This window comes from Lasioglossum baleicum, chromosome 1, assembly GCF_051020765.1.
Source record: "Lasioglossum baleicum chromosome 1, iyLasBale1, whole genome shotgun sequence".
In the NCBI taxonomy this organism is placed as follows: Eukaryota; Metazoa; Arthropoda; class Insecta; order Hymenoptera; family Halictidae; genus Lasioglossum; species Lasioglossum baleicum.
The window spans coordinates 22,224,449-22,483,060 of record NC_134929.1 but is presented as its reverse complement, the minus strand read 5'-3'; the positions used below and the strand labels follow the sequence as shown (position 1 = coordinate 22,483,060).

Sequence of the window (258,612 nt, the reverse complement as noted above, 5' to 3'; positions counted from 1 at the left end):
CGCGGACATGTAAGTGACGGCGAGGCACGCTTATTCCGGAAGCAGCGTGCACATACTCGCGCCACGGCGGCCCGCGCACCACTGGCCGAGCCTCGACTCGACTCGTGTCGTCCCGTATCGTCGGCACGCGTTACTTTCGGGAAACTCTATCCCCACTACCCCCCTCGAGGCTCGGAAAACTCGAGCGCAGGGTGGGGTTGACATTTCCGCGATCGGAGACCTTTGGCCGAGGGTTCGAAAGCTGAGGATGCGCAGGTTAATTCTACAGGGCGTTTACGAAATTATATGTCGCGACCACTGCGGCGTGATTCTGCACCTCTCGATCGGTGGAGATCTGTTACAAAAATCGATTAAAACGGACTATGGATCGAGGTGCTTTTATACAAATGTTTACAGTTGTTTACAGTAGAACTGATCCCAACAAAAACATCCTGTAAACAGAAGCCAAGTTCCTATGGCCGTAAAAAGTTGTGAGATCAAACAAAATACGGCCATGTTCGTTAGTTTAGAAATACCTCTTGCAATACTGAAAAAAGCGTTTGTAAAAATTAGTTTAAAAGAACGGTATTTAAGTTTTAATGAGTTACATGGTGGGCTAAATTATTCAAACTTAGCCGCTACCTAACACCTTTTATGGCCATTGGTTTAAAAAGTAACGGCCAAGTTTAAATAATGTAGCACTCCATGTAATTCATTAAAAATGAAATAGCGTTCTTTTAAACTAATTTTTACAATTGATGATGATGATTGATTCATACTTGAAATGAAGTATGAACCGGAGCATTCTTGAAACGGAGTTGACAATGTGATTAAAATGGTTGGAAAAGTCTGAGGTAGAGGAGAAGTGAGTTCCTAAGTCCTTAACTTCTGTTATCGAGGAGAGAATACAGTCATTAAGACGGTAAGGATATATAAGAGGTACAGAACGACGGGAGGACCGCATGATATGGCATTTTTTAGTATTGAAATCCAATATTATAGAGAATATAGAGAAGTGCTATAAAATATTTAAAAATACCTTCCGCGACCTTTTGTGAAAGATTGAATGGTTTCTTCCAGCGGAAGCTCGCTGTCCGTTGAAACCGTACGAATTCTTTGTTCCTCGCCATTATTTTCCACTGTTAGCGAAACACACATTACGTCCAGCGGTTGAATCATTTTTTTTATTGCAGTTCCGAAACCCCGACCGCGCGCGCGTTTCATCTTTGCGTCTCTCCTTTCAAGTAAAAGATACACAGCGGTGGCAGCTAATTACCTCTGGCGCGCGCGCGTGTTTTTGTTTATAACACATTCTCTTGGTGCTCCGGAAAATTTTTCGCTGTATAAACGTTCCCCGTGATTTCTCGCGTTTGTCCCTCGGCCTCTCGTCTCTTTCGGCGAGGGCGACCAATTATTAAACGTGGAAAAATTAATGAAAGGGCGGGACTTTCGGATAATATTAAACGACGGTTCAGCAGATTCGCGTATTTGAAGGGGCTAGAGGGAGGGAGGGAGAACGGCACAGTCGAGTGCAATAATGTCTTCCAGGTCAAAGAAACTTAACGCTCCGAAAGCGGTTTAGCTATTCCCTCGAGACTCTACATCCCTTTGTTCAGTATTAATAACAATTCGGGAAAATTGTCGCGACCGATTCTCGAAAATCTGTGAGAGAAACCATTACAGCATCTGATACATTTTTTGACGATGTACAAATGCGGCACGTTTGTTACATTCTTGCCGAATAGCTTTTCTCTGTTAATTTTGAAAGTTCAAATATTATAAGTAGATAATATTAATAGGTTGGAAATAATATATAACAGCATTCTTAAATTCTCCGAGTGTTTTTACTGTTTTCAGTTTCACCCACTCGTTTCTGTTATAAATGCACAAAATCCATTGTCTGTTAATACTAGAGGTTTTACTGCGGATTAAACGAGCACGGGTGATTCAAACTGCGTCACGTTGGTGCTCGTCTTACTCAGAAAAATGTTGCGAATATGCTGATAAATGTTTCATAATAAGATAACAAAGAAAAGAATTTTAATCGCCTGAAGGAGAACAGTGCTCAAGTTCGGTGGGACTGAATTTTTCGCATGTATCTCGCACATCTCTGTACGTTACACCATATTGAGACACTACCGCGTTCTATCAGAGCACGCCGAGTAGCCGAAAGTTCGTGGAATTTGCATTCCATCCACGGTCCGCTGGCAAACTCGGTCAAAGAAGGATTTTTGGAAAAAGCCCGTTCCGGAAAGCGACGTCAATCATATCTCCGTTTCTGCGAATGCATTTTTCCCGTGCTCCGTTCGAGCATCAAGGAGCCGATAAACGTCGTCAGAAAAGAGTCTAATAAATATCGACACGCATGACGAAACCCTTTCTCGTTCTTCTTCGTTTTTCTCGCAGCTTGTCTTTCCCGGGGCCAATCGGAATTGACTCCATTCTCCTTTACGGCTCGACCGACGTCCCGAAGGAACCTAAATTCCCGACGTACAACGGTGTATTCCTAGCTGTAAATACTTTATTTCTCCATCTCGATGCACTTTATCGCGCTTCTTCGCGCGCAGACGCCGACCAGTCGATTTTTTAAATGTTGTCCGCTTTCATTCGATTTGGTGTCATTTTGCTCGGTGCTCTTCGCTCTCGTCTCATGCCAGCTGTTAGTTGATTTCGTCTACGTTCGTTAATATTATCCGATTTCATATTTCGTTCCATTTGATTTTCCTCGAATTTTCCGATTTCATTTGCTTTCATTTTTAAGATTTTCCACCAAATGGAGACTTCTTCGTCTTTTCCTGGGGCTCACCGACGAGAAACCCGAACAGATGTGTAGGTCAAGAACCGAACCGTGGCGGCGTGTACATATAAAACCGAGCATGAACGTTCGAGGAACGTGGATGTCGTCATCAGGGAACAATAGAGAGCGAGGGTGAGTTTTCTGCAGCAATGAAAAGCGCAACTGAGATACACTTTCCCGTAGACCGTACTCGACCTGGCGAACGAGTGGCTCGCAGTTTCGGTGAATCTTCTCGTTGTAACCCTGACTACACACTGCCGCACTTTATTTTTCTTTTACTTCGCCATTCAAACCCCTGTCTTTCAACCTTCTCCCTCGAATTGGATCGAACGATCTGTCCAACATTTCTCTTTTCATCTTCACTCCACTCTTCTCCTTCGACGAGATCCGCTGAATAGTATCTCGACACTACGATTCAGATATTCCAACTTCTTTTATCACTCCAAGATTATTTCTACCGAAGAGAAATGGCACAACCCTTAGCAGGCGAAGGGTGACTCGCGGAATCACCATTAAAAATTGTTGTATCATTATTCACAATATTGTGTGCATTATCTATATTATGTAAAATAGAAAAGTATGTGCGTGTGTGTGATCCCATCGATCTAATTCGGTGGGTCTGTCAGGAGTGTTGTTTTTTAAAGACGTGGGAAAAAATACATTTACGTACACCCAGAAGGGGTAGTGTGGGACTCGGGGACACAGGTGGTCAGTGTCCCCAATACCCACTAAAAAAACCACACGTCTAGGACCGAGAGCTCTTTTCTCGTTCTCTAATGTCCTTGAGGACAATTAGGGCCAGCCGGTTCGGAGCTGATCCGTGCGCGTTTCTTGTCTGCTGTAACAACCTTTTCAGGTATACGATCAATAAAAAGACTGCGGATCTTTATGCATTTATGGCTTCTGAAAATTAAAATGAGATGCTGGAGCATCAAATTCGACAGAATTTCGTACGATTTTTATTTATTTCGGATGTGCAACTACTATTGCCAACGAAAATAGGATTTTATTTGGTCCCACTTTCTTAAAATTCGTCTGAAAATTGCATAAACATTCGCCGTCTAATGATCAATTACTACACACTTAAGTATTGTACGAGGTATATACATATAAATACCTACCCCTAAACGTTAACAGCCCCATTAAAAGAAACGATCCGTCGAACGTTTATCGCTTCGGAGAAAAACTAAAATTCGACAACGTCGAAGACTGTGGAACGAGGAAACGACTTCATTCCCCAATTAAACAGCAATTGTTCGAGGATCGAAGGGAAATCCTAGGGCTTATTGGTTCATATTTCGGGCACGGAACATTGCCAGCAAAATTCATGGTTGCCAGCCACGTACCAAGCCGTCGACGGAATTTTAAGTGGCGCCGATCCACCCCCGCGGTGCTTCATTAACTATGCCTTTATCAGGGGATGACTAGTTTTCAAATTCTCCCCACCCCTCTCTCTCGGCTTTTCCCGACGCGACTTTTATCGAGAAATTTGTTGAAAATGTAACTTTTTATAAAACATTTTTGTAATCAGTTTATAGTACATATTTCGTGGTACGTTTCCTGAAGATTTTATTAAAAAACTTTTACAAACACTGTGGTTAAGAGTGTAAAGGTCCGACAAAAACAGTCGACCTGAACAGACGAATTTTTAGTCGGTAGTTTCAGTTGAGCCCGAGGGTTTTCCAAAAAATTTGATTTGTCAGAAGATAAGGACGTTTTGGAAAAGAAATGAATGCTAGTAGGGAGGCGCCTTAAAACGAACTTGTCAGAAATCGCGGAACGCCGGGAAACGGGGGAGGAAACTGGGTTAGGCGAACTATTAAAAGACGGCCGACATTTGTACCGGTGTGTTTCATATTTTTATTCTATCCCGGCCTGTCCGATAATCTTTCCTACGGGCTGGGAAACCCGACCGTTTATTATCCCGCCACGAGACCCGCTGTTTCGCCTCGCTCCACGGATTCCGTGTCATAATGTATGCGTTTCGAATCGTCAGTGTCGCATCGGCCCTCGAATCGAGTGAGCGATCTTTTTTGATGGCTCGAGGCTGAGATATTCGGTCGTTCCCGTTCGAATTCTCGTGCACTGGTTTCTTTTTCTGAAATATACGCAGATCTCATAAAAATGTAGGATCATTTATGTGAGAATCATTATTTACACAGCACACACGCTGAATCATTGTTGTGAGCATTTTAAAGAACGTGCCGGCAGCAATTTCTGAAAATGTGTACAGATTTGTATTTGATTTTGTTCGATCGTGTTCGATTTTCATTAATTACTACTTACCATTCTATCGATTTAATCTGATTCTGCTTGCTCTGGTTTATATCAGAAAGCACGAATAATTGATAATAAAAATTTTTCGATGCAGAAACCATTCCGGAACTATTTCGAATCATCTATTTCAGTAATGGTGAGCGGTAGCCGCAAACATACTCACCCCGAATGACCCAACGAACTAATTTCGAATGATATACGCATCGAGGCCCTAAGTAGCTCGATATAGCTACTTCACTCCAGTGATTTACTGTAGACCTGACCGTGAGACACCTAATGCCGCTACCCCCTGGTGACCCAACCCCTTAACTAACTACTAATATTATCCACACATTACTGGTTCTTTTTTTCAATTAACTATTTTAATGGAGAATTAATGAAATGAAATTCTTCTCGATATTATATGTATATTAATATGTTTAATTAAATGTCTCTGATGGATGAATAAATTGAATTAAATTCTTCTCGACATTATTGACTTTTCAAATTAATTATCTCTGATAAAGGCTGAACTAAATGAAATTCTTCCTTCGGTGCGAATTTTTTTAAATTAACTATCCGGGACAGACTGAATCGAAATAAATTCTTCTTGACGTTACTAATACTTTAACAAAACTCTGTAGCAGATTTTTATAAAATTGCATTCGATATTTGAAGCAGAAAATTGTTCAATTTTCTTAGGAAGCTGGCACCAAATGGAAACAAAGAGGAACGGTAATATTCGCGAATGCGAGGCAGAATTTTCATCGATAACGGGTAACGCAGTGAGGATTGAAACGAGAGTGGTCCATTTATTTCGAAATAAACGAGAAACATGGTCTCCACTGATAATCGCAAGCGAACAGTTAACAGCACAGAGAGGATTTCATTTATTTCCATCCGATCTGATCGATATACACAATCGTACAATTCTTGCTCTCGGATCTGTAATTGTTTTGTTTTTTTTTTTGCTTTTTTACGTTTCATCGTTTTTTAATCCATTTTTTTTTTTTGGAATTTCTTCGATTACACACGATGGCGGTTTTTTTGTTTGTCGCATTTTTGTGTTCACACGAATAAGTAACGCTTACATTGCACTCCATTACTGATTTCAATAATATATGTATATCTTTGTATATATATATATATATGTTCACATATTTATATAATATAGTATATGTATATATATATAGCTGTATGTACAGAGGGCAGCTTGCCTATACATAGTAAGTTTTGTAACATAGGGCGAGGACTGAAGCCGTCGAATCGGACGCCATATTTTCCGTGATAATTGACGCTAAAAGTCGGTGCACATTTTTGTTGCTGAATTTTTTCAATACGTCGTTCGAAACGCAGACAGTACCGAGGAAAATGAACAATTTCATTCGAGTTTATCATTTCAAATGTTCGTGCAAATTCAGTGAGATTTAAATTGAAATGATCTATAACACCGTCAGAAATGTTTCGAGTAACAACTCGAATTATTTTTTTATTATCAATTCTCAAGAGATCTCTTTACCAATATCGATTTTCTTCATTAACCAAATTTTTACCCAGGAAGATTTAGCAGTTTATCAAATACATTTTAAAATATTCTAAAATTACACTAACGTCTCTACAATCCTAGAAACGATATAATTATAAAATCACTCGCCACTAGCAATTGTATGTACAATCCTCTATCAGAAACCCATCGTTATTTTATTTAGTATATACAGTTTATAACAGCAGCTAATAATCGCAATTATAATTTAAATTCCACTACTTTCTAAAGAAATTCCACACTTGAAATTCACTTTATACACAATGTTTATAATCATACCATTAGTTCAGATTATACGTATACTCTAGGAAAAGAAAGATATTAATTAAATAATGCAATGCTAAAGGAAGTTTCGATAAAAATTTACAAACAGCGTGTTGAATTGAAAATATTACAATAACTGTGATAAATTGTTGAAATTCAATGCTGAATCTTCTCTGTTTATCTGCCCCACCGATCCGTCCGCTCTAACAAAAGCGGGAATCCCCGAAAAGGAAGCTGCCAATCGTCTCGGAATCCCCCATATACTTCCTAGATTCCCCTAGATTCCCTAGATCGTCCAGGCCGACGTGCTTCAGCCGTCGCGACAATTTCTATTAACATGTTAGGTGCCCGAGCTTCTTGCTAGCCTTTCGACTATCGAAATCATGAACATCAATAAACATCATTCGAGTTGTGCATCGGCTCTGAATCGCCGACGTATCAGCTTCGAACGAGAACAGCCTCGAAACAGTGAAAAAGTCGACATTACCGAGCGGGGAATCTCCTAGACTCTAGGATCGGTGAAAACAGTGTTGCCACACGTCATCCGCGGACACCCCGTAAACAACACGAAGCACATTCTGGAGCACTTTGATCGAGAAGTGAATTTTTCAAAATTCATTCGAATAAAATAGCAAACCAAAAATATTTGCTATTTTACTAGAACGATCCGATTAAATCAACTAAAGAAAATCATTTCGATACAACTGCTACATCTCTACGCTATTTCTAAGATGAAAATGATCAAATTAGTTGGCATAATTATCGTTTTATTTGAAAGAAAAGTGTGCCCAAGTCTGCGACGCTGTAGACTTGGCAATTTCGCGAATCCCCCAGCAAAACCTGCGTCCGAATATGTCTAGGGGAAAATGTTAATCCACCTCCGGGGAATCCTGGAAAGGACGCACCTGAAATCGAATCTCCCCGACGGTCAGGATTGAACGAATAAAAAAAAAAGTACATAAATAATATTCAACCTGTACGACGTTTCGTTAAATACAACACAGATATATATTTCTTTCTTTGTTGCCAGAGCTGCAATTGAACGCATAACATTTATTTGTCACATGAATTGCACGCTTGAACGCTTTTAGTCCTAAAGCTCCGTCCACACTCGAGGCAAAATACTTCGGAAAATGATTCCGTATGGATGTGATGGAATCCGTAATTAATATTTACGTTATTCTGCCCGAGTGTGGCCGCGGCTCGATGCATCGAAAGTTCTCGGTTACGAGTCGAGGTGCGCTTGAAACCGTCAACAACAATCATTATCAGTCCGAGCGTGTTCCCTCGAGGCAATTTACTGACTGGCCCCGACGGGGAAAGGGAAATGAACGCTGGAAAACAGTGTTTCGGGCCGATTTCCCTCGAGGGAACGCGCCGGACCGTTTAAACAATCCTCACGAGGAAAATATTGTTGCTGTCCTTCGACCCTTCTGCCACTGATAACCCGTTCTCGAATGGGAAAAATCACCACCGGGGAATCCCCTGGCGATGGTGTTTCAACCCACCGTAAGCGATGGCAAAACTTCACGCCGGCCGCGGTGGCGAAAGGTAACGCGCGGCGTCATATTCAAACTCCCTAGCAACGGTTCATTTTACAGAGATTATTTGGTTTTACGTAACTTCCTGCCATGATATCGGTTTAAATTCGTCGCGAGACTATTTCCGCTCGAGCTCCCCCCGGCGTAGACCCGAAATGAATCGGCTCGATGGCACCTCCGCGTAATCAGGCTACAACCTTCATACATATTTATACATGTATACAGGGTGAATCGCCTAATCCCAATCAGCCTCGTCGTGTTCGCCCTCAGTGAATACAATCCCGGTGTGTGTATATATGTATATTGACTTGTACGAACCGGTTTCGCTCGTTTTCGTAATCTACAACGTTTTTACCCCCACCCACCCACCCTTAATTGAATAATTCATGTCGATTCGCGTGACACCCATAAATGGCAACAATGGAGCGAGACAACCCTCTAAGAAAAATTACCCAAAGAATGAAAAAACGATAGCGTTTAATATATATTATACATATTGTGCACTATACCGTCCTGATCGGTGGACAGTCTTGGCTGGTTCGGACACCATCTTGGAACAGAGTTTCATCTCAGGTTCCCATTGAACACTTTGGGCCAAAGCGTCAGCTTTGCTGAACCGGAGACTACGAACTATGGCGGTTTCTCGTTTTGCCAATTACGATTTTGTTTTTACACATGTTCGATATCCACCATCGATCGTCCGGTCTCGTTTCTGGGAAACTCTCTGATCGGCGCATACGCACTCACAACCCCCGACCCCCCGTATGATCCCGTATGGGTAAAAACTCCTAATGTGGTATCCTCGTTTAGGGTATATTTGACTGAGGAGGAAGACAAGCGGTCTAATCGTAACTTCACGGTTCACCCTGTACATATATACGTATTTATGTGCACATATATAGAAATATATTGATCGAGAAAGGAGGAAAGAAAAAGAGCAGAACGAAGAACGGTCGGGAACAAGGGGTTTAAAAGGAACGACAAACAGGGTTTGAACTAGAGCCAGCGTTTATCACTCGACCTCTTCCTCCTTCTCTCTCTTCCCCTCTCTCTCCGGTTTCCCTTTCTCTTTCCCACGCACACTGGTACACACGCTGCGTACACACACAACCAGGTAGACCACGCGTTCACGCACACATGTACAGGCATACACGCGTCCCTCGCGTCTAAGGTTATTTCATCTTCCTCTGTAAATCCCGTCTCTTCTTTAGCCTTCTTTCTTGTAGAGAGTTTATCCGGCCCTCCCCCGCCCTCTTAGCAATTACAATTGGTGCTCGATTGATTGGTCGGCTGATCGGTCAGCTGTTGGCCCTTCGCCTCGCCGACTCCGCCCGCGATCAGGTTCGGGTCGTTGTCCAGGGACTCGCTCATCTTGTCGCAGATGATGTCCACCAGTTGTTCGAACACCGTCTGCAAACAAATTTTACGGTTCTAATTAGTCTCGAATTTGTTTTGTGGGTTGGTTCTTCGATGTTCTACATCGACACCTCTTTTTCGGGACGTGAGAACGTTAGATTACTCGAGCCCGAGGGTTAGAGGGTTAATCAGCAGCTGCATTATCTTCCAGGAGAAGTTAGTGGCCTGGAATGAGACTCAGCTGCTGAAGTTTCCTCTTGAAAACTGTCTGCTAGCTAGACAATTGAAGATACATGCATGTCGACGCTTCCTTTTCGAGAGGGGGGTGTCTATCTTGCATAAACTTGAGGATTAGAGGATTCATCAGCAGCTGCATTGTATTCGAGGAGGGGTTAGTGGCCCGGGACGTGACTTAGGTGGTGAAGTTTCTTTGTCCCAACTGGTCTTAACTGAACCTACGCTAATCCAACGAAGCGAATGAAACAGCCCACACCAATCCCAACAGGTTCGAAAGTGTACGCAACAGATTTTTGCCCGAGATCACTGACTGGCTGCACAGACTCAAGGCAGACGAGCCCCAGGGGCTGCAAGCTGACGAATCGATCGGTGGCAGACATTGATGTGTCAATGCCAATGGGTTCGACCAGTTGTGCAGGCGTGATTAATGGGTGCAGATGAGCGGCAATCGAGGACAGACCGATCGAAGGTAATGGTACAGCACACACACACACACGCGCGCGCGCACACCTTGAGGATGGAAATAAGCGTTGAAACGTGACACGACAACCTTTCTGTCGTCAGCCGTTAATGGCGGCGACACGCGATATAATGGACTCGGTAAACAAACGAGGCAGAACAAAACTGACATAACTCTCGCCACGGTATACAACATACAGTGTCTGTCCGGAAAGTAATGCGACCACATTTTTAAAAAGAAAATCTATTAAACATATGGGTACAAACCTTTAAATTTCTTCAAAGTAGGATCCTTGGAAGGTGTTTTTTGGAACCTCTCGTAGTACTCTCGTCACAGCATCTTTGACGCGTTCCACGCTTTCAAAATGGCATCCTTTTAGCACATTTTTAATTTTTGGAAACAAGAAGAAGTCGGCGGGAGACAAGTCAGGACTGTACGCGGGGATTGAGGAAGTGTTGTGATCCAACTAAGAAGTACTGTTTACTGTTTTCCCCGTAATCTACGGAACAGTTTTGGTTGGAAGTGCTCGACGAGGCTGCGACGAGGGTTCTACGAGAGGCTCCAGATAATGCCTTCCAGGGAGCATACGAAGCATGGAAATCGCGCTGGAAAAAATGTGTCGACGCCCAAGGATCCTACTTTGAAGAATTTTAAAGGTTTGTATTCGTATATTCAATAGATTTTTTAAAAAAATGTGGTCGCATTACTTTCCGGACAGACCCTGTAAACCTACTTCTTTTTTAGCCTTCTTCTTATATTGTCTTCGGCTACTCGACAATTACCTCGAGAATCTACAGCCTGCTGAGTTGGGCAGTTATTAATTACATGAGTGTTTAATTACATCTTCAATTGCATGGGCAAAAGTGGACTATAGTTACAATAAGAAAACGGTGAAACGGTCCAAAACATAAAAATTAGTGGTTTAAAAGAACAATTACACTGAAGTAATTGTTAGACTCGATTACAATTACTGTAATCGTGTTAAGTAATTGCAATTACTCCTTTCACAATTACTGTAATCGTAATTGTGGTCCGCAATTACGATTACTGGTCGAGCCAAAGTAATTGCAATTACCAATTACAATTATACATGTAATTGTGATTTTATTTCTGCAATTTCAAGTAATTTTAATGCAATTACAAGTAATCGTAATTGGCACTAAAAAAAAGTAATTAGATACCTGCTCAATGGTAATGTCTAAAAAGAACAAACAAAAAGCATATGTTATATATTATCTGATTCCAACTTTGAAATGAGGGTCATTTTGGAAAGTAATGGTAGTCGTTTTTGTGAAACATCAAATAATTAGCTACAAATCAATATTTAATGAATAATAAATATTTCCTAACGTATGCTTTTTGTTTGTTCATTTTAGACATTTCCATTGAGTAGGTATCTAATTAACGTTGTGATTGCAACTACCAATTACAATTACTTGTAATTGGTAAGTAATTGTAAGTGAAATTACATTTTGCCCAACTCTGAGCCTGTATTTCGTATCGGGGTATTGCATAATTGTTAGTTGGATATTTCGTGTGATCCGCTTGTTAGGATTGTACCTTAATGTTAATGTTCTCTTTGGCAGACGTCTCGAAGAATTGCACCCCTAACTGATCCGCCAATTGCATGCCCCTGTCCTCGCTGATCACTCTCTCTTCGGACATGTCGCACTTGTTGCCGACCAGGATCACCTGGGCGTTGTCGGACGAGTAGGTCTTGATCTGTGTGACCCAATCTTGCACGGAATTGAACGATTCCTCGTTCGTGATGTCGTACATTAAAATGAAACCCATCGCGCCCCTATAGTAGGCCGTTGTTATCGTCCTGTATCTCTCCTGGCCCGCCGTGTCCTGCAATCATCATCGTTCTGCATTAGATTTCCTATTATTAGATTTCCAATAAGAATCATTGCTATGTAAAATGTACAGTCAATATTTTGTCAATATTAGATCACTGATCATTATGTTTTACAGCAAAGAAAAGAATTTTCAAAAATGATTTAGAATCCACTAGACGAAAATTGAAATTCTCGCGAGCATACATATTTCACGGAAAGGAAAACAACGAACTGTCACCAGTGAGGAGTAATAGTGCAATGTTAATGTATAACTATGGATTTCCTTATAACTTCCCTCGTGTGATAAATGAAGGCACATGTGGTTAAATGTTTGGCAACTATATTTATAGCTTTCGTTCGACTACAGCCTGACTTGTGGCTTTTTAAAAGTGCTCCGTAATATTTTGCGAATATTCGTTCCATCAACGAATTACATTTTTAGTTAAACGACATGTTCTTAAACAGAGGAAAATTTGGAATGTGAAAGGAATTGAAAATTGAAATTGGTATTGCCCGGATCGAAAATGGCGTCAGAGGCGCGAAGTTTAAATTTAGGCCGAGCGACGCGAGAGCCAAGAAACCATGAAGATCGTCTGTGTATCGATTTTAGGGTTGCAATGGAGTTCCACTGACCCAGATCTGTAGTTTCACCCTTTTGTCGTTCCTGAAGACCGTTTTCACTTTAAAATCGATCCCCACGGTCGATATGAAGGCCGAACTGAACGAATCGTCCGCGTAACGGAAGAGAAACGAGGTTTTGCCGACGGACGAGTTGCCGATGATCAGCAACTTGAACATGTAGTCGAAGTTTTGGTCCGCGGCCTGGTCCGCGGCCTCCTTCTTCGGGCCGTCGACAGCCTTGCCCGCCATCTGAAAACAATAGATTACTATAAATTCTCGAAAAACGAACACACATAATGAAAAACGAAAGAAAACCCAGTAACAACAGTATAATTAATCTTTAATGAATCTCGTTGCACTTAGAACGGTTTTATAGAGAATTCAGATATTTTCTTAAATCGTGGATTAACCGAACAAAACATGCTCCGAACTATGGCATGTTGGTACTCGTTCTAATCAGAAGATCGTCACGAATATTTTCGTAAAGCTATCGTACAAAAATAATTAATAACAACAAAATGTCGCCAATTTATTAGCATTATCTCGCTAGTCTGTGCTCATTGTTTGATCGAATATGAACGATTAAAAGGTGGTATTTGATTGGGATACATTTTAGGACGGCTTTTAAAGGGACTAAAGAAAGAATTAGGTTCCGTCGACCGAAGATTTTAAAGAAATTTTCGAAAACTTTCGTGTTTCATGGCGCGTGATCATAAAGAGGTTTTTCAAGAAGGTCGAGGGGTCGAGTTAAGTGAATTTCTTTCGCCACGCACCCCATTCGTCGAGACTCAAGCCATTCGGAAAGTCTCTGTGGAGCTTTTTTAAGCGACACTTCATCTTTCCACCCCTGGAAAAAGGGTAGCCAACCGGGCGCGATAAATGTGAGAGGAAAAACACCGTTTCTTTTTGTCTTGAACAAAGCTTAATGCGTTTTTCCGTCAAATAATACGATTGTCTTATTGAGATTCGATTTTTTTAGAAAAGTTCGAGATTTTTTTCATTTAACATACTTCGTGTATAGCACTTGAAGCAAATATTCTTTTTAGATCTTCAACCATTTCCGGTTTGCATTTTTCACTGGAAAACCGGATTCCTTTGCTAGATAATATTCATGTTATGTAAAAGCACAAGTAGGTTACTTGAACAGCCACAATTAGAGCAAATGCTATTTTCCAAATTCTGTTCACATTTTTAAATGAATTATTTCAGTAAAATGAAACAAAATATAAATTCCATTTATGGATGAATTTCATTCTACTTTTGCAAGTCGACTCCATTAATAGTCCCCGATTACTGTTACCCTAATCCACTGAAATTCACGATCCGCTGCACCACAGTCTACCCTAAATTCTGTCCGCAAGAATGCCACGATTCCGTACCATGATTCCTCGCTATCGGTTCCTTATCCTTATGCCTCAACATCCACCATCACACCAACCACTATCTCACCCTCTTGAATCCGACAAACCTCCATAAATCTATCAGTATGAGAAAAAGTAATGGCTGATGGCTGTGTTATACATATTTCTATAATTAACTTTTCGCTTAATATCATCTGCAAATGTTTCAATTAAAATTCCAGTGAAAATAATTTCTTAATTGAACGAATTCAATCAGCCAAAACATTAACAACATTTTCCCTAAAGTCTCGAACAACAGTCCAAAAAATTTGAAATGTTCAAACCAGTCCGCAACCAACTCCAAAATACGAAACCATCAAAGAAGTTAAACACATAAAACTGCCACTGAAAAAACCAGGAAACAACCATTACTTTCCCAGAATACTTTCAATCAGCCGAATCAGTTCGGACCTGTCTGTGACCTGTACGCGACGCACACTGTCTCGAACTGATTCAAAACCAGAACCAGAGACTACCATCCCGGAAATGAACACGTGTCGGTACCGGAAGTCTGTCTCGTGGATCGATCTCGACTAGGGACATCATGCGTGTCATCCTGGTCCGCAATTCCAGCACCGAGTCCTTCACCGCCATCTTGCAGCCATTTCCGGTTTCCTTTTTCCCTTCGGCCATCATTTTCCTGTCAACTTCCGGCCCTTCTCTCTTCCCCCTTCTCATGGAGGATGTTTACTCGATTGAAAATCGACAATTTTAATTTTATCCACGTCTGTCCACTTTCGTTGAGTTTTCCGTGACGTTCTCGGTTGTAGCAGGTGTTGCTCGACGATCGACACGTCGTATACTCCAATTAGTATCGCCGATCTCTACGATATAAGCTCGTCGTATCGCTTTCGTTAATTTTCGCACGTCGTCGGTGAAGTTTCTACGACGTCGGGACTATCGCGGTTTCTTGATAGGGGCGTGTGCGCGTGTGTGTGCAGTAGTGGCTCAAAATGCCACCAACAGTGCCATTTGTATGATTACAATATTTTACATTTTTGCTCTAATTTTTCCTGTGAAAATACTGTTTGCTTTTTCTTAATTATTGTACCTGTTGCACTCTTTGAAAAAAGGTATCAGAACCGTGCCGTTATTATTTTATGTATATTACCTAATCATTACAATATTTTACATTTTTGTTCTAATTTTTCCTGTGAAAATACTGATGCTTTTTTGTAATTATTGTACCTGTTGCATTCTTTAAAAAATGGTATCAGAACCGTGCCATTATTATTTAATGTTTCATTACCTAAAATAATGGTCACAGCCATTGGAAAATGGTGTAACAAACCGGGTGATAAAATGTGATCGTCGTATGAATGGAGCTGTTTTATTGGGTTTATCAGACGGCGCGGGTTGCAGCAATCGTCGGCTGCTTGTAATTAAAACTGGCAGGTGCATGTAACTAATTGCATCCGATCCTGTGTTGCGAGGAACCGTTTCGTTCCAGTCGGGATTGCTGCTTTCAGGTAACCGATCCCGGTGGTAATTGTATTTTGCGATAATCTGAGCCGGTCGCAATTAGAACTCGGCAATTATCCAGGAATTACGGCCGGTTACGTCCGTCAATTGTTTAACGCTGTCGCACAGCTCGTGGCCTGCCGTATATGTTATATATTATATTAGCTCAGCTGCATTCGGTCACGTCATTTCCCTTTCTCGAACATTATTCAGTCCACGTGGGGCCGCAGTAACTGTGGCCGCACCTGGCGCCCCGGAAAAAGTCACGGACACCGTTGTGCTATCACCTCGGAAGTAGAAAATGATTACCAATGACCGATATAATGACGGAAGTTCTGCGGGCTTGCTAGCCGAACGATTATTTACTGGCCTGGGAATTAGGCGAGTCCCATAACAAGTTTTACAAATATGCTTTTTCATTTATATATGATTTTCAGCGGTTTTCGGCCTTTTTACCACTTTTGATCATTTATAACTCGTACACCAATTAACCAATCTCAATGAAACACACACTTTCGGAGCGTATATTATAATTTATACAAGTTGACCAAACACAACTTTTAAATTTCCGTTATTGGCCCAGCTAAAAAGGTCGTAAAAATCCATTTTTGCTATTGTTTTCCATAATTCCGACCAAATGCATTTTTTAGACGTCGTTTACTAAACTAATTCTTCCAGCCTTACAGAGAAATTGAAGTCGCGCGTTTGGTCCATTCATAAAAAAATTATTCTGTTTCACATTTATTTATAAACATAACAAGAATGTGTCAAGAATACAATATGTTTTGAGCAATGGTGCAGCAATGTTTAGTCGAGTGCCAAGGCTTAATTTCTGCCACCTTCAATTGCAATATAGTTTATTTATTTTTCTAAAAAAAATAACAAACTCGATTTGCACGTTGAAACGAAGCAACAACGAACAACCCGCGTTGTTGCAAAAAAAGCTGCACCGAAGAATAAAGAGAAAAAGGAAAAATGCATTGCAGGTGTTCCGGATGATTAGGTTTGCGGTGGCCACGGTCGACAGGGGATAGAGATAGTAAACAGAAGAGTGCTATAGAACACTCGGCAGACGGTCAGCTGTAGTTATGCCTAAAAATGAGTGGCAGCGACGTGGACTATAAATAAACGACGCCAAAGCACAGACATTGCGAACTTTTTCGACGGGGTGGGAGGGTTCTTATCGATCTCTTCATGCTCGAGTCGCAGCGGCAACTACAGAGTACAGAGTTACCGGAGATTTTCAAGTTTTATCATTTCTGGCTCACTTGTTTCTAGGATGCTCGCTCGATCGAGGAGAAATTAAAAGGTCCTTTGTCCCGCTAAAAGCCAATCGACTTTGACGTGTTCGGTGCACGATCAATTCCGCGATATAGTGTTTCCTCGTTCTTTATTAGCAAACAATGCCGGATAGAATAATCGCAAAAATAAAATTCACCCTCCACCGGATTTTCTTATCGAACCTGTTCAAGCCAATTTATTCTTGTACGAATCTTATTGACCCTCGTCCGTTCCTCGTCTGTCGATTTGACACAGTTTTCCCGAAATAAAAGTTCTACTCCAAGGAACTCCGTCACTTTTATTCTTATTCTTTTAATTTCTCGATAATGCATGCGATGGGGTATCTCGCACCCCTGTAATCCTGGAAACAAAACTACCCTCTCAACTCATCAGTTTAAGTCTTAAGTAAAAACACATCGAAAAATAACTGTTCGAAATGAGGGTTTACAGCCAATTTATGTTCGTGAACATTTCAGAAAAACGATGAATAAAGAACGAAGAATAATAACGACTTTAGAAAACTATTTCGCTGAAATCACAGCTGCGGAACACACCGGTCGCCGAAAACTTTGCCAATAATTCCGAGCACGGTCTCTCCACGAGTTTGTCACGGCTCCAAAAATCCTGTTTACGTGTTTTCCGGTGTATCGGCCCAGGAAAACCGGAAGTTCGACAACCTGTGGTCGGTATGTCGAAACGCGATCCGGGAAACGATTTTGCGCGGGGAGAAATGTGTCAGCCACCCACGCACACTCTCGGAACGCCGTCCGCCGTGGTGAAAGAAAGTGGGACAAGGTTTGCGATAATCGTATCGCCATATGTTAACGTTGTTGTGCAGCACCGGGCTGCACACAATTGCATGTTCCACGCGACTACGCTGCTGCGTGGTGTTTGGGTCCGGAAAGTGGAAGAAAATGTCCCCCGAACAATCTAGATTAACATACAGTCTTCGTGGAAGTAGCCCGGTTGAGCAATTCGGAAGTGAACTGTCTTGAATTATTATTACTAGACTGCGTTATGCATTTATGATAAAAATGTGCACGTACAATTTAAAGCAGTGGACATGTTAAAAATATTTGACCACTTCAATGTACTAGTTTCAGCTTAATAGGATAATTAAAAGAAAAATAGAATTTTTATTTGGCTCCTGTGTTCTGCAAACAATGCGAACATCTTTTACTTTGCATAAAGATCCGCAGTCTAATTATTGCTATTCCGTTTGTTTAATCTGATTCACGACAAATTCGTGAGACGCACATCGAGTTAGGTTTGCCTTGGAAGTTACAGTTCCAAAGCCAATGGTACTTCCTGATCATGGTAGCTCGCTAACAATAAATCCGAATGTGCGTAGAGAGTGGTCCACAAAATTGAATAAACAAAATTCTTAATATCCAACTCGAATGGTATTAACGGACTAGTCCAACAACTAGATCAACAACAGAGAGCAAAGGAACAAACCCTGTAGAAAGCAAAGAATTATTCTCAAGGTCACATTTTTATTAGCAATCGGATAATAGCGAAGGTCAGCACGATTTCACTCGTGACTTTCGTCTGACCTAGAGCATTAAAAATAAACGCAATCTGCGATCGTTTTGTTTAATCGATTCCCATCTATCGGACATCTGCTAGCAAACAGTACACCGCGGTATCTAGAGAAGAGGATACGTAAAAGCAACCCTGCTAGCTTTCTCGACCAGCTGCATCCCCCAACAGTCCGCAACCATCCGAGAAGCCAGCCTCTCGAGGCCGCTTCGACTAGGGAAGATCAGGGACCAAGCGGAAGCAATCCGTACAAATGGCGGAAGCGTCATCGAGAAAATCGTGCACGCTTGTCGATCATGTTTCGCCTCGAGCACGTAGATAGGGGAGAGAGAGAGAGAGAGAGGGCTGCCTGGGGAAAGGGCAGGCAGCAGAGCGAATATTTTCGGTAGATCGATTCCTAACCCCTGACCGCCCACGCCGCGCGTTACATAGTTTCGATTTCAGCGGCTGGCGGAATCGGCGTGGACGGAAGATGGAGCCTCTGTATGGGCACATCGTGACGCTCGAATCTGGATCCCGAAAACGCGTCCCGAATCGATACGCTGCGCTGTGGATACCTCGATAACTCCGATAACTAACTTTCCAGTAGTCCGGCGGAAAATCAGAAACCACCTCTCGATCCTTTCCCGAACTGATCCCCAACTTTGCGAGGGTCACGTTCACCTTAACCCGAAATAGTTGCACAAACGATGCGACGGGGCATCCTCACAGTCTAACAAATTTTGTTCTGTAAGTTCACAGTTATAGGAATACGAATGTAACCCCGCGGAGACTGCCAGAGACAGTTACAGCACATGTGCTACGTCGACAAATTTTGTGTAGACTGCGAAGACTTTGCTAGAGACTGGCAAGGGAAATAGGAAATAGCTAGAGACTCGGCAGAGATTGCTACGCGTTGGAGTGACCCAAGATGGACCTAACCCAGACCATTCAGGTCCGATTTACCTTCAATTCTCACCCGGAACAATTCGCTGTGACTCGGGACTGGAGGGTGGGGGGTGTGCGTAGGTTACACCGGAGTCAGAATCCCTGTGTAGCCGTTCGGTGAACAATAGAAGGCGAAAATTGCAAAATGGATCTAACGCAGCAGACCGATCAGGTTCGATTCACCTTCGATTGTCACCCGGGAAATTCACTGGGACTTCAGACACGGGGGTGTACGTAGGTTACACCGGAGTCAGAACCCCTGTGTAGCTGTTCGGTGAACAATGGATGGCGAAAATGCGTGGGAGGTTCTCCAACGCGAGAGAGGAAGGAGCAAGAGAGAAAGGGAGAAAGAGAGAAGCAAAGAGGTAGAGAGCGCGAGAGAGAGAGACAGAGATGGAGGACAGAGAGAAATCAATAAGCAGTCTATCGACGGACTGGCTGGTCGGACAGAAATGTTCAGGCTCGAGGTACCCCGGACACCCTGATAGAAGCACAGAGGTAGCACACGAGACCATCGCGTTACCATCCGACAAGTCGTGCGGCGACGAGTACCTCCTGAAAAGGATGATCCTCTCACGGCTGGTCAGCGAGTTTTCGGTACGCACACTCTGCCACTTCCGGTCCTGCACCCACAGGCTCTCGCTCTATCTTCGACCGAGGAATAAGTGTCCTGTTCTCCAGGGGGCTACACACAACTGCGTCCCAGAGAACGGTAACACCGAACAATGTGAAATAACAAAAGCAGCAACCGACCGGGGGGTTGGTTTCCGCGACGACTTTAAAGAGACTGGACTGGACTGGCCTCGGTAAAAGCCTCGCGCGCCACTGTACCCCGCTATAGCTAGAATATATCGACCATTTCGTGGGACCCCCGCCCGTTCCTTAGGCCAATCCCGAGGAAGGCCGCGCCTGCGCTTACGGCAACCCGGCCGACATCAATATGCCGCCATCCGGACACCGGAGACATACACCGAGGACACTTGTTGATCACCGATACCGCCGGTGCCTATGACTATGCACGCGACCTGACGATCGGATTCAGCTAAAATTTCGCTGGTAAGGTAGAAAATGACACTAAAACATTGAACATTACATTATAAAACTTTTTGAAACACGTTTTCAATGCAAAACGAAACTACGTGAGGAAGGAACCTGCTTCACCCTTAGAATTCGGTGTATGTTACAAGGATTATTATTTCGATCTGACCAATTGCCTGAAATTGTTCACGCAGGAAACCAAGATTGTATGTTTTTTGTTTAATCGATTACTTCTTGGTTGCCCGTAAAATTTCAAAGACATTTTCTTTCGTGAGTTTGCTAAATTGACGATTTAATCATGCCGCATCACAAACTTCACAAGGAGACAATGAAAAACTTAAAGGAGAAACAGGTCCTGGAACCGGAATCCAGTTTCGAAGATCATTTGAACAGACGGTCACAATCTGGACGTAGAATTGGAAAGTCAAACATCGGGTAAATGTCTCACTGATAGAAATCCATAAAAATTAAAAAATTCTCCAATGGCATCCTGGAGTCTATTGGAAGATTCTGTTGTCCCAAAATGACGTCTTTTTAACTGATGTTTTTGTCCATATTATGTACGCAACGTTTTGTTCGGCTTGCGAAAATACAAAGCGTGGTTGGTCCGTCGAACAAAAGCAGAAAAGGCAAAGTCAACGTTCTGCAGATACAAAACCTGAAGATACCGCAGGTGCCCGAGCAAATTGTCGATCTCATCAACATCCTGCGGCACAAGAACTTCTTGAAGGTGGTCGATCAATACTTCAAGCCAGACGTGAATAATCGATTGCAAAAGAAGCCCACCGAAGCGTGATTTGTCTCGAACGAAATTGTACATACGTGAATAAAGATAATCATAAGTCCCAGGATAATCTTCCACCCTCCCTCGATACCATTTCATCGAATTTTCCTTCTTCGACGCAACTTAAATTTTATTTTTCAAAAGTCTCTCTCTATTCGCAGTATAAAAATACATTCTGGTAAACTTCTATTCGTATTAAAACTATCGAAAGTAGAGATAAAACAGTTCCCATCGTCCTCCTTCGTTAACAGATTCAACGAACTATCAAGGAACTTCAAGCCGAACGATTACAGTTACATCCGATTCACAATTTACTCTCGTTATCGTCGCAGATCACAACCGCGTTCGTGGCAGCCCACTTCTCTTTGATAGCTATAGACTCTTTCTTTGGTTTGTGCTTCAAGCTCTGTACGCCTAAGTAGTGGTCCTCTATCTCCTTGAGGGTCCTGCCCTCTGTCTCCGGCAGCATGAAGTAGAGTACCAAGCCGCCGAGGATGTTTATCAGACCGTAGAAGAAGAAAGTGCCAACCAGAGTCATTCCATTCATCATGTAGAGGAAGCTCTTGTTCGCGATGGAGTTGAAAACGTAGCCTATGGAACCGGCAGCCCCTGTTCCACTGCTTCGCACCTGTTTGGCAATCAGAAATCATTGTTATATCTAGACTGCGAATCTTCATGCAAAATTAAAACTTCTAGGCTGTTTGCAGGATTTACCTGTACAGGAAAAACTTCTCCGGCGAGAACCCACGGCAGCAACCTAATCCCAACGTGAGACAGGAAGGCTGAGCCGATCAGCAAGGTGGTAGGCAACCACCTTAAGTTCTGTCCGTCGATCACATCATTCTCCTTCAAGCACCCGTAGATGGCTGCGGCACAGAAGCAGAACGCAGTGCCACCGATGGACAGGAAATTCAACTTCCGCTTTCCAGTGAAATGGATGGCGGACACACAGATCAGCGTGCCCAACAATTGCGCAAGGCCAAGGATCACAGCAGCCGTATACTGGTCGATTGGTGCATCCAGCTTTTCAAACACGATCACAGCGAAGGTTTGCAAGCTTATCGTGCCACCGAACGACCCAACGAAGAAGGCCCAGGTGACCAGGAGGAAGGGCATGTAGAATGTTCTCTTCTTGAACTCCTGCCAGACCTTCTGTCGCGACTCCGCTGGCTTGTGCACCTCCTGACATATGTATTCGAACTCCGCCTTCACCTCGGCTGGGCTCACCCAACCCCGGAGCCAGCAGAGAGCGTCTTCTGCTCGCTTCAATTTTCCTGTCGCTGGAACACGAGATCAATTGGTATCTAAATTGCATTACGAACATAAGATCTATTTTAGATCTTAACCCTTTACACTCGGAGCTACAGGGTCTGTCCGGAAAGTAATGCAACCACATTTTTTTTTTAAATCTATTAAACATATGGGTACACACGTTTAAATTTCTTCAAAGTAGGATCCTTGGGCATCGACACATTTTTTCCAGCGCGATTTCCATGCTTCGTATGCTCCCTGGAAGGCGTTTTCTGAAGCCTCTCGTAGTATCCTCGTCACAGCCTCTTTGACGCGTTCCACGCTTTCAAATGGCATCCTTTTAGCACATTTTTAATTTTTGGAAACAAGAAGAAGTCGGCGGGAGACAAGTCAGGACTGTACGGGGGTTGAGGAAGTGTTGTGATCCAACTAAGAAGTACCGTTTACTGTTTTCCCGCAATCTAAGGAAAAGTTTTGGTTGAAAGTGCTCGACGAGGCTGCGACACTAGGGTACTACGAGAGGTTCCAAAAAACGCCTTCCAGGGAGCATATGAAGCATGGAAATCGCGCTGGAAAAAATGTGTCGATGCCCAAGGATCCTACTTTGGAGAAATTTAAAGGTTTGTACCCATATATTTAATAGATTTTTTTTTTAAATGTGGTTGCATTTCTTTTCGGACAGACCCTGTAGTTTGACTCGAAAGTTAAACATCTCTTCCGACCCAGAACTCACCGGCAAGCCAATGGGGGCTCTCCGGAACCAAGCAGAGAGCGACGAGGCAGATGACAGGGTAAGCCAAGTTGATCAAGGCAACTGTTCTCCAGGTAGTTAACTTCCCGCTCAACATCTGGGTGAAGACTCCAAGGATAACGGACATGCTGGACGTAGCGGAGAGCATGCCACGGAGATGTGGCTGCGTGACTTCTGCTACATAAGTCATCACAGGTGCCTCCAGGAGGCCACCAGTCAATCCTGTCAAAGCCAACGCGACGAACAGCATTGCAGCGCTGCTGGCATAGTGGAAGATGATCCACGCTGCAATGAAGGGGATGTTGATCAGCATCATTGTCCTTTTGCGACCTAGGTACTGAGACACCGGACCGCTGACCAGGCAACCGATAGGCACCAGGAAGAGATTCAAGCTGCCTGTAAACACGGAAAGACATTAGTTTATTTTAAAATTGCTTGACCAGGAGGCGTGTTATGAAAAACTATTAGCAGACTCACTGATCCATGTTAACTCCTCCATGTTAACCGGGATTTCCGAGTCTTCCTTCCTCAATTCTGGGATCAGGATCGTGGAAAATCCCAGGGTAGACCCAAACGTCAACATCAGAAGATTTTTCGCGCAAACCGCGGAACATTGCGGCAATGCTTGTCGAAGCTTCGATATCGAAGACACTTCCGTGTTACCGTTCAGCTCCGCTTGCAAACTTTTCTCTCCATTCCTAACGAGCAGATCACATTTATTATTCAGAGGGAACACTGGTATCTATCAAACGAATTATTGGGTCATCGCTAAACAGCGTATTTGATGCATTTGCGACAAGAATGGGTAGGTGCAATTTAAAACGAGAAAAGTGAATCGAATCAGCTAACTGGGAAGATGACTAACAGACCATCAGTCAGTTTTTTTTTTATTCCGTCAACTGTTGTGGCCTCTGTCATTGACACAGATCCTTTCGGCGTGAAAGGCCCTCCACTCCGATTTACTACGATTACATAAGCGTCGGTGCACGTTCTCCAAGGTTTGCGTAACCCGGAGCACCAGTTTGCGCAGGTAGCTCTCTCGATTCCCTTGTGGAACGAAGTTTCTCCCTCTCCTTTACAGCACACACCGTTGAAATTTCTCTTCTCAATTATTCGAACGTGTCATTTATTTCCCATTACCAAAAGAAATTCAAGAACCCGCTTGGTAATGTCAACATTAAACCTATCGAGCACTAGAAGCGATTCAAATTGAAGCATTTGAAAATGACATGGCTCTGTGTATTTATATTTTGTGCAATTTAGTAAAATGTAGTAAAATGAGAAATATAAAACCGGTCGTTTGACCGACAGTGGCAGGTTTAGTGTTGAACAATTAACGCGGAAGGAAACTTTTAATAAATATGAATATATTTATCAATTTTTTTGAAAGGAAAAATTATCTTCGGACCCACCTCATCACACCACCCTCACACCGATTTCTTCTTCGCTAGACACTGACCAAGTCTCTGTTCAAGTCTCACTGACCTCTCAATTTATAGATTCAGACATTACATCAATCCCTATTGATAATAATTGTCGTATCATGCCGGTGCCACGCGAATAGCATGACGTCGGATGTCAACGATACCCCTAATCCTTTATTTCCTATTTTTTTTAGAGGATTTTCCGCAAACAGATCGAACCATTCGATTTTTTTTTCTTGGCTGAGGAGCCCGGATCGAGAGAAAAAGCCAATAAACTCTTGGGGATTAGGGCAGCGATGCGATAAGAAGACAGAAGAACCGTCGACGAACGTTAATCCGTTAATGCGACGACGGACGACGACGGACGACGACGATTTACTACGTCGTAGTCGGTCGATTTATCTCACGTTGAATTACCTTTTTAATGATACTGATTCTAGGTATGCGTTACTGTTCGAAATAAAACAATGGATTCATTGGAAATTTATTTTGCAATATCAATGCCAAGTAATGTGATGATTAGACTGCGGATTGAATTTCAACTTCTAACGATGTAGTAAAATGTTTCGCATGAAAATGGCATCTCGAGGAAGTAAATTAAAAATAATGAATTTTGAAAGGAGTAATACAATTTTTCTGCGTACTGTTGTACAAGAATTTTTGGAGAAATGGAAAAGAACAGCGAGAACGTCTCCAGGTAACGCGCTTATCGCAACGCCTGTATCTGCTGTTTCAATACAGCTTCTGGCCTCGGTTGATCTTTATTATCCTGGCTTAATTCGTGTTAAGCGTTGGCTGTTTTTTTCCCACCTGTGACACGTCGAAATTTTTCTATTCTGACCGATAACGAGGTGAAGGCGCGAACAATGGGCAATACGAAAGGAAGGAAGCTCCAGAGTGATAAGTCGACTGGGAAAATTAAGCCATCCGAAGACAAACGTAATCTAGCACAATCGTCTGAGGCTATATCCGAAGTTCAATAGAAACGGTCGTTGTCACTTATCGCGATAATCCTCCGTCGCCACTAGATCCATCATTCATGAGAACTTTCCTCGGTAATAGGGATCAGTCTTGATAAAGAGCTCGCGAATTATGGTGTTTCAGCCACGGGCAATTAGGCGAGATTATTGGCGAATGAATTTTTGAAAAATTTACATGCTTGAAAAGGATGAATTTGGAGTGCGAAACCTGTAACAAGTTTGAAATCGAGTACATCTATCGCTTAACAATTAAGCGTTGGGTAACCAAGAAAGAAAAATATTCTCGGCTCGATCGAGTCATCAAAGAATCATTAACGTTCCATTTTAAGATCACCAGCTGCTACGGAGGATCTCGCGATTTTCGCGCTCGCTGAGAATATTCTGCAATGATCAAAGGATGCGTTTAAAAATGCTAAACACTATGGTAATAACCCGATGGCTATGAATTGCCGGAAAAAGTTGGACACTTGGTTACGTAATTGCATTAATTGTTTCCTCAACATTGTGCTGAAGATGTAATAAAACGATTATTTATAACCTTGGCTTGTTGATTACGCAAAGGGACCGTAAAAGAATAACATAAATAACCGGGCATCGTTAGACTGGTTATAAAAATGTCAAGAGAATAATAAAGAAATTTTCCGAGCAACTCGGAGAAAAATCAATCGTGTTTTTCTTGGTCTAGTCTTCTGTCAGTTCATCCTATCGGCTAGTCTAAAACTTTTAATATACATATGTAATGATGTAAAAAAATAATTTAGCGTGAAGATTTATTGATCAATGAAATGATTCGCGTTTGAACAGCTGTTAGGAGATTAGCTGTGAGAAAAATTGGATAAACCATTGTTGAGTCGTGATTTAAGTGTTGTTCTAAGTAAGCGTTATTGCCGAGAGCGATTAGATATGGTTAAACTTTAAACGAAATCCTCGAACGCTTCTTCGATTAGCATGCAAACATTCCAGTACGGATTTTTCCTCACTTTTAGGCCCAGATTTGAAGGAACGATACTAATGTTATTAAAGTTATCGATCGTAATGATGTTTAAAAACAGACAAGAATTATAATCTCGGCGCAACGGTTCGATCAATTAAACAACTAAAGCAATTTTACAAATTAATTTTACACTTTCTACGTTTCGATCCTAATTTGGATCATCCTCAAGAAAAGCGGAAAAACTGCGTCTGGAAATATACCAATTGAAATAAAAACAGTTTTGATGTTGGAAAAAACATTGAAAGATTGACTCACTTGCTTTATGGAAATTTTAACATTGATATTTAATTTGGTGACACGTGTTACTCATACTAATGAACGATACTAATGTGTATAGACGACTTATCTCGACACGTCATTGCGACTACCGATAAGAAACTAACAATTGTGTAATTGCGATGTTAAATAACATTCGATTAACCATTCGAGGTCCGTTCGTGCGAAAGAATTCGACAAACGATGATAAACGACGGTACATAGCATGAATCAGAGGGAAGCGCAATTGTGCCCATCATTATGAAAGCGGTCTAAGTCATATGTATTTTCTTGCCTCGAGATATCTCGAGGGAAGGGATATTGACACTTAAAAATCAATAAAAATTAATCGCAAATCACACGAACAAACCAGTTAATTACATCTGGAAACACTAAAATACTTATCTTAATGGATTCAACGAGAAGCGAGAATTTCTTAACGTCTCTAATTAATTGTTGATGGTTCATCGAACTTCTTATCTGAATTGTTGACGTGTGCGTATCAATGTAAGATGCATTTATATGCAGAAAGTTACGTAAAACAGATTACAATGAACTAACATGATAGAAACATAATAATTATGTGACACTAGTTGCCCAAGGTCTCTGCGTAGACACGCGTCGACATTCACTCGAAGAAATGCGTGTTGCCCTGCATAAATTGCATTTCCGCATATTGAGACGAGTACTTGGCCGTGATATGGAAGCTGTTTCTCCAGTTTATTGTTTACATTTTGCTCTGCTACTTACAGCGCATTATTTATTTATTCTCATCTCAGATTTTATTAGTCTACCTTTTTATATTATTTATTATTTTACCACTAGATTATCTCGTGTTATTCATTTCGATAAACACTTCAGAAACTGAGCATCGCCATTACTATCAAGAGCACTATAAAATACTCATTCAGATGGAGATAAGCGATACAAAACTGTATGAAACGTTAAATAGGAAAAATAACGACAGATTAGATTTTTATTTCAGATTGCAAAGAACCGCGAACACTCGAGAATAATCTGAAAAACTGGTATTTTTAATTGCCAGCCCAATTAAAAATAGCAATAAACAGTTCTTCGAGCAGGCTATTTGACAAATAAAATTTCTGTAAAATGAAACATATGTAGAGTCACCATTGGAATTCAAAAGCAACGTTGACGTCGATAACGCGAGTGTTTTCTTTCAAACAGGAAAACATGCCATTAGCTTGTCTAATCATTTAAACAATATTTAATTTTCGATTGCTAATGGTCGAGTTGGTCGTAAACTATTGGTCAAACAAACAATGCTACAGAAGTGTCCTTGTCCACTTTCTATTCACAAAGCGAACCGCAAATAAGTAATTTGCTGTTTACCGCACCAATAGCAAAAGAGTTTCTCGAATCATTTTAAAAACAGAGTATTATATATATAATTTTCCTCCTGTTTTAAACTGCACCAACCCGTTTTGATCGCAAATATATAGAACAATATAAATTTGAGAATTTCTGTGAGAGAAAAACGAAAGAGAATATTATTAATTAAATAGAAACATACTTGTTAGTTGCTTCGTCGTTCGGGGACGGTGTCTGCGCCATTTTGAATGATTCGGTCCCAACAGGTTGCACTTCGATCTCTCTTCAGTCTCCACGAAGTTCACACCAGCATTCTTCGTATTTAAGTACGTTGGAGTTATATAAAAAATCAAAATCTTCCGATCAAACTCTTAATCAACGATCATTGAAATTCCCCTTTGAGATACTTCCTCTTCAGATTATCCTCGAGTTTCCACAGAAATCTGTTTCCTCGCGTTATTTTGCCTCCGATCGAATCAACATTTAACGCAAAATAGTTTCTTCCGCAATTCATAAGCCACATTCCTCTCAGAGAATTCTTCTCCGTGAACTCTTAGATCTTCATCTTTACCTTCAACATCTCTCTGAAGGTATCAGCTATTACATCTAATTATGCACCACGAAGGACACGCGATAGCAACAGTTCCTTTCTCCAGCTTCACTTTCGTTAACCTGATCTGCCTCCTCGCAGTCAGCAAAGAGATCTAATCGAAGTGATTCAATCTCTGAAATCTCGGGCTATCTATAGAGCTGACATTTCCTTAGCTCCCATCAAAATTCTCAGAGATATCAATCTCTTCTTGATTCTCGGCAAGCTTCGGGACTACCGTGCACCAGTGATTACACTCGTCATTCCACACAGCGACTAGATGATAACAATCTTGTAGCTCTATCAGCTTCAAAATTCATTCCAGGGAAAGTTTCTTCCAAAATCTTCTATTTGGAAGTCCTAGCCGACCGTTCGTCTACATACATCTTCTACTTTCCAACCTGGAAGAGGTTTCTCTTCTCTTTGGACACTCGTTGATGCTTCTATTCCCCTCTGTTCACTTGTACAGAGAACCTGAAAAAGCTCGAGCTTCTCTTCCTTTTCTCCCACTTGTAAAAATTCTCCTCCTTGCAGAATCTTAGGTGACGAAGGGATCGGTTCTGAAGGTAAACGACGAAATCTGGCCTAGCTGGAGCGGAGCTTGAGGACCTGGTTCCTGGTCCGGAGTGTGCCGAGCCACTGAACGACCAACAAAAGCGAATGTCCGCGTACCTTGCGTTACCTCCACCTCTTCCTCCTCGAACACATTTGTACGAGTTGTTTCGTGAACGGGTATTCCCCTTCTATGGGCCAATACGACCCGCCTCGGTTAGGCAAACGGTGATAGTCGTGTTTTGGTGGCAACGGATTGAACGTGTCGCTGTTAATCCTCTTTGCGAATTGACGACATTGTCGGATGAGTGGAAAATTGTTTATTGATGAGCCGGGCATTGTGTGCACGCGTCTGCGGTCCCCAGCCACGTATGATCATTAGGGATTCTTTGCAGAAACAGAAACTCGTTCGTGTCATGTGTGTTTGGACCGAGGATTTCACACGTTTATTGTAAAAACACGCACAGTGACTCACTTTAATATTCACTTTAATATTGCTCTCAAAAAACGATAAATTTTTTAATATTGGACTATACGATTTGAACGTTTTTGAAAAGTTAGAGCCACAAACAACCGCAAACGTTAGGTGACTCACCCTGTATAATTCCCATATCTTAATGAACATTTACTTGTGTAGCGGCCACCGGCACGTACAATAAAACATTTGGCGTGCAATAATGGTCGGGACGGTTTGCGAGGCAAGCAGCAATAAAGCTATTTTCGAGAAAGCCGTTTTCAACGCGTACAATTTAGATATTATAGATTATAGACAATGCACGTCCCGTTCTCTAGAATCTTTCGTTGCCGGCCTCAATAGCAAACGCTGGTATCATAAACCCCCGAGTTTCCGAAGGGTCGAGCCGACCGAGATCCGAGGGGCCCACACAAGGCCACGATAAGTACCTCGCGGACCCGGAGGAAAATCCCGCTATACCATAAAATCCCTCACGGTCACTTCCAGCATTCCCGAAAATGGTGGGAGTGTACTAGACGAACAAACTACCCGATTGGCAGCAATTGTTATCAACTGCCCAATCAGTATAGTTTAGCGTAGCGGAAAAAGGAAGCTAAGAAGCTCTAGAGACTTGTAAGAGTGAAGACATCAGTCCCATCAGTCTGTTGAAAAAAGTCAGTTCCCGCGAACTTGTGCTACTTTCATTAAAATACAACAACCTAGCTTCTTCAACTGCAAGTAATATTGCAGTGGTAAAACACAGTACTGTTTAGAAAAGCGTTATTTGCTACCACTGAACTACATTTCTAATATAATGCAAAGCTTTTCTTCTCTATGAGAAGCTTATCTTCTTAAAGGATTGCAGAACAACATAAATATTCATATTCGATACACTTGTCTATATTGTCTATATCAGATGTTCTATATTTAACTTGAATAATTCAACACTGTCAGATTATGGCAGCTGATTAGTGTCTACTTCTATGAAAAAAAAAACCATTTACACTCTAGTCTTAACTGAATTATACTTTACAAATTATAAGAACAATATCTCCAACTCATTTCAACATTTTTTTAACGAATAGTAAAAAGACCGACAATCTAAATAAATTTTAAACAGAATTTCCTTTGTAAAAGGTTCAGAAGTTTTATCATTAGAGAATATTAGCCGTGGATACGATTTAGAGACAACGACCGGCTTATCAGCCATGCTGTCTGCTCTGAACAAGTATGTACTTGTATCCTCTAGCATGATCAATCATCTTCGAGTGTACAATATTTAATAATAGCACAATGCGTCAATCAATTTTCCATTCTACATTAAGAAAATATATAAATTCATGATAGCTGCGATAATATTAATATTTAATGTACTTGCAAGTACATACTAACAATCTCCATCATCTTCTACGTACAGGGTCATCCGTTTTTAAACGGCCAAACGTTAACCAGCTGTAGAGGACCCCAAATGGAACAACTTTTACCCCTATCACTTTTTTTGTTTCGGCCTTGATTTCCAGATAATTGCAAAAAACCATCATTTTTTGAGTTTACATAAAATTAAATATCTCAGGACTCCAATGATGAATCTTGATGATTTCTCCTTTGTTTAGTTTAAAATAAGTAGGGGCATCTTTTTTATTAAATAAACTTTTTTGTATGACCTTCGGATCATGGTTTTTTTGGCGTGGAGCACACCGTGGAGCCTGAAAGAAATAAGTTGGAAAGTGGCGGTGGAGTCCTGGCGTTGGAGTCCTGAGATATTTAATTTTATGTAAACTCAAAAAATGATGGTTTTTTTGCAATTATCTGGAAATCAAGGTCGAAACAAAAAAAGTGATAGGGGTAAAAGTTGTTCCATTTGGGGTCCTCTACAGCTGGTTAACGTTTGGCCGTTTAAAAACGGTTGATCCTGTATATACAATAACATTTTTATATTGTTTGATCTTAATCAATGAGAATTCCGTTGGTTAAGATCCATCGATCGTCTCTTCCCTAAACTACTAAAGTTTGCCCTACTGTTACATGTTCCCGTATGGAACATAGTAATTAGAAAATATGGTACCGTATCTGGGGATTAATGAACTCTACGCTGCTTATAAAAGATTAACATTTGCATTGGCCATTACGCACGAGGCCTGATCGCGGAATTATACTGATATGTCTTCCATTGATCTCTTATCTCTGCATTAATTAAAACGATTCTCATCGGATCAAGCTCCCGCAGGAAACTTCCACCGATGTAGATCATTGTTGATTCTTATTATCAACTTACATGTACTAAGACAGACTTTTCAGGCTTTGTGACTGCAGAGAAATGATTCAGAATGTCGAAATTGATAACATATCGAAAAATGATCGAGATCAGAAGATAGGTAGCTGTTTTCTGCAGGTTCACCTAATTTAATTATCAGGTCGCTACTGTGACCATTATACACCTCGAGGATTCCCCTGACCTCCTGTCAGCTAATTACTGTTTTCAAACATCTAAACGGTTTTACCAGGAAGGAAACTTTCGCGATGTTCTTAGAAGTCTTTAGAGAACCTATTAACACCAATACCCTGGATTTTGATTGAAATAGAATTATATCCTGTTTTCATATTTCTTTGAGGGAAGAGAAACAGAAAGAAACTAAGATTTAGTAAATGTGAGAATTTATTAAGGATGATATATCTGGTGTACGACAGATTTGCACTTGGTAAATTAATTAAATAAATATCAAAATGACACGGACACCTAAATGATTGTTAGCCAACCAGCTGCGCCGTTACAAGCACTTACTATTTCCCCCCCCCCCATTTTCTTTCTCTGCTTTTTCCTTCTTTTGCGATAATGTACTTTCTTTTTGTCGGCTTAACTTTAACTACTCACACGAGCGTGTCACGACCTGATATGATTTACAACTTTGGTTAAGAAAAATATATGTATATGTATGTGTATATATATATATTAATCTCTATATTAATAGATCATGATCGTGATCGCGAGCACTAGTTACCTTGAACAGGGTATCAGAAAATAAAAGAGACTTGTCGATACAAATCGTCTTACAATTCAGTCTAAAGGCGTATTAGATCACTATGTTGTGTAACATTCATTTCGCAACGCTCATATTAAACCTTTATCGCAGATGGAGCACCCGAAAATTAACTGGATATACGTAGAAACCTGTTCGCACCCTTTTGGACCCTTGAGAATCTACCGCACGCTAATCACGCTAATTTTAATTCACCAGAAATTGCATTGTTTCGCTGGAAGTTCTTTTACAATACTATATCACATTGTCGGAAGCGTAGAAGAAGTTTGGGTGCGATCAAACGATACACTTGAACTTCGGAATAATTCCTGTCTCGAATCGATTCAAATTTTTCAATCGAACACTCATCCAGCTAATTATTGGGAGACCCCACCGTATTAGACATTCTTCAACAACGATGCTACAAGTACGTAGCTTCTCGCACTGGACTTGATCAGAGCTCTGCGCACACCCCGCACTCATTCCATCAAACGTGGTCGTGAAAGCGAACAATGTATTTCGTTTCTACACACTCTTGTAAGTCTTACTACAAATTACACATATAAAATAGGACCCAAAGTTTGCTCGGCGAACGAGCAACACGATTCTTCCTTAGAAAAATAGACCGCAGGCTAAAGCTAAACAAGACTAAGCGTTTAGTACAGGAGGTGACAAATGGTGAAGATTTTTCGAATGCAAGTGTTCAAACTTAACAGTACAGAACAAGTCTTTGAAGATGAACATTTTTCGATCTCGAGTTCATGAACGATCTCGAGATCAGGGTTACCATATTCTAGTCTCGCCAGGCCCCTTACCCTTCCGCCCCTCGTCCAGCTTGTGCCGAGTCCGCCCCACTCTTCCCACTAAAACAAGTTAGCGGTACACGTCAGTGTTAGTGAGAAGAGTGGGGCGAACTCAGCAGACAAGCTGGGCGAGGGGCGGAAGGGTAAGGGGCCTGGCGAGACTCACATATGGCAACCCTGATCTCGAGTCTCCTTCTCCAAGCTACGTAGAGGTCCTCCTACGTATTAAAAAACTGAGATCCCTTCCTTCAATGTGTTCCTCCTCGTTCGTCCTTTACCACAACAATTCCCCATTTAGTTCCGCTAAACAGAGACGGTATAAAGGCACTCTTAGACCGTGACACGTGCAAGACCGATTTCGCGTCGCACGTGTACAGAGACATTTTTACCTATACAATAAATGTAAAGCTTCGTTAACATCCATCGTCGAAACTTCCAAGGTCGAATACTTGGACACAAACTCGTCACGTTCTCCGCTCATTAAACTTTTAACCAGTCGTCCTCGCGCACGCGACGGTTAATTAACATCGTTATGTACTTGGCTTTGCAACACAGAAGTGAAAATCCAGCACCTCCGTGTTCTCGCGAGACAGCACCGGTTCAACAAATGCAGTTTTCTACCTATAAAATTGACCAAGGCGTACCGATTCGTCCTTGAAATCATTGGATGCTTCGAATTGTAGCACAGCCATACATCTAAGACAACGAACAGAGACACCATCCAACCAGCATCGTTTCACGTGTCTTGTGCCATCGTCAACTATATAGTTCCCGTTTTCACAGTTGTTATAACACTATATCTCCGCGTTCTCCGTCGTCAAGGACAAGCGCATCTTCGCACCGTCTCAACGGAGTATAAATATATTAAGGCGCGACCATGACACGCGGTCATTCGTGTTAAAAAACGTTCCTCTCAAAATCGTGTAGAATCGCTCAAAATATAAAACCGTACGTCGTGTAAAAATGTTCCGTCTATATTCCGCGAAGGCGAAGACTCGTGGGGCCTCGCTCAAGTATTAAAATTAAATAAAGAAAGAGAATTAGAACGAAGGGAACAAAAAAGAGTAACAGCTATGTACAAAGTGCATATACATACTTCTCTTAGTCTAGCTTGTCGGAGACCAACGGAAACCTGATCACACGCAACTGTCGGCCGAAGTCGCAGACAACGCTGTCCCTTAACGCTAACATTTGTTTCACGAAAATACAACTGTCCTTATGACCCAGCCTCACTTCGCGCACAGGCTCCCCTGTCCTTACATCCCACACTACCAACGACCCCTAGAAGTGTACAAGTTTACACGTGTAAATACAATCCGTTACGAAATAGCAAACCTCCCAAGAAAATCAGATTACGTACCTGATTACTGGTGATGAGTAGATGATGCGTTAACATGAGTAACTGTAAACTGTACGCCGATCTGTGTGCCGGAAGAGTGTGTAGTAAGTGTCCCTGAAATCTCTCCCAGACGCACAGCCTCTCATCGGTTCCGATGCTTATTACGTAGGACACGGAGCATGTGATAGCTGCCACAGCGCCGTCGTGGGCCTGTATACTGTACATGCATGTTCCTGTGTATAGACAGAAAACAATTAGAAAACTCAAACCCTAACAGATAGTCATGCTTGCACACTTTTAATAACAACACGTACCTGTCAGGAGATCCCAAACGCATAGTAGTCCATCTTGAGATCCACTGCCAGATGTCATCGGACTCATCCTGTCGATAAACAGACAGGATATGGGCCCGCAGTGTCCATGAAGCGTGTATAATGGCAACTGATCCTCTAACCTAAGGCATAAGAAAAAATTAGGTAACGTTTACTGCGATTCAAGGTCTGAGAGAAGCAGTTGACCCTCACCTATACACTTTCAGAGTGTGATCTTGACTACCAGTCAACACGCGACCACCCTCGCTGTCGAGCACAGTTATCGCTTGTTGGTGTGCCCGGTGAGAACTAATTTTTATGCAACGAAGGTCTTCTTCGGATTGCATGATGTTATTTATATCCATAGGCGAGCCAGCACTTCCCGTTCTAACGTGGGCTATAAAAAGAAGACGGTGTGAAGAAGGACAGATGAGCAATGTCTAAACACATTTGTAAACAAACTTACTTCTTCTGTACGAAGTGAAACCCCAATCGATTTGCTGGCCTTCGCTGTAGCTTTCCAGCTGCAGGAAGTCTATGGAGCCGTTCAGCTTAGCTGCCACAACTCTGCTACCTACAAACTTCACCGCCGATATCCCAAATCCTGATCCATCGTCGAACAAGCACTGAAACATATCGTTCATTGCTTTCCTTTTTTTAAACCTTCCGAATATTTTGTCTTGTATTGCTCTCGATCCTCCTCGGACGCTAACAACGTCAAGACCAATTTCAGATCGCTACTTACTTTGAACCTACCCGTAGTACCTTCCCAGAACTCTAAGCTTCCATTGGCGCAACCCACAACTATCAGGTTCTCCTGGTAATCCATACACCAGATAGCGGACGCTTGAGTGTATTGAACAGTTTTATCCATACTCAGCGAAGACGCGCTATCCACCAAGCCGGACCCGTTCAATCTCCCACTGGGCATGCACAATTGTTCGGCGCTCTCCGACTTCCTCAATTCGTCTATCGATTTATTGTGCTCCTCGAACAAATATTTATACTGGTCTCCAAAATCAAATCCTTGTTCATAGTTCTGTTGTGCCGGGGCAGTATACTTCATCGACGAGAACTTGATATTAATCGCTGACTTTAAATCAGGAATATCGTAAGCATTGTCCAAACTTCTTCGCAGATGTGTCCTCTTTTCCACGTTTGGTTCGTTCGCCTGATACTCGTACTCGAACGTGTTTCCCATCGAGTGTCTTTTACCGATGCTGTTCGAAGGTCCTATTCGCGCGTTGCCTAATCCAGGAGATGATTTCCTGTAGTTCACCGCCGAGTACAGACCGAACGAATTAGTACTTTCCATTTCTCCTCTCGAAGGAGGCGAGCCGCTCTCGTAATCTGACATTAGTTCGTCCACGTCTGTTGTTGCTTGGCTCAAGTTTTTCTTCGGACTGCTGAAAAATTGTCTCCTGTCTACGTGAGCCAACTGTTCGCCGGAAGTCGCATCCCAAACTCGTATGTGCCCAGCTAGACATGTACTAGCGATGGTGTTGCTGTCTGTGGCAATGCACTCAACTTCTTGCGTGTGTCCTTCGAGGACCAATGGCAACGCCTCCAGTACTAACTGCGTCGAGGAATCGTGGGCTTTCTCTGGCTGATGCCAGCTAGCTCTCCATTCGGCGTAATTTCTTGAACAGATACATCTGTAGAGTACCACCATAGTGTACGCAACGACGATCACGCTGATAAGACAAAGTACTGCGGCCAAAAAGATCTCCATGGGGCTCGAAGGAATGAACGGCGCGTCCGCGTTGAAACCTCTGCCTTCGGATCTGCTTGGCAACTCCATATCTGCGACAATTTCAACACTTATATAATTTCGAAACATTATTTATTATGATTATAATGGGTGTACATACCTGAGAAGTCTAAAGGATCAAGAGCAGCGGTAGCAAGACTGTGCCATTGAAATTGTTGCACGTCGTTCGGATTGCTGATTTGTTTAACCAACTGCGGACTCACAGCGTGAGATAATTTCACCGTTGGTAGTATAGTTATTCGTCTGCCGGCAGCAGAAATGTTGTACATAGAAAGAACCGACGACCAATGATAAAACGATAAACGATTCCATGGTGGGAAGTCAACTGGCTTCAGTTTGTTCAATTCTTCGGTAACGTTGTTAGTTAGATCATCCTGTGGCAACATAAAAAGAGTTATTCGAATATTAATTAACTGTACATATAAATTGTTGCGTTACCTGTCTATTTAAATGATCAGGAGCGACGGTGGCAGAGAGCATCGACAATGGTTTCATCGTATTTAATTCGACGTAGTTGTTCAACGACTGAGGTCTGTCCAAGGTGTACCCATCGATCTCGGACTCCGATTTCAGCGTGTCGCTTAAATGTATAACGTGCTCGACGATGCCAGAGTTGTACACGATCATGCTGATCCACACGACCATCCACACCATAAAGGCACGTTGAAATATTCTCGTCCTCGCCCAGAAATGCACTATACGCAAGCGTTTTGGAATTTTGCCCAGCGTGTGAGTGTTCTGCGTGTTTGGGGCTATCACGTTCGTCGGCCCGTTAGACAGGCCGTTCAATCTCGGGTGCGACTTCGATCGGAAAATGTTCGGCTTCCTGTTCGTTATGGTCGTGGTGAACTGTTGCTTACGCGTCGTTGGTATATGCGGCATGTGGAACTTGGACGTTTCACTGGAAAGCTCTGTACGTCTGATGTCGATCGCGAGAATCGTCGAGAAGAAAACCATTTGTAGAAAGAAGTCGTTGACCAAACCGACGATCGCGAATATGCAAAACTCTTGTATGGCTGGCACGAACGTGAACAAACCAATCGTCAGTATAGTCACCTCTGTGAGCAGGTTCTTAGTAATGGACCAACCCTCTTTGGACAGGGCCTGGGCAACTCGGATTTTCACATCCAGGTGCGCCGGAGTGCTCACTACACTTTTCGTTAATACCAACACATTTTCCAACCCTACGATAATCACCAGATATGGAAACACTTCCTTTCCGCTCAAGCTTAACGTTAAGCCAAAAAAAAAGCATACACCCACAGTCATGGACAGCGAACCTATCACTGTCACAGTCGCGCTAAATGCTATCCCAATCTTTGACTTAATCAGTTCTATCTTCCTCACGGAGAAGTAAACGTAAAAGAACAGAGCATTGAAAGTCATCATTAACGGGAAAAAGTCACTGTAATTGAACTCTCCCGGATAGATGATGTGCAGCGTCTCGTCTGTGGGCACGTACGAGCTGTTATCCCCGTCTGCTTGGTGAAGGTGATAGTAACTTTTTAATCTGTGATGCAATCCTTCGATAAATCTGGAAATTAATGGATACAGTTTTAGAACTATGAAAGAAGGTACAGTCTAGTCAGGAGTTCTAATTAATTACTCACTCGTGGTCGTATTCCCTAAGGAATATAGTCACTGCGTATTGCAATATCCTCTGTCGAAGACGAATCGGGTACCGTTTGATTCCAGTTTCCTTGAGGTTCATGCCAAACATGATTTCGGCTAAACTAACTTTACCTTTTTGTAGATTCTACAATACAAAAAAATCATTCTAATTACTATTGATATTACCCTTTGATTATAGGCGATATATTGATCGTCATCTAAATGTTTTTACCTGATACGAATATATCGTGTTTATCAGATTTGTGTCCTGTGCGTATAACTCTATGCTTCTCTGCCACAAGTTTGCGGGAGAAAGGACAAGACAGTTGTATTCCGGCAACACCTCCGGCTTTTTACCGTTTCTTTTCTTAACAGCTTCGACGTGTAAACATACTTGGCCGAGTGTTTTTAATCTACCAGACAGGTGAAGGAAAAAACAATTTGTAAAGAACCATTAAACATTGCATGCAAGATGAGTAACTTACGTTTCTGGATGCTGATAATTTTGTATAATCTCTAGCAGATTAAAAATTTCATAAAGTGGCCCCCGGAATGCGTCCATCAGCGTCAGCTCTTCCGTCCATGGAATAACCCCAGCCCGCAACACCACTTGTTGCACATAGAACACAGAGTCCTCCGTATTGTTTTCAGGTACGAACGTATGATTGATTATAGTCCTTGGCGCATTGCCAGGCATCGGCAAATTGACCAAGGGATAGCTGTGCAGAAAATAATCGTTCGTTTGACAATACATTTGGTTTATTATTCTGCAAATTCAATTCCCCCAAGTCTACTAACCAACATAACAACATTATCGAGATCGCCAACGAAATAACAGCAATGGGATGGGAGGAGCAGACCAGGCCATGAGAGTAGTACAGCCCGGCCACCCTATCTGGCAAACTACGGAACATTTCGCCTCAAGGCTGTCTCATCTCATAGCATGTAGACACGCATATTGCTCGTGATTCATCTACAAACAGTCCACCGATCTCTGTACGCCGACCCTAGAGTCGTTCGCTCCTGTGGAACAACTGGTATGAATTAGAGCTAGCGCCTCTACCCGAGTATATGAGGTACCCGGGTACTCATGAGATCTCAGAACTGGCTACTAGAACTAGTGCTAGACCTAGTAGTAGAAGAATAAGGGAAAATTATAGAGAAAGCAACATAAACAATTATTAACCTTGAGAGACTATGTTATAGCCCACTATCTCATGAGAGTACCAAGGTACATATATCACAAGTAGACTGCGGATTTTATGCATTTATGGCAAAAATGGGCAGGTAGGATCATTAAAAGAAAAATACAATTTTTATTTGGCTCCTGTAACCTGCAATCAATGTGAACCGTTTTTCTTCTGCATAAAGATCAGCAGTCTACTCATAAGTCACAGTTCTGGTATGAATCGATCGAGATGGAATACCGGTCAAAAATTGTATCCGATAAACCAAAACGCATGCTGCTCGGAACATACAAGACGTTGGTCGCACGTGAGACTAAACAAATCGCTGTTTGGAAACAGAGAACATAGAGAACTACAGAGAGCATGGTGTAACGTCCACATGTTTTTCGCGTAGTTATCGATGACGTTACGCAACTGACACATCGTTCGGTCCAGTATTTTCTGTTAGAATAAACGGAACGATTCGGCGACGAGCCGCGACGTAATACGTGAATTAATGACGCAACAACGACAATAAAAGGAGTACTCGATGCGATACGGTGTGCAACGGGGAAACAGCGGCGCGCTAAATGAATAGATGAAAACTTACGTGTGCGTGGTGCACTAATTATATCGTTCTTCGGGTGCAGGTCTAATCCTGCTTTTACATCGTGTTGCCACGAGACACGTTAGTGACCGACGATTCTCCTCGGGTTGACACCGCCACTGTTAAATAAGCATCGTCACGGTTCTTGTCACACCGTCTTGCGGGAGATCATCTTTTAAATCACTACGATCTCGAAGACACGATCGAACGAAATCATTCACTGCAACACTCGCGATCGTAGAAACGAGGAAGCGGACCTGGTGCACCATGAAACGTGATCGTGAACTTAAATAGACGCGGAGTTGCGCCAACCGTTTTCGAGGTTAGGTTCAACCTCTCGTCGCGCACATTCACGCGTAAATACTTAGATAACAGTGGATAACAGTGGGAATTGATCTGACGATGAACGACAACCGTGAAACACACACCGATCACTCACACGTGCTCCCGGTCGCGCGTCATTCTTCGAGCCAGACAACTAACTACGCTAGTTATTATAGTTCTCTTCGAGCAACAGAGAAAACAGACTGACTGGTTCTCGGACAGCGCGCGCCAGCAATCGAACGAATTCCCCGAGTGCACTGGCCGGTTTCAATTTAACTCGCGCGACACTACGCGCGGTGCTAATTTATTTTTAAACGATCCGGTCGAGCCCCTAGCTCCCGGCCAATCGCCACCTGACTTTAATGTCATGCGACCCCTTCTTCTTACGCATTTCACGTGGCCGTCGATTTTTTTTCTCCAACGTTTCGCTCGCTTTCTTCGTGTTTACTCGCCCCTCCCACTAACGAATTCAAATCGACCTCCGAAATCCCGCGCGCACCTCGGCCACAGCGGCATTTCGGGAACGCCGTTACGTCATCGCTTATTGGATATCGAACGAGATCGAGATCGGCGAACTTCGATAAATGTACGCGGAAAGCGAAGTTATACATATCTTTATTTTTTCTTTTTACGCCGCCAATTGCAAATACGATAAAAACACGCGTGAAACTCGCTATACGTTTTTGTGTATGATCTTTTCTGATGATCGAGATTTATTGTTTGAGAATTTTTAAATTGTAATTGAAAAACTTGCTCGTGCCGTGTGTCCGGTGCAGTGCTACGGGAAAGCCCAGTCTAGGACGTTGAATCGAAGGTGACAGTTCATCGTTTTTTTACCGACAAACTATAAATCGATTCTTTTCGAAGCCTTCAGAATATTTTATCTCGCGTTCGAGAAGTGTTAATTTTTTCATTGATGAATATTCAGCAGGAACGAGTATAACAGATGTTTGATATTACCTCATCTGGAATTAAGTAATTAGGAAGCGTTTAATTGTGATCGATGTCCGAGATAACGTTTCCTTTATGGTGCGAACCAGGATCGAGATATATATATAATCGTTTTTTAATATATCAAATCTTGCCCTTTTCTAACGCGTGCCGGAAAAACCGCATTCACTCTTTGTGTTTAGCTTCTGTACACTAATTATTATGCGCCTCGCAAGGCAATTTGCATCTCATTCTCGCGATGCAAATTCCGCGAGCGCCGAAATTTAGTCTCACGACTAATTGATATTAAATATGTGCATAAATGTACGTCGAAGGTCAAAGAAGAATAGTGACGTCATGGGCCGTAATAGATACACAAATAATTTCAATTTGATACAGAAGTTTCCTGTTTTTCTGACGATGTCGTTCAAACATGTAAACATTATGTAATAGAACAAGGACAAAATTTAACTTATCTAAAAACTTATTTATATAAATATTTCAGAAGTATTTACCATTTTCTTCAACTTCCTTCTTAAACATTTCAAGCTGTTCAAGTGTATTAACGGTCTAATACGATTATCAAGACAATTTGACGCCAGCGAGAACGAATGGAATAAAGATGAAAAGAAATAAAGAGGCCCACGGATGATCAAATTAGAAGCTAATTAACGCGGGAAAAGCCATTGTCGTAGGCAGTGGACCATGGAATGTTCAATTATAGCGCAGATATTTTATTCGAACCAATTGGAACGCTTCCCTGCCAATAATAATTTATGCTTTTCGTTGATAAGACTTGTATTGCGTCTTGAATGAATTTTGAAAAAAGCCATTGTCGTAGGTAGTGGACCATGGAATGTCCAATTATAGCGCAGATATTTTATTCGAACCAATTGCAACGCTTCCCTTCCAATAAAAATGTACATTTTTCACACTGATAAATTTATCACACTTATTGGGAAATTTCCTGGCAATCATTTTGCGAAAAATATGATACTAGCAACTATGTATCTTGTGTTATTGCTGATGTATGCATGTTTTAATTTTGTATTACATATTGTGTTTAGATATTTATGTAGCAATCATGTGACCGTGAACATCGTTATTAAAAATGTGTCGTGTACGATTCGGTAATGGTTGTCTCGAATAGATAGTCGATGCTGACACAGCTCGTTCCTGCAATATGTCCCGAGAAATTTTCCTGTCCTACTTCTACGGGTTATCGATTGACATTTCCTGTAATTGACTCGAAAACCGTGACCTTGCTGGAATTGTCCCGTTCAAAGCAAATCAAACGCGAGCGAAACTACATATACCGGAGACTGCCTCGATTATGCGTGTGACTCGTCTAAGTCTTATGCATGAGATCCGAGCCGGTCATGCGGTTATTTCTGTTGGTCTACCCACACAGACATACAATTCAACAACTCTTCAAAACGAAGATTCCTTAAATTTCCCTATGAATGGGGACGAGAGCTATCAATCTTTCTGTATTTACCGTTTTTCCCATGAATTGCGACTATTTTTAGAATAGCTCTCGATTGGTTATTAATACTAATTCCTACTCTAAGTCCTCTTCCCATTCTGCGAAATTCCTGCATGCAAAATTAGACAAACAGTTCAGGAATTCGAAGAACGTAGAAACACACTATTTTTTCATATTCGAGATTTCTAAAAATTTTCATTAAACATTTTTGATTGAAGTCCGACGAATCTTGCTTTTATTCACGAGCTGGACAGATTTTAACGGGAACGATTTTTCTAGATCGGTAGGTTGGTCCAGCGTCTCTTTCTTCGACGAAGTGGAAAATTTCTAATTGCCGCAGCCCATGAGAGCGAACCTAATCGAAGGAACTTATGTGTGAAGGTTATCGGCCACTCCCTGGGAAGTGGAACCGCAGATACGGTTTTCGTGTGTGACGCGTGTATACTTCGTCTACATTTCTTAACCCTTAATCACTCGCATATAGTACTTGCGAAAGGAGTTATTTTATTGAATAAAAATTTATTTATGTTGGAGTCGTATAGAAAGTTCCATGTAAACAGTTATGTAGAAAATGGAGTGCGAGTTCGGCTTTCCTTCGGAAATTGAAAGGGACGAACGCACCTTCTGAAAAGGCGAGCCAACGAATTACTATGACTTAGGGTACCGGGATTCTTCTAGTACATACTGCTATACTTTCGACGCCTCCAGCGCGAATATTTGCTACCTCTTTATTCACTTCTTCCTCCCGTAATCGTTTCAAATGACGTTTCTCTCGCAACTTCAACTGCGTGCGTCGCTCTCATGAATATTTAGAATATGTACTGATTTTAATTACTGCGCGAATTCCGTTCGATTTCCATCTTGTCACACCTGTCGGCCAAAAATCCCCAGTTTCTTTCAAGCTAATTTCAAAATAGATTTCACTAGAAATATTCACTAAAAAATATCCTTTGGGCTCCAACGGTTCTCCCAGATTGCATTCAATTTTACCAACTATTTTTATTATTTATTTCATTCTTCCATTTCATAATTTTTCCAAACAATTTCTCCGCCCACGCAAAACGTAAATATTGAATTCCCGCGATTCCGGCTATTTTCATAGTGGAAACAATACCTCGCGCGCGTCCAGTTCCAGGAATCGACGGTCATCGAATGACGAAACGCGAACAAACGTTTTCGAACAGCCAACAAAGCCGTCGCTTATTAATATTTCCCGTTAAAAGCCACGGACATGTCTGTCATGCATTAGCGACTCTTTCGTGCGAGTAAAAATCTTCCTCAAGTAAAAATCCGTATCCGCTCTACGAAAAAAGCATACATGGCGACTGCCATAAGCTGACTCAGCTACGGAGAAATAGATTCAAGTCTTGTTACTGTCTCCGATCGTTTATGTAACGCTGCGACACACCAAAAAAGATGTTGCGTAGGCAATCTGCGAGTCTAAGCACTATTACGATTATTGCAAATCAGTATTATCGATGATTCTATTTATGCCTGGAGATATTGTATGTTGTAAAAAGGATTCGCGAACTGAACGTTCATCTTACAATTAGACTCGTTTGAGTTTGCTGCAATTTTCGTGTGGTGTTTAGCATGCGAGAAATTCTGAAAAAATTCACTGGTACACTTTGAAGTGTGTAGTTTCAGACTTTATGATTAAAAATGTTCGGAAAAAGTTGAGCAGGTTTCATATTTGCAATTGTTTCGCGGTAGTGTGGCGGAAGTCGATCGTCGATTGTCAGTTCAGTGAATTATTAGCTTCTAAGAAGCTTCAGAAGACTACTAATTTATCGGTATAGGAATGTAACTATTAAGCTTCGAGGTTCACAATTAACGAAGATCCTCGGATAACCTCCGACCCTCGAAAAGTAGGAAAATTTCAATATTTCAATGATTTCAACACTCCGAAGCTCCAAAACGTGAAGCAAAATATGTATCTAACACGAACATGAAGAAACATCAACTAAAAATTGATTTCAACGAGCAACGAAACGAAATTCTGTCGAATTCTATTAAAATTTGGGTTTTACGAGGTTTCGTAAAATGATTATAGAATAGAACTACGTAAAAATGAATAGTATTTCAGTGTGCGCTTTCACTTATGGTTCTCTAGAGAAGCTAGATCTTGCTGTGATTTGTCGCAGAGCGCGTCTGCCGGCGTGTTTTCATCGTGTCGGCGTTTGAGGTCGGATTAACTTCGCATTGTCAGACAGTGTCTATCTCGTCCAGCCCATTATCCCGCTGATTGACGTATCTAATTGCATCAATTGCGTCATAAATGGAAATTAGGCTGCTGTGAAATGGTCAATGCCGGGCTGGGGTCAAGCGTCTGCCTGGACGAGGCGTCACGGAAACGCACGTGTCATAACTCTTTTGATTTTCTGCTTTTCCTTGCTTTCCTCTTTTCACTTCAACTTTCGCAAACCTTCGAACAAGCTCCGCGCCATCGAGCAAAATTCATTTCATCCTGATTTTTTTGCTAATCTCGCGCAAAAACTTGCTTGGAAATGAAAACTTTCCATAGCCAACGGGGTTTTGCGATTTTGTTGCGTACAAGTACGCAGAACTAGTTGCACGCATACATTAAACTAGTTCGAATAAGCTGTTTAATTATAATTGCTGGCGAACTATATCGAGACACAGTGATTTAATACAAGTGCATGGCACGCATGATTCCGCACTCGAAGATAATCTTCCTGATAGCTGTGCAGCTAATACTCTATGTACTTTTTAGAAAACTCAAGATAAAATAAAATCAACCAAGAAGATGTCTCACCCCTTCAAATATTATTTGAACACATTCAAACGCGTTCACACCGTTATAAAATAAATATTGTTGAGTTCGGGAGTGTCTGAAGAATTTCCTACGTGAAAATCATTCGAGTAGCTTCCATAGTTGAAGAGAAATAAACTCGTGAAGCTAAAAGTTGGATTCTCTTCTTCGAAACGATTTTGGAGAAATTGAAGCTAACGGAGGAAATCGATTTTCAAATTCACGGTAGCTGTAGTTTTCTCAAGTATTATAGATTCGCATACGTCATCAATAATAATGATTATACGGGCGTAGAGATTTTTTTCGAGAGGAGTGTTTGTCGAGCGTGAGAGACCGTGATTTACGTAAACGACGATTCTCCCCGTTCTGTATAAATGCTGGAAAACAGTGTCCGCTCTTTGAATTGGAAATAATAAACCAGTTGAATGTTGAAATCATTTTCGTTTTTATCTAGCAGAAATATTGTACGAAGAGCCCGCAGATAATTTATTTGACGTGCGCCGCGTCGGTTATCAATTTTTTTTATTTATCCGCGTTCAAAGTTTACTGTTTGCTGTTGTGTACGCGTCACCTCGGTGTAACGCTTTTTTTTATATTTTTATTCGGGACGTTTCATCGAACAACTTTTCGAAACCTGAAAACTCGTTCGCCGAGAACACGATTATTTTAGAACCACCCTTTATATTCTCAAACATAATTATTATCGATAATTACGTTTGTACAGATAGCGCATAATTTATATTCGGAAGCTTATTAATAATTATTATATGTATACGCATAAAATGGAATCGTCTTTTAAACGATTTTTACGAGCATGAAATTGTAATTGCTCGTCATTTGCAATTGTACAATGCACGAGAGCATCATCCTTCGCAAAGACAGTAAATATTTTTGCGGATAAACCATCTGATTTCCATGAAAACAAGTTTGCGTTCCCCGAGTCCTTTGTAAAGAAAATTCGTTTTTTTTTATTTTTTGTCTGCGGACAGCATACATTAAAATTTATTCGATAGAAACGTAGCATACGTCTGGCTAGACTGCGGATGTTCATGCAATTTTCAAATTTTGTAGACTTTAAGACGATCATCCTGCTTATTCATGTACATACAGCGTATTAAAGAAACTAATTCAGTGGAAATTGTTTTTATCCTACCGAAATTAAATATTTAAATGTTCCTCGAATTTTTGTATTTCAAGTGCAAAAGAATCTATTCTATCGCAAGAAATTCATATCTTCCTGCATAATCTTCGACCCTTCGTGACCCACAGGTACTGTTGCAGCGAAATTGCATGTTCAGCCATTGATTTTGCAATCGCAAAACCTTGACCGTTCAAGTTCATCGGTGATCTATCAATATTATGCACAATTTTACGATATAAACTTACAGCGACGGTCAATGTTGCGTCGTTGATAACACAGTTCCGATAAATAAAATGACCATTCGATAAACCAAACCACGTTCAGTTCATACATATATATATAGAGTGGTCGCTCGAATAGTTCGATCACCGACTATGAGAGATCGTGTCATTCGAATAATTCGGTGTTTTCTTATGCCCTCTAGGATATATTCTGGCTGGAGTAAGAAACAGAAGGCCATCGACGTGATCTCGTCGGTGAGAAGGCAGATGGTCACGGAACCATATTGATCACTATGAATCGTTACATTCTGTAATTTATTTATTGTACAGCCTTCTGCTGTGTCGGACCTTGCTTGTATGTACCAGACCGGTTGGAGCCGGTATTCGGCGTCGATACATTGAGAGGGTTGGTTCATTGAGACTTGGTCACTCGTATTGCCATTCTCTCTGTTCGTAATCCTACCCGGGTTCACCTCAATGCTTTGCGTTGCCTGGTGGCAGGTAGTTGGCAGAGAAATTCTCTGTTCGTCATCCTACCCACGTCACCCTACGTTGCCTGGTGGCAGGTAGTTGGCAGAGAGATGGTGTTACGTTTGAACACTTCTCACTGTCCATTCCTCTTGGTGAGGACACGTCGGGTATCGGCTCTGTCCGGAGATGGGCTGCAACCATTGTACGCGCCGCGTCACCTTCGAACCAGAGCCTTCTGCTCTGGTTCGCTCTTATTTTTTACTTTGAAAGAATCAGAGCCTTCTGCCTGATTCGCCTTCGATCCCCCCTGGATCGGAGACTTCTTCTCCGATTCACACCTTTTGCTCCGCGATAATTACTCGACATACTTGCGTAATTTAGTATAAGTCCATCGTTGTAAGAAAGGGAACCAGAAGGAATATTGCATTCGTTCTGACTCCCTTTCGGGTCTCTAGTGCAGCAACCTCCTCGTGGTGAGACCTGGGCAATCGGTATATTATCCTTTATTTGTAAGAACTTTTAGTGTCTTATGAATAAAGGATAATATCGAGCTAATAGCTGCACATTTAATAAATATGTTGATTTTCAATAAATTCTATTCCTATACCTATTGTGTGTGTGTGTGTCTTCCATAACATTTTGCAATTTCACCTTCCTTCAGAACAAAATATATGTATTATTCAAGCTGGTTCGCCCCGGGCGTGAACAATGTCATATATCGTCTGGTTCTATTTAGGTAAAGAGACGAGATATTATTTCGTCGGTGATAGTATTATAAGGCAATTACAAAATGGGTAATGTGTGAGCATTCTATACTATATCATTCTTCTTCTACTTGACGAGTATCTCGTCGGTGCTAGAACTTTTAGCGATGTGGTATTTCAGATCACTGTAAGTTCCACTTTATCCCCGCGCCCGTTCGCGCCCACTTACTGGTCCCGCTGAATATTCGAAGTCGGTAACATAGATCGCTAAAGATCTTGTAGAGATTATGTAGGTTCTGACCCAGGCTAAAGATGATGCAGGTTTTAATCCAAACTAAAAATTAAATTAGGGGGCAGCATTGTACCGGGTCTCTGCCGTACACGTGTTGCTCAACGCGTCACGTGACCCGCCCAAAATATTTAATGGCTGCCAACTCATCAATATGTTGACGGTTCTTTCTTAACATTCGTTTAATTCACGCAAGTGTCATTTGAAATTGTTAAACGTTATCACGCGAAAGATCGTCCAAACATGCGGAGCATTTTATTATTGTTCTTTACACTGCTCTCGTACGCACACTCGATCAGGTTCTTTTTAGAGCCTAACTCGATGAAATGTTTGAAAGAGGAGACGCAGGCTCACGTTCTGGTTGCCGGTGAATACGAGGTCTCCGAAACGCCGGGCGTTAAAACCGAGTACATCGTAAGTCTTTCAAAAAATACTAATTTCGTCTTAACATTTCTACTGCATTGAGGTTATGTTTGATTAACCTCACTTTCTTCGTGTCATCTTGTGTTTTTTACTCAATTTATCTGCATTTCACATTTCACATTGTTAGTCTCGTTTCTCAAAGTTGCAGATTTCATATTGATACTTATATTTTATTACCTCGATAGGTTCGTGACTCGAAGTCCGAAGTGCTCAGCAAAAATGATAACATACTGCACGGAAAGATGCTGAAATTCTCGTTCGTATTGGAGACGTATGACAAGTTCGAGATCTGCTTCATGGCACACGCGGTGCAACCGTCTTACGCAGGCAGTATATATGATATAGTTTAACAATCATGTGTGTGTCGTTATATTTCTTCTCTGTAATTCTAACGAGTGAAATCTTTCAGATTTGAAGAATGTAAAACAAGAAGTCCATCTAATTACAAAGCGTGGCATCGAAGCGAAGAGCTACGAAGCTGTAAGTTCATTTGTCGAATGTTTGTTCTCATAGACAACATCTTTCATTCATTTATTTCTCTATCGTTTGATCATTCTCATTCTGCGCAGTCAATTTGCTATCGATGCTTCACCTGGAGGAACCTATTTCGTGTGTAATAACTAGACTGCTATTTCTTTATGCATTTATGAAGAAATTGTGAGATTCCTACTTCTCACAATCAATACAAATAGGTTTCCAATAGGGGAAGCTCGAATGGAACATATTTGTTAAACGATCAACAGGAATTGGCAATCCGTTGTGTACTTATACGGGTAAAATCTATTTTAGATTGTCAATTCGTGATTTATTTAATTAACCATGGAAAAGAACAATCTCATGATATTTAATCTTTTTTTTTTATATATGACTTGTATGGGCGCACAGATGGTAACGTAGAGAAATTGGTTGACGTAGCTTTTAACAGCATGGGTTTTAGTATGATTTGATTTGTCAGGGTATTTCGCAAGTTCAACGAGAAATACCCAAGAGATTGAATGTTTAGAGTAGAATTTTGCTCACGATCTCGCCACCTGCCGTAGATTGTCACCTACTTAATCTACAAATGTCGAGAGAAGATTGATTGAATTTCCAGTATTTCTTTGTTTCCCAATTAATCGAGTACAGTGCTACTTCTAATCATGTGTGAAGTGTATAATATCCATTGTTCTTTTGTAGTTCTTGAGTACTGACAATGATTTGACAAGCTAAAGATTTGTTTTAATCTATGAATGTACGAACGTCCGCGAGATTATTAAACAATCGTTTCAATTTAAATAGATAAGCGAAGCTGCTAAGCTGAAACCTTCCGAGGTAGAACTGAAACGTCTGGAAGATTTGTCCGAAGCAATCGTTCAAGACTTTGCTCGAATGAGGCAAAACGAGGAAGAAATGAGGGACACCAATGGTGAGAAATAAAAAATATCATAATATGGAATACAGATCGAATTCTAATTACTTCTATTTTTATATTTCCAGAGGCTACGAACTCTCGAGTACTTCACTTCAGTATATTCTCTACATTATGGTTGTTCGTACTCTCCACTTGCCAGGTTCTATATCTGAGGCGCTTCTTCAAATTGAAGAAGCTCATCGAATAGGTCAGAGACTTTCAATCTTCCTGCGATTTTAACTGAAAAGTTTAATTTATTCAAATTTTGATAAACGAACGGGCAGAAAGTCCTCAAAATTATGTAAAACATTTGCAGACTTATACTTTGTACATTTCATTATACAAATTTCAATAAAACAATGGATGGAGTGTAATCATTAAGTATGTACTTTAGAAGTGTTGTGAAACTTTTTCTTTGGATCTTACAACATGCAAGATTAAAAATAAATTAGTGTTCCTTAGTTAGAGTAAGATGAATAGGTTGTTGAAGATAATTTAATTGTATTATTAGACCTTGAATAAAATGCGTCGAAGGTCGAAAAGTCATATATTTAATGATTTAAGTGCGTTTATGTCGCGTTCCTTAGTGTTTGTCTTACGAATTCATATAAAATCTATAATCCTTATTACTGGAATAAAAGAAATTTGAAAAACTGTATCCTATCTCGATTGACTTCGTTATTTATATACAAACATGGCGACCGAAACATAACCTACAAGAAACCAATTTATAATAAGAGCGCATCGTGAAGTTTTAACCGGAAATACGTTCTGCGAAAAATTGTGTCGTACGTTTTTAAGTGAGAATGACTGAAATAACAGGAACGGTGAACAGTTTTATTAAAAATCGAGACAGAGACTGTCTCGGATGCAGAATCTTTAGCGGTTGCGGTCTCATTGGGTCCGGTTTGTATGTCTCCTACCATACGAAGAAATTCCAGAACATGGGAAAACCTATAATGTATTCTATTGCAAGCGGTAATTAAAACAATTTCATTAAACTCGTACTGTTTGTACACATCGAATTTATGCGATCCATCGAAGTGGGATTTCGATGTAAATCGTACCTACAATTCTAATCAACTTGCAACTAATATATATTTTCTAATGTTGCACTTTAGTTTATTTATTAAGTAATTATATGTTGCAGGATTAATGTTGCTTGGCACCGCTCGAATTTTGGATCTCCCCCCATTTCGCAAACAATTAAACCATGGATGAATTATGATTATTTATACAGAACTGTTTTAATTCTGTTTAATACTCCACGAAATTTGTAATATTATCCTGTTTTACAAATAATCTATATTTTTATAGTCGTGTTACTTTATGTATACATATATAGATGTAAAATAGAATTATCAAGAAACCGATGTGAAGTTGGTACATATAAATAGGTAGATAAAGCTGTTGCGAAATGTAGAATGGTTTAATCCTATTTCTAGAATATTCGGTTTAGAAGTAGCATGCGGCTATCTTGTTTGTTGTTTCGCGGCAGTTTATTATTTGTATTTACATTGAACAGTCGCTATTTGCTTACTGGCGACTGAAGGCTTAGAAGACGCCGTAATCCCGCCGTCGCCAAATGCCAAACAATAGCTATCACCCTAATAAACAATTTCCATTCGATGGATTGTTGTCGTGTATGATAAAAAAAAAAAGAAAAGAGCGGCGATTAAAAATTCCATTGGAATGCATCAGACACGAGGTTGCATACTGGCGTCTTGATAAAACCCCTATTGATAAAGATCAGTCGGATAAATTTCGAAACTTTGACGCCAACTATAATGCGCGGCGTCCTCCCGGCGACAAAACAAATCCTTGTTTAGATAACACATATAAACAAGTTGCATACATTGTCATTTTCCCTCGAAAAATGCAATGCTTCTCTCTAGATCTTAATAAAGGGTATCAAAGGTATCTGGGTAATCAGTAGAAAAGTTTGTTTTATCGATACGTTTTATTTCTCCAAATTCGTTTATGTACAATGTACGATTTAGTGTCAGATCTGATCATACATTTTTACTCAATCTTCCGTATCTGTATTATTTATATAATTACGGTTAGACAATAAATTATCGGAAAAATTGGCATTCTCTACGGTAATCACATGGCTTTGCCACTTGTCAATGAGAGTACCGCCTTATCGCACACAATGCAACCTTATCGTCTAGTGATGTCGAACTACGGAGGATAACAAAGATTTCGAAACGCGATAACGAAATTGTATAATCACACAAAAACAATGACGAAATGGCCGAATGTCTTTTGTGCGTTCAGGATTACCGCTCCGGGACGATTAATTTACTTCCGGCGTTGTAGCCGAGGTTTCAAAAAAGTCCGGGAACTTTGAACACTTTCGAATTTATCAATTTTTAGAGCCCGTTCAGACACGGCGGAATCCGCGCGATTTGAACCGCGCGGTCCTTATTTATATTAGCGTCTATATGTATTCGTTCACACGTGACCGCGCGATCAAACAATCAAAAACAAAAATCGCACGGTCGAAAACGCGCGGCTCTTATTTATAAATGTCGAACGCGTTTTGATGGAATTAACATGTTTCGTCGAGCTTCGTATGTACATTTGACGAAGTATAAATTAATCGATGAAGGATAGATCGATGTAAGTTTCCGCAAATTATCAAGACCTCAAGATCAACATGATCCATGCATTATCAGCTACTGATTGAAAATGATGTAGACTAGAGATTTCGCATCACTGGAACTGGTGATCCTATAAAAGAGACAATCATCAGTACAGAAATATATATATCCAAAGATATAAAATAAACACTTACGTATTTCATGTACGACAGGAAAATATCATAGATCATTGTCATAAAATTCGTGTACAGAACTCGGTATCTAAAGGGGATGAAAAAGAAATTGATGCACTGTGTTGGAGGCCAGAAGCAACAATCCACCTGAAAACAACCAAAATGTTTTAGCTTCTTGTGTTTATACACAGCTCTACTGATTATAATTATATACGTACTTTCCACGTGTCGTATAGTTTCACTCTCAATTCGTCGTAGATCTCCTCGAGCTTCCTGCTCTCCAACACGCCGAGCCCAATAAAGAATATACCTAGACAGGTGGGACTAGCGATTGACTGGTCCAGACAGGTTTTCTTAACGACTGATACCGCGCATCTGCCGGGTATGACTTTGTCCAGAACCAGGTAGAACCAGTGATGAAAGGGACCTTGGATCAGACCCACGGTCGTCATGTTCTTCGTCCTGACGAAGTCGTGCACGTACGTGTCCGAGTTCGTCAGCTCCTGTTGTCGATCCTCCAATGATGGAATCATCGTTCGATTTTCCTCTACCAGACACTTGGTTTTCTTCCAGTGTTCGCTGCGTTGTTGAATCAGGTCTGCCGCAGCCATCATCAGGCCACAGCTTACCGTATTCGTAACCAGCAGGTACTTGTCTAAAGATGAAAAAGAAAAAGTTACTTACCGATATTTCGAATAAACAAATAACCATGGAGGCTGTACAAGTTCGCAAATCAATTTACCAAATAACTTTCTCCAAGCGTTCATCTGGACGGGTCGAGTAACAAACTCAATTCGAAAACTTTCGTGTTTCGACCTCCAACACCTTGACCTTCTATCTGGCAAGTTTTCTCGGGTTGTTTCAACACAAATTGTCTAAATTTGTCCCGCTTCCTTTACTGCTATATGATCATACGGTTATTCTTAATCTTCTGATGTTTGTGAAGGCGAAATCTTGGATGAACACGGCCCAGGTGCATACCGTTACGACTAGCTGTAGCGTACAGTCTAATACAGGTAGACGCGGATACAATCGATCATGGTGCGCTATAAATCTGCGAGTTACTGCAAAAAATTCATAAAATCGCGGCATTTATAGAGAAGAGCGGCTGCAGTCGTGCAGATCTAACGCGTTTGCGCAGTTCACAAGCCCCACTCTATGCACTCGCATTATCTCTTGCGATTTACCTGGCAAAGATGCTAACGGATCAGTGAACTCGTACACTTTGTATACGCGTGTTTGCTTAGAGACAGATATAGCCGTCGCGACTACTAAAATAAGATCTTGTTACGAGGAAATAATGCAAAACACACACCTCTGCGAGTTTTCTGTTGTTTATTGGTAGTCAAAATCTTATAGATACACAACACAATGACATAGGTCGCGATTACTTAGTTGCAACAGCCTTCGGTTTCGGTAAACCTTCCCTGAATCCATTCCTGACAACAAGAGAACAGACATCGTCAGTATGTAATGTAATATTGTAGTTTAATTGATTCGTTAACAGTGTTCGAAACTCACTTGAACTTGCGGCGAACAATCTTCAAGTAGCGCATGCGACCGGTACCAGTGGTCTTCCTCCTTTTGGCTTTCACTGACCAGTTATCTGAACAAAGCAATAACAATGTTAGAACACTGAACGTTCAATTTTTATTTGTATAAAACAGTTGCTGCAAAACTCGAATTCAAGGAAAGTATATAAAACACTATTACAATAAATATGGAGCGAGGAGCTAGCAGAGGATTACGGATGATAGATCTAGGATACATCGGAGCTGTGTAAGATGCTAAGAGAGCTAAGCATTGAAATGCTTGTTTTATACCAGCCAATGCATGTTTTATATAGTCGATTAATATCTTCACTCTGATCGACAGTCTCCTAGCTTCTATCGCAACTTCAATGTACTACCCCAGTCTTCAAGCTCGTGTTGCAAAGAGTCAGGGTTAAAAAGGCAAAGGCCACCTTCGTTTCTTAACATTTCATTACTCGCATACAGTGCTTATAACCTCAAAACATTAAATTCAGTGTTTCAAGCATAAACTAAGGTGCCGTCTAGGAAATATTTCTTTTGCATTGAAGTAGTTATTTTACTGAGTAGAGAGAAATTTGTTTCGTAGACAGTTCTGTAGAAAATAGAGTGCGAGTAACTGAAGGTTAAACATAATTCCTGCGACTTTCAAGACTCGGCGAATGAGTATGAATGATAATGAACTTACAGGACCGCATTTTCTTCTGAGGATATCCACACTGAGCACATTGCGACTTTTGGATATGGTACGAGCTGCGACCACACCGTCTGCACAATGTGTGTGTCTTATTTCGCCGCTTACCAAAACTTGACGTACCCTTCGTCTGTGAACATAATAATTACACAATTATTAAAACCTCGATTCGTCGGAATTTTCAGGAAATGAACCAGCGAAACACTCGGAAATCGAGCGCGAATATGTTTCTTTTAACGATTTAAAGCCGCGTGTCATATTGTAAACATTTCCGACATAACCTCTAACGTGGTACAACACTGATTAACTATTTTTTCCGAATTTTCCTGTCGGAACTATTGTTGCATATCGTTTCTACTAGAGATACCGAAACGTTTCTTATTGTTTTTACGCGACAAAAGCCTGAGATGGCTTTGCAATAAATAGATATTGATTGTTCGAATTCTCGCTCACCATCTTGCACGAAGGAACAGTTCAAAAGAGATGATGGTAGAGCGCGTTCCAAAATCGAACGTTCCCAGTCCAAACAAGTTTGAACCGTGTTACAGTGGTTCTCAACTCAAAAAGATCTCATTAATTTTTACGAGGTTTCAGGTATTATACATATTTTTTGATCTATGAAATAATTCGAATACGAATGACATGGGAAAAATTTGGGTATTCGTAGAAGAAAAGAGTGTTATGTTCAAAAACTCTTTATTGCATACTGATATAAATAATTAAATTTCTATGAGCCTGTCAGTGTCGGTGAGAACTTCATGAGAATGATGACCCGCTACAACATGTTCAGGACCAACAACACAATCCTGTAATACTGCACCCTCCTCGATCACACAGTCGCTGCACAGGATGCAATTCTGTATCACGCATCTGGAATTTAGAAATTGAATAATAGAACGTGATTTCTAGACTGCGGATTTATACGCTTACATGGCTAAACACTTTTTAATGAAACCTTCAGTAGCAACAGCAATTTTCATTGCGAACAAGTCAAATGTAAAAGAAAATTTCTATGCTTCCTTTTGGTATGGTAAAGTGTTAAGATTACCTTTGTTTAATAGTAACATTTTCCATTATAACGCTGTTTGATACTCTAGTTTTAGATTCGATGACTGCGTTTGGTCCGATATGGCATTGTTTAAGGAAAGTCTTTTCATATACAGTGGCATTGTCGTCCACGCAACAGTCCAGAATCTGTGTAGTGTTTATAGTAGCACTAGCAGAAATTCTTGGAACATTCGATTCCTTAATTTCATGGCAGGTCCACAACTGTGATATCTGAAACATTTACTCTGTTAATACAGAACTATTAATTCGAAAAGAATTGCTCGCCGTATTTTCACCTTGGTGTTAGCGAAATGGTACATTTGTATAGTGTTTACTCTAATCCCGAATTTCCCACTAGCGATATGAGCGTAACACCTCACTATGTCCCCATCATACACATCTTCCAAATCGGTATTGTGATCATTATATGCCGACATTTTTCTGATCAAATCGTCTAGAGGTTTTTCATTGGCGAAACCATGTATATCTTTCTTAGAATTGAACTGTACTATTGATGTGTTCTTATCCTCTGTGAATTGCTTAGGAGGCTTAGTCAATTGATTTCTAACGATGTGTGGAAGCAGTTCACCCTTTAACGCGCTGAAAGTCCTGTTGAGAAGAAAACAATTTATTAAGTACATTATATGCAGAAATGTTCAAGCGTTTTGATACTATGTTATTTACTTATTGTGCACCAAGTAATCTAAAACCCATTTGCTCATCACGTATAGATGAGCATCCAGCAACTTCGAGTGAATGGTAAAGCTTATACACTTTTTAAGAAGCATCTGCGAAATGTTTATGGTTTCCTCGAAATCGGAGGCCGAAGCCAAAAATACTAAGCGTCCTGTTTCGTTATCGATACCTATCAAATCGGTCTCTGGCATCTGTTTGTTTTTTGGACCTGGAGTCACAAAGTCGTCGCTAGGTGGTAGCTTAGGCACAGGTAGCATAAGCGCAACGATACTGGCGTTATGTTTTCTGTATAGATTTAAAACCTCGCATATGTCGACGTTACTGATCAGATCGCAAGAAATCACTAAGAAATCAGTGTGGATTTTCTCGTGTATCAGTCTAATGGAATCTGCGGTTCCTAGATCTTCAGCATCCTCGACTGGAACAATGTCTACGTTGATCTTGAGGTTTAGTTTCTTCAGAGCAAGCGATACATTGTTCCCTATATTCTCCGACACAACAACTATGGCTTCTTTGAAGCCAGCGTATTCCAGTAATTGGAGAGGATACCATAGCATCGGTATGTTTCCAATCGGCAGCAGACATTTGCACTGGCCCTGAGTAAGCTCCGTCATGCGAGATCCTCCTCCGCCAGCAAGCACCACTGCTTGGAATTCTTTGTACAGAGACATTTCTTTCTGATCGCTGCAACGAGAGATAAACAAAAGATAGGTCAAAGGTATCAAGACGATATAATAACTAAATAGGCTGTGGATCTACGTGCAAAATAAAAGTTGTCTGTATCGATCGCAAGGAATGGAAACCAGACAGAATGTTGTTTCTTCCCTTAATTATTTTAGTAGATGAGAAATCACATATATATATATATACATATATATATACATTTTATATCATATATATACATCTTCAATTTTGAAAATCTTCAGTCTAATAATAACTTTTATAAAGCGAGATTACAAGGTTTCTATTTATCCTGACGCTTACAAGGATAATACTCGCATGAAACTTACGAGAATATAATGACGAAAGACGAACAGAGTATTACCGCATTAATTTTTAATTGTACACGATCTCTCTTATGTAGATGATAACACGGTAACCTTTTATGACAGATGGACCATCGATGGTGCGTTGATTTATTTGTACGTGTGCTAAGGTTATGTCAGGTTATGTCGAACAGTTAGGTTAGTTTGTAAGTAAATACACAAAAGCTCATGGGAATATGGGATTGACAAACATGTGCGAGTCCGAGGAAGACGTGATTACCGTAGGAAAGTATGTAATAGTAAAGAAATTGAATTTCAAGAAGATTTACAAAGTGACTGCCAATGGACAGTTAATGCTGGGAAGAGATCTGGTAAATATGGGCGAAATTATTGGCAAGAGGTATTGGACCACTTTCGAGATGATACCATCAAAGAATGGTAAGAGAACATTCTCCTTGAGAGAAGGTTTAGAGTCTGAATCGTGGAATGATTTATTGGACACCTTGCCCAGCGGTCATGATAATCGTTCCATTAACGACGACGGCACATCTCAGAAATTGTCTAAAGAAGAGATTGCTCAGCTTCAAGAAGCTGGTAAGAGCGGTAAGGAAATAGTAGGTAGCCTAATCGAAAACAATAAATCCTTCTCTGATAAAACGGAGTATTCCCAGGCGAAGTATCTGAAAAAGAAGGAGCAAAAGTATCTTAGATATTTGACTATATGTAAGCCTAGCATAACTTCTCTGCACGACGTGTACTTCAAGCTAGATCATGCTAAGATCGGGAGCTTGCGAATGGATACGTTGGCGCAGATATTGTCGTACAGTGATGTTCAATCGGATGGATTGTTTATACTGTACGATAGCGGGTGTCAAGGCTTGCCAGCGGCTGCTTTATTGGATAGAATTGGAGCGAACACGGAAGGACATTTGATCAATCTGCACCCTGGGAACGTGCCTAAGGCCTTGTTAATACACGCCATGAACTTTCCTAAAGAACAATCGAACAGATTAATAAATGTGAATATTTATAGCTTTCTGAGATTGTATTACCAAGGGGAAGAAGCTGTTTTAAATAATATTTTGGCGTCGAAGAAGGCATGCAATAATTCAACTGATAAGACTGAAGCGAGTAAACGCAATCAAGTACAAAATGAAGATATCAACGATAAAGAAAGCACTAGTAATGCAAACGAGATTGCCGAAAGCTGCCAAGTTCTGAAAGAACATAATTCGCACAACTCTTCCATCGGATTGAAACGAAAATTGGATGAATCTGAGAAATCCGAATCTACAGAGATCGTTCCTCTGAAGAAACCAAAATGGTTTGAGGAAACTCAACAAGCTGTAGAGCTCGTAAAGAATACGAAAGCTCGAGGACTAGTTATTATAGCTAAAGAGCATCCTTTGAATATTGTAACTGCTCTTTTGCCTTTTCTGGGAGTGTCCAGACCTTTTGTGATCCACCATTTATATCGGGAACCTCTGCAGGAGACGTACGTGATGTTGAAGCAACATCAAAATGTTATTAATCTGAAGCTAGTTTCAAACTTCCTACGTTCCTACCAAGTTTTGCCGGACAGAACGCACCCCGACATCCTGACCAGCGATTCGGGCGGTTATTTGTTGACAGGATATTTAGTTGAATAACAGTCACCGCTGCGATTTACTATATCGACTAGAACATTGGACTTTGTAATAAATTCTGTACAATAAAAATGTAAAGCAATTCCTATTATACAAGTATTTTATGTTTAATATAATTTCAGTCCATTTACACAAGCCAGAAATAAAAGAATTTAGTACGATTTTAATTTATATAGGACCTAAAAAGGCTACTAAATACCACGGTCTACGAAAATTGCAAATTGCATAAACATTTGCAGTCTAGTTATCACCGTACGTTTAATGTTTTTTTAAAAATCAATGAAAATTTTTCAAATTACCCGCCATACAATAATATCTTTGAAATACATACACTGAAAGAAAATATTCATTCTTCTCGGATGTGTAAAAGTTACGCTCTCTGATTGGGCAACGTGTTCGTGGAGGGGGTAATTTGTAAATTTCATTGAATTCGATCAGCTGATCGTCGTAGACCGAGTTGAACATTCTAATATAAACATAATTTTCTGAAATGTTCAAGGAATAGATAACGTTGTTCGAAAGGGGAATCCGTTGAGAAGATATGATAACGTCAGACCGCGAATGCACGGAGATAATACTAGGAAGGTTAAGAAATGCAGATAGTCAGTAACACACTGGCAAAATGGATTTAATGACGCTTCTACCGACGAGATCATCGTCGAAGAGTTTCTCCACGATGATCCGGAAGAAGTTCTACTTCAAACTGAACATTCCGACGTTGCTGATAGTATCGCTGGTTATTTTCCTGTGTTTTCATTTCCTATCTTCCACAAAGTGTTCGCAGGATGACCAGACTAACAACAAACCAAAGTACAGGCTCGTAATACTTGTGCTCTCCAGCCCTGATAACTTGGAGTGGAGAGCAACTATTAGGAAAACATGGCTGGCGCAAAACTATGCGACCGTGAAGCACTTGTTCGTGGTAGGGACTCAGAACATCCTACCGGAGCAAAAGGAGACGTTGCTATCGGAGAAACAAAGGTTCAACGACTTGCTTTTGCTACCGAGACTGATAGACTCTTATGGAACGTTGACCAAAAAAATTTTATACGGGCTGAAAGAAGTTTATGAGCAGTATAACTTCGACTACTTAATGAAGTGCGACGACGATACGTTCGTACTTGTGCACAAAGTTCTGAAAGAATTGGACAAATGGGATAACAGAGGAACCAAGAGGGAACTGTACTGGGGTTTCTTCAATGGGAAAGCACATGTTAAGAGAAGTGGACCTTGGAAAGAGACTGACTGGGTATTATGCGATTATTATCTTCCTTACGCGCTTGGGGGTGGATACGTTCTGTCCTATAATTTAGTCAAGTTCATTGCCGTAAACATGGACATTCTCAAGTAAGTTAAAAACACTTGTAACACGAAGTGAAAGGAACACATTTAATCGTTTAATCAATTTTCAGGTTGCACAAGGCGGAAGATGTGTCCGTTGCACTATGGATAGCTCCGCTGGCAAATATTGAAAGGAAGCATGATGTGCGTTTTGATACAGAGTACAAATCACGGGGTTGTTCTAATCAGTACATAGTCACGCACAAACAAACGATTGCGAACATGAAAAATATGCACGAATATTACCAAGCATCCGGGCAATTGTGCGTGAAAGAAACGAAAAATCGAATGAGCTATCAGTACAACTGGACTGTTCCGCCTAGTCAATGTTGCAATCCACAAGCAGGCATTCCGTAATGAACGAATGATTTACTCTTTATGCAGTCGATACTCTAGTCATTATTTTTTAACGCAATTGCACATATTTATTCTGTATAGTGTGATAGTCTGAACAATTTGGTGAGTATATCCATGAAACTAATTCTAATATTTATAAATAAGAAATGAACTTCGCTTAGGATCATTATCAACTTAAATAACTCGCGATCTTAACGTTTGCATTTTCTATTAATGCTATACGATTATAGCATTCGCGATGGTGCTTGTAAATATAGTACATACACTCATTAAAGAAAAACAGAAAACAAACGAGTATTTAAATGTCTGCGTTTCGGAGAATCAAATATATTTTGCATAATTTATATATATATGTATATATAAAAAGTTTCTTTATTTTGTATATTTTATTTCAACAAAAACTTATTCTCTATACAGTGTCATTTACATTTATAAAATATAAAAACAGTAATAATTTTAATTTTAATACTATATAATTACGTATCAATACTTATAGCTTAAAGACAGAAACTTCGATAAGCGAATCACAGATGTTCGAAAAACGGCCAAGGAAAAGAATTCTCTAAAATGTTGTAAAGCTCTTGTTCGAGAATTTCACAATTATTCATAATAAATTACTACTTTGTACATCTAAAAAAAAAGAAAGAGAAACATAGAAAGAGAGAACAATAATCATGGCCGATTCTCAAATATTCTTTTCTGTGATCAGCTAACATTTCGCTGTACTTTCATTATATCTAACATTGCCGACCATACATGAACAAATACATGATCGATGTCTATGAGATTTCTCCCTGAACGAAGGAACTCGCAGCAACGTTGGATGCAATACAAATACAGTTATTAGCACTTTCTTTTTGTTTCCCCTCCTTGTTTCATTTCTCCTTTTCTTTTTGTTTCGTTTTTCTTTTTTTACAAATTTTCAACCTTTTTCATACAATTCAATTTTGCTTCACGTTCAACCACGAAAACGTGTTCTTGTAGTATGCTAATTTTAGAAGTAATGTACGAGTCTTTCCTTTAAGATACAATCGGTAATTGTACGCGACCCATGGATACCTATTTCTTTTTTCTATCTTGCGTGCATTTAGGACAGTACCATTTTCCTTTAGGTTTCGTAGTCAAGCCAACGCAAGCGAAGTGGAACCATTCTATGGGACACTGTGTCGAAAAAAGACAATAATATTATGCTTGTAAGAGAATAATAAATAGACGTTGAGAAACATAAAGGAACGTAGACTTACGTCAGGATTATCACAACCGATCATTTCTCCGTAAGAGACTTGATGACACAGACAATACGTTGGTTCGTTGGGATCGACAGGCATATCCAAGACATCCGCTGGATGTCCAAGCGCACCGGAATCCACCTGTGCTCCGCTTCCTACAGCACCAGCAGACGATGCGGAAGCGACAGATCCACCTAGCATAGGTATAGACAAGAATATGATAATTTTTCTATCTACAAATTGTTAGAAAATATAAAGATAATCAAGCGAACCTTTCTTCTGTTTTTTCCTAGCCGTTTTCGATTCATCTTCGCTACTGGCACCTGCAACGCCCTTCTTTCGTTTCTCCTTCTCTTTCAGCTTTTTCCTACCTTTTTTACTAGCATTGTTCTCCTCTTGCGCTCTACTGCTGATCAAAGCTTTGTCCTGTATCTCAGCCTCGAACCTTGCCAAGTCAGAGTCTAGTCTTCTAATATGTTTGTCCACTAACTCGTACGTCTGTATCGCTAACTGAACTTTATCGTCTCCATACTCTTTCGCCTTGTTAAATAAATTTTGTATGTGAGTGAACTGTTCCTTCTTCTTCTCCGGAGATTCCTTCTTTATGTTTTTCAAATAGTCGTCAGCCAATTTGTCTATGTCTTTCATCAATCCCTGTGCCCTAGTGTCCAGATCTCGCATTAACGTGAAGTTCCTCTGCAATTCGATGGGCAAATGCTCCAGACCTGGAAGACAGAACGATATATTATAAACTGGACCAGAGTTGGTTTACGAAGCCAGGGCAATATCTCTATACTCTACAAGTTTTGACTTATTCTTCAGAACTTTCACTGTTTATTTTCATCTACGTTCTCTTTTATGTGATCCCGTTCGTACGTTCAGCTAAAGTCCGCGAATTATTAATTCCGCTGAGAGAATTCGAAGATTTATGACGTAACGTTGAATGTTTGTCTCGTCTTGTGTTCATCATAACATACGACAAGTACCATTGTTTTCTTCAGAGTTTTGACGAGGGAAAAAAAGGTTTGTAGCCTTACTGTCTAAATAGTGTTCCAGATACAGTGCCGTCGTCATGGTTCCTTTCACTTAATCGCGGCACCAAAGGAAATTGTACGCCTCATGTAAGCGTTTCGGTGTAATTCCGTATTTCGTGAAATTGATTTCAACCGATAATCGGTGAAAAAAATGATGGAACCACCACTTCGCAATGAGCGATCGATGGTTGTAGATGGTAGAAAGCGATAGACATTACCGCTCACGGCTGCCAACTATAGTCGCTATTGCATCGCTTAGAGCAGCTTAGAGTCTGTACTCGCGTCGCGTAGCTTGGAAGATGGTGGGGGCGTAGCGAGCCAGTCAACTCTCGCTCCACGACACACTCCCTACTTTCATTGGACGTATGGAGTAGAAGTATGACCAATTAGGGCGAAGATGCGCAAAGACGAACGAAAACTGGTATTTACGCGAGTATGAACTCTTGTAGCGGCCAGAATATATCACTGAAATATATAGACTGTCTCATTCAGTTGCATTCAGTCCAATTCAGTGATGCCAGACTATGCCAGACCGTGGTACTGTGTGGTACTGTGGTACTGTGGTACTGTGTGGTACTAAACCATACCCCCACCATAGCCTACTATTGGTAAAAAAATTGGTGGGTGTATACTGGAGAATCCTCCGTGTCTCTGTATTGTACAATAAAGATAATTTATTCATGCAAAATGAAAAATATTGGATATTCATTACAGCAGCATTCTGTCGGTAACATTTGGCTAACAGTTTGAGCGTTTTGCCACTAGATGGCGCTGTAAGTACGTATACGAAGCGCAAATAATTCGTACCGGAATTAACATTGCGTCTTATGCAGTCTTATGAGAAAAGCGGCACGAATCATTTGCTGCTGTAATGAATATCCAATATTTTTCATTTTGCATGAATAAATTATCTTTATTGTACAATACAGACACAGAGGATTCTCCAGTATACACCCACCAATTTTTTTAGCCCTTGAATAACAATTTAATTGAATATTTAACCATCCACGAATAAATGTAAATATTCATAACCAATTAACTTTTGGCAGAATTTACTGAAAATCTTCTGTACGCGTGCGCACTTCAATACACAAAGCATGCGCGTTAGATCATAAAATTCCGCGCCTCTATTCCAAGAATATAAACAAACACGTGACGTCACGATCGATCGACCAATATAATTCATTCTTTCATCGACAAAAAAAGATTGTTAATACAAATACATACCTATATATATATATATATATATACATATTACATATATATATACATACGTTAACTCATCGAGAACTTGGACTCAGACAGGGTGTCAATGCCGGACAATTTACCCCGGATGTGACTCGAGGTTTTACAAACGTGATCGTATGGATATGTAAGTACTAGGGTAAGTACTAGTGCGATATGGTATTTTTTATACACAAACAAATGCTACGTTCTTCGATCTTGGTTCGCATAACTTTGTTCCAATTGTTGATACAGCTAATCTACAGGATTCGGCGAACCCTAAGCGGAGATAACGATGCGTTATTTACTTGTTTTGGAAACGCGTCACGCATAACCAGAGGATTGTCTCAAGTGTTAGCTGTCAAAAAACTTGTGGCCATAGAGCTGCTAATGCTAATGATCTAATTAGTCGATCGATTAAACGCTCCTAAAGTGATAAAACGGTCGATTTTGTCGTTGAACGATGGCTTCGGTGATTGACATACCTCCATCTTGCGACACAAGTAATTATAAGGGAGGTAAGCGCAAATAAAGTTTCAAATTTAATAGATATTTAATACGTTCTGTGCCGTTTTTTTTGTTTAACAATTAAACAAACTTGTGTGCTTCGTTCTATGCTGCATTTCTTCAAAAGCGCTAGATCAAAAATCAATCTACATAGGCTATAGTCGCCCTCAAAAGTCCTATTTTTACATTTACCAGGCATAATTTTCATTATTCGGAATCATAAAGCTGCGCATGTAGCTATTTTCATAAAGCTGCGACAGAAGGCACATCTTGCACCCTTGTAATCCTGGATTTGCAAATTATGCTGCAGAATAGTGCAAATTACGCCTCGTAAACGTAGAAATAGGAAATTTGGGAGCAACTACAGCCTAGTTTGATCTTTTATTTAGCTCTTTTGACTACTGAAAAAGCCCATCTTTGTATTATCGAGAAATGATCAGTTTTGTTGGAAAATAAAATCGAGAATTCATTATGCGATGTCACTCTCGCAATGACTTTCTGGAAATCTGAACTTCGAGTCTTAGCTTGAGTAGTTGAAAATACTTTATTTGATCCCCTTGGGGTTACAAATTTACACATGTCTCCTACCAAAACATCGCTCATATACACATTAAAACTTACATACTAATTACTTAAACCTAACTTACAAACTAATCTTAGCCTAAAAATACCTACAGGTCTTAGCTTGAGTATTGTTCTCTGTTCACTTATACAAGTTATAATGTTCTATAGAGATTCCTTCGTACCAACATTCGCCAAGCCAACATGGACCATCTGTACCACCGCCTCCAGGGTATTATCCAAGCGTACACGCACCAAACAATCATAACTTTGTACCATCCTATGGTTCCACGCAATCAACTACAATAATTATACCCGATATAGTTGTAGTTGGCGGGTGTCCTGCATGTAGAGTGAGTACTCGATATCGAAACACCAATTTCATCCATAAGTTTAATTCTCAACGTATTTTTCGAACGTAGGTGGGTGTAATGGAAGATGACTATTCGTGCCTTGGAGTGATGTGTGCAATTTTGCTCTTCCCCATTGGGATACTATGTTGTTTGATGATGAAAACACGACGTTGTTCCAATTGCGGTGCCTACTTCGACTGATGCGCTACAATATCAAAATAATATAATAGTTGTTTAAGGTTTAGAATTAGGTACACACAGCTAAACTGTTATCGTCGCATACGAATACACGTTGAACTAACTTTTTAACTATTTTATGCAGCTGTATAAATAGTCGGATATATATTTTTCGGTGAGTCGCCACAGCTCACCTGATATTTATGCATTTTAGATTCGTTTTATTTTCAATAAAAAATGAAATTTCTCGTGGTTGCATAGAGAGAATTGTGATTAACCTTATCGCACTTTATTACGGTACGTTTTATTGGTAATTTCAACCGGTGTTGAGATAGATTTTAAGACGTTGTAGTGTATTTTACGAGAGTATAAAATTGTACATTTGTTTGTAGCATTACGTGAAAGAAGTTCATAATGTTTGTTAAATTGTTGTTTCGGCGATGCTTACGATCGACATCTCTGTCGATCTCTCTGTAAAACTGGATACTGTCTGCATAATTGGATTTTGTCGAATTTATCGAAAATGTTTGAATCTCAAGGGAAGCTATCGCGAGCAACTGATCGTCTGTAATGACGTGAAAAGTGTGAATGTAAAATGTCCGCACTTACGTGTTATTTGCTCACATTGTGATGTATATTTTTATACAAAGAACAGTACGGAGAAACGTGGGATCGCTTTGCTACTGTAACATTTGTGCAACTTATTGCTACCTGTACCACAGGTTATGCTCAGAAGAGAAATAGATTTCATATTTTTACATCTGCGACGTGTCTTCTTTCAACGATATATCCACTTGAATCTGTCAATTCAAATTCCGAACGCGCCGAGTTTCTAAAAGTGAACTATTCTGTACAAAATATGTGAACGCAGAGACTTTACAATTAAAAATATGAATTCCTATCATGAACAATGTAAAGACTGGGTATTCTTATTAAAACATGTTGAAGTTATCGAACGTTTTTCATATATTTTTTAGTGCGAATGAACCTACTATTGTTCTTTTATTTACCATGTATATATTTGCAAATGCATACGAACGTCCTATACCGTCGAGAAACATGCATTTTCTGCAGCGTTATCGCTTATAATAAAAGTACTGTTCTTGCCTATAGTATGTAGACAAAGAATTTTATTTCATTAAGTATTGACGTCAAAGACATATCTTTTTTAGATACTTAATCAGATCGCGATATGATAAAACTAAATCTTCAACATGAAACGAGAGACAAATTAAACGTACACCGAGGATTGCTAATGTACGATGAAGTCAATCTTTTAATCATTTATATAATTAATAGATAATAATTTACCTGTGATCGGCTGAATAGTCGCTAAGAAAGTTTGATACTAATCGTTTGTGATAGCGTGCATGCGATACGTCAATGACACATTTCCACTTTAGCAATCTTGAGCATGCATATGTATATTTATACATGTATGCATAAAGTATCTTTTTTTTGTCGCGTTACAGAGAACAGTGCATAATCACTGTTGTAGGCTGCGCTTTTATCTGCATGTAAATCGAAATCGTTGGTGGTTAAACGTTAAACCTACCACCGGCGGTCAAATTGCATGACTGTCCAAATTTTTCATTCTACAATTCTTGTAGTTTTTTTAAACTTATACAGGGTAATTCTGGGAACTGGGACAAGTCACTGCTCTTTTTTAAGTAAAAATATAACATGTCCTAACTTCCTATGACCTAATGTTTTATGTGGATGCACTGGTGCACCCTCCAGGTGCAATTGCACTTTATTCTTTAATGCAACCCAACTTTTTTTTATTAAACCAATCGATCCCTTTTATTATCCTACGTGTAAAAGTACTAACCCAAGGTCATACGATTTCTTCTATCATTTTCTTATATTTTTACTTGAAAAAGAGCAGTAACTTCAAGTAACTTGTCCCTGTATGTTGCAATAAGGATCGCAGAAAAAAAAAAATTTAAGTGAACGCAGTTACGATGAATATTAGCCAGTTTTGTTTGTCGGTAGGCTCAGCATGAAACAGTACAAGTTTTCAGCAGACTTTTACTATTATTTGAAACAATCTCCCAATAAACTTTCTCTGTCGATCGGGTTTTTCCTGCTTCGTCAGTTTCGCAGAAATCTCCGAATTCTCCAAGGCTCAGTCACGAGCCGTTAAACAGAATTCGAGCCGCGGAAAGAAGCAGGAAAGGAAAAAACTAAATAGTTGCGCACTATCTCTGAACGAACGCGCCGAAGGTATAGTTAAGACGCAGCAGTCTTGTCCTTGGTCGGCGGACAATAATAAGTATAAAGGAAACTTGACGAGCACCTCGGGACCAGATCGAGGAAAGCCTCGATGCATCAATCATGCCGGCGAACGAGGAAATCTCAGTCGTGTCTCCGGATCAGTTAGTGCCTCAAACAACAGCCAACACTCTCGAAAAAGTGTCTGTGAAATCAGCGGCTACCAACGGCTCGCAAAACAATCAATCATCTACCGACAATGAAGACGAGACTGGTCCAGTTCTCGTTGACGAGGAGGATGCCGAAGAAAATCACAGATATAGAAGTCTGCCCGTGAGGCAGCTCCACGAGAAGTTCATGAGGACTTTTGTCGATCTGCTTCTGGAGGAGGCAATTTTCAAGGTGATACAGTCTTTCCAAGCTATACATATAATTTCGCTTCAATTCATTTTCACTGTCCTTCCGCAGCAAAGTGAAAAGTCAAGCGACAGATGAAATGTTCGAATCTTTAACGCAGAAATTGTTCGTGTCTGTTTCTTTGCGATTTGAAGCTCGATTAGTAGCTCGGATCTTTCGGATCTTCGTCACAAGCATCTCGAACACCTTTCCTACTAGTTCAATAACAAATAAATATTTCTTTTTACTGTTATCAATGCATATATTAGGTCGGTGCAAAAGTTTTGTTGTATTTCAGTACGAAATCGAGCACAAACTTTTGCACTGATATATATTCGATATTTCGAGCGGTATTGCGTTCAGAAAATGTCAAGAGAATATTTCATCGTGAGAAATTTTCATAATGTTTACACGCTGACGCCATCATGCTCTAATGCCGGCAATCTCCTTGTCTCGAAGTGAATGATCTTGAGGCAGAGCGGTTTTTCGAGCGCATCATTTATTCCAATCGATCACACCGTATTCAAATGCAAATTAACACCTTATCGGCCGCTCTGCACAGAGTTGCATAAGTGACAAACGATGCGAAACGTTACCGTGAAAAATTTCATTGATCATCGAGACCGTCGCGATTTCCCTACCGGCCGTGACTCAATCGTACTACGTTCTCAGCTCTTTTTGCCTCGCTAATTAATGACACTCCGTCAATTCATGGACAAAGAATTACGCCGCAGATGAATGCGAGCGATTCGCCCGAGGCGGATCAGATGAAAGACTACGTCACTCGCCGCAGAACAGTCCGATTTTCCTGCTGCCGCTTTTGTAATCACTGTGGCATAATTCCCTGAGGCCTCAGACTCGAGGAAATGCCAACAGCAATCTCTCTGAATTTCTCTTTGCGCTTCCCATCTGCAATCGAAACAGATAATCAATTTTAAGGACACCTTATTTAACACATGTTTACTGCTACTTAATAACTAGACTGCGGATCTTTATGCAAAATAAAAATGTTCTGCATTTATTGTGGGAAGCAGGAATAATCCCTCAACGACTTCGTTCCATTGAAAACAACGTTACAGTATTCTTAAAACAAAATGTTCTGCATTTATTGTGAGAATAAAGTGAAAATTGATTTAATCCCTTAAAACAACTTCGTTAGGAGACTCATGTGCATTCCCTTACAATAACAACAGGATCGACTTTATTCAGCCTTCGTCAGATAAAAAGTGTCTAGAACTTCGCGGATTAAAGTCTGTTGCTAGGAGGCCAAGCTTCTCGAGCAATAAGAACGAAAAAAGACTCGTTGAAGGAAGCGAGCGCAATTACGGGCTTCGCCGAAGGAAACGGATCATGGTTGTTCTGCTTCATTGAAGTACAATGTCACGCTTTCGAGTTTCTTTTGCTTCGGCCTTCGGCAGACATTTGCACAGCATTATGACGAATCCAGTCCGATTTGAGATTTCGCGCGCGATTATTTCGAAAACAGAGAGATTCCGGCTTTTCGTGTTATAAAGTTACCTTCTGCAATAGGGTACCTCGAGGAAGAATCGCGTGGTGGAGTGGATGGAGCCGACGGCACTCCATTCAGCCATTGATCTGACGCTCTCGGATGAAGAATGCTCGCACGAGCAGCTGTACTCGTTGGCTCGCAACGTGATCAAGTACAGCGTGAAAACGGGTCATCCCCGATTCGTGAACCAGCTGTACTCCAGCGTAGATCCGTACGGTCTTCTGGGACAATGGATGACGGATGCTCTGAATCCTTCGGTGTATACGTACGAAGTCTCGCCGGTGTTCTCCTTGATGGAGGAAGAGTTGCTGAAAGAGATGAGAAAAATAGTTGGTTGGAAGGATGGCAAAGGTGATGGCATCTTCTGCCCAGGAGGCTCTATCGCCAATGGTTACGCCATCAATCTAGCTCGTCATTACAGGTACTGACCTCAAAACAAATCTCTTACGTTCCCAACATTCATTCATCCCACTAATCGAGTAAATCTCCCAAGATTTCCACAGTTAAAGGAGCTAGGCATGTCCAGCGCTGGCAGACTGGTAGTGTTCACATCGCAGGATGCCCATTATTCCGTGAAGAAGCTCAGCGCTTTCCTTGGTATAGGTAACAGCAACGTGTGCGAGGTAAAAACAGACTCCAGAGGCAAGATGTGCATCGCAGACCTCGAGACACAGGTTGATCGGGTGATCAACGAAGGAGCCACTCCTCTGATGGTCTCCGCCACAGCTGGGACCACTGTCCTGGGAGCGTACGATCCTCTGCGAGACATAGCAGCAATCTGTAAGAAGCATAATATGTGGTTTCATGTGGACGCTGCTTGGGGAGGAGGCGCGCTGATGTCTAAAACTTATAGACACCGTCTAGATGGTATCGAGTTGGCAGATTCTGTTACCTGGAATCCTCACAAGCTGCTCGCTGCACCGCAACAGTGTTCCACCTTGTTGCTACGCCACCAAGAACTCCTACAGTCTGCGCATGGATCAAAAGCCAGTTATCTGTTTCAACCGGACAAGTTCTACGACACTTCCTACGACAATGGTGACAAGCACATACAGTGCGGTCGAAGGGCAGACGTATTGAAGTTCTGGTTTATGTGGAAGGCAAAGGGCACTCGTGGTCTGGAAAAGCACGTAGACCGCGTGTTCGAGCTGGCTCGGTATTTTACGGATTACGTGAAACAGAGGGAGGGCTTCGAGCTGATGCTTGAGCCAGAGTGCACGAATGTATGCTTCTGGCACGTGCCGCCTTCGAAACGCCACTTGAAGGGCGAGCAGCTGTCGAAGGCGCTTGAGAAAATCGGGCCGGCGGTGAAGGAACGCATGGTCAAGAAAGGCTCGATGCTGATCACGTACCAACCGCTCAGAGAACTACCGAACTTCTTCAGGCTCGTCCTGCAGAACTCCGGCCTGACCAAGGCTGACATGAGGTTTTTCGCGGATGAGATCGAGAGGCTCGCCAGTGATCTATAGAGCAACTACAGTGTTTCTCCTCTGTTCTGTAGATTTGTAGTCCGTCTGTATTCTACGATCCTTCCTCTATAAAATGCTCGAATTTTAAGGGGTTAGACTCGTTTGCGGGATGCGCTTTCTCATTTCTCAATAATGCAAAGATGGGCCTTTCAGTAGTCGAAAGCGCTAGCTAAAAGATCAATCGAGGCCGCGATCGCCCTCAAAAGTCTTTAGACTATTGAAAAGCCCCATCTTTGCATTATTGACAAATAAGAACACGCATCCCTAGATTGATTTTTTATCTAGCGCTTTTGACTATTGAAAAACCCCATCTTTGCATTATCGAGAAATGAGAAAGCGCATCCCGCACCCTTGCAATCCTGGAAACGAGAGTCTACCCCCTCAAAAATCATTTTCTCATCAATTTAGGGGAGTAAGACCGAAAAATTTGTCGACTCCTATAACTAAGGTAACCAGCCTACTGTTCACATATAATTTCAGTTAGAGCGATATGTAGGGAGACGCTGCACGAACGATGTATCAAATAATAAAACATCCTTCGTCAAGACACGTACGGTACAATAGTTTCTTTATTTTTGAATAGGTTCTCTTCAAAAAATTATTTGATACCCTTTGATCGTTGGTCTCTTACAGTGAGCATGTTCCTGCTTACACATGTAAAAAGAAGCATACGCAGGCTCTGTGTATGCGTTCTCGAAAGATGTACAATCAAATACAATATTGTCTTCTCGTATAGGATCAGTGTTGAAACGTGTAAAGCTACTAAATCTCTCGCGTGACTGCGCAAACCATGTTAAACATCGATAGTCGATATCATAAGTACACGTGTACTGCTCGAGACAGTTAACAGGAAAGAATAAAAAAATATAGATTATTTTACAATGGCACTAAATGCGTTAACAATGAAAATTAAACGAAATTTTATATCTGGCAAGTACAAGACAAACGTTAAGTAATTACTCACACTGAACGAATGGACTTTTGATTAGAAACATCGAGGACTTTGGACAAACGTGGACACATAAACTAAACGTTTCAGCTGAGACGATTACTGTTATATCACATAGACAATAAATTTCCTGGTGACGAGTAGAAGCTGACTGAAATACAGTTGTGTGATTCGATAGAATCGTTGTGAGTATTATAAAAAAACATATCGTATATAATCTCGCAGCATTAGGGCCCGCTCTAGGGGGGGGACAACCCGTGCATTTGCCCGGGGCGCCAAAATTTAGGGGCGCCATTTTGGCTTTGGCTGTAAGTGTGACAAAAATAATGATGTTTTAAATATTCAATTAATAGAAAATTTCAGACTACCCTTGCCAGACAATTTTGCTAAAAAAAAAAGGTCATTTTGTTCAGCGCGGTGCTTAGTGCTTAAAAAGGGGCGGCAATTTGTTTTTTTGCCCGGGGCGTCGTAACCGCTAGAGCGGGCCCTGCCAGCATCCGTCATCGTCATCAATATCCATAAAATCACTATTCACATACACACCGACCACGCACTCCGCAATTCCGCGGAAAAAGAAACGAATTCGAAATTCAACTTTCTCAAATATAATAACAAATTCGTGCTATCTGTACAAGCGTTCGACCAATCGTGAAGTTCGTTTGTGTAAACAATCTAATTCGAATAGTATCCTATCTATGCCAGATCTCGTGCTACACGATAGTAAACTGCTCTCGATAATCTTGTAAATAGATTCGTTTTGTTTCTGTAATATCTCGTTAAAAAAATGCAAATATATTCCCCCCCTCGAAAATTTTCGCAAGATTAAAAAACGAAATCTTCGTAGAAATTTCGACGCGCCGCACGTCGTTGTCCTGGCATTTCAAGTACTAAGCAAAATGCAACAATGTTGTAATTGTACGTTTATTTGTACTCCTCCAGGAACTTAAGATGAAACTGTTTCAAACTCTCGAGCATCGTCTTGATCTTCTCTTTTTGAGGCAGAATCGTCGTTCTGAAATGATAGGTACCGGGTCGTTGGCCAAAACCTGATCCAGGTATCACGCAAATGCCTGTCGTCTCCAACAATTTAAAAGCGTAGAACACGTCTGGCTGCTGACCCTCCGCTTCGGCTGCTTTTATGGCTTTCTTCGGCAATTCGATCCTTGGGAACACATACATAGCACCCATCGCTGGATTCACCTGTAATTTCGAACGAAATGATTTTCATGTTTGTTATATTAAATATACACTCTTATTACTAGACTGCAGCTAGAAATTGTCTGCATCGATTGCAAGAAATAGAAACTAAATTGAATGTTGCTTCTTCCTTTAATGATTTTAATAGAGGAGAACTTTGAATCCTTCGAATCTTTGGAATAGCAACAGCCCTAATAAAGATCAGCAGTGTACTTATTACATTGTACAAAGTTCACAAAACAGTTTTCGGTACCTTAAAACCTGGAATGCTGTTCAACGTATCAACTACCAGTTGAGACCGCTCCGCCAGCGATCGTAGAGTGTCTGCCCTTTCCTTTACAAATAATGGATAAGACGGTTCGTTGGGCTTCGGCGGATTGACCACAACATCCATAACAACTTGGCCCAGAACAGTAGGGCACAACATCGCCGAGATAGATTTCAACAGAATCGCCATAACTTTTGAATCCATGTTGATTATTTCCCCGTATCCGCCACGGATACCGCATTCACCCATGTATCCTGCGACAAAATCAAATAAATATCCCATCGTATACACGCTTAAATCCGCAGTCTACCAATAACGGAAAGCGTACCCTTAGACACAGACATGAAAGATGCCAGTTCCATTTTAGAGTACGGTTCTCCCATCTCTGTCATGACTTTCTTGAACGAGTGGAAGGCACTGTCCTTGTCGTACACATTGTCCTGATAGACCTCATCGGCCAATAAGAACAACCTGTTCTTGTACGCGAAATGAATGATGTCTACGATGTTGTTACGTGTGAGAACCTGGCCAGTTGGGTTACCAGGATTGATCACTACTAGAGCACGAGGGTTGCTGGTCCTGCTTCCTTCATTCAACGCTCTTTCTAATTCGGAAATGTCCAGGGCCCATTTGTTCTCTTCGTTCAGATAGTAGCCGATCTGAGTGAGGCCAAACTCTGCCAATGTGGCGGAGTAGAGTGGATATTGTGGTATCGGAACCAACACGCCGGATGGCTTTCCGTCCAACATTTCATTGAACAGCTTCAGGACTGACTGTAACAAGCCAAAGTGCGCATAACTATGCGTGACACATTTCCTCGTCGTTTGAAGTACACAGTAATGACTAGACGCTACAACCTTTTTTTTTTTTATCGTGGGAGCCACTAGTGAGCTTCAAGAATTTAAGAGAATAGATGGGATATACTAGAAATATAATATAAGAGAAATAATCTGCACACTTTGATTCCGTCCGAGGCGCCATTAGAAAGGATGATGTTGCGGTAATCGCAGGGAATCCCATCACGATCCTCTATATATTGGGCAACATGCTTTCGGATGATTTCAATCCCTGCCGATTCCGAATAAGAGCCAACGCTGCCTCCTTTGCATCCGCACAAGATGTTCCTAGCTCGTGTCTTCGCGTCCTCGGGGTAACTGGGGTCACTGAGGAGATTCGGCGACACTGTCAGGGTCAGTACTTGCCTCAGGAAGGTGATCGGCTGCTGACCCATCGCATGTGCATCTCCCACATTGGCTTTTATCACCTCCTTGAATGGCTTCTTAGCTCCCTGAAAAAGAACAGTAAAGTATAAGATTAGGTAGAAATAATTGACAAGGTTTTTTCTTTATCGGTTTACAAGTTAGTCTTTCCATTCATTTTCTTATAATATTTTTCGTAATACAAGTAAAAGAGGTATTTATATCGTATATTCCTCATCGAGTCACTGTTTTCGAGCCATGATTACTATCTTAAGTAACGGCGATTAGATAAGAAAATCAAGGCCTAATAAAGTCGGTCAGATGGTAGATATCCTGACCAACCCAATGATTAAGTTGATACATAATCGAGAAAGGAAATTGACTGATTTTTCTTATAGTGTTCCATAATTATTCCTGGAAGATGAGTCATGATGAGATTTCCTGGACAATGTCAGTTTTGTAATTATATTCAAGGTCCTGTCTAACTCTGAAGCAAGCCTGCGAATTTTAAAATGGATTCTTAGTACATGTTAACATGCTCGGCTGTTCCATTTGCACCTGCAATTTGAATTGCAGTTTGCATGTCATGTTCAATCATGTTCTAATCACTGTTGTTGGCACTACTGCACCATATGACTCACAGTCAATGCATTCTAAAACTCTAAAAATGCATTATTTGTAACTAATGTTTTCTATATCTTAAACAAAAATGATTGTAATACTTTTCATTGAATATACGAAGGGGAAACATGAATTTTATTTTCCAAAATAAAATAATACTAGGTACTTCATGTTATTATTATTAATTTCTAAACAGTTATTTGTATTGTGTCTATGTAGTTTTTTAGAGATTATATCTTCAGAAAATTGAGTTTCTGTCGTATAATTTTTATTACGGCTTTTAGCCTAACGAGACTCATTACAGCTGTCAATTTCAACGAACAGGAAGAGTATAATAATGACAGTCGATAACAATAAATGGACAGTTCCTTTTACGGCGGGCCTTGACTCTTTTCGTACATATGCAACTATCCAACTACGTCAATGAGAGGTATTTGCGCGTAATGTGAGCACCGTTTCGCGAACGTCGGATGTCACAAGTTTGCGAAATGTTTATTTTGTCTTGCTCTCTCGGCTTATGGTTTCGAATTACGTGACCAAACCGCTTAAAACAGGTCATGTTACCGAGTTGCAATGATTCGTAGCGTGTGATTTATCGTCGCCAAAGAAAGATCATTCGAATATATGCACACGATCGTTTGATTCATGTGCAATCAACGGATCAACTCTGGATTTGGAACGTTTCCGCGCAATTTCGGAAACTAGTTCATTCGCATCGATATTGCGTGATAATCGATGCTCTATTTTTAGGTTGTATATAATACACTCGATATACCTGTCCGCGACAGGTGGTTCGATCGATCGAGAGAAATCGAGACGGGAAAACGATCGATACGAATTTCAGAACTGTACGAATCTTTCCACATTGTTCCTATTGTTAGTTTGTAATCGTCGTGACTTCATCATACAATAATCGTAAAGGTTCTCGAACAATAAATGTCATAACTATTGTTTATGAGCACTGAAAAACGGGCGATAACGGAAATGTCAATTGTGTTGAAATAGAATACACCCGCCACGTGTCATGTTTGCATAATATAATTAAGCGAAACTAGGAAATATTTTTACCAACGATAGCTATAGCATACGATTCGAATTTCGCGGGCTTTCGCGACCAAATTGAAAAGCTCCCGACTAATCGACCGATAAACAAATGATAAATAAAAAATGCAGGCGATAAAGGGAATGTCAATTGTGTTGAAATAGAGTACACTGGCCAAATGTCATGTTTGCATAATTAAGCGAAACTGGGAAAAATATTTTTACCAACGATGCCTATGGCCTATAGCATACGATTCGAATTTAGCGGGCTTCCGCGAACAAATTGACAAACTTCCGAATAATTGATCAATGAACAAAAAAGAATAGTAAATAAAAATCTGAAAATTGAATAGAAATATACACATATTTACGCACACTTATCTTTCACCTGCTCGAATCTACCATACGCTTATCTCTGCTTATCACAGATTCGCGGACGAGTCTATTCTACTGTGGAAAAAATATTTCTACCGTGACAATATGTTGCAACGTTTGTTCAAATATAATATTTGCAGGATATTTCACGCGTATCCCCGAGATTTTCTAATATCAGCCTGATTTCACACAACATAACCTCTTTCCTTTAAATAGTCTCTTCAATTGAATTCATCTGCTTCATCGCTTGCAAATTAATGCAGCATTCACGCGTGTAGGAACGTCTGTCGCATTCATGTATGTTTGTTTCAATCATTCGCAAGCATTCTCACAGTCATTTTCCATTATTGCATGCGATAAAAACAAAAGTAGAGTCGTACGACTCGGAAACAAAAACAAAACAATAGATTACGTCAGACAATATACGAGTTCCCGATTATCTTATTCTTTTCCAGAAAATACTATGTACAGAAAAACGGATATGGATCTTTATACACTTCTTTGCATCTCGTTGGTACACGTTTACATCATACCGTCATACTTCTCACATTAGCATCAATTTCAGCAATTTTATGGTCTGTAGAGTCGAAGTATATTTAGCCACGCTTTTCAAACTTTAGAGGAGAATAGAAAATCAAACTTTACAGATACGATAATAATATTTTAAAGCACATGAAGTGTGTACATATTGCGTTATCGATCGAGAGTGAAAGTATGTGTACATATCCTGCCCAGGATATTATTAAAAGAGCAAGAATAAAAATTGAACCGGCGCACAGGATGCCAGATGGTCTTACTCGCAATTACCGAGAGTGCATCTAACAATGATCTCACACTCCATTAAAAACATCCTGGCTTGTAGCGAGCAATCAAATCTAAAATGATTCCAGAACACAACGGTAGAACATGTAAGTACAAGAACGAGGGGGACTAATATTGACAGAAATTGCGGACACAGATGTTTTCATTCACGCTCTCGCGCACATCCACATCGATCCTCGGTCCCATACGCGGGTTCGTTCAAGCCTAAAACACCATGCTCGCCGTAGTATAGCTGAATATGCGTCTCTGAATAATTCTGTGGTTGTCAGAAATAACGCCGCGTGTTACAATTAATTGAGCTTTATATTATAGGATTTACGTATTTACCAGAAAAAAGTCATGAAGATAAATTCGAAAGGTTGAAAAAAATAATGCAATTGAACCGATCTGCTATGTCAGTGGCGGCTCGAGTCAAGTGGATGCCCCGAGCTGTAAAAATGGGCCTCAAACTCAAGTTACAAATAGAAGTTGCAAGAAAACTCTCATAAACTTATTAACACAAAAGGTAAGTAAAAAGAAATGAGTGCTGCGAAATTCGGTGCCCTATGCTATGGAATCTAGGGGCCCAACGCGGCCGCGTTACTTATGTCAAAGCATTATAGCGATGAAAACTTTAAACGGCAATATCTCGAAAGCAAAATTATGCGAGACGCGGCATTCGTTCCTGACAACTATACAGAATTAATTGGCGGATCGAAGGCGTACGCTTACCTTCTGGAGCTCTTTCTCGATCTCGATGGCTCGTATGAGTAGCGGTCCCCGTACCGCGTACTCCATTTTCCTGAGGTTGGTGAATACATTGTCCTCGGTGAGGACCTTGTCGGCGGGCGTGACGCTTGACATACCGCGACGAAGTGCTCGGTCGCAAGCCGGCCGCTGGACTACCGCCTCCGCAGCCGTGAAACGTGCGGATGCTCTGCCTCCTGGCGTCCCTGACCCCGCGGAGGAGGCAGTCAGTTGTTTCCACGTTCTAGTCCGACCAGCCGCGATAACAGCGTTCCACCAGCGTGGCTGCGGCATCGTTCCTCCCTAAGGTCCTCTTCCTCTCTTCACCTCTTCTTCGGCTTCGGCTCGATCAGCCGCCCCGGAAAACAGTTCCGGTGATTCGCCGACAAGTAGAAGGGGCAAATTCGCGCAGGCGCGCCCCAAAAATCTGCGAACAGTCGCGCCGGGAGAGGCTCGTTTATAGTTACCGGAAAGACGATATACCTGTCGTCAACAAGGCATACGTTGCACATCCGCTATACATATACAAGCTGTTATGCAATCCACATCATCTTCAGAGAATCAAACATCGACTATCCGCGCGATGATTGATCGGGTACGACTTTTCATACTCACTAGACTTAATTGTGGTTTGGATCGATAGGCAACCTAGCTGATGGACGCGGTGGGTTCGTTTGGGAAGGTTGATTTTTGGATGGCCTTCGCAGACAGTGACTATTCGACCGTGACTGGGTACTCGCTTAATTCGGCGACTATTATTGGGAGTATATATAGTCAAAGACCGCGACTTTTAAATCAGCCAGTTTCACCTTTAACCCTTTTGTAGTGGGTACCTCTTCATAACATTTTTTAAGTTACAGGATTTACTGAGAAAGAGTAGATATCGTTTATACATATACATTTCCATTTTTCCGTGATACTTTTCCAATTTTTCTTATCCTATAACCTAGTTCGGACTAATACGAACATTTTAAAAAAAGAATTAGCCAAATCGGTCCAGCCGTTCTCAAGTGATGCGCTTACCAACGAACAGCATTTGATTTTTATTTATATAGATTAGATTAATTATCTCTTGAGAACGGCTGGACCGATTTGGCTAATTCTTTTTTTAAAATGTTCGTATTAGTCCGAACTAGGTTATAGGATAAGAAAAATTGGAAAAGTATCACGGAAAAATGTAATTATATAAATATAAGATACTTTATAGATCGAGAGAGAGAGAGAGAGAGTAGATATTTTACATTACTTTGTAAAAATAAGAGAACGCGCCCGCATTCAAGTTTTTAGGAATTTTTTCCGATAATGTGTTAACACATTCAACAAGTGAATAAAAGCGTAAAAGATTCCACAGAAAGTATATGCAATTCAACTTTTTATTTTGTGTCTCTGGCAATGCTCAGGAAGTATAATCCCAATGAATGACTCTCTCTATACTTGCACAAACAATTACACATTACCCAGATGAGCTTGGCCTTGAATCTCTTCAGTCTTCTCAATGGTTTCTTGCTTCCCAGTAACGCAAGTACAGCTCTTAGAAAAACCTACAGATATACAACGACCACCGTAATACAATTGTTGCAGTTCCGCCGCAGCAATTTGTGTAATTAATGCGAAAATCGTTTAAGCAACGTGGCCGAGAGGAGATATTCCTTATCAGTAGTGAATCGTTCGCTGTTTGCGTTACGAAAATGTTCGAGTTCGACGATAAGATTGCAGGAATTTTCCACGGGAGTTCTGTTTTGCCGATCGAGTTGCAACGACAATTACGGAGACGTTCGATCGGTGTTCTGCTCTGCGACAATCAATAATGTTTCGTGCGGTTGGCACTGTCTCGAAGGAACATGGATATCCTTTTTGTGATTGCGCGTACTCCGATACTTATCTCTTGAAAGTTCTAACACCGACCGTTAAACGGTCACTCGGGTTGTTTCAAGGAAACACAGTTACTTTCGCGGATTGCGAGCGCCGCGCGTCGATCCATTTAAATTTTGCAACAAGCCTCTCCGTCGCCGATTAATTGCGAGACTGACCGGCCTTATGCAAACGCGTTCACATTGTTTGCGATACCGTTCGTCATGGCTTAGTTAATCGATAGCCTCCGATCTAACCTCTGCAAACTAATCGTTTACGACCTATATACTCCTTGAGTATCAGCTATAGACAAACACACCGACGAATTTTTCTAATTTCCCTGACTCTATTTGGAAACGATAATGTGCCTCTGGTAAAGTCCAACCGATGGCAATGATTCTTTAATAGCTATCAAAGGTCCGGAACACGATGAAGTAGTTAACACGACAATTATCTTCGAACTCCGACAAGACAATATCCTTTCCCCGCTGCGTCGGACAATGAAAATTCCTGTTGAATTCCATCTTGTATGAAGAATGAGTCAAGTCCAAGTTATTGTTAGCGTTCCGTGGCTGCTCTGACAAGCCTCTGTTTGCTGTTACCAGAAAAAGCGAAACACCAATTCGTTCATGACTGTTGCAACGATAGGCTTAAGTAAATTTCACCGCGTGACCTTGAAGCGTTCGCGGGGTACGCTTCATTAGCATTGTTTAGTGGATGCCCAAGGATACTTCGAGGTCTCCCGACGCTCGTAAAATAGGTGCTGTATGGGGTACTTTGAGCACTAAATACTGAGTAAAGGTGCAGCTAGCCGGGACTCACCTAAGTTTCCGACGGGATTCCCGCAGGGTTCTTCGAACCTGTAGATGTCTGGCAAACCGGGTTACATGAATCGGCCCGGGAAAGAAGCCTCGCAACGACTAAATCCTGGTGTCGGCTGGCTTGGCCGGTGCTGAATCCCGCCCGCGATGATCTATATTCAGAATTGTCGGGTCAGAGCGTGTCTGGGGAGACCGGTCCAGCGGGTCGTATCTGCCGTTTCACGGTAAAGATTCCGATGCGCTTACCTTCGCGACAAACGTAACGCCGCGCCGGCGAGGGGGAACGGGTCCGACGAACTGACTGGGGGCCGGGCAAACAACAACAGTTAGCAGACAGGGGCAGGCGGGGGGCCCACGGCTGATGCGTCGCGTCGCCGCCTAATCGACGACGCGGATAAACACAACGCAAGGAAAATAGAGGAGACCTCCTCGAGCGTGAAACCTCCCGGGGGTTTCGGACTGAACGGCGTGAACGCGTGAGGCGCGTGATGGCGCGATGGCGCGTTTCAAAGTTTCCTGCTTCGTCACACCGGAGAGCGCCGAGGCTAAATTAAACAGGAACGGCGGGGCCCTCTAGAAAGCTTTCGCATTCTTCGGGCACCGGTGCACCGTTCTCTCACCTTAAAACCTCATTCGCGGTGCCATGCCATGCCGGAACGAACGCGTTTCGCGGGTTTCACGGAGGATCGGATCAACCGGAGGCCGGCCGTTACCTTCCACGAATTCTCGCCCGAGTTGTGTTCCTCCTCCGACGGAGACCGAAGGGTCTCTGCCGTATTGGATCATATACGAACGCTGCGGAACGGAGCGTGCGCAACCTGACGACGAAGAGACAGTAAACTCTTTTACCCGGACACAAATCGGATCATCATACTGTTTCGTAGGCGAACCCCGCAAGGGGTTCACATCTCTGCTGTGGACCATACTATATACCAGCCCCCTGGCTCCGCAGACGAGCTATCGCTTTGGGTACGGGTCAAGCTGTAACACACAATACATTCTTCAACATCATGACCATTCTGTTAATACATACTTGAGTTTCTATACAATATGTAGTATTGTTTGCATCGAAGATAGCTTAGGTTCTATTTATCTAGGCTCAATTTAGATTAGGTACATCAGGGACTCTTCTCCACGGCCCATTTACTTCATAATGTATCCAGATAACACCGTACGTCCGTAGGACGTCCATTTTATGGCCAAGGTTACGTATCAAAATGGTCTGTAGTTCCCAAGAGCAAAAAGATGACCTATTTTTCAGCCGGTGCATCAGATGCGTTTTGCATCTCAAGTTTCTGCTTTCTAAGTTTCTTCGACCAGAAATCGATCTCTTGCAGCAAATTACGGAGTTCTATTATTATAACATTGTAACTGTTCCCTACCCTCTCATAATTGTTCATTTAATCGTAGCTCGATCTGTTACACGTTACAATCTAGATTTTTCCGTGGCGAATATTGTTGCCTCCTTGGTTCAGTGACCTGTGCGGTCAAGGTCAGCGTCTGCAACGAAAAAGTGGCATGCAATCGGTTCCACTGAATACCAGAACTAGTTCAAGTGGTTTTGCTACCTGTCCGTAGCCTTGAATGGCCTTCTGGGTCATCGAACCCGCCCAAAAAGCGCGTCTTGTCCCACAATAAACTGTAACGTTCCATTTCGAAATCGAATTTGTCCTTGGAAAGTGCGCAACAGCGCCATCTATCGAAGAAACACGTTCTACGGTCGAGCGAATCTTCACCTGTAAATTTCTCGCGCCAACAAAACGAAAACATTCGGATTCGTTGTTATTTTGTGTACGGATTACCTGGTATATTGCCTGCTCTTTCAATATTTTATGACAACGCGAACAGTATGTTAATGGGAGATCTCTTCATCTTTTATTGCTGCACGAGTTGCCGCTGGAACTCGTTCGGCCGGTTACGAATTGTAGAAACGTCCGATGCTAATTTATGGAAACTTCTCTGCATAAATGAACAGCCGTGGAACGATTCATCGCGGTAAATTTATGCGAACGTGTGCGAACACAAACAAACGGATACGCGTGTCACTGGTAAATACATTTCAAATTCAAATGAGAGCGTTATACTTCACGAAAAGCGATTCGAACTTGTTCAAACTTGAATAAGCGTCCGGCCGACTTATGAACGGGAGTGTACTTGCGCGAATCGTGTGACCGAAAGCGCGCGAATCTGTTTCGAATTCAAATTACAGCGGGAACGATTAGATATCGATAAGCTCGCCAAATTCATGAACAATTTCCCAGAGTACTCGAATCTAGTTATATTACAGTAACCGTTGTCTCGAAAGGCTGTTTTATCACAGTATAATTTCGAAAGAAAAGGAATGAAACGATTCGAGGTAATTCGTCGGCATTGAACTTCCGCGCCACGATGACGCGATGCGGTCTACCGCAAAAGCTGTTAGAGGTTATGTACATCGAAATAGTCAGCCATAATATAAACAAATTGTAATCATGTTTCGTTGACTCGCTATAAGAGGCGAGGGGGCAACGGGGACGAGAATGTTGTCGTTTTTACGAAAAATCTCGGTCGGGAGAAAGATAAGAGATGGTATTCCGACAGGGGACGGAATGGAGGTTACCGAAGGCTACCCTAATGGAGCTCTGGCCTCGCGAGCCGACACCGAGCTGAAAGAATCCGTTTACGGCAAGTTCACGCGACTAATTCATTCTGAATCCACAGGAGAATGGAGTCTCCTGTAGATAACTGGTTGTCGAGCATGATCCAACTCGTTATTTCTCTAACGTCGTAATCCCATTATCGATTCGCCTCTCAACTGATAAAAACGCTTCGTGCAATCTACATTTTTCAGTAGTCACATGTTAGATTAAGGTTCTTCGATATATTTCATTGGTTTCTCTTGTTTAGCAGCGATGCGACGGTAATATTATATTTACACGGAACAAAATCGTTACAGATCTACTCCGAACCATCAAAGACCCCGAGAAGCCTCAGACGTTGGAGCAGTTGGATGTCGTTTACGAAGACTGCGTCGAAGTCTCCAGACAAACACCTGGAGGCATATCTATTATACGCATCGAATTCAATCCTACAGTGCCACATTGTACCCTGGCGACATTGATCGGCCTTTGCATTAGGATTAAGCTGGAACGTCAGCTAACGGCTCTTTTTAAGCTAGATATATTCATCAAGAAGGGCGCTCATTCTACGGAACAAGAGAGTAAGCGCTGTTCATTGTTATGGAGGACAATGTAATTGTTATAGTCTATTGATTTGATCTTTCTGTTTCAGTAAACAAACAGATTAATGATAAAGAACGAATAGCAGCTGCCATGGAGAATCCAAACCTGAAGGAGCTAGTGGAGAAATGTATCCAAGAAGAGGAATGAGAGGCCTGAATGATTTTACGGTGCTTGGGTTATTTCAATAGACTCGACACTACATCGTGGTGTCTGGATTATTTTTATATGATACACGATCGAAGAATGTTGCAAACTGTATCGCAGCGTGAAACGAATTTTTGTTAAAGGTGGAAGACCATTTACAATTACGATGAGTGCACAATGTAAAGTTTTGTAACCATTGTTGTACAATATTTAATTCTGTAAAGTGTACAGTGTCATCTAGAAAATACGTTGGCGAACGGCCACGTATTTCTAGAACGACAAACCTTGAGTTACCAATCGATTTAGAACAATTATGCCATGTTAGCGTTAGAATAATTGTTCGAGGCGGTGTCTGTATGTGCGTGTACGGAATTGATTATATTTAATTAAAAACAAATTATTAGAAACATACTGCTCTCTTTCCGACCCTCGTGAAACCGTATCCGTTCGTTTTCGTTCGTTATAAATAAACGAACTGTTGACGGCTCAGCATTTTTATTTCATTTACAAAGCTGTAACCTAAGATGACAAACTACATAATTAGAAATATCAATCTGCAACTGCGTTCCACTGTACAAAAGAAAGTTGTATAAGATCGCCGCAGAAGCTTATGTCATCTAACGGAAATTTAAGTGCCTCTTTCAGAAGCAGTTAATCTCGCAATGTTTTATACGTCCGACATGATATTGTGAACGCTTACTAAAAGACTTCCTCTCATTAGCACATGCCCATTTCCAGCGACGATCTAACGATGGCATAACGACATTACCTAAATAAAAGGTAATCAAAATGTTGGAGACGGTCGCGGAGTATTTCCAATCAAGCCGGATGATTAGGATCGCGAGGAAGTGAACGATCCGGCTGGCGGAAGGACAATTCCTTTCCGAGAGTCGATACGTCGAGCTCCAAGAAAGAAAAAGGAGAGGAGAAGAAAGATAAAGAGAGAGAGAGAGGAACGAATTCTGCCACCGAAAGCCGCTGGGGGAAGGCTTCGAGGAAGCTCGAAGGTAACGGGTGAGGGGAACACGATCAGTGAGAGGTGCTGGGGCAAGCTGGGAATTATCCAGGGCCCCTTTCAGGCCCCCGAAGATGTTCCCCAGACGGTCGGGTGGGAAGAATCTGGGTTACTCGAGCCAGAAGGGAATGTGGGCCGGCTATATACCGGTTGCAGGCTCGTACGCCGCAGTTCATTCTTCTTTCTCGTCGCGATCGACGAGTCGTCGACGAGCTTTCCGTCAGCTTTGGCCCAGGCCGAAAACAAAAAAAAAAATATAACAGAACCGACCTCAGGCTTCGCAACCAGGGAATTCCTCGTCGACTGATACCGTACAGCTATACCTACAGTCTTTGATATAATCTACCCGGTGCTTTTCGCGAGGACCTAAGCCGAGCTAGACCAGGCAAGGAAGTTTCAGCGGGTAAGTGCACCCGGAGAAATCGAAAGCGGCGACCTTACGATCGAACGGTCGCATCGCATGACCCGCGCGGAAATCTCCCGGGAGCTTTCTCTTTGCCGATCGTTCGCCTATTGACCATTTTCGCGCGTTCCGACGCGGTTGCGCGCCATTTTCCTGCGCCCGGTTCGAATCCTTTTGACCGGAACGTGGTTCAGAACTAATTAGTGAGTTCAAAGGCGGCGCCGGGCCTGTAAAATGACGACTAATCGAGAATCGATTAGGTAGGATGTTGAGGAGTCTAAAAACGAAGCCTAGAATCTTCGGGAGCCTAAAAATGAAGCCTAGAGTCTTGGAAAGCCTAGAAACGAAGCATAGAATCTTGGGGAGTCTAAAAATGAAGCCTAGAAACGAAGCATAGAATCTTGGGGAGCCTAAAAACGAAGCATAGAATCTTGGGGAGCCTAAAAACGAAGCCTAGAGTCTTGGGAAGTCTAGAAACGAAGCCTAGAATCTTAAGGAGTTTAGAAATGAACCTAGAATCGTGGGAAGTCTAGAAACGAATTCTAAAATCGTGGGGAGCTTAGAAATGGAACCTAGAATCTTGGGGAGCCTGAAACGCCTAAGTTAATGCAACACTTCTGAAAGAATGTAATAAATTTGTTCGACGAAATGTGCTGGTTGTCCAGTTGCATACCCCACAGGGCAAGGACCAGATGATCACAACCTGTTCCCCAAAAGAACGCACGAGAGTAAGAACAGGTTCTCCTCATGTTATTTTCTCAATCAAACTTTCCACTAAAAAATGATTAAAAGAAACAGTAGAATAATAACTCTAATCGAACCGTACGACGTCGTCAATTTAGATTTCTTTGTGACGGTAAACTATATACTCCCTCTCGCCGAGTCTAAACAAACTAAAGTCCCCTTTGTTTGAGTGAACAAAGAGGCTCGTAATGGATCCTCTTAATTAACGACGCCCGGTGGATTACCTGTAATTAATGACTTTCAAGATCCTCGGGCGCAGCTGTTTTGTTTTTTTGTCGTTGAGATTGTTCCAGACGCCATCACTTTACCAAATTCACACTATGAGAACCGTCTTGTCGTTCGCACGCTTTCCATATTCAACGGGTTCAACAGACGATAACACCGCTAATTGGGAAACGAGTAGATTTTCTGAAATATTAAAAGATTCAGATGTAATGATTATATTATTGTAGAGGAGATATTTCGAATTGTTCGCTTAAGGAGGAAAAAAGAAGATTGTTTGATGGACCTGGTATGTTTGAGATCCTCGAGGTTTTAGGTAAACATGCTTGTTTTGAAGATCGCACACTTTCTCTTCGATCGGCGAGCATAGAGGTTTATCTTCGGCGAGGTACTTTCCTTGCGTAAGATCGGTACAAGTTTTACGCAACGATGCAACTTGCAAAGCACGTGAGTGTGAGGCATTACTTCGAGCGGGAATTCATTGCGGCGAGATCTTACGATATCTCTGTAAAAGGCAAAAAACGAATGAAACTTGCTCTCCTCCCGGACTCGTCCCGCATAAAATTCACCTGCCGCAGGGGAAATCGGGCGCATCATCGGTCGCGCATCTACGAACAAATTTGCCAATTGCCAACAAGCAACATCTTACGCGAGAACATGTCCGCGCATAGTCGAAGAAGGTCAAACGTTTTTATTTGGGATAATCGGACCGAGGACTTTACGCGTTTGTGATCAAATTGACTAGGCGAGATGCAAAACGTTATTCTTTAATTCCTGTTCCATGAAATTTTTATTTTATTAATTTAACACGCACACACATTTTAAATATATATACTAAAATTATAATTATACATTTGAAATGTTCTTGTTTTCCATAAAAATCTGTGTAATACATGGTCAAAGGCAATAAAATATTTTTGATGCTTTTCCTGGGTGAAAACTTCTCGAAAAATGATTCTATTGTTCTAAAACGTTTGTAAAAGTAAAAGTAGTAAAAAAAGACAAGTGACACAGTGACCGGGCGTGCACCTAGCCGAAAAAGTGGGTCAAACCGGCCGAATTTTCAGTTAGGAATTCAAACGCTGATTGACAGTTACTTTCGGGACCGAAGCCACCACTTTTTCTCGCACACTGATCTGATTCCATATATTGGACGTTCACGGAATAGTAATCGCGGTGACATTCACTACACTTTCGAGACCAAACTATATTTCAATATAAAAAGCAAACGAATTACATTTTAACACATTAAAAATGATGTTGCACAAAAATCGTTAGTGTAAGTGAAAATATGACTCACACGGTATTATATGAACAAGTTAAATATTACCCAAGGACTTCGACACTTTCTCTACACAATTTTTTATTTCGACAGTGTACCGTTTCAGTTATCACTTGACCAGATCAAACAAACCGAAAGGACTGCATTATATCTGTCTCAACTTTGTAGCATTCCACAACGTTTAGAAAAAGAGTACGGAAAGAATTTCAATTAACGAAAGGAAGAAAAACATACCTGGTCGATAACGCAGGAATCTCTAGTTGAAAAAGTTTACAAACAAACAAAGGTAGTCGTAGTCGGTGCGGGTCTGTAATAATTTCAAGCGCCAGGAAGAATAGAACGGTGAATTAATTTCTACGAGCGATCAATGCCGATGGGGCAAAAGTCGAAATCGAATAGGCACCTGTGAGCCTTTCTTTTTGTCCTACGGACGCATCGGTTTTTGTATGACGGTACTCGTCCCAAATACACGAGCATGCAGCGGCGGTGTGCTTGTCGCCGGGAGCCGTTAAGAAAGACGCAGACACACAGCCAACTTCGTAACCGGCCGATATAAAGCCGGCCAGATAACGGTTTCACGGGCACACATGCGGATACGAAATAAACCCACCGATCTCTCCCTGTTTCCCTCTCCTTTGAACCCCACTTAACCCTGGAAACAATATCGAGAATGCCCGGGAAACTTATCTAAACCCCACATTGGACGTGTTTTCAAGTAGGGCACACGCTCCGACGCTTTGACCGTACCCTCCAAAGATAATGACTAGACAGTGGATTTGATGCAATTATGAGAAAAATGAGAAACATGTGTAATTTAGAACAGTAAAAACATTAGAAGAATTTCAAAATACTGTTATTTTCATATTAAGAAAGAAAATAATATTCTATTTCACTCCAGTTTGTAGCAATTCAGATACAGACTTTTTATTTTGCATAAAGATCCGCTGCCTGATAATAACACAGGAACCAGAACCTCCGCGGAATGCGAATTAGTCAGAACGGAGAGAACTTGAACCAAATTAGCAATCGTAAAACCACCGTAACACCGAATACAATTCATTACCGGTAGACAGCGGATTTGTGATGTTCTACTATTTCCAACCAATTAATCATCCTGGTCAAAATGGACCCAAATATACTGCAGCGACTATTTCTTACGCAACCGCTTATATATGTTTATCGACCGACGTTTCATCATTTTTAAAATAATCCAACAGCCTTGTCACGCGTTTCCTTTCGAAGATTACTTTTTATGGCACCGGTCGATTTCGAAACATAATGTACGAATTATCGCAGGTACCTCGGCGTGAACACGATCAAAATATATCCGTGTTGACTAACCGGAAATCGCGCGCCATGTTGGTGGTAAAACCGGGACAATAATCATTGCGCAATCTGGATGGTTGTTAATAGAATATTATGACGACATTCTCATCCGGTCTAGGACTGTTCGATTTAAAAGATTCATCTAACACCTTCCGCACGAATCACGCCGTTACAACATATCCCGAGGGGACCATAGTCCTTGTCACGTCCGGGCTATGAATTTCAAACACAATGCCGAACGCGATCCATAAAATCCCGAGTATTATAGCGGTTTTTAATGCACTAGGAAGAAGTAAAGGTATTTTATCGTGTCTATTAAATTTGCGGTTCGCAGAGCAAATTGCATTACGTCAGCCAGTAATTGCCGCTACTCTGCTACTTCAATAGGATTAATGGATTATTACCTTACCCAAAAGCATTGCAAACAAATTACACGGTTCGCCCAACGATTTCCCAAACACGGTAATAAAAGAGGGCCCCTATTGTGTGTATATTTGCAGCTTGTGCAACTTCGCAATTATTTCTTTTACAACTCTTGACCCTTCCTGGATAGAGTGGAGCACCGGATCCAGGTGAACGGCCCCACTCTAATTTTTTCGCGAAAGCCGTCTCATTAAGAGCAGGATTTCATTAAGCTTCCAACTGCTCGGAATTCGAAATGCGGGTCATTGTTATTCAATACCGGTGATCGAACACGAGCGCTGAAACAGCAATGCGGTTTATTTAAATCACTAGAAAGCACTCTAAGATTTCCTCCTCGTCAGCTCGGAGTTTACATCGTGTTCCTCTTTTATCAAATTCAATTCGAAACCATCAAATCAATAGAATGGAAATATTCTAGGTAGGAAGAAATGTTTAATTTTCAAGTTGAAATTCACATCGTGTTCCTCTTTAAACATTTCTTCCCCGACCTAGAATATTTCTATTCTATTGATTCGATGGTTTTGAATTGAATTTGATAAAGAGGAACACGATGTAAACTCCGAGGTAACAATTTTCAAGTTGAAATTCACTAAAGAGAGAAATAAATCCCTACGTGGTACTTGTTGTGTCTTGCAAATCATGCATTTTTATTTCACAGTCCATTAATCATCTTAGACACTGGAGATTGCCGGTAGCGATTGAACGGTGAATATATATGTAACCCTATGATTTTCTACTCAAAGTGAATCGTTGAGGACGTCTGTTGGTTTCTATTGAGAGATAATTGTTTAGATTGTGATCGACGAGCAAGCGAGCGAACGCGCGCGGACGTTCAATTAATACCGTGCTGTCAGCCTGGTGTCGCGGAGACGATTTAGAAAGTTGCAAGACCGTCGGGCAACCGAGGAAAGTTAGTCGCGGCGTTATAAAAAACGACGACCTGTTGCAAAATCTCCCGTCGCATTTTTCACTGTCGTCGGCCGCCGTGAGAGAGGGATTCACCGTCTTCTTCTCCTTTCCTTCGCGGATCATAATTCACTCCTGAAAAGTTTCCTTTCACCCTCGACAAAGATTCGTTCCCAGAGAACTTTTACCTACTAGAAATCAGCGTCACACACACACACCGCGGAAAATGATCTCCAGAGAACGCTTCCTCTTATCGAGATTGAAACTGAAACCTCTTCCGAGTCGCGTGTTTCTCTTCCGCGTCGAGACTGAAAAGGCAAAGAGCATTCAATATTTCTCAATCTTCCGAATAAAAGATTCAACGAAAAATTGTATTATTTTCCTTTGTTTCAAGAACCACGAACATGAGGACGTTATGGCTGTTAGTGCTCCTCGCAGGCATCGCAGTGAACGCTCAGCGTCGGCTCGCACTTCCCGATCCACGCAGTTGCGCCAACCGTAAGGACCTCTTCGTTCATTTTTCTATTTTTCTTGAAATAGTCGACGTAAATTGACGTGATCTTCTGTCGCAGGGGTACGACACGCCACGTACAGAGACGGCAGAGGCGTTGCACACTCGTACTTCTTCAGTTGGGAACACCAGCCCACCAGAAGTCTAGAGGTGGACTGGCTCGATGCTCGTAACATCTGCAGAAGACACTGCATGGACGCAGTCTCCCTCGAAACGCCGCAGGAGAACGAGTTCATCAAACAAAGAGTCGTGCGAGGTGAAATACCTTTACACTAGTAGCGCAAATTGTAGTGCAAGGTTCTTTCACTCTGTCTTTCGCGATATTTGACAATGTGACCTTTCAACAGGAAACGTAAGGTATATCTGGACGTCGGGACGCAAATGCAACTTCAACGGTTGCGACAGACAGGACCTTCTGCCGCAGAACGTCAACGGCTGGTTCTGGTCCGGTTCCGGAGCCAAAATCGGACCCACCACACAACGCAACTCCGGCGATTGGAGTCACACCGGGGGATACGGGCAACCGCAACCTGACAACCGTGAAGCTGCTCAGGTACTTAATTCTAACCACTGCGGACCTTTGTGAAAAACAATAATTGTCCGGATCTGTTAAACAGACAAAGAACTACTAATTAGAAAATATTTGTCCATACTCGAAGGTGCGTAACTAAATGTTTGCATTGCAGGGCAACGACGAGTCCTGCCTGTCGATCCTGAACAACTTCTACAACGACGGAGTGAAATGGCACGACGTGGCCTGCCACCATCGAAAACCGTTCGTCTGCGAGGACAGCGACGAGCTTCTGAACTTCGTGGTCTCCAGAAATCCCGGCATCCGCCTCTAAAACTCGCGTGCAACAGCTTCTGTTAATTCTTGAACGTTCAACGTCGTGGGAGCATTCGATCGACGAAAAAGCTGTTCGCGCGAAAGCTTCTGTATCATATAAAGCGTCATTGTATCATGTTCTCAAACAAATTCACACTGTCTCCTTCATTTTTCTTGACACACTTGATTCGAACGCGTATTAGAAATGAAAGATGTTACAACGTCAAGACGATGAACAATCAAGAATTGCGTTAGATATTTTTCTTAGCTGGTAGAAGCTGTCCAATCTAACTGTAACTTTTGTACCCTTTTTCTATAGAAAATAAAAAGCATTTTTTCAATATGTTCTCGGAGTTCGCCGCGTCGTTTTCTTTCGTCGTACAAGAGTAATGCGGTGTTTTTGTGTTTTTAGAAAAGCGTTTTATTTTATTCCTTATCAGTACCTCTCTCAGCTTACACCTTTAAAGCATACTTTCTCGGAGGGAAGGCGGACATCTTGCGGACCTCTTTCTGCGTCTTTCTGTTCGCTTGGTAAGGTGTCAGCGCTCTCCTGATCGCTCTGGTTTTCTTTGGCCTCAGGTCCAGGGGCTTGTACTTTTTGTTTTTGTACAAAAGACGCAAGTTCTCCTTCTGCTTTTGGTGCATGATAATGTACACTCTGGCGATCTCCTTCCTCATGACACGGCTGGAATACAGAAATCGATGTAATAGGATACTCAACTACACTGGTCAAACATTTTACAGGGTGATTCTACAAACTAGTCTAAGGTTTTCATAGTTGTTAACCTCTGGTTACTCGCAATCCATTGTCTACAGAACTGGTTACACGGAACTTTATACGACTCCAACATAAATTAAATTTTATTCAATCAAATAACTACTTCAATGCAAACTGTTGATCGACAGGATCTGTTGATTACAGCAGTGCATAAGCGAATTTTCTGCCGCAACTGAACGTTTTTCAAATGTAAACAATGTACATTTTCACGTTCTAAAAAGAATAAGGGAGTGTATTAAAAATGCAGCATTTATACGTACATCTTTGAAAGCTTAGAGGCAGCTCCTCCAGTGACTTTGGCCACACGGAGATTGGTCAGCTCCGTCTTGAGCTCCTCGAGCTTCTTCAGAAGCTCCTTCTTATCCTTCGACCTCATTTCGGTGCACTTAACCTTACCCTGAAATAAACAATCACGTCACTATTCTGTGCATATCACTTTGCAACACTAGAAGTCTCAACAAGTAGCAACACATGTTTTCGTCTATGTTACTGTCAACGAAAACATAATTTTCAAACTTCCTTGCAATGTTAAACGTCGATAAAAATAAGAAAAAACGATTCTAGCACGACATTCGGACGATATTAAGTTTTAATCAATATCGTGGAAGTAAGTCGGAGAATAAGAAACATTAAGCATAATTAATTCTTTTGCGATTTTGATACAGCATAGAAGGGTTATGTATAAGGTTATGTTTAAGGGTTGTATGCCATTTGATGGAAAAAAATTTATATGTATTTCAATTCGTATTGCGATGACGAAAATGATGATAAGATCGATTTAGGGCGATCGATTACGATGTTTTAAGTAAAAACGGATTTCCACTGATTCACTAACCATCTTGCGGTAATTCCTCTTCCACGGAAAAAGAAACAAGGAAGAATATCACGGATAAAAGAGACAGTTAGATCTGCGATGGATCTGCGTCTTCGAAATAAAACAAATGCACCATCTGGTGGGCAGAGTGAACATTCCGTTAAGCATAGAATATTTTTGCAATGACGGAACTCCCGCTTCGAACATTACCAATGACATGCGCAAAAGAAGTATTTATATATATATATAGATTTTATTTATATTATTATTTTTTTCTGAAGGTATGCCACTAATTTATTTTTAGCACTTAATCCTGTAGGATTTCCAGGATAAAAGCATATTCGTGCACTAATAATTTCTGCAAACTAAATGAGTATCTAATGAATAATTTTGCATTTTGAATATTGCCGCGCTTTCCATAGAAACGACAACGCTGTCTGTAAATACGTGGGGTTTCAATTAGAAACGTTTATTTTATTTTATTTTTGTTATTTTCATACGATAAGAAATAAAATTGTAGAAACGATTAAAAATGTTACGTCGTAGTTTCCATGCTACGAATTTTGCATTTCATGCCTCTAAGTATACAGTTTTGCGTTCATAACCTAAAAAACAAGTTTGAACTTTTGAACGTCAATTTTGGGGTTATATTTTGAAAGTATATTGTAAATAATTATCTAAATGTTGTTATACTGAAATATTACGTATTGTAATTATAGTTAGTATAATGAAGCCAAATAGATAATTTGTACGGTTCTTTCGAAATGGTAGCTTTGTAAATTAAAATTAACGACTTTTTGACGACGAAAATTGATGACGATTTATTTAAGGAATCTTTGTTATGATATATTGATGTATAATAAAGAAATAAATGCTGTTATTTCTAAATGATTCTGTTTGTAAATCTCTTTACAGTACTTAGTAAAGATACGAAGTGGTATCAGAGATACTGTTTTAACAATGTACGATAAACAGGACATTCTGGATTTGGTATTCACCAAGGTAGATAGCTAAAAAAAAGATAAAATACCTTAATATGATTTCAATATTAAACCAAAATCAATTCTTTTAAGGGGATAGAACGTAACGAGGAACAGCGTAAAATATGGACGAACTATAAGCGAGGCCATCAGAAAGTTGCGGAGGCACTGTTCACATTCCGTAAAGATGTATACGTAAACTGTATGGTACCAGTAGGGAAGAAAGCGTTCTTGAAAGGAAAATTAATTCACACTAACGAGGTGCTCGCTAGTCTTGGCAATGGATATTTCGCCAAGTACAGCGCGGATGGTGCTGCAGCGCTTTGCGAAAGAAGAATAAAACGTACGTTACCTAGATCGCATTTAAATCACATGTAATCGTAGATATTCATTGATGTTCTATGTTAGATGCGGAGGAAATGTTAAAGAATCTAAGCGGTGAAATTGATCTGTACGAGACCAGGATGATGGCGATGGAGAATAATCTGTTCGGAGATTGTGCTGGTAGCGAAATTGTGGAACATTGGAACGAGGAGGAAATTCAGGAATGGAAAGGTAACTATAAAGGTTCTATATTTAATTCTGCGAACTATAAAAGACATTTCTTGCGCAGTGAAACATAGGGAGAGGGAGAGAGAGTATCGTCAAAAATTAGCAAAACTCAGGCAAGAGAAAAAGCCGAAGGTTGAAACGGAGGAAGATCTGATCTGGAGACTCGACCAGCTCGAGCTAGAAGAAGAGTTAGAGGATGAATGTAACAGGTATATTTCTTTCTCCGTAATTTACAGTTAAGATAGAACAAATTTTAGATGTAATGTTTTACAGACAGTCTGGGTTGTCTGAACATTCCGGGGAAGAGCTCGAGGAATATTCCTATGAATCAGAAAGTTCAGAAGTCGAAGAAGAGCATTCTGAAGAAGCGAAGCAACAGAACGAGAAGGAACAAGAGGAGGAAGGAAACGCGGAGCAGTTGAAAGATGAAGAAGAAAAGGGAAGGCAACTGCAGAACGAAGAAGAGGAGAAACAATTGAAAAACGAAGAAGAAGAGAAACAATTGAGAAACGAAGCGAAGACGAATCAAATCAAAGAAGTTAAAGCTGCAGAAGTGAAGAAGTGTGTTTCATTCGTACAGTTAGACGATGTAAGTAAGCAGAAAGATAAGAAATCAAAGGAGAAGACAGAGTCAAGTGAAGAGGTCACTGTAGAGGATATTCTTCGGATAGAGTTCAGTCATTCCGAGAACGTCACAGCCACAAGGTCGGAAGAAGACTCTATCGAAACGCCAGCAGATATTTACAGGATATACTCGAAGCCTAAATCAATTCTGAAAAGATCACCGAACGATATACCACTTATTCGGGATGCTCCACCGGATTACAGTACAGAGGAGGAAGAGGACGAGTTCAAACACGTCGACAAGCCTTCTGCGTACGAATCGGTAAGATTACAACACCGGTTTCTTCATCTATTTTTCGCACAATAGCTGTCCACTCCACTCCTTTCGTTCGCGTGTTGCGAAACTGGAGTGGTCTGAGAATCTCAGATTTTTGAATCACGATTTTTTCATTTTCAGATTGTGAAAGATATTACGGAAAGAGATACATCGAAAATAGTGGAAATCGTTCCGGAAATAGCACAGAAAACTCGTCCAGTTAGTAAATTTAAACGGGACCGCCAGCACAAGAGATAAGAATAGCGTGCAGCAGTAGTTTTCACATTTTGTTTATTCGCTAACTCAATTAACGCTAGGTTTACAGGACACGACCAACTTACACGGTCTAATATTTTTCATTTCCGCTTACCGAGATTGTAAAGCTGTTTTCTATCGAAGGAATTACTCAACGAATTTATTTTATTAGGTATAAAATAGTAGTTTCTAGTGGTCCGTAAACCTCGCGCTGACTATCGATAAGCTTGTATAAGATTTTACGAAATAATGTAAAATAATATACACTTATTTTCTTTTTCTGTAGAGCGTAGACTGAACTACTTCTTCATTATCCTAACACCACTGTCTTCTTTTTTCATCTTCGCAATTTACATGAGCAATTCACATGTGCTGTAATGAGGCGTCGCTGTAATAATAGGCTGCGAGCGAAACAATCTTTATGAACGGTCAATGGGATGTTAATTCATTCAGTCCCGATTACTATAATTTCATAGATAGGCCAGCACTTGTGTAACTCTCGACTCATTGTCATCACATATTTTTTATGGCATCGACATGTTTCTATAATACAGTTGACTTAATATTGACACTATTTTCCGTTCGCATTGTTCGACGTCCGTTAGTAATTTCGCTGCGATGATGATTGACGCCGACCGAGGAAGAGAGGAGCATAATCTCGCGGTCGAGGTTCCTGATATTGCGAAAGGTATCCTACGCGTTATTACCTCGATGATGAACCGGAGGTATTGTCTCGGAAAAATTCATATCACGGAAGAAGAGGCAATATGCATTCCCGGGGACAGCCAAGTATCATCCATCGTAATGGTTTTCGTCGCCATAATAAGTTAGAGCAATCGAGTCGTCTCGAATCGTTCCTGGAAACCGAGAAAATTCTTTTCAAAACGATGGTCGCGAGAATTGATTCTACAATTTTTTAAAAATAAATATTCATTAAATTGCCAGTTAGAGTAGTGTAGAAGATTCTAGATTGGGTATTTCGAACCCCAGACGTTCTAAATATTTTTCTTCTATCGATCGTATTTGCTGATAATAAATTTTTAAATGTTTTTAATAAACGATAATTAATAAACGATCGTTTATTACGGATTATAAAGCAACTTTGCTAATTGTCAAACAAAACGTTCTATTGGGAGTCATCGGGATTATTGCTAGTGTTTTAATATTTCATAGACGCTTTTAGACTGCGTATGTTTGTACAATTTTCAATTTTTGTAGACAAATTTGAAGAAAGTGGAGTGGAATAGAATATATAGTATTTTTTTCATGGAAACTAGTCCCTTCCAAAAAAAGCTGCCGACCCGTTTCTCAATTTCCTCGACGAAGTCCTCCAGTTTCCACTCGGATGAGTCAATTATCGAGCAAATCTTTCCGTTCCGTCTCGACTTTAGGCGAATTCATCCCCTTCACCGGTCTTTCTTCGCGGCCGGTTTGCACGCAGGATTCGCACCTGGTTTCGCAATGGTTTCCGCACAGCCTATCTATCAAACGATCTCAAAATCCTTGGATCACTTTCGATCGCCGATAATAATCGAGCGGGACGCGTCTCTCGTGTCAAAGGTGGCGAAATAATGGGCATTTTGTTAGGCGATCGCCTAGGCGATGCCTTTCTTAATTCATTATTCACCGAGCGTCGTTTCATAACGAGCCCGATGGAACGGTATGCGAAAGAAAGATCACGCTGAAATTGTCTGACCGATCATTGCACAATATCGAAATGAATTTAGAGCATCCTCCTTTGACGCTGTATAACGACCTTGTCCATCATGCTCGCTCGAGATAATCGAACGAAAGAGAGAGAGAGAGAGAGAGAGAAAAAGATCATCATCTGTTTGGCCATCAAGAAAGTAGAGTAAGATCCATTGTGCAACACCTTTTGCCATTTTGTCCGATAAATGACTACCTCTCGTTCCACTCATCCCTCTTTTCGCGTTTATTCCGACGCCTCCGCCGTGCCGGTCGCGGTCGTTAGAATAATTAATGTTGCTCACGTGTTTTGTAACGTTTAAAGACGTTTGGAAACTCCGCGTAGCCTGATTTTATAAAGTCCTACAAATGCGATAAATGATCATTAAGATGCGTCTAACAACGTGAAAATCTCGGAAATGAAGTCCACAATATGTACAATATAGCAAACGAAGAAGTAAAAACATCGGGAAACTCGTAATTCGTAGCTCACTCGTGTTTATTTAAAGAAAATCGACGTTCGTTGAACGATTATTTAGCGAAATAATTAGGCAAACGATAAACTGGATCGTCCACGAATTTATTGCGACGCAATGGCTTCGTTTCCGTTGACGTAATGGCGAACAACGGGGAAAGGTTACGAAAGGAATCGAAAGTGAGAATTCGCACAGTAAATAAACAATAAACCTGTCTTGATTAGGTTCCGTTTGGCTCATTGATCGGGGAGATTAGATGCCGTGATTGCAGCCGGCCCATTGTCGTAAACGAGATCAACGGTTATTAATCTTGTTACGCCTCTGCCGGCGACGAATGGAGGCGAGTCCTCTAGGACAAGTTCCTGAGGAATCCTCACCATGAATCCGCTAATTAGATCGAGCAAATTACACGGCAAATCGCGCGTCTTGTCTTCCACGAAGTCGATTTGTTGCCGGTTTGAAAAGGTATCTCGGGAATGTCTTTGTAGACAGTATATGGCGGTTCAAGTCAAGTAGAAGGTCCAAACGGTACAAATTTTGGGGCCTTCGAACTCAAGTTAAAGATAGAAGTTGCAAGAGAACTCCTGTAAACTTTTTTAACAAGAAAGAAGTCCGCTTATCGTTAAATCCGTCACTGTTTGTAGATCTGAAATAATTAAAAATCGTACTAATGCTTTTAGAAGCCATAAATGCGTAAAGCTCCGTTGCCCAGAGATGCCGGCGACGTGAGAAAGGAACAGAATCAGTGAAATTGCGAAACTCGATTACAATATCGCGGAATGACAAAGCTAAAACGCAATTTTAGCGCGATTCAGATATACACGTTACTTTCTAAATTACTGCGTGCCGATCTCATCGGTCCCGATGCTCACGTTACACATACAGTTTATAGGCTTGTGTCATTGCGTGATCATGTGCGCTGATTGTAATTGAATTTTCTACTCCTTTAATTAAAATTGTCTGAAAGCCTCGGAGGTCCAGAATATAAAATTAGGAGCAACCCCCAGGCCAAGGAGGATTTCATACTGACTGACGCCTTAATAAGTCTAATTAACAAAACCATCCGGATCAGATCATGTCGGCTCAACCTAGACCCAGCACTGTCTAATGTATGCGCATTCCACGACTCAATTGCATCCACGGTGGCATAATACGTACGTCCAACTTACCAAACATGGGCAAACCATGCATCGAATCGCCTCGCTATATACTCTGTGCAATATCAACTATACATATAAGTTTCGCACTCGAATTTCACCCCTTTGAAAATCAATTTCACTTTATTATCTCGTCGAAGAGTGTCAATTTCTTATATTTTGCAAACTTAGGAATGTACCAAATTATAATAACTTACATTTTTGTTCGGTAGCTTTTCTCTGTTAACCCTTATTTGCACTCGAAGCAATTTGAACTCCAAAATCAAGATATTTGTGTTTCAACCCAGATCATTTTTGTTCTATGTAATCTTTTTTACATTGTGCACATCAAATTGAACCTGTTTTCTTATATAACAGTTGAGATTTTTACAATTTATAGAACACAGACAAATTAAAGAATGTTAAAACTGTTTTGAATAATGGTATGGACAATTTTTAGTGGCGCCTCAGACTCGCTATTCGAGTGCAAAGGGTTAACTTTTAAAGTACAAATGTTGTAAGTCGATTGCAGACTCGAATCGTTTGATATTATTTATTAATACCGTTGATGATTTATGTTCCCCTGGAAATAGAAATATGAATGCAACCCCTTGCAGCTGGCAAAATGTTAGAGGGGGATGAAAATCCCGTCGGCCATGCAGGGCTCTGCCCAATTGCCCCTGGAGTAGTTAGACCGTCTTGCAGAACGAGGGGGTTAACATTGATCTGAAAGAGGAGAATCGACAAAAAAAAAGAAATATAAAAAAATCAAGGATGATTCAAACGAATGTTACAATGACTATCACGATCCTGGGAGAGGTCCTAGAAGACCGAGGAGGCCCGAAGTATTGCCACAGAGGCGTGTTTAGGTTGTAGTCAGTGAGCCAGTGAGTATTACGCTAGCTTGGGGACCGGGTGGCAGCGGCTGGACAATGGTCCTGGCTTAATTAAGGCTCAATTGGCTAATTAGTCGGCTCGAAAAGCGAGCGGTGCTCGGCTGTCGGAGCATAAGAGAGCTTGGTGGTGGTCCCACGCGGTGAAGTAACCAACTTTCTCCGTTCTGGAAGCGAGAACTATGCTGCTCTTCGTTTGCTGATACTCATTCCTCTCATACGCGCGGGGCACGCTGCCATGCCGTCCCCAAAATCGCGCATGCCTCTCTTCTCCGGCTAGGAGAGAGAAACAATGGGAAATAAAGCGCGGGCTTTCCTCACGCTTGATGCGTCCTGAACTATGTGAACTGGAGTAACTACAGAGGAGGGTTACCATAGAGGAACAGAGATATATACACAAAGAGAGAAAGAGAGAGAGTGTAAACCAGAGTTTTATCCGGCTGGGGATCCTCGAGAGGATCCACCTCCTCTTAGATCGGGCCTGTTCTAGGCGAATCCGTGCCCGACAGGAAATGAATCCTCGTAGGCGTATACCGTCGCTCTATATAAGCAAGCCGGGCCCCGGCGAAACGTCACCATAATATTCAGCATTCCAAGTATCACGGTGCTCGGTTCCCTATCGGTGAGCTCCTCTCGAGTATGGACAGGATAGTGCGACAGGTAATGACAGTGACTTTGTACAGTCGACACTTGTTCGGTGAGAGCAAATGTTTCACCCTTGATCCTGTGCCGGGTGGTGATCCGCGAGACAGTGATAAGTAGAGATATCGGTGGGCCATAGGATCTACGTAACTCGTTGGGTGATCGATCATGATGATGATGATGATGATGTTGTTCTTGAACGTAGTAATCGGGTGGGAGTGGTGGAAACGGTGCGACTGCTTCTAGAGCGTAGGCTAAAAAGATTTGCTATTATCACTTGTTGCCAGAGAGATAGAATTTTAATCCTTTAATTCTATCTAGAGATGTTTCACTTCTGCAAGTTTTAGTTGTTAACGTTCAAGTTAGTGTACAGTTATCGAAGAACTTATACGGCATACGATAGATTTTCTCCTTTTTTACGAAATTATCATCTAGAAAAATGTTCCTGAAACCGTGAAATAAATCGTAGGGCAAGTGGTTAATTATATATCTCTGTCACTTGTTGCAAAGGAGCTAGTATTTTTCACTTCTGCAACTTTTAGTTGTCAACGTCCAGTCAATCACAGATATGTTAATTATCTGTCGTGTCACTGGGACCACGGAGCACGAGCAAATCTCACGATAGCGATCTCTCAGATCTAACGATAGATCCTCTCGTCCGCTAATGATTCCCTTCGGGGTAAGACGCGTTATAATCTTTCCGAGTTTGCGCCGATTATCAGCCGAACCTTACTTTCACGTGGTTACCCGCGTTTCAACGTTTTTGCGTCCCTCCTTCGGGCTGGAAAAATCACGAATGCTAAAGGTCGAGCTGCGAAATTCGATTTTACCACGTTTCTGTAATTAGCTACGAACTAATGCACGACGTTAACGCGCCGTTCAATAGCAATAGCTATCGCGGAACATCGAATTACCTTTCGCGCTTTGGAATTAGTCGATTAATCCTTTTTGCTTAAGAAAGAAACATCTTTTCGAAGGAGAATCTCAACAACTTCTGTTTGTTAGAAGAAGCTAGCGATTATAATAATTTAATTGTTTGATCAGAGAGTATTTATTTTGTCTTTCCGGATTTGTTTGCTCGGTCTTGCTTTACGTAACAGTGACTATGTTAGGATTTTCTTCACAGTTTCGAGAAATGAAGAAACAGAATCGACCACAAGTGCGCCATTGCACTTTACAGTTGCTCCACTTGCAGTTTGCAGTGGAAGTGCAAGTTGCAATGTCTCTGGACCGTTCTCTAAGGTCTCTTCCACTATTCGCTTAACCGCAGTCGTTGTAAATCTCCTTTATAAGTCCTCGGTATAGCGAACTAGCCCAGAACTCGTAACACAGTCAAAGAAAATTGCATTATGCCCGGTGAACCCACAGAATTGCATCACACGTACATTTTCCGAGCTCTTCTTCTTCGTCTTCGAAATAACGGAGACACTCGATTTTGCATGTTTATGTTGTATTTACGTAAAAAATTGTTTTAGAGGTCCACGAGGTTAACGATCAACAAAAAAATCAATAAACGAGTCTTTAATGTGTCCTCTCTTGACGTCACCGTCAGCTTCGGTTGACAAAATTATTTGCAAGGAGAAAGATAAACGTCCAGGCTACAAAATTATTTTCATCGAAAAATAAACAAACGAGATTATAATGGATCTCTACTAGCCGCGAGAGATTCCGAGATAAAATTATATTATTATCTATATTGTTATTATTAACAACTAACATCGACAAAAGAAATTGGTCGATGAAAATATTTGCTGTTCTCCAAAAAGTCTCTAATAAAATCCAAGAAAATTTACAACAGCGAGCGTGTTTAATTTCGATTGCTGCAAATGAATGAAATGCACTTGGCAGAGTATAGTGATTGAAAGAGAACGGTGGAAAATTGTATGCAAAACCGCGTCGCTTCCTGATTTCGTCTCCGTCTACTACAGTCAACTGTAGTAACAACCGGTGTGTTTCCAGATGCACTCCAATGATGCACGGTTCATTTGTCGGTGCAGCGTGCACAGTAAGCCGTTGCATTTCATTATGTAAGTGCACTTGGTCGCGTGTAATCATCTCCGTTAATGCAGTACAAGGGACGCGGCGGTTTACACGGGAATATAAATAACAACATAAGCATTTCGCAAGAGGCGGCAGAGCAGTGGCTACGTGCAACGTGCAACCATTCTAACATCATCGTGTTAAATGACATAATGCACACGCTTCGGTATTCGCGTGTTACGAAAATTACTACGTATTTGAACGGGTGCAAGCCTGGTGCGCCTGCCGACCCGGTTCGAACATTCCTCGAGGCTCTTTCTTCATCCCTCGACGCCATTTTGGATCACACTACCGATCCTCTATCTCAAAATATTTATACATATTAGGAACTCAACGTTTAACACAAAATTATTATTAGACTGCGGGTCTTTATGCGTTCATGAAGAAATTGGTTGGGCGAAGTATGAAACAGTAAAGGATTCGAAGACTTTCAGAACATTATAATATTGTTTTTAATGTAACAAAGTGATTAGGGGATGAAATCCATTTTTGTTTTACCTCCGCTTCCCACAATCAGCGCCCGCTCCAGCGGTTACGTCGCGTCGCCCCGGACAAAAAGACAAATTGCCGCCCCTTAAGAATATATATATATTTTAAATAATGGTACATATTTTTTATTATCAACAAAAATCAAATCATTTTATTAATATTTTAATAAAAGCATATATTTAGAAAGAATTAATTAAGAAATATCTGTGCCTATAGCCACAAATTGTTAACCATATAATTCTTTACATTTTTAAATGTTATTCAAAATGTGTATTGTTGCACGAACAATCAAAATTTCATTATTTTGAAAATAAAACAAGGCAACATCAACTACGCTAAAGTCACAAAAAACTTTTTTTTCTTACTTTCAGTTCCGCAAACTTTTTTGTTACATCTTTTAAATTTACTTGATCAGCAATTTCATGCTCAATTGCCAAAATGGCGCCCCCAAACTTTTGGCGCCCCGGACAAATGTCCGGGTTGCCCGCCCCTAGAGCGGGCCCTGCCCACAATCACTACAGAACATTTTTATTTTGCATAAAGATTCGCAGTCTAATTATTACAGACGTTAACTGCCTCTGGAATTTCGATTTTGGTTGATTTTTCAGTGTGCAGGGGATTCCTTCATCCCCCACCGCCATATTGGATCTGACTCCGTGCGGATAACATATGTAGCCTAATTTCCTTTCAATTAGTATCTAATAATGGCAACAGTGTCCTGAATACATGCTCAGTTATAATTACGCTCTCATAATTAGCGGCCTAAAAATCAGCACAGTCCTTTGTCACAGTGATAAACAATGGTACCCTTCAGCCCCGTAAATCATTGTCAATCTCGATCTCCTAATTTTAATCAAGCTTTCTTATAATCTGTGCATCTCGCACTTTCTATGCAAATAACTTTCGCGGTTGATCCCTACTGTCATCGCTTCCATATCCTTCTTGGGAGATTCCTCTTATGCGCGAATAGAGGAAGAGGAACTATAGTTACGTCCTTATAGACAGACGGAAGCCATCTTCGATTTCTGGTCAGATAGCGTTCCCAATTTTTAAATTACGTGTACATTATGAAACGTTGAAAATATTGAATATGATTTATTCGTATACTAATTGTGGAATTTGCACTGAGAAAGCCACAGGAATTTTTTCAAGCAACCGTGCATGTAACGGAGACCATTACACGGCGGAAACAGCGTTAAACCGACTAATGAAAATTCATTTATGCTAACAATAACAGGAGACATTTATACTTATCTTTGAGAACTGTGTAACAACTGGAAAATGTCTATGAGGGTAATTAACAACCGGATGATAGTTGTGCTAGATAATGATACATAGTCTGAAACGACTTCAGTTAAATATTGTGTGTAATTTCCATCTGTTCTAAAATCGGACTAAAACATTCTAAAATCGGATACAATTTTATGTGTACGTAACGAAGCAATTAGCTAATATGTATAGTTGTTCAGTATTGTCTCTAATCAAGACCTAGTTCCAGGACAAGTGATCTACACTCCTCCATCGTGTAATTAAATGAAATGCATCACGGTGTAATTAAAGAATGACTAATACATGGATACGAAAGTCTGTCTCTATTTTAATTCAACTAGTTCTATTTGTTCGCAGCATTGTTTCAGACGTTTTTGCTTGCGTTAGCCTTCAAAATGATCACCAAAATTAATAGAAAATCGCAAATTGATTTCTTCTCCGACACCTTATTAGATTAACGGATACGATTTATTCATGAACGAAAGTTTCTTTTCAATTCATTTTGCCCAGTGAACAATGTGTGAAAGCAAGCTGCCATAACTCTTCCTCTACCTGCATGTGCTTGACAAATTTATTCATTAATAGGAAGTACAGTTTGTAAAATGATGTAACACATCTTCCTGCTACGAATAACCAATTGCACTTTGAATTATTCATTTTCTTCTCGTTTCGCCAAAATGCCGAAAGCGCCACAGTAAAATTGTTATAACTTCGGATAGGATTATTATTGATTCATAAAAAAATTCTCATACGTGCTCCAAAGGTAGCTTAACATACCCGCGAAGTTTGAATTCCCTATGCGTGTCAGTGTTCGCAGAAATAATTCGACGGGCGGACGGGATCGTTCAGTGGTAGTTGATCGTTTGGATCTCGCTTTTCGTGGTTCTTTTTTTTCGCAAGTTACGTTTACGGTTGCGCCGGTTTTAAACGGCCCAATGATGTAACAGCGCGAGCACACGTTCTCACGACGCTGGAAAACACTAATTTCTCGGGTACGCAACGCGAAACGAGTTGATCATCTCGCTTTCGAGCGACGCATCAGCCTCACGCCTGGGAATCTATCTGATACGCTTGCTAGTACCCTGTGGCGATGTGGCGCAACAATAAAATAGATTTCGGCAACACCGTCGCTGTGCATTGTGGGGACGCGTCTGGAACCGATTACCAATTTTCGAATATTCAACCCCTTGCCCTGCGATTTATTTCACGGTTTCAGTGATTGGAATTTTTACGTAGATATCGTAATTTCCTGAAAAAGGAGAAAATTGCAAAACCAGAATAGAATTTGATTTCGTTTTAAAAGAAATGATTAACATACATTTTTAGCAAGGGGTTAAAATGGATTAAATTGAATAATTGAATTTTCAGTTGTCAATACAATAGATTTCGGCAACACCGTCGCTATGCATTGTGGGAACGCGTCTGGAACCGATTACCAATTTTCGAATATTCAACCCCTTGCCCTGCGATTTATTTCGTGGTTTCAGTGATAGGAACTTTTACGTAGATATCGTAATTTCCTAAACAAGGAGGAAATTGCAAAACCGAAATAGAATTTGATTTCGTTTTAAAAGAAATTATTAGCATACATCTTTAGCAAGGGGTTAAAATGGATTAAATTGAAAAATTGAATTTTCAGTTGTCACTCGCTCTGATAGTGAGCGTAGGAATCGCCCATTGCGAGCCACCGTTGAGCAATCAATACGGTGTCCCAGGGAATTATGCTGGCAACAACAATAACAACAATAACAACAACAACAACAACAACCATGGTTCGTCGAATGGTGGAAACGGTGGCTTCGACAACCACGGTAATCATCACTATGATAATGGGAATGACAATGACTACGTTGACCAGGTGAGTACAATGGAAAGAAACGAGTACGACGAAGGTGTGATCGAGTTTTAATAGATCACAAAATCCTTGATTCATTCAACCTTTCTTCGATTACCACACCCGTTTACTCCCGGAACGTTCCGCGGCGAGGATTCAAGGGTTGCGAGAGAGATCATTAGATCTGGGTTAAAGCCGATTGTATAAGTAACATTGAACTTTGCCGAGCCACATTGTAGCGCGGATCGTTACTAAATCCTCTAGATTCTGGATCATCGGCGTCACCCTCTAGCTCCAGCGATTAGCATAATTTAAGACTTCTATAGAAGTCTTATTACTAGACTGCGGATTTTTATGCATTGACGAAGAGATTGGTTGAGTGAAATACAAAACAGTGAAGTTGTTTTTCATGCAACAAAGTCATTAAGGGATGAAATCAATTTTTCTTTTATCTCTGCTTCCCGCAATCAATGCAGAACATTTTGATTTCGCATAAAGTATCCGCAGTCTACTTATTACACATCAATGAAAACATTGTAGCTAATCATCAAAGATTAATGTTGGAATTTAAATGGCTCTTGACACGAAAGTCTAGCTAGCGTTGATACACGGTCGCACCTTAAAGCCGCTCCTGTAAATTGACAGCCGTTTACACCTGGAAAACGTCGCGGGCAATGATAGTGTTTGCTCGATTGGTAATTCGTAATGGCGTTTCATAATTGATGATCCGAAGCGGAGCAGAAGAGGAGGAGGCGGCTCTTCTAAACGGGAACATTTCAAGGAAATTAACTGCTCGTTTCGTGGGATACGGTTATTAAGCGAATTTATGAAGCTGCCCCCCTCGAGCCGATTGCGAAAGACAACAATAACCGCTCCTCCGCCGTCGAAACGCTATGATGAAACGTGAAAACGCGCAGCTACAAAGTTGCGAAGACGACGGCAACCTGGCTGGCGTCTCCACTCTCCTTTCGCGCGGTCGGTCCATCTGAAATAGTTAGAAAATCTTCAGTCGGAAAATTGCAAGTTTGTTAACCCATTGCCCTACGGCCGTACGATTCATTTTACGGTTTCAATGATTAGAACTTTCTTAAAAAAGAACTATATGTTCTCCAATAGCTGTGCATTAACAAAACCAAAATAGAATTTTATTTAGATTATAGGAACTTATTAACATACATTTCTATTAGAATCTGTCCAGAATCTTCATCACGAATCCGTCACGATATTGTAAGGACGTTCAATTAATTATATAAATTGTATTAACTCCTCAATTAATTATATAAATAATATCAATGCTCTCAAATAATATTAATTCTATATAAATATTCCTCAGTTAACTATATAAATAATATTAATCCTCTCAAATAATATTAATTCTATATAAATACTCTTCAGTTAATTATATAAATAATATCAATTCTCTCAAATAATATTAACTAATATTTAGTATTCATATTCGGCCGGTGGCTAATTATTTTATCATTATTTCGTCAGTTCTTTGAAATGTTCGTACACGTTGTTGCAATCTCCACCGTTTCCTACAACCCCCGCGAGAAATCACAAATCCGCGCGAAGAAGATCGGAGCTATTTTAACTGGAAAATGAAACCGGAAATATGGCGTCTGCCAAGCATTACACGCGAATCTTGTGTGGCCGCAGAGAACTGATGCAAGAATATTAATAGAGTGAACCGCAGGCGTAATCTACGGTCGAATCGTTATGCTGCCGATTAGCTAATCGTCCTGGGAATCTAAACGGTCCGGGTCCGGTTATGTTTGCGGCTGGACGTGTCCCGAGGCACTGCTTAGCCAGATTAGACCCGCCATCTTCGAGCTCATCTGCTGTGTGCTCCACTTCTTCTTTTTCGTCTCGAAGAAAGCGAACGTACACGTAACACATCGCGTACACCAGGAGCCTCGATTTTTGCCATACCATTTTCGCGAGATCCTGCTGGCTCCTCGCTGAACGATGATGATGATCTCGAGGATGATAGATGACGGCGCTGCGCAGGCTGAAGCGATGCTGCAAAGCCTGCAATTAAAACTTTTCGGCTGGCATAATTAATTTTAGAACTGGGTCGACTGCTCAGAATTCATTGTAACTGCGGATCTTTTATATACAAAAAATCAGTACTTTTTTCATTTATTTCGAATCTACCACTTTCTTCAAATTGGTCTACGAACTTTGAAAATTGCGTAAACACGCGCAGTCCGATTATCGTAAACAACAATAATGAACGTGTTACGGGCGTGTTATAACGAAGTTGTTGAAGCAGGCCGCGTTTTAATAGCAGGATTTTACTATAAATGAGAACCGCGCGAGCAGAAGACACAATAGAAATTATGGGATGCGTAGCGTCATTGTTCCATGGCTTATTATTATTAGATCAAACAGAACTTTGCATTGTGACCCGGTATAGCGACTAGCGACGGTAGTAGATTACTAGACTACGGATCTTTATGTATTTATAGCAAAATTGAGCAGATGAAATTCAAAATTGTTAAAAAAATTTGGTAATTGAAGATGTCGATGTATGATTTCTTCTCTTTTGAAATCATCAAGGGAAGAAATAACATTCAATTCAGTTTCTATTTCTTGCGATCTATCTAGACAATTTTTATTTTGCAATAGAGGGGAGTTTCGCGTCGATAATGTAAATTTCTATTGAAATATCGATTAAAAGCTGCGACGTTCGTTTTTTTGTTGTACTGAAATATGATTCTAAAAGCACTTTTAGTTTCTCCAGAATTTTCCATTTTTCCGTGATACTTTTCCAATTTTTCTTATCGTATAACACCTAGTTCGGACTAATACGAACATTTTAAAAAAAGAATTAGTCAAATCGGTCCAGCCGTTCTCAAGTGATGCGCTTACCAACGAACAGCATTTGATTTTTATTTATATAGATAGATAAAGATCCGCCGACTGTAGATTATACAGTAAGGAGCATATTCTAGCCTTACAGAGAAATCGAAGTCGTTTGGTCCATTAATATAAAATCTATTGTATTGTGCTCCTTACTGTATGTACACACAAAACACTGTCGACACATTTCTGTATGAAATCGATTTCGATTGCTTACGCGATTGCTTGACAAGAGAGAATTGGATTGAAGATATGACGATGGTCACGCGAACTTATTTTACAGCCAATGTCGTACGAGTTCGGGTACGCAGTGAAGGACCAGGCGACTGGAAACGATTTCGGCAGACGAGAGACCAGCGACGGCGAAACTGTCCGAGGCGAGTACAGAGTACAACTACCCGACGGCAGGACGCAAATTGTGACTTATACCGCTGATTGGAGGACGGGTTTCCACGCGGATGTCAGGTACGAGGGCACAGCCATGTACCCTGATCAGTATAACACCCAGAACAACGGCTACAACAACAACAACAATAACAACAACAACAATCAAGGGGGACCCGGATTTGGCTACCAGGGAAACAATATTGGCAACGGGTTCAATGGTGGTAAGCGCTTCATCGTGTTGTCCTGAAAAATACATTTACATTGTAGTTTGTACTTGAATCAGAAAGGTACTTTAGTTTGTGCTTCAATCAGAAAACTGTCAGGGATTTAATGATTTTTAAAACGTTAATAACTACGAAGAGCAACCGTTCTAGCCTGTTCTGTTTTCGTTGAAGGGAACAACGGAGGATACAATTACCAGACACCAAGCAATAACTACAATAACGGTGGGAATTTTAATAATGCCGGAAATTACAACAATGCCAACAACTATCAGTTCGGTTCGAACGCTCTGGACAGCGGTTACAACTTCGGTGCACGCAATGGCTACAACTCCAGGGTCCCATCGCCCACGTACGGACCTGCCTTCCGTTGACTATAGTGCTATTTGAATTGCTTAGGCTTAGGAGAACAGGCGTTTTGTAATATTAGCTTCTTTTCTAATAAAAACCTTTTTATACTTTGTACTGAGATTCCGTATTCCCCTGTTCCATCACGTAGCAGAGTCTTCTTTCGATTGTAATAAACAGAGGACAGTTGCAGAATGGTTTTGCGATTCGTCTCGACTTTGTCGGGGATGAAGAATGATTTACAGTGGATAACAAAAGTAAGTTAACATTCATGTTTTCAATAATGAAATCATGATAACAGTAATATTGATTCACTTATAAAAATAAACAAGTTGATTACATATTTAATGGTAATGTTGAAAACAATATTTATCACGATAATCACAGTGATCTGAAGATTTATCAAGGTATTGATCTTTCTATACTAAATATACAAAATTTGGCGTGCCAAAAGTAAGTTAAAGTATCGTTTAATAACACTGTCCAACACCAAATTTGTTTCACAATTACATTGTGATGGTGGTACTTATAGAGTTTTATGCGCGTTTTTTTTAAGAGCCCGTTCGAGGTCTAAACCTACCACTGCCGGTCAAATGACCGGTTTCATATTTTCTATTTCACAATTATTGAAACTACATATGAAGTTGTTTACATGAAAATTGATTCGATAGATGTTTTTACTCGGGCAGATATCGTGATGAAAATTGCACGGATACATAAATAGAGCTGTGTAATTTTTGTAAAGCGAAGACATTTTTGTCGCGTTTACTGCTCGCTAGGTTTAGCGTTAACGAGAGATTGTTGTTGGATACGGAGGAGTATACTGCTGCAGAGAAAAAGCAATTCTGTAACAATAATGGCACCCGGATGCGCATACCCGTACGCGTTTCATTGCGAGGGTGAGCACGGACGGTGTAAGGTTGCGAAAATGGTTTCGTAGAACGGTGTCGTAACCGGTAATGCGTTCGACCGAACGTATGTATGTGCATCTTGGTCATAGTTCGATATGAAACACGTCAGCGGTTGCAGTGGAACGCGACTGATGATGAGGAGAACACCAACGCTTTGGATTCATGATGAAATCGGATATATTTAACATCTTAATGTTAGACTGAATATTTTCATATTAAAGTGAATCGATGACTGAATCGAAGACGAAGGTGAAGGGTAGACAGGACCAACGATCATCGAAAGCCCATTTGCGATGGCATTTGCAAAAAACCATCGGATGTAGCATAATCAAGGTCCCATGATCTGCACCACATCGTAAAAGATGAGTGGCGCGATTTAATCGATGCCAGAACAGTTCGAAAGTGCTTTCTGCGAGCAACACTCCTGGCACTCCATTTACAGATTATTTCCTTGACTTCGTTTAAAGACGGAGAACGGTCAGCACAGGATCATCCTTAGTATAGTATGCACACACATGCAATCCGACGCGTTCGATGCATACTGATTCTCCTCGAATAATCCTGATTGAGATGTGGTCCGATCGCAAGAAAGACATTCGATTGCCGCAACGATTCCTGTCAAGCCTCTCCTCTTATCTCGCACATAAAAATTCTATAATTAGTATAAGCTGTTCTCGCCATTCATTGTGGAAACGCAATTATAATGAAATTATAGTTAATTGATTGAAATATAGTTAATTGGATAAAATAGTGACGTTTCTTGTAGGGTCCCCAAACATTCGAGACTCTTATTTTCTCAGATATGGTAACTTCTCTCGAGCCAAAGGTAAGAGTGGTATTAGCCCGAAACCACAGTGCAGTCTAGGAGAAGGACGGAGCTTATGGTCCTAGATGAGCGATCTTTTTAGTGGGTATTGGGGAGACCGAATACCCCCTTCCGGGGTGTGTACGTGAAAGTATTTTTGCGCTCATCTTTAAACTAAAAAAAGAAGATATGGTAAATTCTAGTGTCAGCTTGCGTGATCCAGGGTCCCCAAAAATGAGATTCCTCCCGAGGCAGCTCATATGCATAATCTGCGGTTGCGCCCCGGCGAATTTGCAGGGCTCGCGCAGCGACGAGTGAACGTTTTGACGTGAGGCCTGCACCATAATCGGGGATAAACGGCGATTGCGTAATCGTTGCGATGCGGAAGACGTGTGGAGCACTCTGCATACGTGTTTCTACTCTTCCACATCTCGATGCCGGACAACTAGAGGAGAATCTTTGATCGACGGCTTCGCTGCATGCTGATTAGGGGGCTATTCTAGTCTGGAGCGCAACTGACTTTGCCGATTTTTCTCCCCCGTGAAATTGCTACACCTTTCACCGTGCCATTTTTCTCTCCATGCTTTTGGTAATGTCTTAACTAGCCCCGGAAATCTCTGCACCTCGGCGAAAAACCAATATTTTTTTTTGTTTAACATTTAACTTTTCTGCACGTTTTTCATTGAACATGAAATAACATCGTTCCGGTCCATTTGACAGGGGTGAACGTCTAAAAACGGCTGTTCGTTTGAAAAATAGATTTCGACACTTCTGGTTGCGGTAACTTCCGTCCATTATTTTTACGACCCGGTGGTGCAGTTGTCAGCGGCAATTAGCAGTAATTATGTCGGTATTAATTAGCCACCCCGCGGCGGGGTCGAGACGTGTATCGCGTATTCAGTAATAAGATAACGCAACTCGCCGGTGATTGCGAAATCAGATTAAGAAATGAATTAGCGCCGCGGCAACCGTAAACACGGGGCCGAAGGCGAATAATTATAATAAATTGGCGGTACACCCCCGCGAGCATGGACGTGCCCGGCCGTCGATGATCGTTTGCGTAATGAACAATTATTAATGGACGATCGATACCAGTCCTGGACCGATTCTTTCCCAAAGGTGTGTCTTCGAAGATTAGATGAAGTTAATCCGATCCGATTAGGATACCTCGTGGGAAGTTTGGAAAACGTTGGTCCCTGAATTGTACATTTTAATTGTAAGAAGAAAGTACGATGATCACGAGGAATAAAGAAGGAAAATAAATTTTAAAAACAATTTGACAGTGAATGTTCATGTATAGCGATTGAGTAAGCAGGGTCCGAAACATCTTCAGGGGGTCTAGAAAGGATCTGGGTGGGATGAAAGGACAACCCTGAACTGGCGGAGCTCTCCGCATTGTTCTCCTCGGAGGCGTTGCCATAACATTGTAGAGTAAAAGTGATCTGGAATCATTTGATCCTAATAAATTCTCATTTGACGAGAGGTTTGATTACGCAACTTCTGCAACACTTTCCACGGTGCCTTGCAATCGGAATTGGCAATGGTAGATTTCTTTCTCACAATATTCTGTTTACTGTTAGCGAATGTACTAAAAAGAATAATTGAAAAAAGAAGACGTTCTATGGACTAGTTCTTCTGGAAGAAATGGAACGAAAATATGCAAAGTTAGGGACGATCAGCACGCGTCACGATACGATCGACTGTTACTCGACAACACACCAGGATCCGAGTGAATCCTTTTCGGAAAGTGAACGCTCTCGAAGGTCTTCATTGCTCTTCACCGATGATTTCATACGTAGCATGACTCCGAACATCAGTCAACTTTCTGCAGAGCTACAGCTCCAGATCATTCGCAATCCGGTGACTGGAAATCAATCTTGGACCAGCGCGAAATGCTCGCTCGTTTTCGTAACGAAATTCCATTGAGATGAGCAGGAAGAGAAAGAAACCGCGAAATCTCCGATCCTCGGACAATTCGAATGTACAAGATTCGCGGAGAGGATTCGGGAGTTGTGAGAATCCCGTAAATCGCGGAGACGTCTTTATGGGTCGCGATTATATCAATAGCCGCGGTAATTACTATCGTTACCACTTAGCCGGCGCGGCGCTCGTTTTCCCTAACCGTCGCGCTATAATAAGCTCGTTAACGCCGCGTTACGTTTTTATTACCTTTACCACGGGGTTTAGGAGTCGTTCGAGAAAAATTGGAGTATATTCTTTCCGTGAATGACTTTATTCGAAGTCGAATAAACTTTAAATCTTTTCCTGTGTGGGGTAGTTCAACACGGAGGAAGAGGTTACCGGTAATTCCCGTCTACGAACTTTCCAAACAGTCTCCTACACAACTTGCGATTATAATAATCCTAATTGTAATACTTTTTAGATAATTATCTTTCACCTACGACACGTGAGGCTCCCAGCGCGGCGCGGCGTGCCGTGTTTATTAACTGCATACTCCCGGTGAACGTGTATAATGATAGGCGACACCTTCTTTCCTCGTTGTTTGTCTTCCTTTCTTTCATGGTTTTGTTGCTGCATGTTTGTTTCAGCTGTTCGATATTTTTTCGGCATTTTTTAAGAAGAAACTCTGCGAGAAAAATACATTTTTCACTAAAAATACATTTCTTACCAGTTCACGAAAAATGTCCATCTTTATTTCCATTCGTCTATTCTCGCGAGAAATCTTTCTAATTTTTTAAACATCCACGAAGCGATTTACGTTGTTTCGCACCCTCGTAATTAATCGGAGCAAACTCGTTAGCGAGCCGTAATCAAAGAAGGCAAATTGATTTAGCAACTGCGCAACTTCTCGAGTTTGGATTAGATCACCGCCATTGTCGTCAATTAGAAGAAAACAAAGATGAAGAATCATGCGAGCTACCGAACGAGATCAATCTGTTAGGACAAAGTTCACAGGCAGATCATAGACATTGCAACAGGATTGGAAATTCCGCGGTTCGCCGATTGTGCATCGCGATTTATGGGAATACAGATCGTTGGATCGCATCCCGACGCGATCTATGCGGGCCGGATTTTACAGCTTGTAGATCAGCGATCGAAGATCGATATTACTGTGAACACGGCGCGATAAAATTGAGCTATTCCGTTCGAGCTGCTCGCATAAATCTGTAATGGGCTGTCGATTGTAATTAGAAAGACGTCTAATTCGCGTTGCACGAACGCGCGAGACTACGAAATACGGTACAAACGATTTTTGTCTAATGAAACTTTATCGTCCTTTCGCTTTCTACATTGTTCGTGTTTTTATTTCACTTCTGAAATGCATTAAGATTTCATTGAAATTGAATTAAGGAAACCATCGAGGGATTAATAGTTGCGATGACACGTTGAGGAATGCCTTCTGAGTAATATCACAGTCGACCGATGAGCAAACATTCAACAATGTATATTAGAATCCAATCTATAGATTTGATGAGAAGAAAGTATGAAGATGTGACTTCATTCACGGAAGACATGAACTCAACCCATCTGGAATTTTAATAGTTCCCTCTTCTTCGCTTTCATTCCATTGTATCTGTACCATTAAATTACAAAAATTATGCTCTGATAATGTGCTTATGCATGACTACAGAACAAACTTTTTCTTTTTTTACGTGGTACAAGTGCCCCTCCTGGGGGTAAGGCGGCTCCCCGGCCTGAAGGACCTCGGCAACCCTTAAATTGAACCCTCTAACTGTAGAAAACTGAATGGAGAACCACCGAAAGAAGTGTTCCTGGTTACCGGTTGCTCGTCCCGGCAAAGACAATTGCAAAACGAGGGAAGAAGAAGCAGAGGCTGCGAAGTAACCCGAAAGGGGAACGGGTAGACCTCCCATTCGGCTGATCCCGGGGCTCTTTCCTTTCGTGGCTAGCCCAATAGCCGAACAGTCACGTGCGTGGATCCAATTAAAATTTAAAGCTGTTTCAGTCATCATCAACGGGATGATGCGCCTCTCTTCTTCCCATGATGCATCGCCACGGGATAGTGAAGGGAAGATGCGCCCGTCGCATCCTCTTCGTCGTGATTCTCTCTCTCTCTCTCTCACTCTTCTCTCCACCTCCCACACCCAGAGAGACGGTCATTCTAATACGCTGGTTAATACACGTGGATATATGCAACGCTAAGGATAAACTGTAACAAAGGGTCCGCACGGTATATAAACTCTGCCGGGGATCATCTTCTCAGTTCGCTCCGCGTCTTCGCTCATAACACCAATATGAATTACCACCAGGTAGGCTATACGGTCGGTTATGGTCGCCCCATAAACGGCACCGGCACCTACAGTCTATCCAAGGGAGACCCCCGGCTCCCAAAGCGTCTTTTTCCGATTCAGTCATTCCGGTTGATAGAATTCTCCGTTGTTTCTTGGTAAAGCTGTGGGATCCTTGAGACTTGAGCTTAACCCTTGAGAGGGAGCTTAACCCTCACCCTCATCAAACTGTTATTTCACGTCTTAGGGTTTTCAGTTATGCGTTTCGCATTACGAATATAAAAGGCACGAAGTTGCGGGAAAACTGTGTGAAATTGACACGAGGGACGGATGAGGGTTAAATTGAAGTTGTCAGAATTGTTCGATTCTCAATGGAAGTGCACGGTTTAGCCCGAGAGGATTTCCGAAATTCAACTTACGGGGCCCCCACAATTTCTTATATTTTTGGCGAGGTTTTGACATAAGGGGAATCTCAGAAATTAGCAATCACCATTGATAAAGTTCGGAACTAGGATTTCAGAAATTAGCAATCATCCTTGATAATGTTTGGAACTAGGATTTCAGAAATTAGCAAGTCTCATTAACGAAATTTTGAACTAGGATTTCAGGCCACTTAGTCAAGGCTTGAGGAGATATTTTGTATTTTCCATTTTATTTTCCACTTGGTCTCCGGGCTATCCAGGCCTGTTTCGTCATAGAGCGAGAGTGAAAAAAAGGCACTGGAGAAAGAGACGCTACCAATTGGAAATCGCTCAGTAATCATCCCCGGGATATTAATTTCGACATACCGACGAGTTACGCGTCCGCAAATCATTGGCACGCGATACACGAAGCTTTCTATTCGTCTCAGCATCAGCGTTCTCCACGATTCTTTTTGTCAGAGGCATTAATGACGCTCGGTGACGAAATCGGGCAATCAGTTCATTCGGGAGACACGCTCGTCGCGTGTTTGAATAGCTTTTACGAAGTAATTCACCAATTTCTTGCCGGTATTAACTCTGGTGTTCAAACGAGGAGAGCATCTCCTTTCTTATTAAATTTTCATCACCTCGAGTCGATCTTTGCTCTCGATACTTTGAGCGGTTTTCCTTTTGGACTTTGAATTTGTTTCTTAAAGGGCTGTTCTCGCTAGCCGAACCCATACAATCAATCACGTTTTATCAAGTATTAGATTAACCAAGTATGTACTCCGATGACCATGATTCTCTTTTTATCAACTATGAAATGAACCAAGTAGTATGACCATTGTAATTCTCTGTTGCAGTTAACAACGGGGCTGCTGTTGCTCTCGTGTCTCAGCAGTAATGCACTTGCTGGACTGTTGCCGGGTGGCGGCGCCGGTGGAAGTGGCTACCAGTACAACAGACCAGGCGGAGGAGGATTCGGTGGACCTGGTGGTTTCACAGGGGATTTAGGTGGTGGTGGTGGTGGTGGATTCAGGAGGCCTTCGACGACTTATGGAACGCCTGGGGGTGGCGGTGACGGCGGTGGATTTCCTGGTGGACGTCCTTCCACTAATTACGGCGCTCCTGGACAGTTCGGTGGTGGTCCTGGAGGATACCAAGGTGGCGACGGTGGATACCAGGGAGGATTTGGTGGTGGTGGTGGTGGATATGGACGTGACAATGGCAGGGTGAGTGGCATCTCTTCATATTAAATGCTTGTTAACACCAATCACTATATTCGTACTCCACGTGTACAATAAATTCCAGTAGATAAGCGTGAAAAGTCTCAACGCGAAAAGGCCGGTGGTTTCTCAAAAACCAGTACCGATAAATTCTTGAAAAAGTAGGGGTGGCGGGTACCCGCCACTCGTAGTTGGGTACCCGCCACTCGTAGTAGGGTACCAGCCACTCGTATTGGGGTACCCGCCACTTGTACTAGCGTAGCCGCCACTGATAGTTGGGGTACCCACCACCCGTAGTTGGCTACCCGCCACTGATAGTTGGGTACACCACTCGTAGTAGAGTACCCGCCACTGATAGTTCGGTACCCGCCACTTGTAGTAGGGTACGCTACTACGAGTTGCGGATACTCGATTACAAGTGGCGGGTACCCTACTACGAGTGGCGGGTAGCCAACTACCGATTACAAGTGGCGGGAATCCAACTATCAGTGGCGGGTACCCTACTACGAGTGGCAGGTACCCAACTATCAGTGGCGGGTAGCCTACTACAAGTGGCAGGTACCCACCACGCCTACCTTTTCAAGAATTGATGGGAACTGCTTCTTGAGAAACCACCGGATTTTTCACGCTTGTCTACTGGAATTTGTCGTACATGTGGAGTACGAATATAGTGATATCCATGTGTTGAATCAAATCTATCAAATGAAGCTTGTGATAAAGACATTAATGCGATGCCGTTATTCTTCCGTAGCCTCAACCATACAGCTTCAACTACGAAGTGTACGACCCCCCAAGCGGCAACGACTACTCCCAACGCGAAAGTAGCGACGGTAACGTGGTAACAGGGGAGTACAGAGTCTTGTTGCCCGATTCGAGGACACAGATCGTGAAATACATGGCTGACGATGCTAACGGATACACCGCTGATGTTCAGTATGAAGGACAGGCGCAATTTAGCCGCGGAGGCATCGGTGGTGGTGGTGGTGGTGGATATCAAGGAGGTGCCGGTGGTTATCAAGGAGGTGCTGGTGGTTACCAAGGTGGTGCTGGAGGATACCAAGGTGGTGGTGGTGGTGGTCAGTATTTATTTTTATTTTATCCTTAAATTATTATTTGACCCTTCACGTTGAAGAATCGTATAAAATGTAGAGGTACCCTGTTGAGAAAATCACAGGGAAAATATGAAAAGATTGTGGGTACACGAAATTTTGTGTTTACAGGCAGGGGTGGTTTCGGTGATGCCGGCAGTAATCAGTATCTTCCTCCACGCAGCGGTAACTACCGAAAATGATTGTGATAAAAGATCAGAAAAGCGACATCCCCCGAATGCTGGGCGACAACCGTCACGGACCTCCCTCGTTTTTACAGCTTTTTTTTACCTTTTTATACACACGAATAATCTTATTATTACCACTGAGTCACATTGCACATTTACATTTAACAATCACCTCTCCACTGGTATTTATCTTGTATATCGATTAGGATAATTTAAATGCGTATATATATATATTATATTCCACGTAATTTTGTATATGTATACACTTACACTACTTTTGTACATGGTAATTCATTATTATTGTGAAACATACGCTTGTACCTTCTGCTAAGCGATTATTGATCGTCGAACTTTATATATTATACATTGTGTACGTATTTATGCGAGCTTGTAGTGAAGCAGGATGAAGTATAAATCTTTATGCTGAAACGCACTGTTATATCGTTTTTCCTTCGCTCGAAATACCCCTTCGGTCGGGAGACCTCTTCGACGAAACATTTTATTTATTAAATTTAATAGTTTATTAAACTTAATAGTTTTTATTAACAGAGATTAAGTTTTATATAAGTAAATCGAGCCAATCCCAGCGGTACTGCAATGCTGGGCCGACTCATGACAGAGGTGGAGCAAGCCCCAAACCCTCCGTCACATTACAAAAATCGAGTTAATATTCTGACTGCCCGATGGGCAGTGTATGAGATATTAAGCTGATAAGAACAGATAAAAAGGCGTTTATTCAGAAAATCGTCCCCCGGGCTGATACTCAGGGGCGGTACATTATTGCTGCCTTTCAGCGAGGGCTAGATACAAATATAGAATTTCTTTGGTGGGAGGGGTGTGGCGCGGGGGAGCTATGTCCCCCTGCGTGGCAGACATCATACTTAAACACATACGCACACACACACATCCACACGTCAATAAATAATACAATTATCAAAAATATAAAATAAGCGGCACGAGCCTTGTCAGGATTAACGCGCGGTTACCCATCGACCCTGCGTACCAATCTGCACGAAAAACTAAACATGTATTTGTCGTAAATCTTACAGCGGTCCTTCTCGCGTTCTGTTTTTCGTCTAACCGTCCCGTCGTTTTCGTAAACGTGCTACAGCGTGCATTTCGAATTTCGACACTCTAAATGCCCTTCCTAAATTCTTTAGAAAAATCTTGCGGAAAATCAGTGTCGTTCGAGCCGCGGTAGAGAGAACATCTCCAAAGACTTGTCAATTCAAAGCTAACGGTTGCTATTAGCTGTGCTTTTGATAGTGATATTTAAACTAATCACTAGACTGCGGATCTTTATGCAAAATTAATGTTGGCTGCCGCTATTACAAGGGACAGGAGCCAGACAGATATTTGATTCTCACTGTGATCAGTTTAAGAAGATGAAAATAATACTATGCCCAACCAGCACAGATACAGCTCAAAGATAGCAGAAAGATGTCTGCCGCTAGACATTCAAATGTCTGAAAGATGTCTGCGAATGTCTCCGGAAAGTCTCTACAAGGGCTCCGGAAGGTCGTTTGTTACAAAGTTGCCTGTCTTAAAGTGGTCTTGAGAATGACTGTTAGTCGTGTTTCAGGCATTGTAGAGACATGTTCCACGACTCTGTCGGGCATCTTTTAGGCGACTTTCAGAAGTCTCTTGAGCTTGTTAGAGAGACGTATTAATGCGAAAAGGGAGTGGGAGGGAAAAATCAATTTACGATAATAGTTTAAAGTAAACGAACAAATAGTTTATTATAATAATATATGTACTATTTATAAAATAAAAATATATATAAAATAATATATATAAAACATTAAAATTAATATATTAAATTCTAATATATATTAGAAATAAAGTATTAAAATTAAAATACAATATCACGCACTTAAAACATTAAAATTAATACACTTAAATTAAAATATAAAAATTGAATAAAATATACAGTTGAAACATCAGAATCAGTATACAGGGTGGTCCACGCAACTTGCACACCTATAATAACTTCCAAAGTATGCGTTGCACGAAAAAGTTTTGTATACAGAAGTTGCATGGTCTGAAGGGGTACATTATGTAGTGTATTATTTTTTTACAGGTGGACGCGTAAAGGACATGTGAAGGTCAACTTAATTTTTTTAAATGGAATGAGGTATTTTTTAATACATCAATGATGCAGCTGGACCTATGTATGTCGAAAAGTTAATAGTTCAGGAGATATTTCAATTTAAATAACTCTAAAATACCATTACTGTCGTACTAAGACGTTACATAAGTAAGTAAACATTAACGTCTTAGTACGACAGTAATGGTATTTTAGAGTTATTTAAATTGAAATATCCCCTGAACTACTAATTTTTCGACATACATAGGTTAGTACTTTTTTATAATGAATGTCCAGCTGCATAATTGATGTATTAAAAAATACCTCATTCCATTTAAAAAAATTAAGTTGACCTTCACATGTCCTTTACGCGTCCATCTACAAAAAAGCTACTAACATCTGATTAATGCTTATTCAGGGGGCCTGTTTCTGGCGCCTCACCCTGTATACTAAAATTAAAAAATATAAAAATTAAAATAAAATATAAAAGTGAAAATAAAATATTACTGATAATGTCTGTGGTTGTAAGGAAAAACGCCGCATGTCACAATTTCAAAAATTCGAGTTTATGCATTCATTGAGCTTTAGACTTTAGAGTATAGGATTTACAGTAGCGGACAAAAGTTTAAGACCGCTCTAAAGAAGACGATAACTTTTTTAATATTGTACTATACGATTTGAACTTTTTTTGGGAAGCTAGAGCAATTAGTTTACTAAAGGATGTGAAAAGAAATTTTTTCAAAAATTGCAATTTATCGTCTTCTTTAGAGCGGTCTTACACTTTTGTCCGCTACTGTACATATTTACCAGAAAAAGAGTCATGGAAACATGTTTGGAAGGCTCAGACAACAATGCAATTTAACCAACGTCCTATGTCAAAGCATTAGCGATCGAAAGTGAAAGTATATGTGACATGCGGCGTACTTCCTGTGACAACCACAGATATATTAAAATTAAAATCAATTTGTGACTCGCTTTAAACGGTCTGTCGCCCGCTTCAGCCACAACTGGACGGACTGTTCATGTGTTTTGCGGCTGCCGTCCACTTTGGCTTTCTCCGCTGCACCTTGAATAAGAATATCTTTGTTTATTAATTTGCACATGAATAATCATTATAATAATAATATTAAAATAAGGGTGATAATTACATATAACAAGGCTGGCCGTTCGATAATTTGCAAACGGTTTTTTGCCCTTTCGGCCCAATCAGCTATAGCAGACCGCCATGCCAGCACGTCAGTCATAATGATACCTAGACTTTCCTGGCGAAGTTGTAGCTGTTGTGCCCCCCGTATTGTGCACTTCTGCTGCCTAAAATAAAAAATTGTTATGTAGCATATCACATTCTGCTAATTTAATGAAAATGAAAGATAAATGTCAGTATAATTTTAAGTGTATTTATTAAACAAGTCGCTGGTCTCTTCGGCCTCCTTTGCTTTTCTTCTAGCCTTCGTGTAGTCGTCTAGAAGCATTATATAATTATTATTTTAATTGTACATGTATGGTGTGTAACTACTTTAACTTACCAAAGGTACTGTTTTTGAAGATCTTTACAGAAAAGTACTCCCACTAAGGTTGAGGCAGTTCACATTGTTGGATTGCGTTGCTCAATTTTGATTTGTGTACCGGTGGCCAATAACATTTGTCGCCTTCCAGCCAACTATTTGGCACTGCTTCTACCGTTCCGTCCGCCAAAAATTGGACAACGGTCCATGTATTTGTAGGCATCTCCATTTGTGTGTATATATTCTAAGAATTGAAAAGTATGGTAAAATTTAGAGACTAATTTAAACATATATGTAATTACGACGTAAATATAATTAATTAGAGAATATATTTAGAAAAATAGCAAATAGAATGAAGGAATGGAAATATGATCAATTTTTGTTCATTTTTTGATTTCACACTTATTTACACATTAGGGCGGTAGACTCGTTTCCAGGATTGCAATCAATTGCAATCCCACACCCTTGCAATCCTGGAAAAAGCAGTCTACCCCCTTACAATACCGAAAGTAAATACTTTCTTTGACTTTCTTGCCAACCCAATAGTAAACTTCGAATATAGCGGAAGGGCATCAGCAAAAAACACTAACGGTAACAAATAACAGCAATGGAAGTACTTACTTTTGTAAATATACACTCGTCGGATAAATTATCACTATTACAATACACTAATACAATTAGACACTTCTCTAAACCGACCAGGGGGTGTCGACCAGTGTCGACCATGTGCGCCGGACCAGAAATAGTAACTTCAACAGCGCCACTCGGGGTGAACTACGAAGACAGAGAAGCAGATATGTTTCTCGCAGGAAAGACACTTCGATCACGCGGGTAAGCCGCATTTCGCGAAGAAGCAATATTTTTTTATGCTCTTTGTGTTGAAATATTCTCTGCATTATTGCGGGGTCCCGTACAGAGCCCTTTTTTGCAATTTGGCTCTTGGAACTTTGTAAACAACAAAAGTGTACGTTTTTATGGAAGAACTTTTTTTCTGTACACTTTTTCCAAATGCTCTTTGCGTTGAAATACTCTCTGTATTATAGCGGATTAGCATGCAGAGCTCTTTTTTCGAAAAAGTGTACAGAAAAAAGTTCTTCCTTAGAAGCTGTATCCCCCTACTCCACCCCACTCTTTACCGGCGGCGTAGGAAAAACAACGTCTCCGGAAAATGTCTCTCAGTCGCCAAAAAGATATCCTTTATGGAGACGTTGCTTTTACGACTGAAATGAGACAGCTGAAAGACGTTCACTCTCTGCTGTGAAAACAACGTCTCCATAAAGACATCTTTTTGACGACTAAAAGACGTATCTTTGGGACATAGACGTTCAGACGGGACGACGACATGAAACAGACATCTATGAGACGATGTGTGCTGGTTGGGTGGTGTTTTGAAATTATTTTAATCTCTCTACTGTATTAAAATGCACCTACTCATGTTTGCTACAAAGGCATGAAATCCGCGGTCTAGTGATTGCATTACCTGATTGTTGTGATTTGTGCAGCAGTACAAGGGATATGGCAATTATTATTAGTGCATAACTATGTGTTGACAAATGTGAACAGTGATTGTGAGTGTGGAGAAATTTCAAGACACACATTTCGAAGCAGCAAATGGATTTACGGCTGAATACGTGAGTTTTTAATACAATCAGTTTCTGCTTCTTCTCTTTTTTTACGATAACCTCGTAAACTAAAGCCAATGTTGTTCAGAATAATGGTCTTGACCACATATCTAAAGCTCATTGAAATCGGATAGAAGCTAGTAGTACATCGATCCCATGGATTTACAAGTAAAGTTTCTCGCGATAATCTCGTAAACTAAAGCCGATCGCCAAAAAGTCTAAAGAGAAATGTTGTTCAGAATAATGATCTTGACCACATATCCAAAGCTCATTGAAATCGGAGAGCATTCACATAATCGAGAAACTCTTGTTCGTTGCGATGTCACGGCGTACCACCGACACTCGCTTGCCGGCGCGGCGCGGCGCGGCGGCCCAGGGCGCGCTCTGATTGGTCCGTGTTTTTCGTTAATAACTCCTAAACAAAGCCGCAGTTGACATTGGTGCAAAGGAAAATGTCTCTTAGAATGGTCTCAGGAACCTCCCATTTCCGGGACTTACACTTAGTTTGGGACACCCTGTATAGGTGGTGTTGACTGAGGCCGTCTGAGGCTAGAATCGTCGCGCATGCGCGTGAAAAGCGCCAACAATCCCTGGAAAAGCGTTTCGTTTCCAAGCGCGCATCATGGTCGACACTACCTGAACGCACTGGAACGCATCCATAGCTCAGAATTGAAGTGTTTGATGCGAAGTCGATGCAGTAGCGGTACACTCAGCGGTACTTTCGAAAAAGTATGTTCAAGCAAAGCAATTGTGAAACGAAGGACTTTGTGAAGATGGATAAAGTTGAGTTTCCGGTTATTTTGGAAGAAACGAACGAAATTGTAACCTTGTTGCTTGACGAGCAAAGTGCTGCGAGGGCTACTCAGGGTATAAATATATACAATCAATATTTTACATAAATTATAACGTCAAAAGTAACGAAAGATAATTTTACAGATCAAAAGTTTTTACGAAACTTGGTGGCGGAACATAAAAAAAATGTTGCTGGACAAGGTAAATTGTTAAGTAACGCGTTACATGTAACGCCGTTACCGTTTTCATTACTTATTTTTTTTCTGTAACGGTCATTATTACTTTTTTTGTCTGTTACGGTAATGACAACAAATTATTTTTTTCAGATAACATTCCTGACTTCACTGCTGTAAGCGAAAAATCAAATTCAAAGGGGTTTACGTGGCCTGATGTGGCAGTACTCCTACTGATCGACATTTACAGGGAAAAGGAGAATGAATTTAAAAATGGAATACAAAGGCACAATCAAATTTGGAAACAAATTGCTACTGAATTGCAAGAGGCCAATTATCCAGTTAGCGGGCTGCAATGTTCCACAAAACTAGCTGGGCTACGCAGAACATATAAGAACATATACAATCAAAATAAGAAAAGCGGCAATACGCACAGCAGTTGGGCATTTTACTCTGTAAGTATATGCTTATGTGTGTAATACGTAAAAATGTAAATACAATACTATATACTATATGTATATAGATTTATAAAATTTATTTTGTGGTTGTAGGCAATGGATTCATTAATGGGTGAAAAGTTGTACATGGAACCTCCAGCTGAAGCCTCAAGTGAAGGTCCAGCACCATCAGTAGCATCGACAAGCAGCTCTTCGTCTCCAATGGTTGGATCGGAAGATTTACAAAGTAATAAAATATAACTAATATTATAAAGTATGATTAGAGTAAAAGTTGCTTTCATTGTGTGTTATGCATATAATAAATTTATATTATTTATATTAATATGTATTACAGATGCACCTAAAAAGAGACGATTTGAAGAAATTTTAGAGAAGCACATTGCTGACATCAAGCAGGAATGGGAGATTAGGAAACAACAGAGAGACGAAGAAAGAAGAATAACAGAAGAAAAAAGAGAAGCCCGATACAATGAAAGAAAGATACTGCGTGAAAAAATGCATAAAGAAAATATGGAAATACAAAGATCTCTGGTCTCTGTCCTACAGACAATAGCAAACAAAAAATAAAATATAGCGTACAATTTATTCTCTATTGTGTATATATTACTTCATTTTATTTTTCTTCTTTTTTTCCTTCCCCTACTTTTCATCGTTTTATCTATTTTTATATATTTTCTATTATACAGGGTGTATCCGTTAAGTTATGTCACCATTTTTTAGGCATTTTTTAGTGCAATTAATTAATTGCACTACTAGAAATGCCTAAAAAATGGTGACATAACTTAACGGATACACCCTGTATATTAGTGGCTGGTAAATGTAAATAAATAGGCTTTTAAAATGTGATTTTTTTAATTTATTTTTTATTTAATAAATGGACAAAGTATTAATTTTAACACGGTTTTCTTTTAATTACCTCTTCTCATTCGTAGCGCATTCATAATTGTTATTCGTTTCTCTTTTCCTAATTCTACTGCATTACTGTGTACAAGGCTGACTTCCTCGTCAAATCTGACTTGTAGACCTAAGGGCATTTCATCATTCTGAAGCAGGCAAATATTGTGTAATACACAGCATGCTAAAATTAATTCTGGAACTTTTTTGATGTCTCTTAATGCCAAACAATCCAAAAGTATCCTAAAGCGCATTTTCAGGGACCCTATAGCACGTTCAACTGCCATCCTCGTGGATGATAAACAATAATTAAAATTTATTTGTCGGTTTGTCAGATGTTCATTATTCCGAAAAGGCACCATTACATGAGGATGAATGGAATATGCAGCATTTCCGATGATATGCGAATTATTCGGGAAATACTCTTCAGGCAATTCAATAAAACGGGCTACTGGAGAGTTCCGAAAAACTCGAGAGTCGTGGACCGATCCAGCCTGTCCAGCATATACGTGTGTAAAATGACCAAGAGAATTACATATTACTTGCACGTTGATGGAATGAAATCCTTTTCGATTGATGTATGAGTCTGCATCTTTAGAGGGAGCTCGGATTTTAATATGCGTCCCACCAATAGCTCCAATAACATTGGGAAAACCGCATGATTTTTCAAATTCTTGCATTACATTAACAGCAACTTGACCTCTTGGCCATGTAATAAATCGAGGTGCAACACAATGGAGAGCATATGTAACACGTCTTAATGCTCGAAAAGCAGTTGCTTTACCAACTCCAAATTTTGTCGCTACAGATCTGAAACAATGATATATGTATCATATAGATTAAATAATGTGACAGTCTTTATTATATTAATATATATTTCTCCACGTAAATACCTATAAGAATCAGGAGTAGCCATGAACCAAATAGCAATAAGTAGTTGCTTTTGTTCTGGTATTGGTTTTCTACCAGAGGAACGATTAATTGCACGTAATGATGGACCAATTGTTCTCAGTACCATTTCAAAAGTTTCAGGAAAAATTCTAAAATAACGTGATATAACATTTATTAAAAAATGTGATCATTTTAGTAACCAATTAACAAAAAATATTTTTATTTTTAAAACAAATATGTACAGTGAGCGGCAATATAAAGTGGACACTCTTAAAAATCGCATAACTTTTTAAAAATTGGTCCAAAGGATTTGAATTTTTTTTAAATGTTAGACCGGCTAGTTTGCTCTCTAGAGAATAAGTAAACAAAAACTTATTACGATTGCAATTGGTAGGAGTTATACAAAATTTTAGAAAATGATGAGAGCTTAAGGGTGAAAGTCATAGATTTTCAGCCTCGTCATGGCATTTCGCCCTTACATGATCATCTTTAAACGTTCGTAGCACATTGCAATGTTGACCGATTTCGATGAAATTTTCAGTATGCATATAAGTTACCGAAATCTATAAAACGCATTTTTTAAATTATCGTTACAGGCCCAGATAAAAAAATTAACAAAACATCATTTTTAAAAATTTTGTATAACTCCTACCAATTGCAATCATAATAAATTTTTGTTTACTTATTCTCTAGCAAACTAAATAGCTGGTCTAACATCTTTAAAAAAATTCAAGTCCTCTGGATCAATTTCTAAAAAGTTATGCGATTTTTAAGGGTGTCCACTTTATATTGCCGCTGACTGTATGTTTTACTTACCGAAAATGTTCTTTGAATACTGTTCTCGAGTAACCAGGGATAACTCGCTCGACATAATCTTCTATTTTTTCGGTTACAACCATTTCTTTTCGCGTTTCGCCAACCATTAATATTGAATAAATTATCTCCAAATCAGAATTTTCAAAAATATCTTCCAATTCATCTTCGCTGTCACTGATATCGGTAGTATCACTCGAATCATTACAATTGTTCAGTTCTTCTTTTTCAATGTTTCTATTTAACAAAAATAACGTTAATGCAGATAACACTTGGTCACCCATGTAGGCAGCCATGTTTGATTCGCATCAAATGCATGGAAAACAATGGAAAACAATGGAAAAGCGTTCCGTTTCAAAAGCGCGCTCATCACGCATCATGCGCATTAACGAAACGGAACGATATCAATACGCGCATTACATTGAATGCGATCCATGCGCCCAATGCGCGAAACAACGTGAAACGGAATGCACCCCTACAGAGTGTTCAAGGTACCCCACCATCTTGCACAATTGCACAATATCCAAATATCTCACCTCTGATCGTGGTCACTTGACAGTCACTTGAATATAATTGAATATAATTTGTTTAGGGATATTGGCGCTGCTGCACCCAGCTGCACCATCTCATGGGTATCATCAGTGAATAGTGTATGAGACGAAGCGCGTGTTACGGTAGGAGCGTTACAAGTAACAAGCAAAGAAAAGCAGCTACACATATAAAAGCGAGGTACACAAGTATATTTGTGCATTATTTTGTAAAAATTTTGAAAATTGGTGCAAACTTGTTGCATAAAGAATTGTAAGGAACGACAAAACCGTGATACAAATATGTATATCTTTTCACAAGTAAGTATTTTATATGTATATCGCATAACCTATAAGAAACAAATTTATTTATAGATTTCCGAAAGATCCACAATTAAGAGAAAAATGGATAAAAGCAATCAGTTCTGAAAGTTTTGAGCCCTCTGCTCATTCAAGGGTTTGTTCTAAACATTTTGGAGGTGATTGTTTTTCTGGAAATTCTTGGAGTTCCAAACATAATTTAAAATATGATACGATACCTTGTGTATCAGAAGTACCTGGCGTATCACGTATACAACCGATAGAAGTAGTGAACGTCCCATGTCTTAAAATAGAAAATAAAAGTGCAAGGTATAAATCTCGTTATAATAAATACTTGAACTTAGTCTACAATAGATTAAATTTGTATAATTTCCATGTAATTTGTTTTCAGCTTGAATAATGAAATTGCTGAGGAAGATGATAGTTTAGAATCTGCTGCTTGTACTGATGAAGACAATTTATCATTTCAACAGATACCTTTGAAGAGGAAGAGAGCTTACATTGGTGATTTTCTTAATTCTGATACAATAACTGACCATGAGAAGCATGTACATATCATTGCAATAACTTTAGCTAAAAAGAACAAGCAAATTAAAACATTACAACAAACAAACAGAAGACTGCTTTAAAAAGTTAAAGATTTAAATCTCTAACTTTTTTAAGCAGTCTTCTGTTTGTTTGTTGTAATGTTTTAATTGCAGATCATAATAGGATAAGATTTAAACTAACAAGAACTATTTTATTTTGTCACCAATAATTAAGAATAAGTATTTATTGTATTATACGTATTAACCGCATAAATAAATATTATTAATATTATTATTGTTTTATATTATATATATGTATCACATTAAATATAATATATGTATTGTATTTTCGATATATGAAATGGTGGCTGGAGCAACGTTTTATTGTTCTACCATTGCACATTTGGATTTGATGAGAGAACAATAAAAGCTGGACATCTCACATTCAACGTTGCTCCAGCCACCAATTTATATAATGTTCTTACTATACTTTTTTTTAAATAAAGCAAGCAGTGAGGAAATAAATACAGATCTCATATTATCAACTTCTACATTAAAATTTAACTTTTTCCAAATTATAATCGACAAAACGAGTTTGCCATATTTAAAATAATAAGAGTAAAGTAAAAATGAACGAGTAATAAAATAAAATACATGTATGTATATTACAGTTACAGTTTCCATAAATATTTGTACAGAATGAGATGCGACGACGATTCCCCTTTTCCCTCCCACACTTTAGCTTCGCGGTATGTACAGTATGTACTGAGTACTGCGATTGACTGCGATTTCTCAACAGACTATAGCACTTTGCCCACAAGAGTCGTCTGCTAGGCGATTTAATTTCGGAACAAGGCAGGCTATCTGAAGCCGGGTCTCTAAGTATATATGGTCTGAGGGTATCATATCCTCTCTGATAACGGTAACGGTACAAGAACAAGAACCGTTTCGAATACGGATTGAATGCAGTTCGACAGTTCGATTTTCCGTGATGTGAACCGACGCGACATGAAAACGTGGCATACCATTTGATGTTTTGATCGTCGCATCGCAGTGAAGTTCGCTGCGTATGATGACGTGTCTATAGCGCACCACGTGGATGGTACGCATGACACGTCGATCCCTATACCACTTCCACAGTCCACTTCATGCCAACAGTAAACGTTTACGGCTACGGTATTCAGTTATATGTCGTATCGTGCCGTGCTGTCGTGTATCGTGTACAGCAGAGAACGATTGCATTTGTGTAGTAGTTGCGTGGCTTCCCTTGAGCACTCTGGTTTCTAAGCTTCTTCGATAGTATCTGGAAATCAAAGAGAAAGACTTGTTCACCGATAGAGTTAAGAAACGAGCACAAGCTGCGTTATAATTTGGGTTTCGTTCGCAAGCTACAAGGAAAGAAACATTCGATAAAATGGTGAGTGGGAATTCGAGTAATTCGTTGGAATTAGACGCGTTCGAGTATGTTAGAAATCGATACATATGGTCATGTTTTTCCAAAGCCGCCAGGTCCTAGCTCGACTTCCGTTGGACTCGCTGGTCGTTCGCCTAGTAAAGCCCTAGCACCTAGAACAGGTGGTAGTGGCACCGTTAGGCAAAGGAAGACCACAACAACTATCGCAACCAGGAGCAGAAATCCTGGCGCAGATTCCGGCGGTATGTGGAGGTTTTACACCGACGATTCACCTGGCATTAAAGTGTAAGCCTAACCTTGTTATTTCGATATTATACTCGACGGGTTGAACAGATGTAGCGAAAATAGAACTTTGCTTGTACATATTATTGTTCGACTCGACTCCAATTCTTAACACTAACTGTACCGGGTACAAAATGTGTCGTTTGTATATATTGTTTTATAAAAATTACAAGACTGAATTTATTTAGATTTTTACAACTTTTATAATAATATGTGCTGGATAAAGATAATAAAAGAATGTGAAAGCGGTCATTTGATCGGTTGTGGTACAGTTAAAGGGGGCAGACTCTCGTTTCCAGGATTGCAAGGGCACGGGATGCGCATTCTCGTTTCTCGATAATGCAAAGTTCTTCAGTAGTCAAAAGCACTAGATGGAAGATCAATCTAAGCTGCAATTGCCCTCAAAAGTCCTGTTTTTATGTTTACAAGGCGTAATTTGCATAAAGCTGCGTGTGTAGCTATTCTCATAAATACACTGCAGATCTTCTACGCAAGATAAACAAAGTTCGCATCGACTGCAGGACACAGGAGCCAAACAAAAATTGTATTCTTCTTTTAATTATCCTATTAAGCTGAAACTAATACATCGATATCCTTAAATATTTTTAACACATCCACTGCTTTAAATTGTATGTGCCCATTTTTGTTATAAATGCATAAAATCTGCAGTCCTGAGCAATCCTGGAAAAACAAGTGTCTATCTGCCCTTAAACTTAAGAATTTTATTAATTATATATGCTGAATATTTATAGTTTGTTTAATAGAAAACTTTTTTTACAGTGGGCCGGTACCAGTGCTGGTGATGTCTCTCCTCTTCATCGCATCTGTATTTATGCTTCATATCTGGGGAAAATACACTAGATCTTAAAATCGAAAACTGAACGTCTCAAGTATTATTCTTTGTGAGTTACATTTCCATGCGACGGATCTCGTGCAGATCAAATTTTTATCGAGAAGGAGCGCAAAATTTAATGCTCGATAGCAGACAGCCCAACCGGAATCGTTTACTTCGCGTTATACCGAATTTTGTAACGTTTGTATGGAGGAATCTATGAAACAATTCTATTTATGTGTAATATACGATCGAGATAAGTTGTACTCGTTATTGTTTGTAATATTACTACTAACGATATATAATGTATTATACCGCAATAAATTACTCTGAAACCGATTAAAAAAAGATAGTGATAAAGGTAATACGGATGTAGATGGTCCATGCGTTTCCCCATCTCGTATCTCGAGCTTCTATAACTACAATTCGAATTAGTTTGAGTGATTCCTGTACATTCGTCGACGATTGTACAGTTAGGAGCAAAACTGATCACACACACTTTAAATCCGAATAAATCAGCTAAAAAATAAATTTTTACTATTGTTTTTCACAATTCCAACCAAATGCATTTTTTCGACATATCTTTTAGTCGTCATTAACTAAACTAATTCTTCTAACCTTACAGAGAAATTCAAGTCGTTTGGTTCATTCATAAAAAAGTTATTCTGATTTAAAGTGTGTGTGATCAGTTTTTCTCCCTTTCCAAACTGTCTTTTGTCAAAGACGACGTAAGGTAACACAATATACTCTCTATTAGAAGTTTATATTCGAAACAACGTTGATTATCCATAGCTATCGATAACCATCGTCCAAAATGAACGAATCAAATGGAGAATATATTCCCGAACGGTATATCTGGAGAGTTATTATCGACGAGTTGGGATCGGGATTGGGAAGTGTTGGGAAGGCTGCAGTTGGGCTCTGTGGTGCAAGATTAGATCATATATGTATATGTACTTATAGACCCGGCTTTGGATAACACATGCCGGGTTCCAAGATTACTTTATCTACCAGATGACGGAAGTTACAGTACCACGAAGCTAAAGTGTACCTACAGGGAATATTTAGGGAATCGTCGCCGTATCTCATTCTATTTATATAAATATTCATGGAAACTGTAACTGTAATATATATTTTATTTTATTACTCGATCATTTTTACTTATTTACTCTTATTATTTCCAATATGGCTAACTTATCTTGCCAATTATAATTTGGTGTAGATGTTGATAATATGAAAACTCTGTATTTATTTCCTCACAACTTACTTTATTTAAAAAAAAAAAGGAATAGTAAGAACAATATAATATAAAATACACTTGTGAGAAGATATATTTGTATCACGGTTTCTTCGTTCCTTACAATTCTTTAAGCAACAAGTTTGCACCATTTTTCCAAATGTTCGATATACTTGTATATCTTGCTTTTATATCAGTATTTACCATTCTGAATTATCTTGTGACGTGACTTGCGGGCATCAGATACTCCGTTATCTTGTAACGCTGCGTCCTATGCATATCCTATACCAACGCCAGGTCCTGTACGTACAGATATTATATCTAAGGGTGCAAGCATGCGAAACACTGTCATGGCATACCGACCAGTGAGAGAGAAAAGGGGTGAGAGAGGGAGAACGCAAGGCGTTCCAGCGAAAGGAGGATGGAGCTAGGGGGGAGTGTGTGTCTGATGTTCTCGCAGTTCGACCGTCGGCTCACAGGCACGTGATCATGGGTTTCTCGTTTTAGACTCGACATTGAATATTCTCTCGTAGTCCTACCGCTGACTACCGAAGAGTTCGGGTCGGCGTGGAACTTCGGACAGATTCGCCCGTTTCAATCGTCGCTACGATGAGACTCCTCTCTTTCGAGGTAATCGCTGTTTCCTCTTGATCAGACGATGCACCCTCGCGTCGTCTCAGACTGAGGTTCGACACCTTGGAAATTCAACGAATGTCATTGTTATTCCGTTAACAACGATTCGAGACGAGACACGACGCTCGATTCATCGATAACGATGAACCCTATGGCGCTTTCATATTTTGGCGATTCTCCGCGAAAAAGTGCTGACGCTGACGCTTTGTCGGAAACGCCGAAGAGTTCGTTCTGTATCGGTCAGATATCAATGGGCAACGACACGTCGAGTCGTTTTCGAATGATCGTTCAGCTATCGTGAAATACTTTTCAGTGGAACTTTCAAGGCGTTTGTTTTCGCGTCGTTTGTCGTATTCGAATCGAACGAGGTCCATTGTCTCGCGATCGTAATGCAAAAGTTTCGAATAGTCAGATTCAAGGAACGGTGAGTACCCAAACGACGATTATCCTGATCGTGTAAGATCGTCCGCGAAAGTGTTCGCACGCGATAAACATTGTCCGTGACAGATTTCCCGGAGTGATTCCCAAACGACGGTTTTCCTGATCGTGTAAGATCGTTCCTGAAAGTGTTTTACGCGATAAAAAATGTCTATGACAGATTTTACGGAGTGATTCTGATCGTATTCGAAATGAACGAGGTATGTTCATTGTCTCGCGATCGAACCATGCAAAAGTTTCGAATAGTCAGATTCAAGAAACAGTGAGTATTCAAACGATGATTTTCCTGATCGTGTGAGATCGTTCCTGAAAGTGTTTTACGTGATACATACACGTTGTCCATGACAGATTTTACCTCTCCAAGGTGAAACATTGTGTTGGTCAACGTTCGGTTACTCGCGGAAACGGGAAACGAATTGAACTGCATTGCGACGGTAGTAGCGTTGTCCGAGGTGTTGCCCGAATAATACACCGATTCTTCTGTGTCTATTCTCGGAAAACTCTGAATTGTAGTTTTCTTTGGTTTCCTCCGTTTCTTTCTCTTTTCAATATCTCGTGTAAGTAGCGTAGGTATCCACTTGCAATATTTTTCGATATTCGGAAATCGATTTCCATAAATATGCATGTTAGAAACGGCGAACAAGCGACATTAAAATATGCGTCAGGGGTAATCTATAAATGATAAATGTCGTGTACGTGATAGAGAGAGAATAGAATCGGAAAAACGTCGAGTAGAGAATACGAAAGTTCCCGTATCAATATGCACAATGTACATACAACTACAACCTGTTCGGGTCCGATTAAAGTCTCGGCTATACTACTGACAACGTCGTGAATAATGTCTGATATTGTGCATTTACTACTTAGTATACGGATAGAATTATCTCTAGACGGCGGATCTTTATGCATTTATGGCTTATGAAAATGTTCAAAAAAGGCTGGAATATAAAGTTCAATAGAATTTTGTACAATCTGTACTCGTTTTAGATCTACAAAGGCTGTCCCCACTAAACATAGGATTTTATCTCGTTCCACTTTCTTGAAAGTCTACAAAAATTGGAAATGCATGAACATTCACAGTATAATTATCTGAGATGCGGTCAGAGTATAATTAATAGAATGAATGTATTCTTATATAAATTATTATTTTCTTATCTGCGGATCTTTATGCATTTATGGATCATAAAAATTTTCGAGAAAGGCTGGAATATAAAGTTCGATAGAATTTAGTACAATCTTTACTCGTTTTAGATCTACAAAGGCTGTTCCCATTAAAGATACGATTTTATTTCGTTTCACTTTCTTGGAATTTGTCTACGAAAATTTGGAAATGCATAAACATCCACAGTATAATTATCTGAGATGCATTTTTGAATGTATTTGGACATAAATGATTATTTTTTTATTTTTACGATGGAAACCTTTTTTAGTATAAAGTCGAGTAACGAGCCGATCAACGCGATTTCAGATTCGAGAATAATTCAACCGGCGGAGGGGAGGACTATCAAAGAGGATCAATGGCGGTCGATATTTTGGACACGGACCACTTCGCGGTGAGCGCGATCGTCACCGTTGGCATGCAAATTATTTTCTTCACGATCGCGGCAACCTTCCAGCTGGACAAACTGACGGATTTCGCTGGCGGAACGAACTTTATCATCCTCGCCCTTCTCACGTTCTTTCTCGGCCAAGTGGGCAAGGTACTCTAATTATATGGTTCTTTCGCACGATGTACGGTGCATGGTGCACACTAGAGTCGCATAAATTACGGACTTGAGGGCCCGCTCTAGGGGGGGGGGGCAACTCGGACATATGTACGGGACGCGAAAATTTAGGGGCGCCATTTTGGCTGTAACTGTGACAAAAAATATTGATGTGTTAAATACCCAATTAATAGAAAATTTGCTTTTACTAAATTTTAAAGAAAATGACTTGATTTTTATTAAAATTAAAAATATGTACCTTTATTTTAAAAATATATATTCTTAAGGGGCGGCAATTTGTCTTATTGTCCGGGGCGATGTAACCGCTAGAGCGGGCGCTGCGGATTTACGGATATTTTTCTGACGGCCTGTGTTCTGCACGGAACCATATCGTGTAGAGACATTTTTTTTATGACTGCGTCTACCGCGCCGACCAGCCGAGAGTACAATCGAAAGGCGAACGTAGAAAAGGACTGCATGTACAAACGGATCACGCGGCCGAAGCGTATCGGGGTGTGTGTGTGTGTGTGTGTGAACCACTACTAATCGAATTACAAAACTTCTTTATTTTTGATTATCTTCTTATTGGCCTTTCACCAACTTATTTCTAGCATTTTTCTAATTAAAATAACACCAAACACGGCGCCTGTCCGCGTCTCTTTCCTTCCCACACGCTGTCCTTCCTTGCGCCCGAAACTTCCATCGTCGATTAAACCACTAAATACAGTTGAAATTATATCGTGTCTGGTGTTATTTTAATCAGCAAAATGCCAGAAATAAGTTGGTGAAAGTCCCATGAAAAAAAATGAAAAATAAAGAACCGAGATCAATTACAGCGCCCTGCGGCGTTGGCCAGCAGTGGAGTGGATGGGCACTGCATAAATTCTGGGTAGAAGGTCGCAGAAAATTATCGCAACTTTACTGTATACTAGAGATCGCGGTATTGAACGTGTACTAAAATACACGTGTACACTATTATGCATGTATAAATACGTATCTTCTTTGTAGGAGCGACAGAACGATAGAAATCATGCGGCGGTTTTATCGCGATTGCATTTATTTTCGTAACGTCATTCTCATACTAGCGATACTTGTATCTTCGAAAAGGGCAGAGAATTAGGCGACTTCTTGTTGTTGCTCGATATGAAAAATTCTCTAAAATGTTTTTTACCGCAGATATCTTGATACAAGTGTAATAGTAGCATACCTATGTATATGTACGTATGTCTGTGTATGTACGCGTGTGTGTATGCACGCGTGTGGAAGTAATGGCAGAGAGTCAAGATGACGTTGCTATAAGCCCTTTGTAATAAGAGTTTTGCATTTGTATTATAATAAACAAATATTAAGATGACAGAGAGATAACAAAACATTACAAGTTTCTTTTTTGTATAGACTTACGACAGCCGGCAACTCATGGTCACCATATTCGTCTGCTTGTGGGGTCTTCGTCTGTCCTGTTATTTACTTTATCGAATCATCAAGATCGGCCGCGACAAAAGATTCGAAGATCGTCGCAGCAACGTGATTCGGTTTGCGGTGTTTTGGACGTTCCAGGTGATTCAGGACAAGACTGTTTTGCAAGATTATGCATACAGTGTGTCCCAGAAGGAGTGTCCGAGGAAGAATTATCTTTCTGGGACATCCTGTACATCCAGAGTATACATAAATGAGAATGAAATGCTCGTTTTCAGGCAGTGTGGGTGTATATCGTGAGCCTGCCGGTGATCATCATCAATTCACCGCGGCACAAAATTCCCCCGGCCCCGAAGACAATGACGTCTTTGGATAGCGCGGGCACGGGCTTGTTCGTGACCGGTCTGTTGGTCGAAACTTACGCGGATTTGCAAAAGTTCTCCTTCAAGCAGGATCCGATCAACAATGGCAAATGGTGCAACGATGGTACTCGAACACGCTTCACAGTATACAAGAGTTCGTGCAAGGTTCACAGTATACAGGGTCTAAGAATTTTCTGCTGTTTGCCGTAGGTCTATGGCGGATGTCTAGGCATCCGAATTATTTCGGCGAGATAGTGGTTTGGTGGGGTATCTTCGTGATATCGTTGAACGTGATCGAAGGTGCGGAATGGGTAGCCATAGCTTCGCCGATCTTCACTACGTTCATTATTCTATTCCTATCTGGAATGCCACTGTTGGAAAGGGCTTCGGACGAAAGATACCGCGAGTAAGTGGCTCCGTTTGCATGCTAAACGCTGTGTACAGCTTGTCAAATCTAGCTGTGCGGTTGACCAAAACTTAGGAATGCGCAGACAAAAACAAAGACCGCACTCGACGAGAGAAGGAACACACCTCGTGAAAACTGCGTACTGTCCATTATTTCTTACAGCAGTAAACATACAAAACAACTGTTTATGTGTTTGTGTGAATACACTTGGTTACTTTACTTTTTAACTGAACTGTCGCCACGTGCATCGTTTGACAGGTGACGATCAGTTCTCTATCGTTGCGAAGTTCTGCCTATTTACCATTGCGCAGCGGGGTCATTTCCCCTTGCGGGGGACATTCAGCCGCAGAGCTAGATTTGACAAGCTGTACCCTATGCCACCCCTATGCCGTAAGCAGGAATCAAAACCCAACCCGAATCGGATTCGGTTCTCAATAACCCGCCGTAACCCGCGTAGCTTCGGTAACCGGTTACTCGTCCAACTGTAATCCCGTTAACCCGATGAGACCGGGTTATACATAGTCGGAAAGATTTAAAACAGGGATCGTAACCGTAACCCGAATCGGTTTCAGTTCTTTGTAATCCATGACAATCTGTAACCCATACTATGAGCGGGTTTCGAGTACGAAGTTTGAACTTCTTTCCTTATTTATGATTATACTTTGGTGCCAATCAGTTGAATTTGTGTGTGTTTGAAAGAACGTGTATGTACAAACCCAGTAAGCAAAATGCTCAATTTTGGACGGGCATCTACGCGCGCATAAGTTACAATGCTGGTCGCTCGGTCCTCGATTCTGCCCGGCAGCAGTGCAGCCACATGCAATCCAAACGGATTGCATGTACTCTCCTCCTTTTACCCTCTCACAATCCCATTCCAGCACCATGCGCACACTCCAACGCCCCCCCCCACTAATTGTAAGACCGTAGGCCACGGTGCCTGTCATCAGAGAGGGGGTACTTGTATTCCCCTCGATTTTCTCGACCTAGCTGCACCAGTGATGCCAGAATGAGGCTGAAACCAACCTCATTTCCCCCTCCCGGCTCTCCACCTTTATCCCCTTCCACTATCCTATTCCACCGTTCAGTTCCTATCGCGCACGCGCAACGTGTCTCCTATTCGCCTCACTCTGCCTCACTCTATTCTCGTCGCGCAACGTGTCACATATTACTCTGGTCATCAGAGAGGGGGTACTTGTATTCCCCCCGATTTCTTTTCGATTACCCCTGTCTGGTAACACTGAGCTGTACATACTGGGCTAGTGATGCCAGGTGAGGGGAATCACGGTGAGATGATGTACCCCTCTCTGATGACCAGACCAGTCTACGGGCACGGGCGCCGTGATCTACGGTCTTAGTGGGAGAAGTTGGAGTGTGCACATTGAGCTGGAATGGGATAGTGGAAAGGGAAAAGGGGGAGAGTATTTGGCACCAGTTTTAGTGCCAACTAGCAGCGACTGGGCTGTTTGCCCGACTTGAGCGCGGTCAAAATTCAATTTTTAAAACTTTACATAAATCGTAAAACTTTTGTGGCTTGAGTTAATTGAATATCTGAGGAACAATCTCCCATCATTCGTTTCGGATTGCGTTCCGTTTGGTTCCTTGAATTTCTATTTAAGAGTAAATAGCTTTTTCTAGGATTTAAGAACCGTTCCCTCGAGGTTAGTATGGGTTACAGCGGGTTACAGTAATCTCCCTTGGTTAACCGGGTTTGGGTTAGGCGTCGGGTTAGTATTAGGGCTGCTACTTTCCTTCGAAGGTCGAAGATTTTGAAGCTTCGAAGCTTCGAATTTCTGAAACTTCGAAGGAGATGCGAATCGAATTTTCGAAGTTTCGAAATTTGAACCGTCGTAGTAAATTATTAGATGATTAAAATGGAGTTTCGAAGCTTTGTATTTCGAATTTTCGCTGCTAAAATATATTTGATACAATGACGGACACTCCTAAAAGATTGATTAAGTTACAACATCATACGATTCGAAGACTTCAAAACTTCGTACACTTCGAAGTTCCCTTCGTTCCTTCGAATCTTCGAAGAGTCGAAGCTTCGGAAAAGTAACAGCCCTAGTTAGAATCCCTGGCCGTAAGTCTAATCGAATGCATAATTTTCCAGCAACGCCGAGTATCGTTACTACAAGCAGTCGACGTCACCGCTGATACCGATACCGCCGTCGTTCTACGTCGAGGTTCCGCATTTCCTGAAATTCCTTTTCTGTTGCGAATTCCCGCTGTACGATTCATTGGACGTGAAGCCACGCGCGGCCGTGACCGAGTCGACGTCGATAAGCCTCGCAGCGTCCACGTAGCTATAGCCACACGCCGGACATCGAAATTCCGAGTCCGGCGTGCATTCCAGTACCACGGCTACAGCCAGCACAGCCTTCTGACCGTGTCCCTGTCCCCATTCCTCCTCCTATACTCCTGTTCCTATTCCTGTTCCAGGCCTTCTCGCTTTATTCTATGTCGAATATCTCAAATGTCGAATCGTTCTGTCAAATTTAATCTCTCGTTCTTGTTCTCCTTCTCTTTATCGTTATCGTTAGCGTTAACGTTCGCTTAAATCCCTCGGTAAGACTTGAATGTTCGCCGATCCACGCCGCGCGAAAAGCTCTACGTTGACTCTTTGTGAACGGTTCACGGAATCGCGTGAATTTCGAGTCGGAAAATACTGAAAAACACAGTCGAGTTCATTTGTTTGCGTACGATAAACGATAACAATGATTCCGTACAGAGTCTTGAGAAGCAGTACCGACACGATCGAGTTCCGAATTGAACGTTCGAGAATCCTATTCAATATACGACATACGACATAAAATATATAACATACAACACACACACAACATACAACACTATACATAACATACAACGTACAATATAATACAAGCGTAGGAAATGGAAAAAAGAATATTGTCTACGGAAAGTTGAGTCGTAATTACACTACCTCGGGTATATTATATGATGCTCTCGAACTGGAGGCGAGTTCATCGTAACGTCTAGACGAATAGTTGATACAAATTGCCGAAGCAAATATGCGATATTTTTAGAAACTAACTGAAACTCTATAGTTTGCGCTACAGATTTAAGGAGAAAATTCGATATATTTTTTTGTTCGATTGTGTAAATGATATTTTTATGGGTAGGATATATAAAGGTTCGGTTCGGATGAAAGTAAAAGCGATTAGAGAGGCCCTCGGCGATTCGTTAGTTCGGTAATTGGAAATATTTTGTGACCGGTAGGGACCATGTAAAAACGTAGAGACACAGATACAGTCCTAGGTATTATAGTTGCTACGATAGTTTTGCATACTTACCGTGTACCTACGAAATCCGGCTTTCGATCTGATTTATAAGACTCGCCAGCGAATCAGCGAATTAGGAAAATTCTGTGAACGTTTACTTTGCCTGCGTTGCTTGCGAAAAACTCGAATCTATAACATTTAATCGAGCGAAATTGAAACGTTACTTCGAAATGAAACGAAGACAATTTAGAGGAAACTATTCTATGTAATACGTAAAAAAATATGAATAAGACCGGAGCTGCACTTGAATTCGATATTTTTCAAAATACACGACCGATCCGATGGCCTGTTGAAACTGAAAACGATTCGATTGTACTCGAATGGTTTCTTGGTTTCTACGTATATACGTGTACGCGTATGTGTGCGTGTACATACAATATGTATATGTACATAGAGCCGGCGAAAAATGTATAGACACTTTGCCCATTACTATCGAGTCCGCTCTCGCGTACCAAAGTACCAAACCAAATAAGCATTAAATTATAGCAATATCAAACATATCCCAGTTCAAAGTAGATCGTCTTAAAGCATAAATTTCAGTACTAATCGATAAGCGAAGAGTATTAACGGCTGTATTCTTTCAAGTTAAACGCAACAAGAGTTCTTAATTTTTTATGAGAAGGATATCTCGATGTATTCGGCAGCTAGAGAGTTCAACGTTTCCGAAAGAGTACAGCCATAGGAAGAGAAATACGCCAAATTAGAGAAGTAAAATGTTATGTATCGCAAACGATTCCCGCGAGTCGTTTCGAACGTTCGTTGTTATGTAAATCTTCAGATTTTAGATAATAAATGATAATGATCAAGTTGGTTCGTTTATCACCATTATGTCTCTACGATACCTACCTCCGAAGTTGAACGAGCCGCAACGATGGTCGTCGCAACTACCGGTAAAGTCGCGATCTAGCTCCCTGAGGATCTCCACGATCACTATCCCTTCGCCTACCCCTTCCACTGGGGGGCATACCGCGAGGGGCCAACAAGCTCGAGCTACGTTATCTCGGGGTACTTTTTCTACGTTCGGCATATGCAATTACATATGCACATCATGTTGGGTTTTACATGTAACATATCCAAAAATCATCGAAATCGAAGAGGAAGCAGCTGTTCTACAGTTTGACCAATTTTCCAGTGTTCTGTTTCCTTTTTCTTGGGGCGGATTTGGCCTCCTGGCCCCACTGCAGGGTTTCTCAAGTTTTAATGTTCAAACTTTATCAGTATATTCTATGGTACTAAATAAGAAGAAAATTTTACGTAAACATAGGTCACATAGAGCTTTATCACAAAGTTATAACAAAAATATGGTATATAGAATAAAAACGAAATTCGCACAGTTGTAAATTCGATCTTTGATCATTGAGTCCATCATATATTGTCAAGAACGGTAGACATTTTGAAATGGACTATTAATTAACACGTTCGCTGCCAACAACGAGTTATCTCGTAGGTCGAAGTTTGTGTTTAGGTTTGTCATAAAACATGTTATCGCGAAAACCGACTACGATATAACTCGTATTAATTAATAAAGCAATTAAAAAAAATTATCGAAATTCAATATCTTTCCCATAAATACATGTTTTGTATTTTTATGTTACAATTAATTAAAATTTGTTGGCGTGGTGGAACCGTTTTTGAAAATGTTGCTCGGCAGCGAACGTGTTAACTCTGGAAGTGACGATGTCAAGTAGTAAATACATTGATTTATTCGAGCCAATGCTCGCAGTAACAGCAAGTGGTTATTATTCCTAATATTACTTGTATACTGCATTTTTGTTGTAACTACCCGGAAAGCAAAATGCTCGATTATGGACGGGCTTCTAATATAATATTTAATAAAGCTCTATGTGACCTATGTTTACAGAACTTTTTCTTCTTATTTAGTGCCATAGAATATACTAGTGTTGTATAAAGCTCGAGTCTTCGAAGCTTCAGAGCTCAGTCTTAAAGACTAAGTTTCTATAGAAGAAGATTTAGAAGAAGTCTTTAAGACTGAGCTCTGGAGCTTCGAAGACTCGAGCTTTATACAACACTAGAATATACGGACAAAGTTTGAACATTAAAACCTGAGACACCCTGTATATGTAAAGGGCTCAAGCTTCTTAGTTCCCTTCGATCAATAATTGATTCAATAATTGTGCTGCACCAAATGGAAGCTTAAAAATCTTCTTTTACACAATAATCCCGAAGGAAATTATCGGATTTTGTTATTGATTCTTTTAAAAAATCCTCAGCCACGAACCATAGACTCAACAATTATGGAATAATCACCGGTATAGGTAATGTGTTAAAACGCTACAAATCAGGGACCAAAAATAACAGTTATTATAAAATTTTCTACGATAAAAATCATTAATAAGAAGTTGATTATTATTGAAATTTAAAATAATGCACACAAAATATAAAGAAAAAAATTCGAAGAACAAAATGATTAAAAAATATCGATTTTTATACTTTTTGGTTACAAGTAACAGTCATTAGTATCAAAAAAATTGGGTCCTCCTCGATAAATGTTATCGATGAAGAAAAAATGTTTCGATTGCTCAAAGCAGTTATCGATAATCGAATTTCTTTTCACTTGCTCATAATAATTATTGATGAGAAAATGCATTTTTTGAGTAAGTCTGTGAAATTTATTGAGAAGATTTCGTACAACAAGAGGAATCAACAGACCATAAGAACAACACAAAATCTGTTTGTTTGTCACATTAAATTTTGATTGTAGCAATTAATTTTACGAACAAAAAATTTATGAAACAATTGATTGCCTACCATTTGAAAGTTGTACTATTTAATAATAACTATTACAAATTTCTTTTATCGATAACTATTCCGAGTGACCAAAATAAACTTCTCCCACTGATAACTGTTATGAGCGATCGAAATAAATTTTATAAGTGATCGAAATGAATTTCTCTCAACGATAACATTTACCAACAAGAGACAAAATTTTCGGTTACTTACAATCCTTATTTGTAACCAATACGATTTTAATCGATGAAATACTTGTTATTCTATGACATTCTATGACTTTTTTCTTTTTTGTTATAACAGAGTTATGGCTCCTGCTACAAACCGTTATTCTCGAGGCAAATTAACCGAATCACCCCCACATTTCTCAGTGCGTCAAAATCAAGAGACAACACTTTACAGTAACAACACATATAACCATAAAGAATGTATTGAATTTTGATATTAGTCATCTGAGAGTATTTAGTCTCATTTCCATTGAAACTCAATAAACCTTTTCCGCTCGAGGTTTATCGACAATTCGTAAGAGATTAGACTCGTTCCAGGATTACAAGAGTGCGGGATGCGCCTTCTCGATAATGCAAAGGGGGTTTTCAGTCGTCAAAAGCTCTAGATAAATGATCAATCTAGGCCGCAGCCTAGTTAAACCATTAAACAATAATTTTTCATTATTTACGTTTACGAGGCGTAATTTACATTATTCGGCAGCATACATAGCTGTGGCAGCTTTATGAATAGACTGCGGATTTTATGCATTTATGACAAAAATGGGCATGTGCAATTTAAAACAGTGTTAAAAATATTTAAGGACATTATTATATTCGTTTCAGCTTAATAGGATAATTAAAAGAAGAATACACAATTGTTATTTGTCTCCTGTGTCCCATTTATGAAAATAGCTATGTAAACATGCACAGCTGTATACTTCTGAATAATGCAGATTACACTGCCGAATAATGCAAACTCGTTGGTATGTTATCTTAGAAATTTCGTAAAGATCACCTGATTATATTTATAAACACATTTTATTTGTTCGTATGTATATCGTTAATAAATGGTGATATAATAATAATGACAATGAAATGTATAGCGCCGAGCATAAAACGAGCAGTCATATTATTATTATTATTATTATTATTATTATTATTATTATTATTAATATTATCAATATTATTAATAATATTCTTCTTATAATAATCTTACTGTACTGGATGTGCCTACCTACTGTGCTTGCAACGTTTATGGTCTTGTCCAACTGTTTTTCTTTCTCTCGCCACTAATTTAATATTACTTACTCGTTACATCGTAATAATCCATAATAATAATGTAACCACGGGATGTTAAACGTATGCGTTGTCCTAAGTATAAACAGCTCCACACACTAATTGTTACTTTTTTCCATACTTTTTTTGTTTTTTGTTCACCGTTTCTTTACGTAATAATCGTAATATCGTCGTTAATAATAGTAAGCTACTTAAATATAATATATAATCCTCGTGTCTTCGTGGAATATTTGGCGGCCGCTACGTTTGCCGCGGCCTTTCGTACAAAAAACTTCAATTCCCGTTCGATAACATTATACATCAAAATGTCTGTGTTTTTTTTCTTCATTTTTCGTCTCGTCTTTTTTTCTCATTTTTCTTTTTTTTCTTTTTTGTTCGATGCGTGAAAGACACTTTGTATAATTACGCAATGTAAAATTTCTCACACGTTCCGAGGAAAAAGTCGTCTAATAATATTAAACTAACCACGGGGCAGCACAGCGTTCGTCGTTTATTATTCTTTTTTTTCCATTTCTACGTTAGTTTTCCATTTTGTCCGCGTTCGTATTCGTTCGAACGTTCTCACCGAAATCAGAAAGGGAGCCCAGACGGAAGAGATCGAAGTTTGCCTGCGCTTCTTTTCTCGTCTCTTTGTTATATTTTTTCCTTTTGTTGTCGTATCGTGTCCAGGGGAAAGAAAAAGAAGAAACAAACACGGCAAAGTCAGCCCCGCGGTCCCCGGTGGAAAGGGGCGGGGCTTAGCTCTAGAGGGGCCCGTGGGGGTTCGCGGGGGCCCGCGAACGGTTCGCAAAGTATTCCGCGGAGGCCCGTGACGCGGCGGCGTCGCCCTCGCCTGCGGCAACGCTCTTTACTCGGATCGCATCCGCGTATACGTGTAATAGAAAATATCTATAACAATATACAAATAATCGTAATATATAATATTTGCCGTCGATCCGTAATCGCAAATGAGTCTTCGCTCGTCGGGACGTTGTCAAGAAAATCATAAAAACAGTCAACCCGAAGGGCGCGGTACGCGTGGGAATGAATTAATCGACGCGGGTAGCCGAGTACAAATACATACACGTATATAATATACGGGGTAGCCCGTACGAGAAAGACGAAAATGATAGAATAAAGTTAAGGTAAAAAGGTAAAATTTTAAAAAACACGGTAAACCGGTGAGCGTCCTTTTGCTTCGCGTTACGTTTCCCCAATCCGATGCATCGATCGACTCGAGAACCCCCGAACGAAAGAACATTACGATCGAGCACCAACGAATCAGAAAGGAATGCGTCGAGTCTGCGTGTACGCGAGCTGTCGGGACTTGTATCGAATCGTACCGAGTCATAGCGCGTTTCCGGTCGATGACGTTGTCTATCGAACGACCGATACGAAGCACCGGAACACGACTAACGGAAAAAGCACGACTAAACGAAGATCATCATAATGTGATATACGGTACACGTTGCTTGGAACGCTAGGTACGTAACTCGTGTGTTGCACAGTGAGAGCCAATGGTAGAAGCGACCGCGAGACACGCTTTTCGCCCTGAGACGTCAGGGAATCAGTGGGGGCTTTCGGTTGCTCGTTACACGATACAATCTCGATTATAAACGATCTCGTTCTCTCTTTCTCTCATTACATTTCTTTTCTTCGCTCTCTTCTCCGATTCTCTCTATCCTTATCTTTTCTTTTTGTAAACTACTACTCGCTCGCATCTTGCAGCATACAGATCCGCGTTTGGCCACTGTTCGTAAACATCTCACACCTGCGCCAGGCTATTGCATTTGATATATTGCAAACCTACGATTCTAATGACTTGTAAGATAGCCCCGTTTCCGTTTCCATTTTTCTTCTGCGAAATCGTTCGGTGTCGCGGTTGAGGGGGGGAGAAGGGGGGATGCGGAGTGTAGAGTTGTAGGGGGCGGAGGAGAAGGAGGAGAAAGGGGTTCTGGGTCGGGAATACACGGTTGTTCGGTATTCGGGTGTGCTTGGGTGTCGATGAGAAATGGCGTAACGCGTTGAACGCATATAAACGAAGTATTTAACATTACGAGTCTACTAATATCTATACGTATAAGTAGAGAGCTTTCGACTTGAAAATTGCCCTCCCCTTTTCTTCGTACTCGGATCTATCCGTTTCGCGCATTCTCTCGTCTCTTCCCCTTAATCTTTCGCGCATGCTGTCTCTTCCACATTCTTCTTCCTTCCTTCCTTTTTTCCTCTTCCCCCTCCCCTTTCCTCATACACGCACACACATACAGACACGCGCGCGCACACTTTTTCTCTTTCATACACGCTCTCGCCCTCTCTCCTTCTCCCTCCCTCCCGCCCCTCTCCCTAGCGAGCGAACACACGCAGCTAAAACATGCAAAATCGCTTATTGTTGGGCATTCGTGCGCAGAGGCATACGGTCGGACAGACAAGCAGGCATACAGATACACAGACACACGCACAAACATTCTCGCTCAGCCTCTCTCCGTGTTACTCCGTTGTCCCCCCCCCCACCCCCCTGTCACATATTCGAATCGCACCCTCTATTTTCCACAGTAAAATCTTGCTGTTTCGAACACGACGTATTTTGCTTGGTGTCGGCGGGCTCCGAAACAGCTTATTTCCCCTCCTTTTCCTTTTCTTTGTTCTCGTCGAGTTCCTTGTCCTTCTCCTTCTCCATCTCCTTCTCCTCTTTGTCGGCTTTCTCCTTGTCGCACTCCTTCTCCTCCTTGGACTCCTTGGACTCTTTCGGTTCCTCCTTGCCCTCCTTTTCCTCTTGCTTCTCCGGCTTGGGGAGGTGCGTGTTCATGTCCAGGGTGGAGCAGATCTCGTCCCAATCCGGGAAGCATCGTTCCTTCATGCGCGAACAGTGTCCAACCAGGTTCGGGCAGTTCTCTTGCATGTAGTCTCGCAGGCTATACGCCGTGTCCTTGTCGATATAGAGGATCTGGGCGAGATGCGCGAACGCCACAACGTCCAACTGTGAACATTCGAATCAGTGATCGGCAATACCGTAAACCGCAAGCCAATCAACTAGACGAGGTACCTACGAGAGATCCATATTTCACGTGTATATACTATACATACACGTGGTACGCGAACCGTGTAGTAGTCGAATTAATAAATGCTCATAAGGGGGGCGTAGAGGGAAAATGGAAGGAACACAATTTTTAACTTTGCGACTTTGTTTGGACTAGTTAGGACGTAAACATACTAAAAGTCCCCACTCCTAGGAGGTGACCGGGCTACAGGGAGGCACGTAGAAGTCACCTTTTTCGGTTTTCCGCTTATATCTCGGAAACTATCTCTCCTAGCGATAAGACCATTCCATACAAAATTAGAGCTGACAAAATGTGCTACACGATTGATTCCATTCAGTTTTTCGGTATCTCGCATAGTTTCCGAGATATCCCAACTCAAAGTTCACTAATTGTGCTTAAGACAAAAAATTCTTTTTCACAATTCGTGAACTTTGAGCGCGGATATCTCGGAAACAATACGAGATAGCGGAAAACTGAATCGAATCAATCCTGTGGCACATTTTGTCAGCTTTAATTTTGTATAGAATGGTCTTATCGCTAGGACGCATAGTTTCCGAGATATACACGGAAAACCAAAAAGGGGACCTTCTACGTGCCTCCCTGCATCCCGCTCACCTTCTAGGAGTGGGCACTTTTAGTATGTTTACCTCCTCACTAGTCCAAACAAAGACCCGAAGTTAAAAATTGTGTTCCTTCCATTTCCCTCTACAACTTTTCGTTGACTGGACTATAGTAAGAATTTAAGAATCCGCGAACACGGATCTGCGAATATGGATCCGTTCGGCACGTTCCAGTTCCAGTCCGGCAACTGATGCGTTATTGTTTTTCGATCGAACGTGTCGTAGACTCTTGTTTCCAGGATCACAAGGGTACGAGATGCGCCTTCTCATTTCTCGATAATGCAAAGATGGGGGTTTTCGGTAGTTAAAAGCGCCAGATAAAAGATCGATCTAGGCCCCGCAGCCAACCTCAAAAGTCGTATTTTATCGTTAGGAGGCGTAATTTGCATTGTTCGGAAGCATACAGCTGCGCATGTAGCTATTTTCATAAAGCTGCGACAGGTAATAATGTAACTTTCGCCTCGTAAACGTAAAAATAAGAAATTTATGGGCGATTGCGGTCTACGTTGATCTTTTATCTAGCGCTTTTGACTACTGAAATGCCCCATTTTTGCATTATCAAGAAATGAGAAGGCGCATGCTTCCGAATAATGCAAATTACGCCTCGTAAACGTAAAAATAGCAGACTAAAATAGCAGACTAAGATTGGTCCAGCGGCCCCACCCACAATTTTTATTGATATTGTGTGGAAAACAATGGTTTTGGGTTGAAAGATAACCCCCTAAAATTTTAAGTCGCTAACCCTTCGTCTAAGAATGATATGAGGTTAAATACACTTAACTGTACCATTTTTTTTTCTCGGTTGTCAATTAAGATATTCAGATAAAAAAAAAACGAAAATACTCGAACTTACCTCCATCATATCATACACTTTTTTTACCATTGTGATCAAATTATTAAGGGTAGAAAAAAAATTATTTAATTTTTTAGGGGTGGGAATTGCAAGCAATTCTTCGAGTGACCACTTCCAAAAAATTCAAGAACAATATATGTTCTGTTGCTTATCTAACATATAAAAAAGTTTCAAGATGGTCGGATTGGTGGAACATAGTGAAATATTGAAAAACAAATACGTCATTGCAATGGTATAATGTACAGTGCAGTTATACGGGTTATCGTTCAACCTAAAACCATTGTTTTCCACACAATATCAATAAAACTTGTGGGTGGGGCCGCTGGACCAATCTTAGTCTGCCAGATTGCGGCCTACGTTGATCTCGTATCTAGCACTTTTGACTATTGAAAAGCCCCATCTTGGCATTATCGAGAAATTCGTGCTACACGGTTCACGTACCACCTGTACACACACGTATACTTTAGCACACGTTCAAAACTGCGAAGTGTAATACCTACCGTGGTTGGGTCATCACCGAAGAAGAAAGGTTTGTCGGCCAGCATGTCTGAGAGAACCTTGAGATCGGCGCATCCAAACTGGGACACTTCTTCGGGAGTATGCACGCCCATGCCCTGAGCCTTCACCTTTTTCGCGCTCTGAAACAAATCCCACTATACTTCACTACGGATGATCACGACGCCACGTCGTCTACGATCGACTATTCGTTTCGCCAAGTTTCCGTTGACTTTCGCAGAAAGGATAAACGGAAAGTCGATGATAGAACATTCTCGGGAATAAAGGAAACGCGATTCCGATGTTTACCCTGCGGCCGAACGTGATCTTGAAGAAGAAGTTCAGGATGCCGTTGGGGATGCGGGTGCCGAGAACGTGCTGAAGGTTCACCTTGTAACCCTTCAACACCTGATCGAGATTCTTGGTGCGCCAGTACATATCCACCCACATCAAGTGATTCTCGATCATCGATATCATCGCGTGAGACACGCTTCTCTGCTCGGCCGTTAGTCCGGCGTCCAGATCCTTGCCGAACTTTTGACTCAAGTCGCGCGTGATGATGGTGCTGTCAGCGATCTCCTCGCCGTTCAGCTCGATGAACGGCAGCGAACCCTTCTTCGAACGGAATTTCACCTTGTGGTCGACGTTCTGTAACATTAACACAAACGATTTTTTTTTTTATTGTTATCAGTAAATCATGGAAACCGAACCGAATCGAATCGTTCTCCTCGTTAGAGGATGTTTCTAAACGCGGTTCTATTTATAACAGGGCTGGCCAGCACGCGGCCCTCCACGTTAAATTGTGCGGCCCGCCGGGCGATTTTATGTTTCTATTGAAACTTTTGTTTCTCGCTGTATGTATACAAAAAATATTAAATAAACGAAAATTTGCATGTGTCATCTTGTTATAATGCACAAATGCGACATATAACAATGAAGTTTTATTCATTTTGTATTTGTATTACATTTTTCAAAAGCATGTTTAATAAAGTGCGGCCAGCTGTAACGTTACGCGTCATCGAAGTGGCTCGTGAAACCATTTGGGTTGGCCAGGCCTGATTTATAAGGACCTTGACCCTTGAGAAAGTGGAAACTAACAATTTTTAAAACTTAAAAAAGACATTATGAAATCTCCTGTTAAATAATCTGCAATTTGAAAAAAAAATTTCCGCGAGTTCAGGAAGAAAATCACACTTTTCGCTAATGTTTATTGGTAAAAGATAATAAAACCACATTTCAATTTTCAAATTTCGTTTCTCTATTTTTTTTCGAAAACCGTTTGTTTTACGGAAGAAACTAATAGGACATAAAAGACGCAGTCTGTCCAGATCTGCAGGTTTTGTTTAACATATTTTTCGACGCGGTAAATAGTTTAGAAGATATTCGAGAAGATATTCGATTCATTATTTTAATGTTTAATATATGTGGGGGTAAGTTTTTCCGTTATCCCATCGATTCCTTTTTAATTATTTGGAACAACTCTGGGACGTGGCGGCAAAAATTTGTTGGCAATAGTAATTAAGAGTCGCCTAGTGCACAATAAAAATTGATTTTTACTATTGTAATTTTATTAAAAATTGATGTTTACTATTGTAATTTTAGTAAAAATTGATTTTTACTATTGTTTCCCACAATTCCGAGCAAATGCATTTTGTCAACATAATACACACACACACACACACATATATTCATATTAGACGTCATTCACTAAACTAATTCTTCTAGCCTTACAGAGAAATTGAAGTCGTTTGGTCCATTCATAAAAAGGTTGTTCTGATTTGAATTGTGTGTGATCAGTTGTGCTCCTAACTGTAGGAGCGCTGAAAAGAGCGCGTTCGCGTGGGAAGCCCGCTAGCATCAGACTCGTAGAAAAAAAAGCCCGGAAAAAGTAAAGGGACACCGACAAGGGGCTTCGACGATGTGGCGTGGACCCGGTAACGCGTTTCCCTTCGATGCCACTCGCCTCGCGAGCTGGTCTTCGCAGTGCGAGCTTTCAATTTTCCGCGATTCCGATTCGCGTTACGCGTCGCACGAGTACGTACGCACCTGCGTGTTCCATTTTATACGCCTCGGTGGCGCACACCGAGCATATCGTAAGTCAATAAAGATATCTGGTGTCCGTTACAGGTGGATCGAATTGCGTCGACATCGATAACGGATACCTATAGGTATGACTGCGAGGATTTCACGCGTAAAACTCTAACTCACCGGTTCGACGAAGCACGATCAATGGGGATCCGATCGTGAAAAACGTATCTGAACGAGGACGATGCTGAGGGTGAGGGTAAGAGGGGTTAGCTCGATCGTAATCAACGGTCGTACATTGGTCGAGACTTTGGACCTGTTTCCTCGACGCAGACACAGCATACGGAATACGGAACGCGGATGTAGCATTCCACTTTCTTCAGGATACGCAATACATAGTTTACAATAGCGATTTTAGAACAGTGTCAATGAGAACTGCCTAGATTTCACCAAAGCATATAATAATCAGCAACTTTCTCGGTGCTCGGCAGCCATACGTTGAAACGCGATTCGCTACCGATCTGCAACAGGATTTTCTACCGCTTAACCCTTGTCTAGCCAATCGGGTACACTTTTACTGCATTTCTTTCGACAACTTGTTCATGCTCTTCTAAAAGTATTACGAAATTTCTCTGAATCCTTTGCTCGCTTATGTATTAATTTATAATTTAAATACAAACATTTTCTACGATAAAAATCATTAATAAAAAGTTGATTACCATTGAAATCAAATCAAGACAATGCCCACGAAATATAAAGAAAAAAATTCGGTGAACAAAATGATTACAAAATATCGATTTTTATACTTTTTGATTACAAATAACAGGCATTAGTGTCCAAAAAATTGGTTCCTCCTCGATAACTGTTATCGATGAAGAAAAACTGTTTCGATCACTCATAACAGTTATCGATGATCGAATTTCTCTTCACTTGCTCATAATAATTATTGATGAGAAAATTCGTTTTGGTCGCTTATTTATTGAGTTATCTACTCTTTTTCGGATGGAGCAAGCCTGTGAAATTCATTGAGAAGGTTTCGTACAAGACGAATCAACAGATCATAAGAACAACGCAAAATCTGTTTGTTTGTCGCATTAAATTTTCATTGTAACAATTAATTTTACCAATAAAAAATTTATGAAACAATTGATTGTCTACCATTTGAAAGTTGTACTATTTAATAATATACCTATTACACAAATTTCTTTCATCAATAACTGTTATGAGCGATCGAAGTGAATTTCTCTCATTCATAACTATTATGAGCGATCGAAATAAATTCATTTAATCGAATAACAGTTACGAGTGATCGAAATAAACTCTTATCGATATAATCGATATAAGTATTATGAGTGACCGAAACAAACTTCTCTCATTGATAACTGTTATAAGCTATCGAAATGAATTTTCCTCATCGACACTAAGATTATGAGTGACCGAAATAAACTTCTCCCATTGATAACTGTTATGGGCGATCGAAATACATTTCTCTTTCATGATAACTGTTATAAGCGATCGAAATGAATTTCTCTCAAACGATAACATTTACCAGCAAGAGAAAAAAGTTTCGTTTACTTAGAATCCTTATTTGTAACCACTACGATTTCAGACAATGAAGTACTTGATATTCCATGACTTTTTTTCTTTTTGGTTATAACAGTTATGGTCCCTGGTTTCAACACTAAACCTACCGAGCACTAGAAGCGATTGAAATGTTTTAGCTTATCAAAATGGCAAGAGTTTATTTATTCATCAATAGAATCAATTTCCACGGAAGCAACTTCATAATTTCAATCATTGTAAAATGAAAAATATAAAACCGGTCATTTGATAGTAGTATAAATTCAATATGTTTTTCGATCGTAATTTTGTTAATAAATGTGCGATAGAACATTTGTGTGTGATGTCATTTGATAGCAGTGGCAGGTTCAGTGTTAAATAATCTATACATTTTGGTTGGTTACACGAGGGTTAACAACTTTAAAATGTCGAGTAGACGCGGCTACGGATACCCATGCGGATACGGAATTGGGACCACGAGACTCGGAAGCATCAAGTGAAAAGTCTACGTGAGGCATGTCAAACACGCGGCCCGTCGACAGACAAGTACATACTCTGCAGCCTGACCAAAAACTTTCAAACTATTGATGACAATTTACAAGCGTAATTAATCGAAGTGCAGTGTGATTCCGTATTGAAACAAAAATATACGGATGTTGGGATTCCACATTTCTACAATCATTTGTCAAATGATTTCCCAATATGTTATGTGCTAAATACGCCTAATTAGGCGTACTTCAGCTATGTTCGGTAGCAGTGGTAGCCCATATGTATTGTATGTACGTACGAACCACTATTTTCAACGTTGAAAAATAATAAAACTGCGGAAAGGTCAAGATTAACAGACCAGCGCACACTGGTTCACACGCTCGATCTAGCTGTTCATTTGGTAAAAAAGCAACTTGCCCAAATCGATGTTTATTGAATGTATATTGCTTCCTAAATGCCCATGACATTCGAAAACGATGAAAGTAGTGAGATTTATTAAAAATTGTGATTAGAACAAGCATTTAAAAATCAACATTTTATAAATCCTATTTGTCACCGAAAAATTACCTCTTTTCTTATTGATACCCTGGAGAATCTATTTAATATTATGTGTCCATTTTTGTTGCAAATGAATAGTATTTGTCTATATTTAGAGTATATCTTTTGTACTAAGATTTAATATTTATAATTTATTGGGATAACAATGCTCAATAAACTAAAGAGAATCTTCAAAGTTTTCAATCTTTGGTAAAGGATATCTTTCGAATCCCTCATCGCCCCTCATTGTATCAGAGTGCATTATTATCAGCGTTCTTTGCTCTATGAAATCATGCAAGAATCACATCCCATTCGGCCCCGGTATACAAGTTATTATTGTTTACAGAGTATGTGTCGCCTGAATTGCGACCGAACCTCTGGCATTTTGATGATGCAGTCGAACAATTAATATTGAAAGATGTTGAAGAAAAAAGTAATGACAATAATGATTTGTCCATATAATATAGTATAATGTCAATTGTTATTGTTTTTTATACAATAAAAATTATATTTTTGTTTTTTATAATTAATATTATGTTTTTCGCACAGTTTTAAATAAAATATTTTTAATTATGTTTATAAAATACATTACTTCAAGAATGATTGATTATTGTGTTTATTTAAAACCTGAACCTGATTTATCAGACACTTCCGATAATCTGAGAAAAAAATATGTTTTAAACAAAACTTAATCGACATTCAGCAGTCTACAAATTTCAATACAAAACATTAAAAAAGAAATTTTTAATGCATAAATAATTAAAGTCACCTCGAATTTTTAAAAAACAACATGTATTTTTGACTTCATAATATTGTAGCTGATATCAAAATGAATTCAACGACCTAAATTACTATACCTTTAAACTTTCAAATAGTGCTAAAATATTAATGAACAGTTAGATCGAGCGCGTGGACCAGTGTGCAGCGTGTACAATCAATTTCAACAAATAATTATAGCCCAACAAATTCAACCAAATTTTGAAGATTTCGTTACAACGATTCCCTGCAAATATCGAGCGCGATGAGTGGAATCGACGAGTGTTACATACAACGGCTCGTCCGTCTCGCCTCGCGTCGCCTATAGAAATACCTGAATTAACTACACGAAGAGACCGGGGCACCGAGCTCGGTCCCACGAAAAGGGGAACAATGTCGCGATGTATGTACGTGGGAAATAGTTCATCGGAAAGAACGCATCGACGACGCGACACGCTGCAATGGCTTCAACTCTAGCTCCCTGTAAGGTGAAAACACCAATGGTTCACCAGTTAAGGGAGTAGACTCCTTTTTCCTGGATTGCAAGGGTGCGGGATGCACGTTCTCATTTTTCGATAATATTAGATCAGGCCTGGCCAACCCAAATGGGTTCACGGGCCACTTTGATGACGCGTAACGTTACAGCGGGCCGCACTTTAGGTAAACATGCTTTTAAAAAATCTAATACAAATACAAAATGAATAAAACTTTATTGTTATACTATGATTCAATATAATTAACTCTCGAGTCTGAATGAATGAGATCTTTGTTTATGCTTTCTTTCACTGAATTTTGGTAAATCTATATTTATGTTCGACGTTGCACATCTTTTGTAAGCTGGTTCTCTAAATTGTCTTCAGTTAATGAAGCACGTGATGAACTCTTTGTAAATTTCATCACCCGAAAAAAATGTTTCACAAACATATGTGGATCCAAAAGCAGTTACAACTTACAACTCGTGTTGTGCAAAATATCTTAAGTTGGAATATCTCTCGGATGTGATAGAAGCATTGTAAAAATTAAATTTTGATTTTCATTTCATTGTTGCACTGTATCTCAATTATATCAAAGATATCAAATATAGAACTAGAGTTCATAGTCTCACTTGCGCATTACAACAATGACACTTCGTTTATTTAATATTTTTTGTATACATACAACAAGAAACAAAAGTTTAAATGGAAATATAAAATCGCCTGGCGGGCCGCACAATGTAACATGGCGGGCCACATGCGGCCCGCGGGCCGCGCGTTGGCCGTGGAGATCTCCACGGGTAAACATTTCAAAAAACGATAAAAAGATTTTTACTACGATTTTGGCTAAGGGTGCCAATCATTGTACAGTTTACCCTACGCCTCATAAACGTAACAATAGCAATTTCGAGGGCGATCGCGGCCTAGATTGATCTTCTATCTCTCTAGCGCTTTTGAGTACTGAAAAATCCCATCTTTATATATTATCGAGAAGTGAGAACGCGTATCCCGCACCCTTGCAATTCTGGAAACGAGTCTACCGCCTTAAGAAAAATGATCTGCGTGAATAATAGTAAATACCTTTCATCCCTTATTCAATAGATTCAATACGGTGACTCTATTCGTGAAAATGCTGTTTGAACTTCTCACATTGCGTAACAAAATAGACATTTTTGAAAATTCTATAATTGTGTAAGAAGTTGACCATCTTTGAAAACGGAGAAACTACTAATTGACTCTACGTTAATTAGCAGTTGACCACCTACAGTGGGTGTAAAAGTATTCCCACACTGATAAATTTCAAACAGAACTGTGAAATTGGTGTATTTCAGTCGATTTTTTGTTTTTCCTTATTACATCCGCAAGTTAATCAAGAAATTAATTTCTTTTTGCATTGTATCTATTCTATAGACTTCTCAGAATATGTACATATTCATTGTCTACAGAAAAAATAGTTAATAATCAATAATTTCACAGTTTTGTTTGAATTTGTACGAATACTTTCTACATCCACTGAATAGTAAAGCCAGAAACACTAAAGGTGGTTACCAAATACAAATGAAAAGAGGTTAATACCATATAAAATCTAATTTTACACAGAGTAGGTAAATGTTTCGCGGCTTGCCCCTGTTCTTAATTATTACGAGAGAGACTATATTTATCTATCGCGACCTTCTCGAAAGATTATTTCGTTCAAAAATATTATTTTTCACGTTTTCCTGAAACACGGTCAACTACTGATACAAGGTCAATTACTGGTGCCTTTACCCTAATTCCAATGGAGTTGATTTCCGCATTTTCCTGCCTTTTTGAAAATTGACTGGTCATTCATGAAATATTATACAGATCGAAGCAATAGCTTCGCGAGCAGGTCTGTGAGAGGTGTTTTTACGGTGACGAGACGGACACGAAAAATGTCCCTCTTTACTTTTCCTTAATTTTAAACCCTAAGCCCGGTCGGGAACGAGCAACGACCGACGGCCGAAGGAAAGCGAACGGGACGAAGGAAAAAACGAAGAGAAAAAAAGAAGACGGAAGTTGACTTGCCGAAGCCGTACTCGGCTGTGCTAGGCCGACCGCTGCGCGAAAATTCGATACGACGCGAGCGACGCAGGTTCGTCAACTCGTTTCAGTGTTTCTCGGCAAGTTTCAGACCTTCCGGTCGTCGGAAAACGAGCCGGGGATCGAGTTGATCGTGCGTCGACGAGGGTAAACGATCGATCTGAACTACTCTTTACCGATGAAGAAGAGTAGCGAGATGAGTATCGAGAGAAGAGGAGAGATTTGTTGACCTTTTAAGGTTTCCGGACGCCGGACGCGTTGCAAATATGCAACGAATGGGTTGAACATTCTCCGGCGTGGAATCGATAAAACGGTCGGTATTAATTAATTCCGGGAATCGCGGTCTCTCGCAGATGGCGCTGAGGGCGTTGCGTATCCCGTCTCGGTCGATCGTTAAAACCTCGGTGTCGACCGCTTCCACCGAAAGAGCATAATAACCGAAGGGTGGTCGACGGGGGAGTGGTGGGGGATGAGGAGGGGGTATGGAAGGGACCAAAGAGACCAAAGGGACCGAACAGAGAGAGAGAGAGAGAGAGAGAGAGAGAGAGAGAGAGAGAGAGAGCTCGCCGAGCGGGAACACCGTGGAGATGCGTGTATCAATTCGAAGAGATGAAAAGTCGAGCGGTGGCAGACGACCGCGGTGGGTGGAGAGTGCGCAGAGTACAGAGCACGGACCGGAGAATGGAGAGTGGAGAATGAAGAGCGAACAGTCCTAGAGTAGAGTAGAGACGAAAAATGATTGCCGAGGCAGCTGCCCTCCGCCGGTTCGCGATTCCGGTCGAGTTAAGCGCAACTGCGCCGCCCGCGGGATCAGGCCGTTCGAATTGATGGAAACCGATGTTCGCGAAAGATAAACACGAAGCTGCTCGCTGATTCGCGATAGTCCTTTCGTGCAGGAACGACGCGGCCCTCTTTTAACCGATACGCCGCTCCCGACTTCGTCTTTACAGGCGCAGACGACGAATCGGACGAAACGGTCCCCTCCATTTCGCCTGTTGGGCCGTCTCAAAAGTACTTCTCCCTTTAACAGCTTACGAGCCGTCTGCAGCGAATCAAAATCAACCGAAACACAAATACGAGTTAAACACCAGTGTATGTACTCGAACTCGCGTTCCTCCTCGGCCCCGGGTCGATCCGGTAGGGAATTCATTTCCACGAAAAGGGAACAGCTTCCGCCAGGAATCGAGCAAGCTCGAAGACACACCAGTCGAGCCGAGATCAACGGTCGTCGATTTTCGGGGAAGATTGGCAAAAGCGACGGATAAACGACGCGCTGCCGTCGAATGCAACGGTGGGGAGAACGAGCTAGGGCTGACAAAAAAACAGGGAAACACATCGACGAGACGAACGAAGCGACGAGAAGGCGAGACCGAAGAAAGCACCGAAGCTCGAGAGCATCGTGGTGAGAGAAAGAAAAAAACGGAATTGAAAGAGAGAAAAAGCAAGAGAGAAGGTGGGGAGAGGAAGAGAGAGGAGAGACAGAGAGAGAGAGAGAGAGAGAGAGAGAGAGAGAGAGAGAGAGAGAGAGAGAAAATCAGGGAGTGGTAGAACCTCGGGAAAAGAAGAAGGACGCGTGGGGTTAGAAACGGGCTGGGAGCAGGGAGAGACAGAAAAAAGAGAATGAGCGGGAAGAAGACAAAGTCGTACCGTGAGAAGGAGGAGGAGTAGAGGGAGGAGGACGGAGAAGGATGAACGGAGGGTGAATGGTTCGGTGGAAGGGAGAAGAAGCGAGTCGGAGTCGGAGGGCGATGAACTCTGGCGGTAGGCAGCTTCCGTCGCCAGGCAACGTCCTCCGCTTCCTCCGCCTCCTCCTCCCCCATCTGCCCTCCTATTCCCCCTCCTACACCTCTGCCGCCGCCGCCGCCTCCTCCTGTCCCGTAGTTCCTCGCGTCTCGCTCGCTCGCTAACTGTCTCGCTCTCTCTTGCTCGTTGCTCGCTCCTCGCCCCGAGCTACCAAGCCGTTATGTCGTGGTATCGTACGTAGGCAATCCTCGTCATGAACGTAGTAGTCGTGTCATTGTCTTCGTCAGTGACGATCATGGTAGTCGTTGCTGTATTTCTACGTAGTTGTTGTACGCAGCAGCTCGCGCTGCGTATTGATCGCAAGGGATGCTGCCTGGCCGGCCTCTCTGCTACTAACGCGCTTTGTTGCTGTTGCCGTTGCTGTTGCCGTTACCATTGCCACTGCCATTGCCATTGTCGCTACCACCGTTGGTACTGTTGGCTCTGCTGGCTCTGTTGGCTCTGTTGGCTCCGTGGCCGCACACCAGCCAGTCTAGCCTCGACCACAGCCCTACCAAGGGGCCGATAGGACCTACTCGTCCTCTCCCCTTCACAGTTCGCCCACATTCGCCATTCTTTTCCCTCTGTTCTCCCATCTCTTTCGTCGGCTTTCTACTTGGCTCGCTCACCGCGATCGACGCCCGAAAACTGCGATAACCAATGGCTGCTACCCTACTTTTCTTTGTCTGCTTATCGGAGCAACGAACTTTCCGCAGCGAAACGATATAGCTCTCGAGAGGAGCGTCTCGTACCTTTGCGTTTCTCGCAGAAGATCGTTTTCCGTAATCGCACCGGACGATTGGAACCGAACGATCCTCGCGCGACTATCGATCACCGAACACAGCGGTGATTAACACACGCGAACACACCGCAATTATGCGGACAATGCCACGGTTGCGATAAAAACGCGGATGATGCGTCGCGCGCCGTCTAATTGCAACGTTAGCGTTCCCTTAGCGGGAGAACTAGGAATGTCCGTGTCGTAATCGAGGCGGGCGGAAGGGCGTGAGCGCGTAGTGGTTATTAGAAAACGGTCGTGGAACAGAGGCCGGCATAAATACTCGCGGGACAATGTTTCCATTGTTCGCAAATCGAGGAAAGCGCGCTTTAACACCTACGCCGCGTTACGACGCGCGACGCGCGCGCGAGAGTTGGAGCGCGTTCGCGCGGAAATATGTCATCGCGCGTGCCCACAAAAGATCGTTTTCCGCTCCGTCTTACAATTAGTACCAGTCATCAATGGTGGGGAAACCGCGTTGGAAATACCGGCACGGCAGGGTGAATGGTAGAGCGCGTGAAAATAGTTTCGTCGCAAGGCTACCGCGGTTGTAAACGCCCGACGAGAACCAATCGGTCGAAAACGAAAGCGAGCGCGCGAGCTGACTGCCAAGTCCAATGAACCGAATCCGCGAACGAGCATACCACCCGGAAAAGTCTCCCGATTTCGCGGAATTCTCGACTCGAAAGTCAAAACAAACATTTTTTCTACGACTACGCAGGCTGTCCTAAAAATGTTGCACTTTTCCCTTTGCGAGAATGTTCGCCGCGGCTTTGCTAAGCAGTCATTCACGGAAAATGTAGAAACGTCAGGAACGTATTGGGTATGGGAATAAGTTTCCGCCCTTTTTTGTTGAAAAGAAGCGTATAAACCATACCCATAACGTGTAAACATTTTCCAACAGTAGATCGATCGCCGTTTAATTCAATTGACAGTTCTTTAAATGTTTGACGTGGATTTCCATCAAGTATTGCTGGCGAATCTGTATCTTCGAATTTTTTAGCACATCATCGCAATCTTTGTCCCTTACGTCGAAATCATGGTTTTTATGGAGCATCGTCCCCGTAAATATATAATATAGTAAATATACAGTGGTCGAAATTTCTATAAAGTCACTGTGTTTTGTGCCCGTGCGAAATCAATACGGGCCGGTTTATGTACTTCTTTAAGGCCTGGTTTACGTTGTATTTTTGTCCAGAAGAATTTAAAAGTTGTTGCACACGTCTTGTTGTTACTGGGAGCTCCAATTCAGCTCGAAATTGTGCTGCATTTTTCCTTTCCTTAGCTGCAGACCTCATGAATATTGAATGTTGTCTCTTCGACTATTTTTTATTACTACCTTTAAGATGATTTTTTCCGTAATTTACAAGTAAATTGATATAATTATTAATCACAGTATATGACCGATTAGTTTTCTTAGCAATTGCGCGATTAGAGCAGCCCATATCTTTATAAGCATCGATTGATGCTTTTTCTTCACTTGTTAGTACTTTTCCTCCCGGCATTCTCAGACACGTGAATCAAATTATAACAAACAGGGGATTTCTGTGAGTTTTAAAACTAATACTTTGAGAATATTCGCAGTTTTTCGTAGTTCTCTGCTCAGAATACAGAGAACTTCGCACTTGTGTTCTGCACCACACAGAAAAAAAATTTTTAAAAAACGTAAATAGTAAACATAGCGGTCTAGAGTACGCAGTCCCTCTATCCGAGTGTCTGCAAGGCACAAGACCAGATCCGATAAATCAACAAAAATGGTGATATTTTTAAAATATCTATGAAAAAGAAGATGACTTTATAGAAATTTCGACCACTGTATAACACCTTTCTTTAAAACAAAATAATGCAACATGACTTCCCGCAAATGCTGCTTGCTTGGAACAAAAGTCGACATTTCTCACGCGAAAAATTGACTGCTGTTCACGCTCGAAACAATTGCCACTAACTGCGTTTTGAAGCTTAGACATAGACCTTTCAAAAACATGTATGTACTACGTTCCATCAAATACGCGATCGGTACTTAAGTACAACGACATCTCCAAAAGGGCGGAAACTTTTATTCCCATACCCAATACTTTACTACAAGAAGTATCGAAACTCTAGATACGAATTGTAAGAACTAATGCCGTGTTTGCTCTGCAACAAAATTGTCAAATGTCTCGTGAAGTATTGACATTTCGATGCCATTGGGCGAGTACTTTCATACGTGGGATAATAAAAGGGATCGATTGGTTGAACAAAAAAATTGGGTTGCATTAAAGAATAAAGTGCAACTGTACCTGGCGGGTGAATCGGTGCATCCACACAAAAAACAAGGTCGTAAATTTTGAAAATTTCGTCAAAATCGGGCGACGTTGCAATGAGCTACAAACGTTTGAAGATGGTAAAAATTGCAGATTTTCACGATTTTCGGCCTACGTCTAAGAATTCTTACATCTTTCAATGCCTGTCGTTTTTTGTTGCATCAACCGATTTTGACGAAATTTTCAGAATATGTTCAATTGACACAGATCTACAAAAGGTATTTGTTAAATTTTCAATATACGCCCACATAAAGAAGTTTATACATAATGCAACTTTTAGTATTTCTTCTACAATTCCGATCAGTTGCTACTTATGAAAAACATTTAATTTAAAACGAAGTTTCAGTTTCGGAAGAACTGAACTGCGAATTCATCTACTGAAAACCAGCAATAAAGCAAAATTTTGTTTATAAATAACGTTTTTCAATGTTTAAATAAATGACTATAATTATAATAATATCATATCGAGATTGCTTTCAATGTAAATAAAAAAACCCACTGTGTTTAATGTCTCAATCATAAACAGAACAAAAGTTATTGAATTTTGTCCAAGGAACAGGCATTTCGGCGCACTGTGCAACGGTTCGTGGCAGGGTAGTTATTAAACCATTGCGTCGACCAGGTTATGAGACAATTGCGTTGTTGGAGGGAGGAGGTTCCAATCCTTCCTCCATCGCCGACTCGGACCTGTTCGATCTGCGAGGACTCACCATTTCGATCGAGTGCGTCCTACGGCGCGGCGCAGGGTCGAAATTATTATTTGATGCGAAAGGGGATGAGTCACGTTCGTATGACTCATCCGAGAAATAGATATCGCCGCGACGAGACGAGCCATAGCACGCCATACCACGCCATAACGTGTCGTCCAATCGGTGTCGTAACCAAAATCCTTGGAAAAGTTTTCTTTACGCGTTATAATCTCGCCCTTGTAGCCGGCAACATTATCTCTTCTCGTGCGCGTGTCACGAGCTAGCTGATCCAACGAATTGTTTCGACGATCCCAAACAGGAAAGACATTCAACGAAGACTCACAATTAGAGCAAATTCATTGACGATGCAAGAACGGTGGTTTACATAGCAAAATTGCAAAATAAATCTCGCCCTTGTAGCCGGCGACCTTATCTCTTCTCGTGCGCGTGTCACGAACGTGTGCTAACTCAACGAATTGTTTCAACGATCCCAAACAGGAAAGACATTCAGCGACGATTCAAAGCAAATTCATTGACGATGCAACAACGGTGGTCTACATCGCAAAGTTGGAAGATAAATGAAATAGCTGAAACGAACGCTGCGGAATTTACCGTGAACCGGGTTAACGGTCGCGAGAAACGGCGTCGGAACGGCGGTGGAGATCTTGGGCACGGCTGTTTAACGCGAAAAGACCGTTCCCGTTGTTAACTGTCATATCCTACGCAAGAAAGACCGGGGAAAGGAACGGAACGATACGATACGGAAGCGCGAAATTACGGTCTGAGCCGACAATAGCTGATGACGACGACGGCGACGACGACAATGATACTTTCTAGAAGAATGCACGATGGACGCAAGGGGTAACAAAAAGGGTATTACGCCGATTTATCGCAAAGACGTGGGTCGTTCGCTCCGAGCAGGATTTCAGACTCGGAGAGCCAGACATATTCGGATCCGAATATCGATCGAAATTTCAAGTTACGACGCCTAATCCAGATATGTACTCGGATATCCGAAGTATGAGAGCCGTACTCGCGATTGGCACCATGCGCCGTTCGTCTTCAAACGACCCTATCACTCGATTACGTCTACCGAGAGGACAGAAAGCGAGATAAAGAAACCTTTAACCGGGCGGTGACAAAATCGTGGCCATCATAAATATCCGTAACAAGCGTCCCGACGTGATATTCGATAGCTCTAAAACGAGTGGCCCTCCGAAGAACAAGAGGCCCCTTCTCGATGACCCCACGGGTTTCCTAATTGGTGCGTTCGTGTCCCAAGCTCCGAGCTAATTTTCCCTATCTCTTCGGGTACGCGTCATTATAACCGTTGATCGTCGTCGTCGAGCCTGCTATCTCTTCGATCCGCGACGGTCGGTTGATGACGGCGCGAGACATGGCTTCCTAAATGTCCATGCACCTCGGAAATGTAAAAATTAGTAGTAAAAAATATCAATGAAAATTAAGAAATATTGTTTAACCCCCGCCCCCCCTGTCGTACTCTTTATTTTACCGTTACAGTGATTAGAACGTCTTTATTCCGAAACATGTCGTAGAAGGGAAGAGAAAATTTATATTTTTTGTATGGCTACATTTATTTTAATGCTTGAATATCGATTACAAACGAATCAAATTTGATTTCATCTAAAATGAAACGCGTAACATTCATATCTGTTAGACTTTGTTAAGAACCTTCATCGCGAGAGTCCGGCTCGTCAAAATACGGCAAGGGGTTAACAGTCTTAAATATTTTCAGCGACAATATCATCGCGATATCGGTACTGGTTGAGAAGTTCTAACAGAATGTCACTGAATTTCTCGACCCGGACCACTGTGCGACGCCAACGGTCTCGAAACGGCGCGGCGTTCAACGAGAGACCGCTTAAACAGAAATTACGGGCAATGTAAGCTCGCTCGATTAACCAGCTCGGGAATCTCGAGCTTACGCTCGCGATGCGATTAGCCTAACCCGATGCGAGACAGCAGAATGGGATCGTCCTACGCGATGCGCCAAGACGAGACAAGACAGCAGAAGGACGTGGGACGCACCGCGTCGTTACTTCGCGTCGCATACGACGAATCTGAAAAGACTGCGAGCATAAATTAGTCGAAAGGAGATTTCCATTCGCGCTATCGTTCTCCTCCCAACGCTCGACGCGTCAAGTACGACACGGCTGATTTCCTGCTCCCCTCTGCTCGAAATTCCGATCTACGAGCATCATGCAATTGGATTGCTACCGACTGTCCAGCACGGCCACTTTGGAACGAGTTTGAAAATTGCTGCGGAAAAGAGTAAGACACCGTTCAGATACGATGGAATTCGCGCGATTTATCCGCGTGGGTTGTTGGTTCGCGCGATACAGGTGTGAACGAATACGAAGACGCCTGAACGTGTACAATAAATGAGCTGCGCGCGGTTTCCACCGTGCCTGAACGGGCTCTGACTACTCTATCCAGTTGTCCACGCGTTTATCGTGTGGTGTGCTACTAGGGGTGTGCGAGTACCCGAAATGTCGGGTACTCTTCAGAGATTTCATTCTGTTATCATCTAAATTCTAAATTAGTATTGTTATTAATATTCCAACATTACCAATCATTCTGTAAGTTTTTTTTCGATTTCAAAACTTTATTGACGATATTGGTGAACCATTCCGCTGTATTCCGCACTCTTTCTTGTACCATTACATTCGATAAAGGTTTACGATCATAGTCCAAAAAGAATTGGTTCCGGATCGTTCTGAATTGGAGAGTTATAACTAATTTAAGTAGAAATAAGCATCGAAAGTCGCAACTTTCGTTTTGAAATCGAAAAAAAACTTCCAGAATGATCGGTAATGTTCAAATATTAATAACAATATTGATTTAGACGATGACAGAATGAAATCTGTGAGTGCCCTGTACACCTACTTGAACTCTGTACATAATCTGACGAAAAAATGTTTCGAATAAAAGTTGAACAGTAATTAAACATGTACGAAATTCTATATATTTAAAATTTCGAGAAAAAATTTTTTTCTACAAAAAATAAAAAATATAATATTTTGATTGTTTAAATGTTAAAATACATTTTTTATTTCATAATGTAATAGCTGGCGTCAAGACGAATCCAACGACCTACCTTTTTATGACCCTGAGCTCATAAATAACGCTACAATATTTTATTCCCGTTTTTCAGGCAAATACCACACTGTGCGCCGGAAGGTTAAGTATTCTATGAGGTTTCATAGCAATTTTATATCCATAAAATGAAAAGAATCATATACAATGGAATTATATTCCAGGTCGGAAGAAATGAATTTTCAAGCTAAAACAGCTCCGATTCAGTGTGGCGCGTTATCCTGTGGGCAACGTGGGCAAATGCTCGGGGCCCCGAACACAAACCAAGATCCAAGATCCAAATCCTACGTTTTTCTCATGAAAAAATTTCAAACTCGAACTCTAAATTGGGAAAATTCAGTAAAGTCGCGATTTTTGTCAAACAGCCTGTGTTCTGCACGGACAGTGATCGCATACCGATATTATTTTCTTATGACTGCGTCTACCGCGCCGACAACAAGATGGTCCTCAAGAGCAGATGCAGTTGTAGCTGTTAAGATTAATTGTTTGTCAATTAAAGAGACTTTATTTACAATTTGTAATGATACTAATGAAAAACCCTTAACAAAGTTGGAAGCTGAAAAGCTGCATGAACAATTCGAGAACTGTGAAGCCGCACTTTTGCTTTTAATATGGAGCAAAAGTTTGCAAAATAGAAATTGTGATTTGCAAACTGCTGTAAATGTTTTAAAAGCAGTATCGCTTTATATATATTTCCGAAGATATTCTGAACAACAAGGGTTTCTTTAATAATGTTGAAATAGAATGCTTCTCTTTTTGACAAACAATATGAACTATGAGTCAAAGAAGAGGAGAAAAGTTAAAAGAAAATTACACCATGACGAAAATAGAGATGATGCTGAAAACGTGCGATTAAGTGGCAAGCAAGGTTTTATTGTAAATTGTTTAAATGTAATTTGCGAGCAATTAGTGTCGGAAATTCAAAGACGTATTGTAGCTTATCAAAATATTTTCAATTATTTTGTTGTTTTACTAAATGTTAACTTGTAAGAAACTTCTTTAAATGAATATGACGAATGTCTTGAAAACTTAGTGGAAACATATTCAAGTGACATTGATAAGAAAGTTTTTTATGAAGAACTAGCCCACTTCTTGGAATTTGCCAGAAATGAACACTTAAATTCCCCATTAGAAATGTATGAAACCATACAACGAGGATTTACTTCAACATTTCCAAATGTTGAGGTAATTTTAACAATATTTCTAATAATTACAGCTTCCAATGCATCGGCAGAACATTCTTTCAATGTCCTTAAAAGAATTAAGAACAATTTAACAAATACTTTGGGACAGGATAAACTGTCAAATGTATCCAAATTATCTATTGAAAGTGACGTAACCAATTGTGTTGATTTTAACAAACTAATTAATAATTTTGCGGCATAAAAAGCCCGAAAAGTAAATATTTAAAATAAACATTGCAATCATGTATGCATTAGATTTATAATGCTCTTTATATGCACATAATCAATATGTGCAATTGTTTAGCAAAGGTTTTCTACTTTTCATGGATGAAGGAGAATTTATTTCACTTCCTATGCAATAAAAATATGTAGATGTTTTTACAATTGTTTTACTTTTTCCAACGTGAAAATTGGTGTTGGGGCCCCGAAATTCTACTTTGCCCAAGGCCCCAACTAGTTATAACGCGCTACTGCTCCGATTGCAAAGGGTTAATTACGCGAGAACGTTGCTACGAGAAGCTAGATTTCGGGACGCGATTTCTGAAAGCCACGACGAGCCGGTTTAGAATTTGAAGTCGCGGCAATTCGGTTACGATCGCGCCGTCTCTGTTCCCGGCTCCTGCGGCGGAGAGTATGATAAAAATCCAGTTGCGAGGACCAGACGAGGCCACGCGAGATCAGAAATCAGAAGGGACGAGAGACCAGACGAGGAAAGAACAAGCTGGCCCCGAACACGGAACGTGTCGGCGTGGCGGCTCGGGAGGTCGGTGGCCGGCCTACCTCAACGTATCGACACCCGATGCCGCACATGTCGGCCAGCAGTTTAACACGTGTGTGCCCGTGCACGGTTTACCTTCTCACTTCTCGCGCCTACCGTTGCCTTTGCCTCCTCCTATCGTCGCGAACTGTTTTCGCGTCAATGTGCAACAGCGTAAACGTTCCGAGCTAACAGCCTAACCCCCCCCCCCGCCTCTCTCTCTCTCTTTCTCTCTACTTAACTCGCTTTCTCTGTTTCTCATTCGCGATATCGCGAGCGTCCAACGTCGAACACGGGACACCTTTGTCGGGAGCCAGCAAAACACGGAACGGGGCAAACCGGTCAATAGACAATTACCCGAGTACGGGAAAAACGAGTCGAGCCGTGGAATACCGAAGACATACCTGCACTCGAATAATTGAATTATATCGCGGTTTAATCGGTTTAATTGGAGTGTCGCCGAGTAGAAATTAGTGGGGGTGGGCGGGGACCCAAAAAATGATATTGTTCTGGTGCCCGAATGATTGTCTGGTTTCCAACCCGACTACCACACTTCGGGTTTCCGAGTATGTAGCACGAATTTACCCTTTAATTAAGGTCCACCCTAGTGCAACGTACGAACGATCAGAAAGTCGACAGTGTTCTGGCAGCGATCCGTCCCGTACGACGGATCGTCAACCGTCGAACAATGAACTTCTTTCGTGCCGGCACTCCGCGCGAAACGCCTTGCGAAACGCCAAGATAGATCCATTGATATCCGCGCGATACGAGATTCGTAGGAAGCGATTCGTTCGAGAGGTTGGATGCTATTACGGCATCGTCGCGTCGTGGAACGAAACCTACGGGTGGCCCTCTGGTAGGAATCTCTCTCTTTCTCCCTCTCTCCCTCTCTCCACCTGTCTTTCTTGCTTTTATCTCGTTATCTTTCTCTCGTCCGGTAGACACGCGATACGATACGCGGATTCACGGCGAAGAATTCTTCGAACGAATTCCATCCGAAGACGGGCTTCGCGGAATCTAATTCGCGTACGCTACGAACTCGAAGTCCGAAGTTGAAATTGCAGGAAAACAACGGGTCTTCCAGGTACGAAAGATTCGTCTTCGATTCGACTGGTTTCACAATACGGTTTCACGGCTGTTTATCCAAAATTCATGTTTTCTGCAAATTAATCGGGAAGAGTCGAAGTTTTTACGTAAACTCGATCAATCCGCTAATCGCGAAGCTTATCTTTCTCCGTAAATTAATCGTGACCCATATACGTACAAGCACATATCTCTATGTATCTGTATGTATGTCGCGAAGGGTCGCGAACGATGGCGAGCAGCGAGCAATGTTGGATCGGTGCAATGAACCTCGCGACAAAACGAATTTCTCGTTGCCGAGGAATGTCAGCGTTGCCCGTGGAGTCTTTCAAGCGTTCCACCGCGATAAGATAAGCAGTAATAAGGTTCAATTGGAAGATTAATTAATTAAGACCCGTTGTAAAGGGGATAAATTGGATACATTGCGGCGGTATGCAGGCGCGACGCGCGCGCGCGTGTGTGCTCGCTCCTGCACGCTTGCACGCTCGCGGTCCCCGACCAACAAACTAACAATCCGACAAACCAACGGCCCCGGGACTTCGCAGCAACCCGGGAAGAACGAGAAAGTAGAAAATAGACGGCTCGACGCGAATGCCGAGAGAACGGCCGCGCGTTTTATAAATTGACGGAACGAACGCGGCGAGAACATCGTTCGTGATCCTCTTTGTTCCAGCGCGTTTGCTTCGTTCGCGTATCGCCCGTACAACCAATTCAATTTTCACGGCGGAGTTCGACGACTCGTTCGACACAGCGAAGTCGAAGTTGACCGACGCGTAACGTGCAACGGATTAGGGTACTCGCACAGTAGACCCGTTTCGGCCGACGTCCGACGTTGTGTCTCTTTCTCGCACGCTTGAAAAGAGAGACAGATGCGTCGAACATCGGGCCAAAGCGGACGAAAACGGGTCCACTGTGCGCGTACCCTTACACGAAGCAAATGAATATTAGGGATGACCGGGTGCCTGAAAACGAACCTCACCTACGAATTTTTATCGCGGGTACTGTTTGTCCGATTCAGCTGCGGTTTGCTTTTCTTTTATTCAGAACGGATTGGGCTATCATGAAATAATTTTTTCAACCTTATAATGTTGAAACATGTGGACAAATATTTAATTTAATGATGCTTTCGGCGCTACCGTTTCGATCACTTACAATTAGTAAACCTAGCAATTTTGCAATAAACTTTTCTTCTTTCCTAACGTTTCGGTTCAGTTTTAAACGTTTTTCAAAGAACAATAAGATAAGTTTATTGCAAAATTGCTAGATTTACTAAGTGATCGAAACGGTAGCGCCGAAAGCATCTCTTATTAAATTAAATATTTAACATTTACGATCGATAATCGGGATTATTTTATCATGTGAACAAAGTCTTGCAACGGTCCCGGTTCTCCAGAGACGACTGCTCGTTGGATTTTATCGACAAGACCCATCGATTTCTGGCGCGTTCGAGCGTTGCTTTTCCGATCGGGGGAATGGCAAACCGTTTGTTGCCGCATCTGGAAATAATCGAGAAAATAAAGAGAAATTGCCGAGGAAGTTAGCCGTGTCTCGTTAATCGAAATCAGCAGGACTTTGCTGTTCCAGTAGTGAAACGATCGAAGGAGCGCCTAGGTAACACGAAAATTGATGTATTTGTTTTATCAACGGACCGAATCGAACCGAAACGGGGAACGTCTCGAGAAATATCGTGCCCCGTTCCTCCGTTCGTCCTTTGCGCGGAAACACGTGGAGAACCGGACCCGCGTCGTAATCCGATTAAAGGTTAATTCAATTTAATTATCGGCGGGGTTCGATGCCGTTCGATTTGCCCGCACTCGAACTCGCGTTTCCTGCTCGAATTATGCAGTTTCGATTACAGAGAGTTACGCGCGAGGTACATGCATGGAAATACATAGGTCGATCCAGTCGGTCGTTTAGAGCCGCTCGAATTTGCGGACTTCATTTCTGTTACAGGATCTAAATGGCCCGATGATGGTCCAATGGCAGGATCTAAATCCCAAAGCTGTGCGATGATGCCTTCATGTTACGCGTTGAACCCAAAGTTTGAAAATTCAGGGAGAATATCAAAATCGAAGTACAGTGAGTGTACAAAGTATTCGTACAACTCTTTCAAAATTGGACGGAACAGCTTGAGCTTTTTTTTGTGACGTTAGCAGGATTTCTTTTTTTAAATGTTATACTGTCCAACACCAAAGTTCCACATGTTGAGCGGTTCTTACAGAGTTCTTTGCGCTGATTCCGAATCTGTCCTCCATTTTTTTTCCTAGACGCACAGTTTTTGATAAACATGACTTTGGAAAAAAACATATTTTTCAACTTTAAACAAATATTGTGATGTTATTAAAATATATATGGAATTGTTCTTTACAGCAAAAGATTCTGTAGACTTTCCCGAATACAGTGATATCTAATATTAATACATTATGATTGTTTAAACATGTTCAAACATGTTTAAAGCTGTAAGCGGTGAGCGCCACTGGCGGCAACTCATGTTGGGCGAAAATATTTTGCTTTAAAAGGGTGGTTTCTCAAGATAAAAGTCTGCTCTATCGCGTGGTATAGTTCGATTTTCCGCTAGACCCTTATTTTTTTAGATAAATTGAAAAATATCCTCAAAAATTGGTGCAAAAGTGGTGACTCTCTATCTTTAACGACTGCTTAAACATGTTTAAACATTCATGATGTATTAATATTGGATATATCACTGGATTCGGGAAAGTCTACAGAATCTTTTGCTGTAAAGTACAATTCAATATCTTTTATAATAACATAATTTGTTTAGTTTAAGTAAAATAAGTCTAAAATAGTTATTAACCTGTATTTGTTTAGTTTCGCACGGTCCATTTTTATGTAAATTTTAGTTAAGACTTAGGTTAAGATTTTATGTCAAGATTTTTTGTCATATCTTCTTTTTGTTATCAGTTATACTGTCAAAACTGTACACATTTGTATAAAAGGACCTCGGTCCGTATATAATAATAATAATAATAATAATAATAATATTTGTTTAAAGTTGAAAAATATGTTTTCTTTTCAGTCATGTTTCTCAAAAACTGTGCATATAGGAGAAAAATTAAGAACAGATTCGGAATCAGCGCGAAAAACTCTATAAGATCCACGCAACAGTATATTTGGAACATAAAAAAAAGTTGAAATTTGTTAGACAGTATTCAATTGCGAAGGAAAACAGTAAAGATGACGATTTTAAAATGTTTGATCTGTGCCTGTAGACGGACAGCTCGAAATCTCTAGAATAGTTTCCGTGGGATTCCGATGTGGCAGCGAGAGTCAAAGGTTAAACGACCCCGACATTCCCGAAACGAGGATCGTCCGTGAAGGAAACCGACTCGAATTAGTTCGCTATGTGGGAGCGTCTCTGGAGAAAAAGGGGGGCAGAACGAGAGCGAGATGGAGAAGGGAGGAAGCGTGGGGAAGAAGAGCCGGAAAGGGAGCACGAGACAAAGTAGCCTCGATTGGTGGGTCGTTGAAAATCAAGCAGCTCGGGTCAAGCGACGCGTTTTCTTTTTTCCGTTTCTCGCTCGTTCGATTCTGCCTTGTCCCACGGCCACAGGACGACGCGACGGATCGGCACGCTCCTCTTTGTTCTTGAGCGCGGGAGATACGCGCAATCGCGACTCGAGCGGTCTCCGTGGTATTTTAAGAACAGGCTTCCCCCGCATTCGTTCCGCCGACTTTATTTCTGCCGCGATATTAAACGCGAAGAGATACGCAGAGCGAGAGACGCGCGACGAGACGGGACGGAATTCTCGCGTCGACGATTCAACAGCTTCGATCAACCAAGCGGAAACGATTCCGCGCGGGAACCGAACATTTCACCGAACGACCTGCTAACTCGATGTTTCATTAACACATTACCGACCGGTGATTATTGCTTAATTTTGAAAAATCTATGGTTCATGGCTAAACACTTTTTAATGGAACCATCAATAGTAACAGCAATTTTCATTATGAACTAACAAGACACCCTCAAAACGTCATCTAATAGTTTTATTTAAGATTGCAATGTAAAAGAAAATATCTATGCTTTCTTTCGGTACAGCAAAATGATTGAAAATCCTATTAAAAGGCTTTTACCTTTGTTTACCTTTATACGTTTACCTTTTCTTTTCTTTACTCGCCTTATGACTCTGTTAGACACAACTACTATTTTTGACGTATATTTTACCTTAGAATACTTTTCAAATATTTCAATATTGCTTTCAAAAGAATTCTACAAAAATATCCTTATTAGTGTAAAGTCATAAATAAAAAAAAAGAAGAGAATCAATGAAATAAAAAAAATAGACCTACGACGGGGCGCGAACCTAGTACATATAGGCCGGTCCACAATCGAATGCCTAATGCGTTGAGCCAACTGAGCTGTTGGAAACGTGATTGATATTTCTATGTAGACGTAATGTTTATACTGTAGAAATATGAAGTTAATTTTATTTTTTAATTACTTCTGTACAATGTTCAAGGTTTATCAGTGCCTGATAGACTTACAGAATAAATATAACGTAACAATTTTAAGGCGAGCTTAGTTCTTTGCGGAAAAAACGTCGAAAAAATCGGTCTTTATTTCTTTTTACAACGGGGCACCAAACCAAAAAATCTGAAAAAATTAATTAATAATACCTATAACAATATATCGCTACTGTAAAAATATAAATGTGGACATTCCAGAACTTCCATGTGAAATCTGCATTTCTCCGATTTTTTGAGGTTTTTGATTTTTTACAAGCAGGATTTTCACTTTAAAAATCTGGAACCAATTGGGAAGTATGTATTTGGGTTCTTGACATGTGTTCGATTTTTTTCAGAATTTCTAAACATCATTAACTAGGGAAAATAGGCCAAAAACTGATTTTTCGATTTTACCCCATAACTACCCTCCGGATCGAGATGCAGTGCTGAAACTTTGCACAGTATGTTTTTTCTTGGTGTCCTGCCGAATGGTGACCTATCGTTCAGCTCCAAAGTAGCCAAAGTGGTCAAAATCGACAAAGAATGTCATGGCATCCGTTTTTTTGGGATGCAAAAGGAAGTTTGTTAATTGATTACCTTCAAACCAGGAAAACAATAACGGGGGGAGCGTTACTGAAACCTTTTGGATCGACTGGATGCACAAATTCGGGAGAAAAGACCTGGCTTAGCGAAGGAAAAAGTAATTTTTCACGAGGACAATGCACCGGCTCACAAAGGTTTTCTTGCAATGGCCAAATTGAAGGAGTTACGCTATGAATTGTTGCAGCATCCACCATATTCACCAGACCTGGCCCCTCTAACTTCCATTTGTTCTCAAACCTCAGAAAATTGCTACGTGGCAGGCGTTTTTCATCAAGTAAAGAAGTTACAGCAGCCGTAGATGAGGATTTTAGAGGTCTCGAGGAAAATTATTTCAGAGATGGGGTAAATGAATTATAAAATCGCTGGAAAAAATGTATTGAGCTTAAGGGAGAATATACTGAAGAATAAATGTACTTTGACTGATTAGTTCATGTCATTTCAATGTTAGGCTACGAACTTTCTGAATGACCTGGTACATTCATTATTCGCGGTTGACCGTGCGATTTAAGTGGTCCGGCGTCGTTGGAAATTTAAAACGAAGTTTGTCAGATCTGCTGTCTTCCACGCCGACTCGCGATAACTCGAGAGGGGAGCATACACGTTCCCGGCGAAGTTTCGTGGACCCATTAAAGCCTGCAGAAACTTTCGGACAGAAACGACTGGAATCCTCCTTTCAACGCTGACGACGCTGCTTTCGGCCGTACTCGGCCAGTGGAGGCGCTCTTAAGCCCGATGCTCAAGGTATTTGTCCCGTCGCGTCTCGTATCATCTTGTCTGGCAGACAATCTCCGCGAAACAGTGAACAACGTTCTAATCAAAGGCCACGAGAACGATAATAGTAAAAAACAATAAAAAGAAGAGAGAGAGAGAAGAGTAGGAAGAAGATGCATGCGTTTCAGAACAAAGAAAACTCGGCACGAGTCACACCGTTCACATCATCACAACACTGGTCACCAATACTAAAGTATGCTTTGTTCATGTACTCGGATTAGGTGGTCTACATGAACGGGATCGACATCAAGATTCTTGCTAATTCTACCAAATCGACACGCTACAAACAATAAAAGAAACAAGGCATCGGGATACGGAGCAAGGAGACCTATTTGGCGCGCGTATCTCGGAAACGTTCGCGACGGTTACCACACAAATTCGATCGATTCTTCTACCCCTGGGGTGGCCAACCTTCTACATACTATGCGTTAACTTTTTTGTTATACGAGTTCAGATGCGCCTTTCAACTGAAGCACTTTTTCTACCTTCTTACGTTCATTGCAGGTGTTGGAAAATAGGAATGGTGGTAGGATATGCTTCGGTTAGGGGAGGTAAAGCGATAACTCAATCACTCAACTAAATTAATTCGTTTACGCCAGTTCAAAAGACACACATTTATTGGAGCACCTATCTACAACGGTGATAAACGATCTCTTGGGCGAGAGGGCGATCTCTGTCACGAATCCCGCAATTCAATTAAAAAGACTGTATGAACTGAGATCACTCAAGTGTTGAAAATATGAAGATAGATACAGTTATGGCGCCTACTTCAAAAGAATAAGTAGCCGCAAAGTTGCAATGCGTCAATTCTAATCATCGAATGCGCCACAAGTTGGCCACCCCTGTTCTACTAGATGTTACAAACTACAAACGACCATTTGTTGCGCGAGTTTGTCGTGAATCGAAGACGCCGACGCAAATATACCTAGTGAAACGAAAAAACACATAAGCGCAAGACGGATCGACGGTATCGATCGTTTGAAAATAAAAATAGGTATGTACATACATAAGCTTGAATTTTATCGATCGGTTTTACACGGTGGCGTTTCGCGTATTCGAGAACGTTCCTAAACGTCTAGTTTAGTGCGCTATGGTCTAATGACTGCAAACCCATATATACAAGCGAAACTTAATCAAAGAGACGTTGACAATAGTAAGTTAGCGAAATATGCGGTAGTCTAATTGTGTAAGACGGTCGAACGAAATGAGTATGTATTGGGTTGGCAAATAAGTTTGTTCGGTTTTTTAGAGTGGAATAAAACACAAAAACCGAACGAACTTATTTGCCAACCCAATACATACTTCGGAAAACAGAGAATCTGCCCTTTCGAGGGAAAAAGGCCGAAAAAACACATCTTTTAAATTTTCGTTATTGGCCCAGCTAAAAAAGTTGTAAAAATCAATTTTTACTATTGGTTTTATAATTCCGACCAATGCATTTTCCAACAGATTTTTCAGTCGTCATTCACTAAACTAATTCCTCTAGCCTTACACAGAAGTTAAAATCGTTTGGTCCATTCATAAAAAAGCTATTCTGATTTAAATACGATGCGGCAAGACGGGAACGGCAAGACTGATTATATCCGAAATCGTCTAATTATATGTGTACAGTAAATCCTCTATAAACGCAAAAAAGCCGTACACCAGCGGTTTCCAACCTTTATACTACTGCTAACTGTTTCCTTTATCTCGATCGACAATTTGTTAATAACGTATATTAATGTTTTCCGCACACTGGTTCGATCTGATGCTACTACCTAAGCAATTTTGCAAATTACCACAAAATTTTCAACGTTTCGGTCACTATTTAGACCATTTTCAAGCTGTGATTGTTTAATGTTACTACGCCTCCCTACAAAAATTTTTTTTCCTCGCCTCCTTATCTTTTAATAGATATAATAATATAGACACGTTTTAAATAATAATTCCAAAATGAATAAGTAACTTTTTCGTTAATAAAATGTACCAGATGTGTAGATTTCTTTTTATCATCTCCCAGAGCTTTAAAAAATTAAATAAAGCAATAAAATCAGAATATTATATTAAATTATGACATGCCCAACAATAGCAAGAATGATAAACCAGCGTTACAGCCCGATAATAAATCGCGGAGATAATTTCAATTATGGTTGAAAATGCCGGTCTTCTAGAACTACATTTAAACTTACGTATCTCCGACAGAAGTACGTATTGAATATTGGCTGTAACAAGAAAACGTGCTCTGGAACCTTATAAATAAAGTACTATTACACAAATTTTTAAACAACGGAAAAAAATTCTTGACTTTTGGCCACGATTTGGCGATTTCCGACCAATGTGCAGCGTATGGGAAAGAAAGAGACGCGGAGAGTCGCAGTTGCTTCGGCCGCGCGTGGTCTCTTTACACGCGCTGTCCTTGTCAACGTTTGGTTCGCCTTTGGAGCTCAGAAAAATAATGTGCGTCTACGAAAAATGCAAACGAACCTCCCCGAGGCTTTCGCGTTTATAGGCGATTTACTGTATTTCAATTTCAATTATTAATAAGATCATGAAGAGCACGTCGAAGCGAGAAGTAAAATCGCGTAATACGCGAATTCCGTTGCGTTTTCGATCGACAGCCGTGAATAGGTATCGCGTCGAACAGCGTCGCGACGCGGTTTCCGCCCGGGGATTGTCCGTTCGAGAAGTCGCGATAGGTACGCGTTCCTCCGATCGCTATATAAAGCAGCCTCCGCGTCCGATTCGTCCCTGGTTCGGACTCTATTCATTCGAGCTGTGTCGTTCCTGTCGCGCACCATGAATACCGATTTACCTGTCGGCCGCGCGAACCGACCGCTTCCCTCTTTCCTCTTTCGTTTGCGAACGTATCCCTGTACGCGTCTCTACGGTAAGCAGCGTCTAGAAGATTCACGCAAGCGAACGAACGCTCGTTTAATTTCGCGCGGAAGTTATCGCAAATGCGAGGCGATCTCAGAAGTTCCTCGTACGTGAAACGATCGCCCGAGTATCCGCGAAATCGAGGTCGACTCGAGCCTCAAGATCGAGAGATCTTATCGAGCCGCTGGAATGTTTTCTCAGCTTGGAAATTGCTCGAACGGGTTCCGTTTCTTTGCTAACCTTTAACTACGCACGCCTTTGAATTGAACGCGAGCAAACAGAGACATTCGATGGGACGCGTTCGAAAACAGTTTCGATCTGTTCGAGAACGATTCCGTTTCACGGCCCGGTCGCTTTTCTAGCTCTTCGAGTAATTGCGGATTGCCACGGTCAATGCAACAGCGAACAGTCTCGGAAGACTGGATCGCGACAAACCCGGAACCAACCGCACCATACGTAACATGACCATTTCTTCTTTTCCTCAAAACGGCACATCTACTGATTTTTAGTGGTTGCTATTTACTTTACCGAACTCAAAATTTGTGCCTTTCTCCTACAAATTATGATGTACATTGCAGATCCAAGTTTCGATCCTGTAGGATCAATGGTTCAGGAGTTATGCTTGCTTAAAGTTGAGCAATTTGCAGTGTTTTTGACAGGTAAGCGCGCCGCTTACCGAGCAGAATAATTAATGAGTTGGTTGGTGATTAAATCGGAGGGGGGGGCAAGGACCGGCGATTCTGCTCGGTTAGCGGCTCGCGGTCGTCACTACACATTAACATGGCGGCGCACTTACCTGTCAAAAACACTGCAAATTGCTCAACTTTAAGCAGCCATTACTTTTGTACCATTGATCCTGCAAGATCGAAACCTTGATTTCTCAGATCTCCTCGTTCAAATCTACTGTATTACGTAACAAATAGACAATAATTTACAGGAGAAAGGCAAAAATCGCTGCGCTTTCGATTTTCCAAGTCCTTTTTTGAAATTGTTACTGTTGGTTGCTCGCTTTCTAAAAACGCGAAGCTGTGCTTGGGGACAACGGGATAGGCTACCTAAAAACGGGACGTATTAATCATACGTCGAGGGAAATATTATCATATATTACTTATTACTTTAAATATTGGAAGAGTACTTGGTTAGAGTCGAGCAATGGGTCGGAGCAAAGGTTTATGGCGGCCTTGTTTTCGTTGGTCCTCGAACGAAAGTGGCGCGCGATCTGTTTTAGCCCAGATTCGGAAGAGGTTCGTTTTGAACGCGTCAGCTGTTACTCCGCTCTACTCTGAAAGTCTTGATCCGGTGGGGCTGGCTCTTGCTCGTTCGTATCGCGCGAACGATCAAAATGCAAGCAAGCACGCGCGCGCGCACGCTTAGCTATCTCTCGCAGAGGTATTTACGTTGTGGAACACATTTCGAACGGTGCGTAAGAAATCATAATCGCGTCGAATAGCGACTCGTCTCATGGCCACATTCGTAGCAGAGACTGTAAATTTTTTACGATCCTTTGATTTAAACTTTAGACTGCCGCACAGTGTTGCGAACAGTGCTAATTAGCTGGACAAAATTCATAACGTAATTCCGTAAAAGATAGATGCTAGTCATATGAAGTAATGTCTAGACAGTGACAATGGTCAGAGTGAGACCCTGTTTTTTTCTCTCATGTCCGCAGCGTGTTTACAAGCAAAATGTAAAGAAATGGTGGGCCGGGACAGGCTTACGTTGCCGTAGAGCGTGCAGGAATACAGAAAATTCAATAGATTATTGGCGGTAGTTTTTCGCAAATATCTCGAAAACTAAAATCGAGCGGCGCTAACATGTATAGGAAAATGTTGTTCACAATGAGTTTGACGACATATTTAAATTTCATCAAAATCGGTGAGGAAGCCCTGAAAGTAAATAATTACCAAATTTTTTTCGTAGCTTCAGTGCGTCACAAGATATTTCCGTTATCAGATAAACGGAACACCCTGTATAATGCAAGTAAAACGTGCAGTTAAAGTGTTTGTTTCGAAACTTTAGATGAAATGGCGTGGTTGTAAATACATGTAGGCTTCACGAAGACTTGAATCTTTCACAAATACAGCCAACTTCAGAGAAAAAGATGATCAGGTGCTTGATGATGAATGCTGATGATGATGATGATGATAGCAATGAGGATGTAGAATAATATTCATATGGCATATTATATCTCACTAATCAAAGTACAGAAATAATTTAGTGTGAAATTGCTTTTTCTTATTCGAATATTATGGACCCTTGACCCCACTTAACCCTAAGTAGCTACTTCTCCGAAGATAATTATTAAGCAGTAGTCTTCTTATAAGCACACATATCTAACCAAAATATCAAATAAAATCCTATTTTATATTTTTGTCGTCGTAAATTGTTAATTTGGCCTTATGTGTGCCGATCGGAGACAGCTAAAATCTGGAGCACTGCATGCGATATGAAATGTCATATTTTTAGTAGAAGAATGCCGGCAGTTCAAGGGTTAATGTACACTTATAGCAGGCATTTGGAAAAATCGTACATAAATTAGAGGGATGGGGCGGGGCATCGCGCGACCGTGACGATTTACCGGTGAAACGCGGACGGTTATGGGGCGTTGAAATTCTTTCGGGGAACAGATTACGAAGGAAGTAATCTAAGAAGGCCCTCGGTTATGGGTTGGGCTGGGTCGGGATTTAACGAGCCGTGGAGCGCGAGTCGAGTCACAGGACGAGAGAAACGAACAGAGAGGGGAATATCAACCTTTCGTGGATGAGAATAAAACAATGTGTGAAAACAAGATGCATTCGGATTGGCGAAGCTGGTCGGACACCTTGTGCGACTCGCACGCGTTATCCATTTAAGCCTTCGTGATTAAGCTATTGCTGCATTTCGGTCGAGCGACCGGATTGCATGATTGACTGATCGATCGTTCGAATCGTTGGATATATTTTGATGCGGTTAATCATGGGATTGACCTCAGTGGCTCGTTGGCTCGATAACTAACCGGCCTCCGGAGGTCATCGCCGAATCGTTTCAAGGATCGATTCCCGCTCCGAAACGAGAACGGAGAATGGCTAAATAAATCAAACAGGAAAGAATCATTAGGATAGATCTGGACGGAGAGATCGATCCCTTGAGCCCTGGTTACTATATGATATTAAGGGCACCGTTAACTCGAGTAATAGTCGAGAGAAATGATTTCGTGTCTGCGATAATTTTACGATATCAACGGCCCCCATTAGTTCCAATTGGCGAGCGTGCTAATTCCACAATTATGCCGAGCTATAGTACATGAAACTGCATCGAGAAGACTTTCGTCGGCTCGCCGAAACATCGGATCGTTCAGGATGGCGTGCCACGGCTTGCTTGGCCTACTCGCAGTCATCGGTCCATCTCCGCCGATCGGACTCGAACTGGGACTCGGCCAGTAGGGGGAAATGCGCGGCTACTTCACGTTTGAGGCAGGTCGGCCACTTTAAATCACCGGAAACGCGCAGGTAGAGAACACGCGGCTAAACCTCACGGGTCCCCCTGCCCGCTCTTTCTCCGCCCCTCTCCTACCAATCGCCCATGTTTGCAACTCTGCGCCTTTTAAAACATATGCACCGTTCTACGGAACGTATTTCGTTGAAGGTAACCCTCGCACGCGACCTTCCGTATCGTGGGAAATTAACCCTCGCCAGGTAAGGTCTAATAACACATAAATAGAGAGTAAGGTGGGGTCTCTTAATAATAGCCTCGTTTTAAATAAATTTGGGATAAAGAATAACTGAGGATAAAAAGCGAACAAACAGATTTAATTTGATTCATATAAAAATTCTTTTCAAATATCTGAAGCTGGGGTCTCCGAGACCCCACATTACCTCGCGAAGGTTGAAGTACACTAACGGTACTCCACTCGAGTAGCAGAATGTTTACTCAACTAACAGAATCATCGATTCGTTTAATACGGTTCCCTAAATCGTTGCCGACACGCCCGTTTTCCTGTTCTCGATCTTAAACATTTCAAACAACTTCTATTTCCTGTCGTTCGCGATTTCTCAATGATTCGATAGCGCGGTACACGAGGTAGCGTTTCGTACTCGAACGAGCCGAGCAAGAGGAGAGAGAGAGAGAGAGAGGGAGGGAGAGAGAGAGTAAGAGACGCGAGCTCGCGACCTCGATCGAATTTACCGGCGTTTTCTGCAACAAGATCTGCTTTCTCTCATTACTACGCCGTCATGAAAGTATAATGCTTATGCTCGATGGAGCACCGAGAGATCTCGGTACACGGGCCAGACGCATATTGGAAAAGTGCAAATGCAATTCCTTCGCGATCGTCCCCCCTCTCCTTTGCTTCTCTAGAAGGCCGACGTAAATACTTACGCCTCGCTGTGTGTGTGTGTGTGTGTGTGTTCGTGGTTCGTGTTCGCGATCGCGCGATGCAATTATAATGTATCGCTTTCGTAGTCGACTTTTCATGCTCGGTATGTATCGCGGACGCGCTGGTCGCCGGTAAATCGGACCGGAAACGAATTTAGCGTGCTGGAGAAACGTCGGAAACAATCGATTGTCCCGAGGCACAAATGGCTCAACTGGCGAACTTCGTGAGCGCATGCGCGCCACGTACGCTCTTCGCTCTACACTCTACACTCTACGGGTGAACTCGCCACTGTCCCTGTCCCTACCCTCCTCGCAGGGCAATTGTTCACTGGAAAAATAACGATTTCGTCGATGCATTCGGCGTAACTTCAATTGTCAAGTTAACGTCAGTTCAATGGATGTCTGGAAGAAGGGCCTATAACAGGATTTTAAATTTTACCACGTTTTTATTAGCTCGCTTTCTCGTCTGTCTGTTTGTCTGTCTGTTTGTTCGGTACAAATTTTGCAATTGATTTTAAATTAAGTCTTTCTTCCACTGGGACAAGACTGAAAACTGGAAGACCTCTTTTACGGTTTGTTTTATTAAATGTTATAAATAGAGATATATTTCATAGGCCCTTCGTCCAGACACCCATTCAATTGTTATCTATTTACTCGTTTATCGAGGAAAACAGATCCCGAGAATGCATTAAATAACCTGTCTTAACTTATTCGACGAGTGAACACGATATCTCCGCCGACCCCGCCAACTTTCGCGCCGAAAATCGCAAAGAGGCGCGCACAGACGCGCCGAGTCCTGCCAAGAAAGCGTGAGAGGCCGATGCGAAGACGAGAATTCTGGTTTCGGAATTTTTCATAACCCACATTCGAAAGTGTTACCCGACGCCGCTCATGTATCCGCGCCTCTCGAGAGCCGCGCGCGCCTAGCGCCTGCTGCCTGCCTGACTGCCTCATCCTTCTCTTTGTTCCGCAATGGAATGCCAGCTATGCACCGTTTCAAGGACTCCGGAGAGCATGGACTATGCTCCGAGGAAAAATTAACGCTTCGGGGCTGTTCGGATGTTCGGCTATTCGACTACGCGAATACCAGAGACTCGTTCCCGATACTCGAACAACATCGAAACGTTGTACGGAGCTCGATCTCAGAGACGCGGAAAATTGCTGGATCGCTTTGTATACTGAATTTATAACTAAACTGAAGGAGAAACGACGAAAACGCGACGGGTTCAGAAATATACGTGAAACCGTTCTTTTAGTTTACGACAAATTATCGGTCGATTACCATTTATTACCACGTTTTTATTAGCTCGCTTTCTTGTCTGTCTGTTTGTCTGTTTGTTCGTTACAAATTTTGCAATTGATTTTAAGCTAACTTCCCGATGAAGCTAGAAACTTGTTTTTACATCGTGGACGAAGAAAGAACGAGAACGGGGAATTCGGAAGCGTTTCTAGGTAAAACGTGGGCATCGTTCGTACCGGGGCGAAATTGGCCAAGCCGGCCAATTGATCCGGCCCACTCCGCGCCTTATTTATACCTATCTTGGTAATGATTAGTTCAATGGGTACTTCCTCTTCTGTTCCAGTTCTGTCATTGTACTATTCGAACGAGCGGCCATTACGAAAGGGTTGCCGCGATTCTGTGATATGGGAATACAATCTGCAATAGGTGGCGACAGAGATGGCATCTCCTTCGATCGTACCGGAATATATTTTCTCTGTAGAGTATCGTCGCGCGCGCGATCCATCGAAAAACGGCATTCCTAAACGGGACGCTACGGCTCGCTCGCTTTCTATTACATCGTGTATTGCGGGTAATGTCGACTTGCTCGTAATGGACCAACGACCGTTGTACAATTTTCCGATCCCCCCAGCGCTTCCTTCTGTTCGAGTTATTCGGTACACTGAGAAAAAAAGGTAGTTACTTCAATAACACGCGTGTTATTGTAATTTTTTTACTTCGATGAATATCAATGTATTCTTTTCAATAGTATGAAATTCAGAAGCAAATCGTGATGTATTTGAATTGTCTGTCATGAAATGATTGAAAATATTATTCGATTCAATACCGTACATTATTATTCGTAATATTTTTCTTTTTTTCCTTCAATCAGATATGTCGTTAAAAAAATTTGAGAAATGTATTGATTTATACTGGAATTGGTTTGAGGCTATATCTTATTTTTTTGAAAACATTGATGTCAAGCTATCCGCTTATATGATTGGCGGAAATGAGTTTTGCTATTGAAATTCAATAGTATTAAATATTAAAATAAGTTCATATGATATTGGCACTATTCAATAGTAAATACATCTCATTGAATCAACATATATTCTTTTTGTTTCGACAGGATTTTTTCTCAGTGTACGTTCTCGTGGAAGAGGCAGAATAGATATACAATGAACTACAGTAATACAGTAAATCCTCTATAAACGCAAAAATATGTAATCTGATCTCGGCTCGGGTATACCGGCGTGAACCACTACTAATGCGACACGGAGAGTCGCAGTCAAGAGAAGCACAGTTCAAACCGCCCCACAGTGGTACGAGAACTCGATTTTACTGGCCAAAAGTCAATTTTCGAAGTTCAACATTTTGAAATAACTTTTTAGGCTATAAAGTAACAATACTTCATTCAAACCATCAAAATCCAAAATATTATCCATTTCAGATAATTGTGTAACCGAGGGTAACATTCTAAAGACAAAATTCTGAAATTCAACGTGAAACTAATTATTCTAAGAACTCATTATACAGGGTGTCCCACGCAACTGGAACAGGCTGTACCTCCTAAACGGTTGGGAATAGAAGAAGATGTAATAAGTTAAAGTTGAATGGTATCAGACGGTGCATAATATGCAACTAATTGTATGCACTTTTGTGCATCGGTGCATCAGAAAAATGCAACTGCACTTTTTATTTAAATGGAATGTCCTATTTTGTATACCATAGATCGATAGAGTATCAAATTCTGAGTACAAAAGTGTCGAACCTCATATATCATAAACATAACAGTTAACGAGATATTATCCAAAGAAGAAAGAAAATTGTTTCGATAATATCTCGTTAACTGTTAGATTTAGGACATATGGAGGTCAATACATTTTTACTCAGAATTCGATACTCTATCTACCTATGGGATAAAAAATAGGGCATTCCATTTTAAAAAAAAGTGCAGTTGCATTTTTCTGATGCACTGATGGACAAAAGTGCATACAATTAGTTGCATATTATGCACCGTCTGATACCATTCAAGTTTTACTTGTAACATCTTCTTCTATTCCCAACCGTTTAGGAGGTACTGCCTGCTCCAGTTGCGTGGGACACCCTGTATAATACATATAACTAAGCATTTTTTCTAAAGTAAATTTTCTGTAGCTTATTGTCGACCGATTTTGATGAAATTTTTCGAATATATATGTATAATTGACACAGATCAACAAAACGTATTTTCTAAATTTTCAAAATTGGCCCGTTTATTATTTTCTCTGTAATTTCGATCATTTTCAATTTTTCCAAAATTTCTTTTCACATCATACAGTAAATTAACTCTTTGCACTCGAATGGCTACTGTAAAGCGCCAATAAAAATGGCGACACCATTATTCAAAACAGTTTCAATATTATTAAATTCGTCTGTTTTCTATAAATTGTGAAAAGCTCAACTGTTACATGAGAAAACTGGTTAAATTTCATGTGCACAATGTAAAAAAGATTACATAGAATAAAAATGTTCTGGGTTGAAAGAAATGATTTTGATTTTCGAATTAAAATTGCTTCGAGTGCTAAGGGTTAATTACTCTAACTTCTCAAATAATATCGGAGTCGTATAATCCGATATTAAAAAAGTTACCGTCCGTTTAAAACTGTCCGAATATTACTGTGGTTTACTGCAGACGTAACTAGAGACGACGATGAACAAGCTAATCGCTTTATTATACATAGATTTCCCAAACGACAATGATTTCGGTAATCGCGCCGATGCGCTGGACGTGCCCACGGTCGCGAGCGGAGAATCCTGAAGCAGCAGAAGTACCGGAAGCGGAGGCGTCGGTAACGCTCGACAATCACGACCGACGAATTACATAAAGTGCAATTGTGTCGTGGGGTGCCCAAAAATAGCCGAAACGAGGCCACGCCCCGAATTTCAAAGAGATCGGGACGAAAGTGAAATCAAGAGAGGTAGACACACAACGACAAACGATAAATGATAAACGATATGCATTGGAGTTGACGCACGAACGGTCGCCAGTGGTTGGAAGGCGCATTCTTTTCGGGTGAGATCGTTATCGCGACAGCTGAACGCCATAATCGTCATCGAGAAAATATCGTACCGTTGAAAATCTGTTTCAGGACGGTCTACCAACGCTATCTGGTTCCCTTTTCGGAGGAGGTAGGGGAAGAGGGGCGAGGGTGGTGGTGGCAAAGCGAGAACGAGAGGATATGTTCAACAGATGTCGTGGGAAGAGACCCCACGCCAAACAAGAGACCAGATGAAAGAGCACGGTGGCTCGAGCGTTTTCCGAAAGCGTTTCAAAAGTGGCGAGGCGGCGACCGCTGTGTGCCACGGAAATTCCTCTCGTCCCATTCCGATCAAACATATGCGTTTGCACGTAGCTAGTGTTTAGAAAAGACGTTTCCAGACTCGTCGCAAAGAAACGGTCTCGACGTGACGAAAATAAAAATTGTACCAGGATTTTGCGAGAACCAGGGACAATAGCGAAAATAACAGGAAATGTTCCCCTGTACTCCGAGAAGCGGCAACGCTAACACTGCAAGAGTCTCCGAAAAAGTGCCCGATCGGGCAAATTCTAGCCGTCTATTTCTGTTTATTCGTTTGCCTCAGCTCTCACTCTCGAGTGCTCGGGCGTTTCCTGGAAGGGAAAGGATCGCGTTGCCGTTGCCGAGATGCACGTGGTCAGTGGTCTACTCGTGACGTCCCTTCGTTTGAAATTTCCAACATTCGGCCATGCCGACGACGAGATCTGTCATCGGATTCTAGATTAATGGAGAAAATGTTTTTTTTGCGAAATCAAAAACGCTCCACACGGGAAAAGTTGTGGTTCGATGTTCTAATGGCACGATCAAAATCCCAAAGCTGTCCGCGATGATGCTTTTAGGTTGCGCATTGAGCCCGAAGATGGAAATTTAGGGAAGATATCGACATTTTTATCAGAATCTAAATATTAATGCATCTCTGGGCTCGAATGAACAACCTGAAGGCATCATTGTACAGCTTTGGGATTTTGATCCTTTCACTAGGGCGCACAGTGGTCCGGATCAAAGAAGTTTGCGTCATTTTAGACTGCGGATCTTTATGCAAAATAAAAAATGTTTACATTGATTGCAAGACACAGGAGCCAAATAAAAATTTCATTCTTCTTTTGATTGTTTCGTTAAGGCGAAACTAATACACTGGTGGGTGGTCTTGCATCTTTTTAATATCTCCACTGTTTTAAATTGTACGTACCCATTTTTGTCATAAATGCATAAAATCCGCAGTCTAGTTATAACTTTTGAACTATTAGAGATATCGCAATTAAACTTTCACCGAAAATATTTGAAAAATAGTAATTCTGACTTTCTTTACTTGTTGTGAACAATCATTTTTAGTGTTGGTCTTAATCTTTAACACATAAAAGAATGCTTTCCTGTGTAAAAAATAAAGAAATATTTTAAATACATGTGGAAATAAAAACAGCGCACAGCGATCCATCGATGCTTGATCGCAGCGTGTGTGCATGCATGTGTGTGCATGATGACAAAAGCGACGAGCGAAACGAAAAATGAAGAACTAATAAACGACGATCGAAAAAGCCGAAAACGCGAAAAGGAATTGAACGAGAGACGCGGCCGAAACGGCAGTCTTTGACGAGTCGTCGACGGACGCGTATCGTAATTTCTCAATAAACTCGTTTTTTTTATAAAGTTTCGTGATCCTTGTACTCCCAATTATTTCTTCCTGATAACCCATCCTACATACATATTGCGACTAAAATAGTACTAACATTATATTCAGTCAATATTACAAATAAAAAAGTAAGCTAATAAAATTAAACATACCATAATTTGTCTTTCGTGATGATCTATGATGATCGATTGCATTAGTTAATTAATAACTCTACTGCCTCAGGATTCAGTATTTTAGGATTTCTTTTACATGTTAATCTTACAGTCATCGTCAATATTAAGTGGTCACTCTTAAAAATCGCATAACTTTTTAAAAATTGGTCGAAAGGACTTGGATTTTTTAAAGATGTTAGAGCGACTCGATCACTAGAGAATAAGTAAACAAAAATTTATTAAGATTGCAATTGGTACAAATCATACAAAATTTAAAAAATGATGTTTTGTCAACTTTTTTATCTGAGCCTGTAAGGATAATTCAAAAAATGCGTTTTATAGATTTCGATAACTTATATGGTCAACGTTGAAATGAGCTACATACGTTTAAAGATGAGAGCTTGAGGGTGAAAGTCGCAGATTTTCAGCCTTGCCAGGGCATTTCGCCCTTACGTGATCATCTTTCAACGTTTTTTTTTCGATTAAATTTTCAGTATGTGTATAAGTTACCGAAATCTATAAAACGCATTTTTTAAATAATCGTATCAGGCTCAGATAAAAAATTTGACAAAACATCATTTATTAAATTTTGTATGATTTGTACCAATTGCAATCTTAATAAATTTTTGTTTACTTATTCTCTAGCGAACTAGCCGGTCTAACATCTTGAAAAAATTCAAATCCTTTGGACCAATCTTTAAAAAGTGTAATTTCCGATATCCAACGAGATGCTCTCGTCCGGAGCGATGCAAGCCGTGTGACCAAGGCTTGTTCATCGTGTTCGGCCAAACTAATCTGGTCTATCATCGACCCTATGCTCGCTACTACCTGGGAGAAGTGTTTTATGGCTTTCCGCGCGAAGGGGTCGTTCGCTGGTTGCGAATCAACCGGTGTCAACGAACGGCCCTTGGCCACCTTCGCTTGGATACGATTCAATCCAATTTGAGGTACGCTGCAAGAGTCTTGGAAAGACTACCTGCCTGTTCGGGTAAATTCTAGCCCCAAGGACATCTTTGGCTCAGCCTACCTGCTATCTCTATTCATTCGTTTATCGCAGTCCTCGAGGGCTTGGGTTTTTCCTACCGAAGAGGGAAAGCTTCTTGTCGAAATTCTCTTGGGCTACACGCAACATTCTTTCGAACATTTCTATGAACAGTTTTTCTTGCTCTAAACCAGGGGTGGCCAACCTGTGACTCATTCGCCAAACGGAGTGCACTGAATGATTATAAGTGGCGCATTGTACATTTGCGCCTACTTATTTTTTCGAATTAGGTGCCATAACTGAATCCATCTTCACATTTTCAACACCTGTGAGTGATCTCAGTTCATACAGCCTTCTTACTCATACAGAAAGGAGCATAACTGATTCTACACACTTTAAATCAGAATAACTTTTATATGAATGGACCAAACGACTTCAATTTCTCTGTAAGGCTAGAAGCACTAGTTTAGTAAATGACGACGTCTGATAAATAAGTTGAAAAAATGCATTTGGTCGGGGGGGGGGGGAATTGCGAAAACAATACTAAAAATTGATTTTTACAGTTTTTTAATTGGCCCAATAACGAAAATTTAAGAAATGTGTTTTGTCAACTGGTATAAATTACGAGGTTTAAAGTGGTAAAAAGGAGGAAGATCTTGAAGAATTGCAATTTTTACCACTTTTGATCGTTTATAATTCGCAAACCAATTAACTAATTTCAATGAAATTTTCAGAGCGTTTATGTACCAGTTTACCAGACACATCTTTTGAATTTTCGTTATTAACCCAGCTAAAAAAGTTATAAAATTAAAGTTTTAGTATTGTTTTTCACAATTCCGTCCAAATGCATTTTTTCAACATATTTTTTACATGACTACACTAATTCTTCTAGCCTTACAGAGAAATTGAAGTCGTTTGGTCCATTCATAAAAAAGTTATTCCGATTTAAAGTGTGTGGAATCAGTTATGCTCCTTACTGTAAGTTCATCGCAATTTTTCGACAGTTCACAGTTGTAGGATGTGAATTGTGGGATTGACGACTGCGATCGCCCTCTCGTCCAACAGTAAATGCGTGTCTTGTGAACTGGCGTAAATTAACACTTCCTTCACCACCTACCGGAAGCCTATTAATAGGATTTTCAATACGATTGTGCTGTACCAAAATAAAGCATAGAAATTTTCTTTTATATTGCAATCTTAAATGAAACTATTAGATGACGTCATTGAGAGTGACTTGTTAGTTCATAATGAAAATTGCTGTTGCTATTGAAGGTTCCATTAAAAAGTGTTTAGCCATGTACCATAGATTCTTCAAAATTATGCAATAATCACCGGTCGGTAATGTGTTAATTAATTTAGTTGCGTGATCGAGCTGTCTCTATTCCTCCCCTAAACGAAGCATCCTACCCCTATCCCTGTTTTCCACCCCCAAAAATCAACGTAAAAACGTAGAAAAACTGCTAGAGTTGTATGACGCATCTGAACTCGTATGCGAAAGAAATTGACTCGCGGCATGTAAAAGGTTGGCCACCCCTGCTCTAAACGAACGAAACACCTTTTTCGTCGTCGTACTGCGGTTCACGCGAAACGGTAATATCGTTGTATTGCGCGAATATAAATAAATCGATGAGAAAACGCTCGTAAACAGTCTCGGGACGAGGCTGGCCGAGAGATAGGGTGACCCACAAGCTCTCTCGATTCTTCAAAACAAGCGAGAAAATATCTCATGTATCTCCTCGCGCAAGTGCGCGAATCGGAACCGCTAAAAACGTAAAACTGTAAAAATACAACGAGGCGTCGCGCGTCGCGTCGCCGGGATAAAAAACGATCGAGGTGCCGTACGGGCTGGTTCGTTTCAGCCGAGATATCGATCGATTCGTCGAGTTCGCATTGTTTCCCGGAGCGGGCGCAGCCAGCACACATACATACATATGTTCCAGGCATGACCACGCGACTGTTCGAACAACCGACAAACGGTGCAACGAACTAAACACGCCATTTGAATATTTCTTACGGCACGAACGACGCCAACAGTTTCTCAACGATTAGGTGTAGTCGACGATTCCGGTTTCGATGCCGACCGAAGGCATTTCCGACAACGATCCAACATTGCAAAATGACAAATTATCGAATAACACCGAAGCAACTAGAGGCGCTTCTAACCGCTAGGTGCATTGCCCGGGAATCTCACGAAAAGACTGCGGATCTTTATGCAAAATACTCATTTTCTTCAACGATCTAAATAAATTTGAATAAATTTAAAATAATACATCAACGTTCTTAGGTTCTCTTAACTTCTTTATCGTTTTAAATTCGACCAACTCAATAAATGTATAGAATCACCAGTACAGTGTTTCTTATTATTACATGAAATAATCGAGAGATAGCAGATTTTCTTAACCCTCATTTCACGAACTGAATCGGTTCCTCGGTGTCGAATTGACACAGTGACAAACAATCGATAAAATAACAAGGTAAACAGAGTTATTTTTCGATGTTTTTTTTTATTCATATTGATAAGTGAACATTTCCATCTTAGGTTTCTCGGTTATGTGTTCCGCATTAAAAAAATAAAAGTAGCGATGTTTCGGACAAATTTACCTACAAATAAAAGAACAGCATAACTTATTTCGGGAAAACTGTGAATGTCAAATTGACACGGAGGGACGGATGAGGGTTAATGTTTGCGAAGCAATTGGTGTATTTCCAGGGCGAATAGTTAAAATGTCAATTATTCCATGCATTTTCTATGGAGAGAAATATGTACTGTGATTGCCAAGCTTCCTCCGACTCGAAATGCTAATTTTAAGTAATTAATTATTTCATACAAAAATTCTAACTAACCGAATACTCGAGTAAAGCATACAGCGGGATGGCTCAGATAATAATGGCTCTTCTAACCAGTTGTGAGACCTCACGAGATACGCGGCTACCCGAGGACACGGCTGTCTTACAAGATATCCGGGTGCTCAGCTATCTCGCGAGATAGCCAGGTAGTTTTGCTCCATCCGGGTATCTAATGGGTACTCGAGTAGCCGGGTAAATGTACTAGCTCTAGAAGCGACGTTTATCGAACCGCGTCGCACTCGTTGGAATTAGGAATCGCATAGAATGGCGACTCCGGGTTGGCGCGCGAATCCCGTCAATCCCGTGAAGCGGTGTGCGCCGAAAGCGCCCACAACCCACAGGGGTTCTTCGACGAGTATACGCCATATGCACGCTGTACGAGGAGAAGCAGAACGAAGCGACGCGACGCGACGCGCTAGTCGACACGTCCTTCCCTCGCCCCCTCCCCGAAAAGGGAGCACGCGCAGGATCAAGGCTTACGAGGGCATTTCAACTTGGAAGCCTTCCAACGGGCTACCCTTGCTCGGTCCCCACGCGACACACCGCTGAAACCCGTTTTAAAAGTCCCTCGGAATGCGTGCCGCCTGCGGGCCTTCCACCACTTTCGCGAGAAAATGTATTTCCATGGTTTTCGATTGCTCGGCGTGCTCCATGCGCCGTGCTGGCCTTTCGAGGCAGTCGGTTTTCGAGACACATGGAATTTTACGATGGAAAATCGAGTGAAATCGACACGAAATGTTCACGGACTTACGTGTAGATCGCGTCGAATCGATTTCGGAAACAATGGGCCCATCAAATTTGACCTGACGAGTCGAATGGTATCGCGAATTTCGTATGCTCGACCATTTCGTAACGTTCCGTGTAATTCTACGCTGAATGTTTGACCCGCAGGATACCGGTTCGTTCGCGGGCCCGGATGTAAACACTGCATTTCTATAAATATTGCGGCTCGAAACTCGTCACAGGTCACCGAGCATATTCGCCGATCACTCGAAGACGCGATAATACTAACAAGAGGTCCACGATACGCTACGTTCTCGGACGCGTAGAAAAACATGAACGCAAAGCATTCCGATAAGCCTTCAACGCGTAAAAATGAACGCGCTTCACCGAGAAATAGTGCACTACGGATCGTACGTCGCGCAAAAACAAACTATGTATCGATACATACTCCGTCGCGAAGAAATCGATCTCGCGATCGAAACCGATACGATCGACGGTATCGAGGGATATACGGAAACTTCGTAGAAAAGAGCGTTTAAATATCAGTGCAGGGTACGCAAAGGTTGACAAGGGTCGCCATTTTGAAATAATCGGCGAAGGATCCACCTCCTGTGGTAGGTTTGTTCGTGTAGGTGTACCGCGGGGTCGAAAGTATCGATGCGAATAGAGATAAAGAAATAGAGAGGCGACGCGACGGAGCGACCGTCATCGATTCGCGCGGAGAACTCGTAAACGCGACGCGATAACGTCGAAGAGACGCGTTCGCGGTTGGTCGAAAGAAACGCGCCCGGCGACGCTACAGGGTAGAATCTCGGGAGCATTGTACCCGTCATCGATCACCCCGTTAACGCGAGCGCGAGTTTGAAAATTCGAGTCGATGTCCGCGCACGATCGTCGCCGTCGACGAAACGGTTTTCGAGGAAACGGGGAAAACGTACCTCGTATTTGATGCCGTTGAGCCGTAACCACGTCTCCACCTTGAGACAATACGGCGAGATGGAGGGCAGAACCGGTGTTCGAGGAAACTGATACAGATAAACAACGTCCTTCTCGAAGTTGGTTTTGTGTACGCTGATAGCCTTGGTCGGCGCCGGCGATGCAGCGGTGGCCGCTTGATCGGCGGCCTCCTCCTTTTTCCCAGTTTCTTCTTTCTTGGCCGCATCCTTTTCTTCTTGCTTGTTGTCCGGCGGCGATTCGTCCTTCAGTGCCTCCTTCATCTCCTTCACGTCCTTAATCTCCTTGCTCTCCGGACCGGTATTCTCCGTTTCCGTTGCCATCGTCATGTTGACTTAGTTTTCGCACAGTCTTCGACCGGTACTCGTCGAGAATAACAGAACGCTCGGTCGTCGGCGTACGAGCGAACAGACAGAGAAAGAGAGAGCGAACGAACGAACGTCTATCCAGTCTATCTGTCCCGATTCTCAATCGACACCGTTCGAAATCGCCTTCGACGAGATTAGAGATAAACAGAGAGAGAGAGAGAGAACGCGCACCACACAAACGTACGACGCCGGGTACTCGGTTATTCGTCCACTCGTCCACTCGACCACTCGTCCACGCGTCCACTCGTCGATCCCTCTGCTCGCCGGTCGGTTCTTTCTCGTTACTGCCCCGTTCTGTCTTCTGTCTTCTGTCCGGCGGGCGGCCGCGGCGGATCCTACTCTTGTCCCCCCAGCTCGAGATGATCCCTGCGCATGCGCCAGCGCCACACCCCACTGCCGTCGCCATATTTAATTGGTCCGCCACCCCTGCCCGGTCCGCGATCTCCGATCCGCGGACGTTCTCGTCTCTCTCTTTCTTTTTCTCTCTCTCTCTCTCTAACTCCCTTTCTTTCTCCCTCTCCTTCCTCACCAGCGAACCCCCATAAACAGAGTCCTTCGCCTATGGTTACTCGCAACTTGCAACTCGCTATGCCGCACGGGAGCACGGCCGCCACCGCTACCTCGAGAGGGCGTAATAAACTCGCAACTTTGTATCCATCTTTGTATGTCTAGGTACCCCGGTTCCGCGACATTAACACTAAACCTCTATCATCATATTTATTGAAATCTTACACCATATAAACCTATAGACGCAGCACAGATAATTTTCCTCGAAGAAAGAATGAACTGAATTTGTGACGTCACATTTTCCAAAGATGCATAAGCTATAGCTATGCTCATTGCTTGGCTTATGGGGGGAGAAGGGAGCGTCAGCGTGCGCGCTGTGCATCACAATACACGGGAAGGATGGACAGGAAAACTTCAAAGAATTTGGCATTTTATTATAAACTAATCAATATATTAAGTATATTTGAGATACAAAAAAAATGTTTATTCTATATGTTTTTATTAAGGTATTATGTACAATGAAGTACGAAGTAATATGTAATCGTATTATGTATTAAATATTATTTTAGCAATCAATATTTATTGATTCTGAAGATAAACAACTTTCGCATATCATACAGGTCACAGAATGTTTTTTACATATAAATCGGATCACATTTACAATATCAATCTGTCGTATTAGCCATTTTGAAATTATCTTAGAAATTATCTTGTGACGTCACATTTTCACTAATCTTTGCTTCTCGGCTTTCCTGTACGCATACTATCTATGAGTGTATATGGTCTAACATAAGATTAAAATAATGAAAATGATTTCATAAATGTCTTTATTAGAGCCAGTGGCGTGCCCAGAGGGGGAGCCAGGGGGCCAAGTCCACCATCAAGAAAAAAATGTTCAGCTTCCAAAATTAAAATCACGGAATAGCCCAGGGTACCGTTGATAGATATTTTGGCTCAAAAAAAAGGTCATCACGCAAAACCTAGGGCTGGGTTCAACTCGGCCTCCCCCCCAGATTACATCCTGGGTGCGCCACTGATTAGAGCACATATCGCAATAAGAACCGCGCAAAGTCTAAATAAATTAATTGTCATTTTTATAAGGCAACATGTGCTGCTTGTTACTTTTATAGCCCGGCCGACTTCCTTTTTCCATGAATATTGTTTAAACCGACAAACTGTGCTTTTCTGTAAACGAAACATATTTTCTTTAATGTCTCCCGGCAGCTTGCGAGCGAGAAACAGTGCGGGAACATATTTCGAATATGTTCGGCACTGCACGAGAAGTAGATAGTCGATGTCTCGTTTGTTTTGTAGTTTTGATTGAACGCGCGCGCAACGCGACCAATCACTCGTCGCGATTTCATCGACTGTGCACATTTGTAGTTCATGGCGAGGCGACGATCGACGGGGGCGACCACCGTAGAATTGTATCCCCGGTCTTGGAACTTGGAGCAACTCGGCCCCGTCCAGCCGAGATTCTCGATTGTGTGGAACCCAGTGGAACCGGCAACGCCGCGTCAAACTGCCGTAAAAATGAACCCCTCTTTGCAGATTACCTTTTTCTACTTTGTGGCAGTGTTCCGATATGGTGTATCTTTTCTCGCGCATGCGTGGCGATTTCAGCCTCAGTAAAGTTAGATTCTCGATAAAATAGGGTACCTTGAGCGCGCGCGCGCGCGCACCCCACAGAATTTTAAAAAATTATTATGATTTGACTCTGAAAAATTAATGTTTAACATGTGTATTTGTGTATATCGTGTAACTCGTAGGACACGTCTTTTTGTTCGGAACAGATTGTTTTGGTACACATTCCCGCTAATATAACTGCCTCAGGGCTCTGCTATCAGGGCTCATCATCCTAATATAGATACGTTACTGTTTTGGCCGCGCATGCGCGAGAAAAGATGCACCATATCGGAACACTGCTTTGTGGCCGATAGACTCCATTTCGAAAACTGCCTGCCGCGGTTTGAGCCGGCCTACAGTGGCGAATTCGGCCAAATTTGTGGCCAAAATTCATATCTTGAAATCCATGATGAATTATTGAAGTAAATGACAATGGTATGACTTTATAATCACAATACTCTACTTTTTTACTTTTTTTTACTTTATTTTACGTAAAAAGCATTTTTTCAGATTTAAGAAAATGCGAACACGCGTAGCTCATCAAGTACTGATAAACTTTTGTCTAATACACTTTTTAATTGCACTACCGGAAATGCCTAAAAAATGGTGACAAAACTTAACGGGTAGTCCCTGTATACGACTTATAGAGAAGTAATATATTATTTATATTACATATATATTATATTATATACTAAGACGTTAGCGTTTACTTACTTGTGTAACGTTTTAGTACGACAGTAATGGTGTTTTAGAGTTATTTAAATTGAAATTTCTCCTGGACTACTAACTTTTCGTCATACATAGGTTACTTAGTACTTTTTTATAACGAATGTCCAGCTGCATCGATTGATGTATTAAGAAATACCTCATTCCATTTGTAAAAATTAAGGTGATCTCTTGAAATCTCTGAAATGCCTCCAGTCACGCAGAAAATGTTTGGGTCACAATATGCGCCTCTCTATACCGTGTAAGTTTTGAATATAACATTTCTTCGCATTATTACAAATAACGGCAATATTCAAAGTGGACATAGTTATTACTCCACCCTGTATAAGGAAGAACAATTTATACAATAATTACTAGTGGGTGCGAGACCGGGTCGGGATGGGAACGGGAACGATTTTCGGGATCGGGACGGGATCGTGAAATTTTCGGGATTTCTTACTAAAAAATAGAAGTGTGCGAGATCCGGGAATTCTCGAAACCCGATGCTTGGGACGGGATGGGAAGATTCGTATCAGGTCGGGACGGGATTTTCCGAAAATGTTCGGGTTTCCCGAGAATATTCGGGATTCTCCGGGGTGTTCGGGTTTCCCGTGAATTTTTTCGGGATTTCTGATACCGTACGCCGTACGGAATACGATTTCCGGGAAACCCGAACATTCTCAGGAATCCCGAAAGTTTCAGGATACCGTCCCGATCCCGAACATCGGTTTCGCACACCTCTACTAAAAAGCAATATTAGAAGATTTCGTACAGTATCAGAAATCCCAAAGATTCACGGGAAACCCGAACACCTCCGGGTATCCCGAATATTCTCGGGAAAAGCGAACATTTTCGGAATCCCGTCCCGATCCGATACGCGTCTTCCCAACCCGTCCTAAGCATCGGGTTTCGGGACTTCCCGGGATGTCGCACACCACCAATAATTACAGATCTAATAGCTAATTACCTAATACACCTAACATTCATTGATATTCGGTATATCGAGGAATTGAAAAACATCTGTAGGATATTCTTTTCTTCTTTGTCGGGCCATATTTTCCTCATACTGATTATGTATGGGTCCGTATGAAAATGAACATGATTCATAAAGTCGCATATTGTCGCAGGCCAAAGTTGTGCTAATTCAATTACATTGTAATTCTATTACGTAATTGAATTACATTGTATTTCAATTAATAGTAATTCAATTACGTCGCAACTGAAATACAATATAATTGAAATACAATGTATAATTGCAATAGAATATAATTAAAATACAGCTTTCCAAATTATAGCCCACAACTTTGAAGAAGTGCGATATATTTTTTTGTTTTTCTTTCATATACTTGTTTAGTGTCTGTGCGGCGTAGTTTCTATTCCTCGTCTTCGTTCATAATACGTAACACTATTTTACGTAATTTAATTACGAAGTATTTTATAATTGTACTCCATTGCAATTACGAATTACATTGTAATTTAATTGAATGAAGATGTGAATTATAAATTACAATGTAATTCAATTACTTTGTAATTATAATTCTGGAGCAATTCAATTGTAATTCTGCACAACTCTATCGCAGGCGAACTAAACAGAATGTTGTTCAGTAAGTTCAAAGCTTCTTTTAAAAAGAAAATTACTGTTTGGTCCCGATTGATGGACAACTATTTCATTGAAGAAGCAAAGCATTTAGATGCGTCTCGTATTTTTAGTTTCCACAGCTGTAATAAATAAAATAGAGCAATAAAATCAAGATAAATATTAACTTAAAACGTAATCACGTAATATTAACAATAGTAGGGAAACCCACATAGCTGATAACAAATCACACAGCAAGTTTTAAATATGGCTGGAAAAGCCGATATTACAGAAACCTCAACTTTGCACTCGCATATCTCTGACAGCATTACATTTGAAGTGTAGCCATTAACGGCAAAATAAGACATACTACATTATAAATAAAGTACGTTAAACAAATTTTTCAAACTTAGATAAATGTTCTTTCGATTTTTGGCCACGAATCCTTTGCTTTTGGGTCATTCCATGCCACGCCACCAAGATCTCATTTCAAAGGGGAAACTTCAAGGAATATAACCATATTTTACAAAATTTAAATCACTCCGGCCTCTCACCGAAAAAAACGTAAAAAAAGAACTTGTTTAAATTTTTTGACATTATAAAGTTGATTTTCGAGGTTCAAAAAATTATTTTGTAATAGCCCAATCCTTTCCGAATAAAACAAAAAAGAATGTAGCTCAATCGGACAAACAGTTCCCGAGATAAAAATTCGTAAGCGAGGCCCGTTTTCGCCGAAATGGGCAAAAATTGAAAACTTTGAAGGTCTGCCATTTCTAAAAAAATTCGAAACCGGCAAAATGATGACTTAAACCCCCCTCCCCCTAATTTCACATGGACTACGACATATTTCATTTAGAACAAAATCGACGATGGTGCCTGCAAAAAGTGATCGATTTGGCATGGAATGACCCTTTTGTCTTTGAGTTTGGCTCTCTGATGAGATCGTCGAGTCTGTAAAGCGAAATCACGTTTCTTCGCAGAGTTGAAATAAAATAGAAACAAAAACCACCCTCATAAGAAGCCTTATTTGTAGTTTGCATAGGGTTCTATCGAATCGTCTATAATCTATGAGAATTACAGGGCGCGGCGTAGGATCAATATAATCAACTATTAATCATTATGTGAGTCACTCTCTCTTTCTCTCTTTCTCGCTTTCGTTACATCTCGCACACAGGGGAAAGAAAATTGGGCTAAAAATGAATAAAAATTTATTTACTCCCGATGTTATAATATTTCCCACATGTTCATGACAAATTCATATCGTTGTCCATAGTGTGCGCGTTAACCGTTGAAAAATCTTGTGTACAACGATCAGAAACCGCTAACAAATAATTTGTCTATGCTTGTTCTGTAAATTCGCTAAATAGCGCCGAATTAACAACAACGAACAATTAACAAGATATCGAAATATTCGGATCAGATCTGGGCATTATACGAATCGAGTTACACCGACGGGACTTTCGAATTGCTACGCGTTCGAATTACAATATTATCTCCGTAACTGTCCAAATTTTATCCCCACCCCCTTGGAACCAGTCAAGCGGTAAAGGGTGAACGCATACTAGAGGGTCTCGAGAAGGCCGCGGAGCTTTGCTCTCCGTCTACCTGCTAGAGATTTGTTGCCGCATGGACTCCTTGCTCCCTTCCTCCAAGGCCCCTGCCTTCTCGAGACCCTCTAGTATGCGCTCACCCTTTAAACACGCCCGACGACAGAGCCAGCGAGGGGTCGAGTATCGGTGAGACTCGCGCTAATGCAGGCGAAGCAAAAGAATTGCAACTTTTCTAATTGATTGGTTTTCTTTAATGAAATTTTTACTATCGTATTTGTCACGTCTTTCTAATTAAAATGACACCAAACGCGATATAATTGCGATCATAATTATTTCTATAATAAGCGATTAAAATTTCCCGAACGCTATTCTACTCTACTAGAACTGTAGCACCTCTACTCGTTGATGGTACGTAAGGCGCTTTTTTCGCGCATGCGCGACGATTCTAGCCTCAGACGGCCTCAGTAAAGTACGAAGATCGGGTACCTTGGCCGCCCCGCTAATTTTTGGCCCCTGCCGCAGGGCAGCGCCAAGGCCGCCACAGTTCCTCACAAACTTCGGACGTAGATACGTTCCTGACGAAAATTGCGCATGCGCGAAAAAAGCGCCATACGTACCATCAGTGCCTCTACGAACCTGACGATACGACGGTTACGGAGATAGTACCGTACACATATTCCTCGATCGAGGCTCGATCATCGACCTAAACGATGCGTATTTGACGATCGTACAGTATAGATATAGACGAATCGTGCGCAGCGTAAATATATTACATACAACATAATGGTATACAAAGTTCCCGTTTGTCCATCTCACTCGGGACTCGTTCTTATTCAGTTTTGAAATACATAGAATGAAATTTCTTCCGGATCCGGATCCGGATCGTTTGTAAAATATATCGCACATAAAATAAATAACATTGCGTTTGTAATACTGTGCCTTTTTTTATTCGAAATAATAAATTGATGCCCGTGACCGATTCGGACACCGTGGTAGCTTTCCGAAGCTTTGCGAAGCTTTGCGAAGCCTGAAACGAATCTTTGTCGGTTCGGTAGGTGTATCGCGGTGGTTTCTTAAAATAGAAAATCCGTGGACAGGGACAAACAATTTAACACGATATATTTATCGCACACCATACGTTCTCGCCGCGTGCCGCTCGTCGTTTGCCGTGGGGAAATTAGCTTCGACTGAAAATGACTAAATGGTCAGCGACGAGATCAGCAAACACCGACGTCGATTAAGCGTTATCGTGGGACCGTACCGTAGGATGGCCAATAAGTTCTAAAGAAAGTTTCAGCTACGCTGTATCCTAGAAGAAATTATTTGCCATCTATTAAAGACTATCTGCGACGGTGCAGTTCTGGAATGGTTCGACTAAATGCGGTCCAGTTGAATCGTTTTTAGCATACCGACACTTCTCTATGAGTATACGCGCATTTCGTAAAAAACATAGGACTCCCACAAGTCGAGTCGAGAACCACACGGTCCCCCGTACCGAGATACAAGATCGCAAAGGATCTATCGATGGTGTACTACAGCGCTCGGATTTACTTACTCGCGACGGTCGAGCTTCGAAGGCTACGCCCCTCAACACGGCCGTCGCACAGTGATCAGTGGTCTAGAAGTCAGTCCTAGTGCGAATTAATTATTGTGCGAGGAAACAATTGACATTTTGTGTAAGAATTACTTTTAAATATTTGAGTAAAGTAAATAAAACATAATTTACAATACTGACTACTTGTTTATTAATATAATAATTATTAATCTAATACTACATTCATTAAAATTTTTTAATGGCCTTCCAACTCTTGCGGTTTCAAGTTCGTGAATGTCAATCTCATTAAAGGGGAATACTATGGTCGATTCTAACAAAGTCTTATTTTTTGACAGAAATCTATCTTTATAATTATTGCCTATTTTCCAACGTTTCTCAATATTTTTGATAAAGTTCTCTAAAATTCCTTCAATATTGTGTCCGCTCACATTCCTTCCGGTAAAAATAGCCTCTAGTAATCCACTAACGCAATCCTTTCGTTTCAAATTCTTCAATTTGAACCATTCTTCGAACAACTCCAAGCGGGTAATCGTAGATACGTTTACTAAAATATTAAAATAAAATGATAATTATGGGATTGCGGGGGATCGCGTTTACTCTTTGCCGTTTATGGAGATGAACTAAGCTTTCAAATTAAATACTTCGCAACGCGTGCAAATTTTGTAAAACTTACGACATTCTAATAATTTTTCTTAAAAAGTATCAGTTCATAAAATATATCATAAAGTTTGTGAAGGAAACGTAAACCTACCATTTCCAGTTACAGCCATACTGATAATATCATATATAACAAGATACCAACACAATTTATGCACACTTCAAGAAAGAACTCGATATTTTGAAGTTATAATTTGTAGCAATTGACTAACGCAGAAAAAGAAAATGTGGTTACTGGAATGTTGATAGTCTTGCCAACAATAATACGGTGATTTGATTTACTAATTTTGCTTTTGTTATTGTAGTATACATATCAAACTATCATACAAGAGTATAAATTTTAACAGATTTACGTTAGTTGGTATTTTTAATTTATTCGCGCTAGAACTGACTTTTAGATCACATTGCGTCGCGACTAAGTAAATCCGAGCGCTGGTCTACTACGATCGATCCTGTGAATCAACGATCGATTTCTTCACATCTCTGTTCGCCAAGAGAATATTAGATGTTATTCGGTGCGTATCGATTGAGGCAATGCGTTCGCGACATACAATCGGGAAATAGTAAGTTGCAATTTGTTTTCTATTTTTGCATTCTTTTTTTTTTTTTAAATATGACATACTGTTGCAGGACTTATTACAGGAAACGCGTTCTCTGTACGCCAGATTGCAGCTCGACCGTCTCCGAGTCGGACGCAACCAATCGTCAATATATCCATTATCGATTAATTGTAAAACTAAATTAAATATCGTCGATCGAATACAATGGATCGCGTTAAATACTTTTGTTAGGAGCCGCAGAAGCTACGAAAGAAAGGTAATTGCACTTAATCCAGTCGAGAATCGTAAATCGGAAATCGAAAATCGAAACGATATCAGGCAGTAGGGATAGTAGCGACATTTGAAAAGATTCGAAGCTGTAATGGTGGGATCTCCTAAGCGCGTCTCAACGCAGCGTTTTGTTACCCAGCGCCTTTTATACTCCATTCGTCATATTTGTCATATCGATATCGTGCAGCATTTTTCGTACAATGGATGGCCGCTAGGGGCGCTGCGCGGAAAAAGCAGTAACGTATCTATGATGACGAGGTAGTGGAGCCCTGCGTCCTGCGCCTTGAGACAGTTATATTGGCGCGGAAGTACCGAAACAATCTGTTCCGGACAAAAAAACTCCAGGACATGTTCTACGAGTTACAAAACATACAGAAATACACATGTTATACATTCACTATTCAGAATCAAATCATATCAATTTTTTAAAATTCTGTGGGGTGCTCAAGTTACCTTGAATTTTATCGAGAATCTAACTTTACTGAGGCTGAAATCGCCGCGCATGCGCGAGAAAAGATGCACCATATCGGAACACTGGCTGGCACACGCTCTCTAGTCTCGCGGGCATAGTTGGGCAGTAATTAATTACATGAGTATTTAATTACATCTTCAATTACATGTGCAAAGTGGACTATAATTACAATAAGAAAACGATTAAATGTTCCAGAACATAAAAATTAGTGGTTTAAAAGAACAATTACACTGAAGTAGTTGTTAGACTCAATTACAATTACCGTAATCGTGTTAAGTAATTGCAATTACTCCTTTCACAATTACTGGTTGAGCCAAAGTAATGTAATTACCAATTACAATGACATGTAATAGTAATTTTATTTCTGCAATTTCCAAGTAATTTTAATGCAATTACAAGTAATTGTAATGGGTGCTCTTCCGTTTTCCTTCGTAAGTGAAAAACAAGGAAAGACATACCGAATCGCATCATAGGAACGCAAACTTGTGCGTCCAGAGACCCATCCAGCAGGGAGCTACGACGAATAGAGTATGAATAACAAAACGCTGCGTCCAGACGCGCAAAGGAGATCCCACCTTTAGCTGTTAGAACGTCGCACATTACCGAAAATTGACAGTGTTGATTAGATACGTATCTAGTGACCCGATCGACTAATCGAAATCGGTCGATTTTTTTTTTAAATTGTGCGGTGACGACCCAACAGCCCCTCGAGTCTCAACGAGTCTGCTCCTTCCGCTGTTGGAAATGTTCGTCGCGGTAATCGTATCGTTGACGCGAAGCGATTAACACCAAACACCGACGCGGTAAAAATTCTAGAAAATGTCGAGAGATCTTTTCGATACGGCGCGCAACTCGAGAAAATCGAAGAGGAGCGACAGTTCGCGACGAATGTTTCCAACAGCGTGTTTTGCCGAATATCGCGAATATCGAATATCGAATATCGAATAGCGAATATTGAATATCGAATATCGAATGTGCACCACCGTTTAAGCGTTCAGTCGCTTAAAAGTTGAACCGTTGCCTTAACGCATCCATCAATTGTAATTATAGGTATGTCCTCTAATTGCTGGGATTCACACTTTTCCCGGCGAGGGAACTCTTCCGTTTACTTGCGATTAACAGGGCTTTACTGTATCGTGAACATTCGGGCGTACATGTGTAACATGCATAATTATCCATGATCGTGCATGCACAGAAGCGGAAAAGCTCACTTTTCCGTGAACGAATCTGGTGATCGCGATCGGTGCGATTCGTCGACGATTGTTGTCGTATACGTTGCCACGCATTTCGCTGCCGATCGTTCTCAAGGGAAAGCGCAAATCATACGTAACAGACATAATTTAGGCCAAGGCGAGAATCGGTAAATCGCTAAATCAGTGGACGCGTTCGTTCAATCCTCAACATCCCCCACCCTTCGCAATCGATACCAACATTCCTAGAAATCTAGGAACTTGGTGGAAAAACTTGAATTGCAACAAATACGTTGTTTGCGTAACAGAATTTACAAAGCAGAATACAAGCAGTTAGCCGATCAAACGAGAGAAACAAGTTTCAAACATGATTTTAGATGTTCACGCTATCGACGCGCGTGTTACACCCGAAACGATGTACAATTACAATTTTACAGCGACAATAAATATACATGTACAGATTGAAAATATTCAAATGCGAAAACGCCATCTTACTTTCTACGGATTGTACAATTTATTAACCGTAACGCAGGCATGCACAACTCGTAGCTCCAAGGGTGACTCGTAAGCGGCTCCTGTTGCAGTTATCCCCACCCTACGTGTCCCCGCCGGCTCCCAAATCGTCCAGTTGTGCATGCCTGCCGTAACGGACGCGAATAGACACCACTAGGCGATAAAGCGTGCCTATTACAACCGAGCTAGGCACAATTTATCGTACGATAACGCGTTTCCAATTGATTGATAAAATTCTTGTTAAAATTTGCTACTCGGCGAATAAATAATTTGACGAGGAAACATATTGCTTCGATTGCACCGAGACGCAAAGCGATAAAACAAAAGAATGGACAAGAAGAACGCAATGTTCCGATATCGTCGAAGATTTTTCGTGCGATGAATGGCCACTGGTGGCGCTGCCTGTGCCCTGAGACAGTTATATTGGCGCGAAACTACCGAAACAATCTGTTCCGGACAAAAAAACTTCAGAACGTGTCCTACAAGTTACAAAATATACACAAATACACATGTTATACATTCATTTTTCAGAATCAAATCATAAAAATTTTTTTAAATTCTGTGGGGTGCTCAAGGTACCCCATTTCATCGAGAATCTTACTTTACTGAGGCTGAAAGCGCCACCAGCGGCCATCCACCGCACGAAAAATCCTCGACGATATCGGAACACTGGAAGAACGTCGTGTCCAAGGCGTTAGCGTTTACCACCGTGGACAGAAATTAGGAATGATCCGTTATCGGATCGGCCGCTGGCCCTGCTTTATCGAGGAAGCAAATCGAAAGCATTTCGATCGTTGCGTATTCGAGTGTGACGGACGCGACGAACACAACGAACACGACCGGAGCGTGGTGGATTCGTGTGAGCGTGTGTGTGTATGGATATTCGTGTGTGCGGACCGTTAAGGGTTTCGAGTAAGCTGTAAGTAAAAGAAACGAAAACAAAACGAAAGAGACCAATGAAATAGAAGAAAGCAGTAATCTTGATCTGCGCAACTACTTACGTTGGAAGTAATTATCACATCCTAGGAAGTCGCTATAAGGAACGAGTTATCCGGGTATGAACTTTTTACAAGTACTCCCGATTATCTCGTTTCGTTTCGGTTTCAACAATCTGCAATCAGTAAACTGATTTAAAGAGCGCCGCTTTACCCCCACCGCTCAGGAGTTGAGTAGATCCGAGTAGAAATGAAAAAGTTCGAAATTCGAAATTAAAAGTTTAGAAATTGGAAATCAGAAATGACAAATTGGAAATTAGAAATTCGAAAAATTGATCGTCGCAACTAATATCCATTTCACTTTCACTCTGTCCTCTTCCCTGCTTTAACCTTTTACTTACTCGAATAGCAACTTTCATCGTTATGTCTTTGTTAACGATTTCTTTTTTTCTTTTAGATTTAAACAGTCACGCGTGAACACATTTTCAAAAAGTCTTATCGTCAAAAGAGACGAGAAAGGATACTTGAAAAAATTGTAAAAGGTTAATGGAAAGTATCTTGCCAATAGTGGAAAACCGAAAGTTATTGAAATTATAGCAAATTTCATTGTGCGCAGGTTTGTCGACGTGGACCATTGAAAAAGCAACATCTTCTACTTTCGCTCTCTCTCTCTCTCATTCTCTCTGTATCACTTTCTCTCTTTCTCTCTCTCTCCCTCTCCCATTCTCTATTTCTAGATAAGAATACTGATGATGGATTCAGACGCGTTATTTTCTCTCTTCTTTGTTTTGTCATTCGTTAATGCTCTAGTCGGAGTAATACGCTACTGCAATTGAATTTTGGAACTCTATGCTCTACACGTTGCCATGATAAGGAAAAAAGGACAAGTTTCGTTAGCTCGCAAGACACGACTCTAAGTCGTAGATCCCCTGTCCGACGGACGTTCGCTCTATTCAATATACAATTCCTCAAATGGAATTACAATTCGATTTAAATTACAAAAAATACACAGAATGCGTAATACGTATAAAAACTGTCGTATGCGTCACATATCATAGTTATATTAATCTATATGTATATGTATATCTATATGTATATGTATACGTGTATGTAAGAAATTCCTCGATCGTAATCAGACTTCGTGATGAAATCGCTAACGACTCTTTGAAAAGATCATGTCGAAAAATAACGAGAACGACAGAAAAGACAACGAAACGTTCCAGGTCGATCAGAGATTGTACAAATATTTGTCTACCGATGCTAATAAATATAATAATTTAGTAGAAACTCTCTAAATAGCGTAGAAAGAGCTATTAAATTGCTAGTTCCGTCGAAGACTGATTGCATCGAAGATTCGTTTCGGTCAGACGATTTTATATTGCGTTATTAATGACCACCGGAATTACAGCTAATGTAAAATGGCTATATGCTGTTAATATTGTATATCACGGGCTAGCGGTTATACGCGTAACTAAAACCATTGTACAGCCGACCCCCGTATAAGACAGCATTCCTAAAACACGGCTAGAGGAAATCGAGGAAATCGCCATTTACTGGCGGCACTACAACGCGGCACTTTTGCCGAAGGAAGCACGACGAACTCCGAGGAAGAGCGCTACAAAATCTGCGTTGGTCCATATTCAATTTTTCCAAGATAACCACGGCTCAAGATAAAAATCAAATACACGTTCTACAGCTACGAGAACTATGCTTACGGTGCTCGTGTAATCGATAAAAATAAAAAGGCGACAGGTACTGCAACAACATTTATGCATAATATCCCAGTCAGCCAGGCCTGTCTCGAGCCGACATCGAACACAGCCTGCAATCGTACGATGCCAGCAGATGCCAGGATGCTCGGAATCTGCTCGATTTTTGACAGCACACCCTACCAGCATAAAGCGATGCTTATTCGGACGCAGAAGTGTCGCTTTATGCTGGCCCGGGTTGGGTTAGGTCCTTCGTTTAAGAGGGCAGCACGGTCGCACTAATATGGCGAATGTCGATCATGTGTAGTCAACCGGGTACCCACGTACGCATTCACTGTATTTCTTTCAACAATTTGTTAATGTTCCTCTAAAATATATTACGAAATTTCTCTGAATGTTCATTCTTTACTCGCTGATATATTAATTTATAGTCTTATAATGAGAATTTGTGCAAACATGTTAAATATAGAAAGGTTTTAAATAATCTATACATTTTTAGGTTAGCTACACAAGGGATATTATCCGACGTCCGCCACATTAGAGCGACCGTGCTGCCTTCATTCTGCCCTCAGCTTGTGCCGGTACACCGTGCCAGCATAAAGCGATACTTATTCGGACGCAGAAGTATCGCTTTATGCTGGTAGGGTGTGCAGTCCAAAATCGAGCATGTTTGCGTACTGGGATGTTTCGACGACTATTCATTTTCTTATCGAACGCTTCTTACAGTTACGGAAGCAAAGAGTCTTGTTAGTTCTTGGATGCTAACTCTACTTTTTGTACTAGTCGTTAATTTCGTATAACGCGGCAGTTTTAAGGAACATGACCTCCATGTTATACGGGGGTTACCTGTGATCGTTACGTTATTTCTATGTGTTTTTTTCGATTTATATAGTATGTGCGTACTCGTCATTTTTTCCTCCATCTTTTAATCCCTCTCTCTCTTGCACACGTACTCACATTCTCTCTCTCTCTCTCTCTCTCTCTCTCTCTCTCTCTCTCGCTCAATCTCTCTCTTCTATGTTTCTATGGCGAAAGCATCGGTTTGCGAACTAAAAGAATCCACTTGGCTCTGACAATGGAGTGTTCATGTTCAACGTTAATTAGCTGCCTAATGTCTGGGTATACGTGGAATTCTATACCTCTGGTGAGTTCGGTGTAGTCGCGTTGATATGATCCTGTAAACAAATTCTGAGATCCCGCTCGTCCAGTTCGCTTTCAGTGTCAACACTGAAGCTCCTCACATTTTGACTACCATGACCTGTCCAACGTTGCTTCCAGCTTTCTAGCCTCATGACCTATGGCACACAAACGATATACAATAGCGATCGCAGAACTCTGTATACAGTGTAGATTGTACATTGTTGTTCGATATAATATAATATAATCAGGTATTCCTTATGCTGCTTCCTAGAAACACAATATTTATCTACAGTTTCTAATCTGTGCAATCGCCTTGTACGGTACTAGTCAATTTGTACGATTTACACATACATTTCTTCTCGTTTTCTTTCTACGATAAAAGACGTGACAAAATCTTATCAAAATTGGTACGCATGTTCGTGAAAGCTTGTCAGACTTTCTTCCGATCCTCTTGAGGAACGATTTATTAGAAAAGTGTACCAAGTGAGCAATTTTAATGTCTGGCGAGATGAACAAAGTGAATATAATGCTTATTGAGCTTCTATGTACGACGATCTACACGAAGAAGTGCAACAAGTCTACATATGCAAGTGTTACCACAAAGTACTTACTGCCTATTCAAAACAAACACTTGTGTAGCCAACCAGGTACCTGGGTACCCATTTACTGTATTTCTTTCAACGAGATGTTAATGTCCCTCTAAAAATGTTACAAAAATTCTCTGAATGTCCATTCTTTGCTCGCTAATATATTAATTTATTAAATACAAAAGGTTTTAGATGATCTATACATTTTGCTTGGCTACAGAAGGATTAAGCGATCATTTGGTGACATGTGTAACGTCTATAAATATGCTCGAACAAACCGTTTTGCACGATTAGAATGTTATGCCGCAAATCCTAATGAACAACATGCACTAGTCGATACGCTGGTTACTAGTGGTCATTTAATTCAGCAGCCCGTATTTCTCCCCTTTCTCTACACAGCAGTCAACGTATCAACATCACCGAACAAAAAATAGTTTCGACGTGTCATCAGTTTATTATTCCTACGTGTAATAAAACACTGTAACTGCCTGTAATCGAATGGATGATCCAACAACAAAAAGTAAGTGAGGCATGCGTATTGTGCGTACATCGAACGCAGTGGGATATTCCATTAATCCATATGTATACGTACAGCAATAATGCGACAGCGTAAAAGAAAAAAATCGTGAGTACTCGTTCGTGTCTGTCGTTAAGTTAAAAGCCACCACCGAATATGGGCTGCTCTTTATTTTACCGGACTCAAAATTTGTGCCTTTCTCCTATAAATTATCGATCCTGCAGGACCAATGGTTCAGGCGCTATGCCTGCGTAAAATTGAGCAATCTGCAGTGTTTTTGATACGTAAGGGCGCCGCCATATTGGTTTGTAGTGACGGTCGCGCGCCGCTTACTGAGTTGTGTTGTAAAGCGGACCCTACACGGTCAATCGGAATGACAGTCACGTCGAAGATTGACATTCGGATTGATCGTCAAAGATTAATACTGACGGACTGATGAAATGGACTGACGGATTTCCAGATATTTGGAAATATTCCTTCGTGATTGAAGTAAGGATTAACAGTCTGACTGTTCAATCAGACTGTCATTCCTGATTGACCGTGTAGGGTCCGCTTAAAGACCGGCGGTTCTGCTCAGTAAGCGGCTCGCGGTCGTCACTACAAACAAATATGGCGGCGCCTTTACCTGTCAAAAATACTGCAGATTGCACAGAATCGATAATTTATAGGAGAAAGGCACAAATTTTGAGTCCGGTAAAGTAAAGTTTACCGCCTATATGTAATTTTATTTATATATTAGATATTAAATGTTAGATACAGTTACAGACGTTTCAATGCAAGGATAAGCTAGTTGCTCTAGAGATTATTCAAAGTGGGACGTTGAATCGCACGGGGAAGTTGTATTGAAAAATTCGTAGAAAATTGTACCATCAAAGGTCGATGTAATATTATACGGTAACAGTACAGTAATTCATCGATCGAACTCCTGGGTCGCCTGTGCGAACGAAGTCCAGTGCCTACTCACTCCACTGCCGGCCAACGCAAGTGTGTGAACACCACAACATTGACTCGAGTGAATCGAATTCTCAAACTTCGTAATTTTTATTATTGTGTGTTTTATGGGACTTTTACTAACTTATTCCTGGCATTTCTCTGATTAAAATGACACCAAACACGATATAATTTCAACTCTATTTAGTGGTGTAATCGACGGTGAAAGTTTCGGGAGCAAGGAAAGATAGCGACAACGCGGGCCTTTGAACTGTGCCGGCGACGTCGACTGTCCGCGTCTCTTTCTTTCCTATACGCTCTTCTTCGTTGCGTTCGAAACTTTTATCGTCGATTAAACCACTAAGTACAGTTGAAATTATATCGTGTTTGCTATCATTTTGCATTAGAAAAATTCCACGAATATGTTGGTGAAAGTTCCATTAAAAAATAATGGAAAATGAAGAAGATGCAACTTTTTGGTGATGACGTATGGCTTCGGCCACGCGATCCTATTTCATTCTGTCCTTCTCTATGTTCGGCTCGTTTTCGTTTTAAAAAAAAATAAAATTTTTAAAAATACCACGTTTTTAAAATCGACTAAAAAGAATAAAATAATTTTTCCTAGCCCGTACAGTTTCCTAACCACGTACAGATAATCCTGAAAATTTGTGATTGTGAATTTTTAACAGCTATGCAAATACTTGTAAGATTTAAAACGAAAAACATGGGGCGCAAGATAATAGTAAGGAGTGTAGAGAGTAGCAGCCGTTGAGAAATCTCACACAACAGTTCATATCATTTGCGAAGCAATAAAATTTTTAGTAATTTAGGTGAACTATTCATGCATCAATTATCTATTGCATCATGTTCTCATTCGCTATATCTTCGTATTAACTTAAGTAAATACTAAATAATAATAATAAACACACAATGTACACTAAAATAAGGAAACATTATACACATGAAATTTAAATAATATACAGGGTGGGACAATAACTATGTCCACTTTGAATATTGCCGTTATTTGTAATAATATGAAAAAATGCTATCAACAAAATTTGCACGGTACAGAGGGGAACATGTTGTGACATAAACATTTTCTGCGTGGGTGGAGGCATCGAGGAGATTTCAAGGTCACCTTGATTTTTTTTAACGGAAATACCTGCTTTTTGTATCATAAATCGATACACTATCAAATTCTGAGTAAAAATGTTAGTTAACGAGATATTATCGAAACAATTTTCTTTCTTCTTTGGATAATATATCTCGTAAACTATTAGGTTTAGGACATACGAAGGTCAACGCTTTTATACTCAAAATTTGATACTCTATCGATCTATGGTATAAAAAAAAGGACATTTTGTTTAAAAAAAATCAAGGTGACCTTGAAATCTCCTCTATGGTTTCACCCACGCAGAAAATGGGACACAGTACAAAAAGTAGAAATCTTAAGCTTTAAAATGGTTGTTTTTTCATCAACTTTGGATAAATTTTAGCAAAGTTACAGCAGTTTCAATATTGAGCGAATTTTTGAACTAGCTGTGGCCGCTGAAATCGGGCAAATACCCCACTGTGCGGCGTGGCGATCGCTGAACGCGATGACGTAGGTTTCGCGGGGAGGTGAACAGGTAAATATTTAATTGTTATTTCTCCGAAACGGATAGACTTTAAAAAAAATTTTTTTTTAATAATGCATTGTCATCCAGTTCTGAGCCATGTAACCGATTTCAAGTCTCTAGCTCATCAGGAAGTTAGTTCAAAATCAATTGCAAAATTTGCCACCGAACAGACAGACAAACAAACAAGAAAGCGAGCTAATAAAAACGTGATAATAATAAAAAATAACCTCTCTACATACGCTACTGAAGTCCGTTCAAAACACGGGTGTTGGGACACTTGGGACTTCGATTGAAGAATTACTACTAGCAGCGGTAGTTCTATCGCGAAATATGTACAAAACTACACACCGAGAAAACTGTTCTTTTGCCTTAATGTAAACTTTCACATCGACGGCATGCTACGTATATGAAATGGATAAAAATAATGCTTACAGATGGGTAAAGACTTACTCGAGCCAGCGCCAAGGCTCAGTCTCCGGGCTGGTGATTGGCGTAGGGAACTAAGGAGACAGAGATAACACAGCAATAGAGGGTTAGTTTTACAAACACCATTAGTTTCTTCGTGTTAGTGTCTGGTACCTTCACACAATAAGAATTCGGTTCAGAAAAATAATCACGTATAATCGAATAACATCGCACCTTCTCTCTCCATCTCTCTTTCTTTGAACTCCATTCGCGTTGGAACTGGTTCAACAGCATTGTGATTACTAGACTGCGGATTTTATGCATTTATGGGAAAAATGAGTGGGTACAATTGAAAATAGTGAAGAGATTAGAAAAATTTAAGGATGTCGATATATTATTTTCGAGTCTATACAATTTTCAAAGAGTCGAAAATATTTCTATTTGACTGCTGTTTCTTACAATCTGTGAAGACACATATTATTTTGCATAAAGATCCGCAGTCTAATGAGTACCCATAAAACGAGTAATATCTTTGAAGGTGTATACCCTACCTATAATGAAAATTGTCTCTTCTCGAGTATCCTATATCGACTCGCAACTTTACATATAATCGCATTACAGAATCGTTCTCCGTGCTGTGCTAGCTCTCAACATCTAACAGAATGTTCTGGAAAAGCATCATCTATATACAGGGTGGCTGAAAAGTTCTCGGAATTTTTTAAAGCATTTCAACAGCACAAAAATACCGAACAAACGAATGAATACACACACTTGACCGAATAATAAGTTTTATTAATTCAGTAACAATGTGAAATGAACCAAAAACATTTACGACAAATGTTCGAAATTGCCTCCTTTTCTTCGATACATTTACGGACCCGCATGCATTTATGGTCCACCATGTAGCAAAAAATTTCAGGAAGACGATACTATACGCCACGGTGGAACAGCTGAAAGCGGCGCACAGTGGGCAATTTGGTCGAAACTCGATTCAAAATCAAAGAACTTTCGATAGAAATGAGGTAGAGCGATGAAATTTTTTTTAAATTAAAGTTGAAACTTTGCAGAATATGGGAAAAATAGGGAGATTATAGTACGAACGTTTTTTAATGTTGAGAAAATTCGGTAAACATGTAGAATTTCAAGAAATCGATTTTGCAATATCCTGAGGTCGTAGACAAATTTTGAGATCAGATTTGAAGTCAGCGTGAAAAAATCTACGGGAAATGATATATAGCAAAAATTTAAAAATTTTTTTCCGCGCGTGGTATTGGAAAAGCCACAATTTTCTTGAAATTGTGCAAGTTTAACGAATTTTCTCAACATTAAAAAACGTTCTTACCATAATCTCCCTAATTTCCCCATATTCTGCAAAGTTTCAGCTTTAATTTAAAAGAAATTTCATCGCTCTACCTCATTTCTATCGAAAGTTCTTTGATTTTGTATCGAGTTTCGACTAAATTGCCCACTGTGCGGCGCGGCGTTGACGCGTGCCTTGGACGAGGTTACAGTGGAAGAGTGCGCGACCATCGTCGGGAATTTTAGAAAACGGGTCCGTAAATGTATCGAATGAAAAGGAGGCAATTTCGAACATTTGGTTCATCTCATTGTTAATGAATTAATGAAACTTATTATTCGGTCAAGTGTGTGGATTCATTCGTTTGTGCGGTATTTTTATGCTGTTGAAATGCTTCAAAAAATTCCGGGAACTTTTCAACCACCCTGTAATAAATAACAAGCTTGACTTACTGTGATTTTAGTATGTGGAATAATAAAACGAATATTATAACGGTAATACATGTACATGTAGAATAATTTCTGTTATTCCGGAGCTCTCAAAGATATAGGACTTGTTTTCTTTACAAACAAATATCACTTACGTTCTTACGTGTGCAGAAATAATATTTAATCAGCAGGTACCGAAATTACGATCAACATTAAGTGTGAAGCAAACTTGACATTTAAAATTAATACGTTACATTGCAGAAAAGACATAACAAGCTGTGAATGCAACTTATCGTAGAACCTACGAGTCGTAATTTGCATAAATTAAACGAACGCAAAGAAATTAATAATGGACCAAAACAAGTACATGATGATACGCGATGAATTCTTAATGTGTACAGGTACCTCTGCAAGAACATGTCAGTTGTTTACGTGTTAGATGAGAAAAGGCTGTGTCGTGTTTGGCTATGTGGTTATTCGGTTATTCGGTAAGAAACGTTAGAAGTATGCATTGTAATGATAACCTGTAGATTTCGATTACTGTCTTCTAAAATCGTCTTCTCGATCATCGGAAAGAGATGAACATTACGAAAGTTCTTTGCAAAGATTAACCGATATTCGACAGATCTTTCTTCGGATAATTTGGGAAGTTTTTAACAACGTAAATGTTAATTTAAAAGAAAATACTGATCTTCAGCGTGACGGCATTACATTGCAGTAAGAGGTGCAATTTGTGCAAAACCAATTGTTGTGAGTCACAGTAACACAAAAGCATAAATTACAACTTGACTTATTTTACATGTAACGCCAGATGCGTCGGTGCGCATCCAATAGACACATTTAGAAGAAGAATATACATATAAATTGTTATATACAAATCGTTGAAAATTGAAATGTTATTAAAACACATGTTGAGGCAATAGTGCACCGATAACGATGTTTGCTCTTTCGAATAAAATACAAATGAATATTCATAAAATCAGACGCATCATAAATACAAAAATGGACTTAGAAACTGAATGATCCGAAATTCTTTCGAATGAAATTGTTTGTTCTGAAAGCAAAAGTATTTTAAATGCATTGGTTGTAGGTTGTAAAAACTGTATAGAGATTCTGTGGACAAATGTATACGAGTAGTATGACCATGGAGGTATGGAAATAGTAAATCAAGACTGTATCGAGCCATCAACTGGAATCGTGTGCTTCTAATACCAAGTATACTTTACACGAATCTTTGTATAACAATTACGTTAATCTACAAGCTTCGAAATGTAGTACTAATTTGCAGCCCAAGAGCAGATTCGATAATAATCGGACTTTACGCTATCGTGACATAATTGTAAATCTACGTTTTCATGGTCTACCGTAATTACTTCTAGCGTTAATACATATACGCATACTGTTGATACTTTTTTATTCATTTGTCTTGTAAATAATGCGAATTCTTTCGACGGTTTATCTTTGTCGTGATATTCGCATTACTTATAGAGCGATCGATTAGAATCGTGAACGATCGTAAACGTGTGAACAAATAATTATACTTGTGCATAATTGAAAGCATTCTTATAGTTTACCTCTATCATTCTTTGTAATAACGTCTTTTAAGATGGATATGAATTCAAGTTGAAGAGAAATTCTTTTGAGGAGTGTATATGTCTACATATACATACACACGTATACTTGTTCATTTCCATGAAAAAATAAAAGTCGTTTACTTTTCGATGCTACAGTTTCTATTCACCCCTTACTGCAATAGTCCTAAATCGATGCTTTCATTGATGCAGCATAAATGATGGTACAACGATGATTTCCACGTACCTCGGCCTTCAACTCCGCAACTTTATCCTGCAGTTCTCTCACTCTCTCGCTGTCGTCCAAATTATTTCTAAGCTCACCCTCCGCGTACATTTCTTCGTTCTACGAGCGATAAACAGTATAAGGATTCATCTTCACGTTCAAACGATAAACATCATTTCAGCAGATTTCAGCGAACAATACCTTCAATTCGAGAATGGAGATTTTCTGGGTAAGTTCTGCCACTTGTTGCGCGTGCTCCGCATCGCGTATCCTGGCCATCATAGCTTCGTCTTTCATCTTAGACTCGAGATCGGAATACTTATGTTGTTGTTCCCTCAATTTGGCAGTAAGCTCCTTCTCCTTAGCCAAGGCAGACTCCAGCTCTTCCTTGACCTGTTTTCCCCCTTCGTCCTGTCGACGAAGCTGATTCGTCGCTACCTGTACTTGAGTTTCGAGCTCCATCACTTTCAACCTGAGTTCCTTCACCTCCGTCAAGGCTTCCATTTCTCGAATCCTGGTCGTCATTAAATCTTCCTCGAACTTTTGCACTTCGTGGCCCCTATTCTCCCAAAATAGAAGCTTCTTCGGAGTGGAATCGCTCGCAGGCGCCGTTTGAGCCGAACGATGCTCTTGCAGATGCCTTTGCCAGGCAGCACTTAATTCCATTACTCTTTGACGAAGGTCCTAACAAATATCTTTCGTTACAAGTCCATCACAATACGGTACAGTAAGTCCTCGACTTGTCAAATTCGTTTTTTGATTGCCAGAACGGGAGCTTTGTCGGCTGTACATGTGACAGAAGCGAAGATAAGTGTTTGTTCGTGTACAGCGTAGGCATTCAGCTATTTGTGAGTGATAAATTTTCATTTCAAACGAGTACATATACATATATAGTCTGTACAAAGCAGATTAGCCGCGTAAGTCGACAACTTACTGTACAATAGAATACGATATTGCTATTATTACTAGACTCCGGATTTTATACATTTATAACAAAAATGACAAAGTGCAATTTAGAACAGTGAAAATATTAAAAGACTTTAAGAGTATTAATGTGAATATGAATTTATATTTAGCTTCTGTGTCTTGCAATTGATGCACAAACTTTTTATTTTACAGGACATCCGGAGTGTAATTATTACATTCGTTTCAAGTCGAACGAAAAGAGTGGACAAAAGAAGAAGCGAGAGAATTACCTTCAAAGAGAGATTAGCTTCTGCCTCCCTGAGCTTCACGGCGATTAATTCCTCCTGCAAATGAGCAACCGAGTTGTCCGGTGTGGTTTCGCGCAACGTCTTTTTGTCTTCCTCCAATTCCTGAATTCTGGATCTGAGCTCCCTTATCGTCGCATCGTTTTCCGCCTCGTGCAATCGAACTCTCACCAACTCTTCTTGCAGACACTGTATCATTTCCTCTTTTTGCTTCAACGACAACTGCAACAGTAGAATTTCGTCCATAGAGGACTGCTTGGAGTTGGCATTCTCCTCGAGCAGCAACGACAGCGATCTTAGTTCCTCGTGAGCCTGCTCCAGCTGATGGCTGGTCTCCAAGTGCGTGTGTCGCAGAGCCGCTAGTTCCCTTTGTACAACGAAAGCAGTTTCCTCCTCTTCTGCGCGGGAAACCTGACCCCTGACCAATCTGTCCGCTAGTTCAGCGGATTCGGCCTCGAGAAGCTCGGTTCTTTGCCTGAGTAACCTATTCTCCGCTCTGAGCCTACGAAGTTCGACCATCTCCTCTTGTTCCTTCATCTTCAACACGGTGTAGTCTTTCTCCAATTTCTTCATTCTTTTTGGATTGATTTTCATGCCATAGGCGAGGTTCATCAGATCGTCGGGATCTTTCTCGGCTTTTCCAGGTAATTGTTTCTGGAAGAACTGCACGCCAACAAGTTGATTAACATTTGTATGCCGAGCAAGAGGGGCGGGCAGAAATCCAGAAACGAAATCATTTCTTTATCCCGCTGCACGTTAACCGCGATGATGTACGTAACCAAGACGATGCAAGTGCCAAGTATTGTATAATATTATACGACAGGCAGTTCTCCAACCTATTCCCCTTCGACAACTGCAAGGTCCCCCACCATCGAACCTCTTTACAATGTATGCGTGTGCATCACGTCGTGCGTCGTGCGTCGCGCGACACGCGGCTCTCGTGGTGGGAGCTCCCTGTTACTGTACATCATGACGATGAAGTCTAGAAGAGTGGGAGAAGAATCTGAGCGGGGAAGGTGCCTCGAAAAGCCCCGGGGCTTGTCGTTAGAACTGCCTGTTATACGGTAATCAAATAAGTAATAATTAGACTGCGGATCTTTATGCATTTATAGCAAAATTGAGAAGATGAAATTCAAAATTGTTGGAAAATTTTTAAAATTGAAGATGTCGATATATGTATAGTTTCTCCTCTATTCAAATCATTCAGGGGGGCTTTTCCAGCAGACGACGCTCGCACGTGAACACTCACACACCGCTAGACCACGTATACGTACGCGAGGATTGCAAGGGTCCGGGATTCCACTTGTAATTTCTCGATAATGCAAAGACGGGGCTTTTTAATAGTCAAAATCGCTAGATGAAAGATCAATCTAGTCCGCTGTTTGCCTCAAAAGTCGTTCTTTTACGTTTCCGAGCAATGGTTTTGCAATATTTGGCTGCATGTTGCCCGTCGCATGTTGCCCGTCAGATGGTGCTGCAGTCACGCCGGCGTACTAGCCTCTCCGACGGGCAACATGCAGCCAAATATTGAGGCAAACAGCGGACTAGATTGATCTTTCATCTAGCGATTTTGACTACTAAAAAGCCCCGTCTTTTCATTATCGAGAAATTAGAAGTGGAATCCCAGACCCTTTGCAATCCTCGCGTACGTATACGTGGTCTAGCGGTGTGTGAGTGTTCACGCGCGAGCGTCGTCTGCTGGAAAAGGCCCCCTTAAGGGAAGAAATAACATTCAATTTAGTTTCTATTCCTTGCAATCGATGCAGACAATCTTTATTTTGCACGAAGATCCGCAGTCTAGTAATAAGATAACGAACGAGTGTTACCTTCAACATGCCCTCCATGTCCAAGCTCAATAGATCTTCTTTGCCTAAATGCAGCATGGCCAGTGCAACTTTGAAAATAATCTCCATGCCCTCGGATAGAAAGACGTCAAAAATGCGACAGGCCAGTGGCAGGCTCAGCGCTGTGGTAAAAAGCGTAAGGAACCAAGATGATGCGTACATTGAGGTATGAAAACCTTGAGCCATGAAATGAGCGTGTAACTCGGGATGCGTGTCAGCGACTAAATGTTCTAGCTGATACATGCACACCCCTAACTCGGCCATACTCGGCTTGAACATATCTCGCAAACGATACTCTTGCATAAGTGCTACCAGTACAGCGAAAGCTTCCTCTTCCGGCATTTGCTGTAACAATATATCGAATACCTATTTAATTTTGAACAGTGTCGACGTATCAAGGTGTCTGTTCTTTGAACTTTTCCATATTCTTTGATGTACGTACGATATACATAATATATACTATATATATTGTATTTAAATATCCCTGTCTGGTTGTCAAGTATCAAAGAGTACCTGCATCAGGAGCAATCCTACGATAAATCCCGAACCTTGACAGTATCCCACTTCACGATCGTGAAGACTGTACGCTTTCATTACGTTGAACAGACTCTCTTGACCGAGTCCGTCTTTCTCCTTAAAAAAATCATGCTCGGGATACGTCCTCGCTATGTCCCTTCTGATTATCCTTTCGCACGCCGACGTGGCTTTGATGTACTCGGCAAATTGCTTTTTAACGGGAGAGTCGTGAGCACCGCTCAGCAGTTGCCAAACAATGCCTCTGCAATCATAGACACGAATCGAACGATCAACGATCTCGCTTGGTTCAAGCTTTACACCAGCGGTTTCTAACCCGGGAGAGGCGCGGACTATTGCCGGGGAGGTGCCAAAATTTTTGAATAGAAAATTAAAACTTCACAGTTTTTAGACTGCGGTTGCTTATGCAATTTGAAATTTTTGTACACGAATTTGAAGAAACTCTAATCAAATAAAATCTTATCTTCTGTGGTAGTAGCCTTTTTCGATCTGATATCAATTGGAATCGTACTAAATTCTGTCATATGTTATATCCTAGCATTTTTTGGAAATTTTCAACAGCGATAATTACATAAAGATCTCCGCAGTCTAATTAAATTTTTAATTATCTAAATAAATAAATTTTTTTCGGGAAGTCGTAGTAGTATAAAGGTTGGAAACCGCTGCTTCACACCATTTACCGATCGAAGTCTAAATTATAAGATGATTGAAACGGTTCGTTACCTAAAATGGTGAGGTATTCCTTGACGTACCAACTCCTTGACGAACTCTTTCCTCTTCTTCCAATGATAATCCCAATCCGCGACGATATGACCCCACAGAGTCCATGTATTTTCTTCACCGTCGACAGTAGCGTGGCGTCGGGGCGCAGCATCGCCGTTTCCTCCGCTGCCCCCCGACGCCACAGACACTTGCGATGTGTCCGAACCTTTCCTACTGTGATTGCTCTGTAGCGAGTTCAACGATTTTGCACCCGATTCGATAAGCCTGTTCAATTACATCGATTATATTTCAATTATATGTAATTATACAGGGTGAGTCTCGTAACGTGACGATCTCAAATACAGTAAAGTCGCGTTATTTCTCAGCGACCGGACCGCCTACTCACTCCACTGACGACTAACGCCGCAGGGCGGCGATGATTGATCTCGGCTCGGGTATACCGGTGTGAACCACTACTAATTGAATTACAAAACTTCTTTATTTTTCATTATTTTTTTATGGGACTTTCACCAACTTATTTCTGGCTTTTTTCTGATTACAATGACACCAAACACGATATAATTTCAACTGTATTTAGCGGTTTAATCGACGATGGCAGTTTTGAACGCAACGAAGAACAGTATATGGGAAAGAAGAGACGCGGACAGTCGCCGGCACAGTTCAAAGAAACTTGCGCCCGAAACTTTTATCGTCGATTAAACCACTAAACACAGTTGAAATTATATCGTGTTTGGTGTCATTTTAATCAGAGAAATGCCAGAAATAAGCTAGTGAAAGTCCCATAAAGGAATAATGAAAATTAAGAAGTTTGAATATTCGATTCACTCGAGTCAATGTGTGGTGTTCACACCGATATACCCGAGCCGACGTCAATCATCGCCGCCCTGCGGAGCGACTCGGCGTTGACAGGCAGTGGAGTGGGTAGGCACTGAACAACGATCGTGGACAACGAAGGAGCTTTTACTGTAATAGCTATTACATACAGTAAATGCTCTATAAACGCAAAAAGGCCGTACACGCTAAATGCAAAAAAAAATATCCCCTCCACTTTAGTAACCTGATCTCGGCTCGGGTATATCAGTGTGAACCACTACTATGTAATGCGACGCGGAGAGTCGCAGTCGCTTCGGCCGCGCGCGGTCTCTCTTTACACGCGCCGTTCTTTTCTATGTTCGGCTCGGCCTTTGAGGCTCAAAAAAATAGTGTCCCGACTACGATAAATGCAAACGAATCCCCCAAGGTTTTTGCGTTTGTAGAGGATTTACTGCAGGGGTGGCCAACCTGTGGCGCATTGGATGATTACAAGTGTCGCGTTGGATCCTTGCGTGTATACTTATTTTTTTGTAGTAAGCGACATAACTGAATCCATCTCCATATTTTCAACACCTGATAGCTCTCAGTTGAATTTATACAGCCTTCTTACTCAACAATTCGTCGCAATTTTTTGACAGTTTACAATTATAGGATGGGAATTGCAGTGTTCAAGACAGCGATCGCCCTCTCGCCCAAAAGATCATTTCTCACTATTGTAGATTGTAGATTTTCAACTAGCGTAAGTTAATTAATTTAGTTGCGTAATTGAGTTATCTCTTTTCCTCCCCTGACCGAAGCAGATCCTATCCCTATTTTCCAACCGCAGCGATGAACGTAAGAAGCTAGAAAAACTGCTTAAGTTGTATGGCGCATCTGAACTCGTATGTGAAAAAAATTTACGCATGGTATGCAGAAGGTTGGCCACCCCTGATTTACTGTATACATCTGGGAAATTATATCGATAATATCTCGTTAACTATTAGATTTATGATATACGAAGGTCAATACGTTTTCACGCAGAATTTTGTGCTTCGTCCGAGTTCGAGCAAAAATATTGAGCATTCTATTTGAAAAACTGAAGGTGACCTTCATATCTTGATAAAAAATCAAAGTAACAAAAATCAGATTGCAGCACTGTATGTCCCCTAGGAACTATGCAACATTTGTTTGAACATTTTTTGTACAACAAATAACTTACGAGTTATTTGAGATCGTCGCGTTACGAGACTTACCCTATATATGTATATAGTAATACGATTAGTCTAATCTTCAAACTGATTAGTGGGAGGAATGAAATCTCGATTAGTACAAATGCTAACTGCTACGCGTTAGTCGAATCACTAGAAGAGACCGGATGATTCTCTAATAGATTTTATAACACTAACGGTAACGGCAATGGTAATAGCAGTAAAATAAAGAAAAAAAGAAGAGGGAGAATGCTTGAATGTTGAAAGCCTGGTTTCGTTTCGTTCGCACATGCAGCGACGAACACGGTTTAGGTTGATCAGCACGATAATTCACCTATTGGCTTCCTCCAGCTTAGCTAATAGAGCCAGCTCGTCGGTAGATATTTCCTGCGTCGCAGTTATCCTCTCTTCCTCGGATGGAACCGGTGGCAAGCTGGGAAGTATTTTGCTAACCTGGTTCTTGTTCTGAGCGGACTGGTGCTGTACAGTGGTGCATAAACACAACGCGCTCATCACCTGCGGTCCATAACGCGACAATCCCAACTGTCCGGTTGTTTCACCGTTCTCCTCGACCCTGAAACAATCGGTCCCGCTTCAGATTATCTTCGAACTACATATGTATATTACGGAAGAAAAGAAAGCGTGTGTTTCTTCCATTGCAATGAAATGATTTTCCACGCGGCGCGGCGCGGCGCGACGAAAGAGATCAACGGATAACGTCGTCGTCGTCGTCGTCGTCTACGGGCCTCTCACCTCCGAGAAACGATGCGCTTTGATGTTGCGCGTATTACTACACGAACAAAATTCTCTACATTAAACAAATTTCATCGAATAGCGCACACTACATCGGAAAATTAACAAGCTGGAAGAGAAGCGGAAGTGGAAGCCGGAGCGTGGACAAGAGATCATCAAAGTCCAATTAAAGTTTAAGAATATGCTCGCGCTCTTCGACCCCCAACGAATTCTGAAAAGTCTCGATGAACACGTTCGTTAGGCGTTACACGGTCCTCCTTCTGCTCCTCCCCCCTCCTCCTCTTTCCTTTCTCTCTTAACGCTGTTCGAAGTTCGTTAAACCTCAATTAACGTGTTCATTCTACCTTTTCGAGGTTTTATTTCGTGTCCATCGCGCCGCCGCTGGTGCCAGCAGGCCACGAAGAACCATCGAGAAATTGTTCGCTCCTCGGTCGCTCGCGAAACTTTCGATAACGGAAAACTAGTCAGAGCCTGCCTGGTCGTGTATAGTTCCCTAGTTCCACGATTACATTCGATTCTTCCGCGAACGGACGTTACGCGTCGCGGCCCCTAATACTCCGGCAATTTTCCGGGAAACTATTTCGACTTCCGCGGAGAGACACATTTCTGGATATTCGACGCTACACGCCGCTCGAATTCTCTCGCTCGATCTGATCTCGATCGAACTGCGGAAATCGGTACTCGACTAATTGCAGGATCGCGGAAATTCTTTTCGCGAAAACTTTCCAAATTTCCGAAGTACGTACACTCCCGTCCATAAGTCACCGGACACTTACTCAAACTTGGATGCAGACGACTTGTTGTTATTAAAGGACCTATGTTATGAAAAGAAAATGGTACTTACTAATTTGTTCTAATGTAGAGAACATGTAAGTCAAATCTGGCCTAAATATCCAATATTTTCTAAATTTTAATTATTATCTTTATATTTTCTAATTTTTAAGAGTTAAGCGGGGTAATTGTTTTCTCATTTGGCTTCCAGAGCGCTGTCCATAATCATCTCACAATTTCTCGATCTCTTATCCAACATTTATTCACAAATAGTATATTTACAGTGAGCGTGCAAAGTATTCGTACACCTTTTAAAAACTAATAACTTTTTTATAATTGTACCAAACGACCTGATTTTTTTATAATCAATTAGAAGCATTGGTTTACAAGATGATATGCCAAAAAGATTTTCAAAAAATTATAATTTACGAGGTTACATGCAAAAATAAAAAAGGCATTTTTTAAAACTTTTTTATTTCGGCCCTTAATGAAAATTTAAAATATACAGGGTGTCCCGAATTTAAATGGAAAAACTTCGGAAGCGTGTAGGGGATCGAAAAACTAATTGTAAGACAAAAAGTCTTTTAGAGATTTGCTCGTTTTTGCTTCGTTTTGGAGAAAATCGCGAAAAAACAAACAAAACAAGTTTTCATTTTTGTACTTATTTATTCACATTTTATTTACGTTATCATCTATTCTATTCTCGTTTTCTATTTCTTTTTTTTCACAAATACAAGTGTATACAACAACTCAAGAGAGCAACTGACAAAACGAAGCAAAAACGAGCAAATCTCTAAAAGACTTTTTTGTCTTAGTTTTTCGGTCCCCAACACGCTCCTGACGTTTTGCCATTTAAATTCGGGATACCCTGTATATGTTTTGTAGATCTACGTTAGTTATACACATGCTGAAAATTTCATCGAGATCGGTTGACGCAGGAAAAAACGACACAGATCGAAAGATGTGCGATTCTGTGGATTTTAAGCAATTGATCAAAAGTGGTGTAAAATTAATTTTTCACAATTTTTAACCGCTTGTAGCTCGTGTGTATGTTAATCGATTCCGATGAAATTTTCAGCATATGTATAACTAACATATATTTTAAATTTTCATTGTGGGCCCAAATAAAAAAGTTTTAAAAAATCCCTTCTTTATTTTTGCATGTAACCTTGTAAATTATAATTTTTGGAAAATCTGTTTTGCATATCATCTCGTAAACCGATGCTTCTAATTGATTATAAACAATCAGGTCGTTTGGTACAATCACAAAAAAGTTATTAGTTTTTAAAAGGTACACGAATACTTTGTACACCCACTGTATATGTATATTTAATTTTATAATAGCTACATTTCATCAAAATGCAACAATAAAATCAAGCTGGAAGCTTGAATTCTGTAATTACTATTTTGTTGAAGATAAGTAAGTGTCCGGTGATTTATGGACGGGAGTGTACGTATATGTACTCTCTTTCGAGAATGCTATCCTCTCGTCGAGCGGTATACGAATAACCGATAATATTTTATAATATACAATATATATAATATATAATATATATTATAAGGGTGTGTGTGTGTGTGTGTGTGCGTGCGTGTGGGGATACGTATTATCCAATGTTAAGGATGTTCTGGAGGTATAATGGGAAACAAAAGTACAAGAAATTCGAAATCCATGAATATATTGGCAATGAAAGCCATTCATGAGTATATTTTGCATTAAAAAAATAGATTAATTTAAAATGCCCTCGTTTAATTAGTGAATTTCATGTTATGTTCTATTAGTATGAAAATAGTGTGAAATTAGTATTTCATGTTATATTTATTTTTTAATCAAATTGCCTTCATATTATAAAAATTACGAATAATTGTACCCTCTGATTGTAGCTATATTCAGTCGTCTACACCAGTGCTCCTCAACCTTTCTATCGCCGCGGACCGGTCACCGTTTGATAATTTTACCGCGGCCGGCTGAGGAGGGGGAGGGGACGTTGATTGTTTATATTTTAGATTGTTTTGATTTAATAATTTTAATTTAATGGGATTTAATATTCCTTGGGCGGCCCGGTACCATTTGATCGACGGACCGGGGGTTGGGGACCACTGGTCTACACAGTTGTCACGTTTCCAAGCTAGTGAGAAGGACAACACGATAAATTTGACGTTTTGTAACAGTTTATAATTTTTTGCTCTGTAACTGTTTCCGTGAATCCTAATAAATTATGAACATAATTAATTACATAGTTTTTACTATATATAAAAAAAAACTGGAGTTTCTAGTTGCGTTTTTTCAAGGTTTAAATAGGGTTTGAAGTGGAATTTTATGAATTCTCCATAAGAAGACGTGTTAAAATGTGCAAACTTTAAGTTGCTATAATTCTTAAACGGTGCAGTGAATCGAACCCAAACTTTGGTAATTGCATTAATTTAGTAAGAATTATATCTTGTCAAATTTTCCAAAATTTTGTTGCGTTTTTATATACCCCCAGAACATCCTTAAATACATGTTTAATTATCCAATAATTACGGGACTAAATTCGAGTCGCTCGAACGCATATAGACGCGTAACAGATGACGAAAGGTCGAGAAGAAAGCCAAGCAATTAGCGCGTGCGAATGAATTAGCGAACGAAAGAGTAGGCGAACGAGTGCAGGCGCGAAACACTCGCGGCTTATGCGCCGTGCACCGGCTGCACGAGATAGGATAATTTACGTTTCTTGGTATGTAGCCTGAATTCCCGTGGAATTTAAAGTCCGTCGGGCGATAAGCACGGATTAACCAACCCCTGAACTTGATCGAATACAACCGCTAACAATTCACAGATTTTTCGATTTGTCCCCCGTTTATCCATTTATCTCATTTTTTTTTTTTAGTCGAAATCGTCCAAGTTCTCACGCTCTACATTCGCTTCGACACATTTCGGATCATATGATACCACGGACTACTCGCGTATCAACCTTCACGTATAAAATCTAACGGATAAAACAACAAATTCAGAATTTTACATATCCTTAATTCTCGATCGAATGCAGATAGTACATAGATGAAGAATAATACAAAATCCCCTGCCAAGGACAATTATAAACGGGGAGTACGATTGATGTTACTAGTATTATTAACGGATAAAACGACAAACAACAAATTCCGAATTTTCGACCCGAATTAGTGTTCCTGATTTCTCAACATTTTTCATTTCTCGAGAAATGAGGCTATATTTCTCGAGAATTCTCGAGAATTTTTAATGAAATAAAAAAATATTGGAAAACTTATATTTGGATTATCGTTGATAATATTTATCGAAACCGCAAAGAACATTAACTCAATGTTTATTCCTGTCCAATATGTACATTAGGGTGGCCCTAAGCTATACTTGGAGAAACATTTTTATCGAGATACAATCCACGCAACTATTCAGTATTGTTCCTTTAGGTGAGAAAAAAATTTGTGCATAGTTTGAGATCGATCGGATAAAAGGATGACGTGGCGCACTTAAATTGAAAATTTTGAAAATTGTGAAATCCGCTTTAACTATGGAAAATGGCACATCGTTGGATTTGTCTTTTTTCTGAATAGCAATATAGAATAATTACACTGTCCAACACCGTTCCACAACTACTGTTGGGTGGTTCATATAGTGTTTTTCGCGCTGATTCCGAATCTGTTTTTAATTTTTCTTCTATACGCACAGTTTTTGAGGAACATGGCTTAAAAAAAAAACATATTTTTCAACTTTAAACAAATATTGTGGTGTTATTATAAAAGATATTGAATTGTTCCTTATAGCAAAAGATTCTGTAGACTTTCCCGAATACAGCGTTATCCAATATTAATACATTAAGGGTGGTTTCTCAAGATAAAAGTCTGCTCTTTCGCGTGGTGTAGTTCGATTTTCCGCTGGACCCTTATTTTTTTAGATAAATTCAAGAATATCCGCAAAAATTGGTGCAAAAGTAGTGTCTCTCCGTCTTTAATGATTGTTTAAACATGTTTAAACATTCATTAAACAATCATAATGTATTAATATTCGATATAACTGTATTCGGGAAAGTCTACAGAATCTTTTGCTGCAACCAACAATTCAATATCTTTTATAATAACATCACAATATTTGTTTAAAGTTGAAAAATATGTTTTTTTTCAAAGCCATGTTCCTCAAAAACTGTGCGTATAGAAGAAAAATTAAGGACAGATTCGGAATCAGCGCAAAAAACTCTATAAGAAGGACCCAACAGTAATTAGGGAACATAAAAAAAGATGAAATTTGTTGGATAGTGTGATATGACCTCCTTTAAGTAAAGATAACGATGACCTTGGAATTTCGAAATATGATTTCCAAAAAATTTATATTCACCTTATTGAACAGTGCAAATTTCTCCTCTGACATTTTTTCGTACAATCACAAGTAACAGAGATATTTAAATACCTACATTAAAATGTAGCATATTTTGACTGATGGGGTAGGATACATATGTATATGTATTTGTTCATTTCCGAAAATATGTTATGAAATAAATGAGATACATAAGAATTTTCCTAGATTTAAATTTCTCGAAAAATACTGTAATTTCTCGAGAAATGAGAAATAACAAATTATAAAATTTCTCGAGAAATTCTCGAAAAGGAACACTATCCCGAATACAGAGAGTACTTAGGTAAAGAATAATACAAAATCCCCTAGCAAGAACAATTATAAACGGGAAGTACAATGTTACTCGTATTATTAACAGATAAAACAACAAATTCCGAATTTTTCAAATATCCTTAATTCTCGATCGAATGCAGAGTACATAGGGACGAAGAATAATAGAAAATCCCCTGCCAATGACAATTATAATTATAAACGGGGAGTACGAGTATCGTTACTCGTATTAACGGATAAAACAACAAATTCCGAATTTTTCGACCCGAATTTCAGAGAGTGCATAAATGAAGAATAATACGAAATCGCCTGGCTAGGACAATTATAAACGAGGAGTACGATTGTTGTTTCTCGTATTATTGGAAAACACTTCTGTACCGTGTCAAGTGGTCCAAAGAGACTGAAATAACAGGGGCGGTCGGAGAGGTTATGTGATACACCCAGTGTGCAGTGTGCAGTGTAAGTACAGTGTACACAGTGCAGTACAGTATAATATTATAATCAGTAGCCTACGGTATCAGAGTATGTAGGATACAAAAATACATGTAGAAAATGTCTATTCCGATGTGATGATATTACGGTGTACAATTGCTCTGAACATATTAATTTTTTGTTTTGGAAAGGAGATAGGCGGGTAGAATAGCGAACGGAATCAGATGAGGATCCGAGTTACGAGATGAAATTGTTCAGAGTTTAAAGAATCAGCAAACCGGCGAAAGGTAATCGCGATGTCACGGATAACGATCGATCGCGAAAGTCTGGCAGCGCGGTCGCTTGACAAGGGCCACCGGTTAACCGGCCAATAGACGCTGATTTTATCGTTCCCTTCTCGATTAACCGACACAGTATGATCGTCAAACACGTACTGGAAAGTACGAAATGGTTTGAGGGTCGATGGAGCCCGCGCAGGCCAGGATGCTCCACATGCGCACCGACCTCTCTTTCGTAACATGTAAATAAAAGGACCAGACCGAGGGTGAGTGTCTTATTTCCTGACAAATCGAACTGGCTCCGGTTTAAAATGGAAAACGAATCTCTCGCTCTCTCTCCACAGCATAACTTTTAAATTAATCCGTACGTACATCCACAATGGGCAATTTACGCAATGCAATTTACGTTCATGCGTAATTATTACAAATCTATGTAATTTGGCCCAACTCTTTTTATTACGCGAATAGTAAGTTACTGTGATCCAGCGGTTTCCAACTTTTACACGTTTAAAATGACACGTTTTAAATAATAAAAAATTTTATTTATTTTTGTGTGTGTGTGTGTGTGTGTGCGCGCGCGTGTGTGTGTGTGTGTAGATATTATTTAGTTTTCATTAAAAAATTTTCGCGCTTCCCAGGTTGGAAACCGCTGCTGTAATCGATGAAAAAGAAATTGGAAATTCCGTGTACGCATCGCCAATTTACAGGGGAACTAAAATCATAATTACAGCGGCAACAGAAATTTAATGATATACAGAAGTGGCTCTCGAACATCTCGGAAACTGTACACAATAACGTTGCACCGCCGTCGCAAAACTTTGCATTCGATCGCGAAACGTCGACAATGCGTTTCCAGCCTAGGAAAAGGAAAGAAAAGGGACGCGGGAAATAATGAGCCGTGGAAGTACCGGTTGTATTTACACGTATTCTGTCGAAATGAAATTCGTCGTACTCTCGTTAATTCAATTAGGAGGAGCTCGTGCGCGCGACGGTTTTTTTCACCGCGATCATTACAATATGGTTTTCCTAATTGTTCCGTGGCGATGAATGACTGATCGCTTTACCGTTACGATTACACAACGCGCGGCTAGCCTCGCGAGCGTGTACCGCGTCCACGTATGTATCGCTTGTATCGTTTGTATCATTTGTACGCGTATACGTGGAAAGCAATCGTCCAAATGCGTGCGCGAACAAAGCGATCGAAATGAAAGAGGTTGTGCACCATGTCGCGGAACGCGATCATTTTTAAAGCATTCCCGTGATTTCCGCGACTCTCTTCCTTTTTCTTCCTGTACGTTCTCTACACTTCGTTTCAACGCCGCATCGTTTCTTTCAATTTCAACATCAACGTTCGCGGCTTTCAGGATACCGCTGATTCGCGACATTCACGATTTCAATGGAGTTACACTGGTTCTTCAGATTTTCGTAAACTGAAACTTCTATAATAATGTTTCTACGGGTTTCATTGATTTCTACAAGCAGATTTATAAATTAACCAATTACCTGCTCGTACTTCTACATCTAGACTCTAGTTACGTTACATACATTTAAATTTGTTGTCTCTTGTTCGATAAAGTAAAGCATTGCAGGATAGAATTTGTAGATGATCCTCGTTAACCGTGCGTACCTAGCTCACTGATATTTAGGTGCTTAACACCAACGGATCAGTTGAAATTTATACTTGTAAACTTGTACAGATTTAGTAAGCTCCAAAGTAACAAGAACAAGTTTGTAAAGCTTGCTTTTATACGCTTAAATAAACATACGACAACAACATATTGTTTGTCTCTTATCTACATTTCCTGTACAGCGTGCTGTAGGAAACATTGAAAGGCGAATACCAAGTGGATATTATCACCAATTGGCAAATATTTAGAAAGCAAATAAATTCACAGATAGAATAAAACATGTGTTTTGACGTTTTGTACGATAAATGTGGGAAATTTTAATGTTTTGGTTAACACCAGGCTTGAATGCTGATATTGTTTCTTATGAATATTTCGATAATCAGCTAGGACGTTGTGTCAGTTTTTGGTTTGATCTCGTTTTAAAATAGATTCGAATACAGGATATTCGACTTCGCAACAGAAGAAATAAATATTTTCAACGTGACATCATTAATCGTTCTCTCCTAATGTAATTTGTCGGATCACGGCGCTTTTCATCTGAACGAAATGTATGTAAGCAACAATATGTCGTGAATCGAGAAAATCGAACGCGAATGTTTGGTAACAGGTGCCTAACAATACAACGACGAAAAAGGAAAACTGTCAGAGTGGCACTTGCCCATTTTAACGAATTGTCAGGCTACCGAATTTACAACGGCCATCTGTTTCGAATATGTACAAGAACTGCTGGAAATGACTCACCTGCGGACCGATTAATATTCCATATGCTCTCCGATGAACGAATCAAGCACCGTGTCCAAAAATTAAGGTTTCCATCAGCGAAATCATTCGGAACGCCGCTTCGTGTGCAACGAGCAGGCACATACGCGGCTGTCACCACTTAAAATTGTCATCACGGATAGATCTGTTCGCACGCACTGTTGCCAACATAACGATAACCGGCAGAAAACACGTGAATAGTGTTTCTCTCAAGTATTGGATCGTCGAGACATTTTCCACGATACCTTTTTCACAAGAAAAAACAGTTCCGTGTCGTTAACGATTCCTGGAATATAGAATTGAAAAATGTTTTCCAGTAATTAGGTACGTTTCCATTACCGTATGCTATTTGCCACGGTGTACACACTTGTACACGCATGCGCCATGCGCACAGGGAATAGAAGTAGGAAGCTTACCAACTTACAATTAGATAAATGCCGTATTTCCAGATTACTTCATCTATATATCAGATGACGGATGTGGGCAAAGTGCTATAGTCTGTTGAAAAGTCGCAGTACATACCGCGAAGTTAAAGTGTAGAGTGGAAAGGGGAATCGTCATCATATAACATTCTGTAATATTCTGTATATATAAATAAATATATATTTATACGTGATTTGAAGGGAAAACCTAAATACACACACACACACATATATATATATATATATATATATATATATATATATTATTTTATTACTCCTTCATATGTATACTTTACTCTTATTATTTTAAATATAGACGTACGTAATAATTTTCATGTGTATAAACGTTGATAATATAAAATCTGTACTGTATTTATTTCCTCGCAATGTACTTATTTAAACAAAAAAGGATATTCTATTTTACTTCATATTTAATTTACTCTTATTCTTTTAAATATGGACGTAATAATTTTAATGTAGACGTTTATAATATAAAATCTGTACTTATTTCCTCACAACGTACTGTATTTTTAAGAAAAAGAATAGTAAGAACAACATATATATATACAGAGAGTCTGTTATTACATTCCTATGTAATGTTCTCCTGAACATCGTTCGCAAAATAAAGGGTTTCGAGAATACACTTACTTATTTTTACTGGAAGAAGGGCGAACAGACCAGTTTTTAGTCAATTGATAGAAAGAACTCTATCGTTCAACCTAGGGGCTTAGGGGGTTAGGTTAGATTAAGTCTCCACAACACAACTTGTACCTTCTAAGTACCTTTGTGCCAGCTCGTAAACCCGCTGATTTCATCTTTCAATTAATGTGCTTATATACGAATGATTTAAAATGTGGTAACTAGCGAGAAACTTGAAATTTCGTGACCCTCTATGAAGAAACGCTTGAATTAAAGTAGAACGTGTGATCAGCAGTGATCAGTCTATTATTTACTTCGAAAATGGAATGTTTGTCTTCGTTCTGATTCGTTGACGACTCGTTGCTGCGATAGTGCTGCTTCACAAGTATTTATTTACATTGATATATGAAAAGTAAACCGAACATGAAAAGTGCAATACATATTTAGTTTCAATTTTTAGTTATTGACGCATGTATGTATAAGTTTTAGAATTATAATAGAAGATGTGTGTAAATATATTATTTACATAAATACAATAAGAACCTCATACAATAAATCGAAGACTTTTTAATAATGTAAAATCCAATAAATTCAATTTGGACATTTGAAAATGTTCTATATTCAAGCTCCTACAGGACAAGTGTCACTTCATGTTTTGGAGAAATGTGTTTTTGCTAGATTAGAATACCTACAATTATTATATGAAGCTAGAACTAATGAATTTAATGGTAACTTTGAATATTTATTAGAAAATTCAGTATACGACAGAATAGGTCATTTTTCATTACGGTAAGTGTTAATTCATATAATTGTAATTATTATTTGTTTAATTTTTACAAAATATTGTGACAAAATATTAATATATGTATTCAATATTTATCCGTACGTGCAATCTAGATTATTGGCTTCGGTATCGCAGGATTTATGGAATTATTGGATTACCAGAGAAGCTCTGTTATTTCGAAACAGATTGGATTGTATATTACCTAAGCAATTACATAGATTATTGAGAAGTATTATACGTCAATTGAGGTTGCTTACAAATAAAGAAAGAGTAATTAATAATACATTGATTGATGTATGTATTTTTTTCTCGAAGCAATTTGTCTTTAAGCATCTTGTAGCAAAAGATCATAAACAAGACTGCAGTTTATTTCAGGCTAAAGGTATGTATATTACAAAAACTTAATGAGATTATTCATTTAAACATTAATGTGTTTCTTTCATTTTTCCAAGTGAGGTATGAATTAATGCCAGACTTAATAAAAAAGAGAAAGGTAAAGCTGTGTAATGGTTATGCCATTGTACATTGTTCTGAATTTAAAGAAGTCCTCTTGTCATTATTTAATACCTACATGCGTAAAGATATGGAGTGTATTAAAGTGAAAGCACAACGCACTATAAATCAAGATGACAGACTTGACTATTTATATAAAAAAATACATTTCCAATTATTTAGGAAAAGTCATGGATATGGATGTATAACTGTAGACAATATAGATACTGAAATGACAAATTTTCCTCTATGTATGCAACATTTGCATAGAAAATTACGGAGTACACATAGACTAGGCCATTATGCCCGTTTACATTATAGCCTTTTTCTGAAAGATGGAGGAATGCACATTGAAGATGCTATAAACTATTGGAAAGATGAATATTCGAAACCTCATTCGTGCTCCTCCACTTGTTCACATCAATGGCAATCAAATGAACGCAAATTTATATATAGTATTCGACATCTTTATGGTTTGGAAGGGTCCAGAAAGAATTACAGATCAGCTAATTGTGAACTCTTGTGTGTAAGTAACGTGTTACTCATTTAAAAATAATTTATAAAGCATCGATATAGCTTCTAGTTTATAATCTTATTATAGGCAAGTGTTTCTGGTCCAATGTATGAAGGGGGATGTCCATTTAAAAATTTCGAGACAAATGTGTTAAAGAGCCTTCTATGTTCGTCATTATCAGATAATCAAATAACTAAATTATTAAGTATTGTATCTCCTCAAGACCCTCAATATGCTTGTAGAACTTTTTTTAATATGGTTAGCCAAAGAACTGACAATAACATTGTTATTAACAGTCCATTACAATATTACTTGACAATGATTAATCAAATTTAGACACAAAATATTTAATATTGTTCACTTTATTTGAATATAAGTGTACTATTAACAGAAAAATGTTTTCTATAAAATATATGTAGATCTTGCTGTTAAAAACTATATGTATATTTAAATAGTACATATGTCAGTCAACCAGGCCGGCCTCGAGCAGATATCGAGCACAGCCTGCATTATGCTGCCAGAACGCTGCTCGAAGCAAAGGATGCTCGGAATCTGTTCGACTTTGGACAGCGCACCCTGCCGATACTATTGTGACGCAGATGTATGGCATTCTGCTGGCAGGGTCTGCCCGGCACAATGCCGCCAGAACGGGGAAATCGAGGGGAATATAGTTTACCCCCTCTCTGATAACCAGACCAGTCTACGGCAACGGGAACCGTGGTCTACGGTCTTAGTGGGAGATGGTGGGAGACGTTGGAGTGTGCTCACGGTGCTGGAATGGGATAGTGGAAGGGGAAAAGGAGGAGAGGGAATGCAATCCGTTTGGATTGGCACTGGGCCTGGCAGAAGCTGACAGCTCGGTCCTGAATTCTGCCTTCGTTTAAGAGGGCAGCACTGAATTCAGGACCAAGCCGCCAGCATACTGCCGTCAGCTTATGCCGGCTCACCCCGCCAGCAGATGCCGGCTCTTTCTGCCAGCAGAAAGCGAATACTTCTACTGACGCAGATGCCCGTCCAAAATCGAGGTAGATTTATATCGGATCTATACTACATGTATAAATAGTAAAATTGTTGAAAATAAAATTTCATTTGTTAAATAAAGCTCCTAAAGATAAGAAACATTAAAAATTTTTCAAAGCATCTTCGACAACTGAATGTGTTACACCACTTTTAACAAATATACATGTAACACCAAGTTTGCTTACATCAACAATATTTCTGTGCTCATCGTCAAAGAATATCATATCCTTATAGTCCGTACCCGAAGCTTTCTGAATTCTAAAAAGAAAAAGCTCGTTCCAGTTAGAAGATGATGGAAACATAAATTATTTAAATAAAAATTAGTAGCTATCATTTATGAATGTGCGTTAATAACACTTACTTGGAAAAATGAGCTACTTTACAGCCAGGATATATTTCTTTGTACTTGAAATATTTTTCCCAGTCGAATAACTTTAATAGTTGGTTAGCACCTGAAATTTCCGACGTGCGAGAAGCAACGCCAAGTTCATAACCTTCATCCGTTAACCTTCTCAAAACATCAGGCACCTGTTTGTAATAATTTACGTTCTGACCACGAGCATCTACTACATGATTTCCTTTTCTGAAAATTGTTTTAAAAAGTAAACTTAATATAATATCATTGAATGTGATCATAAATACTACAATTCATTACTTTTTGAAAGGAGGAGTAACATGAGTATCAACCCAAAACGGCCATAGAGTATAATCTGGAAATTACATTTAGCTATAGGATCACCATTTATAATTAAAAACCTTATTTTTTAAAATTAAAACTATTGTTACGTAGATATTCTAACCTAAATCGAAAACTAATATTTTAGGTTTCCGCTTCATATCACTCATTCCGTAGACGTTGATAATATAAATCTGTATTTATTTCCTCACAACGTATGTTATTTAAAAAAAAGAATAGTAAGAACAATATATGTTTTATAAACAGTTAGGATCAGTTAGGATTCCTATATAAATATATTTATCTCGTCTGTGCTGATGGCTGACAGGTTCCTTAGTGCACGAACTATAACATAACACTTTTGCTTTTGCCTACATCAGTGTATCAGTCATATCAGTGTTGCTAGATGGTACGGGAAAACTCGCGCATGCGCGGCGAATCCAGGAACTTATCTGCGTTCTACAGTCCGTAGCTTGTGGGGCAAGTTTTCTTTAGAGCGGTCTTAAACTTTTGTCCGTTACTGTATATATACAATTAGAATATATTTATATATTACATGTACATACACATCAAATTTTAATATAACATACGCATGTTAAACGTTATGTTTGAAAATCGAGAAAAAAAGATTGTGCGAAGCTATGCGGGGCAACCAAGGTGCCCGATTTCGTACTTCAGTGACGCTGGAATCGTCGCGCATGCGCGAGTTTTCCCGTACCATCTAGCAACACTGCCCTACGGCCTACATCCGTCATCTGGTAAATGCAGTAATCTTGGAACACGGCATGTTATCCGAATCCGAAGCCGGGTCTATGTCTATAAGTATTATATTGATTTTTATGTATTTGTCAGTATTTGTTGAAGCCATCGATTGATCAACGATGATATATCGCTTGAAACGGTGACTTTAAATAGGTGTTTATAAACGTTGCACAATCTTTTCTTTTATCAATAATCAGAAGTTGCAATTTCGGCAATTTGCTTTGTTAGTAAATGAAAATTCGGCATAACTGAATGCACGTGTTTTGAAAATGACGTCCGTAGTACAATTTGATACATTTTCGTCAAAATAAGAATGTATCGATCGGAAAACTTTTATAAACATTACCATTCGATGTAACGAAGCTTTGTCAAAATGTCCTTAAGAAAATATATGCACTATAGAAATAGATATAAAAAAGTACCGGACTTTAAACAACTTGCGTTATTGTATCCTGTTTTCCGTAATGTTGTTAATATAGTAAGTGTGTTATGCATTCAAACAATATATTTCAATCACGTATCGATTTATAATCGTTTATCGATTTTTAGGATTTGACTGGCAAAGTGAAGATTGACTTCAAAAATGAAGAATGTCTACGAATACTGACGGAAGTATTATTGAAGCATGACTTTAATTTAGACATACAAATACCTCCAAATAAATTGATACCAACTTTACCGTTACGTTTGAATTATGTGTTATGGATAGAAGATTTGATAAAACACTCCGCTCTTTGCGAAATGAAGGAAGCTGTCGGCATAGACATTGGTATCTTCTATAGATATTTTATAAATATTTAGTTGTAAAGGTCTCTAAATATATATAGCGATTGTTTGCAGGGACCGGTGCAGTTTCTATATATCCTTTATTGTTCGCAAAGATGTATGGAAATCAAATGATTGGTACAGAAGTCGACGAAACTAGTTTACAAACAGCTACTCGACAAATTGAAAATAATAACTTGCAGCATTTAATAAAAGGTAGTAACATCGGTAATTAGTAGACTGCGGAACTTCATGCATTTATGCCTTATAAAAATGTTCAAAAACGCTGTGGTATCAAATTCGACAGGACTTAGTACGATTTTGATTGATCATCGATCTAGAAAAGCTATTACCGATGAAAATAGGATTCTATGTGGCCCACTTCTCTTAAAGTTCGTCTACAAAACTTGAAAATTGCATAAACATCTGCAGTCTATTCATTACACAAGTAAATATCATCAGAATTATATCATATTCGGTATCATTTTCATTAAAGAAATTACATGAATACGTTGGTGGAAGTTCCGTAGAAAAATAATGAAAAATAAAGAAGTAGTCTAGTTATTAGATATATAACATTTATATGTTCCTCCAATATTTGATCTTTGCAGTATCGAAAGTGAAAGGACGAACAATCTTCAGAGACATTGTAAAGGAAGATGAAATCTATCATTTTACAATGTGTAATCCACCTTTTTTCGAGATGGAAGGATCGGAGAGAGTGGAAAAACGTTTACCACCTAGAAATGCTCCAACTGGAAACGACTCTGAGCTGACGATTCAGGGTGGCGAAAGGGCATTTGTCGTGCAAATGATAGACGAAAGCGTAGAGATGAAAGACAAAGTAAAAATATATACTACAATGTTTGGTCGAAGAAGCAACCTATTATTTTTATTAAAGTTAATGAAAAAAAGGAACATAGAGAATTCTACGTGGACAGAATTTTGTCAAGGTCATACCAAACGGTAAATTCACTATTTTATCGAGTAGTATTCTATCATAGAAACGATAAAGTCCTGTTTATTACTGTACTTGTTCCATAGGTGGGGATTAGCATGGACGTTTTTACCAAAAGATATAGTTGACTTGACAACTGCCCCTGTTATTAGGAAAAGCGGAGACTATGTTGCAAAGCTATTAAGAAAGAAACGTCCAACAGAGATACAATTTCCAATGGGAGATAAAGTCTCCTCCTTTGACCATTTGATCAGTTTCATAGAAGAGTCGATGGAAGAATTACATGTAATATTGTATAATTTACTTGGATTCCAATGTGTTGCAGAATTTGAACTTGTATTCTATTCTTTGTGTAGATAGATGTCAAGGAATTAGATTTGCCTATTGATGATTTTAATGGTTGGTCTTGTCAGTTGATCGCGAGAAATGATTCCTGGACGCATGCACGTAGGAAACGACGATTAGCTCAGAGAACATTGAACCAGAGCAGAGACCGTAATATTACAGAAGAATTGTGTGGTGATAACGATACGAAAATTATCAACGATCAAATAGAAGAGGCAGATTGTTCTGATATCAAGGAGCCTTTCTTAATCTGTAACTTTTTCGTCGAATTGATCGAGAAAGAAGAAGAGTCTCGAAGCGACAGTATAAGAATATCGATGGTCTTTGAAAAAGGAACCGGTGGTACAAATGCTTTAGAAACCTTCAAGCAGTATCTGATAAACAAATTAAATATTAGAGACTGTTGTCAAAAGCAACGTACGGTATCACCGACGAAGAAAAGAAGAAAACGAAAGAGAAGCGGCGAACACGATACGCGCGATTGCAACGTTGATCGAAGCAGTAGTTCACATGAACAGAACTTGGAATCTTTGTGAAAGGGTTCGGTCATGTTCCGTACAAAATGATTTTTATTTGATGCGCCGACACAATGAAGTTACTTTAACAGGTAGTATATGTAAATCAAGTATTTAACTTTATTTATAATCAATAGTCCTTATTAACTAGCATTTTTGTATCGTACATTTTGACTAACAATTGCAATACAATGTTTCATATTATAAAGTATACGAATAGCTGAACAGAAACCATCGAGGCATGGCCATTCACCCGCGTTTTGTTGTCAGTAAAAACGTAACTGATACGTAGAACACAAAATAGCGTTTTCTTCGAAACATGCATAACGGATTATCGACAGTTGTCTTCCAACGGAATTTGGTATTTGTTCGTAATGAAATTTGAACGCGGGACACGCTATCCGTTGCATTCGTTCTTCCAACGGACGCCATTAACATGATTCAGAAACAAAAACTTGTAAATTATCATTCGAGTAACAGTTGATTTTTTCTTCTTACAATTCTAGTACTAACTGCGGCACCTCTAGTAGTTAATAGTAAATTGACGCTACTTTTATAATAACATGACTAATGCGCTGTTTCCGATAACTTTTATCAACGATCATGAATGTAACAATGCATTCACTTGTCATTGTACCATCGTCCTGCTGCCACCAATCTTTTCTTTCGAAAATATCTGTGTCTTTTCATATAAATTCGAAAGAAAATATCTCTAAAATTCAATAATTCCTTTCAGATTGAACTTCTTCTACGAAGAAGGTGAATGAACTTTACGGTGCGATGTCTGCGACGAGATAGAAACCGAAATAATAAATTGTTCTTGTTGAATGCAATACAAATACTTGTACTTTTTTTTCGCAGATTTCACTAGTTTAAAATTTGTTCGTTTCACTTTTATAAGGAAGCTCTCCGATCGGTGACAATTTATCAAAGATATGTATCCACGTATTTGCGTTGAATCCAACAAATTCAATTGCACGTTGGTACAGATCGAAAACAATTACGTGTTCTCATGCATTCGACACTGATGCTCGGCTGGTATCGATGGCAACTAGAATGGGAAATGACAGCGATGTCTAGGTCGCACAAAACAGTGATCTCAAATGTGTGCTAATAAAATAGACTATCGAAAACGTACAAAAAGAGAGAGAGAGAGAGAGAGAGAGAGAGAGAAAAAAAAAAGAAAAGAAAAACGATCGACTTATAATCTACGATAATAAACGTCCATTATTTGTTTTTTTTTTTAATAGAAATCGTTGTACCGTTCGATTCTTTTTCGGTACCTCGCGTTTCGCTTCGAGTTTAGCAACACTTGCGTAGGATGCTGGAGCTGATGCTAATTATTATTTTGTCGATTAGTAGAAGAGTAACGTGGTGGGTAATACCGATAGCCTTTGTTGTCACGAAATACGATTAATTGAGCCCTTCGAGTTCCAAGACATCCGTGATACCATGGGAATTACATGGTAAATCGATTAAAATTTGTAGAGTCAACCAAACCATGAATCGTCGCGACGACAAACATGCGAATCACTCTTTCCTTTCCGTTTCGAATTATTTACACAAGTGAAAATTCAGTTTTTCTATGCAGTCGTAATTCATCAGTCAAAGAAATTCTGCGGCTTGGCGTAAAATCGAGAATCGAGAACCGCGAATAAAGAACAGAGAATTGAGAATCGCACGTGCCCTGGTAAATCCCAGAGGAGATTTTCACGTTAACACCGGTGCACCATGGAAGGGATCATGTCTGATAGCAGCACGTTGCAAATGTGTACGGTACATTGAACGATACTCGGTCGTTCGATCAAGCAAACCACTGCCATCCCAATATTTATCCCAATCAATTTTGCATACCGTACTCGCGTTATTCTTAAGAAGACTGGTCGCGGGCAGGGAAAGACTAGGACTCTGAGAGAAAAAAAAACTACTATGTATGATTGTAGGCGCGTTGAAATGAGCTCAGCTCTCTGCGACTACCGGTTCTAACGTAGCGTTGTTCTCTTCCAACTTCTTCGATTCAACTTGCTGCGCTTCGATCTTCTTCTCTATTTTCTTGTTCTCCTTCTCTTCTTTCTTGTTCTCTTTGTCTTCCTTCTTACCCTCTTTCTCGTTCTTCTTATTCTCTTTCTCTTCCTCCTTCTTATTAGTCTCTTTCTCCTCCTTCTTATTATTCTCTTTCTCCTCCTTCTTGTTCTCCTTCTCGTTTTTCTTGTTCTCGTTCTGAATAGCTTTCGTCTCTCCGTCGGGAGTCTGTTCCTTCTGTCTCTTTTCTATCTCCGCTTTGAAGTTCTCGATATCCTGCTGGCTGATTTGAACAAATAGAATACCGTTGATCACGTTCAGCATGTCGAGCACCGAGCCCATGCTGGGCGGCTGCACCTGAATCGGCGGCAAACTGACACCCGATTTCCCCGTATAAATTTCGTTCATCTTCTTCTGCAGAACAACCGCTTGTTGTGTCAGGTGTCTCAAGCAATCGCTGCTTTCTTTGGTTTTCTCGTGGTCCTCGCCCAACTGTTGTTTGTAGATCGCGTAAGTCTCTTTCTCGTTGTTTAGAGCAGCGCGGAAATCACCCATGCAAGACTGAGTTCTCGCGACAAGGTGATACGATACAGCGACCTTCAGGGACCGTGGTCCATGGTACCGAAGATTCAACGCCAGTGCGTGCTCCAAAAACCGAAGCGACAATTCGTATTCGCCGACAGCGTGGAGTATCAACGAGATATTGCTCTACACGAATGACCAATAACGCAATGTTATAACAAACAGTCAACAGACTAGGCTTTCATATGCTAGACATTTTGAAAGTTTACTTACATCGAGTAGCGCTACTTCCGGATGATCCTCGCCGCAAACTAATAAGGCTAGGTAACGCGCTCTGTACAATAACCTCAGCGACACAGAAACTTGACCGTTTGCGAAAGAGTACAGTGCAAGATGAATCTTTAAAAAAAAAAACATAAGTACATCAGAAGATTGTTATGATTTACCCAGTCAGCCAGGTCTGCCTCGAGCAGATATCGAGCACAGCCTAGCGAGCAGATGGCGGGCATTATCCCGTCAGAACGACGCTCGGAGCTTCTCAAAGCATAAGATGCTCGGAATCTGCTCGATTCTCCCGGGAACTCCCTGCCAGTATAAAGCGCTACTTCTACTGACGCAGCTGCATGGTATTCTCCTGGCAGCGTCTGCCTCAGAAGCTTTCGGGCAGATGGAAGGCAGCACGGTCCTGGATTCTGCCTCGCCGTAAGAGGGCAGCACGGTCGCACATAGGTGGCGAATGCCGTTATACAGGGCAGGTCGCACTAATATTAGTGCCACCGACGAGAATACCTAATCTGTGTTAGTGCTACGCAGGCAGAATCCAGGATCGAGCCGTCTTTTACCTGCCCGGCAGCTCCTTACTGCGTTTTGCTTACTGGGTACTTACAGACCCGACATAGGTACAGTATCTGTATAGGAAAGCCGAGAGTCCAGTGAGGTAAAGACAGTGGTAAAATGTGACGTCACAAGATAATTCTTAACCTTTAACTACCCGCGCCCTGAATTTTCACGTAACTACCCAGATAGCACACCGGCTCGATTTTAGCCGGGCCCCTATGCGCGCAATGGCGCGGATACCATCTGCAGGGGGCTCGAGCCCAGGGCCTGCCGGCCGGGCCGGTGTTCGGCCCATTTGCAAGATTGCAAGGGTGCGGGATTCGCGTTCTCATTTCGTGATAATACAAACATGGGTTTTTTCAGTACTCAAAAACGCCAGATAAAAGATCAATCTAGGGAGCAATCGCCCTCAAAGGTCTTATTTATTAACTTATTATACTTTTGTCGGTAAAAAGGGAGACTGCTACGCATTTGCACAGTAGAAATTTACTTTAACGACATCTGCCAAATTGATGCGACCCGCCCTGTGTCGTGCATGTGCGAGAAAAGTTGGGCTCAATCGAAGCACTGATTGGCCACATTAGTGTGACCGTGCTGCCCTTTCAAAAACAGGCTGAATCCCGCCCCGCCCGGCAGACCCTGGGCTCGAGCCCCCTGCAGGTGATATCCGCGCCATTACGCGCATAGGGGCCCGGCTGAATCGGCCTGCCTGGGTCTCGAGCAGCTCCAAGCGTTGTGTCTGCCCGTAACCTGTAGGTCAGGGGTTCTGCTGGCTGGGTCCGGTGGTAGGCTCTGTCAGGCTGTGTTATCTGGGTACCCGCGCGGTGTATTCTGTACACCACATGTATCACTGTGTGTCTGAGTACTGTCCAGAGCACGAGAGAAAACTAGCGGGAGGGGAACGAGGCAAGAGGAACGCAAAGGCAATCTGAATGGTCAGGCTTCTTTCCCCGTTCCCTTCCCGTTAGTTTTCTCTCGTGCTCCGCACAGTACATATATTATTGTATTGGGACAAGAAAATTGGTGTACTTTTTACACCAGCGCGGGTAGTTAAAGGTTAACAAAGCCACGGACGCCATTTTTGCAAAGGAAAATGTTGCAAATGTTGAAGGTATTTTGAGACACCCTGTATATACACTCCCGTTCAAAAGTATGTGTGGACAACACGTTTAATTTTTATATGATTCTTTGATCATTCAATTTTATATGGTCTAGTTTACACAGTTAATAATTCATTAGATATCTTACCAATAATTATTATTATTGTCTTGAGAAAACAGCAGACCACGCTAATGGATCATCAATTAAATTGTACAATTTGGTACTATTAGAAAAAATTTTACTTGCAACGAAGTGCCCACATACTTTCATTTACTCTTCGCGCTCTCCAATCCAGATTCAAATTCCTGGGTGCAACACTTACGTATTCGGTGATGGTGTACGGATGATCAATTCCATTAACTCTTTCCGACATTAGTACCGCTTTCTGTTGAGTAGCAAGAGCTTCTCCATGGTCGCCCATTATGTAGTTCAATCGAGCGAGCATTCTGAGACACTGTGCGATTTCTGGATGCATAGCGCCGTACACGTTATTCAGGAGATTCAGTGCTTCGCTGATCAATTCGTAGCCATCCTTCAAGTACCCTTGTTGGATCTTGCTTTGACCCGTTGTATAAAAATTGTACGCATCGCTAGCCTAAAAGAGAAACAAAATCAATCAGTTTGAAACATGTGCAAAGCCAGGTAAAAGCTTGTTTTGTTTGAAATATGTATATATTGCTAACCCTAGGATTGATATGCTTCACAACAGGGAATATATTAAGTATATCTTCCTCGAAGAATGTGGCTCTGTTTTTGTTCTCGAAGTTATACTCGCGCAATAACGTTTGTATGCCAGTCTTTACGCAGAAGCCACGTAGCAAAGATATTTTCTGAAGATGAAAATGATCTATCGTGGTGTCCAGTGACTCAGGACACGGTGTCTCCCAGTCGTAATAGCTTTTTAGATCAGCTTTAATTTGCTGCCAGAGTGACTTGGGCGTCAACGAAGCCCATTCCACCTCGGACTGTTGGGGTCCGTTATTTCTACCTTTCCTTTTATTGCGTCGCTTCGCGGTCTTACTCTGAAGCTGAAACCAGCAATTATATAAATTTTCACCTAGAAAATGATTATCCTTGTTGAGACTGCTTGTACTGCGTGCAGCTAGATTCAACGAATATATCTGACACAGCATTCTGCGATCGGTATCGTACCTCCTCGAGATTTTGTTGCGGATGAATAATTTGTGCAGAGGACAACAGGCAATTCAGGAAGTGGCTAATCGAGGCGGAGAGACTCATTAATTCTGTACCCTGAAAAATAAACGAATCAATTATTTCGTTCAGAACAAATATCGGTTATATCGATATAATTAGACAGCAGATTCTATGCATTTATGACGAAACTGAATTGGTGTAATTTAAAAAAGTAAAACCATTAGCAATTCCGGTACAAAATACATATTTTGCGTAAAGATCCGCTGTCTATCGATAAAATATATCTGAAATAATATACCTGCATGTAAAATGTGAAAATGTGTTTAGCAGACCGCAAAAGCAGTTCCGAAACGGCAATACGGTTAAGATACTGCAGTTGTGGTACCGCAGCTAACATAGCAGCTAGTTTACCAAGGTAACGCACGTTAATACCTCTGCCGTGTAATGCCTCCACTAAGGTACTGCCGTCCATTGCTGCAGCCGTATGATCCAAACATTCCCGAATCTGAAATAAGAGCAAATTTGAATTTGTAAGTATTTGAACGAATGTTCGGTAACAATCTGGATGAACGGCACAAGGCAATTATTTCAAAACACAACTTACAAATGTAGGAATTTGCACGGTCAATAAAAAGTCAGCGGCGTCCTGCACCAACTGCTTCTGTTTCTTCAAAGCAGCACCATTCGGATCCGCATGTTTTACACCCGGAGAAAATACATCCGGATTAAACCTGACGTCGAATTCTGCTTCCCTCAAACTACCAACAGCTGTCGCAGCTCTACGCACTATCTCTTTCGTACTTTCCTCCACTATGAAAGAACAGTTTCATATAAAAATGCAAGAATTTTCAAATAAAACAATATTTCGAACGTTCAGGCCGATCAGGGCTTTCTCTTGTAAGTACATAACGAAGTTATTTACATTCTTGCTTCTCTCCTCCGGTAATGGAGTCGGTAATACTCTCGACAATTTTTTTGGCTTCGTCTGCTTCCATAAGCGATTGAGCCGAATCCTCTTTGTTACTATCCACTGTAATGGCATTCAACTCTTCCTTCTTATCCTCCTGAGGATCAATAAAAAAAATGTCATTGTTACATTCGCACGTGTATCACTTTAATTCGAAACGCGTAGTACAATAGGTACTTTAATAGCGGGTTCCTTTTCTTTTTGCACTCTTCTAGCAGACGTGAGTTGTTGAAGATGAACGGCTGCGTGTTTAATGAATTGAACGTATCTAGCTTCCACGAAAGAGTCGATCAACTCCTGACGAAGGCAAGCCAATCTATGTTTATGTTCAATTGGAAAACCTAGTGCTCTAGCTTCTTTGCTTAGCTCCACACCTTCCACTGAAGAAAAACGATGATAGAATTAGCAGTGTAAAACGGTGATAAAAGAAATTAATTACTTTTTCGATCAACTTCTACGAACATTTCAGAAAATTCACGTCAGGAGGGAACGTTCTCAACAAATCCAATACGTAATGTCGGGAATCGTTTCCAATAATACCCTTGCATTCTACGCTACTACAAAGTTCAACTTCCTCGCCGGCGTCGTTAACAACTTTGTGAGGAAGAATTTTTAATTGATGGCCAGCTTTGTTTAACTAGAAAATATAATATATACTTATATGTTGCTTGAAGGGGAATTTGATTAATATCGGGTAACTTACCAACTCGAGATACTTGGGATGAGTGAGAACCGTTTTTCCAAAATCGATAGAACCATAAACTACGGACTGCTCTTGTTCGCGTTCCAAAATTCCTGGGATGATGGATTGTGCAGTGACACGGTATCCTCTGCACAGTGGAATAGAAGTGTTGTAATTAACAGAATGGGAATGAAGACGAACAACGTATTAATTGATGATAACTAGACTGCCGATCTTTATGCAAAATAAAACTTGTCTGCATCGATTGCGGCCTAGATTGATCTTTTATCTGGCGCTTTTGACTGCTGAAAAACCTCATCTTTGTATTATCGAGAAATGAGAAAGCCTTGCAATCCTGGAAACGAGAGTCTACCCCCTTAATAATTTCAATAATGATTTTAATAGAGGAGAAATCATATATTGCCATGTTCAATTCTTTAAATTCTCCAACAATTTTGAATTTCATCTACTCAATTTTACTATAAGTGCATAAAGATTCGCAATCTAATGATAACAAACCTGTAGTCAATCACAACGGTACCGAGCGTGTAAAGGCCGGGTAAATCAACCGCGGCGTACACCCTGACACCTTGCAAGTCATTGCGAGGCGCAACGAAAGCGGCGGCATCGCCGCCCAGCTCTTTGTAATGATCCCTTACATCAAATCCGAGGGAGAAGAATATGTTGTTCCATATGAACATCTGCATCTTCGCTTCCTCCCCAGGATTTATCGCCATCACGTTACCATCTATCACAGCTACCGCGCCGCGAGTCGCAGCGGCAACGAAATCGCTGTGAACCTAATTTATTCGTCGATTACCATTCGCGACTGCGACAAGGTCCCAGTATACATAGACACATTAACATACTTTGAAAATAGCACGTTCTCTAAGCAGTCTTTCGGGTAAGTTCTTGCGAGGTAACTCTCTTGTTGTTTGCAGTTCTTCGTTCCAGTCTCTAGTTTGCCCAGGGATGTGCTCTTCGTAGCCCAACTTGGAAGAGAAAGCTGGAGAAGAGAAATTAATTTGAATCAGCGATTGTTATTACTAGACAGCGGATCTTTATGCAAAATAAAAATTTTCTACCTGAATTGCAACAAACTGGAGTGAAATAGAAGTTTATTTTCTTTCTTACTACGTTTAATAGCTTGGAACATAATATATAAAAGTATTTTAAAATTCCTCTAATGTTGTGACTGTTTTAAATTACACCTACTCCTTCTCGTCATAAATGCATAAAATCCGCTGTCTAGTTATTACTTATATTATCGAGTATACATTTGAAGTTTTCAATGAAAACGTACTATCCTCGGCGCGTATAGCATCGATTGTGTGTTCAATTTGCGGCGCGCTCCACGCGTACAGCTGATAAGGCGTGGCAACTCTTTCGAAGGGATGCCTTTGCGTTCGCTTTCTTTGCATCGAAGCGAAACCTCGTTTAAATGCCGGACTGAGCTGGTTCAGTAGCTCGATTAAGCTGTGACACAGATGGCTGGGGGTCGCCGGTTTCGGATTAAACATTTCTTTTGTCGACTGATTAACAAAGAATCCCCTGGCACAGGCAGTCAAATAATACTGCTTATCTTCTAGCGTGACCACGTGCAAATACAACAAATCACCGTGGAGCTTTCTGTGGCCCGGTGGAGGATTCCACCCGGACGTTGTTAAAACCTAGAACAAGTTATACCAATAATTATATCATCTATCTGTTGGAAATAGATACATATGTAGACTGCGGAAGTTTATGCAGTTTGCAATTTTTCGAAACGATTTTTAAGAAGGGAGGACCAAATAAAATATTATTTTCAGTGGCAGTAACCCCTTTGCAGATCTGAAATATATCAAAATTTTACTAAATTCTGTCGAAGCCATAAATGCATAAAAATCCGCAGTCTATACATATGTATTCGATACGTCTTGGAATCATACTTTCAAACATGGAGGACATTTTTGTTCTTTGGCTTGCGGTTGAAGGGGTAGCAACGGCCTGTCTTTACAACCAGGTATAATGTAATCCGGTGGAGTACAGTCGACCGAGTCTGCCCTGCTCTTCTTTTTCTCAAGGATGTCGCCGTTAGTGACGACGTTAAGGAACGACAAACTGCTACATTCGACGCCGTTATAAGCATCTGCAGGATCTACGGACTTCAATAAATCGCGGACATGTCGGACGTGTATGCGGGCTTCTCGCATCGTGTATGGCTCCTCCACCACTTTGATTATCGAACCTTCCTTTAATCCCTCGATGTTCTTCAACTCAGCAAAGTTGTCCAATGTATTGCCATCGAGTTGTAGGGAGAAACAAGTGCGATGGCAGGTATCCTCTCTGTCCATGAGCAACTGATGGATTTCCTAAAAATTAACAAACATTTGCTTCTGTAATAATGTATATGTGTACGAGTTCAAAAGAATCATTTTAGAAACCATTGCTACCTGAACCAGTTCCATGCTAGAGACCTGAATGTCGAACGGCTCTGCACCAGGGCTGACAATTTTAACTGTAAATCCCATGTCTTGAATGAAAACAACTTCTTGCTCGTTTCCAGCATCTTTGTCTTTATCGCCATCCACTGCTTTCTCGCTTTTATCATGTTTCGTATCCTTTTCATTCTCGTCCTCATTCTCTTTCTCCTTTTCCTCTTCCTTCTCGTTCCTCTCCTCTTTTGTAGCTTCGACTTCGCCTTTCTCCACAACAATTTTTGTAGTCATGTTCGCGCTCCCAAGCTCCTCTATGTTCTGCTTCAAATCTACAAACAGTTTGCAAATGAAGGTTTCAGTTTCATACATACAAAGCCATACAAAACCAACATACTAACATGTATCGGAAGGTCAATGGGGAAAAATAAGTAGGTGCAACTTTTGTTTGAACAACTAGCAACCTTTTTTGTTCTTTTTTTTTTACATTGAACATGTACTTCCCAACGAAATGAATCAAGAAATTCGATTTACAGAAATAACTTTATGAAAAATGTTTGTTACTTTAATTTTCGTCTGCTATGATATGTATATTATTTTATCGAAACGAATCACGACAGATTGGACAAATGTGATTCTTTTGTGGTGGACGAGGTCTCAACAACATCTTTCCTCGAACTCATCTATCGTGACAGGGGATATAAATAAGTCTAAAATGAGTGATGTCGCGAGACATGCTCCTGGAAACGAGGGTGCATTTTCGAATAGATACGGTAGTGGGCATTCGTGGGGCTACCACTTGCATTCACCAATGCACTTATAAATAAACGGCAATGTAAATAGTCCGTACTCAAATGCCGTACTATTTTTATCGATACCATGTTTGCGATATATGTACATCCATTTCAAACGTACGCAGGATCTTCTAGGCGACATTATTAATTAGGATCAGATGGGCGGTCCATTATCATCATAGACAGGCCGCGCAGTCTATCTCTATATGTCTATGATTATCATTGTTCATTCGAGATTCTCCGCCACTACCAAACGGTTTCCAAAACGGTATTCACGTCGCATCGTGCGCCGCATCGCGTCGCTCCGAACAATAAGATCTCGATCTATCGAAGTCCTTCATTTTTTTTTAAATATTAAATACACCCATCAGCGTAATCATTAACAGACAGCGGATTCTATACATTTATGACAAAAATGAGTAGGTGTAATTTAAAACAGTAAAAACATTAGAAGAATTTAATAATATTGAAAGAAGATAAATTTCTATTTTACTCCACATTGTTGCAATTCAGCTAGAAAATTTCTATTTTCGATAAAGATCCGCTGTCTATCATTAGACTCCGGATTTTATGCATTTATAACAAAAATGAGCAAGTGCAATCTAAAACGGTGAAAATATTAAAAGACTTTTTCACCATATTATATAAAATTATTAATGAAGAATATAAATTTATATTTAGCTCCTGCGTCTTGCAATTAATGCACAAACTTTTTATTTTGCATGAACATCCGGGAGTCTATTATTAATAGGTAAAATTAGTAATAGGTAGATCTTATTCTTTATACGATAATAGAAAATTACTGAATATTAAAATCGCGAAATATTTTATAGCTATCTAGTGGCGAGTTTGTACGAAATTAGATCAATTTGACGGATAGATATACATATACGAATTGTTTCAATAATTTATTTATTATCAATTTTTATTCCACTCTTTTATTTACGTACAATACATAGGCAATCGTTTGCTTTTCTAAATGTCACTTATCCGAACGCTTACACGATGAGCCTATATACTTTTCAATGGTACTGTTAACGATAGCGTATCTATTAACATTCTATTTAAGGTTCGTTAGCGACGTTCACCTAGAAATATCAGGAAAAACAGAGTTATAATTATACACAATAATTTCGAATGTATATATGTACAAATTTATTATTATTATGTAAAACCGATCTGGACGGTTTATCGATAGGATAAAAGGCAACTAATCTTGACACATATTTATACACTAGTCCCCGTTAAAATGTAAATATGGAACGGTTGGGATTCATTTATATTTCTAACAACGAAACCTTGACACTGAAATTAATATATACTTTATCCGGCAATACAATTTTATCGTTATAAAAAAGAAAGAATTCCTTATCGTACAAAATAATCCTTCGGTTGCGTCGGAACGATGCATATTCATGTCTGACGGTCCGTACTAAATACTTTATCTTCTGAACCCATTACTTTATCAAGTCGTTATCGCATAGCCGTTTTACGTTTTACCGTTTCATTTCGAATTTGTTCACCATTTTCGATGTTTCCCTTATCGAGGAAGGACAGATAAGGAAAGAAGTCGTGAAAGGAATCCGACGATAAGATCACTTCGAAAAACAAAAGACATACGAAACTTTTCGGTGCGTTATCTTTGCTCACAGTTTTTCATCAGATTCGTATCGAATTTTCTTTTCATCTTCGAATCGATTGCACTCGTAGAAGAACAACAATCTCGCAAAACTTTTTATAATTAACGTCCCTACGTTCGTGACAAACTTATATTTAACTATGTAAATAATACTATTAAATAGTATTACTTCAGTTTTCCATCTTGGTTTGATTCGGTGGTCAACATAACCTATCGAAATGATGTCGCAACGACGGAATCTCGCGAAGAACGTAAGTATTCGTGATAGCTGACGGTACAAAAGCGTGATTCTATTATTTGTTTTTCATTGAAAAGCAAAAACAAGAATTGTGCAAGTACTGTCCTGCTCGAATTGTAAAAAGATATACCTAGTCGTCGGTTTACCGGTTAAACAAGGTTGTGTAATAAGAGTAGCGCGATCTCGCAGATGACGCGCGAATTACAAGTATCGGAAGATGTATGAATCGAGAAACAAATATCGAATTCGATACCGGCGATTCGGTTTACGCATCGTTCGAGAGATACATACAAACCGACAATTGTTTGCGTTAGATGCTAAATAGTGTCGCACTTTCTGAAACGAAAGCTTACTAACTTTCAACATTATTATTCATAATACGACCACGTGGTAATTAGTTGATATGCGAAGTCTACGAACATTTATTTGTGCGACACTGAACTAGAAAATGCAAATCCAAAGAAGGAAAACGTCTGCCGAAAATCTTTGGAAATACATACATGGTTTTGCATTGTCCGAGTTATCAACAATTGCGATAATTTCGCACATATAGAACAAATCGTAACCGGTTTTCGAAAGCACGCGATACACTACCGCGGTAAAATATCGTCTTCTGATACCGGAATCGAAGGCGCAAGGAAGCGCAACACATAACGTCAGAAAGGAGACCGATAACCCCTGCTGTTATCGATAATCTGAACAATTTGCCATTGTTCTTTTTGAAACATACAACCTTCTGTAAAACACTAATATACCTCGAGCATTTAAACGGAATCCTCCTTACCTTCCCCAACCTAAAAAAAAAACGGACTCCAAGCATGCAAATATTTCAAATAAGAAAGGAATCACTTTTAGCTGTACAAAACGTAAGAAAACTGAAGAATTGTTACTGGAACCAATTTTATTTTATAGAAAGTAATATAATTACAATATAAAAGCAAATGTACTGCGTTCTTAATGGGGTAAAATTATATTTTGTTAATTACAGCGAAATTAAATAAATGAAATAAATCGACACGTTCTATACTACAGATGTATTTTCGTTGTTAATTTCTTCGTACCAAGGTTCACACACGTGGGGTCGTTAATACGCACGTGACTTTCTCAAGAGCGTTTTTTCATAAAAAGCGTGCTCTAAAAGAAGAAAAAATCGGAGTAAAGGGTCTCGCGTCGATTGACACTGACGGATAACGCTAACGTCCTTTTGAAAATGACTGGTTCCTTTTCAAATGAATATGTTAACCTTCGGCCGACCATTAGACACTGAAAAAACGAGCCAAACCGTCTGGCTTCCAGTGAAAAAAAAACTGATATATTGCATTGCACATGATTTTTACAATTCTCGTGCAATTCGATTGAAATTGTCATCATGATGTTTTACTTTAAAACATATTTCTGCCGTTCATTACATCAGAAGGATCATTAAGTACGTTAGCATTATCATCGATGATAATAATTGCGATCTATCGAACGACAAGATTCGTAAACAAAACATTCCAAGAGAAAAGGAAACACGCGCCACAGCCCGAATTTCTATCGTAAACAATAACGATTAAAAACAATAACGATTGATTTCGTTAGAACTGAAAATCACAGGATAAAGGTAGCCGTGTTCGATCCTTGACGAATCACGTGCTTCGAACTTCGGAAGGAATCAATTCGTTCGTAGATGAAACTTGTGCCGACCTCGTGATAGCGATTGAAATGCGTGTACCAGAAGGATGGTTAGATTGACAATAAGTATGTATCTTAGAAGAAAATGATGCATCGAATCGATGCGTCTTTAGAAGAGATGCAGTGTACGTCAAACGATAGGCTCCCGTGCGTTCTTGTGTAACTACTTGCAAAACGTGCGGCAACAATATTGCGAAATCGAGTCGGTCGTTAAATAAGTAAATTGCACGAGACCACGGAAATTCGTCTGCTAGCAGAGGTTCGCGTCTTCTGCTAGGTTCCCACCTTTAAAACTCGTGGCTCACATATGACCCCCGGATACATAGAGATTCGCGTGTTACATAACACATCGAGGGCCCGGCTTTTTGGCCGAGGCGGCATTGTTGAAGCACAGATTAAAGTGAACGGAACACGGGAACCCGACGACACCCGAGTTATTACATAACGTTATGAACGGCGGCGTTTAACCTCGAAAAGGGAATAGATTCGAAGGGCATAGGATCTCGAAAATTACCGTGTACTAACCAGTAGCCGTTTGGTCCTCGTCGCCGTTCAGTAGTGAGATTTTCATGCTCCCGTTTTCCGCGGAGGCCTCGATTTGTGCGCCCAGTGTCATCTCTGTCTGACAATTCTTTTCGAATTTTCACGCAACTATCAACTGACCCGGCACTCGGCACGTTTCGATACCCACAGTAACACGCGCACACGCCTTTCGGAAAGTCGTCCCGAAACAACGTTCGTCTCTTTTCGCGAGGCAGCACACTAACTCCGGAACACACTGAGCCGCTTTTCTCTACTGCACGTGCATTTCGAACGAAGTACAAAGTCTAATGTGCGCGATTGGTCTCTCGTCTATGCGGCTTATCGAATCGACCACGTTGATTGGTCCCCACCGTCACGTGATCTACCCCTAATTTTCTTAACTGTACCTCTTATTCGCTGTTACCGGTGGAACACGCCAATACTTTCCATTTTGAAGTTGAACCTTATCGAACTCGTTCCTTCGATTGGTAGCACAGCCTACTCTAGTACTAGCTGTGCTGAAGGTAAAAATGGCAACACCGCGAGAGAGAGAGAGAGAGAGAGAGAGAGAGAGAGAGTGTGAAAGAGAGAGAATCTAGATATACAGGGTGTCCCAAAATTTCAGTTACACGGGATATCTCTTTATCCATCGTATTTAGAAAAAAATACCTCCAATAAAATTTGTATGGTTTTCAAAGCTCTATAGAATGGTGCATTTTTTATATTTTATTTAACGTGTTGAAGGTAACGTAATTGTTTTATTACACCAACTTATTCTATGAGAAAAAACAAGTAAGTTTTATTGGAAACGTTTTTTAATTCGACAACGACTTTTTAAGTTATTGAATGATAAAGACACCAGAAGAAGTGCCTAATAGGCCAGCACGCTCTACTGATTTGACGCCATTAGACTATATGCACTTCTTATGACTTTATTATTGAATAACTTAAAAAGTTGTTGTCGAATTAAAAAACATTTCCAGTAAAACTTACTTGTTTTTTCTCATAGAATAAGTTGGTGTAATAAAAAATCATGTTCACATTTAAAAAAGTGAACTTGGCCTTAAAATGACCTTCAACACGTCAAATAAAATATAAACAAATGCACCTTTCTATAGA

At 40.5% G+C, this 258,612-nt stretch overlaps 31 protein-coding genes, 1 long non-coding RNA gene and 1 pseudogene across 74 annotated transcripts; 18 read left to right on the top strand and 15 right to left on the bottom strand.

The window, feature by feature from the left end:
- Window positions 1-5,898: 5,898 nt before the first annotated feature.
- Window positions 5,899-20,198, bottom strand: Rab3 (RAS oncogene family member Rab3). 2 transcript variants are annotated; one of them, XM_076432818.1, is made up of 4 exons: window positions 20,056-20,198; window positions 12,905-13,141; window positions 11,994-12,284; window positions 5,899-9,790 (listed from the first exon to the last, which is right to left on the bottom strand). In XM_076432818.1, exons 2-4 carry the CDS (start codon window positions 13,139-13,141, stop codon window positions 9,635-9,637), a joined length of 684 nt encoding a protein of 227 aa, XP_076288933.1. In that variant the 5' UTR covers window positions 20,056-20,198; the 3' UTR covers window positions 5,899-9,634. The 2 variants fall into 2 exon arrangements, with proteins under 2 accessions (XP_076288933.1, XP_076288929.1); XM_076432814.1 differs by lacking the exon at window positions 20,056-20,198 and adding an exon at window positions 14,272-16,434.
- Window positions 19,173-21,535, top strand: LOC143213188 (uncharacterized). 5 transcript variants are annotated; one of them, XM_076432837.1, is made up of 3 exons: window positions 19,173-20,309; window positions 20,390-20,559; window positions 21,191-21,535. In XM_076432837.1, the coding sequence occupies exons 1-2, from the start codon at window positions 19,897-19,899 to the stop codon at window positions 20,547-20,549; spliced, it is 573 nt and encodes a 190-aa protein (XP_076288952.1). In that variant the 5' UTR covers window positions 19,173-19,896; the 3' UTR covers window positions 20,550-20,559; window positions 21,191-21,535. The 5 variants fall into 5 exon arrangements, 3 of the variants coding, with proteins under 3 accessions (XP_076288952.1, XP_076288951.1, XP_076288944.1); XM_076432836.1 differs by having other exon boundaries at window positions 21,139-21,535; XR_013009914.1 differs by having other exon boundaries at window positions 19,355-20,309; window positions 20,390-20,976; window positions 21,166-21,535.
- Window positions 21,536-21,629: 94 nt separating this feature from the next.
- Window positions 21,630-33,423, bottom strand: LOC143213158 (facilitated trehalose transporter Tret1). Its single transcript, XM_076432771.1, has 5 exons — window positions 28,515-33,423; window positions 23,805-24,025; window positions 23,310-23,723; window positions 22,040-22,605; window positions 21,630-21,953 (listed from the first exon to the last, which is right to left on the bottom strand). Exons 1-5 carry the CDS (start codon window positions 28,553-28,555, stop codon window positions 21,630-21,632), a joined length of 1,566 nt encoding a protein of 521 aa, XP_076288886.1. The 5' UTR covers window positions 28,556-33,423.
- A 1,168-nt stretch (window positions 33,424-34,591) lies between these two features.
- Window positions 34,592-41,233, bottom strand: Scap (SREBP cleavage activating protein). The gene is made up of 13 exons (XM_076432724.1): window positions 40,536-41,233; window positions 39,558-39,782; window positions 39,245-39,478; window positions 38,992-39,172; window positions 38,759-38,904; window positions 37,587-38,682; window positions 37,249-37,522; window positions 36,123-37,180; window positions 35,844-36,003; window positions 35,591-35,774; window positions 35,381-35,520; window positions 35,088-35,299; window positions 34,592-35,008 (listed from the first exon to the last, which is right to left on the bottom strand). Exons 2-13 carry the CDS (start codon window positions 39,671-39,673, stop codon window positions 34,829-34,831), a joined length of 3,981 nt encoding a protein of 1,326 aa, XP_076288839.1. The 5' UTR covers window positions 39,674-39,782; window positions 40,536-41,233; the 3' UTR covers window positions 34,592-34,828.
- Window positions 41,234-48,980: 7,747 nt separating this feature from the next.
- On the top strand, window positions 48,981-51,342 carry Bai (transmembrane emp24 domain-containing protein bai). 2 transcript variants are annotated; one of them, XM_076435994.1, is made up of 5 exons: window positions 48,981-49,285; window positions 49,480-49,621; window positions 49,704-49,774; window positions 50,573-50,699; window positions 50,771-51,342. In XM_076435994.1, the coding sequence occupies exons 1-5, from the start codon at window positions 49,115-49,117 to the stop codon at window positions 50,890-50,892; spliced, it is 633 nt and encodes a 210-aa protein (XP_076292109.1). In that variant the 5' UTR covers window positions 48,981-49,114; the 3' UTR covers window positions 50,893-51,342. The 2 variants fall into 2 exon arrangements, with proteins under 2 accessions (XP_076292109.1, XP_076292101.1); XM_076435986.1 differs by having other exon boundaries at window positions 48,982-49,285; window positions 49,480-49,624.
- Window positions 51,343-51,364: 22 nt separating this feature from the next.
- Window positions 51,365-52,057, top strand: LOC143214703 (uncharacterized). Its single transcript, XM_076436057.1, has 2 exons — window positions 51,365-51,662; window positions 51,835-52,057. Exons 1-2 carry the CDS (start codon window positions 51,491-51,493, stop codon window positions 51,903-51,905), a joined length of 243 nt encoding a protein of 80 aa, XP_076292172.1. The 5' UTR covers window positions 51,365-51,490; the 3' UTR covers window positions 51,906-52,057.
- A 478-nt stretch (window positions 52,058-52,535) lies between these two features.
- Window positions 52,536-54,639, bottom strand: LOC143214641 (mpv17-like protein 2). Of its 2 annotated transcripts, XM_076435951.1 has the most exons (4): window positions 54,206-54,639; window positions 53,682-54,118; window positions 53,485-53,610; window positions 52,539-53,420 (listed from the first exon to the last, which is right to left on the bottom strand). In XM_076435951.1, exons 1-4 carry the CDS (start codon window positions 54,228-54,230, stop codon window positions 53,403-53,405), a joined length of 606 nt encoding a protein of 201 aa, XP_076292066.1. In that variant the 5' UTR covers window positions 54,231-54,639; the 3' UTR covers window positions 52,539-53,402. The 2 variants fall into 2 exon arrangements, with proteins under 2 accessions (XP_076292058.1, XP_076292066.1); XM_076435943.1 differs by having other exon boundaries at window positions 52,536-53,610.
- A 142-nt stretch (window positions 54,640-54,781) lies between these two features.
- Window positions 54,782-56,236, bottom strand: Rpl37-1 (ribosomal protein L37-1). Its single transcript, XM_076436047.1, has 4 exons — window positions 56,140-56,236; window positions 55,681-55,816; window positions 54,985-55,069; window positions 54,782-54,902 (listed from the first exon to the last, which is right to left on the bottom strand). The coding sequence occupies exons 1-4, from the start codon at window positions 56,140-56,142 to the stop codon at window positions 54,851-54,853; spliced, it is 276 nt and encodes a 91-aa protein (XP_076292162.1). The 5' UTR covers window positions 56,143-56,236; the 3' UTR covers window positions 54,782-54,850.
- Window positions 56,237-56,352: 116 nt separating this feature from the next.
- Window positions 56,353-58,614, bottom strand: Eif2bgamma (eukaryotic translation initiation factor 2B subunit gamma). 2 transcript variants are annotated; one of them, XM_076435886.1, is made up of 5 exons: window positions 58,475-58,614; window positions 57,418-58,113; window positions 57,030-57,342; window positions 56,735-56,964; window positions 56,353-56,556 (listed from the first exon to the last, which is right to left on the bottom strand). In XM_076435886.1, exons 1-5 carry the CDS (start codon window positions 58,477-58,479, stop codon window positions 56,406-56,408), a joined length of 1,395 nt encoding a protein of 464 aa, XP_076292001.1. In that variant the 5' UTR covers window positions 58,480-58,614; the 3' UTR covers window positions 56,353-56,405. The 2 variants fall into 2 exon arrangements, with proteins under 2 accessions (XP_076292001.1, XP_076292004.1); XM_076435889.1 differs by having other exon boundaries at window positions 58,440-58,597.
- A 37-nt stretch (window positions 58,615-58,651) lies between these two features.
- On the top strand, window positions 58,652-60,246 carry Trmt6 (tRNA methyltransferase 6 non-catalytic subunit). The gene has a single exon (XM_076435873.1). The coding sequence runs from the start codon at window positions 58,652-58,654 to the stop codon at window positions 60,062-60,064; it is 1,413 nt and encodes a 470-aa protein (XP_076291988.1). The 3' UTR covers window positions 60,065-60,246.
- Window positions 60,247-60,450: 204 nt separating this feature from the next.
- Window positions 60,451-65,289, top strand: Beta3galtii (beta-1,3-galactosyltransferase 6). Of its 3 annotated transcripts, XR_013010187.1 has the most exons (4): window positions 60,482-61,408; window positions 61,474-61,861; window positions 62,872-63,191; window positions 63,282-65,289. XR_013010187.1 is itself a non-coding variant. In XM_076435916.1 (3 exons), exons 2-3 carry the CDS (start codon window positions 60,684-60,686, stop codon window positions 61,757-61,759), a joined length of 1,011 nt encoding a protein of 336 aa, XP_076292031.1. In that variant the 5' UTR covers window positions 60,451-60,468; window positions 60,561-60,683; the 3' UTR covers window positions 61,760-62,135. The 3 variants fall into 3 exon arrangements, 2 of the variants coding, with proteins under 2 accessions (XP_076292031.1, XP_076292018.1); XM_076435916.1 differs by lacking the exons at window positions 62,872-63,191; window positions 63,282-65,289 and adding an exon at window positions 60,451-60,468 and having other exon boundaries at window positions 60,561-61,408; window positions 61,474-62,135; XM_076435903.1 differs by lacking the exons at window positions 62,872-63,191; window positions 63,282-65,289 and having other exon boundaries at window positions 61,474-62,135.
- Ing5 (inhibitor of growth protein 5) lies at window positions 62,352-64,166 on the bottom strand. The gene is made up of 4 exons (XM_076435928.1): window positions 64,026-64,166; window positions 63,261-63,713; window positions 63,004-63,182; window positions 62,352-62,920 (listed from the first exon to the last, which is right to left on the bottom strand). The coding sequence occupies exons 1-4, from the start codon at window positions 64,060-64,062 to the stop codon at window positions 62,819-62,821; spliced, it is 771 nt and encodes a 256-aa protein (XP_076292043.1). The 5' UTR covers window positions 64,063-64,166; the 3' UTR covers window positions 62,352-62,818.
- LOC143214687 (membrane protein BRI3) lies at window positions 65,258-67,102 on the top strand. The gene is made up of 4 exons (XM_076436034.1): window positions 65,258-65,406; window positions 65,502-65,764; window positions 66,486-66,667; window positions 66,737-67,102. Exons 2-4 carry the CDS (start codon window positions 65,710-65,712, stop codon window positions 66,866-66,868), a joined length of 369 nt encoding a protein of 122 aa, XP_076292149.1. The 5' UTR covers window positions 65,258-65,406; window positions 65,502-65,709; the 3' UTR covers window positions 66,869-67,102.
- An 833-nt stretch (window positions 67,103-67,935) lies between these two features.
- Window positions 67,936-74,583, top strand: Black (glutamate decarboxylase-like protein black). The gene is made up of 3 exons (XM_076435809.1): window positions 67,936-69,460; window positions 70,985-71,385; window positions 71,458-74,583. Exons 1-3 carry the CDS (start codon window positions 69,182-69,184, stop codon window positions 72,431-72,433), a joined length of 1,656 nt encoding a protein of 551 aa, XP_076291924.1. The 5' UTR covers window positions 67,936-69,181; the 3' UTR covers window positions 72,434-74,583.
- On the bottom strand, window positions 72,985-84,734 carry LOC143214589 (alanine aminotransferase 1). 5 transcript variants are annotated; one of them, XM_076435841.1, is made up of 9 exons: window positions 83,872-84,734; window positions 83,686-83,803; window positions 82,550-83,284; window positions 82,305-82,455; window positions 79,617-80,058; window positions 75,806-76,135; window positions 75,176-75,620; window positions 74,833-75,101; window positions 72,985-74,582 (listed from the first exon to the last, which is right to left on the bottom strand). In XM_076435841.1, the coding sequence occupies exons 5-9, from the start codon at window positions 79,923-79,925 to the stop codon at window positions 74,304-74,306; spliced, it is 1,632 nt and encodes a 543-aa protein (XP_076291956.1). In that variant the 5' UTR covers window positions 79,926-80,058; window positions 82,305-82,455; window positions 82,550-83,284; window positions 83,686-83,803; window positions 83,872-84,734; the 3' UTR covers window positions 72,985-74,303. The 5 variants fall into 5 exon arrangements, with proteins under 5 accessions (XP_076291956.1, XP_076291966.1, XP_076291938.1 ...); XM_076435851.1 differs by having other exon boundaries at window positions 82,550-83,803; window positions 83,872-84,017; window positions 84,106-84,734; XM_076435823.1 differs by having other exon boundaries at window positions 82,550-83,803.
- An 88-nt stretch (window positions 84,735-84,822) lies between these two features.
- On the top strand, window positions 84,823-86,075 carry Galla-1 (cytosolic iron-sulfur assembly component galla-1). Its single transcript, XM_076436007.1, has 3 exons — window positions 84,823-84,967; window positions 85,239-85,502; window positions 85,574-86,075. Exons 1-3 carry the CDS (start codon window positions 84,823-84,825, stop codon window positions 85,669-85,671), a joined length of 507 nt encoding a protein of 168 aa, XP_076292122.1. The 3' UTR covers window positions 85,672-86,075.
- An 804-nt stretch (window positions 86,076-86,879) lies between these two features.
- On the top strand, window positions 86,880-93,669 carry Ctl5 (C-type lectin 5). Of its 2 annotated transcripts, none has more exons than XM_076435964.1 (5): window positions 86,880-87,086; window positions 92,384-92,487; window positions 92,562-92,756; window positions 92,848-93,053; window positions 93,187-93,669. In XM_076435964.1, exons 2-5 carry the CDS (start codon window positions 92,394-92,396, stop codon window positions 93,343-93,345), a joined length of 654 nt encoding a protein of 217 aa, XP_076292079.1. In that variant the 5' UTR covers window positions 86,880-87,086; window positions 92,384-92,393; the 3' UTR covers window positions 93,346-93,669. The 2 variants fall into 2 exon arrangements, with proteins under 2 accessions (XP_076292079.1, XP_076292089.1); XM_076435974.1 differs by lacking the exon at window positions 86,880-87,086 and adding an exon at window positions 92,283-92,305.
- A 54-nt stretch (window positions 93,670-93,723) lies between these two features.
- On the bottom strand, window positions 93,724-95,078 carry Rpl35 (ribosomal protein L35). Its single transcript, XM_076436020.1, has 3 exons — window positions 94,940-95,078; window positions 94,365-94,501; window positions 93,724-94,011 (listed from the first exon to the last, which is right to left on the bottom strand). The coding sequence occupies exons 1-3, from the start codon at window positions 94,940-94,942 to the stop codon at window positions 93,780-93,782; spliced, it is 372 nt and encodes a 123-aa protein (XP_076292135.1). The 5' UTR covers window positions 94,943-95,078; the 3' UTR covers window positions 93,724-93,779.
- Window positions 95,079-95,507: 429 nt separating this feature from the next.
- Window positions 95,508-97,820, top strand: Uri (unconventional prefoldin RPB5 interactor). The gene is made up of 6 exons (XM_076422849.1): window positions 95,508-95,920; window positions 95,992-96,241; window positions 96,307-96,453; window positions 96,512-96,659; window positions 96,724-97,336; window positions 97,472-97,820. Exons 1-6 carry the CDS (start codon window positions 95,879-95,881, stop codon window positions 97,586-97,588), a joined length of 1,317 nt encoding a protein of 438 aa, XP_076278964.1. The 5' UTR covers window positions 95,508-95,878; the 3' UTR covers window positions 97,589-97,820.
- A 4,454-nt stretch (window positions 97,821-102,274) lies between these two features.
- Window positions 102,275-111,987, top strand: LOC143208415 (uncharacterized). Its single transcript, XM_076422862.1, has 4 exons — window positions 102,275-102,436; window positions 107,856-108,074; window positions 111,199-111,523; window positions 111,698-111,987. The coding sequence occupies exons 1-4, from the start codon at window positions 102,416-102,418 to the stop codon at window positions 111,895-111,897; spliced, it is 765 nt and encodes a 254-aa protein (XP_076278977.1). The 5' UTR covers window positions 102,275-102,415; the 3' UTR covers window positions 111,898-111,987.
- Window positions 111,988-117,710: 5,723 nt separating this feature from the next.
- On the top strand, window positions 117,711-121,134 carry LOC143207438 (uncharacterized). The gene is made up of 4 exons (XM_076420898.1): window positions 117,711-117,819; window positions 119,063-119,431; window positions 120,177-120,501; window positions 120,646-121,134. Exons 1-4 carry the CDS (start codon window positions 117,805-117,807, stop codon window positions 120,714-120,716), a joined length of 780 nt encoding a protein of 259 aa, XP_076277013.1. The 5' UTR covers window positions 117,711-117,804; the 3' UTR covers window positions 120,717-121,134.
- A 134-nt stretch (window positions 121,135-121,268) lies between these two features.
- LOC143215364 (U2 spliceosomal RNA) lies at window positions 121,269-121,446 on the bottom strand (annotated as a pseudogene).
- Window positions 121,447-122,628: 1,182 nt separating this feature from the next.
- On the bottom strand, window positions 122,629-125,071 carry LOC143208096 (uncharacterized). 3 transcript variants are annotated; one of them, XR_013008842.1, is made up of 4 exons: window positions 124,914-125,071; window positions 124,314-124,536; window positions 123,936-124,249; window positions 122,629-123,853 (listed from the first exon to the last, which is right to left on the bottom strand). It is a non-coding gene; the product is annotated as an uncharacterized LOC143208096 (long non-coding RNA). The 3 variants fall into 2 exon arrangements; XR_013008843.1 differs by having other exon boundaries at window positions 123,936-124,280; window positions 124,319-124,536.
- A 690-nt stretch (window positions 125,072-125,761) lies between these two features.
- LOC143208084 (uncharacterized) lies at window positions 125,762-127,922 on the top strand. Of its 2 annotated transcripts, XM_076422163.1 has the most exons (6): window positions 125,762-125,923; window positions 126,438-126,781; window positions 126,851-126,907; window positions 127,033-127,334; window positions 127,431-127,563; window positions 127,672-127,922. In XM_076422163.1, exons 2-6 carry the CDS (start codon window positions 126,646-126,648, stop codon window positions 127,902-127,904), a joined length of 861 nt encoding a protein of 286 aa, XP_076278278.1. In that variant the 5' UTR covers window positions 125,762-125,923; window positions 126,438-126,645; the 3' UTR covers window positions 127,905-127,922. The 2 variants fall into 2 exon arrangements, with proteins under 2 accessions (XP_076278278.1, XP_076278281.1); XM_076422166.1 differs by lacking the exon at window positions 125,762-125,923 and having other exon boundaries at window positions 126,339-126,781.
- Window positions 127,923-129,989: 2,067 nt separating this feature from the next.
- Window positions 129,990-131,571, top strand: LOC143208342 (THAP domain-containing protein 2-like). Of its 3 annotated transcripts, XM_076422721.1 has the most exons (4): window positions 130,281-130,426; window positions 130,528-130,736; window positions 130,838-131,092; window positions 131,175-131,571. In XM_076422721.1, the coding sequence occupies exons 2-4, from the start codon at window positions 130,588-130,590 to the stop codon at window positions 131,410-131,412; spliced, it is 642 nt and encodes a 213-aa protein (XP_076278836.1). In that variant the 5' UTR covers window positions 130,281-130,426; window positions 130,528-130,587; the 3' UTR covers window positions 131,413-131,571. The 3 variants fall into 3 exon arrangements, 2 of the variants coding, with proteins under 2 accessions (XP_076278836.1, XP_076278844.1); XR_013008892.1 differs by lacking the exon at window positions 131,175-131,571 and having other exon boundaries at window positions 129,990-130,426; window positions 130,528-130,664; window positions 130,838-130,978; XM_076422729.1 differs by lacking the exon at window positions 130,281-130,426 and having other exon boundaries at window positions 130,433-130,664.
- An 852-nt stretch (window positions 131,572-132,423) lies between these two features.
- Sec61beta (Sec61 translocon subunit beta) lies at window positions 132,424-134,203 on the top strand. The gene is made up of 3 exons (XM_076422837.1): window positions 132,424-132,727; window positions 132,813-133,009; window positions 133,787-134,203. Exons 1-3 carry the CDS (start codon window positions 132,725-132,727, stop codon window positions 133,872-133,874), a joined length of 288 nt encoding a protein of 95 aa, XP_076278952.1. The 5' UTR covers window positions 132,424-132,724; the 3' UTR covers window positions 133,875-134,203.
- A 1,214-nt stretch (window positions 134,204-135,417) lies between these two features.
- Window positions 135,418-143,578, top strand: LOC143208325 (uncharacterized). Of its 4 annotated transcripts, none has more exons than XM_076422708.1 (6): window positions 135,418-135,554; window positions 137,615-137,846; window positions 139,245-139,406; window positions 139,544-139,751; window positions 139,838-140,033; window positions 142,144-143,578. In XM_076422708.1, the coding sequence occupies exons 2-6, from the start codon at window positions 137,664-137,666 to the stop codon at window positions 142,334-142,336; spliced, it is 942 nt and encodes a 313-aa protein (XP_076278823.1). In that variant the 5' UTR covers window positions 135,418-135,554; window positions 137,615-137,663; the 3' UTR covers window positions 142,337-143,578. The 4 variants fall into 4 exon arrangements, with proteins under 4 accessions (XP_076278823.1, XP_076278813.1, XP_076278806.1 ...); XM_076422698.1 differs by having other exon boundaries at window positions 135,446-135,705; XM_076422691.1 differs by lacking the exon at window positions 135,418-135,554 and adding an exon at window positions 135,746-136,132.
- Window positions 143,579-147,083: 3,505 nt separating this feature from the next.
- Fax (failed axon connections) lies at window positions 147,084-196,884 on the bottom strand. 2 transcript variants are annotated; one of them, XM_076422659.1, is made up of 4 exons: window positions 196,540-196,884; window positions 152,655-152,993; window positions 152,351-152,503; window positions 147,084-150,316 (listed from the first exon to the last, which is right to left on the bottom strand). In XM_076422659.1, the coding sequence occupies exons 1-4, from the start codon at window positions 196,882-196,884 to the stop codon at window positions 149,954-149,956; spliced, it is 1,200 nt and encodes a 399-aa protein (XP_076278774.1). In that variant the 3' UTR covers window positions 147,084-149,953. The 2 variants fall into 2 exon arrangements, with proteins under 2 accessions (XP_076278774.1, XP_076278784.1); XM_076422669.1 differs by having other exon boundaries at window positions 152,351-152,488.
- Evi5 (ecotropic viral integration site 5) lies at window positions 196,828-235,305 on the bottom strand. Of its 8 annotated transcripts, none has more exons than XR_013008855.1 (11): window positions 226,878-226,976; window positions 226,115-226,354; window positions 223,781-224,044; window positions 223,037-223,301; window positions 222,506-222,868; window positions 220,665-221,342; window positions 219,670-220,152; window positions 219,490-219,588; window positions 211,888-212,043; window positions 209,106-209,215; window positions 196,828-198,952 (listed from the first exon to the last, which is right to left on the bottom strand). XR_013008855.1 is itself a non-coding variant. In XM_076422352.1 (11 exons), the coding sequence occupies exons 1-11, from the start codon at window positions 232,480-232,482 to the stop codon at window positions 209,171-209,173; spliced, it is 2,724 nt and encodes a 907-aa protein (XP_076278467.1). In that variant the 5' UTR covers window positions 232,483-234,962; the 3' UTR covers window positions 202,533-209,170. The 8 variants fall into 8 exon arrangements, 6 of the variants coding, with proteins under 6 accessions (XP_076278467.1, XP_076278483.1, XP_076278476.1 ...); XR_013008853.1 differs by lacking the exon at window positions 196,828-198,952 and adding an exon at window positions 202,533-209,021; XM_076422352.1 differs by lacking the exon at window positions 196,828-198,952 and adding an exon at window positions 232,451-234,962 and having other exon boundaries at window positions 202,533-209,215.
- A 679-nt stretch (window positions 235,306-235,984) lies between these two features.
- On the top strand, window positions 235,985-238,556 carry LOC143208303 (uncharacterized). 2 transcript variants are annotated; one of them, XM_076422619.1, is made up of 4 exons: window positions 235,985-236,884; window positions 236,993-237,261; window positions 237,332-237,897; window positions 238,341-238,556. In XM_076422619.1, the coding sequence occupies exons 1-4, from the start codon at window positions 236,706-236,708 to the stop codon at window positions 238,554-238,556; spliced, it is 1,230 nt and encodes a 409-aa protein (XP_076278734.1). In that variant the 5' UTR covers window positions 235,985-236,705. The 2 variants fall into 2 exon arrangements, with proteins under 2 accessions (XP_076278734.1, XP_076278723.1); XM_076422608.1 differs by lacking the exon at window positions 238,341-238,556 and adding an exon at window positions 237,973-238,289 and having other exon boundaries at window positions 235,988-236,884.
- LOC143208373 (magnesium-dependent phosphatase 1) lies at window positions 236,138-239,950 on the bottom strand. Its single transcript, XM_076422785.1, has 4 exons — window positions 239,706-239,950; window positions 239,561-239,615; window positions 239,267-239,488; window positions 236,138-239,163 (listed from the first exon to the last, which is right to left on the bottom strand). The coding sequence occupies exons 1-4, from the start codon at window positions 239,749-239,751 to the stop codon at window positions 239,007-239,009; spliced, it is 480 nt and encodes a 159-aa protein (XP_076278900.1). The 5' UTR covers window positions 239,752-239,950; the 3' UTR covers window positions 236,138-239,006.
- A 208-nt stretch (window positions 239,951-240,158) lies between these two features.
- LOC143208235 (U6 small nuclear RNA (adenine-(43)-N(6))-methyltransferase) lies at window positions 240,159-244,120 on the top strand. 5 transcript variants are annotated; one of them, XM_076422445.1, is made up of 7 exons: window positions 240,159-240,389; window positions 240,893-241,112; window positions 241,184-241,324; window positions 241,720-242,074; window positions 242,153-242,351; window positions 242,423-243,018; window positions 243,663-244,120. In XM_076422445.1, exons 1-6 carry the CDS (start codon window positions 240,174-240,176, stop codon window positions 242,945-242,947), a joined length of 1,656 nt encoding a protein of 551 aa, XP_076278560.1. In that variant the 5' UTR covers window positions 240,159-240,173; the 3' UTR covers window positions 242,948-243,018; window positions 243,663-244,120. The 5 variants fall into 5 exon arrangements, with proteins under 5 accessions (XP_076278560.1, XP_076278570.1, XP_076278589.1 ...); XM_076422474.1 differs by having other exon boundaries at window positions 240,323-240,403; XM_076422465.1 differs by having other exon boundaries at window positions 240,346-240,821.
- Window positions 243,023-257,808, bottom strand: Clu (clustered mitochondria protein homolog). Of its 7 annotated transcripts, none has more exons than XM_076422252.1 (17): window positions 257,486-257,808; window positions 252,645-252,958; window positions 252,141-252,563; window positions 251,516-251,882; window positions 251,082-251,218; window positions 250,732-251,012; window positions 250,234-250,360; window positions 249,993-250,167; window positions 249,708-249,910; window positions 249,486-249,627; window positions 249,168-249,373; window positions 248,862-249,068; window positions 248,561-248,659; window positions 248,092-248,436; window positions 247,731-248,003; window positions 245,744-245,869; window positions 243,023-245,656 (listed from the first exon to the last, which is right to left on the bottom strand). In XM_076422252.1, exons 2-17 carry the CDS (start codon window positions 252,918-252,920, stop codon window positions 244,886-244,888), a joined length of 4,158 nt encoding a protein of 1,385 aa, XP_076278367.1. In that variant the 5' UTR covers window positions 252,921-252,958; window positions 257,486-257,808; the 3' UTR covers window positions 243,023-244,885. The 7 variants fall into 7 exon arrangements, with proteins under 7 accessions (XP_076278367.1, XP_076278318.1, XP_076278337.1 ...); XM_076422203.1 differs by having other exon boundaries at window positions 257,497-257,808; XM_076422222.1 differs by lacking the exon at window positions 257,486-257,808 and adding an exon at window positions 253,505-254,073.
- Window positions 257,809-258,612: the final 804 nt, after the last annotated feature.

Coding starts and splice junctions, on each gene's coding strand:
- LOC143214703 (XM_076436057.1), top strand. CDS start 51,491: ATGACTGAAATAACAGGAACGGTGAACAGTTTTATTAAAAATCGAGAC. Junction 51,663..51,834: donor AATGTATTCTATTGCAAGCG/GTAATTAAAACA, acceptor TATATGTTGCAG/GATTAATGTTGCTTGGCACC.
- Bai (XM_076435986.1), top strand. CDS start 49,115: ATGCGGAGCATTTTATTATTGTTCTTTACACTGCTCTCGTACGCACAC. Junction 49,775..50,572: donor AAGCGAAGAGCTACGAAGCT/GTAAGTTCATTT, acceptor CAATTTAAATAG/ATAAGCGAAGCTGCTAAGCT. Junction 50,700..50,770: donor AGAAATGAGGGACACCAATG/GTGAGAAATAAA, acceptor TTATATTTCCAG/AGGCTACGAACTCTCGAGTA.
- LOC143214589 (XM_076435823.1), bottom strand. CDS start 79,925: ATGCCGCAGCCACGCTGGTGGAACGCTGTTATCGCGGCTGGTCGGACT. Junction 75,621..75,805: donor GCGCCTCGGACGGAATCAAA/GTGTGCAGATTA, acceptor GGCTTGTTACAG/TCAGTCCTGAAGCTGTTCAA. Junction 75,102..75,175: donor TTTCATGTCTGTGTCTAAGG/GTACGCTTTCCG, acceptor ATTTTGTCGCAG/GATACATGGGTGAATGCGGT.
- Evi5 (XM_076422352.1), bottom strand. CDS start 232,482: ATGTATTTTTGTATCCTACATACTCTGATACC. Junction 222,869..223,036: donor TAGGATTGCTCCTGATGCAG/GTACTCTTTGAT, acceptor ATATTGTTACAG/CAAATGCCGGAAGAGGAAGC. Junction 212,044..219,489: donor TTGCGGAGTTGAAGGCCGAG/GTACGTGGAAAT, acceptor TGTGTGCCATAG/GTCATGAGGCTAGAAAGCTG.
- Uri (XM_076422849.1), top strand. CDS start 95,879: ATGTACGATAAACAGGACATTCTGGATTTGGTATTCACCAAG. Junction 95,921..95,991: donor TGGATTTGGTATTCACCAAG/GTAGATAGCTAA, acceptor AATTCTTTTAAG/GGGATAGAACGTAACGAGGA. Junction 96,454..96,511: donor GGAAATTCAGGAATGGAAAG/GTAACTATAAAG, acceptor TTTCTTGCGCAG/TGAAACATAGGGAGAGGGAG.
- Ing5 (XM_076435928.1), bottom strand. CDS start 64,062: ATGACGACGGCACTGTATCTGGAACACTATTTAGACA. Junction 63,714..64,025: donor TCTGGAACACTATTTAGACA/GTAAGGCTACAA, acceptor TCTGTCTTCCAG/GTCTGGAGCATTTGCCCATC. Junction 63,183..63,260: donor TAGGAAAAAACAGAAGAAAG/GTTCGCTTGATT, acceptor TACCTATGCTAG/GTGGATCTGTCGCTTCCGCA.
- LOC143208342 (XM_076422721.1), top strand. CDS start 130,588: ATGAGACGAAGCGCGTGTTACGGTAGGAGCGTTACAAGTAACAAGCAA. Junction 130,737..130,837: donor AACTTGTTGCATAAAGAATT/GTAAGGAACGAC, acceptor ATTTATTTATAG/ATTTCCGAAAGATCCACAAT. Junction 131,093..131,174: donor ATAGAAAATAAAAGTGCAAG/GTATAAATCTCG, acceptor ATTTGTTTTCAG/CTTGAATAATGAAATTGCTG.
- LOC143214641 (XM_076435943.1), bottom strand. CDS start 54,230: ATGAACGCTTGGAGAAAGTTATTTG. Junction 54,119..54,205: donor CGCTTGGAGAAAGTTATTTG/GTAAATTGATTT, acceptor TTTCATCTTTAG/ACAAGTACCTGCTGGTTACG. Junction 53,611..53,681: donor AACTATACGACACGTGGAAA/GTACGTATATAA, acceptor GGTTGTTTTCAG/GTGGATTGTTGCTTCTGGCC.
- LOC143208373 (XM_076422785.1), bottom strand. CDS start 239,751: ATGAGTGATATGAAGCGGAAACCTAAAATATTAGTTTTCGATTTAG. Junction 239,489..239,560: donor GTTACTCCTCCTTTCAAAAA/GTAATGAATTGT, acceptor AACAATTTTCAG/AAAAGGAAATCATGTAGTAG. Junction 239,164..239,266: donor AAAGTAGCTCATTTTTCCAA/GTAAGTGTTATT, acceptor TTTTCTTTTTAG/AATTCAGAAAGCTTCGGGTA.
- LOC143208235 (XM_076422445.1), top strand. CDS start 240,174: ATGTTAAACGTTATGTTTGAAAATCGAGAAAAAAAGATTGTGCGAAGC. Junction 241,113..241,183: donor AGCTGTCGGCATAGACATTG/GTATCTTCTATA, acceptor GATTGTTTGCAG/GGACCGGTGCAGTTTCTATA. Junction 242,075..242,152: donor TGTCAAGGTCATACCAAACG/GTAAATTCACTA, acceptor CTTGTTCCATAG/GTGGGGATTAGCATGGACGT.
- Trmt6 (XM_076435873.1), top strand. CDS start 58,652: ATGGGATTGACAAACATGTGCGAGTCCGAGGAAGACGTGATTACCGTA.
- LOC143213188 (XM_076432837.1), top strand. CDS start 19,897: ATGGAGGACAGAGAGAAATCAATAAGCAGTCTATCGACGGACTGGCTG. Junction 20,310..20,389: donor ACTGGACTGGACTGGCCTCG/GTAAAAGCCTCG, acceptor CCCGTTCCTTAG/GCCAATCCCGAGGAAGGCCG.
- Rpl35 (XM_076436020.1), bottom strand. Junction 94,012..94,364: donor GCCTCTAAGCTTTCAAAGAT/GTACGTATAAAT, acceptor TCTGTATTCCAG/CCGTGTCATGAGGAAGGAGA.
- Clu (XM_076422203.1), bottom strand. CDS start 257,587: ATGACACTGGGCGCACAAATCGAGGCCTCCGCGGAAAACGGGAGCATG. Junction 251,219..251,515: donor TGCTATACGCGCCGAGGATA/GTACGTTTTCAT, acceptor TCTCTTCTCCAG/CTTTCTCTTCCAAGTTGGGC. Junction 245,657..245,743: donor CGGAAGTAGCGCTACTCGAT/GTAAGTAAACTT, acceptor TCATTCGTGTAG/AGCAATATCTCGTTGATACT.
- LOC143208084 (XM_076422163.1), top strand. CDS start 126,646: ATGTTCAAGCAAAGCAATTGTGAAACGAAGGACTTTGTGAAGATGGAT. Junction 127,335..127,430: donor GCAGTTGGGCATTTTACTCT/GTAAGTATATGC, acceptor TTGTGGTTGTAG/GCAATGGATTCATTAATGGG. Junction 127,564..127,671: donor TGGATCGGAAGATTTACAAA/GTAATAAAATAT, acceptor TATGTATTACAG/ATGCACCTAAAAAGAGACGA.
- Rab3 (XM_076432814.1), bottom strand. Junction 12,285..12,904: donor GGGTGAAACTACAGATCTGG/GTCAGTGGAACT, acceptor TGATGATTGCAG/GACACGGCGGGCCAGGAGAG. Junction 9,791..11,993: donor AAGAGAACATTAACATTAAG/GTACAATCCTAA, acceptor ATTTGTTTGCAG/ACGGTGTTCGAACAACTGGT.
- Scap (XM_076432724.1), bottom strand. CDS start 39,673: ATGTTCCGTAGTTTGCCAGATAGGGTGGCCGGGCTGTACTACTCTCAT. Junction 38,905..38,991: donor ACACGATATATTCGTATCAG/GTAAAAACATTT, acceptor TTTGTATTGTAG/AATCTACAAAAAGGTAAAGT. Junction 35,009..35,087: donor TACTCATCACCAGTAATCAG/GTACGTAATCTG, acceptor GTACACTTCTAG/GGGTCGTTGGTAGTGTGGGA.
- LOC143214687 (XM_076436034.1), top strand. CDS start 65,710: ATGGCTTCGGTGATTGACATACCTCCATCTTGCGACACAAGTAATTAT. Junction 65,765..66,485: donor CACAAGTAATTATAAGGGAG/GTAAGCGCAAAT, acceptor AATGTTCTATAG/AGATTCCTTCGTACCAACAT. Junction 66,668..66,736: donor GCGGGTGTCCTGCATGTAGA/GTGAGTACTCGA, acceptor TTTCGAACGTAG/GTGGGTGTAATGGAAGATGA.
- LOC143213158 (XM_076432771.1), bottom strand. CDS start 28,555: ATGGCGCAGACACCGTCCCCGAACGACGAAGCAACTAACAA. Junction 24,026..28,514: donor AACGACGAAGCAACTAACAA/GTATGTTTCTAT, acceptor TCTGCTCGTTAG/GAATGGAGAGAAAAGTTTGC. Junction 23,724..23,804: donor GGAGGAGTTAACATGGATCA/GTGAGTCTGCTA, acceptor CCGTGTTTACAG/GCAGCTTGAATCTCTTCCTG.
- LOC143208415 (XM_076422862.1), top strand. CDS start 102,416: ATGGACAGGATAGTGCGACAG. Junction 108,075..111,198: donor ACAATGACTACGTTGACCAG/GTGAGTACAATG, acceptor CTTATTTTACAG/CCAATGTCGTACGAGTTCGG. Junction 111,524..111,697: donor TGGCAACGGGTTCAATGGTG/GTAAGCGCTTCA, acceptor TTTTCGTTGAAG/GGAACAACGGAGGATACAAT.
- LOC143208325 (XM_076422681.1), top strand. CDS start 136,338: ATGAACGAGGTATGTTCATTGTCTCGCGATCGAACCATGCAAAAGTTT. Junction 136,409..137,614: donor ATAGTCAGATTCAAGAAACA/GTGAGTATTCAA, acceptor ACGCGATTTCAG/ATTCGAGAATAATTCAACCG. Junction 140,034..142,143: donor TCGGACGAAAGATACCGCGA/GTAAGTGGCTCC, acceptor ATAATTTTCCAG/CAACGCCGAGTATCGTTACT.
- Eif2bgamma (XM_076435886.1), bottom strand. Junction 57,343..57,417: donor GATTACTTGGTGCACAATAA/GTAAATAACATA, acceptor TCTTCTCAACAG/GACTTTCAGCGCGTTAAAGG. Junction 56,557..56,734: donor AATGTTACTATTAAACAAAG/GTAATCTTAACA, acceptor TCTAAATTCCAG/ATGCGTGATACAGAATTGCA.
- Black (XM_076435809.1), top strand. CDS start 69,182: ATGCCGGCGAACGAGGAAATCTCAGTCGTGTCTCCGGATCAGTTAGTG. Junction 69,461..70,984: donor TGGAGGAGGCAATTTTCAAG/GTGATACAGTCT, acceptor CTTCTGCAATAG/GGTACCTCGAGGAAGAATCG. Junction 71,386..71,457: donor AATCTAGCTCGTCATTACAG/GTACTGACCTCA, acceptor AAATCTCCCAAG/ATTTCCACAGTTAAAGGAGC.
- Fax (XM_076422659.1), bottom strand. CDS start 196,884: ATGACGATGGCAACGGAAACGGAGAATACCGGTCCGGAGAGCAAGGAG. Junction 152,994..196,539: donor TCAACGGCATCAAATACGAG/GTACGTTTTCCC, acceptor TTAATGTTACAG/AACGTCGACCACAAGGTGAA. Junction 150,317..152,350: donor TCGGTGATGACCCAACCACG/GTAGGTATTACA, acceptor GAATGTTCACAG/TTGGACGTTGTGGCGTTCGC.
- Galla-1 (XM_076436007.1), top strand. CDS start 84,823: ATGTTGTCGTTTTTACGAAAAATCTCGGTCGGGAGAAAGATAAGAGAT. Junction 84,968..85,238: donor GCTGAAAGAATCCGTTTACG/GCAAGTTCACGC, acceptor AAATCGTTACAG/ATCTACTCCGAACCATCAAA. Junction 85,503..85,573: donor TCATTCTACGGAACAAGAGA/GTAAGCGCTGTT, acceptor TTTCTGTTTCAG/TAAACAAACAGATTAATGAT.
- Rpl37-1 (XM_076436047.1), bottom strand. Junction 55,070..55,680: donor TCAGAAGAAAATGCGGTCCT/GTAAGTTCATTA, acceptor TGCTTTGTTCAG/ATAACTGGTCAGTGAAAGCC. Junction 54,903..54,984: donor ATTGTTCGCCGCAAGTTCAA/GTGAGTTTCGAA, acceptor TCTTGTTGTCAG/GAATGGATTCAGGGAAGGTT.
- Sec61beta (XM_076422837.1), top strand. Junction 133,010..133,786: donor GATTCACCTGGCATTAAAGT/GTAAGCCTAACC, acceptor CTTTTTTTACAG/TGGGCCGGTACCAGTGCTGG.
- Beta3galtii (XM_076435916.1), top strand. CDS start 60,684: ATGGATTTAATGACGCTTCTACCGACGAGATCATCGTCGAAGAGTTTC. Junction 61,409..61,473: donor GTAAACATGGACATTCTCAA/GTAAGTTAAAAA, acceptor ATCAATTTTCAG/GTTGCACAAGGCGGAAGATG.
- LOC143208303 (XM_076422608.1), top strand. CDS start 236,706: ATGTTCTATATTCAAGCTCCTACAGGACAAGTGTCACTTCATGTTTTG. Junction 236,885..236,992: donor ATAGGTCATTTTTCATTACG/GTAAGTGTTAAT, acceptor CGTGCAATCTAG/ATTATTGGCTTCGGTATCGC. Junction 237,262..237,331: donor CAGTTTATTTCAGGCTAAAG/GTATGTATATTA, acceptor CATTTTTCCAAG/TGAGGTATGAATTAATGCCA.
- LOC143207438 (XM_076420898.1), top strand. Junction 119,432..120,176: donor ATGGACGTGACAATGGCAGG/GTGAGTGGCATC, acceptor ATTCTTCCGTAG/CCTCAACCATACAGCTTCAA. Junction 120,502..120,645: donor CCAAGGTGGTGGTGGTGGTG/GTCAGTATTTAT, acceptor TTGTGTTTACAG/GCAGGGGTGGTTTCGGTGAT.
- Ctl5 (XM_076435964.1), top strand. CDS start 92,394: ATGAGGACGTTATGGCTGTTAGTGCTCCTCGCAGGCATCGCAGTGAAC. Junction 92,757..92,847: donor CAAACAAAGAGTCGTGCGAG/GTGAAATACCTT, acceptor ACCTTTCAACAG/GAAACGTAAGGTATATCTGG. Junction 93,054..93,186: donor ACAACCGTGAAGCTGCTCAG/GTACTTAATTCT, acceptor TTTGCATTGCAG/GGCAACGACGAGTCCTGCCT.